The 285,400-nt window shown below is 45.7% G+C and overlaps 9 protein-coding genes and 2 long non-coding RNA genes across 25 annotated transcripts; 8 read left to right on the top strand and 3 right to left on the bottom strand.

Moving 5' to 3' along the window:
- Nucleotides 1-264: 264 nt before the first annotated feature.
- Nucleotides 265-14,768, top strand: RAB5C (RAB5C, member RAS oncogene family). 2 transcript variants are annotated; one of them, XM_028703770.2, is made up of 6 exons: nt 265-377; nt 5,936-6,171; nt 9,178-9,329; nt 10,269-10,391; nt 12,345-12,438; nt 13,343-14,768. In XM_028703770.2, exons 2-6 carry the CDS (start codon nt 6,006-6,008, stop codon nt 13,453-13,455), a joined length of 648 nt encoding a protein of 215 aa, XP_028559603.1. In that variant the 5' UTR covers nt 265-377; nt 5,936-6,005; the 3' UTR covers nt 13,456-14,768. The 2 variants fall into 2 exon arrangements, with proteins under 2 accessions (XP_028559603.1, XP_028559602.1); XM_028703769.2 differs by having other exon boundaries at nt 301-447.
- A 2,018-nt stretch (nt 14,769-16,786) lies between these two features.
- Nucleotides 16,787-44,678, top strand: KAT2A (lysine acetyltransferase 2A). The gene is given in 19 exon segments (XM_028703767.2): nt 16,787-16,825; nt 16,827-17,084; nt 19,026-19,149; nt 21,101-21,246; nt 22,121-22,210; nt 22,518-22,699; nt 23,787-23,978; nt 24,929-25,035; nt 25,762-25,872; nt 27,145-27,281; nt 28,463-28,671; nt 31,217-31,343; nt 32,438-32,548; nt 35,033-35,176; nt 35,683-35,797; nt 37,532-37,568; nt 37,717-37,780; nt 38,987-39,071; nt 41,310-44,678. Coding segments are annotated over 19 exon segments (2,472 nt in total). The 3' UTR covers nt 41,504-44,678.
- Nucleotides 44,679-44,788: 110 nt separating this feature from the next.
- Nucleotides 44,789-61,523, top strand: NAGLU (N-acetyl-alpha-glucosaminidase). The gene is made up of 6 exons (XM_028703768.2): nt 44,789-47,354; nt 52,756-52,903; nt 53,038-53,184; nt 56,150-56,235; nt 57,663-57,919; nt 59,261-61,523. Exons 1-6 carry the CDS (start codon nt 46,939-46,941, stop codon nt 60,475-60,477), a joined length of 2,271 nt encoding a protein of 756 aa, XP_028559601.2. The 5' UTR covers nt 44,789-46,938; the 3' UTR covers nt 60,478-61,523.
- Nucleotides 61,524-62,854: 1,331 nt separating this feature from the next.
- Nucleotides 62,855-71,523, top strand: LOC144325124 (uncharacterized). Of its 2 annotated transcripts, XR_013390418.1 has the most exons (4): nt 62,855-65,164; nt 66,270-66,432; nt 68,986-69,169; nt 70,547-71,523. It is a non-coding gene; the product is annotated as an uncharacterized LOC144325124 (long non-coding RNA). The 2 variants fall into 2 exon arrangements; XR_013390417.1 differs by having other exon boundaries at nt 62,855-66,432; nt 70,547-71,522.
- A 1,114-nt stretch (nt 71,524-72,637) lies between these two features.
- COASY (Coenzyme A synthase) lies at nt 72,638-86,003 on the top strand. Of its 5 annotated transcripts, none has more exons than XM_028702652.2 (10): nt 72,638-72,838; nt 75,180-75,847; nt 78,108-78,322; nt 79,864-79,995; nt 80,933-81,122; nt 82,363-82,427; nt 82,946-83,030; nt 84,330-84,427; nt 85,235-85,381; nt 85,506-86,003. In XM_028702652.2, the coding sequence occupies exons 2-10, from the start codon at nt 75,181-75,183 to the stop codon at nt 85,551-85,553; spliced, it is 1,647 nt and encodes a 548-aa protein (XP_028558485.2). In that variant the 5' UTR covers nt 72,638-72,838; nt 75,180; the 3' UTR covers nt 85,554-86,003. The 5 variants fall into 5 exon arrangements, with proteins under 5 accessions (XP_028558485.2, XP_028558484.2, XP_028558487.2 ...); XM_028702651.2 differs by lacking the exon at nt 72,638-72,838 and adding an exon at nt 72,982-73,129; XM_028702654.2 differs by lacking the exon at nt 72,638-72,838 and adding an exon at nt 73,153-73,655.
- Nucleotides 86,004-89,656: 3,653 nt separating this feature from the next.
- On the top strand, nt 89,657-105,502 carry LOC114582705 (coenzyme Q-binding protein COQ10 homolog B, mitochondrial-like). Of its 2 annotated transcripts, XM_028703943.2 has the most exons (5): nt 89,683-89,845; nt 91,298-91,480; nt 92,864-93,056; nt 103,691-103,795; nt 104,789-105,502. In XM_028703943.2, the coding sequence occupies exons 1-5, from the start codon at nt 89,766-89,768 to the stop codon at nt 104,945-104,947; spliced, it is 720 nt and encodes a 239-aa protein (XP_028559776.2). In that variant the 5' UTR covers nt 89,683-89,765; the 3' UTR covers nt 104,948-105,502. The 2 variants fall into 2 exon arrangements, with proteins under 2 accessions (XP_077773441.1, XP_028559776.2); XM_077917315.1 differs by lacking the exon at nt 104,789-105,502 and having other exon boundaries at nt 89,657-89,845; nt 103,691-104,782.
- LOC144325207 (uncharacterized) lies at nt 98,586-100,166 on the bottom strand. The gene has a single exon (XM_077917790.1). It carries the CDS (start codon nt 100,164-100,166, stop codon nt 98,607-98,609), a length of 1,560 nt encoding a protein of 519 aa, XP_077773916.1. The 3' UTR covers nt 98,586-98,606.
- On the bottom strand, nt 105,442-109,965 carry CISD3 (CDGSH iron sulfur domain 3). Of its 3 annotated transcripts, none has more exons than XM_077917316.1 (4): nt 109,825-109,965; nt 107,627-107,755; nt 107,036-107,306; nt 105,442-105,846 (listed from the first exon to the last, which is right to left on the bottom strand). In XM_077917316.1, the coding sequence occupies exons 1-3, from the start codon at nt 109,900-109,902 to the stop codon at nt 107,118-107,120; spliced, it is 396 nt and encodes a 131-aa protein (XP_077773442.1). In that variant the 5' UTR covers nt 109,903-109,965; the 3' UTR covers nt 105,442-105,846; nt 107,036-107,117. The 3 variants fall into 3 exon arrangements, with proteins under 3 accessions (XP_077773442.1, XP_028559778.1, XP_077773443.1); XM_028703945.2 differs by lacking the exon at nt 109,825-109,965 and adding an exon at nt 108,612-109,180; XM_077917317.1 differs by lacking the exon at nt 109,825-109,965 and adding an exon at nt 108,601-108,621.
- On the top strand, nt 109,950-120,385 carry LOC114582709 (uncharacterized). 2 transcript variants are annotated; one of them, XR_003703518.2, is made up of 4 exons: nt 109,950-110,053; nt 112,598-112,641; nt 117,641-117,845; nt 120,278-120,385. It is a non-coding gene; the product is annotated as an uncharacterized LOC114582709 (long non-coding RNA). The 2 variants fall into 2 exon arrangements; XR_003703516.2 differs by lacking the exon at nt 109,950-110,053 and adding an exon at nt 110,102-110,527.
- MLLT6 (MLLT6, PHD finger containing) lies at nt 115,537-207,858 on the bottom strand. Of its 5 annotated transcripts, none has more exons than XM_028703940.2 (20): nt 207,120-207,858; nt 188,446-188,525; nt 180,181-180,235; nt 178,305-178,414; nt 177,956-178,059; nt 177,030-177,123; nt 173,402-173,509; nt 157,918-158,016; nt 140,021-140,195; nt 138,872-139,477; nt 131,071-131,255; nt 130,312-130,429; nt 129,170-129,236; nt 128,483-128,622; nt 127,547-127,735; nt 126,568-126,656; nt 125,780-126,135; nt 123,592-123,700; nt 122,752-123,108; nt 115,537-122,175 (listed from the first exon to the last, which is right to left on the bottom strand). In XM_028703940.2, the coding sequence occupies exons 1-20, from the start codon at nt 207,226-207,228 to the stop codon at nt 122,131-122,133; spliced, it is 3,195 nt and encodes a 1,064-aa protein (XP_028559773.2). In that variant the 5' UTR covers nt 207,229-207,858; the 3' UTR covers nt 115,537-122,130. The 5 variants fall into 5 exon arrangements, with proteins under 5 accessions (XP_028559773.2, XP_028559774.2, XP_028559771.2 ...); XM_028703941.2 differs by having other exon boundaries at nt 127,547-127,729; nt 140,021-140,198; nt 207,120-207,857; XM_028703938.2 differs by having other exon boundaries at nt 140,021-140,198; nt 207,120-207,857.
- A 48,367-nt stretch (nt 207,859-256,225) lies between these two features.
- EPOP (elongin BC and polycomb repressive complex 2 associated protein) lies at nt 256,226-267,903 on the top strand. Its single transcript, XM_028751945.2, has one exon. The coding sequence runs from the start codon at nt 257,936-257,938 to the stop codon at nt 259,820-259,822; it is 1,887 nt and encodes a 628-aa protein (XP_028607778.2). The 5' UTR covers nt 256,226-257,935; the 3' UTR covers nt 259,823-267,903.
- The last annotated feature ends 17,497 nt before the right edge of the window (nt 267,904-285,400 follow it).

Raw genomic sequence — 285,400 nt, forward strand, 5'->3', positions numbered from 1 at the left:
TTTTCTTGTTCTTTAAACAATCGAGCGGCTTGTAACTTTTATGAAACAAATAAACCCCGAGGTAACTAACGGAGAGAAACACGGAAAGAGAAAAGCCCCTTTGGAAGATATCACCCCACCCGTTTATCCTCCCTCCCTGTGGCCTGAAACGCAGTTACGGCGGGATAGAAGGCGGGGCTGCTGCTGCCGCCGCTGCTGCTGTTGTTTTTTTGGTTCCTTTCCCTCTCGATTGGTGGAAGGAGCAGCCTGTCACAAGGAGAGCGGAAGTAGAAGGGCAAAAAACCCGCCCCCGCTGCCAGGAGGAGCCTTTAGCGGAAGCGGAAGAAGCTGGAAAGGAGCCGAGGGCGGAAGTGGCGCCGTTTGAGATTTTTGGAGTGGTGGGTAAAGGGGGATACCGAGCAGCGGGAGGACTGGTGGCGGCGGCGGCGGTCCCGCAGGCGGGAGCGGGTGAGTGATGGGGGTCGCGTCCGGAGGAGGCTGGCCTGGGCTGGGCTTGGGGAAGCGCAAGCTGTCCTGCCTCCGGAGAAGGAGCCCCGCGGCTTCGCCTCCCTCGCAGATGGGCGTTGCTGGCCATAGCGGGGCTGCCTCGGCCGTGGCGAGCAAGGATGGAGCCTCCATGGCCAGGGGCAGTGCACCTCTCTCGAGCACCTGTTGTCTTCGAGCCCCGCCTGCGGGCTTCCTGGAGGCATGCCGTGCGCAGCTCTTGGAAACAGGATGCTGGACTAGCAGGACCGCTCTGGCCGACCCAGCAGGGTTGTTGTTTGCTCCGCCCTGCGCGGCGCTTTGTAGAAACGCCATAAGCAGAAACAGTTCTCCTTGTGAGCCTGTGAGGCTTGCAGTCTAAGAGCGGGAGTAGTCACAAATCGCATGCAAGGCTCCCAGAGATTGGGTGTTCACGAAAAACACTGAATTGGAGCGTTTGGACAGAGGAGCTCTTTACTGGTGCGCTGCTAACTGGAGATGCCAGTTAATTTCCTCTTAAGGGGATGAGTGCACGTTTATCAGCTTTGTCGGGCAGAAGTTCAACAGGTGTGACATTTCCTGTATAAGATATCCTATCCCTAAAGCTATGATATTCTAACCTAGGGTGTGGATTCTAGCAGAGGGGGTTCTCAGACCCTTTCTGTCAAACTGTATCCAGATATGCTTTGGACTATGAGTATACATATTCTACCTCTGATCATAGTTGCTGCATTTAAAACAATCAGCCTGAAGGATTGTAATAAAAATGGCTTGGTTATGGGCCTTTTTTCAGGGAGCCATCTTGGGAGTCAATAATTTGTGAACTTTGTATGTCGTCTGAACTTAACGGATACAGTGCTTTCCTCATCAGACAAAACCAACATGATAATAACCAGCAGTTTTATTACGGCAAATCCCTTTTCTTACTACCGTTATATTGCATGGATTGACATTCTTTGAAAGACTTCTCCGAAGTTTGTGTAGTGATTAAGAAAGTGGACTGTGACTCAAATTTTGACTCTTAGATGAGTCCATTTGGTGTTTGGCAGTACATATAAGGATCATAACACTGGTCTGCCTCTTGAAGCCTGTAAAAATGCTGGTGCATTATATGTGAATGAAAGTTCGTATTATTGTTACTAAAGGGAACAGGCCCCTCCTTTGTGTAACAATTTCCCTATTATCTTTCTTGCCCCACCTTTTGCCATTTGGCTTCTCCCCACTCCCACCATTTTATCTCAATCTCCGGTCATCACTGCAACCCTGCCCCACCCCTACCCCTTGCCTCTCTGTTGCAGATTCTCTTAAGCCTGTATGCAGGAACAATGTTGCCTGAACATTCTGCATTGCTTGAATGTAAAAAGACTTACTTGTAAAAGTTATGTTTGCTGTCCCCAAACTTAAGGCACCCCTTCCTCTTTCCTGTGCCTGCCCTTCTATATCGGGCGTTGAGAACATTTGGCCCTCCAGATGTTAGAGAACTACAACTCCCATCACCCCAGCAAGTATGGCCAATGGCCACAGAGGATGGAAGTTGTAGTTCAGCAATATCTTTCTCCCCCATGCTCTAAATCCTTGTTAAATTTTAGTTGTGCCACAGTTCAGGAAGGTGATGTATAGTGTAATTGCTTTGATCATTTTCCTGAATATATGGATATGTCTCTTTAAAGGTCTACCCTTCTTCATGGCCAGATGGGTGGGGTAGCTAGCTCCCAGCATTCTGTTACACTCCAGCATGCCAAGAAGCAAACTATGCAGATGGGAGCATGCTTAATTCTTAATACTGGAGCGTGAGTGCAATTCTTCTCTCGTGTAAGTGAATAGTGGGCATTCACTTTCATGGAAATAAAGTGCTGTGTTTAAGGACACTGTCATAGCGATGAAACACAGGAAACGGCTTTATATCTTTGGTCAGTATTGTCTATGCTAACTGATAGTAGGTCTCTGGGGTTTCAGATAGGGAAGTCTTCCCAGCCCTAGCTGGAGATGCCAGGGATTGAATCTGTGGCCTTCTGAATGCAGAGCAGATGCTACATTTGGCTTTCTCAAAGTAAAACCTGTGCTCCACCCCTGTTTCAAGTCGCCAATCTGTCACTTATAGGAATTCTGTAGGGGTGGGATGGGGAAACCATTGGACTCCAATTCCCATCAGCCCCAGCTAGCATGGTTGATGGTCAAGGATCCCAGGAGAAGTTTCCTATTTCGGATGCAACGTTGGGGTCATGCATCCCCATGAAATTATTTTAATTCAAAAGCCCTCCTTCCATGAACATCATATTGGTGGGCCCTGTGCTAGTATTATAGCAAGGCACCAGAGGCTTTTCTCTGGCAAAGGTTTAGGGCAAAATGAAGTGGAGTACATATGTGATTCATATTGAAGTTAGATCATATCCACCAGACCTCAGTGCCTTAAGAAGACTCTTGTATGTAAAATGCTACATGGTTTCTCACAATCCATATCCAGGCTGAGGAAGGTCTGGTTGTTGTGCTGTTGGTTGTGACCTAAGAAGTTGCCAATAACAATTTCTGTTTATATTTATTCAGGGTTAGCCTGTGCAGTATTTAGTAAAAACACACACGCGCCACAGTCAAAGTCTAAATAAGAGTGTGTGCAGTCAGTACACGAAGTAACCTGACAGACCCATCTTATTGCTTTAAACGTGTAGCAGCGAAAAGAAGTAAGGTAAAGGTAAAGGTACCCCTGCCCGTACGGGCCAGTCTTGACAGACTCTAGGGTTGTGCGCCCATCTCACTCAAGAGGCCGGGGGCCAGCGCTGTCCGGAGACACTTCTGGGTCACGTGGCCAGCGTGACAAGCTGCATCTGGCGAGCCAGAGCCGCACACGGAAACGCCGTTTACCTTCCCGCTAGTAAGCGGTCCCTATTTATCTACTTGCACCTAGGGGTGCTTTCGAACTGCTAGGTTGGCAGGCGCTGGGACCGAACAACAGGAGCGCACCCCGCCGCAGGGATTTGAACCGCCGACCTTTCGATCGGCAAGCCCTAGGCGCTGAGGCTTTTACCCACAGCGCCACCCACGTCCCTGAAGTATTTAGCTTCAATAGCTTAACTCGATAAATGTCGGGTTGGTTGTTCCCAGATATATCAGGGACTACTGATTAACAGTCACTCATTTCTTTCACTTTTGAGTTACTGCTCAGTATAAATTGTAAAATGCTGAGTGCCTTGTCTAAAGGTCAGCTGGTTTGAATATTTAGCATCCTTAGGCAGAGAAAGTTGGAGGTGTCACCAATCCTTGCCCCCCACAATCCAAGCAAAGAATTCTCACTGCGGTCAACTAAAGACAACCAACCATGCCCTGCACACACACCCCTCAACCTCTCTCACTGCCTAAGAAAAACAAAAAATGAATAGAAAAAGAACATACCCAAGTGACGCTGACACAAAAGCTCCACGCATACACTAACTAAAAGAATATAAGTTTAACCACCCCACCTCCTCTCCCACTTTCTAATTCCAACAACCTTATACTGCATTCAAAACTTAATGTCTCACATCCAGTGTCACTGCTCTGTAAAAAAAGACACTACGACCTGAAAAAAGAGATAGGACACCTACTTTTGTAACCAAAGAAAGTGCTTAATAAAAATTATCTTTAAAAAGAAAGAAAGTTTGAGGCACAGAGAAGTGTAGTGTGGAAAGCTAATGTAACTTTTTACCTAAGTAAAAAAGTAAGATGAGGTGCACAGTCTCTTTTGCTCTGGGCATACTGAGCCTTGATGCCTAAATGTAGTACAGTGGTACCTCAGGTTACAGACGCTTCAGGTTACAACTCTGCTAACCCAGAAATAGTACCTCGGGTTAAGAACTTAGCTTCAGGATGAGAACAGAAATTGGACGGTGGCGGTGCGGCGGCAGCGGGAGGCCCCATTAGCTAAAGTGGTACCTCAGGTTAAGAACGGACTTCCAGAACGAATTAAGTTCTTAACCGGAGGTACCACTGTACAATGACATGTTCCAGCCAGGCAAAAAACACCTTTCAAGGATATGGAGCAAGTCTGGCAAGGGCTATGGCCTAAAAATAGTATAGAATACAGTGGTACCTCAGGTTATATACGCTTCAGGTTACATGCACTTCAGGTTACAGACTCCTCTAACCCAGAAATAGTGCTTCGGGTTAAGAACTTTGCTTCAGGATAAGAACAGAAATCGTGCTCCGGCGGCGCAGCGGCAGCAGGAGGTCCCATTAGCTAAAGTGGTGCTTCAGGTTAAGAACAGTTTCAGGTTAAAAACAGACCTCCAGAATAAATTAAGTTCTCAACCCAAGGTACCACTGTATATAGCTGAGCTACATGCTCATACAGTTAGTCACATACATATTACACATCTATTCAACGTAGAGCTACCTTGTTATAATCCTTACTACAGCCCAGCAAATTGGATCAGTATTGTACCCCTGTCGGTGGACACGAAGAATAAACTTTTCCTAAGGCCACCCAGTGAGTTATGGAAGATAATAGTAGTAGTAGTAGTAGTAGTAGTAGTAGTAGTAGTAGTAGTAATAATAATAATAATAATAATAATAATAATAATAATTTTCTTTATATCCCACATGTCCTGGTTTAAAAACCGGGCTCAGGGTGGCTAACAGCAAATATAAAACACTGATTAAAATACGACTTAAAAACAGCATAAATCAGGATAAAATACAACATAAAATGCAGCATCAATATCAATAAAATTCAAAAATTCAGGGGTCATTGGGTGGGACCCCAGTCAGTAGACATCAAATGATCACCAGGGCTAACTGGCCAAGTTGGTCCTACTAGGGCCAGCAAGGAGACCAGAGAAGGATTTAAATGTGGGGTCCCAGAAAGGGTTTCTTCATAGAAGAGGAAAGGGAATAGAGGATCAGGCTAATTCAAATTGAAGGCCAGGCAGAATAGCTCTGTCTTACAGGCCCTGCGGAAGGAGATCAAGTCCTGCAGGGCCCTAGTCTTGTGGGACAGAGCATTCCACCAGGTCAGAGCCATCACTGAAAAAGCCCTGGCCCTGGTGGAGGATAGTGTGGCTTCCTTAGATGTGAGATCGAGACGTCCTAATATTTTATCCACTGGGCTTGATATTTTATCCACTGGGCTGGAATATCCCTCAACCCAGCTGATCACGTTAGAAGTTTTAATGCTGCAGACTAATGCTGTTGTAATGGTAAAACAGTGGTGAACAATACAGTGCATGCGCTTATTAGAAGGACTAAGAAGCCGCTTCAGGTAAGATGCTCTGTGCATTGGAACAACAGGGGAGCAGCTCACCTGAAACCACCCAGGAGAGCTTGTGGCAGGAATGAAGCTTCCAGTTCCACATTTGAGCTGCTGGATCAGGGGCAGGGCACCTGTGCCAGCTGGGACTGACAGGATGTGGAGTTCAAGAATACCTGGAGGGCCACGGGTTTCCCCACCTCTGTGCTAGCTCAAAAGCCAGTTTCACATCACTGAAATGTCTCTTTCTTTCAGTTGGAGATTTGTGTTCCTCGCCAACAGTCCCACCTCCTTCTCATCGGAGCCTGTGCCCTTGGAACAGGCCATGGCAGGGCGCGGTGGAGCTGCACGGCCAAATGGGCCAGCAGCCGGGAACAAGATCTGTCAGTTCAAATTGGTTCTTCTGGGCGAGTCAGCTGTTGGGAAGTCCAGCCTGGTCTTGCGCTTCGTGAAAGGACAGTTCCATGAGTACCAGGAGAGCACAATTGGAGGTGAGTATTGGTGAACTCTAGCTGTGGGTTAAGTTACAGAAGAGCCTTGGGCCTTTGCAGGATTCCCCCACCCCCACCCCAGCTTGCAAACTTTTTGTGATTAGGGAGCTCTTTCCACACCGATATGGTGCAAAGAATTCTCACTGGGCCTAATAAGGCGCCCATTCCATTTCAAACAGGCACTAGCCAGGCCTGTTGGTCAGCCCTGTTTTTCCCACCTAGGACATTATGTATTCCCTACATATCTCAACAGTCACTTACAGCTGTAAACTATTATAATTACTAAACAGATTTATAGACCTACATGGTACAAAACGGAATAAAGCGCAAGCTCCAAGACTAATAAAATCAGTTCGGCGAGCTCTAAAACAATAAAACCATTTATACTCTGAAACAACAATACGATTTAATCAGATGTATAATTAATCTTCCATAAATGACAAGGAAAGCCTTCCTAAACAAAAATGTTTTCATTAGCTGCTTGTCTGGTTTCAGCTGGTAATTCGTTCCAGAGAGCTGGGGCTGCAACACTAAAAGCCTGGTTTAAACTACCGGAGGAAGTTGGCAGCAGAGAGCAAGCTGTCGTTAAAGAAGCTCGTCTGCCATTGCTAATTCTCACTGCTCTTCTGACAGTGTTCTCCTACCCAGCAATATTTTCAAACAGAGGCAACTTGGCAGAAGGATGTAGTTGTCTGTAGGGGGCAATGGGGGTTAATCTGTTTCAACAGTTCCTTCTAGACTTTTTTTTAGAGCCACGATGCCACTTCTGGCTGAAACTTGCAGACGAAACGGCAAAAGGAAGAGAAGGCTGCGCATTTGTCTATCCTTGCAAAAATGTCAGTTTGGAAGAAGCGTCTTCTCTGTCCTGAGCAGATTAGCCAGCCTGACGCCTGAAGTTCTTGCTTCACCTCTTACAATGCCCCTCTGTCAAGATCGACCTTGGCAGTTCTGGTGCAATTTTTGCAAAGTGGGGACTTCTGGCTTGGTTGGAGTCAGTGATGTCAAGTCCTATTTGGTTTCATCAGACTACAGAATCTGAATAGAGCAGTGGCTGCTTAGGAGCTGGTTTGCCCGCAGCCTGCCAGGTACATGTTGTATATGTGCTGTGGGGCATAGGACTCAGTGTGGACTGACCTGACCTCTGCCTTGTGTGCTTTATAGACCCACTCCACTTCATGCTGCAAAAGGTATGGACAGGTGGAGCCTACTTGCATACAGATAGAAGGCCTGGTTCACCTTAACGTTCTTTAGTTCATACAGTGGTACCTCGGGTTGCATACGCTTCAGGTTTCAGACTCTGCTAACCCAGAAATAGTGCTTCATGATGAGAACAGAAATCGTGCTCCGGCGGCGGCAGCAGGCCCCATTAGCTAAAGTGGTGCTTCAGGTTAAGAACAGTTTCAGGTTAAGTACGGACCTTCAGAACGAATTAAGTACTTAACCCGAGGTACCACTGTATTCTGCTTTGCCTGTTTTGTAGGCTTGGGATGGTAAGAACAAACAGGAGTATGCAGGTGCCAAAACAAAATTCTCTGCTAGGTAACCCACACTTGGCTTAACCCCAGCTGTCAAATGCCATTCTGAAAACAGAAAGCTTTGCAGTTCTTCCAGAAAGCATTTTGGGTTCTGAACCTGGCATCTAGAAGAAGAGGGCAGTTGCACAAATGTGAGGGCAGTTGTCCTGTGCCCTTCCTGTTTGATCTTGGCATGCATCCCTTGGTGCAGATCATATCAGCCCAAAGCTTAACTCCTGCACAAAAGCCAAAGGGATGTGTGAACTGATCTTCTGTCCAAGCTCTGCACAAAAGGAGGGCTTCTATTTAACAACCCCCCGCCCCGCCTTCAAATGGCTAACATTGCTCTTTTTGCAGCCAAGTCCCATAGTATCTTAATCACTTGCAGCAGGGCTAATCTGTGGCCCTACAGATGTTTGGTTTGGACTACAACAATGCCCCACAAATAACCCAGAGATGCATTTTAAATAAGAGAAAACATTCTACTCATGTAAAAACACGCTGATTCCCAGACTGTCTATGGGCCGGATTTAGAAGGCGATTGGGTCGGATCTGGTCCCCGGGCCTTAGTTTGCTTACCCATGGACCTGACTAGGCTAGGACCTGAGTTCAAATCCCCACTCAACCATGATGCCCGCCAAGTGGCCTGTGGCTAGTCGCTCACTCTTAAGCCTAACCCATCTCACAGGGTTATCATGATGATAAAATGGGGGGTGGAGAGAACTATTTACACTACCTTGAGCTCTTTGGAGGAAAGTTGGGGTAATAAAAGTTTTCTATAATTACAAAAAATACAACAGAATTTGGACCATAAAGAAGGCTGATCGCCGAAGAATTGATGCTTTTGAATTATGGTGCTGGAGAAGACTCTTGAGAGTCCCATGGACTGCAAGAAGATCAAACGCATCCATTCTTAAGGAAATCAGCCCTGAGTGCTCACTGGAAGGACAGATTGTGAAGCTGAGGCTCCAGTACTTTGGCCACCTCATGAGAAGAGAAGACTCCCTGGAGAAGACACTGATGCTGGGAAAGATGGAGGGCACAAGGAGAAGGGGGCGACAGAGGACGAGATGGTTGGATAGTGTTTTCAAGGTTACCAGCATGAGTTTGACCAAACTGCGGGAAGTAGTGGAGGACAGAGGTGCCTGGCGTGCTCTGGTCCATGGGGTCACGAAGAGTCGGACACGACTAAACGACTAAACAACAACAAAACAACAGAATTTAAATTAAATAGCCATAAACAACAATATCTCCAAGTATACAATAAAGTTAAACAATCCACAGATATGATAGTGACGTTTAACAATAAAGAGACAAAAGCATAATACCGATCATAGCAAAAATTAATCATCTCCAAAATTACAAGTAAAACTTGTACTTGAATGTGCAAGTAAAACAACAATATCTAGGAAATGTATCAGAACATGTGCAGAGTTCAATCCAAGTTTTTGTTGCACCTTCCTGTAACTCTGAACTAATGTTTCTTTTCCAGCGGCTTTCCTCACACAGACCATTTGCCTAGATGACACAACGGTCAAGTTTGAGATTTGGGATACAGCTGGGCAGGAGCGCTACCACAGTCTGGCACCCATGTATTACCGGGGTGCCCAAGCGGCCATTGTTGTCTATGACATCACCAACATGGTGAGGATTTTTGACTTTGTCTTGTCAGCTTAGACCCAAGAGGGCCTCTTCTCTTGTTCCGATAATCTTGAATGCCTGAAGTCCTGGACGTGTAGGAGTCCATTTGACGAATGCTTTATCGCCCCGGGTATAACTTTCAAGGAAAACCAAGCCCCTTGGGCTTGCTTTAAGACTAAAAATGCTTGGTTTTCCTTGGTGGCATGAAAACAGGCTGGGCTCTTTAGACCTTAGTTGCAATTGGAATTTACTGTTACTAGTAAGTGAGGTTGTAAATATATCGTCTGGGCTTCACCACTTTGGATGGCATCATCTCCATGATGCAACATTCTTCCATAAAAAATAATAATCTCTGCATTTGGAAAAGTAGCATGTTGGGAAATGGGGAAGCTAAAAGCGTTCGCCTGCAGCCTTTAGTAGTACAACAGAGTCAACTACTGCCTTCTGTTGGAACACTTCCGTGCTTACTGTTCTTGTGTCAATTTCATTTCATTTCCATATACTAAGGCATGTGACGATAGCCCCAAAACACATAATTCTGTGAGCTCCTAAACCTTAGCCAAATCTTAAAATCTTGGTATTTAAATTGGATGTTGAGGAATTTTGAGGTCTGGTTTTAATACAGCAGTTTAATGTCCCCATGCAATGTTTGTTAAGCATAAACCTGTCCAATGCACTCATTTACATGTAAAATCCAGCAGCACCCATAACTCTGAATGTTATAAAAATGTCATTTTTGTTAGCCATTTTTCCTCCGCCGCTGTCAATCTTTGCCCAGCCTTGGATGTGCAAAGCTAAGATGGAAGTGACAGGCCAGTGAACATGTGGTTCTGCTTGTTAGGAAGAGTGTGTTGGCATTCCAGTTAGAAAGAACTGGTATTCTTGGACTGAACTGACTGCTGAGCTGACTTCCCTCTTTCCTTGTCTGTTTCCTTCTTGTAGGACACCTTTGTACGAGCCAAGAACTGGGTGAAGGAACTGCAGCGGCAAGCCAGCTCTAACATAGTCATTTCCCTGGCAGGGAACAAGGCTGACTTGGCCAGCAAGCGAGCTGTTGATTTCCAGGTGAGTGGCATTCATTGCCTTGGGAAGTAAACCTCCTTGTAGTCGTCCAGTGACTGCAGGAAGCTGCTGTCATGAACTTGCTAACATGGCTAGGCAAACCGCTTTCCTCTCCAGCTCATCCAGTATATAAGTAACTAGTAGGAAGTGCTTGGCACGGCATGGGAATTTAAAGAAGCCAATAAATATTATGATTTTTAAATTGATAGTTTGATTAGTGAATTTCAGGGCGGCACGTACACACACACACCAACCCAGGGATTCGACATGACCTGGCCCTGAACCAACTTGAGGGGGGCAAAGTCATGCCAAAGTCACATTTCTGTCCACTGTCTTGATTCAAAATGGCGGAACCCACACCTCATGAACCCCCATGCTGATACCTTGAGAGGTGGCCAAAACCTATAGAGAACAGACAGATAGGCAGGCATACAACTTTACAATATATATAGCAGCTGCTGAACTATCTTACAGTTGCTTGGTAATCTGTACAACTACACTATATAGCTTTGAAAGTCTTAGGAATGTGCTATAAATGCTAAGTGATCATGACAGTGTGAGCAAAATTCTGGGAATTGTCAAGTATCTTGTACGGTAACATGCTACTATGCATTATTATTTTTTAAAATACTTGTTTATTTAGTATGTTAACATCCTGTTTTTTCGCTAAAGTGGCTAATGACGCTTGTAAAACACAACAGATACCCCCCAAAACAACCAGCCCTACTCAAACAAGAACCAGCATCATATGTTCTTCCCACAGGGCAGATGGTATCATATTAGACAGTCATTCAGTCGAGTTCCATAGTGTGTTACAGTAGAGGCAACAATTGGAAAAACCACAATGTGAACTGAAGACAGTGCTATCATCGATATAAAACAGGGCAGAGTAGTAGTTAATTCTCAAAGACCAACTGAAATAGCCAGGTTTTACTTGACTGCATAAAGCAGAGAGGAGGTTGTTATAATCTCCTTTGGAAGGGGAATCCAGAAGTATTGGGGCGCCGATCCTGGTAGAGAGTAATAGTTTTCCAATACAGTGGTACCTCGGGTTACAGATGCTTCAGGTTACAGACTCCACTAACCCAGAAATAGTACCTCGGGTTAAGAACTTCAGGATGAGAACAGAAATCGCGCCGCAGTGGGAGGCCCCATTAGCTAAAGTGGTGCTTCAGGTTAAGAACAGTTTCAGGTTAAGAACGGACCTCCAGAACCAATTAAGTTCTTAACCCGAGGTACCACTGTATTATGGAGTTCTGGAGAAAGGGCCTCATGAGTAGATCTTAAGCATGTGTGTGGCGGTGGGGAGGCACTCGCTTCTTGGAGGCATCAGTGGCTGCCCCACAGCTGTCATGCCAGGTTCAGTTACCATTGAGTCATGCCGTCCTGGGAGACTGGAGTGTCTCCACTGTGCCACCCCCCGGGATGATGCTGGCAGTGGCCAAGGCTGTCGTCATTCCTCCATTAGCGAATTCTGTTTTTCAAGCACAGCTGGGACACCCAACGAACATGACGCCCCTTGCCAGGCCTGCTCCAATCATAGCTCTTTTCTCTGAGCAGTTCCACGAGCCTCTTGTCTGCAATAGTTTGGAATCCACGTCATCTTTCCCATCCTGGGAGCAAAACGCAATGTGGTGGCCAGAACTAAGTGAGGGTGCAGGCCGCTGACAGCAGTATTGAACTGAACTGGAAAGCCTGGAGATTGCTATGCAGCTGTGGTGGCTACCCATTCACCAATGAGTTTAGCTGTCTTCTCTTTACCATCTCTCTGTTTATAGGCGTTTGGTGAACAGAGGTTGAAGGCAGTGTTTATATAAAGGGTAGCACTTCTGACATGTCCCTTCCTTTCCGTTACTGAGTTGTGGTTCTAGGAAGCACCAGATCAGGCCGCCTAAAGGTTGGCTGAGTACATGTCTCTGCACAGATTCTGATTTGGCTCGACACATTCCCTTGCAGGAAGCCCAGTCCTATGCAGATGACAACAGCTTGCTGTTTATGGAGACATCCGCAAAGACGGCAATGAATGTGAACGAGACCTTCATGGCGATAGGTTAGTAAAGTGGTGGGGAGACGCAGGGTGGCGAGTCACCCTCCACACTGCCATAAATTGGGGACAAAGTGATTTAAATAAATAGACACACACACACACACACACACACACACACACACACACCACCATCTTGGGTTCCTGAACAGCTTGGGTTGCAGTTTGCTGCAGAATTGGCCAGTTCAGACTTGAGGAAGCTTGCAGGCCTAGGAACAGGAAAGGCCATGTGGGGATTCATTCATTCATTCGGTTTCTATGCAACCTTTTTCTCCAAGGAGCTCAAGGTGGTGTGCATGATTCTTCCCCCACCCCCGGTCATTTAATCCTCACAACAAGCCTGTGAGGTAGGTTAGGCTGAGAGGCAGTGACTGGCCCAAGGTCACTCAGTGAGCTTTATGTCCAAGGTGGTATTTGGCCTCTCAGGTCCTAGTCTGGCACTCTAACCACTACAGAACGTTGACTCTCTGTTGCCAAAAGTGTTGGGTAGGAGGAATACAGCTTCTGGAAGATCAGGTGGAATGAGGTCCCAAGGGAGGGGAGCTGAAATAAGGGCCTACAGAGTAGGTAGTGTGCTAAGAAATGGGGGGGGGGGGAGAGAGAGGCGTGAGTAGGGTAGAAAGGCCAGAGGGGTGGGCAGGAGGCAGTGGTTAAGCAAGGCAGCTGGGGGCAAGGGGTGTGTGGAGTAGAAAGGCACGAGAGTCTAGAGACAGAGAAGCTGAATATACCCATCTTGACTGACCAGCTGAATATTGCGGTGCCAGTCACCCCTTTGAAAGCAGCAGGAAATTGAGAGGTTGCTAGCTTCCAGGAGCTGGGACGGACATGATCTTAAGCCCCTGCTCCCGCCACAGGGTGAATCTTACAAACCAGTTCACTTGGATGTGCCTCTTCCTTTTCCCCCCCTCAGCCAAGAAGCTCCCCAAAAACGAACCGCAGTGCCCAACGGGAACAGCAGGCAGGAACCGAGGTGTCGACCTCCAGGAGAGTAGCCAACCCAGCAAGGGGCCGTGTTGCAACTGAAGGGGCCACACTGCCTGCCCCTCTGGGCGGCCCCAACTGGAATGCGCCTGAACCAATCACACTTACGGAAGAACAGCTGCCAGGATCCCTCTTCTTCCCATCTCTTCCCAATCCCCCCCTTTTTTGCTGCTGTGTCTCCTCCCCTCTCTTTCCCTCTGGTTGCAGAATGGAGGGAGCAGGAACCACCTGCCCCCTCTTCTGTACAAATGATGAATTCATCTTTTTTAAAAAAGTCTTAGTCACCTTTTTTTTTTAAAAAAAAGAGCAAAAACACACAAAGGAACTATGGCACACCTCTTTAACCACTCTTAATGGGTAGGTGATGTGCATTTCCAGAGCTTTGGCCTCTCCTATCTCTGCTTTTCCTTTTCTTTTTCTGAAGGGTTCTTACAGCCTCGTATTTGCTCGCAGCCGCTTGGAAGGAAGACCTGCCTTACTCCAACCAGAAGTGACTTTTGGAACACCTGCTTGGTGATTCTAAGCCACTTCCACCGGTAGGGCTTAACCCTAAAGAAAATGTGGTTGCCGTAGGCTGGGGAAGGCGCTGAGAGTTGTATGCTGGCAGAACGACAACTCCCAGGGTTCCTTGGCCAGGAGCCTGGTTTAGATACAGTATAGACTTGCTTTTATAAAAAGCAGGTACTGTAACGAAACACACAGGTAACCACTAAATGAAACTGTAGCAGTAATGCTAGATTGAGGAAGAACTTCTGGCCTTTAAGCCTTGTTTTGACCAAATCACAATTATGAGTATTGCCAGGGGTTGCGGGGGGGGGGGGCAGGGATCTGATTTTCTTCTGTATTTTGTATTCTTGTTTTCAACATATAACCAATCAGTATCTCTTTAATCACATATACCAACTAGCCTTGCACCCACCTAAGTTTGCATTGGGCTTTGGGTATACCAACTCTGCATTAATATTTTTTTTTCCTATTTACATTTTGGATATAATGCACTAATTCAGCCTGTTGAAGAAAAATTGTATTAAAATTATCACTTCTTTTGAGCAACGTGATGCCATTGTTAATAACCCTATAGTATGATGTTGGTGGGTGTATAGATGCAGGGGGGTGGGGAGGATGGACGTGATGTGGGGAGGGGGGCAATAATATGTATTCACATGCAGATGAAATATTGGTAATTCCACTAAATAAAACTGCAGAAGGGAGACCACAGATTTTGTTTCTGATCTAGTGCCTGAGGCAATTTTGTCTTAACTCATATTGGTATTTAAGGGGAGGAGTCTGTCAGTCTCTTCAATGCAAAGCTCCAGTTGTGTATGATTTGAAAAATAAATTTTTTATAAATCAGATACTGACCAGAAAAGCGGCTTCTGTCTTTCTATAAATCAGCCACGTTAATGTCTGGCATCTCCACTAAACTTACCTGGGAGTAAGATAACTCTGAAATTTGGAGGACATTTTACAGTTTGCTCGGATGAATTCACATTGTTACACTCTCAATTGCTGGGCTTACACTGCTAATATTCTTAGATTTTCAAGTATTGTAGTTCTTTATCCTTGGATCACAAATATTCTTCCAAGAATGAATCTGTATCTTGAAAAGGAAACAAGGGACTACTGTGTGGGTGGGTGAAACAGGGCTTGTTGCCTGCAGGTGCCCTTGAATTGTGGACTGAGCTGCTGTGACATCATGGAATGTTTGTAAGCATCTAAATTGTCCAGGAGAAAGCATCTGTAAGGAAAACATTAGTAGTGCCATTTCTGTAAGGGAAGTAAAAGGTCCGTTTGCCTGGTAAAGAATCTTCACATAATGCTGAGTGAAGTTTTTGATGTTAGGAATGGAATCCTCCTCCCCTTGGAATTGGTTGCATCAAGTGTTTGCGGGGGGAGAGGGTGTTTCAAAGAAAGAAAAATATTGTTTACAAATTAAAATAGATCTGCGACTTTGTAGGAATGCAAATATCAGTCAGGTCTCCAAAACTAGTTTTTGATGGTACAACAGAATTCAAATATAGATGTACAGTATAGACTATTTCCAGAACTAAACACCCAGGTTGGTTAATATGGCCTTGCATTGGGAAGGCATGCCTACCTCCAGTATGTAATAGGTCAAAAACATGGGATGGTGTTCACACTCTATTAAATCTTATGCTCCATTGAGGTCAGTAAAAGAGCATATGCTCTGAAGGCTCAGCAGCCTTGATCTCTTATTAAAATGATCTCTGGTACTATGGCTGCAAAAGACCTGAAACTTCTTCATTTGCCTTCCTGAATAGTGTTGCCACCTACCCCCAGATCCTGATCAGTTTCCAGAACTGAGAGCCAAAATCTCAGCTAAACTGTTAGGTCTCATTTTTACTCCCTTTGTTTCTCTAGCAAAGCCAGTAGATCCAGGAAGTCAGTTTCCACAAAGAAGTCCTTCTGTGCTTGTAGTTTTGCAGTCCTGTATCTAGTCTGACTGAAGGCATTCTTTCATTCACTGTATATTTGTACTTTGAAGAGCCAGGTAGGAGTGGTTCAGTTTATGTGTATTTGTAAAGGTGAGAGGCATTCTTTGAAGGCTTCACTTCTGGGCAGCATTGTACAAAAGAATCAACGTTTGGTTCTTTTCATGAGAAGCAGCATTTGGCATGTATTCTGAGGCATTTTGTCCTTTGCAGGTAACTTTTTAAAAAGAAGGAATTCTAGGTCACTCAACACAAGTTCAGAGCCATTCCAATATGCAAGAGGGTTGTCACTTTCTGTAAGCATCTTTTCCTGTGACTTTTAGATTTTATAAGTTTTATTGTAACAAAACATGCATTCATTCAAGACAGTAATAATGATGATCCCATTAATAAAACAAATCTGGTTCTTGGAACGCCCAACTCCCATCAGCCCCAAGCTATTATTGCCTGTTTGAGTGAGTCGGGAGCTGCAGTCAACCTGTGGAGGCTCCGAGCCCTGCCACATAAAAGTACCCCATTTCAATAATTTTTTCACCTGATCATTTCAAAGCTATTAGCAGTCCTCTTAAACTTATCCTTCTGAGAGGAAAACCCCTTTCCTTCAACCTGCAATATACAAAGCATCGCGATTCGTATTTTACATATTACATACATATTTTAATTTAAACATAATTATGTTGCGTGTTTTCATTCCCATATTTCTACACGAGTAAACAGCATTCATCTTTTCTTTTTTTTCAGTCTTTGTTTCAGTAGGAACAGAGGTCACGTTTCCCCTTTTCGCACCGCACCTTAATTCTCCTTTTCAAGTAGCCCGATACCTGCGGAACTACATCACCCAGCATGCAACTGGTGGCAGGGGGGAAGCTGCTGCGTAGCAGCCTCCAGCCAATAGCCACACCAGAACCCCTATCGTGCACATGCGCAGTGGCGCCCACGCGCCCACGCCGCCTCGGAGGGGTCCCGGGCATCATGGCGGAGCCGGAGGTCTCATCGCAGGCTAGCCGGGCCCCGCAGGCTAGCGCTCCCTCCGTCTCCACAGTGTCTGCGGCCACGGCTCCGCCGGTAGTGGGAGGAGGCGGAGCCGGAGGAAGCAGCAGCGATCCGGTTCGCCCGGGGTTGAGCCAGCAGCAGCGCGCGAGCCAGCGTAAGGCGCATGCGCGGAGCTTCCCGCGGGCAAAGAAGCTGGAAAAGCTAGGGGTGTTCTCAGCCTGCAAGGTACGGGGGCCCGGAGGGATCAAAAGACTGGGGATTCCTCCCGGCTACGTGGTCCAGCCATAGCTGCATCCTTTCTCTAGACCAGAAAAGATGTTGCAGACATAGAAGCTGTATTTGTTTGTCCGGGATGTTCGTTTACGTTTTTAATCGCCCATATCCTGGAATTCTATGGGCAAATGGCAACAGTTGGAAATAAAATGTTTTTGGATGTAAGGAGCTGCCTAACAAACCATGTGATCCACACTGTCTGCTCTGATTTTCTGGTAATGGGCCTCCGTGGTTTAAGGCAAGGTCTTTCGGATGACGCCTGCCTGAAATCTATTGCCTGTTGATGCCAGGGAGTGAACCTGGAATCTTCTGTTTATTATATTTTGCTCAGCTATAGCCCCATTTGAAAAATAATAATACAGTAATTATTATAATATGCATGTTTAGAAAACAATCATGAAATGAATCTTGAAATATGTAGTATCTCTAGCTCAGTTGGTAGAGCATGATACTCTTAATCTCAGGGTTATGTGTTTGAGCCCCACGTTGAGCAAAAGATTCCTGCATTGCAAGGGGTTGGATTAAATGATTCTAGTTTTCCCTTCCAACTCTTCTAAAGCCTTGTATCTGCCCCACCTGAAAGAGCAGTACTGAGCTTTATGGCAGGAAGCATGCCGTTGGTCATAGCTGTTAATTCTAATCATGAAATTCATTTCCACAAAAAATGAAGCTATTGCAGCACTTCCAATTGTGGTTAGTGCTATTCCAAATCATGAGTGGCCCCACTGAAGTTAATGGGCATGACAGACTAAGATTCATTAATTTCAGTAGGTCTACTCTTCAGTAGGAATAGCATTGGATACAACCCATTATGCCTGATCTAATACTAAATATGTGGATGAATCAAAGGATATCAGTATCTGGAGCTTGGTGATTGTGAGTGATGAAATGGAACTTGGCCTTTTCAGCTTCCCACTTCTGGTAGTTGTGCATCTCTGCTCAAGGATTCCCGTGTCCCTTTTCTGCAGTCAGGCAGATGAAGTCATTCCCACTGTATCTTTGCAAACCTCCTTTTGCAGTCATTTGCAGCAGCATAGTGATATGTGTGGGAAGCGACTGTGCATTCCGTAACAGGCACCACATAGAATGGCTCTGTTCTGCCTTAAAACAATAAGGGAACCGATTAAGTTGCATAAACATTTTTGCATCCCCCCTCCCCATTTTTAGTGGCTGTGATTTTATGGGAAGCAAAAATGGACACAGAAAGAGGGAGGAAGCACATTCCCATTGCCTTGGCCACCTGAGCCAACTTTCCTCTGTGCTGCGGCAGTTCAGCACACTGAAGCGGCAAGTGTCTGCTCAGACGCTCATCCAGGTATATAGGTCCTGCCTGTCTGCACTGTGTTGCTGTCTGTGGGGTGCATGCTGCACCTGCCAAAGCACATTCTGGCACAACTGAAGTCTGATAGGGGCTTCAGAGAGATGCCATTGCATCTCTGTTTACTCATACTGGTCTCAATAAATAGTCAAATCTGACTTGCTCTATAATACGTCATCATGTCTGCTGCAATAAATTTCTGATTGCATAGGATCTTGCAGTGAAGGGAAAAGAGGTAGCTCTGTACATTAAATAAAAAAAATTACAATGGTGCAGAAGCAGATCAGTAGAACAATGGCTGTAAACAGCCAGGAAAAATGAAGCCAAAAGGGGGTGAAGTTTGGTGTGTTTCCCCCGAAACCCACTCCAGGGTACATTTCACATCCCTTGAAAGCACCTTTTCTTTTTGCCTTAAACATGTCTGAGTGAAAATTCAGCATGGCTCTGCTTTTATTAAAGCAGCTTTTTACCTGTAACATGTTAGTTATGGTGTTCATGGATGTGAGCAATGCCCCAGTTTTTTCTACACATAGCAACCTTGCTCGCTCTCTCTCTCTTTCTCCCCACTCCTCCAGGCTAATGACTCTTGCAAATGCAATGGGTGGAAGAACCCAAACCCTCCCACAGCCCCCCGTATGGACCTGCAGCAGACGGTCACCAACCTCAGCGAGCCCTGCCGTAGCTGTGGGCACACGCTAGGTAACTCAGCAAGCCTCTCTCTCTCTCAGGCTGTTTTATTCCCAGCCCAGGTGAAGGCACTTGGGAGTCGGGAAGGGGACTTCCCCATCAAGTCTACCACCAGCAAAAGTGATGCTGTACTGTGAAAAATGCCCTTCTCCTCTGCCATATATGAAGCATCCTTTATTAGTTGCTTTTGACATCTGGTGGAAACGTGTTTTTGCCCAGGCATTCCCTGACCCATAAGATTGGACCCTGTTACTTCTGAATGCCTTCTTTTGGCTGTTCCTACTTTTATTTGTTTATTAGTATTTATTTTGACAGTTTATATACAGTACTGCTTAGTTATGCTTGTCTCTAAGCAGTGTACGAAAAACCTTCTTTTTAAAAAAAGGGTAGGTACCATGTCCCTGCTCACTTTGCCCACCAATCCCACTTACTTTCCCCATGGTGTGCAAAATCCCCACTCCCCCACCATCACCCCACTATCCTTATGATGAACTGCTACATAACAGCATCCTTACATTTGTATTATATAGTAAGGTAAAAAAGAAAGAGCTCCTGTTCTTTGGGTGCCAAATTCCATATTGGATATCAGACTTTATTTGGTGGTTATTTAAAAAAATAAATAAAAACAGTTTGTTTCATTTTTATCTCGGTCTGTCTCCATCAAACTCAGGCCAGTGGACGTGGTTCCCCCTTTCATTTTATATTCACGACAACCCTATGAAGTACAGTGGTACCTCGGGTTACGTACTTAATTCGTTGCGGAGGTCCGTTCTTAACCTGAAACTGTTCTTAACCTGAAGCAGCATTTTAGCTAATGGGGCTTCGCGCTGCTGCCGCGCCGCTGGAGCCTGATTTCTGTTCTCATCCTGAAGCAAATTTCTTGACCTGAAGCACTATTTCTGGGTTAGCGGAGTCTGTAACCTGAAGCGTATGTAACCTGAAGTGTATGTAACCTGAGGTACCACTGTAGGTTAGGATGAGAGGCAGTGACTGACTCAAAAGTCATCCAGTGTGTTTTGTGACTGAACTCACTGCCCTCTGTCCTACTTAAATACTCTGACCACTATACTGTACAACAGGGGTGGACAATGAGTGGTGTTCAAATGTTTGTGTGTATCATCTTTTATGACAGCCATACCCTGTACTTTAGCCAAAAGACGTCTCTCACAGAGATCATTACTATTATGGTCCTGGCACTGCTCACAGGACCAAAACGGGACCAAAAACTTCTAGGGTGGCCAGGTGCGGTCTTCCAGGCCTTGAGACTCTCCCTTAGGTCACACCCCTCACCAGTCCTGCTCTACACCCTCCTTGCCTGCTTTGCTTCTCTGAAATGTGATCTTGAATTCTTGAATTCCCTGAGTGGAAGTGTGTGTGTGTGTGTATCTTGAAATCTCTGGTTGCTGGCGTGTATCGTACTGTACAAAGGTAAGAGTTGCATCTATTGCTTAGATTTCATTTGCCTTTAGTCACACCCACCACTGGCCCGTGGCCCCCAGAATGTTGCCTGCAACGGAATGTGGCCCTCAGGCTGGAAAAGTTTCTAAAACTGAGTTTCCTGAAGTTGGGTCTCCAGCTATTTTTGGACTACAGTTCCCATCATCCTTGACCACTGCTCCTGCTAGCTAGGGATGATGGGAGTTGTAGTCCAAAAAACCCCCAGCTGCAGACCCAAGCTTGGGAATCCCTGTTCTAAAAAGACATGACACGTGAAGAAAAGGGAATGGGGAGGCCAAAAGGAGTTGTAGTCCAGCAACAGCTGGAGGGCCACAGGTGCCCCTTCCCTCCTGGACAGAATCTTGCACACAGCAGACCTATATAATGTAGATAAGCCCCATTAGTTGCTAGATAAAGAGAGTTATCTGGATGGTGGCGGGGTGGGAGGTGGATGGATGATGAGCCTTTGTTGCGCTCCATTCCATTTGGGTTAGACCATGACCTGATTTCTCTCACCTGCCCTCAGCTGACCATGTGTCTCACCTGGAGAATGTCTCTGAGGAAGAGATCAATCGGCTTCTGGGGATGGTAGTAGATGTGGAGAACCTTTTCATGTCAGTGCACAAGGAAGAGGACACAGACACCAAGCAAGTTTATTTCTACCTGTTTAAGGTGAGCTCAAAGAGGAATAGTGCATTGCAAAATGTCCACAGTGGTGGTTGGGGGTTTTCTGGTGGGGCAGGTGGTAGGGAGAGCAGAAACTCAGCTGAATACAAGGAAGTTCTCAAGATCTTTTAAGTGGCTATTTCACATCAATGCTTTGGTGGTTGGTAATACTAATGCAGAAATAACTGGAGACCAGTGTTGAAAAGTGTGGGAGCATAGGAAGATGTCTTGCATTGAGCCAGATCACCGGTCCTTTGAGTTTAGCATTGTCTGTGCCAAGGCTGGGGAGCCTATGGCTCGCCATTTGGTGTTGGGCTACCATCTAGTCATTTTTGAGCATTGGACATGATAGTTGGGGCTGCTAGGAGTTGGAGCCCAGCAACACCTGGAGAGCACAGGTTCCCCAGCACTGGCTGGCAGCAGCTCTCCAGTCTTTCCCGGGCCTACCAGGAGATGCCAGGGTTTGAACTTGCTATGCGCTGGCATGGAATTGTTGTGCACCTTAGATGGAAGCCATTCTGAACAGATTGTGGGCATCCCACATACCTTGGAACATCTTAGACAGAACTAGTAAAACCATCTCGAGGAGGATTTGAAATAGGAGCGACAGAAGGAATAGAAGAATATAGTATCAACGTGTTGGTATAAGAGAGAGAAGGTATTGTACAGCGGGGGGAGGAATTAAAACACCACGGAAAATGAAGTGGGAAGTCAAGAAAATATAAATTTATTAGGTATTGAAGTAAATATGTCAAACTTTTGAAAATTCAATAAAAAAATAATACAAAAAAAAAAAAAAACCCTACAAGGAAATAATGGGTGATTCCCCCCGCCTTTTTTCCTTTGAGATTAAAACAATTTCTTTCCCCCCTCTCCACAGCTCCTAAGGAAATGCATCCTCCAGATGAGCCGCCCGGTTGTTGAGGGCTCACTCGGAAGCCCCCCTTTTGAAAAACCAAACATTGAACAGGTAAAAAGATGCCTTGAGAGATGTAAAGTGCCAGGGTGCATCTAAAACACATGTTTGGCTCCCTGTGCCTAGAAAAGAAAAGGCTGTATTCCCCTCACGGAGCTACAATTCTCAGAGTAGTTTAATTAATCCCTCTTCACTGGGAACTGTGGGAATGGTTGCTCTGTGAGGGAACTAGGGGGGCTCCTAACAACTGTATAAATCATAATTTGGGGGGGTAGGGCTCAGATGGCAACCCAGTATGCCGGAGACCCCACAGAAGTGTAAGGCTGCTATAGCTCACCTGGCCTTCTGTTCTCCCTCTCAGGGCGTCTTAAACTTTGTGCAGTACAAGTTCAGCCACCTGCCCCCTAAGGAGCGACAGACCATGTTTGAGTTGTCGAAGATGTTCCTTCTGTGCCTAAACTACTGGAAGCTGGAAACGCCGTCTCAGTTCCGCCAGCGCTCACAAAATGATGATGTGGCAACGTACAAGGTTAACTACACCAGGTGAGCTGGGGGAAGCGAAGAAAGCAGAGCCCAAGTCTTAACTTGTGTCGGGAAGTTTTTAATGTTTGACATTTTATTATGTTTTTATATGTGCTGGAAGCCACCCAGAATGGCTGGGGAAACCCAGCTAGATGGACGGGGTATAAATAAAATAAAATAACAACAACTATTATTATTATTATTATTATTATTATTATTAGCAGCAGGGTTAATCTCCAATGACTCATTTGCATTGTCAAGTGTGGTTTGGTGACTTATTGATAAAGATGAACACCTCTGGGCAATTGTATTTCCATATTTCCTGAATAACTACAGCAAAACAACAACTCCTCGGTGCTTCTCAGATGGGAGCCAGAGGAGAAGGGAGGGAGCTGATCCTGCAGCAAGCAGAGTCACTTTTCATTCACCAGTGGAAGAAGTCATAGCGACTGCCCAAACTCTGCTGCCCTAATAATGAACGCTGCAGGGGAGTACAGTTGTACCTTGGCTCCCAAACACCTTGGGAGTCAAACGTTTCGGCTCCTGAACGATCGAAAAGTGAGTGTTCTGGTTTTCGAACGTTCTTTTGGAAGCCGAACATCCGACGGGACCTCCACAGCTTCTGATTGGCTGCAGGAGCTTTCTGCAGCCAATCAGAAGCCGTGCTTTGGTCTTTGAACGTTTGGAAGTCAAACAGACTTCCGGAACAGATTCTGTTCAACTTCCCGAGGTACGACTGTATATGGGACGTTCTGACCTCAGCAAATTTTCTTCTCCCTCTGGCCGCCTACCCCCGTTGGCTGATTTTTAAGAGGGCGTCTGAGATGGCCTGTACTCGTTCTTCCATCCGAGACAGTGCTGGATTGGTCCCCTAGTCCACACAGGCAGAGAGGAATGGAGGACTGCATTGATTCAATTGTATGTCAGGATTCTGCCCATTCACCTGGAGGCATGTGCGCTTGGGGAGGTAGAGGAGGTTTTCGAGGAAACCCAGGTTCGGAAAGAAAATGTTGGGAAACGCTGCCGTGACCTAATAATTCCATTTCCCCCTGTTGCGCTAATAAGTCCTCGCTGCCTATGACACCTCTCTGGCCTTCCCTCACCCTAGGTGGCTGTGCTATTGCCACGTCCCCCAAAGCTGCGACAGCCTCCCACGCTACGAAACCACCCAGGTGTTTGGGCGCAACCTCCTCAAGTCCACTTTCACGGTGACTCGCCGGCAGCTGCTGGAGAAGTTCCGCGTGGAGAAGGACAAGCTGGTACCAGAGAAACGGACCCTCATCCTCACCCACTTCCCCAAGTAAGGCCAGTTCCATGAAGCTACAGGAAAGGGGGCCATGCAGCTGTAGCGGGTTGGTACCCAGTTTAAAATAGGCCCATTGAAATTGATAGATTTAGTTGGATACAACACTTTGGGTGCAAAATGGCAGCTCTGAGGAGTCCGAAGGCATATTTCCCTCCCAGAGTTACAATTCCCAGAGTTCCTTGGGAAGAGGGGTTGATGGTTAAACTGCTCTGAGAATCATAGCTCTGTTTAAAGTGGTGTGACACTGACGGGGTGCCAACTGTAAGGGACTCTGGGTGCCTGAGCACCCATAAAATTGTTGTGAGTGCTCAGCACCCACACTGCAGGACCCCCAACACAATGTTTGGTGCCTTGGAAAGCAGCGGAAGTCATGTCCGAGGTCTCAGAACCTGACTTCTGGTGCCACCGGAAGTCAGGTGCCAAGGCCAGGGGGGCGCACATGATGTCATGTCACAGCATGACATCATGGGCACCCATAACCTAGGATCCAAGTCAGCTGTCCTGGGCACTAATATGAATGTACACCACCGATGCCTAAATCTGGTGCATGATTGGCCAGTCCCAATTTCTCATTCACTTTCATGATACTTTGGCTCCAGCTCATCCATGGGATTATTCTTTGGTGACACGGTGTCCTGCTAGGTTAGCCATCTCTTTAGCCCTCTTTAGTTTCCTGGGGACTAAGGCAATTCTGGGGGCCAGTAAATTGCTTTTTCCCAGTGACCTCTTTTGACCTGTTTTCAAAAAAGATGTGAGAATGGAGGCTTGAGGGAGACTCACTCACAGCTACATAAGGTTGAGCATCATCTCCATTTTTAAAAGGTGGGGATTTTAACCCAGGGCTAAAGCTTGAAGTCTCTGCCCCCACTGCATTGACACTGGGGTTCATAAGACTCCTGTATATGTTTTGCCCTGCTGATTCCCCTCCATTTCTCCCTGCCCAGGTTTCTATCAATGCTCGAGGAAGAAATCTATGGGGAGAGCTCACCAATCTGGGAGGCCGACTTTACTATGCCGGCGTCAGAAGGAACCCCACTCGTTCCCCGGCCAGGTGTGTATCTCTTGGAACCCTTTTTTGGCAGCCGTCTGTCCTCATGCAAATCTGTGACACAGCCTTATGGTGGTCAGCTCTGACTTGCAGGAGCTTTCCAAAGTGTCAAGCAGGGGTCTTGCCCAGTCTTGCTACCCAAGGTTGTTTTAACTGGTGATTTGTACGTGGGGCCTGCTGCAATCAAAAAGGGGGGAAAAACCTGTAGGTCTGCTCTGACTAGGACTGGCATTGGCTACAACCCATAAATTCCCAATCAACTGATTGGGCTGTGTGGATTGGGCTCTCTGTTCCCTATTCATTTTGTCTCAAGATCCTGAACATCCACATTACAGCAGTCCACTAAGCGTTTATAAATGACCATTGTGGGTTTAGCTTTCTTTAAAGATCCAGTCATATCCTCCAGCACTGTAGGAGATCCTGAAACACTCAAAGCTGATGGTCCTTAGACAGACACCCGAAGGTAGCATGACTGGAGAGGGTTGCAATTCAGCACTCGTGGGTGGGTGCTATCTAAACCTCAGTAAAAAGGGGTAACCCATGCATGCCACCCTGAGCCCCTTAAAATGGGATATTTTAGGTATTACGGTGTAAGTTGGCTGCTTGTTGTGGCTATACGTTATGTACCTGGGGCAGGTGAGGGTGGGTCAGACGATTCCTCCTTCATTTTCTGTTGCAGCTGCTTCGTGTCTTTAATAGGGCTGTGTGTTCTTGTTTTTTTCCGTGCAGCAATCAGCACCGTTCCCGCAGCCAGCACTCCGCTCTTCAGCAAATCTCTGAGCTGCAGTTCCTCCTTGGCTTCCATTAACCTGGATGGCAGCTCATTGGATTCTGTGCCAGGTAAAGCCTGTAGTGTAGACGTATCTGGAGAATGTCCAAGCCAAACATCTTCAGCGAAGGGTTTAATAATAAGCCCTTGCTAGGAGACATCTGTTTTTCCCTTTGCAAAAGTGTTTCTTGAACAACCAGCCAAGAGTTTTGCAAACTCAGAAGGTTTTGTACTGAATTAAAAGCCGTTGGTTCATTCCTAGCCTCCTTGAGCCTGGGGGCACAGCTGGAAATCCAAGAAACATGAAAATAAATCTTGCTAGATCAGGAAAATGCCCCAACTAGTCCAGCATTCTGTTCTCACAGTGGCCAACCAATAATAATAATAATAATTTATTATTTATACCCCGCCCATCTGGTTGAGTTTCCCCAGCCACTTTGGGCGGCTCCCAATCAAGTGTTAAAAACAATACAGCATTAAATATTAAAAACTTCCCTGAACAGGGCTGCCTTCAGATGTCTTTTAAAGATAGGGTAGCTGCTTATTTCCTTCACGTCTGAAGGGAGGGTGTTCCACAGGGTGGGTGCCACTACCGAGAAGGCCCTATGTCTGGTTCCCTGTAACCTCACTTCTCGCAATGAGGGAACCGCCAGAAGGCCCTCGGCGCTGGATCTCAGTGTCCGGGCTGAAAGATGGGGGTGGAGACGCTCCTTCAGGTATACAGGACCAAGATGCCTTTGCGAAGCCTGCATGGACAAATTGAGTGTAACAGCACTCCACACTTGAAGATTCCCAGTAACTGGCATTCAGAAGCATACTGCCTCCAGCTAGTTGTGAAATACCCATTTTGCAGAAGAAAAACTGAGGATGCTCAGAAGCCACCCACCCACTCTCCAGTGAGAGGCAAACCACCAACACGCTCCAAATAAATAAAACACAGACAAAAGAAAACAGGCAACAGATAAGACCCCCCACCCAAAAAACCCTCCTTTTTATAAATATAGATAAAGAAACATTGGGAAGGGGGCCCTGGTAGGCAGCATCTAAGGGAGCTGTGGTGCCCATGAGGGCCAGGTTTTGGAACCCAGCTCCACAAGTATTGTTTTACTCGCAATCCATTCATAAGCTATATTTAACCATGTCTTAAATTTGACACTGCAGCTCAAAGCCACCTGTCACGTAGGAGTAAAACCCAGAATCAGATTTATGCATATGCTGTTTGTTAAAAAAGAGTGAGAAGTTAACGTTTCTGGGAGTTACATCAGTCACTTCAGCCTACTATAATTTTTTTGGCATAGGCGTAGATAGAGCCTGAGGCCTCATTCCTTTTCCCTGTCGCACAGGCGAGAAGAGGAAGCTTCCAGAGAGCTTGACGCTGGAGGATGCGAAGCGGATTCGCGTGCTGGGTGACATCCCGATGGAGCTCGTAAACGAAGTGATGTTGACTATCACAGATCCAGCAGCCATGCTGGGACCTGAGGTATGGCAAGCAGGAGGGGCATAAAGGAGCAGATATTCACCAACTTTTTGGGAATCAGTTTTTAGTCTGAGGGACATGTTCTTTTTGGGGGCAACATTTCAGGTTTCATAGGCCGCTGCTGGCCAGGGCCAAAGGCAAATGTGAGCAGATCAGTGAACGTAAATTTTACCTTTGTGCAGCAGGCTAGTTTTTTGCCTGCACTCAACTGACTCCTCTTTATCCTCCATGCCAGGAAGCTAAGGGGCATTCATTGACACATTCCAACCAGACAAAAGACATTGGAGAAGGGTGCAGGCCCCTCAGAAAGGGGTATGGCCTGGGTAGAGTCTGTATGGCTAATAGAAAGGCTTAGTAATGCACATTTGGCACAGAATACAGCAAACCAATCTCAGCAGTTGTCATGCTAATTGCATGGTTCAGTTCCGGCCCGTTGCGTGAACCCAAGCAGATCTTCAGCCTCACATGAAATGAGATACATGAAATAACATTATCTTGAACTAGTGGGTTTTTTTTGGTTAAAAACATCAACAAGAGGTCCTCGTACATCAGCATGGTGTAGTGGTTAAGAACGGTGGACTCATAGTCTGGTGAACCGGGTTCGATTCCCCACTCCTCCACATGCAGCTCCTGGGTGACCTTGGGCTAGTCACACTTCACTGAAGTCCCTCAGCCTCACTCACCTCACAGAGTGTTTGTTGTGGGGGAGGAAGGGAAAGGAGATTGTTAGCCGCTTTGAGACTCCTTAAGGGGAGTGAAAGGCGGAATATCAAGTCCAAACTCTTCTTCTTCATCATCATACGTGGAGGAAAGTACCTAAACCTAAGAATGATAATACACACACAAAGCAAAGAGTGTAGCATAATGAAACATATCAAGCATTCCTTGGCTAATTAAAGCTTGGTGTTGCCTTCGATTTGCATACCAGTCCACATACACTTCCCAAAGATTCAAGGAAAACAATTTTCTCTGACCTTATCTTCCCTTAATTAGTTTGTGACGCCTTCCAAGTTGTTTTTTTCCAGGTAGGCAAAGCCATGAGTCAGGCACAAGTTAATCCCATCATCCACAGACCACATACAGGTTTTAATTTTTTTAAAAAAATATAATGGTCCATTTCATTCAGACCTTGCATGTTAGCATTAACGAGTTCTGCCAGTGTTCTGTTTTTCCTTTGCTCCCAGACCAGCCTGCTCTCCGCCAATGCAGCCCGGGATGAGACGGCCCGCCTAGAGGAGCGCCGCGGCATCATTGAATTCCATGTCATTGGCAACTCGCTCTCGCAGAAATCCAACAAGAAGATTCTCATGTGGCTGGTTGGGCTGCAGAATGTATTTTCACACCAGCTGCCTCGAATGCCCAAGGAGTACATTACCCGTCTGGTTTTTGATCCGTAAGTTGAGCAACGGCCCTGGTTCGTCAATGGTTGCGGGTAGGAATAGGTGTGTCATAAGACAGGTGCTGTATTAACACCACAACCCCCCCCCCCCCCGGCCCAACCCTGAGTCTTTAGAATTGGGAAAACTTAAAAATCGGTGCAGATTTATCGAGTAAAGACTCGAAGAATATGAACATAGGGACTTGTTTCCAGAACTTTCAACAAAAGGTTTGCCGACAAATTAGGATGTGAGCCGAGCCTCTGTTCAACAGCTTAGTCCAGTGGTTTCCAACCAGTGTGCCATGGCCCCCTGGGGTGCCTTGAATGATGGTCAGGGGTGCCGCCGGCAACACTGGACTCTGTGCCTCTTTCCTTCCCTCCCTCTTCTGATGCCCTCTTGCATCTCTCAAAGGCTTGCACGGCAATTCGTTGCAGCAGCCCTGGCTACAAGTTCCCCAGATAAACGGTGCCTCTGGGGCTGGCCAGGGGGTGCTTCCCAGGCCTCTGTGGGGCAGTGTAAGGAGGCCTCTCTCCTTGGGGCAGGGTGGGCAGGTCAGAGACCAGGGGCGGCAGCTGCGGCTACCCAGAGGAATCCCGGGGGCGGGGGGGGGGGGGAAAGGATGCTGAGGTAACCCTCCACAAGGGAGGGGTGAAGGACTACCAGCTCTGCAGGCAAGGGGTGCCAGAACAGGGCTGATGAGCCCCACTGTTCGGTGCTGCAGAAAGAATGCACAGTGGTACCTCTGGTTGCAAACGGGATCCGTTCCGGAGGCCCGTTCGCAACCTGAACAGAACGCAACCTGCGGGTCGCAATTCGCCGCTTCTGTGCATGTGCGTGACATCATTTTGCGTGTCTGCTCATGCGCGAGTGGCGAAACCCGGAAGTAACCCATTCCATTACTTCCGGGTTGCCGCAGGACGCAACCTGAAGCAAACGTAACATGAGGTATGACTGTAGTTGGTCAAGGGAGCCGTGGACTCAAAAAGGCTGAAAACCTCTTGCTTAGTCTCTTCTTTCCCCCTCGCTGTACTGTGCAATATCGTTTGTAAGTACGGTGGTACCTCGGGTTACAGACGCTTCAGGTTACAGACTCCGCTACCCCAGAAATAGTACCTCGGGTTAAGAACTTTGCTTCAGGATGAGAACAGAAATCGTGCGGCGGCAGCGCAGTAGCAGGGGGAGGCCCCATTAGCTAAAGTAGTGCTTCAGGTTAAGAACAGTTTCAGGTTAAGAACGGACCTCCAGAACGAATCAAGTATGTAACCAGAGGTACCACTGTAAGTTGGCCGGACACAGTTCTGTCGCAGCATTCTGTGGTTGACACATCCTGCTGAAATGCCACCTGATTGACAGAAGAAAACCATGCTTAAACAGAAAAAATAATTCACAATTCCTTTCTTTTAGTGTTCGGCACAATATATAGCCCAATGCCCAACACTGCTGTTTCCATCTTGACAAAAAGGCTATTTTTGGTGTTAGAGCAGGGAGGAGGACTCACTGTGGCCCCAGTGGTCAGGAGCTGTAGGGACTTGCTGGGAGTTGTACCCAAAAGCACCTCGATGGCCACTGGTTCCCCATCCCTGTGTTAGAATGCTTGCGAACATTCTGCAGCAGCTCACTTTTCCTGGGTTGTAGGCAGAGGTGGCCTGCAGGTTTGTTGTGCCATACTGCCAGTGGTGCCTCTCCTGGCTATTCTGATAAAAGGACAGAGGGTTTATCCGTGTTCAGGCTTAACCTTGTGTAACAATCATTCCTGCCTCCCTGGATAATTTCAGTTTGTTCAGGTGGAGCAGGGAAAACAAAGTAAGATCTCTCAAATTTCCAGGATTCCACAAGAGAAGCTCAGACTGTTTAAAGTGTGGGGGGCGGGATTGTTTGCAGATTACAGGCAGTCACTGTTTGTTTGTTTGTTTGTTTGTTTGTTTGTTTGTTTGACTGATTGATTGACTGACTGACTGACTGACTGACTGACTGATTGATTGATTGATTGATTGACTGACTGACTGACTGACTGACTGACTGATTGATTGATTTATATGCCACCTTTTTCCTCCAAGGAGGTCAAGCTGGTGTCCATTCTTCTCCCCCTCCTCATCTAGTCCCCACAACAACCTTGTGAGGTAGGTTAGGCAGAGAGGCAGTGGCTGGCCCAAGGTCACCAAGTGAGCTTCATAGCCAAGTGGGGGGTTTTGAACCCTGGTCTCCCACGTCCTAGTCTAATGCTCTGACCACTATGCAACACTGCTGTATATCCCTTTATTCAATTCAGTCCAGGAAAGGTATAGAGTGGGATGAGAGAATAATGATGCTCATAGGAATATAGGAAGCTGCCTTATACGGGACTGAATCAGTCTGTAGGCCCATTTTGCCCAGAATTAGCTATGCTGGCTGGCAGCAGCTCTCCCAGTATTTCAGACAAGAAATCTTTCCTAGCCCTAGCTGGTGATGCTAGGGTTTGAGCCTGGGGCCTTCTGCACGCAGAACAGATGCTGTGCTTCTGAGCTTACGGCTCCTCTGCAGTCCAGACACTTCCATTCATTGCTCTGCTTTTCTTCACAGCAAACACAAGACTCTGGCACTGATCAAAGATGGCCGAGTGATCGGCGGCATCTGCTTCCGAATGTTCCCCACCCAGGGGTTCACAGAGATTGTCTTCTGTGCTGTGACGTCCAATGAGCAAGTCAAGGTAGGGTTGCTGGAGGTGGATTGTGTTACGATGTGGGGTGGGTGTGTTTGTGTTATGTGTATGTGTGAGTCTACCTGGCCAGGAAGGGCAATAGCCCAAGGCAAGGGGTGGAATTGAGCTCTACAGTAACATTCGAGATCCTGCAGTCGATCATAAACAAGTGCAAAGCTTCCAGAAAAGTGGGGGCAAATTTAGAAAGCATTCACCATTCCCGCCCTCTAACTGTATTGCCGTCGTCGTTAATAAAGAAGTTGCTCTGTGAATGGAGGGCATATTGGGCAGGAATATGGGGAAAGGGATAGGCCAGAAATGGGTTCCTTCAAATTATTTGTTTTGTTTTGTTTTGTTTTGTTTGTTTGTTTGTTTAGCTAGCTATATAACTTGTAGAAGACATCTGAAGGTGGCCCCGTCTAGGGAAGCTTTTTAATCTTTTTATTATGTTTTTATATGTGCTGGAAGCCACTCAGAGTGGCTGGGGCAAACCCAGTCAGATGGGCGGGGTACAAATAATGAAGTTTTTATGATGATGATTTCATTCCAGGGGACTCCTCAATTATCCCAAAAAATGGTTGGGGAAGGGTGTTTAAATGTCCCACTCAAGTAAACCACACTGCACTTATATGCATGTTGCGTCTACATACCCATACATTGGGACCTGCAGCTTACTGTGTGGCATTGCTCAGAAGTATTGCTTTTAGCATGCTCAGTCCACACTGAACTGTTTCCTCTCCCGTTCAAGTATGATAGGTATGTATCTGTCTACCTATTATACTGATACCTCACTTTAGATTCTTAATGCCAGAAGAATGGTAATTTAATTTCCTCAGAATTTTAAAATTTCCCCCTCAGAATTAATTAAAAATCAATGGTAATTTAATGTGCCCATGCTTATGGCATTCGCTGTTCCATATTTATTACCTCAGAATTGGCCATTACTTACCCCAGAATCAATTTTAAATGGAACTCATTTAATTTTGCCATGCTTAATGATATTCTGGGTCTTCCTGCATGAATCCTCAAGTCATCAGATTCTTTCCCCCCCAGCGGTTTGCCACTCTCATTATTTCCTCATTCCCTCTTATGTCTCCTTGTAGGGTTATGGGACCCACCTGATGAATCACCTGAAAGAATACCACATCAAGCACAGCATCCTGTACTTCCTCACCTATGCTGATGAATATGCCATTGGCTATTTCAAGAAGCAGGTACTACAGCATTGCTGATGAAGGTTTATTTAGGGCCAGCTTTTGCCTTCATGGTTCCATAAAGAACTCAGAAGTGCCTCTCCAGTGGTCTCTGTGACAGGACTTGCAGTGAATTTATAATGGTTATTGAAATCTTGTTCATTCTGTTGTTGAACTGAGGCACTGTCAAGCAATTCCTATGAGGTATATTGTCACGTGGTACTGCTTTGAAACTCAATTTTGTTTGCCAATTGAATTTATTACCACCTGTAGTTTGATATATTAGGTTGGACCCAGACTTAATCAGTTGTCTTTGGTTCATGTTAAAATCAGTGGGACTTAAGTAGTGGCTAATTTGCCCCATTAGGGACGCGGGTGGCGCTGTGGGTAAAACCTCAGCACCTAGGACTTGCCGATCGCATGGTCGGCGGTTCGAATCCCCGCGGCGGGGTGCGCTCCCGTCATTCAGTCCCAGCGCCTGCCAACCTAGCAGTTCGAAAGCACCCCCGGGTGCAAGTAGATAAATAGGGACCGCTTACTGGCGGAAAGGTAAACGGCGTTCCATGTGCTGCGCTGGCTCACCAGATGCAGCTTGTCACGCTGGCCACGTGACCCGGAAGTGTCTGCGGACAGCGCTGGCTCCTGGCCTATAGAGTGAGATGAGCGCACAACCCTAGAGTCTGGCAAGACTGGCCCGTACGGGCAGGGGTACCTTTACCTTTACCTTTTAATTTGCCCCATTGGTTTCGGTAGGGCAAAAGTGTTGTGCAGCTAACTCAGGCCCTATATGTACTATACATTTAGAGTAGTCACGACTTCCTGGGAACTGTAGTTTGTAAAAGGTGAGAGTTGTTAGAAGACCCCTGTTCCCCCACACAGAGCTACAGTTTCTGGAGTTTCTTGGGAAGAGGGATTGAATGTTACAACAGTCTGGGAATGGTAGCTTTGTGAAGAGAATAGGGGTGGCCTAACAAATCTTAACAATCTTAACAAACTATAGTTCCCAGGATTCTTAGGGGGCAGCCATGGCAGTTTAAAAGTGGTGTGATACTGCTTTAAATGCATAGTGCAGATGGGGCCTTAGCCTGGTTCCAACTGTTGTTATGTTGGCTGCATTGACAGTCTTTTCTGTTAGCTGCTTTTTGGTTTCCTTTTGAGAGAGAGAAGTGGGTGGTTAATATTAAGTGAAATGAGAAAACTGCCACCTGCATTTTCATGGCTGGCCTGTGGGACTGAAGAAGAAGAAGAAGAAGAGTTTGGATTTGATATCCCGCCTTTCACTCCCTTTAAGGAGTCTCAAAGCGGCTAACATTCTCCTTTCCCTTCCTCCCCCACAACAAACACTCTGTGAGGTGAGTGGGGCTGAGAGACTTCAGAGAAGTGTGACTGGCCCAAGGTCACCCAGCAGCTGCATGTGGAGGAGCGGAGACGCGAACCCGGTTCCCCAGATTACGAGACTACCGCTCTTAACCACTACACCACACTGGCTCTTCACAGTTCTGTGCAGTTGCTCCCCAGAGGACTTTCAACCTAGAACAGAAAGGTGCAAGTCAGGGCTGGCGATTGGGAAGACCCAGTGATTTTTTTGCTTAAAAAATATTTATGAGGTGCCAGTACCCGTGGTGTTAAAGTGCTGTGGGTACCAACACAAAATGGCTGCCAAGGGCAACAAAAAAAGAGATGTTGATACTCCATACCAGTGAGTTTTTCCACATAAAAGAGCCTGTGCATGTCTGTGGGGAGGCGAGGCATTCGCTTTTGGGCAGGAGAAGTCCGCAGAGCTTTCAAAAGCAAGTCTTTGACTCTGAGTCTGCGAATCTCATACATATAGATGTGAGTTTTGATGTGCTCAACATGTACCAGACTAGGTATGCCTTATCAGTTCTCAATGCCAAAGACAGTGTACATTTAAAAAGTGCACGTGAGAGACTTTTTCAGTGGCGCAATGCAGAAGGTGGTTGTTTTACACAGAGCTAATTGAGCATGCTGGAGCCTTGGCTTTTGAGTCAGCATTCCCTCCTCTTCCATCCTCGTAAGGACTAGATACTTCCATTGTGTTGGGGAGGGAAAGAGGGAGCTAGGGTCAAAGCTTTCAGGCAAGAGGTCACCATCTCAGTGCATGAATAGGTTCATGGTTTTCTTTGCTAAGGTGTTGTTGTTGTTGTTGTTGTTGTTGTTGTTATTATTACAGTGGTACCTCTGGTTGTGAACGGAATCCGTTCCGGAGGCCCGTTCGCAAAATGAAAAGCACGCAACCTGAAGTGCCGTATCTGCGCAGGTGTGCGGCGTGATTTGGTGCTTGTGCGCATGCGCGATTTAGTGCTTCTGTGCATGCACAAGCGGCGAAACCCGGAAGTAACCCTTTCCAGTACTTCCAGGTCGCCGCAGGACGCAACCTGAAAAAAACGTATCATGAAGCAAACGTAACATGAGGTATGACTGTATTACTATTATTATTATTATTTGTTCTGAAAAATGAATGGACCTTTCATGTCTGGCCTCCAGGGCTTCTCCAAAGACATCAAAGTCCCCAAGAGCCGATACCTTGGCTATATCAAGGACTATGAGGGAGCCACCTTGATGGAGTGTGAACTGAATCCCCGGATCCCTTACACAGAGCTCTCTCATATCATCAAGAAGCAGAAGGAGGTGAGGAGGTAGAAAAGGAGAACAGCGAAATGTGCAATTGTTCCCAGAATTCAGTATTCAGAAGGTTACCAGTGGCCGCTTTGAGGAGGGGCTGTAGCTCAGTGGTAGAGCATCTGCCGATGACCTCAGGCTCAGTCCCCAGCATCCCCAGGTGTAGGGCTGGGAAGGACCTCTTCAGGAGCCACTACCTGCCAGTGTAGACAGTTCTGAGCTAGATGGACCCAATGCTCTCACGCTGTAGAAGGCAGTTTCCTGTGTACCCCATCCCGAAGTAGAAATTATTCTGAAACAAAAAACATCGTGCACTATATTTGCGTCGAATTCGGAATGTCGGCAACCCAGAGAAACGTGCCTTTTTGATTCTGGCCTGTCGCCTGCAAATACACAAGTTTAACCAGCCCTTTGTTGGGTGATCCGTTATGGCCTTTCCCCTGGAGCTGGTCCTGCAGGGGTGTCCTGTGGGGATGGCAGTCCAAGGTGCATCACCTGCTCTCTTCTCCCTACAGATAATCAAGAAGTTGATAGAGAGGAAGCAGGCCCAGATCCGCAAAGTCTACCCCGGCCTCACTTGCTTCAAGGAAGGTGTTCGGCATATCCCTATCGAAAGCATACCAGGCATCCGTGAGTGCAGCTGGGTGGTAGCTGGGTAGTCTTTGGGAGAGAGCATGGCTTGTGGCATGAATAGTGCTGTGATAGGAGCAACTTCCTCCATGATCTCTGGCAGCTTCCCCCCAACCTGTGGCCTTCCAGGTATTTTGGACCCCAGCTTCCATCAAGGCCCAGCCAATGTCTCCAGTTGTCAAGGATGATGGGAGTTGTAGTCCAGCAACAACCACCAGGTTGGGGAAGGTTGAATTTGGGCGTGCCTTTTTCTCACCTTGCACCCATTCACTGCTTTCAGTCGTCAGGAATTGCCTCCACGACAAGCTTGTTGAAAGGGTTCAGACTTGGGGCAAACAAGATGCCCTTGTTAGGTTCTTATAAGAGGATTAGACCAGTGTTTCCTGGACTTGGCTCTCCAGCCGTTTTTGGACTACAACTCCCATTATCCCTAGCTAGCAGGACCAGTGGTCAGGGATGATAGGAACTGTAGTCAAAAAACAGCTGGAGACCCACGCTTGGGAAACACAATGGACTAGACAAATCCATGGAGGACAAGGCTGCCAATGGCTAGTAGCCACAATGGCTATGTTCTGTGCCACTGTCGGAAGCAGCATTTCTCTGAATACCAATTGTTGGGAATTGCAGGTGGGCAGGGTGCTGTTGCACTCATGCCCTGCTTGTGGGGTTCCCACAGACATCTGGCTGGCCCCTGTGAGAGCAGGACGTTGGACTAGATAGGTCATTGGCATAATCCTTTGTACATCCTTGTGAAGGCATGGTGGCAGATCTCTAGCAGAAGAAGCCAGTAATTCTCCTCCCCATTGCCTCCACCATGATGGTGCCATACTCCTCTGTTCTAAAGAGGTACCTATTTCAGCGGCTTCATTGCCTCTCTCCTCCAGAGAAGACCAACCAAGGAGTGTGTGATGTGTCATGGGGGCAGGGTAGAGGGCCTTTTATGATCCCCAGCAGGTCCCTAATTTGGGGTCACATTGGCCGTGTTTTGCTTTTTTTAGCTGTGTTTTGTTCCCTTCAGAGTCTGGTCAACAGCCAGGTATAAAACTGGAGAAAATGTTCTCCCCAGGTGACACTGTGGACTCTGGTGGATTTTCAGCAAAGGACATCTATTGGGGACGTGACCTCAGCCAGCACTCACTCATCTGGGGTTAGGAAGGGAGGAATGTCTGTGTTGGAAGATAAAAGAGACAGGGAAATATGAAGCCCCACAGTTAACATATTTTTTCCGTGTATAACACGCCCTCATGTATAAGATGACCCCTATTTTTCGAACCCCAAATTAAGAAATCTATATGGGGGGCAGCGGAGATCGCCCTGAGTTGTTGAGGTTTTTGGAGGGAGGTCACCCTTCTGTTGTTGGGGAGGTTGCTGTGACCAATCGCCCACATGCCTTGCTGCACCCACCAATTGCATGCCACAGCCCCTGCAAGCCTCACTGCAGCTGCAAATCGCACACTCACTCTCCGCAGCTGCAGCCGATCGCCCGCATGCCCGCAACCCCCCTCTCTGCATTCACTCTCCATATATAAGATGGCCCCCAATTTTTGCCCATTTTTAAAAAAAAGCAAAATACATTATCTTCTACGTGTACAAATGTGGTGTTTTTTACAAATTGACTCCAGCGCTGTGGGGGCTGCTTGCTTGCTTGCTTGCTTGCTTGCTTGTTTGTTTCTGAGCTGGTCCTGGGTCATTTGTTACTTTTGCAATGATACAGGGACTCTCCTTCTTTTCCAGGTGAGACAGGATGGAAGCCCTTGGGGAAGGAGAAAGGGTAAGTCATGTGACAATTTTCATGTTCTCCCCCTCGCAATGCTTCCTCTCTCTTGCAGCAGCAGCAGCAAGATCTTGGTCCTACCTTAAGAGAGTCATTCAAATCTCTCTTATTAGCTGATGCTGTAGACTGTGAATTTCTCTTGCAGGAAGGAGCTCAGGGATCCTGACCAGCTGTATACAGCCTTGAAAAACCTCCTAGCGCAAATCAAGGTGACTTGTCTGAATGACAATTTGGTGGGGTGGGGCGGTGCAGGGAGTTGGTGGTGCAAGCAAGATTTCTCCACCTGATGTAGTGGAGAAATAGTTGCATGTTGCAGTCCTAGTTTCGCGGTATTGTCCAACCCACACTTAACTGGGGAAAGACATCCTTACCCAGCCCATCTTCAGAATATGTTTGGGGCATTTTGGATTTGTGTGTAACAGGGGTGACAAACTGAATCTGGTTCAGAGAACTGAATCCCTAATTCACCTGCCCACCAGCAGGCTAGCTTTGAAAAGGTGGGTGGGAGTGTTCACCTGTCAGTCACCTGACATCAGGTGATTGACACACCTTCCCAAAGTTCACTGTAAGTGTGCGTCAGCTGGTCGGTAGTTACAGCAACTGCCTTTGAAGATACACTTGGAGCACACCTTCAGAGGAGCTCACTGCAGCAGCCTGCAGAGGAAAGAATCCTGCATTCAAAGGAAGCAGTTTGGATCAAAACCACTTCCTCTGTGGGCTCGGACGGGACCAAATTGGACTTGATAATTAGGCTCCTGTTCTGGAGGTTTTCTGCAACTCATGGAGTGAATGGAGGCAGATTGTGGGTGGTGTAAGGGTCTTTTGTTTTACACTCATACAAGTTTTGCAAGATGCACTAAATTTTTTTAAAAAAGCTGTTTTGTTGTAAATGCAAACTGAAAACTTTTTTCAGGCTCCTGCCCACTTATTGTTTTTCCTAGCTGTTTCTCTGGCCTCAAAAGATCAACCTTCTTGTTTAGCTCACACACACAAATTTTCACAACAACAACAACACTTTATGAACTGGAGACCATTTCCAAAATAGATTAAAGACCGTTAAAAAAAAAAAATCTAAACAGGGAGAATAAAGCTATTCCATTTATTAAAACCGAGGTTCATAATGTGTGCATGCTTTTGAGTTACACAGAACTCTTCCTCTGGCTGGCTGTTTAAAAGGGTAAAAAGGGATAAGAGGTTTTTTTAAATGTTTCTGACTGAGGCCTGCCCACTGCCAACATCACAGTTTCTCTTTTTAATCTTCTTTTAACTTCTAGCCAGAGAACTGTGTTACTTGAAAAGCTTTCACACCATGCTGTGGATCTCAGTTAGTTCTAATAAATGTATTTAATCTCCCTGTTTTGGAAAGGTGGCATTACTGTTCTAACTAACTGGCTCTTTTTCTCCTTTCTGGCCAGACCCATCCCAGCGCCTGGCCGTTCATGGAACCGGTCAAGAAATCTGAGGCTCCAGACTACTATGAGATCATCCGTTTCCCCATTGGTAGGTAGTTTGACTTGGCCCTTGGTTAGAGGATTGATAAAAGTAAGGTGGAGTCAGTATGGCTGTTGTGAAAATATTTCAGATGGCAGAATTGATGGAGATTAATTCCTGGATCATAATCGTGCCACAGGGGTGAAGGGTGTGGATTTCAGATTCCTGAGACTTGGCACTTTTCTGTTCAATACATTAAAAGAGTTCCTAATTCTGCTAAGGGCAGAAATGAGCTTAGAAAGGTAAATTCAGTGTGATCTTGACATTTTTTTGCTGCATTTGCTCGTGCATCTGTGGTTAGGAAGAGGTGGAGACTGTTGTTCATTACATACTGCGTTGCCCCATGTATAATCCCCCAGGGATAGATTTCACCCCCAAAAAAAATCTTCAGAGAGTTTCCTTCTTACAGGAATACAATTTGGAAAGGGATAAACACACTACATAACGTTTTTTAATTGATGTAAATATTTGCACTATACTTTTAAATCATTATACCACTTGAAACAGTTACGGCTTCACCCCAATGCATCCTGGGAACTGTAGTTAGTAAGGGCTTTAAGAGTTAGTAGGGTACCTCTATTCCCCTCATAGAGCTTGCCACTCTCAGAGTGGTTTAACAATCAACCCCTCTTCCCAGGGAACTCTGGGAGCTGTAGTTCTCTGAGGGGAATAGTGTCTCATAACAACTCCCTTAACTAACTACTGTTCCCAGGATGCCTTGGGGGAAGCTGTTTATAGTTGTATGATACAGCATGGGGTCCATTGTGCTGGGGACACCTGTGCTGAAGTGTACTTCTTTGTATTTCTGTATTTTTTGTGATGACTAGTGGTTTTAGCAAATAAATCTGACTAGCACCTGAACTCAGAGCAAACAGCCACAGACATCCCTTAAACAGCCCTGCTCTTCTTGCTATAATTTGCTTTTGTGTCTTTTTCCTCTTGTGCCCCCCGCTCCACCCGGTCTACTTCTCACATAAGCTGTTGCCCATTTCTGTTGATTATGAACAGAGTTTCATGAGCAATGAAGCCATGCATTAGCCACATTTTTTTTTACTATACCCTGCAAAAGTTCCAGAAGGCTAGCTTCGTTAATCTGTTGCCACAAACCCAACAGAGGGTCTTGTGGCACCTTTATAGTCGCATACAGCAAAATAGCGTGCAAGGATTTACACTGGCAATACAGAACTTTCTTCTCCCTCTTCACTGTCTCCAAATCTGTTCCAGGGGTTGGGAGAAACCCTAGAACAGATTTAGGGGGCTCCTGGGGGGTGGGAGTTTCATTGCACAATCAGAAATCCTTCCGCTGACAGAACTATTTCATTACTGCTCTGTTGAATAAAGCTTGAATCACATTTATTACTGAAAAGGCTTAGTGATATCTCAACTGTAGTCCTAAACTGGTAGACATATATATATTCATGTGGCTGCTGAGTTTGGAGAGGAGTGAGATCAAAGTACAGTGGTACCTTGGTACTCGAAAGGCTTGGCTCCCGAACAAATTGGCTCCCGAATGCCGCAAACCCAGAAGTAAGTATACCGGTTTGTGAACATTTTTCGGAAGCCGAACATCAGACGCAGCTTCCGCTTGAGTTCAGGTAGCTCCTGCAGCCAATCGGAAGCCACACCTTGGTTTTCAAACGTTTTTGGGAGTCGAACGGATTAAGTTTGAGAACCAAGGTACCACTGTACCACAAAAAAACAACCCTCAGTGGCAATTATATATAGAAGCAAAATGGTTCCATTGATAAATGACAAAGCAGTGTTGATGATAACGCAAACATCTTGGTGTACTGGTAAGCTAATTGTGATAAAAACCCACTACAGTGGTACCTCAGGTTAAGTACTTAATTCGTTCCGGAGGTCCGTTCTTAACCTGAAACTGTTCTTAACCTGAAGCACCACTTTAGCTAATGGGGCCTCCTGCTTCCGCTGCGCCGCCGGAGCACGATTTCTGTTCTTATCCTGAAGCAAAGTTCTTAACCCGAAGCACTATTTCTGGGTTAGCGGAGTCTGTAACCTGAAGTGCATGTAACCTGAAGCGTATATAACCCGAGGTACCACTGTGTCTTGATATCAAGCCACGTGCAACAGAATGGATGAATTGTGATTAGCAGTTTCCAGCTAGAATCTATTATTATTATTATTATTATTATTATTATTATTATTTATTTCTTTGAACTGGTGGCTCTTCCTGCACAAGTGACCTTCTCCCCTCCAACCCCCTTGCTTCCTCCCCTGCCTCATCAGACCTCAAGACGATGACGGAGCGGCTCAAGAACCGCTACTACGTCACCAAGAAGCTGTTCATCGCCGACTTGCAGCGCATAATCACCAACTGCCGCGAGTACAACCCCCCCGAGAGCGATTACTGCAAGTGCGCCAACACCCTGGAGAAGTTTTTCTACTTCAAGCTCAAGGAAGGGGGCCTCATCGACAAGTAGTAGCATCTGGGCTTATTTCCCCCCACACCTCCGTCCTTCCATCTTGTGGGGACTCTCTTCCAGCTTGTGGCGAACAGCTGGCCGCTTCTGCTGCCTTTTGCCGCGTCTCACGCACAAACCACATCTGGAGTTGGCTGGATAAAAGAGCTTTTCCTTTTACGTGAGGGGGCGTGGGATGCGCACGGGTGCCATCTCTGTTGCATGCTTCTCCTTGCCCCTGAACAGACTGGGATCTGCCATCGGCCCTCTCGAATTTCCGAGCCTTATCACTCCATCCGTTGGGTCTTCCTTCTTAGAAGAGAGTCGTGTGGGAGATCACCCCAGAAAAAGATTATGGATCCTTGCATTATGGATCCAAAACATGTAACAAGGGAAGTGAGAAGCCCTCTTCCCCGCCCCCATTTTTCTGCATATGTCTGTGGGTTTTCTTGTGCTTCCATGTGTTGGGAGAGTTTTTCACCTGCTTGCACTTCATCCTTGCTTTAAGATTCAGCCATTTCTTCTTGACATATGAATGTAGAAAAGGAGCACTTGAGAGGTAGAAGAGGACCAGGAGAGTTGGGGAGACTTTATTACAGACTTCAGCAATAAAGAGGTTTCTTTCCCCACCCCCCTCTTCAAAAGCCGTTGATGGGACCATGAAAAACAGAAGCCCTCCTTTTTGTTTTTGGCTAACTCACAACTTCCCACTATCCTGTTTGAATGCTGTTGGCCTGTCCTGTAGAGCTGTGTTTCCCAAATGTGGGTCTCCAGATGTTTTGAAACTACAATTCCCATCATCCCTGACCACTGGTCCTGCCAGCTAGGGATGATGGGAGTTGTGGTCCAAAAACAGCTGGAGACCCACGTTTGGGAAAAGCCCTGCTGTAGAGGAAAGGACCCCTTTTGAACCTTACTTAGGCTAAATTGTGACTGCATTCACCAGGCAGCTCATTCAGTTTTCACGACTTTCTCCTAAAAGTTAAGTTCCACTTTATATCTGAATTTTACCTGACTTAAAAGCCACTTCCAGAACTTTAGTGCTCATTTATGTGTAATTTGCTTTGCGGGGGGAGGGTCTGTTTGCAAATGATGTGGAAATAAGTGCTAAACTTGCCCTATACTTTCCACAGTGGTTCCGGAAGTGGATATTACACTGTGTGAAAGTGCAAATACAATGTGGAAAGTAAACTTTTAGGAAAACGTCGTGAAAATTGAATGACCTGCCAGGTGAATGCAGCCGGTATATAGCTGCAGGAGGTGGGCAAACAAGTAAAGGATACGGGGGGGGGATAACCCCCTTGCTCAGTTGCCAGATTTTACCCTCTCAATGCTTACCAAAAGCCTGATACTGGATTGGAACTTTACACCCCACTGCTTGATGGTGGTAGTAGTAGTAGTAAATTCTCTGCATACCAGACCAGAATTAGCAGGTCTGTGACCCCTCCCCACTGCTGGACACCCCGCTTGGCTGTCTGATCACTCTATCCACAACGTATGACCCATTCCTGATTATTTTCTGTCCTGCACTTACATCCCCACACCTATTTGATCCTCTGCATCTGAGTTTAGTCTTCATCTCTGCACTTAAAACTTTTGCACACAGACATTGTCCCACCCACTCTGTCAAGAGTAGCCAAGCTTTGGTGGGGGAAAATAATCAGGAACACAACTCAGTATCAGTGGTGTCGATGATTCCGTCCCTCTCATTGGAGCTCCACCCACCCGCCTGCCTGTCTTCAACACGCACTTTCCTACGCATATATCTGTGAGTGTCTGCCATATTTGCTGTTTCTCATGCCTTGGTTTAAAGGAGGTACAGAGAGGGTCTTTGTTTTCTTCTTCTGAAATAGAGGCAGCCAGTTTTGCTGTTAACCAGATACTTTAAAATGATCATGGTGTTCTGATGACTTGCGGTAAGTTGCCAAGTTGGCACAGCTGCTCTCCTCAGGCGCCCTATAAATTTTGTGATGCTTAATATCTGTGCCACCATGTGGTGCAACAAAATTATAGCTCAGTTGTTTTTCTCTTGGCCATGAGAGTACAATTGTGAGGACATCAAACGCCCTAAGCCAGGCATGGGGAACCAGGGCCCTCGAGACTTTATTGGACTCCAGTTGCCATCAGCCCTAGTCAGTGAAGCCCAAAGGTCAGGGGGTGATGGGAGTTGTAGTTAAACAGCATCTGGAAGCCCCACTCACCCACCCCATATGAAGAATTGCAGGCCTTTGTTGCAATAATTTCTGGGGTCTGGTGGTGAGAAAAACAAATGTGTAACACCCTAGATCAGCTTTTTTCAACCTTGGGTCCCTAGATATTGACGGACTGCAACTCCCATCATTCCTAGTCAAGCATGACCAGTGGTCAGGGATAATGAGAGCATCTGGGGACCCAAAGTTGAGAGAGGCTGCCCTAGAATAGTGGCATTTTATTGGTGGCCTGTATATTTAATACAGGAAGTATAAGCTGCCCATCCACACTCACTTTTTCCCTTCCAGCACAGGTGTGGGGAACATTTAGCCCCCTCCCATCACCCCCCGCCATTGACTATACTTGCTAGGGCTGATGGGAGTTGTAGTTCAGCAACATCTGAAGGTTCCCCACATTTCAGTAGGTATGGGGTAATGGGAAAGGAGGGTTGGAAAGTTGGGGTGGATGGACAACTAGATTGTGTTTAGTTATCCAGCCTGCTTCAGGGTGATTTGCCCAGGTGGAATATACTCTGTTTTAAGTGCTTGCTGCCAGTGTCATCATTTCGTTGGGGCTATGTGCGTCTGGTTAACACTTAGCCTGGGATATTCGGTGTAAAACGTAACCCCCTCAGCTGCAAATTTGAATAAGAAAAAAAAAGTTGCTTTGTGAAGTAAGTCAAAGATCTTCCACTTCATCCCAGTCTTTTCCTCCAACCTTGTGCATGCTCATCACCCTTCCTCCTCTCAATTACAGAGGAGATTTTTGTCCTTTAAGCCTCTGAGGAACCTTATAAAAGGGGCATGGAGGGGGGGGGGAAGCATTTGAGTGACGATCCACTTGCCTTCTCTTAAGTGACTGTTGCCTTATGTCCACCACATTTGTGTGCTTAACCTGTACAATTGCAGGGCCTGACTCTACCACTCTGGGCCTTTCAATAATGTTGTCATTCCATTTTTTAAATACATAAAAGGAAAAATAATAACAATATGTCTGAAATATAAAAGGTGTGTTGCTTTCTTTTTTGACCAACTATTGTAGGTTTTGTTGGGAACACTTAATAGCGAAGTGATTGCATATGTTTCAGTAGCTCTGGCTTTTTGTACAGCAGGCTTGGTTAAATACCCACATTATTTAATAAGCCAGGGTTTGTTCTTTCTTTTCTAGGTCATCTGTTCATAATTTGTATCCCTAGATCTCAGGGCGGTTCACAACATAAATTACAGTGCTAAAAAGAGTCTGCCTGGTGCTGACTATAAAATAGCTTATGGAAACTTGACTGTCATAGCTAGGGGCAATTTGCACATGTAGTTTGCTAAAGGAGAACAGATAGCTTTTAAAAATATTGCTCAAAGAAACAAACAATTCTGGCACTGATATGTTTCATATTTACATAATGCTGGGGGTGGACACACGTTCTCTATTCTATACTTAGTACAATAATGTTAGTGTTTTCACACAGCTACTCAAGATGAGGAAACCCACAGAGGACATGGCTTGTGAGCATTTAGGGCAAATAAATCCATCTTCCACACCATGCATTTGGGATTGGTTCATATCCTGAAATAGCCAGTGTCACAGAACTTGGATTAAATGGCAGTAAACATGCAGAGGACAGTACTAGACTTCAAGTAAAGCCAAGTCTAGCAGTATATAGTACCTGGGGGGGGGGGGCTTTAAAACTATTTATGCATACATACATACATCGCATAAGTGAATACAGAAAGTATTTATTATATCCAAAGTAAAGCTTGATTCTGACACCTGTGTAGATAGCACACATTTGCTTATTTTGTATTGTTCTGTCACTTGGAATATATAGAAATTTGACCTTTGCTGTGACCTGAACATGCATTTACATAGTCTATATATGATGGTGACTGAAAACACTTATTACTACAACACTTCTTGGGGTGCCTCCCTGATTTCTGTTTCTTCTTCGTGATCACAGCATTTTGCTTACAGTGATGATAGCAGGGTCCCAGGCCTAAATTCCTTTTCAAATCCGGTATCTTGGCCAGCCCTATCATTAGACAGATGGAGAAGGTCTGTACCTCAGTGGCATGCTTTGCATGCAGACAGACCCTGGTTCAATCCCCGGCAGAGTGAGACTCCTGCCGGCAATCCTTGAAGGCTTCACCAATCAGATGCCATGCAGATGTTAAGACTATGGCTCCAACAATACCTGTCGGGCACCCAGTTGGTGGAAGCTGGCATAGGCAATATTGAGCTAGATAGATCAATAGTCTGAATTGGTATTGGGCAGTTTCCCATCTTCCTAAGATAGGTCCCTACCCCTAAAACATCCTGAAATCTAACTTTCTACAATAGGGTAGGCATGAAGGAACGGAAATCAAAAAGCCATACCAGATCTGACTGGTGCAAAGTCTGAGTTCACGCCCACATCCCTATGCAGAGTGTGTGGGGAGAGTTACGCTCCAGAATGCCTCATTGCTTGTGCTGATTCCGTTTTTCAGAGGGATGGAGAACTTCTCTCTGGTTCTTTCCACTTCCTCTGTGATCAGCATCCAGTGACTGCATTCCAAGAACATTTACTCATATGTTTTCTGATGGAAAATTGCCAGGAGCAAATATTGGGGAAGCCCAAAATGAGGAACACAATGTGGGGAGCAGTAAAAAAAAGGGGGGGGCAACTCTGACGACTTGCAAAGTACATTTGCTATCTAAATCTCTAGTCATTAATCACAGAACTGTACAGCTGGAAGGAACCACAAGGGTCATCATCTAGTCCAACCCCTTGCAATGTAGGAATCTTTTGCCCAAAGTGGGGCTTAAACAGACAGCCTTGAGATTAAGAGTCTCATGCTCTACTGACTGAGCTATCCCACAGGCCCAATATCAGCTTTTACTAAAGTTGCTAGTCATTTTTTCTAACCCTGGAACTGCATATGTGTGGTAGCAATTGCTCCAGTGGTGAGAGAAACGTAGTCTGCAAATGTTCAGAGGCACCTCCTCCTTTATCCCTCGCATTCAGAACTGGAGCTCATGTCCTGCCCTCTCACATAAAAGGAGCCCGAGCTGCCCTTTCCACAGAGAGCTGAAGAACTCTGTGTAGTTCGAACGTCGGCACTTTCGGTTACACAGGTCTGCCTACGGCTTGATGTCTAGGGGCGTGGCGTGGCTCCCGATTGGCTCATAAGAGGGACGCCCAGAAGCTGCTCGGCCGGCGATTGGCTAAAGCGCGCGGGAGAGGACGGTTCTTTGGAACGTTGGCTCCGTTTTCGCTTCCCAGCGGGGGCCTTGCGATGGCGCTGCCCCGGTTGTTGTTTCTTTGGGCGACGGTGGCGGCAGTTGCTGCTGCATCCCGGCCCCCGTGGGACTCGATTGCTCGTTTGCAGCCGGGGACGGACGATGCACGTCAGGCTGTGGCGGTGCGGGAGCTGCTGGAGCGGCTGCTGGGCCCGACGGCTGCCTCCGCCTTCTCGGTGTCGGTCAACCGGTCTTTGGCCGGGCCCGGCGGGCTTGACACCTACCGGCTGGGCTCGAGGGCTCCGGGCGTTGTAAACGTAGCAGGATCCAGCGGCGTAGCCGCCGCCTCGGGAATCTACCAGTACCTAAAGGACTACTGCGGTTGCCATGTCTCCTGGTCTGGGAAGCAGCTCCGACTGCCGGATAGCTTGCCGCCGGTACCCACTGAGATCATCGTCACCAGCCCCAACAGGTGATTCGATGGCGAAGGAGGAGAGCAAAGGATTTTGTGTTCCCTGTTTGCACGTGGGAAGTGTTTTGTTTTTTTTTTTAAAGTCGGAGCATGTCCAGAAAACAGAGCTCTGTTCCAATTAAATTTGCCTCTGGTCTTATTGGACTTGAAACTTTGAGCCTTTGAACAGCTTCAGGTAAAAATGAAATCCAACAGGTGCAGCTTTCCTTGATGCAGTGACCGGGAAAAATGCACTTGTTGAATTTCTGACTGTTAAGTAGTTGTTTAAGGCACAGAGTGTCTTGTCATCTACAACATGGCAATACTAGTTCCAGCTTTGATTGAAGTGAGGGAGGGGAGAGAAGTACCTCTGAGCATGCAGAGAGTAACTTCTCCCTCCGCTTGTATATCTTTGCTACATAAATGTGTTGTTGCTGTTGTTTAGTCGTTTAGCCGTGTCCGACTCTTCGTGACCCCATGGACCAGAGCACGCCAGGCACTTCTGTCTTCCACTGCCTCCCGCAGTTTGGTCAAACTCATGCTGGTAACTTCGAGAACACTATCCAACCATCTTGCCCTCTGTCGTCCCCTTCTCCTTGTGCCCTCCATCTTTCCCAGCATCAGGGTCTTTTCCAGGGAGTCTTCTCTTCTCATGAGGTGGCCAAAGTATTGGAGCCTCAGCTTCAGGATCTGTCCTTCCAGTGAGCACTCAGGGCTGATTTCATTAAGAATGGATAGGTTTGATTTTCTTGCAGTCCATGGGACTCTCAAGAGTCTCCTCCAGCACCATAATTCAAAAGCATAAATTCTTCAGCGATCAGTCTTCTTTATAGTCCAGCTTTCACTTCCATACATCACTACTGGGAAAACCATAGCTTTTACTATTCGGACCGTTGTTGGCAAGGAGGTGTCTCTACTTTTTAAGATGCTGTCTAGGTTTGTCATTGCTTTTCAAGGTCTACTTCACAGGGGCATTGGAGTTTCAGGTTCTGCTTTTTCAAACAAACTGTTTGTGCTGGGGGGGCGTATCTTTAAAGAAATAGAAATATGGCATAGCTGCCTTGTACTTCACAATACCATTGGTCCTTCTAGCTCAGCATTGTCTACATAGATTGGCTGCAGCTTTCCAGGCTTTCAGATGAGACATTCCTAGGCCTACCTGGGGATGCAGAGAGGTTGGTACCTGGGAGCATTTGCATGCAAAGCAGATGCTCTTCCAAGCTACCACTGAGCTGCAAGTTCATTTTGTACACCTTGCCCCATCTGCTAAACCCCTTTTTCAAGGCAGTATTTACAGGTGGCAAATACTGCCACGTAGATATAAAACCAATCTGTTAGAGAACCTACATTTTTTAAAAGGGGGGAGGAACACACAGCCCTTTTTTATATCCCCAGCTGTTCCCATTATGAAAGAGAACCTTGCTTGCCACTTGCAGAAAATACTTGGGAGGTGCTGATTAAACATTTTAGAAAGAAAAGCATGTGGCCCAGTTCTCCTTGGGGCCCTACCCAGGCTGTGTGTGTTTGAATTGTTTTGCTCTGACATTAAAAAGAAAAGAAGTCCTTCCCCAGGAAAGTGCTCTCTTCCTTCTTATCCTAGCTCAATTTCCATAATTTTCTTCCTTAGTCTCCATCCACAACGGGGCGGGGGGGGGGGGGGCAGGAAGAAATCCTAAATATATGTACACAGTAGTTATGTTTGCTTGTTCTTCTTTGTTCTCTCATTTTCCTTCCTGTCTTGTCTTCCCATTGAATGTGCTCACCTAAATTTTAATAATACTTAGTAATTATAAAGCACTAATGCCAAAAGTGCTTCACAGACATGATCTTAGTAATTAGGACAAACCAGTAAGGTAGGTTGGGATTAGCATCCCCTTAGAGCAGGTATGGAGAGCTCTGGTCTTCCAAATGTTGTTGAACTACGACTCTCATCATCCTTTGGCCATGCTTGCTAAGGGCTGCTGTAGTTCATCTGGAGGGCCACACCTACCTTTGAGAAAAATGCTGGAGCTATGAAAGAGTGGCTTGACTAAGCTTCTTATTGGGTTTCTGGAGGAAGTGAGTTTTTAAATAATAATAATAAAAACCTGATGACTTTCTGTTCACTTTTCTCAGCCACCACCCTACACTAGGTCTTGATAGAAGAATTCATACGACACATTTCACGTGTTGAAAGTATACGTCAGGGAGTCATAGCATGGTACCACCTGGTTCTGTCTGAGTGATGTACACACTGGTTAACTGTATGAAGGGGTTGTCGCCAGTGCATGTGTTGTGTTTGGGTGTGAGTAGCCATCACAACTGCACGGACCCCTCATGGGTCCTTTCAGTATCATGTCCTTAAAATATGCAGTTCTCTGCGTGTTGCTAGACTACAGATCCCATCATCCCTGACCAATGACCATGCTGGCTGAGGCTGTTGGGAGTGCAACATCTGGATTTATTAGGTTGTAAATTCACCGGGATCTCTCTCTCTCTGTCTCTCTCTCTTGCTTAATGTTGCTGTCTCCAGCGCAATGCACACTGATGTCTCTAAACATTAGCGAGGAAAGAACAGTCATAAGTCACGCTCAAGCCACGAGTTTCCCAAGAGAAGATAACAATCATCTTTCTGGTTTCTAATGGAGTGGCTATTAAAACATAACTACAGGGAACATGGAAAACTGCCTTTTACTGAGTCAGACCATTGGTCCATGTAGGTCAGTGTTGTCTGCCCTGGCTGGCAGAGTTTCGGAGAAGGAAGCCCTCTCTGAAGATTCTGGGGATTGAGCCTGGGGACATTCTACATGCAGAGAAGCTACATCTCTTCTGCATTCTCATGAACTGCTCAGAAATTTTTCGATGCCTTGACCAGGCATAAGCAAAGTCAGCCCTCCAGATGTTTTGGAACTACAACTCCCATCACCCCTAGCTAACAAGACCACAGCTTAGTCTTAGCTGTGGATGTTTCTAGTGTTTCTAAATCAGCAAATCTAAAATTAGAGGGGAGGAACCCCCCCCCATCCTGTGTCCATTACCTTGCCTGCTTTGAATAGCAGTGGTAAGCAAATTCTGACAATGATTGAAGGAAAGAGTATTGAGTAGGCCACGGAGGGCTGCCAAGCGGATTTGGGGAGGGGGCTGCTTTTGCCCTTCCCTTTCTACACCGCTCGACTGGGTCCAGCAGTTCCATCTGTGCAGTTGTGCTCCTTTGCGTGTTGGATGTCACGTCAGTCGGGGTCCGTCGGTCCCGCTCTTTTAAAGATCAGCTCAATTAAACTTGACACTCTTTTGTGGGTGGAAGGGGGAGGAATGACCCAGGGCCTCGTTAGAAGAGCTGTCCCTTGGCTTGTAGGCGGACAAAGGTCCTGGCGAGGACAGAGAGAGGTTGGCAGGGTGAGGAGAGTCTTTGCGTGACTGGATTGTTTGTGCCGCTTGAAAAGGAAGAGTCGTCCCCCCCGGGACCTAGGGAAACCCAATTGGTGGGGGGGATGACGACTCTAGAATAGCTGCAACCTGGGACTTGGCCCCTGAGCCAAGGCAGCTAATCTCAAGCACTTGGGGACCGATCATAGCTGTGTTGTTTACATAACACACACCGCACTGTGGACTACAACTGCGTAGTTAGCATCGCTCTAGCACTCCTGCCACCCAGTTTCTCATCCCACGCCGGACGAAAGTAAATTCGGAACAGAGTCCTTGTGCGGTGGTACCTTTGTGTGTTGCAGCAGCATCGTGCTTGCAAGTGCAACTGACCTGTGCAAGGCCTTGGGCCACTAAGGTTAGACAAATATGTCCATTTCAGCTTGCTTACTTTTCCTTTTTTTTCCAAACTTGAGCCCAGGCAGCTCACCCCCATTTCTGGATCAGTGTGCAATTTCTCCCCTGTTAAATCTCTGCCTGGAAATTCCTTACACATTTCTGAGGTACCGTATTTTTCGCTCTGTAAGACGCACCAGACCACAAGACGCACCTAGTTTTTGGAGGAGGAAAACAAGAAAAAAAATATTCTGAATCTCAGAAGCCAGAACAACAATCTCAGAAGCCAGAACAGCAGTGAAAGCAGCAATCCCTCTTGCTGTTCTAGCTTCTGGGATAGCTGTGCAGCCTGCATTCGCTCCATAAGACACAGACACATTTCCCCTTACTTTTTAGGAGGGAAAAAGTGAGTCTTATAGAGCAAAAAATATGGTACGTGTCTCCTAACATGTTTGCATATTTGTGTGCGATGTGCACATTTTTGCAAGCACTTTCCCCTCATGTAATGTAGTTCTATATGCAATTTTCACTAATACATTACTTTTTTTTTTTTTTTTTTTTTTTGCACACTCTTTTCGGTTGGAAAACACAAAATGTGGCGAAGTGCAGATTTCAAAGGATTGCTGGTTCTCCGGAAGTGATAATTAGGAACGTCAGCATTAAAATGTAAACTGAGCAAATTTATTTCCCTCCCCTGTCAGATGTGGGTAAAAGAGTGAGTACCATAACACTAAACGCAACCTTACCTACAGCTCCTCCTCACTCGCCTTGTACTATTGCAATTGCCAACCATGGCTATTTGGGAGACAAAACTACAACATCGGCTATAGAATAACCAAAGTACAAACAAAAGCTGCTAAAAGGTGGGGGTATAAAAAAGCATTCTGCAACCTGTATAAATTATGCAACTTTGCTGTTTGTTTGTTTGTTTGTTTGTTTGTTTGTTTTCCTAGATTTTTAAAAATAATATTTATTAGTAGCACTATTCAGCTTCTGCCAATTTACTTTCCCTGACTACTGGTAATCTGCCTTAAGATATTCCTCCCAGTTTCTGATATTTTATTTTAGCAAGTGCTGCCCAGTGAGACTTGCCTTGACTTTGAGTCCATTGTACCGTTTCCTTTCTTGATCCCGCCTTTGTGGACCTACTTGTGCGCATCTTGTTATTCTCCTGCCTTCTCCCTCACTCCAGAACAGGATTTTCTGGCCCCAGTACATTATATGGCCCTCTGACTCATAAAAGAGGACACAGGTTTATATCTGCGTTGTATTATATGCAAATATGTGTCATTGTTTGAAGGCAGGGTGGACGGCCCAAAAAGTAAATATGTGGCCACATGTGTAATAAAATGTTTGACAGAATGCAAAGTGGCAATGCTTTCCCCGTAATTGTAGTTGTGTACTAGAAAATACTGAACCTGTTAAGTTCTGCCTGTTGCACAGCTGTTAAAGGCAAAATAACTGTGCTTTCCCCCAGTGCAGGCCAGAAACCAGAGCCTGGGACGCATTGCTGCACTACTTACCTGGGGGTAAGCCCCATTAAACATAAAGAGGCTTACTTGTAGAAAAATGACTTCTAAGGAGTCCCTGATCTCAGACAAGCCCAAGACAAGAAAGACGAACAAGTGGGTAGAAAATAAACAGCTTGCAGGTGCTTAAGAGTTCCGTTGTTCTTTCTTCCTAGATTCCGCTTCTACCAAAATGTCTGCACCCAGAGCTACTCCTACGTGTGGTGGAACTGGGACCGCTGGGAACAGGAGATCGACTGGATGGCGCTCCATGGCATCAACATGGCGCTGGCATTCACCGGGCAGGAAGCCATCTGGCAGCGGGTGGAGTATCTCGTTTAAACAGAAAAACGATTGAACCGTGATAATATTTTAGAAGCACTTTTCAGACCGGAAGAATGCCTGCCAAAGCAGCTGGTGGCAACTGAAGTTCAACATCCCCCTTCTCTTGTTTCCAGGTATATTTGTCCCTGGGCCTGAACCAGTCAGAAATTGACGAGTATTTCACTGGACCGGCATTTCTGGCTTGGAACCGGATGGGGAACTTGCACACCTGGGCGGGGCCACTGCCCCTCTCGTGGCAACTGAAGCAGCTCTACTTGCAGGTACCTGGGCCTGATTGTTGTGGTGGCGGCGGCGCTAGGCTTATGCTTATCGTGGAGGGTAAGGCTACTAGCCATGGTGAGCTGAATCCTACCTCCACCATTTGTTGGAATCTCAGGTGGGGAGAGTACTATGGCACACAGCTCCTGCTCTTTCAGGCTTCCTGTAGGCATCTGGTTGGCCACTGTGAGAACAGGTTGCTGGACTACCAGGGAGTTGGACTACATCAGGGGTAGGCAACCTAAGGCCCGTGGCCTGGATGCGGCCCAATCGCCTTCTCAATCCGGCCTATGGATTCAGCATGTTTTTACATGAGGAGAATGTGTCATTTTAATAATAATAATAATTTATTATTTATACCCCGCCCATCTGGCTGAGTTTCCCCAGCCACTCTGGGCGGCTCCCAATCGAGTGTTAAAAACAATACAGCATTAAATATTAAAAACTTCCCTCAACAGGGCTGCCTTCAGATGTCTTTTAAAGATAAGATAGCTGCTTATTTCCTTCACATCTGAAGGGAGGGCGTTCCACAGGGTGGGCGCCACTACCGAGAAGGCCCTCTGTCTGGTTCCCTGTTATCTCACTTCTCGCAATGAGGGAACCGCCAGAAGGCCCTCGGCGCTGGATCTCAGTGTCCAGGCTGAACGATAGGGGTGGAGACGCTCCTTCAGGTACACAGGACCGAGGCCGTTTAGGGCTTTAAAGATGAGCACCAACACTTTGAATTGTGCTTGGAAACGTACTGGGAGCCAATGCAGATCTCTCAGGTCTTTTATTTAAAATGCATCTCTGGGGTATTTGTGGGGCCTGCCTGGTGTTTTTACATGAATAGAATGTGTCCTTTAATTTAAAATGCATCTCTGGGTTATTTGTGGGGCATAGGAATTCGTTCATTTCCCCCAAAAAAATATAGTCCAGCCCCCCACAAGGTCTGAGGGACAGTGGACCGGCCCACGGCTGAAAAAGGTTGCTGACCCCTAGTCTACATGATCCTCAGGGTCCCTTCCAGCTTTATGATTCTGTTATAAGAAAAAAACCCTGCTCCTTTTCCCTTATGGGGTATTTCAGAGCCACTATAGCAGGCTTCCTCAGCCTCAGCCCCCCAGATGTTTTGAGACTACAATTCCCATCATCCCTGACCACTAGTCCTGCTAGCTAGGGATCATGGGAGTTGTAGGCCAGAAACATCTGGAGAGCCGTGTTTGAGTAAGCCTGCTGTATAGAGTCCTTAAGTGGATTCCCTATTGGTAGGAGAAAATAACAGAGGCCAACCAGAGTATATTGAGAAGCAAAGCGGCTAGTAAGCCGGATCTTTATTAAAGGAACTGTTGCAACAGGGTCCCCACCCATCACATGCAGGGGGGAAGAGAACCCTGAACAATGGTGTGCAAGCCCTTATATAGACTTTTGAAATTGCCCATCCTGTAGCCTAAGACCACCACCCCCCAAAAAAAAATCATACATACATCACAGAAGGATATCTGATAACGGTCACTGATTGCATTACTTGGGCTGTCTGGCCATTCTTTTGTGATGGTAATACTTTAGTTTCTGAATCCAGGTCACAGGCTCACCCTATCCATATACAAATACGCCCTTAAGACAGGATTTGCAAGCAAAAAGACAATGGGAAGGCTTTCCCCATTTGTCTCCCTTACTGCAGAGGAATATTTGAGGTCAATGGGAGAGTCAAAATGGCTTCAGGATTGCTCTCCCATACTATTTCAGACACATGGTTCATATATTTAGATATGTATGTATTTATGAATTTTTATTCTATATTTTAGACCTTAAAATTATTATAACAATTCTATGATTTTATGACTCTATGGACCTTTTCTTATTTTCCAGTAGGGTTTTTCTTACATTCTTACATTCCGTTTCCTTTTCTAGTTCTTACCTTTGGAGCTTGTTTTTTTCCCTTCAGTGTTCTTCCATCAGTATTTGTAGAAAGATCCACTGCTGTCTCAGTCCAAGGTGGCAGAAGTATGATGTAATGTGCTAATAAAGAGCCAAACTTGACCCAAGGGCAGCCATGTTTGTTTAATCACCTATCTGCCCCATTCACTTATAAAACAGGGTATGTGGGGTCTAAAATCTATATATTATTTTGCCTGTGGGGCTATCAACCGTTTCAGAAGAGGAATTGGGGTTGGGGTGGTGGTCGAGTGAGTTTCAGAAAACTACAAGGGGAAAGGTTTAAACCAGGAATGAGGGACTATGACCCTCCATATGTTGTTGGACTGTAATCCCCATCAGCCCTAGCTAACATGGCAGTTGGTCAAAGATGATGGGAATTGTAGTCCAATAGCATTTGGAGGGCCACAGGTTCCCAATTCCTGGTTTAAAAAGCACACACACACACACACACACACACACACACACACCCTTCTCTAGTGCCCGAGCTAGTTTGTGGCACCCATAGCTTCACTTGGGTAAAAAGAAAGCTCAGGTAACCAAATCATCAATTTTTTATTTTATTTTTAAAGCCGTTGTCATTATTGTATATTTGTATAACACCTTTTAGCCCAAAGGCCAGTTGCCTTTTCATTAATACAATTCCAATATTTTTGAATTTTGAAACACCTGATTTTTTTTAAAAAAAACACCCCTTATTTGTTGATACTTGTTCATAGATATACAAAATTCATACCCATTGCAAAGTATCTTTTTATAATATACTAAGATGAAACAGCTACCTAGAAAAGACCAGAGTCCGAAAGAAGATAAGACGAGAAAAGGAGAGACCTAAAGAAAGAGAAAGCGAGGGAGAAGGGAAAGAAATGAAAAAAACCAGCAAATATTCAATCTTTGGCACCACTTGTAGCTGAGCCAACAGAATCGACAGAGACCTACCTAAAATGTGGGAATTCTTCTGGGGCTAATGGGTGGGAATATCAGGGCACAGTATGGATCCTTCCCCTGGCCTTGTTACACTGCTCCATCCTGCCCTCTTTGCCTTCCCAGTACAGGATCCTGGAGAGAATGCGGAGCCTGGGGATGTTGACAGTGCTGCCTGCCTTCTCAGGATACGTTCCTCGCGGCATCTTAAGGTAAAGGTGGTCGGTCATGCTTCAAAAGCAGAAATAGAATGCAGGCAGCAAAGGGACATAGGAAACCACATTACAGTGGTACCTTGGGTTACAGACGCTTCAGGTTACAGACGCTTCAGGTTACAGACTCCGCTAACCCAGAAGTAGTACCTCAGGTTAAGAACTTTGCTTCAGGATGAGAACAGAAATTGCGCAGCGGCAGTGGGAGGCCCCATTAGCTAAAGTGGTACCTCAGGTTAAGAACAGTTTCAGGTTAAGAACGGATCTCCAGAATGAATTAAGTTCTTAACCCGAGGTACCACTGCACCTCGCCGCCATGCGATTTCTGTTCTCATCCTGAAGCAGAGTTCTTAACCCAAGGTACTATTTCTGGGTTAGTGGAGTCTGTAACCTGAAGCGTCTGTAACCTGAGGTACCACAGTATACCAAATCAAACCATCATCTAGCTGCAGGTACACACAGGCCACATGAGGCCCTCCAGCCGTCCTAGTTTGACCCACCAGGATGTTTCTCCTGGGCCTTGCCCATCTGACACTCAGAATCCAAAGCGTGGCCTCTCTCCAGTGGTGGGGGAAGGGTGTGTGTGGTGGGGGCGGTCCAGCCCAGGTGTTACCACTGAGGGGGGTGACAGAATGCCAGGCGGCACTCACCGGGGGCCTGCAGCGCACCTGAGCCACACGTCTCTCCTGGGAGTGACGCGGTGACTTGGGCGCCCACAGGCTCCATGCTACCTCAAACGGCCCGCCCACTGCCTCCCCCCTAGCTGTAGGGCGGCTGAGTGGGAGGAGGCAGGCAGACTCCTCAGAGGCCCCGCGGAGTGTCCTGCCCTGGCTGGCCACGCCCCATGGGTGGCTGGCCACGCCCCTGGGCACAGGGCATGCGTGCCACCCCAGGCGCCCAATCGGCTTGCACCGCCACTGCCTCTTACATGGGAAGTGGAAGAGGCTGTGGCCCAGAGACATTTCAGAGGCCTCTGAGCCTGTGCAAGTGTGTACAGTGGTACCTTGGGTTAAGAACTTAATTCGTTCTGGAGGTCCGTTCTTAACCTGAAACTGTTCTTAACCTGAGGTACCACTTTAGCTAATGGGGCCTCCCACTGCCGCTGCGCGATTTCTGTTCTCATCCTGAGGTAAAGTTCTTAACCTGAGGTACTATTTCTGGGTTAGCGGAGTCTGTAACCTGAAGTGTCTGTAACCTGAACCCGAGGTATCACTGTATTGCTCCTCGCTTCTGCAGCCAGTTCATCCGTGATCAGAACACATGGAGGGTATGGCTGATTGCAAAATATTACGAAAGAGATGGAGGAGGGTTTGCAGTTGTGGGGAGTGGGGTATAGGGCAGAAGGTTGGGACACAGGAAGCTGCTTTACACAGATTCAGGTCGTTGGTGCCACAATTCCTTCCTGGATTTCTTTCCCGTGCTTTCAGGGTTTTCCCCCGGGCCAACGCCACACGAATGGGGAGCTGGAGTCACTTTGACTGCACCTACTCCTGCTCCTACCTCCTGTCGCCCGAAGACCCCATGTTCCAGGTCATCGGGACCCTCTTCCTGAAAGAACTGACCAGGCAGTTTGGTACGGATCACGTGTACAGCGCCGACACCTTCAACGAGATGCGCCCGCTCTCATCGGATCCCGCCTACCTGTCCCAGGTCAGCGCAGCTGTCTTCCGCTCCATGACGGGAGGTAGGATGTGACGGGTTCTCTTGGTTCCCCTCCGTACATGCACAAGTTTCTCCTCCAGTTGCCTCATCTTTTATGACATTTATATACTATGCTTATCCTTCACTGAACTCAGGGTGGGTGGTGTATGGGGTTCTCCCCTTTTCATCCTCACGCCAACCCTGTGAGGTAGGTCAGGCTAAAGGTGACTTGCCTAAAGTCACTCAGAGAGCTTCATGGCTGAGTGGAGATTCGAACCCTGGTCTCCCATGTCCAACGCTCTAACTGTGACTCAAATTAGCCCACATTTGGGTAGCTGCATAACTTGGAGGGGGCATCGTAGGCTGAAGGAGCGCTTCTCTCTTGCAGAGAATTTCACATTGGCTAAGCCCCCTCCCCCCTTTTGAGACTTTGCTATGCACTCGCTACACATTTTCTAAGCCTCAAGTCTATGGCTTCAAATTCAAAAATCTGTTATTATTTTTAAAAACTTGGGAACTGCATTGTTCCAAACTCCACGTTTGTGCCATCCACTGTTGGTACCATCCTGATCATACCATGGCTAGCTTATCTCCCATTTTTTATGCTTAGGAACAAGATGTTGGCTGAATTTATTGGTTTCCTTTATGCCCACATTCGTATATCATCCTTCTTTCAAGTTGCTCGGAGCGGCATGCCTAGCATTTTCCTGTTACTGTGCTGTATATCCTTCTAACAACCCTCTGAGGTAGACTAGGCTGAAAGAAGGTGACTTACCATTGGCCACCAAATTTTATGGCTTGAGCCCTGGTCTTCTCAGCCAAGCCCTTCTACGGCAGCACTGTAGCCTCCCAGATTATGTTTATGGGATGTGTTAGATAAGGCATAGCTTTCCACTGCAGGATTACTGTCTCCTAGACATTGTTGTTCTGCGAGTATTTGATCTCCTGCAGAGAATTTGGCACCAAAGAGCTAGCCATATTTTGCAGGCATTTTGCAGCAGGAAGCCTGGATGGTGACCTATATAATTTTAATTGAAGTCGATGTCCTCAATGAATGAATGAAAGGAGTCCAGGGTGGAATTACAGTGGTACCTCGGGTTAAGTACTTAATTCGTTCCGGAGGTCCGTACTTAACCTGAAACTGTTCTTAACCTGAAGCACCACTTTAGCCAATGGGGCCTCCCGCTGCTGCTGCGGCGCAATTTCTGTTCTCATCCTGAACCAAAGTTCTTAACCTGAAGCACTATTTCTGGGTTGGCGGAGTCTGTAACCTGAAGTGTATGTAACCTGAAGCGTATGTAACCCGAGGTACCACTGTACATTAGAGGTTCCACAAGCAGAAGCACCTCTGTTGTGCGCTAATTGGCAATGTCTTTCTCCACAGCTGACCCCCGTGCCATATGGCTGATGCAAGGCTGGCTTTTCCAACACCAGCCCGACTTCTGGCAGCCGGCCCAAGTCCGCGCCCTCCTCCAGGGCGTGCCCCTTGGCAGGATGGTGGTGCTGGACCTCTTTGCCGAATCCAAGCCCGTCTACCCCTGGACTGAGTCCTTCTACGGGCAGCCATTTATCTGGTGCATGCTGCACAACTTCGGCGGCAACCATGGCCTTTTTGGCACGGCGGAGAGCATCAACCAGGGCCCCTTTGCCGCCCGGGGCTTCCCCAACTCCACCATGGTGGGCATCGGCTTGACCCCCGAAGGCATCGAGCAGAACGACGTGATGTACGAGCTCATGACCGACCTGGGCTGGCGCAAGGAGCCCCATGACCTCCGGCAGTGGGTGTCTGATTACGCCACGCAGCGCTACGGAGCCAGCAACGCCCAGGCGGCTGCAGCTTGGCAGCTGCTTCTCCAGAGCGCCTACAATTCCTCTGGGCCGTACACCAACCACAACCGCAGCCCGCTGGTGCACCGCCCTTCCTTCCGCATGACCACGGAGCTCTGGTACAACGAGAGCGACGTCTACGAGGCCTGGCGGCTGCTGCAAAGCTCCGTCGACGTGCTCGGCACCAGCAGCACCTTCTGCTACGACCTGGTTGACGTGACCCGCCAGGCTATGCAGCAGCTGGTCAGCCGGTATTACTTGGAAATCAAGCAGGCTTTCCAGAGCCGCATGCTCTCCCGCCTGCTGACGGCCGGCGGCATTCTGGTCTACGACCTCCTCCCAGAGCTGGACAGCCTCCTGTCGAGCGACAGGCGGTTTCTGCTCGGGCGGTGGCTGGAAGCCGCCCGCATGTCGGCCACCAGCGACCAGGAGGCGGTGCTCTACGACCTGAACGCGCGCAACCAGCTGACGCTCTGGGGGCCCAACGGCAACATCTTGGACTACGCCAACAAGCAGTTCGGAGGGCTGGTGCTGGACTATTACGGGGTGCGCTGGAGCCTGTTTGTGTCCACCCTGGTGGAGTGCCTCAACACCGGGACCCCTTTCCACCAGAGCCACTTCAACCAAGCCGTCTTCCAAGTGGAGAGGGGCTTTATCTACAACGGGAAGCGGTACCCGGCCAAGGCCATGGGCAACACGCTGGACATAGCCAGGAAGATATTTCTCAAGTATTACCCTTCCGCAGTGCAGCACAACTGCTCGAGGGCTGTGTGAGAAGAGACTCGCTATTGGCAGGCCCCCGTCTCTGCTTGCCGTCAGTCCCAACCACTGCACTCGTCCCGTGTTGGGTGTTCTGAGCCAGATCTGACTACTGAACAGCTTCTTCTTAAATGCACATTTCCCCAGTGTTCGAGTGGCACAGGAGCTGGTGGTGGTGGGAATGGGAATGACTTCTGGTCAGAAAGAAAGGTGACAGAGTTTATAAAGCCTGTCTGGAAGCCTTTAACCCTGTCTCCAGATGGGTGCAGAGGCTAGTTGTGGTTGAGGGATCATTGTCAGGGACTCAGCACATGGTTCTCGGGGGCACTTCTCCTTGTTTTTCACGTGTTCCAGAGCTGGCTCAAATTGAGCTCTAAAAAGGTTAGCGGTGTGGTGGAGATGGACTCTGCTGCCTTAATACGGAGACGGAAGGCTTTGCAACGCAGCTCCCTGCCGAAAGACCACCCGCATCGCAGCCCTCTTCCCTCCACACAGGCAAGGGGTGGCTAACCTGTGGCTTGTAGGCCCCTCAGGGTTTTTTTGTGTAGCCTCTGCAACTCCAACATTTATCATTTTAAAAATAATAATTTCATTTAAAAATCTGAGATGCCATAAGAATGGGGGGGGGGGCTTTCCAAAGCTCCCCATTTAAAAATGAAACAAAACGAATAACCTTTAAAATAATTATTATATTCTTTTTTACTAACTGCTCTCATAGGTATTCCAAAGTGATAGTCTGATGACAAAATGTTTTAAGGCCCCTCCGAGGTCCCCTGCCCCAATTTTTCTTATTATTCCCCCCCAAAAAAGATAATAATAAGTACTTTATTTTAATATATATACTGATCACTCATATGGGTCCCCTGCTGATGTGACTCTGTGGTGCCAAAAAGGGCTTGGTGGTCCCATTAAGACTTCCCAATGGGTCCATTAAAAATAATAATCAAATATAAAAAACTGGTCGCACCCACCTTGACATGAGGCCCCTGAAGTGGTTAGCCACCCCTGCTGGATTGTATTCAGCTGTGGTCCGTGTTTTCTCCTGCTCATCCCAAGCAGAAGCGCTGGAAGAAGAGTTTGGATTTGATATCCTGCTTTATCACTACCCTAAGGAGTCTCAAAGCGGCTAACAATCTCCTTTCCCTTCCTCCCCCACAACAAACACTCTGTGAGGTGACTGAGGCTGAGAGACTTCAGAGAAGTATGACTGGCCCAAGGTCACCCAGCAGCTGCATGTGGAGGAGCGGGGAATCGAACCCAGTTCACCAGATTACGAGTCCACTGTTCTTAACCACTACACCACCTACAGAAGAGATTGCTCCAGCTGCCTTCCACAAGCAAGCATTTGAAGCATTGAAGAGACCAGATGAAGTGACAGGGAACCTGTAGCCCTCCAGACATTGTTGAGACTCCCAACTCCCAGCACCCCTGACTATTCCTGAAGAGCCACAGGTTCCTCGTAATTGGACTAGAGGATCGTTAGGGATCTTCCCACTAAAAAAGCTAGGCGTTGGCTGCATTCAGAGAGCACCTTTAGTCCATTTTCCCGTTTACCGGGTAATTTCCGCGTTTCCAAAGGATAATCTCATAAGAGGCAAAAGACACTTGTGGAAATATGTTGTGGCCTCGTAACAGTTTAGTGCTCATTTCCATGTTAATTGTTTCCAGGAAAATTCTGGCTTGCAGCCCCATTAACCAGGAAACTTGTGGGAGTGTGTTGTGTTGCAATTTCAGGTGAAGGAATTTGGGGCGGCATCCTTAGTATACAGGTCTTTCCTGTTGTTTGAAATTTAGGTTGGCATGGCAGCACTATCGATCAAAGAGCCGCCGCAGCTGGTATTGGTGTATAAAAGGAACATTAGAAATCCCTAGTAAACAGATGCCCTAGTAAAATCAATGCAATAAACCCCGCCTCAAAGTGCAGCCATAGTTTCTCACCCTCCCCATAGGGATAAATACTGAAACGTGAAGGCGCTGCACTGATTGCAGTTTGGTTTAGCCTTTTGAATTTATTAGGTGCCTTTTTCTACATATAAAAAAGACACAAGGCATCTTTGGCAACAAATCCATTGCTCATTGGGGTTAATTTAACAGCTGAAACAAGGTGATTAGGCTCCTTCAGCCAGAAACACTTGGGTAGGGAGAGAAAAGGTTGATTTATCCTTGGGGAAAGGGAACAGGCCTCATCAGTAACATTGTCATTTTGGAATCATGGGGATGTGGTGAGCATGAAGTGAGGTTTGAGGAATAGCATCAAAGGGTTGCCTTGCTTCTTCCTCAGAAACTTACGGGTTGTAGGGTTAGAAAGCCCAGGTGGCAATGAAAGAGGGAAGGTGAGCTCCTTCTGGTAAGCTATGTAGGAGGAAGGCCAAGCCAGCCAGGGCATATATTCACCCCTTCGGGGTTCTTTGCCTCCTGTACTAACACAGTGAAAATGTAGGGCCAACAACAAACACATATTTTCCTGCATTACATTAATACCCCAGCATGGAAGCCGAGGCGGCCATATATGTGGCCCCCACATGGTCTCCCTTCCAGGCACCAACCAGACCCAGACCTGCTTAGCTTCAGCAAGGCGGTAGCCTCACGTGCCTTAAGACCAGTGCTACTTTTCTAGAAAAAGAGGTGCCGGAACTCACCCTGAACACCTCCCTTGTTCTCTTAGAATGGCAATGGCGCCCACCTGAGAGGTGCCACCTGAGTTCTGCCTGAAAAAAGCCCTGCTTCAGACCATTGCCTTTTCCCTCAGGAGAGTTCCCTTCCTCTGCCTGTCTTAACTTTGCTCAGTGCCTTTACTGTCCCTGAGTGACTCAGGGGTAAGTTTACATGCATATGTGTATATATATTTTGTTCACAAAGATGTCTGATCTCTGAATAATTATTTCTGGTTTAATACCTGTATAAAAATGTGCCCTCTTTTGCCAAAAGAGAGGCCGTCATGAGGGATCGGTGTATTTTATTACGCTTTATTAAAAAGACAACCTGAGTTCCGGATAAATCGTGCTGATTAGCTGTTTCGGGGTTTTGGGCTTTGCAAATACAAACGTTTTAAGTGTGTTGTAAAGTGCATTATACAAACGTGACACTAGATGGCGATGGTGAGCTATGGCAAATTCAATATATATATTTTTCAAAACAGTTTTTTTAAAGCATCTTCATGACTTTTTTTATATGTGTCTAGATTCCACCCAAGTTACACCCTTCACTGGCACTGTTCCACCCCATCAACCACTTAATTGCAACTGGGGTGTATTTAACTGAGTAGTTGCACTGATGCAAAGATCGTTGCTTGTACCACAGATCTTTCCCCCCCATGTGCCCCCCTAAATCTAGGGGTTCCCACGATCCTCTGGAGCAGATTTCGGGAGCACAGGGCGGAGACAGGGGAAATCCTGTAGTGCTAACAATAATCCTTGCTCTGATGGGCCGGCTTAATTGAATGCTGCTTCTTGCGATGTTGAAAAGCTGGTATCGCCCACCCCTGTTGAGCGATGTGGAATTGCACCCGGTACAATCACACTATGGACAACTTGGCATTGCTTAAGTTCAAAGAGCTGCATTGCACCATAATCTCTTAGTTTGCAGACATCTCTGGGAATTTTGGCATAATAAATAAATATAAACCTCACAATCAAGAGCTAAAGCATCAGGCATTGCGGGGGGGCGGGGGTCTTGAAAGGAAACTCTTCCACCCACAGTCAGAGAGGCAGTGACTTAAACTGCTTTCTTTATTCTTTCTTCATTTCTACTGTTTTCCCACATACGATACTTGTAATCCATGTTGCGTTTTGCAAAAATGAATCAAACCAAATCCAGGCAGGTTTTGACTTGGGGACACTGTTTTTTAAAATAATCTCTGTAAATTTCCCATTCCTTTTGGAATTTTAGGTTAGACTGTCTCCTAATCGCATCCGTCATTTTTGCCAGTTTGAGATACAGTGATACCTCGGGTTAAGTACTTAATTCGTTCCGGAGGTCCGTTCTTCACCTGAAACTGTTCTTAACCTGAAGCACCACTTCAGCTAATGGGGTCTCCTGCTGCCGCTGCGCTGCCGGAGCACGATTTCTGTTCTCATCCTGAAGCAAAGTTCTTAACCCGAGGTACTATTTCTGGGTTAGCGGAGTCTGTAACCTGAAGCGTCTGTAACCTGAAGCGTATGTAACCCGAGGTACCACTGTATTCAAATAATTTATCCTGCCATTCCTTTTGTCACTTTTCCAATTTCTAGCTATTAATATTCTTGCTGCCATTGTAGCATATACAGAGAATATGCACCCTTTGTTTACAGGGCAGCAGGTGGGGTGGTCTGTGATGGGGAGGGTCGTGGCTGTGACGCCAGCCTACGCAAAGCGGCTTGGCAAGAGCCCTTCAAGTGTTGTATCTTTAAAAAGTAAAAATAAAATAAAAATGCATTAGCATTGCTCTGAGATTAGATGTGAAGTGCCATCGAAGGCCTTAGAAACGAAGGGAAGCTTTTAAGAAGTATTGAGGGGGCTACAGAATCACCAGGGATGGGGGGCAGCAGTGGTACAGCACGTACTTGCAAACGCAGGGAATGTCAGCGGTAACAGGCAGCGATTCCTTTGCTCTTTCGCTCCCCTCCCTCTCTAGCTGCAGAACTACATAAAAAGATTGGGGGGAAAGGTGTTTGCTCCATACTTCGCAGACTTTGCATCCTGCAACACAAAACAGGAGAAAGAGGTACGGATTCCCTGTCTCCCTTTTTTCTTTTTGCAAGGATCCCATCATTGAGAGTTGTCAGTTAGCACAACAGGAATCCTAATGGCAAAACAGAGCAGAGCAGAAATGATTTGGGGGGGGGGGAGGGGGGTCCTCAAGCAAGGTCACCTCCAATTGATTTTGTTTGCAATAAATTCACATTCATACTTAATGCATTGGGAGGGGGTGTTGGAAGCTACTGAAACATTTAAGGAAAATAGGGAGGATGAACTATTGCTTTGGTAAATGCGTGCTTCTCTCTAAAAGTTGCCCTAAAATGTTACCGGCAAGGCTCCAAATTTATTTATTTTTAAAAGCAAGCAACAACTTCCATCTATGGAAATGATCGTCGTGATTTCATTTAAATTGCTAAAACTCCTGATTAGATTACGATGCTGCCATCAGTGTACACAATACTTTACTGTGTACTAGAGGCTAGGTCAAAATTGCTTAAAATCTAAAGTTCAACACAAGGGAGACCAAGGAAAGGGGCAGAGATGGAGGCAGGAGTAAGCAGGGAGGCAATGATTGGTTGTTTAAGCTTGGACGTATTTAGACTTAATTAGAGTTGATTGAGGATTGCCCCTTCCCCCATATTTGTTCTTAGTTTAGAACCTGGGACTGCAGGCTGATTCTTATTTAACAAGACCTGCGCTGAGGCTGTTGTTATCAAATGGGGGAGAGAAAGAAATGCACTCTTCACATGCAGATCAACTAATTATTAAGACCCCACATGCTTCAAGTGCAAGATTTGGCGTTAAGAAATGTAAAAGAATAGAACTAACAACCTTGCCTGGAAATTATGCCATAGTCTTGTGCTGTTCTCAGTATTTGTGTGTTAGAGTGGGGGAGGTACACTGCACATGCTCAGAGGCATTAAGATTTACTTGGCACTTTTAAATGACTGAATGCGTTCTGCGGGTCAGCTCCAGCTCAGATTTAAAAGCTTGGCTGCCTCCTCACCTTTGCCACAAACCCAACTGTGAGCTGGTCCAGGGACCTTCCTGTTGCCAGTTCCAACTTGTGATATGGCATCTTCTACTCCTCCTGCCTCTCTGGCTGTGACTTGCCATCTTTTCTTTCCCAGCTACTCCTTCCCAAAGGCAACTGTTGCGAGAAGAGGGATGCACTTGCTTCTGCTATTCACCTTCCTTAGTCTCTTGTGTCTGCCGGTGCAGGGCTGGGTCCTTAAGAAACCCACCCAGAATGAGCAGTGGAAGATGCTGGACCGTTTGCAGAACAGAGAGCTGGTAAGAGGGCTCTTGTTGGGGAATGGGAAGCAAGGTTTTATTTAGAATTCGCTCTGGAAAGTTAACCCAGAAAGTTAACAAAAAAGAGTGCCTTTGAAAAAAATGGGCAGAGCACAACATAACCCCAGCCCACTCCAGAAAACAAGCTTTTTCCCCAAAAATCCTCTAATTATTTACAATTTAATACATTGTTGGCATCTGTATGTCTTGGGAGACAATTTAATACATTTAATGCATAAAAAGCTTCTAAGTTGCTGTGGGTTGCCTTGGATATGATGAAAGTGCTTAACAAATTTAATAAATAATAAGAAGAAAACACCAAAAGCTACCACTTGTAAGCAGAAAGGCCAACGTTTGTATTTTCTTCAACATTCCCTGTTGAAGCAACAAACCAAACCCAATATGTGGTGATGCACCACTTGACAAAAAGTGGCCTGAGGTCCACGAAAGCTTAAATTTGATAGGATTACGTGACCCAACTGAGTTTTCCTCGGAGTTAACCCATTGAAATTAAAGGTAAAGGTAAAGGGACCCCTGACCATTAGGTCCAGTCATGGTCAACTCTGGGGTTCCAGCACTCATCTCGCTTTATTGGCCGAGGGAGCCGGCATACAGCTTTTGGGTCATGTGGCCAGCATGACTAAGCTGCTTCTGACGAACCAGAGCAACGCACGGAAACGCCGTTTACCTTCCCGCTGGAGCGGTACCTATTTATCTACTTGCACTTTGACGTGCTTTCGAATTGCTAGGTTGGCAGGAGCAGGGACCAAGCAACGGGAGCTCACCCCATTCAAACCACCGACCTTCTGATCGGCAAGTCCTAGGTTCTGTGGTTTAACCCACAGCGTCACCCTCCTCCCTCATTGAAATCAATGGACCTAAATCAGTCATGCCCAATTAATTTTAGTGGGTCTGCTCTGAGTCCAACCAATATACAATCAGTAGCCTTTAAGCAGAGAGGCGGTGAGCCACTGCATGTGGTTTTGTGGGCCAGGCCACAGATTTGCCACCCCTGTTTTAAGGCGCCGCAATACTTCTCATTCACTTTGCTGCAAAAGATTCATGTGGCTGTCCTTCTGGAAACACAGTCTCAAGCAGTCCTTTTCTTTCTAGGAGAGAAAGGTGCAAGAACACTGCCCTGTCCCTCCTGCTCCTGCGCACAAGCAGGAAGTGCAGGGCAGCTCTGTGGACGGGCAGAGCTGAAGCGCAGAGAAGCTTATTCCCTGCCTGTCAGCTCTGCAAGCTGCCCTGTCACTTCTGCTTGCTTGCAAAAGCTGGAGAAACAGGGCGCCTTGCAGAGCTGAAGAAGGGAAGACTTCTTTCCATGTCTCAACTGTTAGCCTGGGAGGTTGAAGAGCCTAATTAAAGCCCCGCTGCATCTCTGGCTCATGAGAAGACCCTCTCCAGTGCCCATAGAGGGTGTCCTATTTGCGCTCCAGCGAGAGTCTTCTTGTGAGCCAGAGGCATGGTGTGGGGAGAGGTGCCGGAACGCACCAGTACCTTCCAGATGGGGGGAAAACCCCTGGCCTCAAGAGATAAAGGCAGGCACCCTTAACTTACAGCCCCATTAGTTAAAAAATGGGAAAATAAAAATGGTCCCTTAATATGTCAACTGATTACGTAATCTACCATTAAAAAAACAAAAATGGTTAAAGCAGGCCAGCCCGATTCTCTGCCAAATGCAGCTCACTGAGGAGTCACAAGCTGACAAAATCCACTGGATTTGACTAAAGCAGGTTAGTTAATTCCTTGTTGGGCTGCTGTACAAGCCACCAATCAATGTCTCCATCACAGTTTGAACAGCCCTAGATTAAGATCTGCACGTCTTACTCCAAATAGTGCCCAGAAGGGTGGGGGTGAGCAGGTCATACCCGCAGTGAAATGCTGGCTGCTGCATCTGTAGTGATGGAGGATTTGCGGTTTGCGGTGCTTGTGCACTCACAGGGCCCATTTTTACCACAAAATTCCATTAGGTAATTGACTCTCAAACATAAGAGTGCCACTCTCCTTTCGCTATCTTGTTTTTCGCTTTTGCCCTTCCTCTGATCTCTCAGGAGATACTCAAGTTAAAAGTCAAGAGCTTTCTGAGCTTGGCATCCTGTCTGTCAAGACTCCACTTCCCCAGAGCCCTTCTTAATGCTTGCTGGTTGACTTTGAGGACTCTACACAGTGCCTAGCCAACAAGAAGGCTTTGTTTCTTCAAAGCGAGGAGTAAGTGACATGCCCCAGCGATGACATCTAGTTCAAGGACAGGCAGGAATAATAGAATTGTAGTAGCATTGGAAGGAACCAACGGGTTCTGGGCTAGGAATCTCCCCCGCCTGAAACCCTGGAGAGTGGCTGCCAGTCAGAGTAGACAACACTAGACTGGATGGACTTCATATAAGGCAGCTTGCTATATTCCCATATCATTTATCTGGTACTCCCACAGTTGCAAGAGGAAATACAAACTGGAGCGAGATTGTGAAGGGAACAAATCTAGGTTCCAGTCAGGGGTGACCAATAAATTTGCATTATTCATCTGTTATTGTTCCCCTCCCCCCCCCCCCACAGTTTCTCAGCGCCCTGCAGTCGTACCTCAGCACCAAGGGTATCCAAGTGGAGAGAACTGCTCCGCCATTTGTCCTTCTCTTAAAGGATCACAACACTGGGACACATGGGGAGCTGGAAGGGCAAGAGCTGGTGATCATGGAGCCCGAGGTGGATGGGTGGATGAATAAATAGGCATGAACAGCAGGTGAGCATCTCAACACAGAACTACAACCAATAGTCCTGTTGCCCCACAGTCTTGCTAGGGTAGTAATCAGGTTGCCCCCATCTCTTTCTGTTTTTAATAGCTGGCAACGTTTCCACACTTCTGTCTTACCATTTGCTAAGTTCAACACTGTGCACCGTCTATTGGCTGAAGCATGGCACAAATTCAAAATTCAGATCCTGAGTGTTAGATGCAAATTTGCAGATCCAACAGCACATAACATTTTAGCTTTTTAAGAAACTTGCTTAACTTTGGAGGCAATGGTATAAAAGACTGTTAATTAATCCAATCCGTATTGACCTGCCTTGACTTTTAAGACCAATGTCAGAAGCCTTGCTCTCCAGCCTGTTGCTACATGAGATCAGACAGGGCCTTCTCAGTGGTGGTGTCAATCCTTTAGAATTCTCTCCACTAGGGTTCGCTGCCCACCCTGCTTTTAGGTGTCTGTTTAAAAAGACCTATTCTGCCCAGCTTGTAAACACTTCTTTTATCCACCAGACCAGTTCCTGAATCAACTGAAAACCATACAATGAATCAACTAAGATTTGTTTAATTGGGTTAGAGTTGTAAGATTTAATACATTAAAATATCATAAAGTCGTCCTTTTGGGGGTGATGCTGGGAGATTGGCAATGATAAATGGGGTGTGTGTGTATATTATATAGTTATACAAAAACAAAAAAAAACCCCTAGAGGTTTCATTTTCACCCTCTGAACGCAGCACCAGTAGGGAGGAATGTGTGCATGTTGTCTGGGAGGAAGCAAAGTGTTACTCAAGAGGAATCAGAAGGAAATGTTTCAAAATTGATGAATGACTGTTACAGATAGATAAAAGAGGATTTACTCTGCTCGGCTATTCCGAGGACAGGTTATAACAATTTATAAAAGCCTTAGCAGAAATTGGTAATTGAACAGGTGATGTGTAGGGAGAAGGGATGAAGGTATTTTGAAATGATAGTTGGAAGAGTTATTTTATTGGGAGAAGCAAAGGAGGGAGGAAAATAGAGGGGGCACCTGGGGTGGGTGGGAAGTTAGCTTTTAAATTTGTATTGAATTTGTATTAATTTGGTGATAATTTGTTAAAAATTATGGAAAACCAATTTTAAAAACTGGCAAAAGAAATAGCAGTTCTTAGTGTGCAGCATAGGGTTGAAGTGGGAGAAGCAGAAAGGTTTGGGAGTTCATTGTAGACCATCCTGTGATCCTCGGATGAAGGGCAGTATAGAGATTTACTACTACTTATAATAATACAGCCCACTAAAATCAAGTACAAATGATTCTGGTTCCCATCCTTTCTCTTCTCTTTTACTGTAATGCTAATTAAATGCTAATACTTTGTCATTTCTTTTTATCCATTCAGGTGAAATACTGTCTTTAAACAGCTGGTCATCCCCTGAACACCTCTGATTTGCTGCTTTTGATGTTGCAATCTTTTTACATTTGCCAGAGAATTGCTTTTTGATGATTAGATAAATTTCATCATATGCATTGGCACATCCTCAGTAGATTTTGCCTAAGCTGAATTTGAGGGCCAGTGTGGTGTAGTGGTCAGAGTGGCACATTAAAAATGGAGAAAGACAGGTTAAAATCCCAGCTCGAGCTCGGCCATGAAGCTCACTTGGTCACCTTGGGCCAATGACTCTTCTTTGTAGCCTTAACCTATCTCACAGGTTTATTGTGCCAATAATCAAGAGACAAGGTGGGAACACCATATGCTTGAGCTTTTTACAGGAAAGGCAAGATATAAATGTTAAACAAACTGCCTTCTTTGTCACCAGTACTAAACACCAGGTACCTTTGGCTGAGAGGGGCTTGCCCTTCCCACTTTGTTTGATCCATCTAGCTCAGTATTTTCAACACTGACTTATAGAAGGCTCTCCATCATTTCAGACAGTGGACATTCTCACTCCTACTAGGAGATGCCAGGGGATTTAACCTGGAATCTTCCATATGCAATACTGTTCCACTGAACTATGGCCCTCCCCCTGAGGGGAGGGGACTGGCACAGTACGATCACATAAGTAGTTTTGCTGGGTTCAAGACAGTTTGGAAACTATACCTTGTGAAAAGTTATGTAATGGTAGTTTACACATTAATAGTGGCTATAAAATGCATTCTGTCTAGTTGCAGAGGTAATGTTTTCTTTATTTCACATATCATCTGGGTTTGATCTCTCGCTGGCATTTTGTGAATGAGCCCCCACAGGACAAACACAGGCATCACAATCATCACACTTTTTTCTTTGGGAGAAAGAGGAAATTATTTCCCCCAAATATTGCAATGTGGGGGCAGAGGGTTAAATCTGCCGACATGCTTTACGTCTGGATCCAAAGAGTGAGGGAATGGGTGGGCATTATTAGGGATGGGTGCTCAGTGGTGAGAATAAAACTTTCTACATATGTTTGGAAGCATTCCCATTAGTATATGGACACCAAGCATTTCAGGGCCAGTATTAGGAGGACCTGACTATTTAAGTTGTTCGTAAATGAGCCTGAATTACGAGTGAGCGGTGAGATGGGCAGGTCTTCTGAACAAGCAACTTGTTCAAGGTAGTAAGAACAAAAAGGGATTGTGTGGAGCACCAAAAATATCATGCCAATAAAAATTGGGGCATCCCATTGCCAAACTGGGTGAATGCGCATTAAAATGGCAAATGCAATGCAGTGCAAGTGTGCAATGATGTAAGATGAGGCAAAACATGGCAAGTTCGCACATAACAGCTTATAGAATCTGAACTGTTGGTGACCAAGCGGGAAAGAAAGTTGTGGTGGAATGAAAATATAGACTTATTGTGCAGCAGCTGGAAAACAAACAAACCAACCCTGAATTCCATATGAGGGATCTTTAGGAAAGTGTATGAAAATAAAACTGCGAATATGATGCAGTTATGCAAATTATGTAACATGAGGCCACGTTTTGAATACTTTGGGAAATGCACATCAAAAAGGATATAGAATTTGGGGGGAGGAAAGGCAACCAAAATAATCCTGGGGCTCTAACAACTCCCTTATGAGGAAAGGTTACAACATTGGGGGCCTTTTAGTTTAGGAAAAAAAGGCGGCTAATAAATGGGAACACGAGAAAGAGACATGCACAACTATGCGTGGTTTGGGGAAAGTGGACAGGGATAAGTTTCTCACTCCTTTATTGCAATATCAGACCATATGAAGCTGAACGTGATAAGAGGGAGGACAAAAGGAAACAATTCTGCACGGAATGCATTGTTTAAAAACTCAGGAACTGGCCTCCCCAAACGCGCCTCGCATTCCTCCCCCCTCTGAAACGAGGAAGAACTGAATCGAACAGGGGGCGGGGAGTTGAACCATCTTCCTCTGTGGCTCCTCCCACATGTAAACCAGCTCCTCCCATTCTCCCTAAGCCCCTCCCTCTCCGGTTAGCTCCGCCCCCAGCACCGCCTTCTTCAAGAATCCCGGACTCGCTGCCTTTAGCCACTTTTAAATGTTTTCGGGTTACAGAAATGAAACCCAGTCTCGCCTAAACCTATCAAATCCTTTTAAAATACAGTGGTTTTTTGCGGTTTTAATTATTTAATTATTTATTTATTTGTCCCCCTGTCAGTGAGGCGGCACTTCCGGTTGGGGGAGGAAACGCTTCCGGATCACACGGCGCCTCAGCTGGGGCTTCCCAGCAGGTGGGTGAGAGAGACCCCGGACCCTCGCCGTTCTTTCTTCCCTGCTTGCCAGCGAGGGGAGACGAGGGGGGGGGGATATGGGGCGGGGCCGGCCTGCGGTTCGGGGAGCCGTGGGGCGGGGTGGGAGTGCCAGGGGAAGCGCTTGGGTAATGGAGGGAGCGAGCAAACCCGGGGGAAGGAAATAACCGCCGCACACTCTCCTTTTGCAGAGGTGGCAGCAGCCTCTCTCTAGCTGACAGGTCGCCCGCTGATTATGCCCCCACCTCACAGAGCAGAGGCTTATTGTGTTTGGTATTTTTGAAAATAGGTTTCTTACGTTTTCGAAGCATAGATGCTGGTGGGCTGGGGAAAAGGACAGGATCTCTGAAATGGGGGTGTTTCAGGCAAGTGAGAATATGGAGGTCAGAGGGAGTGAAAGGCGAGAGGTGGTGGTGGGGGATCTGGGAGGTAACCAGGGGGCAACGGAGAGGCAGAGTCCACGAAGCAGCTAGAGATTGGGGGCTGTGGCATAAGAGTCGGAAGGGACTACAAGGATCATCCACTCCAACCCCCTGCAATGCAGGAATCTTTTTGCCCAAATGTGGGGCTGGAATAATCCCCTGAACCCTTGAGATGAAGTGTCTACCAGCTGAGACATTGTTTGGGCAGTGGTTCAGGGTGATAACTGGTCCAAATCTCCAGGCTGCCATAAAGGTTTCTTAAAGATTTGAGACCAATCGCTATATTTCAGTCCAACTTACCTGGTAGAGTTGTTTTCAGAATGAAAATAGGCAAGGAGGAGAACTGCCTATGCCATTTTGAGGCCCCTGGAAGAAAGGTGGGCCAATAAACATATGGGGTTTTATCCAATGCTAGTCCGACTCTCAGGTTTGAGAGGCTACTGAGTGTGTGTTTTTTGGGGAGGGGCAGCTGTTCTGGTCACTTAATGTTGACCAGAACTGACCCATTGAGATTAATGAATCTAAGTCTGCAGATTTGCTAGAATAGAAAATAAATAACATCATCTTCTTATACATGTCTACTAGGAAATAAGTCCCACTGTATTCACAGGCGCTTGCTCCTGGGTAAGTGTTCATAGGATTGCTGCCCGAGTCATATAAATTAAAATGGACAGGGTAGGTGATATCTATGTATCTACCTATACTGTATCTTGTTTGTTTGGGAGCAGGAAACAGTTTGAGAGGAGAGACACCCAGGTACTATGCATGATCTCCTCAAAGAACTGTCTGAAATGTTAATGCCCTATTGCAAAGTACCGTAACTTGGAAATTAGTAAACAACATAACAGTACATCCCAGTGACATTATATATACTGTACTAAAATACTAAGGATTTCAGTTCTTACTGTATGTGAATAGTTTATTTTTAGTTGGCATGTCTATTGAAATCTTTATTACTATAACTATTATGTTTAGATCTCAGTCCAAGTGGAATTAAATAGGAGTAAGCCCTTTTAACTTAGTTGAGTTGCAGTGAGGGTATTCAGGAAGAATAGCAGGGTGTAAATGTTTTATGTGAGTAAATAAAACCACTGGACCTTACTTCCAAATAAACAAACATGGGATTGGGCTGCACATCAAAAGTTTTAAGTAATAAATGCAAAACAAATTTTCATTTTTGTCTTGGGGAACTGTATGGAGCCTTCCTTGCTTGGGCTGTTGGAAAAATATGTGATATAGTCAACACATTAGTACTGCAACACTGCTGCTGTGAAGAGGAGGCAGAAGTGATTACTTGTTAAGACACCTTCCCCTTCTACTTCTCTGTCTTTCACCACTTCCTCCCAGCCAGTTGAGAGTTCATACGCACAGAGGAATTGAGAAAGAAATGCTGGCGGTTACTCATTTGCACATGCTGTATTGCCTATTAACTAAATGTAAACGTTGAAGTTAAAAACCAAGCAAAAAAAGTAGGACAGGGGAGAAGGAAATTAAAACAGGGATTGGCATTTCTTTGGCAGTAGTGAAGGTTATTGTATATGAATGCTTATTCAACCTTTTCGCTTCATAAATTCAGAGCAGGACTGAAGCCTCACAACAACCCTGTGAGGTAAGTTAGGCTGTGAGAGACTGTGTGACTTGCCCAATGCTAGTGATTTCAATTTGGGGGCCCCAATTCCACCCTGCTAATGGGAAAGTACTTCTGGGGTACAGGGCCTTATTTTGCTGGCCATGTTCACTGCTGAGCTTTCACACAGACTCCTCAGCACCTGCCAGGCGGGGATGGTGACTCTGGTAGGATTGTTGCATAAAGTCTCCCTATATATAACATGCTGCCTCCCACTTACCTTTGCCTCTCTTCTCTTTTGCACCCTCCTGCTCTGCCTGTGTTTGCTGGACAGCATGTCGGTTTTCCGCTCAGGCCTGCTGGTTCTGACATCGCCACTGTCGGCACTTTCCTTGCGTCTGGTACCCATTCTCGCCTCAGCTGCCCGGCTGGTACAAGACACGCTCTATATTCACCTGCAGCCAGGGCTCAGCTTGACCGGCTCCACACAGCCCCATTCCACGTATGTCCCTGCTACATCTGAGGTGTACACCCTTATCAGCAAGTTATATGCCAACGCCGACATCCATCGCCACCTCAATGTCCGGGTGCTGCTCACCAACATCCTCAACCAGGGAGCTGCTCCTCCGGCACTTGGATCCGTGCAGAACCTCTCCCAACCTCCTGAAGTGGTGCTTACTGACTTTGAAACCAGAGACGGAGGGCAATCCAACCCAGTCAAGCAGCGGCTGGAGCGTTACGCTACCAGCTGCTACAGCTGTCGCCCCAATCTCATCTCTGTTTTGTTGTACCCTGAGTATGAGCTAGAAGTCAGTGATGAGGAGCTGTCCGCACAGCATGAGACCAACGCAACTGAGGAGCCACTGCAGAGCTACAGTGATGTCGTCGTAGGGGGCACTTTCGATAGACTTCACAACGGTCATAAGATCCTTCTGAGCGTGAGCTGCATGTTGGCAGAAAATCGGCTTGTGGTGGGCGTCTCGGACAGAGATCTCCTGGAAAGTGGGTCCCTTTGAACCATGTATGCCCTTTCTCCAAGGTCCCATAAAGCTATTGATGGCTACTAGCCATGATAGCTATGCTCTTTCTCCACGGCTGGAGGTGGTAATGCTACTGAAACTGTAGAAGGGCAGAGCACTCTTGTCATGATTGCAAGTTTCCCACATGTATCTGGTTGGCCATTGTGAGAAAAGGATGCTGGACTAGATGGGCTAGTGGCCTGATCCAGCAGGCTCTTTGTAGATTCTTATGTAATGCTACTAAAAACAAACCAAGAGCACTGAATGAGCAAATGCTGTGACTAGAATCTGGGTTGGAAAACCCCAGAATTGGGTGAGAGAGTGAGCGGGATAATTTCCTTGTTGCCTAGACATTTATTTTGGTGCTTAGGAACTTAAAACATTTTCTAGCCCTGACTGGAACTATTGCTTACCAGTTAGTTACATTTCCAGGCCTTGAAAAAAGAATTCAGATTATCTAAACATTAGCAACAAATGTTCTAACAGGATGAAGAAATATTCCAAATCCTTAAATACTACCCAGTATTCCAAATCCTTAAATACTACCCAGAGACTTTCATATGCCTGGGATATTTTTGACCCTACAACATCTTTTCTGTTTTGATATGAGCTGGATCATTTTGGTTTTCTCTCTTCTTGAGGATCAGAAATTTAATCCTTCTGTTTTTTCAGAGGCTAGGATGTGAATTTGGAAATGAGGCTGTTGAGCCACAAGATAAAGGCCCAGTTCACACACAGCATTAAACCAAGACATGGATAAATGTGAACATGCAGGTAGTGGTACTCAAAGGAAAAATCACAGCTGCTAAGCTCTTCCTCTAGTCCTGCTGTGCTCCCCAGAGCTAGTTTGGCTTAGTGGTACATCTAAACTCAAGCTCAACCACAAGCAGTAAACCAAGAACACGGATAGGCTTGTTTTTTAAAAATAGGACTTGAACACCCTACATACATGATTGCCCAGGCATGCAAAGCTTACAGCTCATATCTAGGAATTTGAAATATTTTTTCAGACTTGTTAAAACTAATGTCTTAAAAAGTGGTGTTGGATCCTCGGGTTTGTTGCTATTTTTTACCCACACTTGGCTATGGTTTATAAAGGTGAAGGGATAAAGACCAGTGATGCTTAAAAATATGTTTGGCACTCTGCCAAACATAATTTATCAGGGTGATTTTTCTAAAGCTTCTAAGAGCTTTGCATAATTTGTTTTGATGACGTTTGCAACTGTGGAGTGTCCCTGTGCCCAAAAGCTCCAGGTTTGCTTTGGTTTGGTTGGAATAGCAAGCAGACCTGAATAGGATTTTGGTGGAACAGGGTAGAAGCCTCTTGCGGAAACCACAGCGCAAACAGCTCAGCCTCCCTGTCTCTGCTGCACAGGACAGGAACTGTAGGTAGGAAGCTGCCTTATAGCAAGTGGGGCTATTTGTTTGTCTACTCTAGACCAACATTGTCTATTAGGAATGACACCAACTCCCCAGGGTCTCAAGCTGAGGCCTTTCACGTCACCTGCTGCCTGATCTTCCTTTAACGGAAGATGCTATGGATTGAACTTGGGATCTTCTGCATTGCAATACATGTGCTCTATCACTGAGCTATAGGAAGAACCACTTGCAATCCTGCATGTCCCCTTTCTCTGGCCACACACAAACCGGAAAAGACAGAACGTGCAAAGAGGATTCTGCCAAAGCCCCTGTCAAGATCTTGCACTTTAGTTCTCATTTGTTTGTCCCAAGCCCTGCTCACCTATAGGCAACAAGACAGGAAAAGCTAAAGCAAGCACTGGAGAACTGTAAGTGGGAGCTGTAACAGAGCTCACTTATACTTCTTTGGATTCATCACAGATGCACCTATGTTACTGTGATGTGAAAAATTATTGGGCAAGACGAACCTTTTAATTGCTAGCTCAGCAAAACAAGCAGCCCCTCAAACTTGTATATTTTTAACCAGCGTGGGATTTTGTTTTTCCAATATTGCTTTGGGTGCCTCTTACACGCAGCAGGAGACACAGTGAGGTGGCAGGTCTTATCAGGCTCAAAATACGTCTGTGATGGACAGTTTGCCCTTTTCTGTAAGCCGCTTAGTGTGATAGCATCCTTGTGCCTGACAGATACTATGTTGGATGTTGGCAGCTAGATTAACTGGTGTGTGAGTGGCATCTCTACAGCACATGTGGGAGAACTTACTAGGCATTTTGCACATTCCTAAAAATGTCATCTTTCCCCCTTCCTTCTTTCGCCACCTGCAGCCAAGATGCTGAAAGAGCTGATCTTGCCCTTTGAGCAGCGTGTGGCTCAGCTCAGTGAATTCCTGGTGGACATCAAGCCCTCCTTGCGGTATGAAATCTCCCCCCTGTTTGACTACTTTGGCCCGTCCATCACTGACGGCAAACTGAAGTGCATCATAGTCAGCGAAGAGACCCTCAAGGGTGGCCTTGCCGTCAACAGGAGGAGGGTGGAAAATGTAAGTCTACTGGGAGCCCCAGCCTTGTAAACAAATCGGATCGTCAAGAAGTTTGGGGGTGCATGAAATAAACAGAGGCTTTTCTGCCATGGACAGGCTGAGCCTCCATATATTTACAGTATCTCATCTCTTTTTAAATCCATTCTTGCTAGCATCCTGCGATGGTGAGCGCCATCTGCTAAATTCTGACCTCCATTCCTAACACATAGTCTCTCCGTCAGCCCAGTGTTCTGGCACTGCTTGTGTTTATTTTCCTTTGAGTCACAATGGTTTTTGCTCAGAGAAGATTTGCTCTTGGGGCATACGAATGGTCCAGCTGGGTCAGGCAAACAAACGATGTGGCTTGGCTTCCTGTTTATCAACAGTGGCCATGGATATGCCTCAGCATATCTGCTCAGAAATATTGCTAGGTTGGAATTTAATCCCCTTAATCAAAGAGGCTGGACTGTAGGAAGCTTTTGGCCTTCTTTCTTCATTGTGCAGCCTGGTTCACATTCTTGAGAAAAATCTCAAACTGCTCTGTATAAGGGCCTCTTTCGGCTCTGTGCTTGTAGCAATCTGAACGGAGAACACAGATATCCCTGCCAGAGTTGGACTAGATGTCCTTTTAGACTTTTTCAACCCTGATTTGATAAATCCAACAGAGGGCATAAAGCAACATCCATTCCTATGTTGTTAATTTACTGCAACTGGTAGTTGGCTGTATATTGCCTCTGAAAATGGAAGCTCTGTTTCTAACTATGAGGGTTTAGTAGCCACCAATCGGCTGCTCTTGCATTTACTTAATTCTCTTAAGAACCCCTGTGTTTTAGCTGGCACTGCACCATCCTGGGCAATGAATTCCATAAGGTCAAAGGTGTATTGGGTGAAGAAGTATTTTTCATTCTGTATGTAAAAGAGCTTAAGGTCTCTAAAGTTGCACACTCCAAGTTGCATAACTATGCAGATCTCAAGCCTTTGGGGGTGTTGATTTTTTTTTTAAAGTAGTCTCCTGTCCTAGTTTGTTGTCTTGGACATTTCAAAATATTAAACATAATTTAGCTACCCATTTCTCACCACTGGGGCAGAGAAACCAGTCACCCGGGAGAGGCAGTATAGTGTGGTGGGAGTGTCAAGACTGGGACTGATGGGACCCGGACTCTAATCCTTACTCCATCACGAAATACACTTGGGTGACCTTGGGCCAGTCATGATCCCTCATCTTAACCTACTGTTGTAATAAATGTGGGATGTAAATACAATAACTAAGCAATGAGTCAAACGAGGGATTCTCGCACCTTTTCAAAACCTGCTTATAGGTGAACTTCAGATTCACATCATTGTTAGTTGCTGGGAATGGTGGAGCCAGGAAGTTAACTAGCAATCTGCTAATGTGCAGCACAAGCCTGATTTTGTTTGGGTAAGTTTAGGTGCAGGCTGTGTTTCAAGGAGCAGCAGAACCCACCCTGTAGCTGGTTGCCAAACTGTGGCAGAGAGAAGGCCCTCTGGTTTCCTTTCTCACTGTTGCTCCTCCTTCCTCACTGGCCCATGCTCTGTTGCAGGGTCTCCCTGAGCTGGCTGTCCACATCATCAAACTGGCTCTTGACCCTCTGCATGGCAGGAATGAGGAAGAGAAGATCAGCTCTTCTAGCCTGCGGTACAGGCTGCTTGGGACTCTGTTACACCCCCCACATGTGAGTAATACCCTGTGGCAATGAACTGGATAGGTTATGGTTTGGCTAGATGGGGTTGTTGTTGAATCTCCAGGAGGAGGCTTACTTGCAAGAATAACGAGGTGGAGGGAGAAAAGATGACACATATAGGGTAAGGAGCAAATTCTGATTTTCAGCTAGGAAGGCTGCTTTTTGTCTGGCCTGCTAAGTGGGCAGAGACTGGAGGTGAGTTAGTTTAACATCCTCCCTTCCCCATCTTATGAACTCTAGCCACTGTTTCCTCCTCTGTGTGCTGCTTGAAAGCGATTAGAGGACTCAGGGATGGGGAGCATACATGCAAGATCAGGGTCCTCATGTGTCATCAAGTGTGGTCAGGGGCATAGGAAGGGGGGAGTGGTGGGGGGGTGCCGTCCTGGGTGTCATTATGGAGGGGGGTGACATTTGGCGCGCTGGCCGCCCGCGACTCCCAAGCCTACCCCGAGCCGTCAGGGTAAGGGGGGAGCTGTGCTGCTTTGCTGGTGGCATTCCCCCCCCCCCCTTCCCCCTTTGTTTTGACAGCTTGGGGGAGGCTTGGGAGTCGTGGCTCGCCAAATTCCGCCATGGGTGGCTCGCTCTGCCCCTGGCTGCAGGATGCACATGCCGCTCCAGGCATATGCTCTGCCACTGAGTGTGGTACTTGAGTAAACACAGACAGTGACAGACAAACTCCCCACAGAAAGAGGATGCTGCCCACTGAAGAGAGTGCAAAACTTGGAATGTCCATCTGAGTCAACATGAGCAGAAGTTTATCTGGTGACAGGCTTTCAGTGTTAGAGCAGTGCTGTAGGACAAGCCCACGTCTCTGCTGTAATGTCTTAGAGCGGCTCAGAGTGAGCAGCAACAGTTATAACAACAAAACTAGGATGTGCATAATTGTGTCTGTGTCCCCAAACAACTCACTCTCCTTCACCACCCCCAGAAAGATCCAGGTGTCCCTTGCCACCCCTATGTTATTGGGCTGACAGGCGGGTCCGGTAGTGGCAAGAGTTCCATTGCACAACATCTGGTTCGCCTCGGTGCTTTCCATTTGGATATGGACAGTCTTGGACACAACATCTACCATCCAGGAGGACCTGTGTATGCACAGGTGGTAGAAGCATTTGGAACAGGTATTTCAGACTTCCTGGGAAACATTTTTTAAAGTCAGGGAGACTAGTAAATTAAGTTGCATAGGTAGTTCTTCAGGAATTACACCTAAACAATGTTTGGTTATCTTTCCCTCTTGGTCCCCTAGCCCACAGCCTGGCTGCTTTTTGTCTCTAGAAACTATGTATGCCCCCATCCCAATTCCAGACCTAGTTTTCCCTTTTCTATTTCTCTTCTTTTTGTTTTTAACAAAAGCTGCATTCTTCATCAACATGTTATTGCTGACAGTTTCCCCCGAACAGTTAGAAAGTTTGTGAACATGCAAACTATGGTTTGATGTGAATGATTTTCTGTAGCACTCCTTTCCTACTGCTGCTGTGCTGCAGACAAAACAAGACAGAGTCTGGCTTGTTACGTTGTCTGAACCAGGGCTCATGGTTTGTTCCCACAAAAAACCTATGAGCAGAAAGCCAGCAGCAAACCTTGGAGTTCGGATAATACAAGTTGGGCTCTGACTTGTTTTGTTTGTGGAGCAGCAGGAGTGGGAGAGGATCACAGGAATTTTCTAGCTCACATTAAACCATGGTTTGTTTTAAACTATGGTTTCATGTTACATGCAGACTGAACCATTGTAGGTAAAATGCTAATAATTGTATAGCAGTGTTTCTAAAATGGTGGGCTAGGGGGAAAAAAGAAATGGTGGGAGGAAGCTGCTATAAGAGGAAGCATTTGAGTGTGAAAGGACCTAGGAAGAGGGATGAAAGGTTGGGGTGGGGAATAAGGGCCAATGAAAAGAGAAAAGGAGAATAAATTACAGAAGATGAGTAAAAATACATTCCGATGCCAGGGGATGGAGGGCAGGAAGGGGAAAATATAAAATAGAAATATTTTCTATTTATTACCTCTGGGTTAGCAAATTCTGCCTGAAATATGGAGGCTGAGTCACAGTACCTCCTGATCAAATGCCTGCATTTAGCTCTAGGAAAGCTGAGCTATGGAACCCCTTGCCACCAGAAAAATGCTGAGACTTATCCAAAGAGAGTTTAGATACCAATAAAAATAATGTCCGTAATTGCCAGCTGATTAGGCCAAACTCTGCTTCCATTGTCACCATGTTGTGACTGAATTCACTCTTGCACCACTTTTTTGTTACTTGTGGACCTCAGTAATTTTTCAGTCCTGTAAAGTGGGGCCTTGGGTAGAAAGTTTGAGATCCCCTGCTGTACGGAACCAAGAACAAGTAACACCGTTCCTTCTTTGCAGATATTTTGAAAGAAGATGGAACCATCAACAGACAAATCCTGGGGGCCAAAGTGTTTAGAGACCAGGTAAAAAACCCTCTGGGTTTGGGATCAATGTTTAACTTCAGCCACCACGCCCCTCCCTCTCCCAATTGGCCATCATTTGTTTTGTTCCCCTTTGTGCCTCTGACGCTAGCTTGCCTCTTCAGTCCACAAAACTAACAGAACCCTTTCACCTCTGTTCTCGGAATGTTTTCCTCTTTTGTGGGTGAAAGGTACTCACTGGGGAGTAGTGCATGCAGGAACAATTTCTCACTGTACAGTATGCAGAGTTTGACCCTTAGACTTGGCACTTCAGTGCTAGAAATAGTGCAAGTGCATGCTAGGATACCTCTTCTCTTGTACCATGTATCACAGCCCACTGATCTGTTAGCCAAAGGTGCTCTGCTCTGGGATTTTTGCACTGATGTATGTTTTTCTCTAGCCCCCTACCCACCCATGTCCAATATCGGGCTGTTACCACACTCACAACCCAGATTATTGACCAACAGCCCTCCTTTGCCTCGGGATATTTACTTGCAGCCTCTTTTGTTCCCTCTCCCCAGGAGCAGTTGACGCGGCTCAACAATATCATGTGGCCAGTGATGGCTCGAATAGCGAAAGAAAAGATAGACGAGGCAGCTGCACAGGGTGAGGAGGGATTTGGGTTCTTGGCAGGAGTTGTGGGTGGGGATTCATGGATAAATGGGTGCATGAAGAGGCTGCTATCTTGGCTTTTTCAGACAGGTGTTGGTAATCTCCAATCACTTAACATGGAGCCTAGCCACCAAAGAAGCTTTTCCTGGCATATCTTTTTAAAATACTGTCCTCCAGTCACTTTGGAAATGGCTTAAAACATGGGTAGGCAAACTAAGGCCCAGGGGCCGGATCTGGCCCAATCGCCTTCTAAATCCAGCCCGCGGACAGTCAGCATGTTTTTACATGAGTATGTGTGCTTTTATTTAAAATGCATCTCTGGGTTATTTGTGGGGCATAGGAATTCGTTCACCCCCCAAAAAAAAATATAGTCCGGCCCCCCACAAGGTCTGAGGGACAGTGGACCGGCCCCCTGCTGAAAAAGTTTGCTGACCCCTGGCTTAAAATAATAATTGTCAGGGACTGTGCTGGGGAGGGCTGCACTGAGAAGGACTGGTGGGAGCCCCCCCCCCCCGCTGCTCCTGATCTGGATCCTGAATATTACCAGGAGCAGGAGGACAGTATAGATTTGGAACAGTGGTTTGCCGAGGGACATAGTTCAGAAGGCAGAAGCTGGGAAATACTGGTTGGGGAACATCTAGGAGAAGAAACACTGGAAGAGAAAGGGTTAACAGATTCACAGTTTTTGGAAAGCATTCACCCCCCCTTCCCCAAAGTTAATGGAGAGCTCAGAAAGTGGCAGAACAAAGCACAGAGGGTACAAGATCAGATTACAAGATGTAGAAGTGACGTAGATTAATAGGGACAAAAGAGGGTTGGATCCTTAATTGGAAGCATTGCCATTCTGGGAGATGTGTTCTTTGTTCTCTCACTGTGGTTATTAAAGTTTCTAACTGGTAAGAAGACTCCTTTTCCTTTGTTCTGCTTATCTACTGCCACGGGGTGGGGTGGGGGGGAGGAAGCCAGTTCCCTGAAGCCTGACAATAATAGCACAAATATAGGATGGTACCTCACACCCAGTCAGGGCATTAGCTCATCTAATTCAGTACTGCCTACACTGATTGGCAGCTGTTATCCTGGTAGGCTTTCAGACAAGGGTATTGTACAGCCCTACCTGGAAATGCCTGGGATTGAACCAGGGACATTTTACATGAAAAGCACGTTCTCTACCACTGAGCCTTTCCCACATAAGGTGGGGCAAACCTAAGTCCTGCGTCCCTTCTGTCATTGGAAGGAATTCTTTTCCTGCCTGAGCTTGGAAGTTTCTCAAAGCTGCCCCTGCCTGTTCTGCAGGAAATGCTGTGTGTGTGCTGGACGCAGCCATGTTGTTGGAGGCAGGCTGGGCAGACTTGGTGCACGAGGTCTGGACGGTTATCATCCCAGAAGATGAGGTACGTACTGTTTTTCTCTGTGTCATTTCTGCAGCTGAACGATTCCACTTCTGTCTCTCTCAGCAATTTAGTACATGGCATTTTTAATGCTAGACCAAAAGCATAGCAGACACACACTGATTTTTGAGTGATTTATTATTATTATTATTTTGGTTGGACAAACTTGCTGGAGTATGCAGGAACCCAGCTAGGCAGAGGCTGTCTAAAACTCAAAAGCTCATTGTTTGTTTACGTTGTTTGTAAATTACTTTGAGACTTACAAATGTAATAAACCTGAACCTCAAAGCTTATACAGTCCATGAGGGCTGCATCAAATATTGTGGCTTTCTTATGCAGAAGGCACTTCTGTGCAGGGAAAACATGGAAACTGCCTTTAGATTATAGGTTGGGGAACCTTTTATTTATTTATTTTACAACGTGCACTTTGCTGTGTGTACATGGCAGTGAAATAGATGAGTGTATGCAAAAGTGCTTTTCATATGTAGAATGTTTACTCTGAATAGTAATAGTAATAATAGTAATAATAATAATAATAATTAATAATAGTACCCTGCCTATCTGATTGAGTTGCCCCAGCCACTCTGGGCAACTTCCAACATATATAAAAACATAATAAAACATTAAAAAGCTTCCCTATCCAAGGCTGCCCAGTTGTCTTCTAAAGGTTATACAGTATAGTTATTCATCTCCTTGACATCTGATGGGAGCGCGTTCCACAGGGTGGGTGCCACTACCGAGAAGGCCCTATGCCTGGTTCCCTGTAGAAAGATACGCTTCTAATCAGTTTCTGTCTTCTCTCTGTTTCAGGCCCTAAGACGCATCATAGCCAGAGACAGGCTCAGTGAGGAATCTGCCAGGTTGCGTCTGCAAAGCCAAATGTCCAACAGCCAGCGCGTGAAACAGTCACACGTGGTTCTCTCCACATTGTGGGAGCCAGCAGTTACCTGTGAGCTGGTAAGAGTCTGCTGCTGCCGCTACTCGAGAGACCACCTTGCAGCTTCCCTTATAAGCATCCCTTTTCTGAGCCCCTTCCCTGTCAACCTTATTGAATAATCAATCACCTGTCCTTTCTTCACAGGTAGAAAAGGCTTGGGCCCTGCTCCAGAAACGCCTCAAAGAGGAGTAGAGCTTTGAACCGAGATGGAATCACTTCTTCACTCTGCTCCTTTGGTGCTGCCGGTCTGGAAAAGTCTACGGCAGGTGGGCCCCACCCCGACGAGGGGCCACAGATGAGGGTGGAGGTGGGGGGAAAGGGGAGTTCAAAATGCTTGACGGTGAGAGGACAGAGCTGACCTCCCTCTGCTTCCCCCCCGGTTGCAAAAAGGCTGAGGGAGAGGCATGAACAAGTGAGGGGTGAGGGGCTGCCTGATGGAGTAAGAAGGAGCAGCTTTTAGCATCCAAAGCCATTGATGGGTTTCATGATTCTGATGGAGACCAACCTTTCAGCAGCACGACTGACCAACGACGACACTCAGAGGTCACAGGGGTGGGGAGGGGCTGCTCTGCTTTAGCCCACCACTGCTCTGTTCTGTGTTCCCCGTGCATAAGCTACACATAAAGACGACATCTCTCGACAGCTCCGTCTCTGCGTGGTTGTGCCTGACACCTTAACACCTTTGTCTGTTCCACAGCGGTTGGCGAACAAGTTCTTCTCTTTTGACAGTCATCAAAAGATTTGTGGCAGAGCGGGGAAAGCTAAAGATGCATTTTCTTGATCTGAGCTTTGTGCCAGTTTCTATGGCCCCAGTCAATTCCTTTGACAACCTTCCCACGTATGCAAAGCTTTTGAAAACAAAAGACTTGCCATCCTGTGTTTGTCATTATTATAACTTCAGTCGCTTTAACCTTTTCCTCAATAACTCAGTATTTCTTTTTTTTAAAAACCCTTTAAAAATGAGTGTTCTCTCATGATCTCTTGCCTTTACCCTGAAGATTAGTTCTTTGAAGCCAATTGAAGATAATTTCTACATTTCCCTACAGCCAATTCCTGCTTCTCTCTCCATGTGTGCACACCTTTGTGATGGCCCTTCTTCACCATGTTGGTCCTTAGTCCTCCTCTTTCTTACTAGAATTCAAAAGTGATGGAGGATATACCATCACCACCTCCATCAGGCCAGCGGCCCTGGCAGCCTTTGGCCTTTCTGTGCAGCATGTCCACTTGTTTGAGGCTATTTACTGGGCAGGCACGTTTTGTCTGCATAGCTGCTGTCCGCTTGTGCCACACTGTAGGAAGGGCGATGGCTTGGTGGTAGAATATCTGCTTTGCCTGCAAAAGATCCCATGTTCAATCCCCGGCATCCTGGACAGCCGCTGCCAATCAGTGTGGACAATACTGAACCAGATGAGCCGATGGTCTGACTGGGTTTGATGTAACTTCTTATGTGGTGAAGTTGCTATCAGTTAGTTTCGGGGGCTCTGGTCTGTTGTGGTATCTGACTATGTTGACTACTGGTATTGGCATAAAATACATGGAACTTCTGATTTCCAGTGGGTGTAAAATATTGGATGCGTCAAACATGGTGGCTTAATTTTCCAAGGCATTTGTCAGCTCTTCTTAGATCACCCAATGTCTTGGCACAGGCATTTGGGAATCTTTATGATAGGGGAGAAATGGAGTGCGGTCAGGCCCTTGTAGAAGGTGTTGAATTAAATTGCTTTTTCCAATATTATATATTTTTCTCTTTAATAATAACAATAGTTTATTATTTATATGCCACCCATCTGACTGGCTTGCCCCAGCCACTCTGGGCGGCTCTCAACAAAAAACAGTAAAAGCACAATAAAGGTAAAGGACCCCTGACAATTAAGTCCAGTTGCGGACGACTCTGGGGTTGCGACACTCATCTCGCTTTACTGGCTGAGGGAGCCGACGTTTGTCTGCAGACAATTTTTCTGGGTCATGTGGCCAGCATGACTAAGCCGCTTCTGGCAAAACCAGAGTAGCACACGGAAACACCGTTTACCTTCCCGTCGGAATGGTCCCTATTTATATACTTGCACTTTGTCATGCTTTAGAACTGCTAAGTTGGCAGGAGCTGGGACCGAGCAACGGGAGCTCACCCTGTTGCAGGGATTCGAACCACTGACCTTCCGATTGGCAAGCCCAGAGGCTCAGCGGTTTACACTACAGCACCACCTGCATCCCAAAAAAGCACAATACACCACCAAAAAACTAAAAACTTCCCTGAGCAGGGCTGCCTTCATATGTCTCTTAAAAATCACATAGCTGTTTATCTGTTTGACATCTGCTGGGAGGATGTTCCACAGGGTCGGCACAACTACTGAAAATAGCCTTTGCCTGGTTCCCTGTAACTTCACCTCTCGCAATGAGGGAACCACCAGAAGGCCCTTGGAACTGGATCTTCAAGCAAGCCATCTCCGCCCCATGATCCTTCTGACTTTGCTAATGGTGGAGCATTGCCTCCCATAATTCTCTCTCTGGCCACCCCATAGCAGCTGCAGTGAGCAAGGGGTGGGGTCATTTGTGGCCCTTTCTGGCCCTTTCTGGCATCACCAGACCAGCTTCGCATTTTGCTTGCCTGTGGCTGTCATGATGGCAATGGCCGACCCTCAAAAGAAATGGTGCCCAGCAGCTGTTAGGACTAGGCACCCGCCCAGAAGTGCCCTCCATTGGGAGATTAGTATCCTAGCACCTGAAGGCGAAGAACAATGGAGCTGCCAGACACGCTAAACCAGTCTCCCCACCCTGCTGCTCCTTAACAGAGGATACCAAGAGAACTTAATGACCATCCAGTGTGTAACAGTGTGTTAAGAAATGAGCCTCAGCACTTCTGCCCCTTTTTGTTTCCCATTACAAGATTTGCAGAATACACCCCTATCTTTTGTTTTATAACAACTGCCTTCAGATCCTATGTGGAGTGGGTTTCCAAATGCAGTCCTCCTACTTTTGGCAGCTATTTTGCCCAAGTCCCTCTGGAAGCTCTGGGCTGCTTGCCTATCTTTTGCCTTTAACAGCTGCACGAGTTCTCTCAGGGAGAAACGTTGTCCTGCTGAAGTTTTGCCTGTTGTGCACATTTTAAGGGTACGGCAGCCTTGGCTGATGTAAAGGTGACTAATCCCACCTGGCTCCTATATAACACGCTTGAGGCCAAGGAACAATTATAAAATAAATTTCTAGAGGAGTAACCATGTGCACCTGCAGTGCAAATGCAGCAAACAGTCATTTGGCGTCAGATTTATTGTGCCAAACGCTTTCATGGGGCAGAGTCCACTTTATCCAATGCATCTGGACCCACAAAAGCTTGTGCTACAATAAAATCTGTTCGTTTTAAAGGAACTGCAAGACACTGTTGCATGAAAGCCAAAGACACTCCAGTTATACAAAACATTCCCTCAGAACAGTAGGGGAATTGACAGGGCTTAATTAAAGCTGAAGATCAACTTTGGAATCTGAAAGCTATAAATCTCTGGTGATGCGGAAGTTGGGATCTGAGTCTGACAGCAGCATTATGACAGGTACTCCGCATGTGCTCAGAAGCACTTATTTCCAAATATTGTAGGGCTGCCATTGCCAGCTCCAATTTAGCTCAGCATTTAAGGGTTCCAAAGCTGAACCAAAAATAATAGACACCATCTGCTTTGTGTGTATACATTAGGACTAATTTCTTCTTTGTTAAATATACACATAACATTTTGTCAGTAAAGACAATGCAGGGGCTTAATGCAAACAGACCAGGCTCTTTCTACCCTCTTTCCATGGTCAGTCTCAGAGTGCCAAGCACAAATTGTTTCATGGCTATTTTAATCCAAAGCAGTAGCTATAGCAGTTCTAGCAAAGAGACATTCCCATAGCTCAGTGGTAGAGCATCTGCCTTGCATGAAAACGTCCCAGGTTCTAGCCTTGATCTCTCCAAGCAGAGCTGGGTGAAGCCACTGGCTGAAATCCTGGAAAGCCGCCGCCTGTCAAGTGTGCTGAGCTGGCGCAAGAGACGGGAGTGCCAACAGGTCTCCTTGCCAAGGGTGCGAGGCAACCCAGGTGCGCTTCTGCGTAGAGGGGCTCCTCTCCAAACGCAACAAGGCTGGCTTACACCACATTTTGACGCGGTTACACATGGCCGTCTAAAAAGCGGGAAGCGGGAGCACGCACAAGGCCACCAAGTCCAGAGTCCGGCATTACCTAACTCTGCCCCCTGCGCCGCCGCCCCCAACCTCGGGCGCGCACGAGGAAGGCGGGGAAGGGGCTGGCCCTTCCGCAGACGCGCACAGGCAGACGCGCGCCCACCCTCCCCGGCGATGACGCACTTGGATCTGGGTAACTTTTTAGGCGAGCCGCCGGTCCGTTCCGAGCACTCGGTTCTCTCTTGGTCAGCGTGAAACAATGGCAGGAAGAAGCAGTCGCCTCGCCGTCCGGGGTTTGGTGGAGATGGGCTCCCGCCCGCGATGCTCGAAAGGAGCCGGGTAAGAGAGGGGGCTGATCGGAGAAGGGAGGTTTTGGAGATCAGGGGATCCGGCTTCTTCCCCGCCGTTTCTGCCTTCTCCCAAAGGCGCAAACTTTCTGCCCGGAGAGCTTTTGGGCGGCTGAGCGCCCGTCATAGAGACCCCTTCTGAATTACAGAATCATAGGATGCAGGAATCTTTTGCCCAAAGTGCAAGATTAAGAGTCTCATGCTCTACTGACTGAGCTATTTGAATAGTAGTTTTAAGGTTAATAGCAATATTCGAGTATATGTCTGTGGTTTCTTTAAAAACGCGGATACTCTGCCTTTTCCTATCAAGAAGCTGCAGGTGGCTAACCATGGAATTTAACCAATTAAAATATCAATTACAGCACACACAAAATAAACTGTGATGTTAAAATAAAATAGAAGTTAAACACTAAAAGCAGCAGCTGAAGTATATAAACGGCATGTAATCCTGCCAAAATTAGGCTGCAAACCTTAACAGACCTAATTGGGAATAAGCTGAACTGAACTCATTGGGGTTTACTTCTGTGTATATAGGTTCTATGCATAGGTTTCAGCTGCTAAGGTCCCATTTAAGTGAATGGACCTTACCATAACATTTTAGCAGAGATGTTTTAAATCATTCCAACTATTATTAAACGAATAATAATTGAAGTGAATTATGTAGTATCAATAAAAACAATGCATTCTCCTTGATTGTGTTTATTATTAGCGATTAATTAATTAAAATAGGGTGCTATCCTTCCAAAATATAACATCCTAAATTCCCATGGATTTCAGTGAGGGAGTGACATTATAGTCAGTCACAACTGTCCCATTAAAAACAATAGGTTGTGCAGCCAGTTTAATTCGGAAGTAGCAAGTCCAATTGAGTTTAATGGGACTTAACACCTAGATATGTAGGATATGTAAGGGTATCGTGTCCTGTCCCACTGCTGGAGGCAAACTGCCCTGCCCTGCCCCTGCCGCCATACCTGTTGCTGCCAGTGCTGCTTTCCCTCCTGCCCTGCTGCTTCTGCTGCTGGCGGAGAATTTTGGTCATTTTTGGCCAAAATCAGTGCTTCTTTGCCAGTGGAGGAGTGAATGGGGCAGGCAAGGTGCCCCTTAGGAGCTTGTGCTGCCTGAGGCAGCCGTCTCTGGCTACCTAATGGCAGAGCCGGCTCCGTAGCTAAGCATGCCTGGGATTGCAGCCTTAATATGTTTCACTTGGGATGGCCTGTGCCCATATTAGAACATGCCTTACTACTTAATAACAAAAGATCAGCTCAAGAAAAAACTGGATGTAACTAGTTTGACCATTTCCCACCTTCCCCTTCTAGGTACTTCTAAGAAGGTGCTGATTTCTCAATAGTGGTAGCTTCCCATTTCCCCCTCTGGCTGAGAAATGGACACTCCCTTCTCCTTATAGATTCCCTTATTTGGTGCTTTATTTCCTCTTTCCGCGCAGATTGCATTTGACACCTTGCAGGCGCTTCAGCTCCAAAGGGGTTCTTGCCCCTTGCATCCTGAAGACCTGCTCCTCCCTGGCTTCATGGTCAGCCACCAAACAGCAGAGCCGGCCCTTCCTGAGTCTGGCAGCCCCCCTGCTTGGTGCCAAGCGAATGGAGTATGCAGAAGTCCGTCAGCTCCCGTAAGTATGCCGAAAGAATGAGAGAAACACCCACCTAGCTTAGGTCTCACCGAGAGTTGTAAAACTTTATCCAAGCTAAATTGCCAACATGGGTTTGCATGATGGAAGCGATCCTCCTTTAAAAAATAAATACATTTAAATTTCATGCTATAGAACAGGGGTGTCTAACTTCCAAGAGACTACAATCTACTCCCATTATAAAATTTTTTTGGAGGTGATCTACCCATTTGATTGACTAAAGTTGTTGAGGTTTTTTGGGTGGAGAGGAAAGGAAGACCCAAAGTTGTCGAGCTTTTTTGGGGGGAAGGGGCGGTTGCTCAGGATCTACTGTACCAGCAGTGCCTGTTGGACAGCCCTGCTATAAAAGCCAGAAAACAACAACCAGTGATCTCTCAAATTATAAGAACAAACAGCTTGCATATAGACAACAGGCATGTCAGAGAACTCATCCCCCTGATAAAATCATACACAAAAGAACCAAAAGGACATCTAGTCTAACCCGCCCACTCATCCCCCCTCCGAGTGCAAGTTCTTCAGTGCTGGATGCTACTACAGTTCATTACCATAGCTCAGTAGGAGAACATCTGCGTTGCATGCAGAAGGTCCCGGGTTCAATTCCCAGCATCTTCTGGGAGAGCTGGGAATGTGTCCTGCCTGAAATCTTGGACAGTCGCTGTCTGCAATGCTGAGCTATATGAGCAAATGGTCTGACTTGGCATAAGGTAGCTTCCCTGACAGATAACCATCCAGATTCTGCTTAAATATTTCTAGCAAAGGTGAGCCCAGCTTCTCCTGCAGCAGCTTGTTCCACTGTCAAACAGCTTTTACTGTTACGAAGTTTTGCATAACATTTAGCCAAAATCTGCCTCCCTGTCATTTTCACCCATTGTTCCTAGCACTCTGCAGCAACACTTTTCTGTTTGATGGGAGTTGTGCGTTTTGTTGTGTTTTACATGACTGGGGCACTACAATCGGTCTTGTAGTTCAGCAGAGAGGATTGCATCCCATGTTAATCTTTTGCAGAGTGGGACCCATTGAAATAGCTCTTCTCTGAGAACAACTTAGCTGACACTACTGCCTCAGTCCTCTGCTTGCTGCACTCTGCACATGACTCAGAAACACCCTCTTATTTTTTTAGTTCACACATGCCAGAGATCAGAAACAGGCTCTGTGGTGATGCTTAGCTCAAGAAGAGCAGTTCCCATATATATTAGATGGGTGTGTGGAAGGAAGGAAGGAAGGAAGGAAGGAAGGAAGGAAGGAAGGAAGGAAGGAAGGAAGGAAGGAAGACATGTTCCTTATACAGCCTTTGTGCTTTGCCACTTCCCACCACTCCAGGCTGATCATTCTCACTCGTTGCCTTTTCACCACCTTCTCCTGCAGGTATGCCATTGAGCAGATCTACAATACGGTGGCAGATGTGGGCAGCTACCGGTTGTTTGTGCCCTGGTGCACCGGCTCCCGCATCATTTCCCATCGCAACGGGTTCCTGCAGGCTGAACTGGAAGTGGGATTCCCTCCTGTGGTAGAGCGCTACTCCTCCGACATATCCTTGGTGCCTCACCATCAGATCCGGGTAAGGAAGCATTGGAGGATGGGACTTATGCTTTGGGTGTTTCCTTGGATGACCTTGCTGGTGAAGTTTCATGCGCTCTTGTTTTGTCACAGGACACTTTATAAACTAAGGGATTGAATTATATCCCCTTGCAGAAGCCACACTTACTCACCTGGAAGATTTTATCCCAGGATCCCAGCCATTTGTGAGCTGGCAGTGCTATCCAGGGATGGGGGGACCCTTTAGCCATCCAGTTCTGCTGAACCACAACTACCATTCTCCCTGACCATTAGCAGAAATCTGAGAAATGCTTACGATCTTCATTTCTTTGGGCTAAGGGCTCCTCTGTGTCAAGTGGGGTTGTTTTAGTTGTCAAGGCTACCTGCACTGAACTCTGAAAACTGTTAAGCCAAGCAAACACACAGAGTTATTTTTTCTTAGTAACTTGCGGTCCAGGATTATGATTTCCGGAATTTGCCGGGTGAAAGCTATTGCCATCAAACCAGTTTTAATCTGGTTTCAGTTTTATGATGTAGCAGCTCTTTGACTCACTTCCCCTCTCTGGCACATGCTTCCTTCACATGGCGATAAACAACACCCAGGGAGAAATGATGTCAGTGGACACTGGAAACTTCAAAAACCTAATTCACCAGAGCAAAGAGTCCTGTTGCTCCCAACACAGGGTCTTTTGGAACTTGCTGGTGTGAGGGCCTGCAATGTTGAAACTATAGATGTGGAGATTTCTGTTATCTCCACCTTTGTGACCTGGGATTGCAAAAGACTTGCATCCCGGTTTTCCCCCAGGCATGTCAGAAGGTGTGAGTCCAAACACCCAGTATTTAAAGTGTCTGCAGGAGTGAGTGACCAACCATCGTTTGCTTGAGAGCCAGTGTGGTGTAGTGGTTAAGAGCGGTAGTCTCGTAATCTGGTGAACCGGGTTCACGTCTCCGCTCCTCCACATGCAGCTGCTGGGTGACCTTGGGCTAGTCACACTTCTCTGAAGTCTCTCAGCCCCACTCACCTCACAGAGTGTTTGTTGTGGGGGAGGAAGGGAAAGGAGAATGTTAGCCGCTTTGAGACTTCTTCGGGTAGTGATAAAGCGGGATATCAAATCCAAACTCTTCTTCTTCTTCATAGAGAGCAGCAAATCCACTGCCCACATTTCCAGAAAGGGGGAGAGATGGCCACCCATTGTGCTGTGCTTTCATCTCACAAGACTGCTTTGCGTGGCGAGTTCCCGCCCCCCACCAAGATAAATAAACACACGAGACACCATAATTAAGGTTAATTGGGCGAATTAGGCCACAACTTTATTGAATTCAGGAATGAGAGGCATTGGCTTAGGCATTGGTCCTATCGACTATCCGGCTCCAGCCCATTTGCTGGAGACACGGGGAAGGGTTAACACTAATCGGGGGAGTCTCCCGCTGAGGCACGTCGGCTAAGAGCTCCCCCGGGTCACCGCTCTGGGGCGTGCCTTTGGCCCTCACCTCCATAGGCTTCGGACAGGGCCACGCCCCCCCGGAGTCCTTTAACGGACCACCCTTCGTTCATTGGGGGGAGGTGATGGCGTCCCTCCCCCCCCACACATCCTCTTAACCCCATCTTACCAATGCCTACCGCCAATGCCGAAAAGTTGTGACGAGTTGCTACGAGGTAGGCGAAAAACCAAAAGGCTGTAAATGACCAATTGGGAAAAATTCCTACCATGCCCCTTGCGGCGACAGACCGAAGTCCATAGCAAAGTCAGACCTACCTAAGAACCCCAACTAAAGGGAGGGAGGGTGGGAAAACGCAGGGGCTAGCCGGAGAAGAGAGGGCGAGCCCCCTCCGCTCCGGCCCTAAATAGGGCAAGCCACGCCCCCCCAGCCAGCCGATTGGCTGGCTGGGAGGCGTGGACGCTCGGGATTCCCCTGCTCTCGCGGGGGCTGAACCCAGCCCCCGCTCACGTGGGGAGGGCGTGATGCCCGCAACCCCACCTCCTGGGGCAGGCCCGGAAGTGGCTTTGCGTGGCGAGTTCCCGCCCCCCACCAAGATAAATAAACACACGAGACACCATAATTAAGGTTAATTGGGCGAATTAGGCCACAACTTTATTGAATTCAGGAATGAGAGGCATTGGCTTAGGCATTGGTCCTATCGACTATCCGGCTCCAGCCCATTTGCTGGAGACACGGGGAAGGGTTAACACTAATCGGGGGAGTCTCCCGCTGAGGCACGTCGGCTAAGAGCTCCCCCGGGTCACCGCTCTGGGGCGTGCCTTTGGCCCTCACCTCCATAGGCTTCGGACAGGGCCACGCCCCCCCGGAGTCCTTTAACGGACCACCCTTCGTTCATTGGGGGGAGGTGATGGCGTCCCTCCCCCCCCACACATCCTCTTAACCCCATCTTACCAATGCCTACCGCCACCGAGCAGCCGCTCGCCGCCAATACTCTCATGCCTGAATCCACTCCATTAACCCCTTTGCAATATCCCTAAGCCAGACATCATTACCAGCATCCGAAAGATGCACGCCATCATACCGGTAGAGGGCCTCAAGGTTGAAACGAATGCCCGGGTGGCCAATCACCATCCCACCCAGGGCTGCCACTCTACGCACCACCGCCCGATCCAAGGCTTTCCTAGCCCTATTAATAGCTATCGGGCACCTGCAGTCTCTCCAAATCCGCCTCTCCATCAGTGAGGCCCAAATAATTGTGACATTCGGGTAAGCGGCCTTCAGCTCCTCGAAGTCGCTAAAAATGTGCCACTGCAAGTCAACTGCCTTCCTGTAGGCTAAGTCGTTTTCACCCAATTGTATCAATAAAGCGTCTGGGGGGCCCTCCACTGCAGCTCTGGCCTTAACTGCGGGCAGCAACTCGGCCCAGCGCATTCCCCTCCGGGAGACCCAGGAAATGGTGACGTCAGGTAGGCCCAGGTGCGGCCCGAGACCGGCAATGATGGCGCGGACCCTGGCCCAATGCACAATACTGTGCCCGATAATCCAGACGCGCACCCCCATATCACCTGTAGGAAATTGAAAAACAGACCATGGTCAGTCACCGTCACAAATTTTTCCTCAAATAGCGTTTGTATGCGTCAGATTTCCAGCGCCCTAAGTCCCTAATCCTCTCAGTCGTAAGACCCAGGTGCATTGCCGTGGTGGCTGCTCCTATCCTAAAAGAATGTGAAGCAAAATCTGCTGCGGGGATGCCGCATGCTGCCAGAGCTAGGCGCATGACCCGAGTGAACTGGTGACGCGTCAAAGGTAAACCGTCTGCATGTATCAACAGAGGCCCTGCCGAGTTGACCCTCAGGGATAAGAAGCGCCTTGTGTCTTTAACTGGACATGGGCCAGGGCTATTGGTGGCCATTAGCTGAACAAGAGCCCCCCTCCCATACTGGTCTGTTTTAGAGCTGCGTATCCGTACTACCAGGTCCTCCCGTGACAGGGTAACGTCACTTAGCAGCAAGCCCCGGGAGAAACCGTGCTGACCCGCTTCATAAACTAACTCACCCACACGCAGAGCTCCAAAAAAGGCAATGGAGTAAGCCGCAGAAAATAATCGTGCCTCATACTTTGACCAGCATACTGTTCGCAATTTTTTATGGATTTGGGAAAGGATGTCGAATGTTATCGGCCTCCTCATATCGTGGTTTGGGGGCTGTAGCCTGCGCCAACCCTCTAGCGTCCTTCGTATAACAAAATCGTCACAAGGATCAGTGGAAAATACCGTCTTGCAAAAGAATGAAATTGCCGCGGCTTGAAGGTTGAGGGTTCTAGGGGCGCGGCCCAAGCGTCTCAGGTAAACTAGGTACGCTAGCACCTCTGATTTGACGGGAGGGGCACTGCTTCTGATGGTGCGGGTTTTGCTGCGGAATTTTAAAAAATCCGCCCAGGCCTTCTTATACGATCTCAAAGTGGAAGGTGCCACTGAGGCCATTACTCCCTGAATGACTTCCGGCTCCCAGGACTCTGGTCCCCACGCCTCTGGTCCCCGAGCCTCCACAGATGTTCCGGGAATGGCTGAGGCAGCAGCTCTGCATCCGGTGCTAATGAGCGGAAGCGGTCCATCTGAAAGCGAGATAAGGCGTCCGCAATGTCATTATTTACACCAGGCACAAATTTTGCTGAGAAGTGTATGTTGAGCTCTAAGCACCGGAGAACGAAAGAGCGCAGGAGGCCGCCTACCCTTGGTGACCGTGCGACCTGCCTGGAAAGTACCGCCACTACGGCCTGGTTGTCTGTGTGGAAGCACACCCTATGGTTTCTAAAGGTTTCAGGCCACAAGTGCACCGCCACTACAATTGGAAAGAACTCGAGGAAGGTTAAGTCTCTAGTAATGGGACCCCCTTGCCAGGCGGCGGGCCAACGCTGGGCACACCATTGGCCCCTAAAGTAAACACCAAACCCCAGAGAGCCGGAAGCATCCGAATGGACCTGGAAGTCAACCTGCAGCGACAGGTTGTCCTGCCACAGGGAAATACCGTTATAGTTCTGCAAAAACTGCAACCAGACTTCCAGGTCAGACTTCACTTCCTTGGATAGCCGAACCCTATGATGAGGGGAACGCAGACCCGCTGACAACTTCGCGAGGCGGCCGCAGAATGGGCGGCCAGGGGAAACCACGCGGCAAGCAAAATTTAAGTGTCCTAACAGTGACTGGATTTGCCTGAGTGTAACTTTTCTTAGGGGGAGCAGCTGCCGAATAAGGTCACCTAGCGCGATGAGTTTTTCCCTGGGAAGTTTTGAGGTCTGAGCGACAGTGTCCAGCTCAATACCTAAATACACCATTGTCGTAGCCGGGCCCTCCGTTTTGTCGGCGGCTAGCGGAACCCCCAGTTCCCCCGCTAATGATGTGAATGCTTCAAGGAGCTCTGAGCATTTTAGCCTGCTATCCGCCACGAGGATAAAGTCGTCCAGGTAGTGCGACACGCCCTCTGCCCCGGTTTTGAAGCGGAGCGCCCAGTCCAGGAAGGTGCTGAATGCCTCGAAGGCTGCGCAGGCCACAGAGCAGCCCATGGGCATTGCCTTGTCCACAAAATACGCCCCTTCAAATTTGAAGCCAAGCCACCGGAAATCTTCCGGATGAACTGGCAGGAGTCTAAAGGCCGACTCAATGTCACATTTCGCCAGCAGCGCCCCCCTACCGAACTTGCGTATGAGTTGTACCGCTTGATCAAAAGTGGCATATCTCACTGTGCAGAGTTCCTGCGGTATCGCATCATTGACAGACCCGCCCTTTGGGTAGGAAAGGTTGTGAATCATGCGATACTCACCAGGCGCTTTTTTGGGGACTATGCCTAACGGGGATAAATGGAGGCCTTCAATTGGAGGGACTAGGAAGGGGCCGGCTACCCTTCCTGCTTTGATTTCCTTACTAATTTTCTTTTGGGCAACCTCGGGCATCTCCCTCACAGATTTTTGGTTTGGAGGATCTCCTGAATTGGGGGGAAAGGCTACTGGGATCCTAAAACCGGTACTAAAGCCTTCCCATAAATACGCTGCTGCAGTCCTGTTGGGGTAATGGTCTAAAAGGTTTTTTAACGGGGTCAACTTGATGGGGGACCAGGCCAATCCCAGACTGAGGTTACTGCCTGTTTCCCTGGGGTCCAAATGGCGCTCCGTGGCCACCTCTAGGTCCCTGGTTGTAGGCACCTCTCCCACCCCGAAAGGGCTGCTTCCCTTTAATGCAGGCAGTGGCTGGGTGGTTACCAAGACACTTATCGCACTCGTGGCTGTACTTACAGACAGCCCGTGCACAAACCCCCTTGTTGTACTCCCAACACAGACGCCTCTGCTTCGCAGCGGTCTTCCAAGATTTCGACGACTCCTGGTGCTTCTTCTCAACGAAGGGACCCACGTGCTCTGACCAATAGTTTTGGTCCCTCAGATCCCAGCGCGTGGATGACAACAGTGACGCATTTCTGCGGAAGTCTTCATCATAATTAATGGCAGCAATATCTCCCGCTAAATCCCGCGCCCTCCTAACATGAGCCTGGTACGCAATCAAGTGCATCGCCCGCTTTGGATAAGCCGCGCTGACGACACCCATAAACACCTGGAACCCATCCAGCCAGTTGTCAAAAGTACGTTCGGCTCTAGGAGTCCTGTACCTGCGTCTACCATACTGGCGCCTCTTCTCCCCTCTACCCGTAATCTTTGCTGGAGGTAGCAATCTGAATATATCTATATACTCTCCATTGAGGATCTTATTCCTCTTTCTCTGAGATAAATGAGAGCCTACGATGAAATCCGTAGATAGATTAGTGGACGTTTTAACATCCTGCACTAAGGCGCCATTCTTCCACTCAAGGGTCCCATTAAAGGATTTTCTATAGGAATTAGCCCTTCTCTCATGCACCCATAAAGGGAGACCCACACAATCCTCCCCGTGGCCCCAGTACTCCTCCCTGGGAGCATCGCTATCCGAATCGGAGGAAGAAGAGGTACCTGAATCATCCTCTGAATCCGAATGCCTACTCTTCTTACTCTTCTTTGAGGTGTGTTTTCTCTTCTCCTTCCTCTTCCCAGACTGGGCCTCGGGTATGGTTTGGTCCGGCACGGTGATCGCCTGCGCTGCTTGTGGCCCCAGGGCTTCCTCGTCGGCAGAAGAACTTGATGCATCCTCGACTGGTGCCGCCTGCAGTGGCGGGTTCTGAAAGAGACTTGGAACACCTGGATCCTTTTGCAGATTAGTCGCCCCAGGACAATGAACGCAAGCCTTACCCTTTTTGCCTCCCCTCGGGGCCCCTTTTGCCTTGCCCGGGGCGGCCGACTGTGCCCGGGTATTCCTTTTGGGCCGAGGTGTTGACTCCTTGGCTGCTTTCAGAGCTGCCACCGTGACCGCAGAAGTGCCGGGAAGTTGCACCTCGTTGGGTTGTGTATCCGGAATGAAGTCCTGTGTGAACGCTCTCGGTACATCTGGTGCGGATACCGCCACCGCTGGTGCCGCTGCCCCTGCCACTGGTGCTGCCGGTGTTGCTGCCCCTTGTCCTGAAGACCTGTTCCTATAGAAGTCCTGGAAAGCAGTGAAAAACTCTGCCAAGGCTTGAGGGTTACTTGGGATTACAAAGGGTTGTGGATCCTCCTGATTCCCCTGAGGCCCCCCAGATGCGTTGGAGTTGGCTTGGTTTCCTTGACCAGACATGATGTTATCTAGACTCTTGCTTACCTTGATCAAATGAAACACAAGCCACGTAGCACGGGTAATGTGTGCAGTTCAGTAACGTCTGCACTGGCAAAACTTTAATGGGAAGATAATTAGTACACCCAACAAAACCAGTTCAAGATAGTGCTCACCAGTAAACACCAGTAAAACTCCAGACAATCCTTAGCTCAGTATTGCCCGCACTGGACCCAGTAGCTCAGAATTGTCTTCACTGGATAGCAACACCACGGATGAGGAGCACCAGAGGGCGCTTTATTTTATATATATATAATTATTTATTTATTTATTTATTTATTTACTTTTTATTGATTGATGAATTGATTGATTGTAACTATATCGCAATTAAATTGTTAAAGCAATTAAAGCAAGGAATTGGCTTGGAACTTGACGCACTTGCCTCTTAGATTAACTCTCTTTAAATTCGAGGAGGGAGGCAAGTTGTCTTGAGAATGCCAAATAAGTTGATTTCCAAAGCAAGCACCTAATCAAATTAATTATGTCTGTGTTTTAAGCGTGACCATGCAGTGCCAAAGCACTTCAATTAAACCGCTGTAATAATTTACAACAATAATCTATATGGCCTCTACCTTATGCAGAACCTTGCTTTATGCAGAACCTTATGTGTTTTAAAACCCCAGCAATTAAATCACTTATGCGATTAAATCTCTTGATTCCTTCTGATTTTTAATCCAACCAGCCAAATTGAAACCCTCTTTAAATCTCTAATGAATTCCCTCTGCACTAACTAAGAATTAAATTAGAGTATTATGTAAGGAACAGCGGTGGCTTGTCTGAGTGGAATTAAACTATCAAAGTATTATGTAAAGGAGACGTGGTGCCTTGTGAGTGAGTTGCCGAACAACAAAAGAAAATTAGAATAATAATAATAATAACCCCCCACCTAGTACCTCAACTAAATTGTTTTCCCAAGTCAAGCACTTTAAATAGCACCGTCACTGCCTATTGCGGAAGGGGGTACCAAAGCGTGGCTACCGAGCAGTCCGCCCCCCACCTCCACTACTTTGCTTATCCCAAACAATGAAAAAAGCTATGACACACGAAAAAGGCTTATTTCCCACGTGGCTTGCCTCTCCCAAAATGGCCGCCTATGGTGAAAATGGCGGCCGCCGACTGCCACTCCTAAAATGGCCGCCGCCGCAAAGCCACGTGGGCAATCAAAATGGCGGCCGTGAAGCTATCCCGTTGCCTAGCGACAACGCGAAAACCCCCAATGGTAGCCGAAATAAGCAAACCCCGAGAGCAACCGCTTTCACGCCCACAAATCGCCGTGCTGTAGCCAAGGCCCCCGAAACAAACGCACACGTCTGCAAACAATCACCTAAGGCTAGCAACGACCGATGCCAATTAGAGGAGCCCCCCGCGAGCGTTCCCCGTCACAATCCCAACTGCCACCGCCTCAGAACCCTATCTACTAAAGCAGACAAACTAAGCCCGTGCCCTGAAAGATAGCGCTCAGCTTAATCGGGCCGCGCTGCAGGGAAGCAACCACGAGGCTGGGAACTGCAGGGGACCGCAGGGAAATAACCACAACAGCAGGCAAAGTACCCTACTCCCAATACTGGCGGCTAAGCCCCTCGCAAAAACTCCTCCGCAATCAACCCTCGCACAACCCGATGCGATCGGTGCAAACCTTTCCCTGGGAATCGCTGTAGAGCCGGAGAAATGGAGGAAATTGCAGGAGGGAGGCTGCCCGGGAAGCAATCAGCTGGCCGGCGGCTGCCGGAGCCCCACAGCTACGAGGTGACCGAAGAGAAGACCGAAATCCACCAGGATATCGGAGGTGTAGCTGCAGACGCGATGAGTGTTCCTTCCTCTAACTGCCGGAGACCTACAAGAATAAGCCCCCAGATAATCCCCAAGCGATTTCAGCTCTCCTTGCCTGCGGTGGACGGAGCACGCAAGCGGGCAGGGAGAAAAATTCCCTGCAAGTGATTTCAGCTCAAGTAGCAGAGCAAAGGAGCGCTCCGCAGAGCTCCTGCAAAATGACCCAAACGGAAACAAGAAAGCACCGATCGATCGGAAGCTAAGCCCGGAAAGCTCCACGTGGCAGAAACAAGAAGGCTCCGACGACAACAGGATCAGCTGGCAAAACGCAGGGGCTAGCCGGAGAAGAGAGGGCGAGCCCCCTCCGCTCCGGCCCTAAATAGGGCAAGCCACGCCCCCCCAGCCAGCCGATTGGCTGGCTGGGAGGCGTGGACGCTCGGGATTCCCCTGCTCTCGCGGGGGCTGAACCCAGCCCCCGCTCACGTGGGGAGGGCGTGATGCCCGCAACCCCACCTCCTGGGGCAGGCCCGGAAGTGGCTTTCTCAGCTCCTGACTCTGGCTATGTACACACCATACACTTAAAGCCCAAAGTGTGTGGCTTCCAGGAAAGAATCATGGCAACTGCAGTTTGGTTAAGGATGCTGGGAATGGTAGCACAGTATGCAAATTCCCAGGACTCATGGTGGTGCAGAATGTGATTTAATTGTATGGCGTATATGTGGCCAGAGGTTCATTACAAACTGCAACACTGTGTTGTTTTTAAAAATGTATACACACCCACTCCCACCAGGCATGGGCACTGGCAGGGTGGGAAAATGTGCCCCTCCAGAGATAGATGGACTCCCAACTCCCATCAGCCATAGCCAGTATGTTCAGTGAATGGGGCTGATGGGAGTTGTGGTCCAACAGCATCAGGATGACTATAGTTTCCACATTTTTTATGTTAAGGTGAGAACTGAGGCTGCCCATGCTACCTCACTCCAGAATATAATTTATCTTTCTCTATCACTACCTGGAACAGTTCCATCTGCAGAAACACAGTTTCTCATTTGACCACATTCTTGTGCTACTGAATTCTGGATACAGTATCAAATTCTGTGCTCAGGTTGAATCGTAGTAAACTGCATATACAGTGGTGCCCCGCAAGACGAATGCCTCGCAAGACGGAAAACCCGCTAGACGAAAGGGTTTTCCGTTTTGGAGGTGCTTCGCAAAGCGAATTTCCTATGGGCTTGCTTCGCAAGACGAAAATGTCTTGCGAGTTCCTGCAGGGTTTTTTCCCCTTTTCCACCCCTTTTCCCCAAGCCGCTAAGCTGCTTAACAGCTGATCCGCTAAGCTGCTAATAGCGCTAATCCGCTAATGGGCTTGCTTCGCAAGCCGAAAAAACCGCAAGATGAAGAGACTCGCGGAACGGATTCTTTTCGTCTTGCGAGGCACCACTGTAACTCTGGTTGTTATAATATTTCAAATTGGTGTAATGACTGCATACTAAAGCCATGGATAAGGCTCATGCACTGCACTTTGGGTGTCCTGACCCCTGTGATTTCCCCAAATGCGGGAAACTCAGCCGCAGAGTTTGTCCCAATTCCTATCTGTCTAGGGTAAATGAAAACTTGCAACAGCGGGTTTGTTGAACTCACGGCAGTGCGTTTTGGGGTATCTGAACTGATTTCAAAACTGTGAGCACTAACCCTGTGCTGTTTTCTCTACCCTTCAGGTTGTGAGTAATGATGGACGGTTGTTTCAGCATCTGGAAACACTGTGGCAGTTTGAACCAGGACGTCCAGGGCAGCCGGACAGCAGCTGCACGCTCAAGTTTTACGTAAGTGCCCTTCATATGCCAGCTCCTGGCGAGGGTGTGACTTGCAAGGCCAATAGGATGTGTGCTAAGAGCCGCATGTTGGCAAAGTCCCGTTTCATCATAGGTTCAAAGATTACGCTGGAGGATTTATTGCAGCTTTGTCGATATGGGTCATTAATTGATTAGGTACTTCCACAGTTGCCTTTTTTAAAAAAAAGTATTGATTGCCTTTCATAAGCAGAGATGTGTCAGCTAGGAGTTTTATTCAGCTACTTGTGCAACTTTCAGTATTTGGGCCTACACATTCACCCATGTATCTTCACAGCCACAAGAAGTAGAAACCTGGTTAAAAACAACTCCTCCTCTTGATGTTCTCATTAATTTGAATTCTGCATGCAGAAATGCAAAATGCAGCCCTAAATTTGCAGAATCAAATTTCACTCATTTGCCACATAAATTGTCTCCAATGCCCAACAGTGATGCTGCATTGAGGAAAATTAAAATAGCAGACCTAGCTGCCTGTTGGAGCACTAGGCCAATTTCCCTTCTCCCAAGTAGACCCCAAGGCAGGTATTGGGCCCTGACAGCTGCCCAAGGTTGCCAGATGTGGCCGCTCACCTTGGCATAGGAATACCGCCATACCCTGCAAGTGTCCCAGAAAAAACGGGGCACCCCACTGTTTCTCACAAGAGAACGGCAGCCATTTTGGATGCCACAATCTTGCACGATTTCACTCCACAATTCCACCCTCAAGCGCTTTTTGTGGGAGGCATGTTTTGGGGCACTGTCCCCCCAAAGCACTTTTTTCAGGGGATAATAATGGCGTGAAATTGTGTGAGATCATGGCATCCAAAATGGCCACCATTCTCTCACAGGAAAAAATGGGAGCATAGCATCCCTAAAGATTGTGTGCCAGATTTTGCTATCAAGGTGTTGGAGGGTATGTAATACTCCTCTTCTCCCCTATCTTCTCCCAATGTATCAGTGTATTAATTGTTTTTATCTCCCTCCCAGGTCTCCTTTGAATTCAAGTCAGTTCTGCATTCCCAACTAGCTAACCTCTTCTTTGATGAGGTAGCCAAGCGGATGGTGTCAGCTTTTGAGCAACGGTTGAAGAAACTGTACAGTCCACAGGCTGCAGTCCAACCACACAAGGCAGTTTGCTGCACGTGATGAATAGCCTCATATGTACTGAAGTATGGGGCATCTTTCCTGGTCTACAGAAGAACATTCCTCTTTACCATCATGCCTGGATCTCTTACTTTTTAAGGACATTGTTTTGTGTTTTTAATTTATATATATATTATAACACTATACCATGATTCTCATATCTCATAGCAGTTGTATACAACAAAGCTGCCAACATAAATATATATAGTTTAGCAATGCATATTCAGTGACAAGATAATATGGAAGGACATTGCTTTATTTATACCTATTTAACTCGCAAAACCCTTGGAATACATTATTTCATTAATGATATTATTTTATTGAGAGTTTTATCCTAATTTATTTTATATTTAATTCTGGTGGTCTTCAGTCCTTACCTCAAAGGACATTCTGTCAATGATTGACAAATGCAAATGTACAGAATTTTGTTAAGATATATATATATATATTTATTTAATGGCAATTCTAAAAAAAAAAATCCCACTGGGTTTTTAAAAAAAACCGTGGTGCTTTATTTATTTTATTTTAAATGCCAATAAAACTTGAATACTTACAACACTTCCCAAGCCCCAATTCTTCTTTTACTTTCTGAAAACCTTTTAGCACAAACCACTGGAACGTTTTTTCATCCTAAGCCTTCCTGATACAACACAGTTTCTCCAGGGTTCTGTGAGGAACAGTTCTAGGATAGGTCAAAAGCTCCTGGGAAAAGCGAGCTTCTAGGAAGTGGGTCAAGGAGCAGCAGGGACGTGCGTTTTGCTTCCTGCATTAGCACACAGTGGGAACAGGCTGGAATGTGTGAGCTGACCAGGAAGCTGAGTAACCGTACAAAAATCTCGATGACAGAAGAGCTCTTGCCCTTTTCCTGTTTTCTTCCTCAGCCTTGATGCTCTTTGACTATCCTGTAAACACATGCAAGTTTGTTACTGCATTAAGAACTGGAAAAGAATACTGAGAGTAAGAGAATCACTTATAATTTCTAATAAGTTGAAGAAACTCAAGTTCCATTGGAATCCCTTATTCCAGGGGTGGGGAACCTTTGTCCCTAGATGTTGCTTAACAAATTTAATAAGCAATAATAAGACCTATAACTCCCATCAGGCCCAGTCAAGGGTGGCAATGGCCAGGGAGGATGGGAGTTATAGTTCAGCAACAGCTGGAGGGGTGAAGGTTCCCTACATCTGCCTTACTCCTCGGACTGTGAGAATATAGAGATGTCTGCAAACAAGACTTGACAGCTGGCAACATTAACCTTGCTGTGGGAATCCCTTGCAGACAACCACAGTGCCTGCAGAGAGGCGGTCAGGTCATGCATCCATAGCAGTGAGCATAGAGGAATGACCGCTGGTAGGAACACAGACAAAACGTCATGGTGCATTTGCAGCAGCACAACTGGACGCCTTCATCTGCCCCAGCTGCAACAAAACAAGTCTCTCCCATATCAGTCTCTACAGCTATAGCAGGCACTGTAACCTTCCAACAGTTTGACTTCACTCCTAAAGGCACACTCATTCTCCTGAGACAGGCAGGTGCCAACGAGATGTCACTAAGCAGTTAAAACAAGTAGCTAGGATTGACTGCCAGAAAGCAGCCTGGCATGATGAAATCTGACTTTCCTCTTCTGCACTCTGCCCTGTCACAGGTCTTTGTACCTGATGTGGCTGGAACACTGAATTGCTGACAGGGTTGGCTTCTTAATCAACAGAGATGACGCCCAAGAAGTTGGCATTCCGCCGAGTGGCAGAACTGTTCTAAGGACATCGAAGGCTGTGCCTTTGGACAGCAAGCCCTGTGGACTTTGATGCCAGCAAACCTCATTATGCTCACACAAGCAAATTTAGCTATGGAACAAACCTAGCTATTCCCTCTATTTCTCAAATCTAGTGGTGAGTGCCAAGCATGATATAACTAAAATGCCACCACCCAAGAAGAGGGAGGTCACTGCATGCTTGGGTGGGGGTGGAATCTCAAAGGTATTCAGAATTACAAAAAAAAATATTAATTTCTATTTTCAAAAAAAAGTTTAATTAAGGATAAAGAAATGGGGGTGGAGGGACAGAAAGTGGCAAATTCCCAGCCATTGAAACATACCTGCACATACATGTACCGCATGCTTGATTCGTTCAGTCGGTTTCTGTATATGAAACCCTGTATATGAAGATCTCTCCTTCCTTCAGCACAACTGTGGGTGGGAATGGAGATCAGCTTTCTGCACAAAATCTTCTTTGTGGGTGCCATCACAGTATGGAGGGTTCTTGGTGTATTTGCAGCCACAAAGCCAGGCCTCTTTTGCCTCCTCCAGTTTGAATCTCAGGGGAGAGATTTCCGGGGCACATCTATTATGGGACCCGTCACAGAATGGCTGCCGTAGCAAAACAAAAGTAAGAGTTTTTAAAAAACACAAAACAACCCCCTCGCTCACACCCATCACACTGCCAATGGAGTTTCCATTACAGTTTTGGTGTTGATCCATCAGAGTCCTAGCAGATCAGTTGGGACTGTGTAAATAAAACCAGCACCACTTTTTGAGTGGTACTTTGGTTGGGCTGAGGCAATGATTTCTGCAACCTCTCTGTTCTTGGAAACCATGTTCCCATAGATGCAAGAACTGCAGTATTTTATTTATTTATTTCACAAGATTTTTATACAGTGGGAAATCTGAAAGGACTACAGGTGGTTTACCTGCTTTTGGCTGTGACCGCAGGCACACCATGCATAACGCTTCCCTGCTGCTAGGTCCACCGGAAAGGGTTGTTTGGCTGCAATCACTGGCCGGACTGAAGATGCTGAAGCAGTTGAATGGATCCTTATCTGCAATGTGATCAGGGTGGGGTGGGAGTGGTGGAAAGAATGAAGATTATTAAAGGGAAAGGGCAGCAGGCTTAGTGAACAGGCTTACTGCAGTCAGCAGCTGGCCACCAGCAAACATCCCTGCAGCCTCATTTCCCAGGGCACAGGTGGAATTAAAGGCATTGTGGGGAACCCTATCTTGGCATGCAGAAGATGACCGAAGCAGGAAGAAGCTCAAGCTCTTCCTGTATCTGGACCCAAATCGACTCCACGAGGTGGAGATGCACAAGTTTCATTTCTGCACACAACATGCTGCAGAAAGCAGGACACACACTTGTCGTTTTGCTACAGCTCTTATAATGATCAGCTAGGAAGGTAATGGTTCAGTAAGCCTAATGGAAGAGTTGCCACCAGGTGGCAGTTCAGAGAAGGCCAAAGGCTACTGGTCATTTAGCAGAACAGATGGGTTAATCCCAAGTGCATTTCGGCCATCTGGTTTTTGCTATATACAAGTCCACCTTCTGGCACACACAGGTTTCGACTGATCAACGTATTTGTGTTTCCCAGGTCAAAACGACTAATGAAAATGTGATCAGGGTGGGAGTGCTGATGAGTTTTGGCTTGTCCCATGGCTCACTTCCTTGAGTCTTAAGAATTATTTCATCAGCAGTTTGGCCTTTCTGCTCTTAATGTGCCACTGTGAAGGCTGATCACTGTGGGTGTTTCTGTGCTTTATGGGTGAACACGAGGAGAGCCCTGCTGGAACAAGCCAAAGGCCCCTCTAGTCCAGGATTCTGCTCTCACAAGGGCCAACCAGATGCCTATGGGAAGCCCAGAAGCAGCACAATAGTACAACATGTACTCACAGGCATGTTACCTTTGCCATTGGAGGCAGTAGATACCCATCATGGTTAGTAGCCGCTGGCCTGGCTTGTAGCAAAGAGAAGACCAGAACTCATTGGTTTGCGGGTTTCCGCTGCCCCCAACTCTATTACAGTCATAACTCAGGATGAATATGCTTCAGGTTAAGCACTTTTGGGTTGCACGCTGCGGCGACCCGAAAGTAACAGAATGTGTTACTTCCAGGTTTTGTTGCTCGCGCATGCGCAGATGCTCAAAATGACGTCGCGCGCATGCGCGGAAGCGGCGAAACGTGACCCACGCATGCACAGTCGTGTGTTACGTTTGCTTCAGGATGCGAACGGGGTTCCGGAACGGATCCCGTTCACATCCAGAGGTACCACTGTATACAAATAATGTTATCTATACTCATATAAGTAGTTTAATATTAGTCATGGCTTTTGTTTTATTTCATAAAATGTATACTGTACACTGCTTGATTGTAGAAAAAATAAATTCCCCCAAAGCCGATGATAAAAAGACAGTATTTTTTTTAAAATTACAACTCTACTTCAAAACATACAAAAGTTAAAATACTAAAATAGATTAAAATTAGTTCAACTTTCTAAGCAAAGAATACAGTGAAAGCACCTGCCTGATCTCAACGTGAGGCAGGGAGCTCCAAAGTGTGGGTACCGCCACAGTAAACAACTTTATTCTTACAAATGCGGAATGGGTCGAGCCAGCACACGTGGGGTAAGGTTTTTGCCCAAAGAATAATAGAAACTGTAGACTGCTAAGGGACAGGCAATTCCCAGGATTCCCTGGTGAGGGGCATGAAAATTTGCTTAAAATCTCTGCCGCAAATACACACATAAGCGTGACTCGTCCCGTCCCCCCGCTCTAAACTCAGTTGCGTCCATCATCAGGAATACTAACGGAGCGTGCTCTGCCTTCCCAATACGAGCAGAGAGACTCAACCCGTGTCTCAACTGATGCACGTGCAAATTCGGGAGCAGAAGTCGCTCGGGCTACGGGCTCAATCGACCCCACGCCCAGAGGTCAAGGTGCCGCTGGCTTCTGCGGGGCTTTGACCCCGAACAAGTGTGACTCGGGATGCAGCCTCCACGGAATCGCCCTTGGGTGCAGCAGAAGCAACGCGCGTGCAAACGACGCCCAGACTCCACCGGCTCGGCGCGCTTGTGAAGCCGCCTGCCGACTCCCGAGGCTCCCGCGGCGGCGGCGCTCACCTGGGGGGAGGCGAGCCGGAGGAAGAAGGAGCCAGCCGCGCTCGAGAGGGCAGCGCCGGCTCCGCGCAGCGCAGGCATCGCTCGCAGCTGAGAGGCGCCAGCGGAACTCCGCCCCTGTGGAAGGGGTCACCTTCTCTCGCGGTCCCCCGCGCCAAGGCACCAGCCCCACCGGAAGCCGCAGGTGTTTCTGTTTCCGCCCCGCCGGCAGCCCCTGAACCGGCGACGAAAGGTTCCTAGCTGGCTCTTGCGGGAGCTCGGAGGCCGGGGAGGGAGGGGAGAGGCGGGTGACCTTTTTGCCCTGGGGCTGCGCTTTGGAGAGACAGACAGAAAGAAAGACTCAAACCGCCGCAGAACTCGTCGACCATTGCATTTGCTCAGTCTCCTTCCTTGCAGGGAGGAGCACCGGTTGCTAAAAAATAAAAATAAGAAGCAACGAATGGCCATATTTCGTGGGATGTTAGCATCCAAATGCATACGCAAGAGCTGTGGAACTATGACGTCATACGCGCTGTGGCAGTTATGGCAGTTGGTTCAGTTATGGCAGTTAGCAGTTACGTTGTGTTGTGCAGGCACGGTCGCCAAGAATGGGGGGGACGCCAAGCACACACACCCAATTCCAAATGAGAGGGCTGCCCCCCCCAAATTTCTGCACCCACAGGGTGTCCACACACATGTCAGCATGCTCTGCTGTGTGCACGCTGATGTCAGCACAGTGACATCATGCAGCCCTGAGTCCCCTGTATCACGGAGGCAAGGCAGCACACGTGTGTGTTGCCGTCTGCCTCAGTCTGGAGTCCTATTAAGAACTTAATAATATAATAATAATAATTTATTATTTATATCCCACCCATCTGGCTGAGTTTCCCCAGCCACTCTGGGCGGCTTCCAATCAAGTGCTAAAAACAATACAGCATTAAATATTTAAAAACTTCCCTAAACAGGGCTGCCTTCAGATGTCTTTTAAAAAGAAGATAGCGGCTTAAGTCCCGCCCACCTGTATTTTATATTTTATAATTGTATACTGTATAATCTGCAAGTGCAAGCACACAAAGTAAATGTTATATGTCATTTAAACTTAAAAAAAGAGTTGTCTTGCACAGTTTTTATAGGAGGGATAAGAGAACTAATTAAAGAGTCAAACAACCCAGGGCTGTCTTCCGCAAATGGGAACTAGAGTTTAATTTCCACATATTTAGCATCTACAAGCGGCAAAGCCCTTCGCAGAACAAATGGGGCTGCTGGCTTGACACGGAGCCTCATGGTTTTAAAACAGGCAGAGAACACATCTCTGCCTTGTGGGGCCGCATGCTGTTTAGTGGGTGGAAGCAGGAGCAAAACTGAGGAGCCTCGAGGGAGAAGGTTCAGGTTTACCAGAAGCAAGTTTCTTAGGACTTGCTGGATTTTGCAAGAATTGGATACCAGAAATTAGGGGGAAAGCAAAACCCCTTTACAACACAAAAGCCCTAACTACGCTGCTGTGCCACAGGCAGCAGAATCCAAGGAATGCCTCCATGGGTGCCTCTCTCCCAGTGAGAATAAGAAGCTGCGGTGGCTTCCAGTGAGATCTTGTGAGACCTCCAGGGGCCTCTGCATAATTTTGAGGGGCTTTTGTGAGATCTCACCAGAAGCCTCGGCCACGTGACCCTGATAAGCAGGGCTTTGGTGGGCGCAACAAGTGGGGAGCAAAAGGCACACCGGACGGCACCTTCCCATTTTGCCTCAGGTGGCAAAAAGGGTCAACCTGTCCTTGAAGGGACAAGATACCCAAATCCTGTCTGAAATCACCCCAGGCCTCAAAACTGTCCAAAACGCCTTTTGTCTTCTAAAAATCCAAAACAGCTTTTCTCTGCTCTTCTCTGTTTTTCTCACAAGATGCTGTGGCAAAAGGCAAAATGTTACTTTTAAAGGCTAATGAATAGGCTCTGTCATTGCCAAGAATACTCAGGCCTGAGAAACGAATCTTATCTCATTCGGTTGCAACATCTTGGACATGCTGAACCACCAGGGCTCCTCGACCCACCCCCTCGGCTTCTCATTCCCCCTTTCCTGGGAAGAGTCCAATAGTCCCAAGACAGCTTTCTGTTCATGCTCAGAGGAACTCATGGGGCAGGACTCCTGAGCGAGGAGAAAGGAGGAGGGAACTGGAAAGGGGTATATATGCTTGTGCACATGATTGTGAACTCGTGCATGCTTTTTGTGACTTGCTCCTTCTACCAGTTCATGGATGGTAGAAATAAAACCTTTTTCTCCGAAACTATTCCTTGAGTGTCTGTTGACTCCCACTTCCCTTTCCCAGGCGCAATATTTTTCCCACCCGAGGGCAAAGCCTCATAAGGCTACATCCTGTCAAACAAGAGGCATTGTCACAGTTTGAGAGTACATCCCAGCCAGGCAAAAGCACTGCAGGGAGGTTTGGGACAAGGCTAGTGGGGAGAGAGAGCTGAGGGCCACAAAGAGACACCTGGAGGTCCGCATTTGTTCTCTGGGCCTGAAGTTCCTCAACCCAGCTGAAAAAGGCTTCTGGATGGTTTTACATTTTTTACAGTTTATCAAAATGAGAATGGGGTGGGGAGGCAGTGTTGGTAATCAGTCTTCCTTCAGAGCTCCTTGCTGCAGTTTCCACACTATGCAGTGCATTTCCCCATCTTATTGTAAAAAAGTCTGGTTTTTGACACTAGCAAGTTTGTTGTGCGGAGCTCCAATAAACTTTGTGTGACCTGGATTTGCTCAAATACAGTTGTGATACAAATATATTTTATTCTGCCTTTTACAGGACAGGAATGAAAGGAGGGGAGTTAGCAAAAGTGGAAGCAAAGGGTAAGTAAGCAGCACTTGGGCATTTGAGATTTCCCTGTTGCTGTTAATCCCATTCCAACCCCTGTGAATTTTCTCATAGGAAAAAGTAAATGTTTTACGTTTAAACTCATGCTTTCCCCAAGTGAGAAATGTCTCCTTGTTAAAACACCATAAAAAAAACCAAACCTAACGCATCTGGCCTGCCCCCCAAACTCAGTACAGATTTCTTTTATATATACCGTAATAGAAAAAGTACACACACCTGCTTGTTTTACTATGCTGCTTTCCCCCACAGCTAAATATTAATAGGAATGTTCCAAATTCAAATGTTGGCCAACATTTCAAATTCAGTTTAACATCCATCCCTGATGTTTTGCAGAGAGGGGATTTGCCCTCAACTAATTTGCAAATCTGCCACCTGTTCTTTGTGCCTCTTTGGCATCTGCATATTCATGATTTTGTAACTTCTGTAACTGCATCAGACACACTGCAATCTCAGCTGCAGTAGAGCATATTTTTGAAGTGTGGCTGTCAACATCAGTTCTGGCGTAGTCTGAAGTTACCAAAACCCAAAGGCAGAAATAAAAACTGTATGAGAAAATGTGCTAATTAAAATTCAGAATTCTTTTTTTTTTAGGCTCATAGTTATTTGCAATTTAGAAAGCTCTCCTTTGTCATCATATCCAGCCAAACCATGCCTAGAACATGCATGTGCTCTGATTTAGATTGGATTTTTCAAACTCCATTGCCTTGGAATACCATTGCACCTGTTTAGGCTCAAATCCTGTGCAGACACACCAAACATTATTCCCAGGGAAAGGCACTTCTGGGATTTTTTTGTTGCAGGTGCCCAAATAACTTGACCAGCCTTGACTTGCAGGGGGTTTGCTGTTCCGCCTCAGGCAGCAAAATCTTTTGGGCCAGCCATGCTCTAGCTGTCTGCCCAACAACCAGCTTGGTCATATACTGCTTTTGTGATATTTCCAGCAAAATCCTATGATTTCTCCATAGCACTCCACATTGAATAGTTACGTTCTCTCGCTAATAACATCTAATGGAGATTAGGGCTGTGTACACATTATTGGCTTGAAACACAGCTAGGTTGGTTGTGTTTGGTTTTTTTACTTCAATTCAGATTGAAGCTGGTTTCACAAGAAAAGACAGGACACAGATATGGATTGTGGTGAACGTACAGTGGTACCTCGGGTTAAGTACTTAATTTGTTCCAGAGGTCCATACTTAACTTGAAATTGTTCTTAACCTGAAGCACCACTTTAGCTAATGAGGCCTCCCGCTGCCGCCACGCCGCCGGAGCACGATTTCTGTTCTCATCCTGAAGCAAAGTTCTTAACCCGAGGTAATATTTCTGGGTTAGCGGAGTCTGTAACCTGAAGCGTATGTAACCCGAGGTACCACTGTATGTATATACTGTTATACTGTTTCCCAAACTTACAGTGGGAACGCATTGGATGCAGAGTGAACAGGCAAGTGTACACAGCCTAGAAATATCTGATCTCACACTCTTCAAAGCTGAGCAACAGAACCCAAGCAAGGGAACTGAGATGGAGCCAGCATGAGGAGGAAAAGCCACACAACCCCACAGAAAGTGGATGTTCAGACAGGAGGCCCGTGTCGTCTTGTGTTCTTTTCTTACTGGGCTGTTATGATGTATTATATTGCATATGTCATTTACCTTTATTTTACCTATATTACGTAAGTTTTCTGCTGCCCTTTTGGACTCTACGTTTAGCCTGGGTTTAAGGTCCAAAGACATTGCTGCTTCTTGAATGAGATGAGGCAGTGCTCTCAGCCTCCCTTACAAATCCAGAGGGCGTGTTTTCTCTTACATTTTATTTGGTTGACTGAGGGTAAGCAGGGAAGGAAATTGACAGAAAAAGGAGCCATCTGCACTCTTACTTTCCACACAATCTTCATATGTCTAGCAAATTTCTCCCATTCGCCATCTAATTCAAATCATGCTCCTCTGAGGGACCCCTTCACACACACCTGGTGCTACATGAAAGCCCCTTGGAGCATTTTTACATGTTTGTGCAGTGTATGAATATGACAACAATGTACGTGATGAAGCATGAGCAAAATTACAGGGAAGAGGCTATCATATGACAGGATGTGTGTGTGTGTTAAGAAGCAGGGGCAGGTTTTTAGTTGTTTTCTCAAATCCTAATTAGATTTTCTGGAGGGAATGCTCAAATTGTTACAGGAGTGGGATCTCCCAATTCCCCCACTCTGGAGTCTCTGTTGCAAACGCAACGATGCATGGAAGATGCCTGTCTGAAGAAATGCAGTAAGCACATCTGGGGAGACTGGGCAACCTGCTGCAATTCCAGTGTGCATGGAATTCCCCATTTCATCAGACAGGCATCTTCCATGCATTTTTGTATGTTGCTTCTGTGTTACATGCCAGTAATCACCTTCATCATAGTGTGTGGGTGGGGGGGAAGCCTCTCCTGAAGAGAACCGCCACATGCCAGGGCATTGGGTGCATAATCTGTTGCGGGCTATGTGCTGTTGGAGGGTGGGGTTGAAGCCAGCAGTGGGCAAGGCAGAGCCTTTCCATCTCCCTCCCTGTCCAGAGGCTGCCAGAGGGTAGACAGACCACTCTTAGAATCACAGAATTGTAGAGTTGGAAGGGACCATGAGGATCATCTAGTCCAACCCCCTGCCTTCATCTGCCCAAGCTGCAACAAAACATGTCCCTCCTGCAGTGGTCTCTACAGCCACAGCAGGTGCCACAACCTCACCCACAAACTCCTCCATTGTCTCCCAAGACAGATGGATGACAACAATTCTCTTTCTTTCTTTCTTTCTTTCTTTCTTTCTTTCTTTCTTTCTGCAGCAAACACCTATATTGTATTTTACCAGACCACAGAAGGTAGAAGGGACAACCCTTAAAGGTGTATTGAAAAAGAATCTTTTATTTTAAAAAGTGATCCAAAAGTCATCTACCATTTCCAGTTGGCAAGGCTGGAAATTATTTATTTGTAGAAGAATTTATATCCTGCCCGCCCAGAAGACCTCCCCCACCTCCTTGTATCAGGGCAGTGTGACACCACATAAATACAACAGAATACAATCAATAAAAGTACAGCACCATCGGAATGAATAAACAGACAACAGCGTTATAGAAGCAGCATAGAAGCAATTTAAATAGGAACTCCCAATTGTTAAAAAGGTTTTGCCTGGCCCTGAAAGATAACTTAGTAGGAAGCTCAGAAGAACCTCCTGCTTCGGGTAACATCTTGCCTGATGAAGTATTCTGGAGAACGGGTTACTATTTTGTGACATTTTAGTATGGGCCTTATAAAAGCATTTACCAACTGCGGATTTTGGCAGTTTATGGACCAACAACACAGCTATTTTTGCTTCCTATGTCTCCTGGGAGAGTATTCCATAGCTGGGGAGAAAAGGCTGTCTCCTGGAAGTGGACTCAATGTCTACATAGCAAGAAGCACACCACAACTATACAGAATAGAAACAAGGATGACCGATACCCCAAAACTATAACATCTCTTTATCTCTTAATGATTTTTTTCCTTCCTTCTTTGGTTAGCAATGGGTACAGCCTTTAATTTTAAACTTCACAGAGGTGTACATAGTTTTAAAGTTGTAAATGCGCCTTTCCACCTGGAAGATTGTATCTGCTTGCAGAAAAGAAATACAAGTGGGTTATTTTAAAAAGGACTGCTTATATGGAGGACCTTTTAAAAAATATAAAGTAAATTTATAGTTCCCTCGTGAAAAGCCTTGCCAGCTCAAAATGCACTGGAATAACTTTTTGTCATTATTTATTTATTTATTTAAAAACGTCACTTCTGCTTTCCACGGCTCAACGCAAGAAAAGGCAACCTGTGGCTCGCCAGATGTTGCCAAGCTCCGAGAGCCCCAGTCTCAACACCTGGAGGCCCACAGATATTCCACTCCTGCTTTAGCACACTGCCCTCTATTGAGGAACTCCGGAAATGCTCGTTCCCATTACAGTATTCCCTTTCTTCTCTAAGCGCACATTCTGCTGACGTTTTCTCACACGGGCCATTCTGGCCTGGCTGGCGAAACCCAACGCCTTGATCAGTGCTTGCATTAAAATGGGGGGGGGGCTGCCCTGTGTCCCCTCCAGATGTTGTTTGTCTCCAACTCCCATCTTCCCCAGCAACGTGGCCAACAGTCAGGAAATGATGGGAGTTGTGTTCCAAGAACATTTGAAGGACACCCAGTGTGGGGAGAGGGGAAGGAGAAAATTTCCCACCCATGATATCACTCTATGCTTAGTTAAATTTGAAGGGGGAAAGCCCCAATTGTTTTAGTTTCTTAAAGTCTTTGATATTAATTATTATTATTTATTATAATAAAGAACAGTGAAGCAGTATGAAAAAAATATATCTTAGCTACATTACCTTAATTGCCAAAATATATATATACATCTTTTCCTCTTTAATTAAAAATAACAACTACCAAGGAGGGGAGGGGTGTTAGGCACAGGCAAGGTACTAAAACGAGACATTAGCATCAAAAGATGGGTATAAAGAAATATACCCCAGTGCAACCAAATGTGGAGATTACTCCTTTTCCTCCTCCAATTTTTTTGTCCTCTTCCTGCCAAGGAAGAGACTCCAGTGCTCTTGCCCCAGTGCTTTTTCAAAGCACCACAACTAGTCTGCCTTACATACAATTTTTTTGCGTTGACCTCAATGCCTGTGTTAGAATCATGGAGTCACGGAATTGTAGAGTTGGAAGGGATCCTGAGGGTCATCTAGTCCAACTCCTTGCAAAGCAGGAATTTCAATTAAATCATACATAACAGGTAGCCACCCAACCTCTGCTTTAAAAACCCCAATGGGATTTCAAGTCAGTTTCATTCCTGGGACACTGTTCCTGAACTCCCAAGTTTGTTGGACAGGTGCTTTGGCTGGAAAAGGTGCAGTAAGGACAACCCAAATGACTGATCGGCTGCAGGAGCACCTTCCCTCTGAGGAAAGGCTGAAGCATTTTTTATTCTTCACAGCCAAACCTAACAAACTGCCAAACTACATGAAACGCTGGAGATCTGTGATAAGATGGACTGAGAGCCACCAACTTGGATGACTTTAAAGGAGGACTAGGGAAACTTATGGAAGATGAGGCTTTCAATGACTACCACGATGGCTGTGTTCTCCAACCACTGTCAGAATGCCTTCATAACTCTTGATAGAAAGTCATGTCCCAAACTGGTAAGTTTTGTAGGAGGAAACATTGTGGCTGAAACAGACAGGGTGGAGGTGATAGCTGCCATTTTTAAAAGAGAGCAGGTGCATTTGGATGATTCCAGAAATAAGTGCTTCCTCCCATATCCCCCAAGCCTCTTGCACCTACACATTCTCTCTCTACTGACTGTCTAAATTTTAGCTTGAGATCTATTCCGATCCAAACGTTTGGTGAAGCCAGTAAGCTTTTTTCCAGTCAGATTTCCAGATCTAACCACACTTCCAAGATGGGTGATTTCCCTAGATAAAAAGAGTCTGGCCAGCATGACCCTGCAACTTCAATAGATTATGCAAGATGAGAAAACTGGAAAGTATTTTTTCACAACCAGGGCTGAGAGCAGATGGACTTTAAAATGAGGAGTCAAGATGGTGTTTCCCCCCACAAAGTGGGCGGCCCAACTCCTCCACACCCCTGTTCTAACTCTTTTGGCAGACCCATTGAACAACAAATTAAACTCTGATTGAATAACTCACCTTGCATTTCCCTCTGTTTCAGGTGAGCTCTCTGCCTCTCCTCCATATTTAAGTTCATCTGATCTACCATCTGCTTAGTGACTTAAAGAAAAATGCCCTAAATTTTTAAAGACTGCCACAACTTTTTGCCAGATCATAGATGTGTGGAATATACACCCTAAGTACACCCTTCACCATCTCTTAGCTCACAGGAGCATCCTAGGATAAGTAGCACCAGTAAGCAAGCTGCTACATTTGCACAGAGTTGTGTGCATCATTCAGGCATTGCTGTTTGACCTGAACATGCTATTGCCAGTTCTTTTCTTTGGGACTCGGGAGGGAGGCTGCATGATTTGTGGTGGCCTAATGGACAGAACTGGCATACTTGAGTGCATGTCCTCCTTCCCCACAAAATTTCCTGCATTGACCTCTCTTTAGATAAAACTTTTGCCTGCCTGGACAAGCTCACTACTACTGCTCACCGCAGCATCCTAAACTGAATGCCAGCTGCCCAAACCATCTTTCCACTCACTAGCTCCTTTCAGATGCAATCCAGAGCATAATTGTTTTTAGGGCATTATTCCAGATGAATGGCAGCCCGCCTAAGACTTGATAAAATCCCCCACACTTCCTTACTTCTAGGTGAGTCTTTGAAGCCACAAAGCATGCCTGGTGGGTTGGACTGGGCACATAGCACATAGCATTCCCCTAGTCAAGGAGACCAGACAGGGCTGGGACTGGATTTTGAGGACAAATATATCCCCACAAAACCGCTAGTGGGCAGCAAGGAGATAGTGGAGGGTGAGATTTCAGAACGCAACCCTTGAAGGTTTGTGGGATTCTCTCCCCCACTGCACACGCGTGTGATGATGTGTGAACCCCAAATCTACCTACCATGAAATGGGTCAGTCTCCAGCCAGTCTGCTGGCACGCATTTCCCAAGCATGTGCCTGCTAGTTAACACAAATGCAGGGGTAGGTGGCGGAGGCATATTCAGGGTAGGGTGGACAAGCAGGAGAGGGCTGCTTAAGCCTTCTCATGCCTGCCAACTCATCCATTCATATGTTATGCTACACACACACACACACACACACACACACACACCACTGATTTTCTCTGCAGTCGGGCTTCTTCTGGCCTCAGAGCCCTACTGGGAGAAAAGCACTAAAGAGAAAAAAAGCTCATGTTTCTGCTTGGTTGTTTTTGCATATGCCCCACCTCCCTCACTGTTAGGAGTGGAACCAGGGGTTGGGAACCATGTTTTTTTCTTGTACTGTTGTGTATTTGTGCCATCACTAGAGAGGTACAGGTCTCTCTCTCCCAACCGTTATGCACAAAGCCTTGTGCTGCCTTCCTGCCCAGCCAATGCCCTGGCCCTTCCCTCCTCTGCTTACAGAGTCCCCTTCTCCAAACCATTCCCAATTGTGAACTTGCCCTTTCCCATCTGCCTATTTTCACCTGTGTGCTTCTTCAACTTGCCTTCTTTTAGGGGAAGTTCCACGTGGCCACTTCAGGAACCCACCTCAGGGTACTTTCCTCCTGCCTCCCCCCTGCATATTGAATCAAATTTAGTTGGGAGTCCGTGGGCATGTGGGTAACAATTGTGCAAATCCAGCATTTATTGGCAGGAAACTTTAAAAAGTCAAACCTGCAATTCCAGGAAGAGGAAAGTTAGTATGGCTGGGAAGAATATACCACCGCAAACCAGTTAGAAGGGCAAAAGTCCACTGGTGTGGCTGGATGAGGAACTCTGCAGGTGCTGGCTAAGCATCTCTTTCCCCAATCCAGCTGCCTGGTGGCACCACGGATTCCCAACAGGAGGCTGAGGACAACACCAACCAGTTGTTTACAGGAATGGGGGTGGCAAGGGGCTGGATGTGATCCTTCCCCGACTTCCAACTCTGAATCAAACAGTTGATCTGTGCAATTGCTTTCTTAAAAAACAGACAATTTAAAACAAAACAAAAAAACACCAGCGATCCAAGGCCACAGTTGGGCAGCTGAATAAGAGCCAAGAAGATCCACACCAGAATGACAGTGAAGGACAAATCTGAACTGGAATGTGGCAGAAGTGCTGGCCTGGATGCCTTTCAAAGAGGAGTCTGCTGTCCAAGCAGTAAGTGCATAATGTTGATGGGTATTTCTGTCTGTGAACGCTCTGCTGAAAGGGTGGGGGAAATGTCAAGCATCGTTCCATTTTCTAGCTGCTCCTTAATTAGTGCCAAAGCTGCCATGATGAGAAGCTGCCTGGTTTCCATGTGGAAAAGCTGCTGCTCTTGTCAGTTTCCAGTAGTTTTCTGTTGAACAAATTAAAAAACAAAACAAAACACCCCACACACCAAACCCCTACAGCACATTCACACACACACACAAAATGTGGAGCCAGGTACATCTGTTTACGTGAAACAAAACAAACCAAAGGATTAAATCTTGAAAAGATGCTGCGATTTCTCTCCCCGCCCCGCCCCCTTACTTCAAGCACCCAACTCATCTGTGGGGCAGGTATTTTTCAAAAAGGGGGGAAAGAAAAAGAAGAAACAAAAGCAAAAAAACACACAGGGGAGGAGGGAGATGAATTTGAACAGCAGTGGCCATTCCTGTGGTCATCATCACATGCCCAGCACCATTTGAAAATAGTGCAAATTGGAAGAGGTGGCTGGGATGTGCCATGGAGGCAAGTCTGGGTGGGATTCCTCAGGATATCTGACTTGGATCCCCATTTCCCCTCATCGCAACATCCTTTAAAAATGCTTAAAGGAGAATGGAGCTGACTCCCTGGAGATGGGCGAGGGCTCACACTGGTGGGAAGACCAATGCTCTTGTCAGCTAGGACCTGATTTAGCTTAGAGCTTTTGACTGGGCTGGAAGATGTTCTTCACCAGAACGGAGCTGCTTTGGAGGTGGAAGGAACAGCTCCTGCCCTTAGATGAAGTCTCCACCCTGCCTCTTTGCTGTTGGCTTTGGGTGGCTGGTCTGACCGAGTAGGAAAAGGTCCTTTTCTGGAGGGGCTGGAAAGCACCTTGATGGTGAGCGGTGATTGCTTGCAATGGCCTTGTTAACTGCAGGGCACCTAACAAAGCCTCCTGAAGGTATGGAAGAGAAGGGTCATACTCAAGTATGGAAGCGAGGGGTTGTTTCCTTCAGGTCAGTGTTTTCCCTGGCTTTGGGAGAACCGAGTGGCTTTTTCTCCCAGCAGAAACGCTAAGAAAGGCTCATCCGTGTGCACTTCTGAAGACCTCCAGGCTCTCTCACTACAGGATTCCTGCGTGGGGTTTCCAAGTAACGCCTTCCGAATCTCACCCTCTTGTGCATCAGAGACCTCAAAAGCTCTACCCTGTTGCCGCAGCTGGACCTTTCCGCTGCCTTGCGCCTTGCTGGATTCCTTATCCCTGGTTTGGAAAATGCCCAATGAAATAGCATTCCTTCCAGGACCAGGTGGCCACAGTCCGATTAGCTGATCCTACCCTCGAGGGGGGTGTCTTCAGGTATCTGATCAGCAGACTGCTTCACCGTTTCTCCTTGGGAGTGCAACTTCTTGTGAAATAAGTGCGGCTTTGCAGACACAGCTGACAAGGGAGCTGGGTGTTGTTCGCTCAACCTGCCTCCTTTGGAAGGGTTCATTACGACGGGCTCAGAACCGAGGAACGTAGACTCCTGGTGCACCTTTGCTTGGCACTGCTCTGCCCATGGCAGGAAGACTTCCTCTGAAGTCTTGCATGTGGTTGCTCTACGTCTCGGGATCCGTGGCTCAGGCACAGATTGCTTTCCTATAGCAGAGAGCAGCCTGGTATCGCCCAAGTTAACCTTTGTCCTGAACTGGGGCACCTCCCTTTTCGTTCATGCCCTAAACACGAAGATAAAGGAAGAAGCACAGGACAGTCTAAACCGGTTGCATGTCAAAGAGCAATAAAAGAAAAAGAAAAATATAGGAAATTGCAGCATCCACCACAATAATAGCCCTGCAAGCCTGAAGGCCATTCACCTGCCCACTTCAATTTCCTATGAAATCTTCACATTTCTTTACTCCTTTCTTCTCCATCTAGTGCTCCCTGAGGTCTCTGTGTCTTAGTTCATTGCCTACCCTAACCCTCCTTCCTTCAGCCACCTTCCCTGCTCAGCTCCCTGCTGCTGGCATCCTTGTCTCAGACAGATTCTCCCACTAACACTTCCAGCCTTCATCTCCCCTTCACCCAGACCCCTTATCACCTCTCATTTCCTTCTGAAATAATCCAACCTGTCCCTAGATTATGTAGATTTCCTCCCCACTTAGTCAAAATTATCTCCTGCTCTCCGCAAAGCAGCTGTGTGCTTTGTCATCGTTCCACAGCTAACCCTTCCCCCCCTAGCTGGGAGAAAACCTGTGAACATTCCGTGACATCACAGCATCTAAGCTGTTGGCAGGCGATGGCCTGATACCCACCATTCCCTTCTGGCTGCTGTTGTCACCTTGCAGGTTGAGGAAAGGGTTGGTTTGTGCGGTGAGGACAGGTGGGATAGTTACCCCTGCTGCAGCTGACATCAGGCTGTTCCCACTGGTGCTGAGTGATGGGGAAGCCATCAAGGAACTGGCTGGATTAAGCTGCTGAGGGGAAATGGAGGCCAGGAGGTTACTGTTGGCAACTGAAGCTGCAGGGGCATTGGAGTGAAGGAGGGATGTGGAGGTAGCTGGCCCAAGGCCAGTCATGGACAACTGGGAGGAGCTGGCCATCTGGAGCCGCTGCAGCTCCCTCTTCTGCTGAATCTGTTGAATCATCTGGAATACCAAAGCCTGCTGCTCCTGGGAAAACAAAATTGCAAAGGTCAGCTGCAGAAGGATCTTGGAAGCTCTCCCTCCACGCCAACAGGAGAGAGGAACTAGGGGAAGGAGTGCTCCCATAACTTAGGTCTGCCACCCCAGTCATGGGCTGGAGCAGGAAGGAAAGCTCTGCCTGAATCAGCACCCTATGCTATGGGATTTCATCTGTTTCTTGAGGTGTCCCCTCACAGGGATCTCCACCCTGCAGTTCAAGAGCCACAGCTCTGACTACTGTCTCTACACCACTCATAATGTTATGAACCTCTCTCATAATTCCTCTGCACCCCAATCTTTGTCCCCCCAGATGATAAAGGCTTTTTTCATCCTTTCCTGTAACTTCCACCCCAGCCTTTCCCCTACCTCCCAAGTGTAAGAAGCCAAGGCACCTCATCAGCTGCTTAGCCCCCTTGCCTGCTACAACTGTGGACAGGAGGAGGAGGAGCCAACCAGAGCAGAGGTACTTACTGGGTTGAGTGGCTGTGAAGTCAGGAGCTGCTGCAACTGCTGGAGCTGGAGCTCGTGCTGGCTGAGGAGCTGCTGCTGCTGCTCAGTCAGGTGGCTTGTGCTGGCCATGCTGGAGAAAGGGAAGAGGGACAAAGCACTGAGGGGGGTGGGGTTAGAGAGTTATCTCCAGAAACAGTGGGGCCACGCCCCAAAACACTGGTAAAGGGAAGTTTTTTTTTGTTTTTCTGGCCTCTGGGGTTCTTTCACCCAGTGGCTTACGGCTTGGCTACCTAATCTTACTTGGCTTCGTAATCTCTTTCAATATGCCCTTGTCATTATATGCATCTTAATTTTGTTATGTTGCTTCCTCCAATGCGTTCCTGGCCTCATAAGTCTTTTCTCCCAGCTTCTCTCTCCCCCTCAACCACCTAATAAACTACTTGCTGCCTACTTTGCGAAATGGCAACACCAACAGTAAACTTTTGGGGAGAGGTGGGTAGACTTACTTTGGGCATGCGCTGGCAAACCACGTATCCCGAAATATTTTTGTCCCATCGACCCTGGCGAACTTATTTTGGGCATTTGTTGGCACACCACTAATCCCGAAATATTTTTGCTTTATTTACCCAGAATGCCTCGCAAACAAGAAAAGAAAGGGGGAGATAAAGGGAAGTTTTCCTTCTGCCCATACCTGCTGCATTTTGGGGAAGCCTTGCACCTCTTTTTCTTGCATTCTGGAAAGTCTCGCTTACAATCTGCTTCTGCACAAACTGTACAAAACTGTTCCAAACACCAGGACATTCTTTTCCTTGCTCAGTCCACCCTAAGTTCATGATGACTTGTTCTTTATGCCTAGCTGACCACATCTACAGAACTTGATTGTTATATTGTTTCGTGCCATATTAATCTCTAGTTACAATTTAATTAGGAGGCTTCATGCCTGTCTAGTTCTAGCTTCGATTCCCAGCCTTTAATCCATCGATGATAAATGATCACATGTAATCCCCACCTCTCATATGTAATTCCCGCCTTAGTACTTATGTTAACCAATCAGCAACAAGTTTCTTTGTGTATCAACCAATCAGCCACAGGCCCACCTGTGGCAATGTTTGTAATATTCAATAAAGGAGGCTCCCAGGGTCCGCCCAGACAGACGCCTCATGTTGCACCTGCCTCTCTCGTCTCCTGTGATTTTTCATTCCTACACACTGGTGCTCAAGACAGAAAAGCCAACTGACACCTCTGGTTCTAATTTCACCCCAAGAAATCTCCCCAAAACAAACAAGAGCTGAGGCAACAGGAGTGCTGTTTGGGTCAAAGAGGGCTTGAAAAGAACTTAATGGTTCACTATGTCCCCTGGGTCAGATTTGCCTGCCTCCCACTCTGCCACCTTCCAATGGAACTGAACATTGGCTGCGTTAGGAGGCATGTCAGGTATGCTCCCTCACCTGGCCTCATGTATGGGAGGGCAACATGCGACGTGGCTCTTATACAACCTCACTGCACTGCTCTCAGGCGCTTCCCACAGAGGCACTTGGTTGGTCACTGGAAGAACAGGATGCAGGACCAGCTAGGCCTTTGGCCTGATCCAGGAGAGCACTCATTTCCCCACCGCCTTATGGCAAGAGACCATGCAAACTGTTGATGCAAACTGGCAGTTTGTACAGTAGGCAAGTTCATGCACCTCCCCCACTCTATCCTCCATCCAGACCAGAGTTCAAGGAGACATCCCAGCCAGGCAAAAGTACTCCAGGTGTGAAGCAGGATAAGTGAGGGGCGTAGCTTGAGGAGAGTTCTGAGGTCCAGATAGAGAGGCCTGGAGGGCTGCATTTGGCCCTGGGCCTGATGTTCCCTACTCCTGCTTTAAGGTGAGTGCACATCTCTGCATCTCCTGCTTCCACCACGGATGCCTTTTCATCGTTTTGTGCTTTGCCTGGATGATACAGCTCAGGGGTATGCACAAACCTTGCAAAACACACCACATGTGATTAAATGTGGGAGGCCAACCATGAACAGCAGGTGTGGGTGAAAGCCAAATGCCCGGGAGCCTGGCAGAGTAGGTGGGGACAGCCACCTCCCCTGAAGCTTTCACCAATAAAATGCTTTTCTGGAACGTGTGGCAGAGCTCTGGCCAAGTAGAACCCCTTTAGGCACTGCAAACCCACCTCCATCTGTTCCTCCCTCCCTTCCCATCCTTCCTGAGCCTTACCTGCTTTGGCTGCTGGAGAGCTGCAGGTTTGGGGGCCCACTGCTTTGCACCAAGAGGGGATTCTGGGCCTGGGTGGCCACTGCTCCATTCAGACTTCCCAGGATGCCGTTGATGGGTACCTGCTGCCCTCCCGCCAGGCTCCCAAGTAGACCATCCACCAGGCTGTGATTGGCAGGGGCGCCTCCCCCGTGGACAGTCCCCATTGCCCTGGCCAAGCCGTTCACTGGCGGTGGCTGTTGCACCCCAGTCGTCATCGGGAGGGAGGCAGGGCTCTGCTGCAGCAAGGGCAGTGGGGGAGGCGTGCTGTGGAAGGAGAGGGAGGAGCTGCTTCTGCTGGGGCAGCCGGAGTGAGGATCCTGCAAGGAGGGAGGAGAAAGGAGGGGAAATCATTCTGGTGTGCAAGGGATCCTACCTAGGGGTTGCCTGTGACTGAATCCAGCACATCCCACCAAAGGGAAAGGCATGTGCCAGGTCCAAACTGCTGGCAACAGGGATGGCATTTTGATGCCCAAGCTAATGAGTGTGTGTAACCCTTGTGGGAGGTCTCCTGTGCCAGCCCCTGCTGAAATGAATGGAAGCCACGCAAGGGTGCTGCCACACTCATACACAGCTCCCACTGATTTCATGGCAGCTGGTGCTGCAGGAGATATTCCCCACTGGCTGGTCTGCCTGCCACTCGGCCATGCTCCATGGCACTCCAAATCTGCCATGGAGGAGCCGCTTCCGGCTGGCGGGGGCGAAAGTTCCAATAAGCAACAGTGGGGAGAACGGAAAGAGATGCTCCGTACCTCGGAGGAAGTGGAGAGCGAGTTTTCGATGCCAAAGCTGTTCTTGCAAGGAGGGCTCTTGCTGATACTCAACGAGTCGCTGTTGCACGCTAGAGGGAAAAAGAGAAAATCAGGAAGCCTCTCCAGAGGACATCTCCACAGCTGCAGAACACCTTGTATATCTGACTTAGCCCAGCTTAGCCCACCCTATCCAAGAGCTTCTGGATCACAATGTCTTGGGTCTGTGCTAAGAGCTTCTGGATCACACTTAATGTCTTGGGTCTGTGCCTCTTTCTTTTGAGATATATATGTTGTTGGCATCTGACTGTCTCAAGATACAATGGAGTGCGCCTTCGGGGATGAAGTCAAGGTGCTGCATTAGCTGCACCAAAGTGACCTCTCCAGGACCTCTCCAAGCCTGGGCAGTGTGTATGGAGGTCCTGGGCTGCCCAGAAAAAAACTCCCCTCTTGGCCTCACTTATCTGCCCCAAAGGACAGCAGAGCAATACGTTTGGCACCAGCTTGGCTGCAGGAGTTTCCAGAAGGAGGCACACAAGGCACCATCCAACCATCTTAGGGACTTCACCACAGATTTGTGTAGGGTTTACTCCTTAGCCCTTTCTTCTCTCAAAGATAACTTGCAAGGCACGAGGTGGTTTAGGATCAGAGTTTTCCTTCTCCTAGGTGGGCTACCTTCCCAGGTTGATGAGCCTCATCTGCCCCTCACTTCCCTCTACAGCATGTGCAGAAACCACCATATGTGCTGATTTCTGACTCTCCTTGTCTGCAAAGTGGCTGAGGAACCAAAAAAGGCCAAGGTGAAACCATAAAGTTTTGTTTTGTTGAGGAGGAGCTGAAAACCCTCTTAAGATTAAGGAAAAGGAAGTTGAGGGACATAAAAGCACGGTATTCCATAAATGGGATGCCATGACTGGAAAATGTCCTTGTCAGGAATTAAGAAACAGCCAGGCAGGGCTTAGAGGAGAGTTCATCTCCATACCATTGGAGGCCAGGATGTACTGGGCCTGGCCTGCAGGGCCGTTGCTGGTGGTGACCACCGGGAAGGGGACAGAGAGCTGGACGTTGAGAAGCTGCAGGCGCTCCTTCTTAGCCGCCAAAGTCATGATCTGCTCCTGGAGGCGCTGGTTCTCTTTCTGCAGCGAATGAAGGGCCTTGAGCATTTCTACAACTGCAGAAAACGTGGGTGGGAAGGGGGCCGGGGGGAGGAGAGACAACGAAGAAGGGTCGGGAGTGGAGAGGGGTGGGGAGGGAATAACAGTGACACAGTTAGAGCATACACGAAAGGGAGGAGGCAGTAAAATAAGGAGCACAATCAATGAAGCCAACAGGCTGCCCATAATTCTCTGTCCTCTGATTTGCACAGAAAGGAGCCCTCATTCATTCGCCTATTATATTTTCACCCCACCTTTCTTTGAAGAAGTGCTGGGTAGCACACATAGGACCGCCCCTGTCCCCCTTTGCAACATCCCTGAGAAATAAGTAAGTGGCCCAAGGTCATAAAACATTCTTGGCTTGGGGGACACAGGTCTCCATGGTTTGAACTCACCGCTCTAAACCATCATAGCACACCAGCAACTTGGGGCCCTACACTCCATGATGGTCAGGAATGAGGTCAAAAGGTCTGAGAGGTGTGAGGTCTGATCTTCCAACATTCACATGAACCAACTGTTTGGGACAAGTGGTTTGTTCATTCTATTTTTTAAATAAAGGAACCTCTTCTCTGCGCATCTGCTTTGCTTGTCGACATATGGCATCAGAATGCCACCTCCCCACCCCCAAGCAAGCCTTAGCAGGGGAAGTTTTCTGCAGCATGGAGATAGCCTGATGGGAGAAGTATACATGAGTGAGGTTTGCCCCCATCCTTAGCCCCTGAGCAAAGGCAAACAGTTCCACAAGTGAGTCTCCTGCAACTCACTGTTAACACCGGCTTCTCCATTGCCCTGTTTCTCCAGGAGCTGCTCAATGTTGGGTGTAGCCTGGGGAACGTTTTCCAGCTGCCCGCTGCTCGTTGATACTGTCTGGTCAAAGAGAGTGGGGAGGCTGCTGATGGGGGACCTGCAGAGGGAACAGAGTGGTGGAAAAAGTGTTGTCAGAAGGGGAAGGACAGTCAACACATCTCCTAAAACAAGCTTTTAAGTCCATTTGTCTCATGTTCAGAACTCCACTTCAGCTGGAAGGCTGCGAGATGTAAAGAAGTTCAATTCTGCATGTATTATGAAGATTCCATATGTTTTTGCTTATTTGGCATCACCAGCCACAGGGAGACACCTTGTCAACACCCCCTGCCCTGCCATTTCTCTGCACCTGAAGTTTCACCAGGCACTGCATATTCAAGGGTATCTTCTCAGAAAAGCTACTCTCTCCACATGCAATGAGGATTTGATAAGGCAGCATGTTAGTTACCCTGTCATGCCCCCATTGGTTTTGTCTTCCCTTTAGTCTGTTGTGTGGTGCAACCCTATCTCTGGATACCATCATCATCATCATCATCATCATCATCATCATCATCACGTTATCCTTGCTAGTTAAGCAGTGCATTGTTTCCTTCTCTCTCTCTCTCCCCCCCCCCCAAAAATGCAGCATTTCAGGCAAATAAACTTACATGGAAGAAAGACTTTCTTGTGGTGATGACCCTCGGCAGACAAAATTACAGTCTTCCAAATCTGCTTCTGGAAGTGGAAATATATAGAGTGGCTTAAAAAATTTATTTACAGACAACCTCCCTAACACTACCCCAAACGCTTGATATGGCAGAAGACCTGACCAAACATGATGCAGCATGCAGTTCAAACCCAAATTCTGTACTAAAACCTGCTGCTTAAAAGCCTAAAAACTTTTGCCCTTTTCTCCAAGGACACACCACATCCAATATCAAAGAGAGCATCTGGGAGGGCATATTCTAGGGAAGTAAGCTTCAAGTAGGGATTGAAGTTTAGCTCTCTCTATGCCTCTGTTTTGCTCTTTAAAAAGGGGTCCCCAGTTTTAAAAGGGAAGACCACGGTTTATAGAAGCAGGTCTATTGTTGTGTCTAGATTGGCCTGCAAAATCCCTGGGTGATTTGCCACATTAACATAATTTTGCCCAAGTGAATTCAACCCTGATACTATTTATTATAATCACAGATCTTATAAGTCTAAGTTCTCCTCAATTTGGAGTTTCTCAAAACACAGTTCCCATTTATTTCTGCATACCGACAACTGTCCTACACTCAATAGTTACACAGTTACCATTCTACACTACGAGGTCTCACACCTTCTGTGGATTCAAAACAAAGCCTCTTAAACCTTCCTGTTAAAACTGAAAATGCTCAGTGCAGCCGTAACAACATAACCACTTCCTGTCTCAAGGAATGGTGTTACTCCCACATGCCACCAGATGGCAGGCTAGTGCAGTCACTGTGTCTCCATAACATGGTCTCTCTCTTTCACTGCGCATGCGCACGGTTCCCAAGGGTTCCAGGTCATATTTCTGAAGCTTGCCTGCTGTATTTATACATCAAACAGCTTTATCTTTGTAAATGGCATGTTTTCATTTTTCTTTTTTTAAGGAGTAAATGTGAAACTTTTTTTCCTAGCTTACCCATCACATTTCCCCTCGTGTGTGGAAACCTTGTCAGCTCTAAAGACTTTGGAACTAAGCAGCAGGGGGAAGAAGGGAAGGAGATGACCTTGTAGACAAGTGTGGCCTTGACTTTCAGAAGGACATTTTATAATGAGATCATTTCAAACTTTCCGGTTTGTGTACCTGTCCGGTTGCTTTCAGATTGGTTCAAGAGAGGATTGACCGACAGCCCAGAAGTGAGGGGGCTTCCAAAAATATGCGAGGAAGGGAGACTGAACGTAGATCCTGCCAGGGAGAACACCTGCAGAGGTGCGGACAACAAAGGAAGAAGGGAAAAGAAAAACAGCCATTTCATTTTAAGAGTCGTCTTTTCCAAACTTCTGATCAGAGCTTAGGCTGGTATTGAATGGATGAGCGGAACAGACAGGCAGCAGACAGATGATGTTTGGGCCTCTGTCTTAAAAAGAAGCTTCAAAGCATTTCAGTCTCATGTGGCTGAAAAGGACACTTCATTGAAATTGAAAACCAGCAGGTTTTCTGTATTGCATATTCCAAGTTGGCCCACTATAAAGCAGCAAAATCAGGAAGCAGCAGGAGCAGCGTGCCTGAACAATGAGGACTTGGGAGTTACCCAGACCCTGAGAAGCAGCCACGCTTGTTTGCTTCACATTTTACAAATCACGCTCCACAGAGGTCAGTCAAGCCCTAGGCTGTTTCTGTTTGTTTGATGCCTTTTAACTTCTTTACCCTTTTACACACATCAATCTTCCCCAGCCTGGTGCTCTCCAGTGTTGTTTTGACCACAACTCCCATCAGCCCCAGCCAGCACAGTTGTCCTTTAGAACGTGCCCCATGCCAGAGTGGATGGCGCAAAGCACTGGGAACTTAACCCCCCCTCAGTGCACAAAAATGACTTCGAGCACTGATGCTTGAAGTGCTTACCTGGGTTGTGGAGACGGAGGAAGAAGAGGCGGTTGGGATGGCGCTAGCGAAGGGAGAGCGGGTGAGCTGAGGAAGCGACGAAGTGCCTTGATGAGCCAGGAGGCTGGAGGAGAGAGGAGTGCTACACACTGTCCGGAGCACCCCGCCTCCATGCGAAATCGGATCTTTGTTGCTTGTGTAGATCCCTGCAGGAAGAAATGAAAGCAAGACTTGAAAAGAGATGGCCAGGCACCAAGGAAAAGGATGTCTATAGGTGCTTGTATCGAATTCCCATGTTGCTTCTGCTCCTCTCTCTCAGGATGGTTTGACAACCTTTCCTTTCCTTCTGCATCCTCCCAAAACAATCCCTTTAGGGTACGCCAGTATTGTTCCCATTTTAGAGAACTGGACCAACTGTGGCTGAGGGTTTTTCCAGTGCACAGCATAGCACACAGCACAACAAATGCACCTCTGTTACTTGCCTGATATGTGGGATCCAGATAAGGCATTCTCTCAGCCAATAAGCTGCCAGGGCCGTGGTGCAAAGATCCCTCCGGCGCCCCCCCCCTTCCCCAGAGTTGAGCTTTTTTTAGGGCTGGAGGACGTGGGCAGCGGCTGAAGGGCGGCTACTTCAGCGGGGAAGAGGCGGAGGCTGGATGCGGCACCTCCTGGCTCAGCCGGCCACCTCGTGCTGCGGTGGCCACAGCAGGCAGCACACCAAGCAAGCGGGCCTGTGCTGAGCCCACTCCTGCAGAGCGTCGGCTCGGTTTTTTTCCCCTTTTAGCCTTCTGGTGCCCCACAGAATTCGGTGCCAGAAGGCTAAAAGGGAAAAAACTGACAGCCTCACTCACTCAGCGCGCTTGTTTGGTGTTCCCTGGACTCTGCCGTGGCACACTCCAGAACTTGGCGCCCCGCACCACTAGCCTCAATGGGTAAGATGGGCCTGTTAACTGCAATGTTTTGATTCTGGAAATGACATTGTTTCCCCCAGCTATTCAGAGCAATGTCGTCTGGAGTGCTTTCTGGAAGGGACAGAAACCCTCTGGACAGCATTCATGAGATTACTGATGACTTAATTATACAATTCCTGCCTTCAATGCCCAGTTCGTTCAGTGACTCTAAGGGCAAAGACAGATGTAAGGTTTGTAGAGCAATGAGACTGATCTGGAAATGCCCTCGTTGCATCTGACCCAAATGGAACCATTTCTCTCCAGAATCAATCTCAGAACCAATCAGTCCCCAGAAGCACGCTGTATGCAGCAGGGCTGGCCTCCTCTGACATCACCAACAGCCTTTCCTCCACCCCCAGAGTAGTTTTGCATAAACACCAGGAAGAGTTTTCTAACAGTTGACTAAAAATAATATTATAAGAGCTGTTTGACAGTGGAACAGACTCACAGAATTGTAGAGTTGGAAGGGACCCCAAGGGTCATCTAGCCCAACCCCCTTGCAATGCAGGAATCTCAACTAAAGCACCCGTGACCGATGGCCATCCAACCTCTGCTTAAAAACCTCCAAGGAAGGAGAGTTCACAACCTCCTGAGGAGGACCACTCCACTGTCAAACAGCTCTTGCTGTCAGAATGTTCTTCCTGATGTTCAGTCAGAACCTCCTTTCTTGTAAATGGAAATTCTAGGATTCTACAATTCCATCACCATTACCCTTTAAAAACAAAACACAAAACAGTGGATAACATTTCTGTAGTGCTGGGGGTTTTTTGTGTGGTTTTTTTTTTTTTTTTTTTTTTTTTTTTAGAAAAAGAACTACATTCTGCATGAACCATGGCCAGAGAGCCATAAATGACAACCTAGCCTAGAGCTGATTCACTGCTATGCATGTCTGCCAATTCAGTTGTGGTGCTGAGAGAAAGCCAGGCTCATACTGCGGCTGAAGAATTCACTGCAAGCTCTGTTTTCCTCCCCACCAGACCCCATACATAAATCTTCACTGTAATACTAGCTCAGTCTGCCAAAAGGGGACTTCCTTGCAGGTTGGGTGGGAAGCTGAAACTGAGTAGCCTCAAGTCAAAATGAGGGGTAATTCTTAGTCAATTTCACACCCGCCCAACCCAGCAGCCAGTCTTTAAATTTTGCTTTTTTTGTGAGTTCCTGGGGTGGAGTCAGGGATTGGCTTCTCAGGTCTTGTGCCTTGAGATGCAGGCTACAATCCGAAACATACTTACCAGGTGTAAGCCCCACAGATCATAGAGGGACTTATTTCTGAGTAAATACACATAGGATTACATTGCATGATAGTTTCAGCCCTGGTGCCCCCAGATAGCTCAGTTGGTAGAGTATGAGATTCTTAATCCCCGGGTTGTGGGTTCGAGCCCCATGTTGGGCAAAAAAATCTTACATTGCAGAGGGTTGGACTAGATGATCCCCGTGGTCCCTTCTAACTCTACACTTCTATTATTCTTTTTGCAAACCAGGAGGTTGGCATGCACATCATTCAACCCAACAATATACAGCCAAAGCACACTTTGAACTATTGGGCTGCATCCTGCCCTACTTTACAGGGCTGCTGTAAGGACTACAAGATAGTGTATGTGATGTGTTGGAAAACCTGAATATTCAAAAACTCTATTAAAAAAACTATTTAAGTTGTACTATTATTGTAATACAGAAGTCTGGACAAAAGGTGAGCTCTGATAATTAATGGGACCCAGGCAAAAACTGTTATATTTGGAAACTACCAAAAATGTTATTCAGATGCTGACAGCTTTTAGTGCTTTTCAAAATTAAGTTTTGCCAGCTTAATTTTAACTAAAGTTGTCAACCGTTGCATGCACTTGAGAGCACAGATCAAGGGAAAGGAGGAATCTATGTGCCCGTTTACAATCCCTAAACTATAGTTAGTATCAGGTCTGCAATCCTTGAGGCTTGAGAGATACCGTATTTTTTGTCCCATAGGACGCACCTAGTTTTTTTGGGGGGAAATAAAGGAAAATTGCGGATGTCTGCCCGGCGCAAGGGGTGCTCTGCTTGAGGGCGCCCTGCGCGCCGGGCGGCAGGCTGCTATCTGCAGCCTAGGGAGCCCTGCGGGAACTCCCGCGGGCTCCCTAGGCTTGCTGATAGCTTCCTGAAGCCTGGAGAGCCCTCTCGCTCTCCAAGCTTCAGCGAAAGCCTGTATTCGCCCCATAGGACGCACACAGATTTCCCCCTCATTTTTGGAGGGGAAAAAGTGCGTCCTATAGGGCGAAAAATACGGTAGTCACTTGCTTGAAGAGAGTTCTAAATTTGACCTGCCCCTCTCTTAGTTCCTTAGTAATAAATTACATATGCACAATTCCACTCATCCAACTGATTCAATTTCACTCAAAGAACGAGGTGGATCCCAGGGTCTCCTGTGATGGCCACTTTTATGCACCATGTACCTGAATTGTCCATGCTAGAAACATAAGTTTCTAAAAACATGTTTGACATTGGTGCATGCTTCAGAGATCTCCCAAGTGTTAGCACATTCCACCTAGGAATATCCTTGCAGCATGTCCCTCACAACTTTGAGCCACATGAGGCTGAAGCAGCCTGTAGCAATAGCCTTAGGTGGGAGGGCAAAATCTAGGAAACCCTTAGGAACCTTCTCTTTCCACTTACTGCCTACCAAACCCTCTTGCCTTCAATATTTGCAGATTTAATATTGTTCTAGGTATTTGATCCAGTCCACCACAGCCCAGCCACCTTGCTGAACTGAGAAGAGAACACACCTACTTCTCGATTCCATATTGGCAGATGAGAAAACTACATTTATATTCCACCCACCTGGATGACTCTTGCCTAGGTAAGCAACCAGCACAAGAAGCAGAAAATGGGGACTGGGAGGGGATGAGAGAGAGAATGGGAGAGAAAGAAATTTAGCAAATGGGTAGGTATCTGCTGGAAACTTCACTTCCATTTAGGATGATGCCGCCGGCACTCTAAGGGACACTCTTTAGACCAGAGCTTTCCAAACAGTGTGTTGCAATATGTTAGTGTGCCGGCTAGAGTGTGTAGGTGTATCACGTGAATGCTCCTCCCGGGGCTGGTAAGGGGTTAGTTTAACCTCTGGTTTGCTAGTAAAACTGAATTACTATGTTGCAAGATGATGTGTGTCTAAAAAGTGTGCCACCAACATGAAAAGTTCTGAAAGCTCTGGTTTAGACACTTGCGCCTGCTAAGTGCGCACTTGCAACATCTCTGTTGGCCACCGAAAATGTAATGTGTGAACGCGACGACAACAAAAAGCACGTTTGCAAGCACGCCTATCGCAAGAATTTCATCAGGGAGCTGGTGCTGGCTGCAGCTGTGTGAGGAAAAATTCGCCCTTAGGAGGCCTGGATTACGGGTTGACAGGCAGACCCACCTCACGCAAAAAAGGCTGTTTCCTTTGAACTCAAGGGAGTGAGGGAAACAGGGGAGGAAAATCCGTATGGCCTGAGGTTACGATTATGGGTAGGCGTGTGTGGCTTGCAGCAGCTCCTCCCTGGGAAATAATTGCATCCTGGTTTCTCTTTCTCTTCCACTCCGCAGGCCCCTCCCCTGCCCCAAAGCAATGAGAGCAAAAGGCGGTCACCAGGGAATGACACAGAGCTCAGCTACGCCTCCTATGCCTCCCCTTCCACCCTCTCATCTGTCCATGTGACCTGAATAGCAAGCCGGCACAGAGATGAGAGCATGCCAAATCAGCTGTGCCCAGGTCAGGCCTCCCACTTCCTTCCCCTTTAACCCTTTTTTGCTGAAGCTGCCCCTTCTTTGCCATTAGTGTCACTGCCAGGAAGGTGTTGCTGGTGGGATTTTTAAAGGTTTTTTTTTTACAGTGCCTCTCTTCCCGGCAGTCTCAAACACGCACACAATGGGTGTGTTGACGAAGCACTTTTGGGAACGTCCTTCAGCATGTAATGGGATCGCTATTTGGCAGGGAAATGAAGTGCAGGTGTTGCGATTCCACTCCGCCGCAATGCCGGGATGCTTGGAAGCCGGGCTGCTCTGCCACAAGGATGTGGCTTGGGATGTGGGCACCACAGTCATGTGCATTAGCCCTAGTTTGTGTGCAGCGTTCATCACAGGGTGGGGAGGCTGTAGAATCGGGATTGGGACATGGAGAAAAATAAGTCCGCGGCCCTAGAGCAGCCTTTCTCAATCATCCCTAGCTAGCAGGACCAGCGGTCAGGGATGATGGGAGTTGTAGTCCAATGACATCTGGGGCACCAAAGCTGAGAAAAGTGACCCTAGAGTGACCATGGGCAAGTGAGGCCAAGGCTCCCGCACCTTTAATACTTGCTTAGAAGAGAATTTCAGCAGCTGCAGAATGCATGCCGAACAACATCTGCTGAAATCCCCTCTCCTGCATAAGTATCGGTGCCCAACCAGTTAAGAGTGGGAGGGAAGGAGGCCAGCAGTAGGTGGCGCCAGAGTCAATGGCAGACAAAGCCAATGAATTAAGAGTTTTGCTCCAAGCTTCCTCCTTGCTGCAAGACTATGGAGACAAGAAAAAGCTGCTGCGAGCAGGAAACCTCCCCCCCCCCCCCTGGATGTAAGTGAAAACGCAGACAGATGGGAGCTGGCTGAGGCAGGTGGGGTTGTGCCCCATTTGCTCTGGTGGTTCAGTCTCCACTGATAACTATTAAAGGTGTAAGAGCCCTGTTTTATTTTTCACCAACCTACACGGTTGCTACAAAAATCACCCTCCCCAGCTGCTATTTGGCATGGGAAAGATGCTGCCGCTGGTGCCAATGACAGCCTCCCTTCCATGTCAAGCAGCAGCTTTGGGGGGAAGGACTTTTTGTGGGTTCCACAGCACAGGGAAAAGTGTTAAAAAAACAACCACCCTCACAAGTATGGGGAACCTTTGCCTCCCCCAGATGTTGCTGAACTACAGTTCTATCATTCCTGGCCATTGGACACAAATGCTGATTTGTAGTTCAGCAATATCCAGAAGGCCAAGTCTTCTCCACACCTGGAATAAAGGAAGAGGCAAAGGCTGACATGATGAATAGGCCTAGGTACAAAGAGTCCGCAATACAAGTGAGCAACAACCGGCACAGCTACTGCCTGAAAGCACAACTGGAGTAACACTGAAGGACTTGGGGAAGAACAAGCATATTCTCTGGGGCAAAGAAAAACAGACCCCTCATTTTACAAGGACATACCCAACTCTAGGCCATGTTTCTATGCACATTTCCACCATTGCACAAGTGCTGCAAAACAGATTCCGTTTCTGTTAACCGGTTCAAGGAACAGCGCAGAGCTCAGAAGGACCACCCTCCCAGCTCCTGGAAGTCCTGCTTGTGGTTCAGCAGCCTTCTGGCTTTTGAGACTAGCAGTGCAAACATCTTTTCTGCTACAAGCACCTGGCTCAGGAAGTTGAGATGCGCTGTGGTTTGCTGGCTTGTTGCACTCGCAGAAGAAATCACACTGACACACATCACGGGCGCCTTGCCACAAACAGCGCAGGAAGCGGCTCTGAGATTTCACCAGGTAAGAACATAAGAAGAGCCTTACTGGATCAAACAGAAGGGCCAGCTAGCCCAGCATCTTGTTCTTATAAAAGCCAACCAGACCTAAGTACGACAAGCACTATTCCTCAGTTCTGATTCCCAGCAACAGGTCTACAGAGGCATACTGCCTTCAACAGTAGATGCAGAATTCATCCATCACAGTTGGCAGCCACTGATGGCCCTGTCCTTTGTGAATGTGACTTTTAAAGCAGTGTTTCCCAAACTTGGGTCTCCAGCTGTTTTCGGACTATAATTCCCATCATCCCTGACCACTGGTCCCGCCAGCTAGGGATGATGGGAGTTGTAGTCCCCAAACAGCTGGAGACCCAAGTTTGGGAAATACTGTTTTAAAGCCTGAGATATCGCAAGGTAAGGAGAGCCCTTCTAGATTAGACCAAAGGTCAATCTAGTCTAGTATCCTGTTCTCTCAGTATTACTATCCACGTTGCAAACCTTATCCTCACAGCCACATTGGACTTGGATGGCGACTGGAAACTTAGGGTTGATAGCACCTTTGCTACCCTCAAAACACACACACATTTCCCCAGCACTGCGGTGAACACTGATGGCGATGGGGGAATGAAAAGTTCTGCAACTTTTTATCACAGCTTCTCTGGCACGGGTTATATTTGGACTGCGACGACTGCCTACTGGCTAGCATGCATGTCATCTCCAACACACACACATACAGATTTGCCTATAAAAGCAGACAGCTCATCTGACACATGATGACAGAGGCAAGACTGAGGGTGTTCAACTTGCTTGTGTGTTTGCTTCCATTTTACAGAGTTGCAAGGTCAGGTTCGCCCTGCCCACTGCAACCACTCAATATTTCTCTAGATAGGTAAAGGTAAAGGGGAACCCTGACCATTAGGTCCAGTCGTGGTCGACTCTGGGGTTACGGCACTCATCTCGCTTTATTGGGCGAGGGAGCCGGCGTACAGCTTCCACGTCATGTGGCCAGCATGACTAAGCCGCTTCTGGCGAACCAGAGGAGTGCACGGAAACGGCGTTTACCTTCCCGCCGGAGCGACGCCTATTTATCTACTTGCACTTTGAGGTGCTTTCGAACTGCTAGGTTGGCAGGAGCTGGGATCGAGCAACGGGAGCTCACCCCGTCATGGGGATTTGAACCGCCGACCTTCTGATCGGCAAGTCCTGGGCTCTGTGGTTTAACCCACAGCGCCACCCACGTCCCTTATTTCTCTAGATAGATAGACATAAATACCTGCCTTCGCTCTTGGTTTCTTTTGTTTTGTTTTTTCAAGCTGAGAGCCTCAGAACTCTGCACCAGAAGCCAAAACCAATAGGATATGCAGCATCCTGCCTAGAGGCTGTGGTACCTACCTGATCCCAGAAGCGGAGATTCCATACTGAGGCTCGGAAGGGCAGCTGCATGGCTGAAAGACCGAGAGGACCCTCCGATGCTGGAGCTGACCAGGGACCCCCCGGAGAAGGGCGAAGACGACGTAGCTGTGGATCCAACCAGCTGGGCGCCTGGGACTTCCTTGTTCTTGCTCCCTTTGGGCCTCCCTGGCCCGTGTTTGCTTTTCTTGCTGGCTTTGTGCTTTTTTTCCTTCAGGACTTCTCCTTCCTCAACGTTGAGGGACGGCATCCGCTTGTGGCTGCCGCCACTGCTGCCGCCGCTTCCGCCAGAGGTGCCCCCAATAGAGTTGGAGACCTTGTAGTCTACGGGGGAAGCGTCGTGCCCCCTCTGCTGGCTGACGGCCGAAGTGGAGAAGCGCATGATGGAGCCGAAACCCGAGAAGATCACCTTTTGCTCAAAGACGTCGCTTTTCTGCCCTTCGTACAACGGGGAGCAATGAGCGGAAGACGAGGAGGAAGAGACAGGCTTGCGGTATTTCTCTTCCTCGGGCTGCTGTTGCTGCTGCTGCTCCAGCTTTGGGAAGGTTACGAAGTCCTGGGAGAAGGGCAAGGAGCTGCATGAGGTACCTGGAAGGGGATCAAGGGAAATCTTAAACCTTAAGCAGGCAGAGATGAGGCATCAGAGCTATAGCTGTCACAGATCTAAGTCTATGTGTTCATTTGTTTGCTTGCAAAATGCCTAAAGGTGCAGAAGGCACCGCTGGAGAAAGCCTCACTGCTCACAGTTGAAAAAAACTAGATGCTCTTCTCATTTGCTGGATTGTTGACGAAGACTGCAATCGAAAAGGCAAAACCCACCAGGTGGACAATGTGGATCCTTCTGGATTGTGTTGGGCTACAATTCCTATCATCCCTGACCACTGGTGGTGTGGGCTGGGGGCTGATGGCACTTGCAGTCCAAAAAACATCTGGGGACACCCCCCCCTCACACACACACTGAATGCATCAACTGAAAAAAAGACTTAGCATGTCTAATTGCATCCACTCACATTCCTACGGCTAGGCTGCATCCAACTAAGTTCTATTCATAACAGACTCACTGATATTAATGGACTGAAGCCCACTGTCATGGCTGACCCTACTGGCTCCCAGTTCCTTCCCATGCTTCACCTGCAGGTGGAAATGTCCCACTGGAAGAGGATGTGCCAAAACCCGTCGAGCTTTTCCCACTTCCTGACTTCTTGGCCTTGTGGCTTGTGCCATGGCTTGAAGACTTCTTGCCTTTCACTTCCGACCGAATGACCTCTGCGGTTTCTTTACTGCTCTCGTGGTGGTTGGTGGAAGTCTGCTGAAATGGACACATGACATAAGGAGAGAGAGATTTGAGACATTGAGCTGATATTGTCTTGAATACATCACACCTAATACATGTGAATTTGGGACATTTTTGGAACGTGCTACTGCTGTCAGGAATCTTTGGAGCTCAAACCCTAAAATTCTTGTTAAGAACATCAGGCCAGTCAGTGGTCCATCTTGTTCAGTGGCCCATCTATTCCAGGGTCCCGCTTCCACAGAGGCCAAACAGATGCCTATGGGAAACCTCTGAGCATAACCTGAGTGCAACAGCGCTCTCCCCTCCAGAGGTTTCCAGAAACTGAAACATTGCTGCCTCCAACATAACCATCAGGGTTAGTAGCCAATGATAAGACTTATCCTCAATGAATTATTATTATTATTTTTTAAAGCCATCCAAGTTGGTTGCCATTACTGACATAGTTCAATTATGCTAGTGGCCAAAATTGTGGATAAATTTAGGGAAAGTTGCTATTTCTTAGGTCTAATGACTTGTAACACCAGACTTTTTCAGAATAATACAATAAAATACAGTATCATTAGGAAGATAATTTAATGATAAGCATTCAACCACCAGAGTTGGTACAAGGAGTACACAGCTGACTTCCAGAAATATGAGATACCCAATTATTTATTTTTATTTCTGAAACACAAGTTTTCTGATATACCAGACTTGCCCAAAACAGCAAGTGTTTTTTTAAAAAAAGTATGCCACACCCAGCCTCCCTAGCAGTCCAGCAAGCAGTGCCTCACCTACAGAAGCAGAGGATGTGGGCATAGATGATACCCAGCAAAAGGTCACCACACACATGAAAAACCCACTTCCTGTCTACACAATGTGCTTCAGTATGTCCACACTTGGGTAACATGCAATTTTCTCTTAGATTTCCTGCCCCCCCCCCTTTACTGCATTATCTACAGATTGGGAAAATACGAATTAAATGTGGGCAGGGAGTAAAGGCTGCCACTCCAATGAGAATGACAGTGTACAGGCAAAGCAAAAAGCAGACACATACATGGGCTGCATTTAATCCACTTGGAAATTCCATGTGCACACAGCCTTCATTTGAGAGCAACGAGTCATTGTAAGGGCCTAAGGGGGAAAGCAAAAGTTGAAGAGCTTTCAAAGTAAGGACTAGAAACTTGATGTGTGTGCTTTTTTGTTTTTTAAGTTGCAGCAATCATTAGCCAGACTGTGAGGTGGCCCCCTGTGGGCAATCAAGAATTCTCCCAGATGACTTCCCTGAAAAAAGTAGTGTGCAGTGCAAAAGGTTTGATACACGGTTTAAAAAACCCAAAAATCTCCATTTCCCCGGTGGTGTGTAATCAAGCTATCACCGTACAACAGCTGGGAGGTTAAAATGCATTCCAGATGTGCCAGAAGTACGTGGAAAAGAGAGGGGTGAAAATCTAAAGCGGGAGGCCTGTGCCTTATCCAGGCCAGCAACTCCTGGGATGTTAAAATGTTAAACCCTTCTGATTTACGAACTGGGGGGGGGGGGGGGCGGATCTTTGACAACCACATGGAGCCAAATGGAGGGGAAGCAGAAAAGAGATGGGGCAATGCAAGAGCAGCAGTCAACTATGCTAAACCCTCTAAGGAACCGCAAAAATGACCCATATCCCAGGCAGGTTCAGCCGGCACACTGACCTCACTAACCACACCTCTGAAAGAGAAGCCCAAAGAATTTCCTTCCTCTCATCAACTCCTCTCCCTGCAAAAGCATTTTGGAACCCATGCACAACACATACAAAGTCATACGTGGGTGGGAAATAACCCAGAATCCACATCAAAGGCCTTCTTTTTAATCCGTCAGGCCAAAAGGTGATGGAGTGAATAATAATGTATTAATGCTGGGCAAAAACCTGACTCAGAAAATGAATCCTGAGTGGAAAATTCATTAAAATTTCAAACAGCAAGCAGTTAAGTAGAGGGACCCAGATGTTTTAGGGGACTGCTGATGAGAAGTTCAGATTTTTCAATTTAAGTTCAAACAAAGGCACCCAGTGTATGAGACCAACTTGTCACTATCCTATACAAATAGTGCCTGTCTCCTTAGGTGGGAGTCGAGTTCTGCTCATCTCTAGAGACAGAGACTTCGGCCATTCATCCTTCATGGGAAGTTCTCCAACTTCCCCTGTTGGAACAAGGACCTTCCGTGTCTTGATTGGCTCCCAGCCTTACATTCTGACTGGATGCCAGTGGGAGTTCTATATAAACCCTTCCTAATGCAGGTCACCCCCTAGTCTGTCTGCAAGCCAGGACTTCCTCACTCACACCTGATCAAATTTTTTCTCTGCCCTCTCTAGTTCTTTCTTTTGCTCCCTTGGCCTGTTGGGTGATGTCCAGCCAGCTAGGCATCTGACAGCAACTGGAATAACTTATTCACACCACACGCTTAAAGTATATCGAATGCACATTAAAAGCACAGGGTTCTCCCCATCAAAGAATCCTAGGAATTGTAGTTTAAGGGTGCTGGGAACTGTAGCTCTATGAGGGGAAACTACAGGTCCCAGGATTCTCTGGGGAAAGTCATGTGCTCCAAATGTCTGTGAATGTGCTTTAAATGTAGAGTGTGGATCTGTTCTTCAGTGGGGGCACAAAAACCCTGATCACCCTCAGTTCCTTGACTTTGTTTCAACGGTTTAGAAGCATTACCCCCAGATCGAGCGAGTTCACCCTTCTTCTCTCCTCGCAAAGCGCTTCCAATCTCCCAAGACACATTCTCAGCAGTATTCAGAGAGCAATCAAACAATCAACGAGAGCTTAGACACAAAGACAAGCAGAGCACCCACAGCCACAAGCTACCACCTGGAGAGAGAGTATACCTGATTCACAGCCACCTTCAGCCAGCACTCCCGTCCCTTGTACTTGGAGGCAGGATCTGCCCCATAAAGCAGAGGAACATCTCCCAGATTCTGACTTGTGAGATGAGCTGCTACAAGGAATGACAGAGACTGGAGGAAGAAGCAAGGAAGCTGGATGCTGGCGGAGTGGGGAGGAGAGAATTAAAAAAACAACAACCAGCGGCCTCGGATTAGACTAGCACTACTCTGACAGCAGGAGGAGGGGGAAAGAACAATAAACAATCAACCCCAGTTGAGGGTTCTTCTCCTGCAAACAAGACAAAAGGGATACAGTGAAACTGCGAGCGAAATGCAAGAAGCTGCTGGGAAGAGAGCAATAGCCTGTCAGAGGGGACTTCTGTCTGTCTTGTCAGAGCAAACAGACCCAAGCCCAAAATAAAGGAATAAAATGGGGAGGGGGGGTGTTTTCCTGTGTCCAGAATGGTGCATAGATTTGAGTGGTTCACTGCCTATGCTCCAGTTACAGATAGGTAGCCGTGTTGGTCTGCCATAGTCAAAACAAAAAAAATTCCTTCCTTGACGACTCTTAACGACTGCAATAGGTCTTACAATATTGCTCACCCCTTGCTTTTTCCTGTAAGACCTATTGCAGTCGTTAAGAGTCGTCAACAGGCTCATCACAGCTATCTGCCAATCACCCATTCCCACCACCCTTCTGAGTAATACCCCTCCCCACCTTCTCACTATATAGAAGGATCTGGCAACTTCTGTTTCAGTGTATCTGAAGAAGTGTGCATGCACACGAAAGCTCATACCAAGAACTAACTTAGTTGGTCTTTAAGGTGCTACTGGAAGGAATTTTTTTTGTTTTGACTGCCTATGCTGTACAACTTCAGACTTTGTGTTGGTCAGATGTCTGAATCTTTCCATAGGTCCTCCTCACATAGAGAACTAGGATGTCAGGGAGAAGTGTTACATTGGATGCAGGTGAGAGCTCACACCATCAGATGCTTCTCCATTAAATACTGTGGCGGCTGCTGCTGCTACTAGTAATCTAACACACACAAAAGCAGCATGTCAGGGAGAGGTAGGCAATGTTGTGCCAGATCAGCTTTCACCAACCTAGTGCCCCGAGGATGTTTTGTGCTGCAACCCTCATCAGCTCCAAAGCTGATCTGCAGGTTGGTGAAAGCTGATCTAGGCCGTGCTAGACAGACCAAATTGCCTGGCCCAGTTGTAAGGGCAGCTTCAGATGATGAAGTAGGAACGGCTCCTGCCTGCAGGCTTCCAAACTAAAAGGGAAGCAAAGGGGAGGGAAAGCATTAAGAGGCTCCTGACAGTCTCTTCCTGCCCAGGGACCACAAAAGCTCCTGGCCATTAATTTGATCCAGCAGGAGTCTTGCGGACAGAGATGGGTCCCAATTTTGGGGTGGCCCAAGCAGAAAATCCAAAGGGCACCCCACCCCAAAATGTACAAATAACAAACTTAATAATGGGACAACTGGCCGCCAAAATGTGCAGCTGCAGCCGCTGCAGCAACTGCCTTGCTCCGCCAACAGGCCCATCAGGATACGGCAGAGGAGGAAAAGGGAAGCAGGTTGGTTCCACCACCAGCTTTGCTGAGAAACCTGCTTCATCAGGTTCCTTCATTAGGTTGCAGGAGAGGAGAGGAGAGGAGAGGAGAGGAGAGGAGAGGAGCAGGGCCACTCCATCTGGTCTGTGGAGAGACCAGCAACTTTTGGCTCCCCTCTCCTCAAGCTGTTTCCTTCCCAGCAGGCCATTATACAAACTATGTAATTAAGAATTAGTTTGCTATATTCCTCCTCCATCCCAAACCGTTTTTCCTTTTGTAGCTTATTTTTTAAACCATAAACCCGAGGACAGAGGATATCTTATTACTGATCTTTCCAAGATGCTCGGGGTGCCTTTTTTTTTTAAGCTAAAGGGCAGGGTAAATATTATTTAACTTTAAATAAATAAATGATAGCAGAGCAAGATCTGCCTACGAAACAAGGAACACGGAGCAGACATGTATCCTGTTGCAGAGGTATTCTATGGCTGAACAGTGTGTCAGTACAGGTGTTGTGAAGAGGAAGAAGGTATGGTTGGTAAAATACCTTGCAAATTAAAAGCCTTTTCTAAATTATTATTACTATACTGGTCCAAATATAGGCTCCCCCCCCAATATATAGACACACATACCCAGGAGAGCTCTTAAATCATGGCCACTCTATCTACAAGAGGATGATTATAGGCAACACTCAAGTTTTATAAAAGCCAGATTTTTTGGGGGGGGGGGAGTGTGGCCTATATTCTGACCAATACGATACTATTCATAAAAATAAGGTTGTCACTTAAAAAGGTAAAGGTAAAGGACCCCTGACAGTTAAGTCCAGTCGCAGACGACTCTGGGGTTGCGGGACTCATCTCGCTTTACAGGCTGATGGTGCTGGCGTTTGTCCGCAGACAGTTTTTCCGGGTCATGTGGCTAGCATGACTAAGCTGCTTCTGGCGCAATGGAACACCAAAACCAGAGCAGTGCACGGAAGGGCCATTTACCTTCCTGCCGGAGCGGTACCTATTTATCTACTTGCACTGTGACATGCATTCGAACTGCTAGGTTGGCAAGAGCTGGGACTGAGCAACGGGAGCTCACCCAGTCACAGGGATTCGAACCGCCAACCTTCTGATTGGCAAGCCCAAGAGGCTCAGTGGTTTAGACCACAGCGCCACCCGCGTCCCAACAAGGTTGTCACTTACCGAGTGTGAAATGAGATGCATTATTCAGCAGGATTTGCAAATACACAGAAAACCCCATACAAGCAACTGGTAGAAAACATGCCATCGCTGTTGAGTGCATACAGACAACTAAAATATACAAAGCAATACATAGATGGTACAGAAATGCATTAGACCAATTCCTTCCTGGAAGATAGCTAGGTCTATCCATAGCCAGGAACTATAATAGTGAAACTGAACCTCCATGGCATGAGGAATGATATCAGATTATCAGGTGTTGGGAACACACAACAGGATGTGTCTCAACTGTGCTGTTTGTGTGATTTCCGAAGGCACCCAGTTGGTCGCCGCAGTAAACAACATGCTGAACTAAAAATACTGAGCTAGGGAAACAGTTCTAGAAGTTCTTTTCCAGTATAAGGAAGATGCCCGGAGATGTGTGAAACAATAATGAAGATAAGAGCACCACTGTGCATGTGTAGAGTATTTTCCCTCACACGACTAACCCACAAATATCCGAGAATGGGGAACAGAGCTTTCAAGTTAGGGGAATATGACTTCCAGGCAGGCTCAAACAGCGAGCACCTCTCAAGTCGGGAAATTAAAGCCCTCCTTAAAATTTCTTTCTCAGACTTGCTTTATATCCAAAAGGATTTAGGTCAGCTGCAATCTCTGGTGACACTAGGAAACCCAGTGGGAACTCCGCCTATGGCATGAGAGCATCCAATTAAAAGACTTCTTCCTCCGTCACAGCCTCCTGACCTGGATTATGGAGGCTGGGGAGGGATCATAAACCAAGAGGGGCAAACGACAGAGAGAGAGAGAAAGTTTTCAATTTGGAGAGCCAGATGTTGAGGGTCTCCATCTGTGGCAATGCATTGAATGCCTGTCAACAAGTAATCAGAATGTCTGCAGCTGCCGGGGTGGGGTGGGCATCCAGAGTGGGGTAGAGGAGTAAAAGGATGCCGATTTAGGTAGCAGAACAAGGCATCAAAGTGGACTGCACCACTTCAGGAAGGGGGGGGGATTCCATTTTCATTTTCAAAAGCTCCTGTGTGCTTAAAAACTCCCTGCAAATAGAAAATCAACATGGTAGGCAAAAAAACTTTGCTCCTCAATCATGTGCCGATTTTCTATTTGCAGGGAGAATCACAGAATCAGGTTTACCTTATTATTTTTTTAATATGGGCTTTGTGTCATTGATAAACGCTATTTCTCATCTGTAATCTCATTCTGCCGCATGCGTAGACCGAGACCTCAATTCAACTACATTGCAGGGAGAGAGAATGCAGGGTATGGATTCCCCCAAGTGTAAAAGAGGCTATCTTGCCTTGCCAGCAATAAGAGAAAAGGAGGCAGTGCCTGTGGATGCAAAACCTATTGGTCCTGCTGAAGGAAGGAAAATTCAGTATTTCCCTTTAGCATTTATAGATTCCAAGCGGTTTATTGATTAATGGATTAATGCAGGGATGGCTGTTTTCTCCTCCAAGGGTCTCTCTCTTTTCTGAATAGTGGTCCAGGGGCAAAAGCTATATTTACTGCAGGACTTGACCCTCCTCACTGTAGAGCCTTGCTATTTCAAAGATACAGGATTCCTCTCAAAAGTTATTCAAAACTGCGAAAGAAGTTCAGTGCCATGTAGCAACCGTGAAGATGAAAAAGGGCTTCATGGCTATGGAACACTTAATGTAATAAACCTTAATCTTGCCTCCTTCCTTTCTAAACAACCCCAAACACTTTTGCTTTTCCTTGTATGTAGGAGATGCTGCAACCCCAGCAATCGTTTTTGTCATCCTGTTTCTTTTTAATCTTTTCCAGCACTAGGATACCCTTTCTAACATGCAACAAGAAAACGAGTGAGGAACAGAAGCAAATCTGCGAAAAATAATAACATAATATAGTAATAATAAAAATAGTAATGAGATGGGAAATCTCCCTCTCCCACCAGATTGGTTTGCTTAAAAAGTAAAAGCTTGAACTAATTTTTTGCTTAATAGGCTTTGAAATCACCTACTTATTTGCATATTGGCACAGAATACAAATTTGGCTGCCTTAGCAACGGTACCACCAACTCTCTCTTTCCCAGCCAATCAAAAGGAGACAACCAGCATTGTTGGCACTGGGCTGTGGAAGCCAAGGGCTGCATGCTTGCCCTTTCTCCAGCATTGAGTTTAGCAGGGAGAAGGCTTATTCCTGTACATCTTGGAAGGATCCATAGGTGCAGGTGCCAAAGCTGAATCCATTTCTCTCCTTCACTTTTGAGACGCTGATGGATGAGATCAGGGTTGGGGTTTTTTTTCAGACAAGAAGGCAGGTTGTACTTCCAACTACATGCCTTGAGATCACAAACCTTGCTGTGTTTACTGGCAAGTTTTCAAGGTATTGCTTTTGCCACAGACGCGTCAATCTGCATTCATCAGAGCACAGTATCATTTCTTATTCACAAGATCATTAAAACCATTCATGCCAAGACTGGTCAGATCAGCCCTCATTCAAACACAGGTTTTGTTTTGTTTTGTGTGGTGTGTTTTTTGCCAGACAGGACAACAAAACAATAGGATGTTGCATACTTAGCTGGCAGTCACTAAAGCATAGGGCTGTGTGAGTGAGTGAGTGTGTGTGTGTGTGTGTGTGTGTGTGTGTGGTGAGGTTCTGCTTTCACAAAAGGCTACTTACCTCCTTAGATCAGATAAGCAGCATTGGCCACAAGCCAATTTGGTACATGAGGTGGTAAATCTAAAAGGCACCTACCTCTCTTACCATTTAACACAAGGCATAATCCACCAGGAAATTCTTCTGCATGAGCAGAAAGAGTGTCTCCACCCCCATCGTTCAGGCCGGATGCTGAGGTCCAGCTCTGAGGGCCTTCTGGCGGTTCCCTCACTGCGAGAAGTGAGGTTACAGGGAACCAGGCAGAGGGCATTCTTGGTAGTGGTGACCGCCCTGTGGAACGCCCTCCCATCAGATGTCAAGGAAATAATCAACTCTCTGACTTTTAGAAGACATTTTAAGGCAGCCCCATTCAGGGAAGTTTTTAATGTTTGATGTTTTATCATGTTTTTAATATTCTGTTGGGAACCGCCCAGAGTGGCTGGGGAAACCCAGCCAGATGGACGGGGTAGAAATAACAAATTGTTGTTGTTATTGTTAAGCTGCAGTGAAATGAACTATTGCACTCTTGCACAGCTCTTTCTGCATTGCAGGGAGTTGAACTAGATGACCCTTGGGGTCCCATCCAATTCTATGATTCTATGACAATTTCAATGGGACTTGTGCAGAACTGCCTGATGGACCATGTCCCATGTTTATTTATGGATGTGTTTGTGGAGAGGGGTAATTTCCCAAAAATGGATCAGGCTGCCTCATCTCTGATGAGACTCTTTTCCTTCTCCCTCATTGTCTACATGCAATAAAAGTCTGATGGGGCTTCCCTCTCCCTCTTTTTTTTATTATTTAAAGGAAACAGAGGGTTAATTGTCTACAACCCAAGCTAAGCAGCCAGGTTTTAAGTTTCACTGAGACCTTGAGAATAATCTTCTTAGCATGTCAGCTCCAGACAGCTCCGTGAACCAGGCGACTCCATGGGTGATGAAAGAGAGAGTCTAATTGCACTAGTATAAGCCAAGAGAACACATGGGAGGGGGAGAGAGGGAGGGAGGGAGAGAAAAGGGGAGAAAACCACGAAGAAGAAGCAGAGACAATCTTTCCTGAACACCCTCATCAAAACACTCCATTCCAGAAATGGTGACCCCATAATTCCTTGCAGGGACTGAGAGAAAAAAAAGTAAGACAATGAACTCAATAAGAATTTGTTGTCCAGGTATTAATGGCTGGGAGGTAACTCCTTAGAGATCAGAGATATCAGGGCAGTGATTCATCGTCAAGGGGGAGGAATCCCATGTATCATGGCGGTGCCTGGCCTGATGAACCACCTTAAAGGAAGTAATGTTGGTTGTTGCCACAGCCTCTCTCTCAGTGACCATGATGGTTTGCCTTTACAGACTGCTTACTAGTAAAAGACCTCGAAGCAGTTCACAATACTGAATGGAAAAAAGGCATTTGAAAATATATAAACACAATAAGTACAATAAAAACGATCTCAAATTATTTATATAGTAACAGAAGAAATGCACAAACAACATCCACATATAGAAACAGTTATCACTATAAACAAAGCCAGAGAGCATTGCAAAGCAGCATAATGCAACACACGTTTATTCGCCCAAGCACTCAGTCAACCTCACTCACAACCACTGCAATCATACCAACCACTCGGACACAAAACCACTTACACTCAATGTTACGACCCAAAAAGGATCGCTGCCAAGCATACACAGGCAAGAGACTCTACCCATCTCTGAAGCATTAATGGAGTCATGCCTCACACGCAATGGACTATCTAATTCTCCTCTCTCACCTGAGAGGAGCCCAGTTCTAAACCAGAGCATGCTCTCACCCTGTGGAGTTTAAATTATTTTCATTCACTCGTGATGGGAGAGTTTGCATCTCAGGGATAGTATGGGAGGGATCTGTTGTTCAGGCACAACAACTTAGAGGCATCAGTGTGAACAATGGACAGTCTATTGAAGCTTGTTGCACACAGCACAGCAGGGATGTGTTGCAAACGGAAGTCCATAAAGTATCTGTCCACATGGTTTGTTTCCCCCGCAACCAAATCAGTCAAAAGGTTAGCCAACAAGGCAACTAAATTCGCAGTGAATTGCTGGCAGTAGCCCACAACTCTCCCAATCTGCTGACATTTCATTCCAGCGGTAGGCCAGGTATCCTGTCACACAGGATAAACTCTGAAACAAAATACTGAACTTGCATTTTAATGGTATTAACAATGCGCCCAGCACAGAGGATTCACAGGATTCCCCACCCCCAAATACTTGCTGAACACTGACATCATCGTCAATGTGGACATCTTTGAGTCCGTTCCAACTCTATGATTCTATGATTCCATTCTCAAATCAGAACAAGACCTTGTCTGTACATATCTGAAAACTTGCAGCTTTCCCATGAAATCTGAAGGGCATCATTGTGATCTGGGCAGTCTTGGCATTCTGGGAAGTTGTATCAACTCACTGGATAGTTTAAATCTTGGACAGGTGGTTTCCCAGTTTGTTTTGTGCCCGTAGTAGAACTTATTCCATCCACCCCACTCTACTTCTTGGGCCAGGGCACAAAACAGAAGGAAATTGGGCCAACCCAGGCTTATCACTACAGCATGTGCCACGGAAATACAATTCATAAGGTGGAGTTATATGCCTATTTCTTACTTAGCAGCCCATGTACAAAAGGGCTCTTTGTGAAATGAAAATTTAATCCAGTTAACACCTCTGCTGTTTGTCCTTGAACTATCATCTTATTTACAAGAGATAATGGGAACAGTCCATGTATGTAGGCATAGTTGCATCGTATATGCCCAACCGGTACATAACCATAGGAAGCTGATGGAGCGCCAGTGGGAACACCTGCTTTAGGCTGAGTAGTGAACTCCACTACCCAGCTGGGCCTTTCTTCATTGGGATGGAGGATATTCTCTTGTTGTTGCTGCTACTGCCTCATTGGTCCAGGAAATAGGTGAAGCTCCTCAATCTCTGCCACGTCTTAATAGCCTGAGTGGCATTTAGCAATGGGTAATGGGACTCCCGTGCCTCAGGAGAGGTGGGCTTTCACTCCCAAGTTCCTGGTACTGTAATACTCTTGTAGATTCTACAAAAGGATAGGCTGTGACCTGAGCAGATATGAATATCTCCAGGAAGACAGCAACAGAGCCAAGAGTCTCCGGGGTATTACACAGAACCTCAATGCTCGGGAGAAAGCAGGAGGAGCTCAGCTATCAGCTCAGTAGTATGCATCAAATATTTGACCTACAAGAGTCCTAATAATTTCATATCTGCTGTGTCTTTTGTAACCTGCTTGTACACTGTCTAGAGACTACAGTGTTAAACCAATATATAAATTGTTGCTGCCTGGGGAACACTGGGTCTCTCTGTTGTGTTTGGTAAATTTCTGCATGAGTGCCTATCTGATGTATGAAACTTGCCACAAACGTGGTGATAGCCGTGGGCTTAGATCAAAGGGGACTGGACAAAATTCACGGTGGACAGGTCTGTCAATGGCTATTAGTCATAATGGCTAAACTTCAGCCACTCCACTGAATACCAGCTGCTGAGGGACAAGCGGAGGGTGGGGATGCAGGGGGAGAGGGCATTTGTGTCTGCTCCCACTATGATGTCCATGTTCCACCAATGTAATTAGGATTAATCCAGATTATTTTTCTCCTGGTAAGGACACCACCCAGACACCAAGGCACTCTCAGAAGCTTAAGTATTATTTAATTTCTTCAGGTAACTGGGTCGTTTTGCTGTCTTTGAGCCCTCAGTTACAGCACTGGAGCTCTGGCTGCTTCCTTTTCTTTTATTGCCCTATCTGTGGGCAATTTCCACTTGTGCCTAGAAAGCATGGGTCTGAGCAGTTTTCCACCCGTCCTGTGCTTTTCTAGACACAGGTCCAAGTGGTTTTGCCTTTGCCCTGCATTTTTCTTCTGCCCACTTCAAAATATGGCAACCCTTGCCACTGTTATGATCTTAAGGCAGAGATCTCAGTAGCACTCTGCCCCTATTGCCCCGCCAGAGGTACCACTGCTGGCTGAGTGAAGGCTGCAAATTTGCCCAAAGGGCTGCCACTCTTTCCTAGCCCTGCTGCTGCTGCCGCCTGGATGGTAAAATCGGGCATTTGCTGGGGACTCAAGACCAGCACAGGACCCACTACCCTAAAACGGTATCATGCCCACTTTGGACAGAGTTCTCAGGAAGACTGGACGCAACCTAAGTGTGTTCTCAGTTTGCAAGTCTCACCTCATCCACGATGGGGGCAGAGGGCACGGAAGCTGCCGTACCCAAGAAACACCCCCCCCAACCACCTTCTCACTCCCAAAGCCATTCTTCCTCTTCCCCAAACTGTAAACACCTACAGCTATTGCAGCCCCACTCTCCAGAGATGTTCATGAACCTGATGGTAAACTGAGACTCCTCAAACTGTACAGTGGTACCTTGGTTTACGAACTTAATCGGTTCCGGAAGTCCATTCCTAAACCAAAGCATTCTTAAACCAAGGCGTGCTTTCCCATAGCAGCGGGGGACTCAATTTACAAATGGAACACACTCAACAGGAAGCGAAACATGTTCTGCTTCCAAGGCAAAGTTCACAAACCAAAACACCTACTTCCGGGTTTGCAGAGTTCTTAATCCAAGCTGTTCATAAACTAAGATGTTCTTAAACCAAGGTACCACTGTATTTGAAAGTGTGGTCTGCTAATTCAGAAGTTCAAAGTATCCTTCATAGGACGACAACTGCCCTCACCAAGGGCTCATCAGGTTGTGTGTGGATGCAGCTACTTGGAAGCAAATGTTTCGATTCCTATATCGCCGGGTTAGGGGAGGAAATGTGCCACCTGCAGTCTGACAATTTCTTGGTGGGAAGCTGCAGCTGAATTCACAGGTGGCTTTGGCCACATATTACCTGCACATGAATGTATCCCAAGGGATACTCAGTGCGCATCATGTGGATATAGCAACAGCTGTAAAATAAGAGCTGTGGCTGGGCAAGTGGGTGAGCTGCTTACCTCTGTATGTGCACATTCATTATTGAGCCTTTGTTTCCAGGCCTATTAAACACTGGAGTCCTTGCTCCTTAAATTTCCAAGCATGCAAAGAGATCCAAGATGTGGTTTGCGTTCGATGCCAGAAAGGCATGAATGTCTCCATAAAGCAGTGATAGTGCAATAAGCAATTCTGAGGTTTAAAAAAACTGCAGGTGGAGGGGGGCAGCTCTCCCCAATGATGAAAGTGTGCCTGTTCCCTAAAAATAAATCATTTAGTCCTCATCCTGAATTGAAAGGGAGTCTAAGCATGTTGTAAGCATATTCCTGCTTATTCACAGTCGCCCCCGAACAGCTTTATCTCCACCCTCCCCCGCCTCTAGTGCTTTACCCCCGTTGTTAACATGTAGATTGTAAGCTTCTTGGGGCAGGTATCTTGTCATATTTCCCCATGTTATTGTGTGCCATGTACATGGATGGCACAGGAGAAACACCACAACTCCTAAACTACCGTACTTTTCCGTGTATACGACTGTGTTTTTTTACTCTAAAATAAGGTTCAAAATTGGGGCTCGTCTTATACACAGATAGTATCTCTCCCCCCCCCCATTTTCTTAAATTGGAGTTCCCCAAAATAGAACTTATAGACAGGAACATACGCTAAATTAAAAGCCTAGTTTGTGTGTTTGAGCAAGCGCTCAACACAATCACCACACACTTATTTTAAACTATCCTCAGATCTTTGGATTTGAGAAGTATTGTCTTACACGCACTATGCTGCTTTACCCTAGATGTGCTCACTTTGAACCCTTGACAGGCCCCAAAGAGAAATTTCACTAATGCTGTGTAATCCTGACCTGTCTCAAACAGCCCCCCCCAGCCCCGCCCTGCCACCCTCCCCCTGGGTCTCCCACATATCTCTGTGGCCTCACCCTTGTCCTGACCTGGAGAGATATCCTGCTGTTTGCAGTTCCAGCTCTGGGCCTCCTAGCAGGTTGTCTTACACAGCTACATAATTTTCTTAATGGCCAATTTTAACTCCTTCCAGGATTCTTGGAGCCACGCAGGTGGCAGAGTGGGAAAAGTGCCATGTGAAGGTTCTCAGCCCATTCTGTGCTCCACAATGTCTAAGGGACGGACTTACAAGCAGAAGAGGGACACATGGGGGGGGGGATTATTAACTCTCTCTCTTCATCGAGAATATTCCCAGGAAGGCAGGTTAAGACTGAAAGTGTGCATTTCACTAATGGAAGTCATTGACACTGGATGCTATGAGACACATAACATAAATGAGTTCTTGTTCTGCTGTTAAAATTCAGTTTGTGATTAGTATTTCTGAACAAGGAATATGCTTTGAATTTAGGAAAGGGTTGAGAGTGCAGAAATATTGGCTCTGACCACTGATACGTCCCACAGCCAGGATGGCCAATTATCAGAGATGTTAGGATGACGTCATCCACAAAGGTAAAGGTAAAGGACCCCATGACAGTTAAGTCCAGTCAAAGGAGACTATGGGGTTACGGCACTCATCTCACTTTCAGGCCAAAGGAGCCGGTGTTTGTCCACAGATAGCTTTCCGGGTCATGTGGCCAGCATGAATAAACCGCTTCTGGCGCAACAGGACACCTGATGGAAACCAGAGCGCACAGAAATGCTGTTTACCTTCCCGCCAGAGCGGTACCTATTTATCTACTTGCACTTGCATGCTTTCGAACTGCTAGGTTGGCAGGAGCTGGGACTGAGCAACGGGAGCTCACTCCGTCACAGGGTTTTGAACTACCGACCTTCCAATTGGCAAGCCCAAGAGGCTCAGTGTTTTAGACCACAGCGTCACCCACGTCCCTGGTCGTCCGCAACATCTAGAGGGCACCACATTGGCTACCCATGGTATACCATGTGGTTTCTAATCTCTTGCCCCCAGTGTTCACACATTACAAAACTCTGCAGTTGGCCCCATTGGTTCTGGTTCTAATCCCAAAATGACCTTGGAAACTCTATTTACATGCCTCCACTAAATATTTTTTTCCACGGATTATCTATGACTGATATTTACCTGCAACATGAAGATGTCACCAAGCACTTAGTCTATCTGATCAACATTAACAATATGGTGGTGGGGGCTTACACACATTGAGCTCCTCATCCAATCCATGTGGCTGCTCACAATCTCTGTTAAGCATCTCCACACATGCTTAAATTCATTCACATGAAATAGACAGAGTTTCCAAGTGAAGAGGCGAAAGGGGGTGACCAGGCCCCTTCTGGACAAACCTTTGGAGAACAACAGTTGAACTAAACTAATCCCACAAGAATATAAATCCACATTCAGGCTAGGCTAGATCCAATTAAAACAATCTAGTTTAATTAAGCAGGATAGGATTGCAGGGCAGACGACAGTTTCCCCAGGAATTACTCATTAGCAGAGGGGTTTCTGATGGTTAAACAAATGATGTTTTCAAGAAGTGAAAGCAAGCTCTACTAAGGGTCCCGCTTATATGCTCCACACCCTGCACCTGTATGGATGAGGCCCGTTGCAAACTAATGAGAACCATACTTCAAGGTCCTGCTGCAGATTTATGCATTATTTTGTTCCTATGGTCTTCAAGGGAGGAAGCCGATTTCCTAGCCCGCTGGTGCCCCCAAACATTGAGCCCCTAAGCTACATTATAAGGAGCATAGGTCCAAGAGCTGGCAAGGTTCAGAGTGGGTAACCAGCTGGCACTTCCTGCCACTATTTTATTAAATTTCCATACCACTTTATACATGTAGATCTCAGGGCGGTTCACAACATAAAATCACAATATAGAAAACACAAAATACACAATAATAAAAAAATTTAAAGACAACCCAATAATCCCTTCCAATAATGCATGAGCAGACATACGTAAGATTATTATTATTAAATTTATATCCTACCCTTCTTCCTGAGGGAGTTCAGATTGCACAGCTAATCACTTTGTTTCATAGCAGCTGCATTTTTGTGGTACTGGAACATCAAACCACATCCTACAATCTCACAAAATCCGGCAACATCATCTCAATACATGACGTAAAATATGCACGCTTTCAAACAGCCTACCGTGCCCAGTGCAATCTGGTACAAAGTAAGTAAAAATGTTTATCTTAAGGATGGAACTAGATCAAGTGGTTTGAAAGAGGGATAACTGCTTCAGCAGCAAATACACGCATCCTGTTTTTAGCTCCGGTAAACAGGTCTTGCAGGAGTTTGTATTGTTTCAAAACCCTGCAAAACCTGTTTGGCCAGAGGTAACAGTGGGACAAAAGAAGTATGTGTGCAATGACTACAGAAACAGATTCCTCTCTCTTGGACCACTTTCAGCTCTTTAAAAAAAACACTGCCCATCTCCAGCCTCAAAGCCCAATTATTATGCATTACGCATGTGAACAAAAACCTATGTGTGAACACATATGGGGCTTTTTATTGAACCAAGCAATTGGCAGCATTGAAGCAATCATAGCACAAACAGAACTGCCTGAAATTCAAGCCAAGAGATTGATTTTTCCATAGAAAATCTGCTGCCAGAGGCTTGGAAAACAGAGCTGGAAATGGAATTCCTCCAGCAGGCTTTCACTTCCCTACTTAGCCTAATGGGCTAACCCTGATGCAGATTAAGTAATGTGAGATTTGGCCCTAGAAAATGTAGCCCAGTCATTTCACCTGGTTTACAATCAGGCTTGAGAGACAGAGAGAGAGCAAAGCAAAGCTCTGCGATTAGATTATTAATGCTACGGAAGGCCTGAAGTGAAACATGTTCTTCAGGAACGAGCTGTGACATGCTTCTGAAATCACTCAAGGGTTTAGCTTAGCGATTATGTCATCAGCAGCAGACAGCTGCAATATGAGCTTCTGAGGGCTCAGAGCTTGCTTGTGGTAGGGAAGTGAAGGGAAGAGCATTGGGGGAATGTGTGCAATTAGGACCTGAAACAAATTGGAGTAGGTGCAGCAAGGAAGGACTTGTACATCTATCTTTCTTTCTTCTCTTGCTTGATCTATTTTTTCCACTCTCAAGGGAGGGCTGTGTATAAAACACAGGTCCTGTATTCGGGTAAACTATTATTATTATTATTATTATTATTATTATTATTATTATTATTATTAAAATTTATATACCACCCTTCACCCAAAGATCATAGGACAGTTTAATCTTGTTTGTACACCCAGAAAAACTGAATTCTGCAACCTGAAAAATGAGGTTAAAATTTACCGCAGTTGTGTTTCTCTCTCTCTCCCTCCCCCCCCCCCGCCCCATACTATAATGTTTTGTATTTCTCATGGCTACATGGGGAGTGCAGAGCACAGGTGTGTCTATTGAAACCTTGCTTATTCTCCCCTCTGGCTTCTGAGAATCTAACGTTTATATCATCACACTTATCTTCACAATCATGAGGTCTCAAAACACAAAAACAACTCCTACGCTTTTTCAAGAGGCTGAATATTAGACACCGATACCAAATATCACAGCACTTGCCAAAACAAACAACCAACAAACAAATATTGGTGCTCCATTGCAAACACCTCACATGGGGTTTTCATTACCTTTTCAGTGACAATGGGAGTGGAGGACAGTGTGAGACTTGTGGGTGATTCTGAATGCTTCTTGTGCTTCTGTTTAGGCCTTTCCTTGTCCTTCCGACTCTGCAAAAGGAAGATCAAAAGACAATGTTTTCCACCCTTCCAACAGCAAGTGAGAAAGGAAGCTGTAAGGGGAAGGCATCAAGCGAGGATGACAGTCTAGAGTGTATATCTCAGAAGCCATTTCTTTCCCCACCATCCACAGCAACTCTGGCTCGTCACCAAAAACATCTGCCTGGAGTAACCGCTCCTCCAGGTGCAGACAACATCTGGCATGCAGATCCATGACAACAATCCATATCAGGTTCAGATTAAGATTATACATATACACACATGCATATACACCATACAAGGCCCTCCAGCTATTCACCGGGAATTCCTTCTCCTGGATCAGCTTCATCAGAGGACACCTGAATTTTGCCTCTCCTTAAAAATAAAGAAATCACTAAATCCCAAGAAAAGGTTATTCAAGATTTTTCACTGCCCAGAAAAGCTGGCCACTACATCCTGAAAACAGCTAATTAAATGATTTTGAAAAGTTTGCTTAATTTTTGTTATGGCTTATACATTTCTTGGGAGGAGTAAGGAGGTCCTCAAACACCATCCAGTGAATCACTGGGAACCCTGCTTACTAACTGTTACTCACGCTTATTTTTCCTGCTTTAGGGACAAGAAACTTGATTTCTTTTCTTGAAACGAATAAAACAGCATTACAAAATCTGCGCCCAATATCAAAACCTCTCTTTCTGCAGTGTCGTTACAGAACATTCCCAGTCCGTTGGAAGAACCACTTGTCCATATAATTCTGTACGAGGGCACCTTCTCCCTAACATTTCAAAGGCTTAGTTTGCATTCATGGGGCGCATTGCATAAATCTGCAAGCACCTGATACCTCGGCGTTCAGGAAGAGGTTGTGGGTTCCCCCCCTTAATGTGTGTGACATATAGTTTCAGCCACATCTTTTAGAAGACACCTGAAGGCAGCCCTGTTTAGGGAAGCTTTTAATGTTTGACAGACTATTGTATTTTAATATTTTGTTGGAAGCCGCCCAGAGTTGAAACCCAGCCAGATGGGCAGTGTATAAATAAATTGTTGTTGTTGTTGTTGTTGTTGTTGTTGTTTATCTCTTGTGGCTTAACGGGGATAGCCATGGCTAAAGGACAACTATCACATGTCAGAGGTCCAGGTTCCTATAACAGACCTGATTCGTTCACAACTTTTATGTAGATTGGGGAAAAGAAAATGTATCATTTGCATGTAAGTTTGCACCCTGGCCTCTCCAGTTAAAAAAAGATCAGGTAGAAGGAGATGGTGGGAAAGTCCTGTACCTGAAGCCCTGGACAGATGCTGCCACTCAGATATTACTGAGCTAGATGAGTAAATTGCTTCAGTGGCTGAACTGGGAGAGAAAAAGGAGTTGGAAAAGAATGGAAGGAAGTGGGATAGTTAGGCACGTCTGCCGGAAAAGAGGTAGGATGGCATCTAATCCCACATCAGAAGACTGGGTATTAGTCTGCTTGCTGTGTACATCCTGCTTTTCTTCTTACCCTGCTAAGTAGTCTTACAAGGCATCTGTTACCCAAACCCACATTGTCTCTGCAGGTGTTAGCACCTGTGTCATAAACCTGTGGCGCTTCTGCTGTTCTTTGCCTTGATAAACTAGCATGCTGTGTCTGAACTCCAACACTGTATTAAACCGATTATAACCCACCTTGACTATAGTATTTTATTTAAAAAATGAGGTATAAAATTCGATAAATCGCTAAATAAACAAGCAATCAAGCTTTGCACAGGAATTAGGTGTGTCTCCTAATTGCAATCTATGCTAGAAGGACATAAAGCAATCGTTGCTAAATTTAGGTTGCCTTCAGAGTGTCACTGTTTTGCGGGAATGATTCAAACCCATACTGGGAAATGTAGGCCTGCACAGTTAAAAGAGGAATGGGACAGCTACAAGAGGCATTGGGGGCTGCATAAAATGAGGTTGGGGCCATGGTTTGCCCACCCGTGCTACAAACAAAACCCACATGTGTTGTGAAGAACACCTTTTCTTTTGTAAAGCAAACTTCTAGCTCTTGATCAGGACTTTTTGTATGCTGCAAATCTGGAAGATCACAGAAGAGAAATGCAGGTTGTGTAGAGGGTATAGAAATTCAGTTTTTTGAGAATCTCAAGTTTCATTTTTAAAATGCAGCTGTCTAGGTCTTTATGGATTTTAAGATATACACGGAAATATGTGGGTAATGGCTGAGGAAATATTTGCAACCAGAGATAGCTGAAAAAGATTTGCAAGAGTGGAGACTGGTGCATCAATGACCTCACCCCTCCTGTTTCTAGCAAAAGCAAAAGCAAACCATGAAAATGTCCTCCATTTGCATGATTTATACATGTTGCAGAAGTCAACTTTTCTTGGCACAGAATCTGAATTTCCTGACAGCAGGTCCCCACCCCCCTTCAGAGTGGAGTAAACTCAGCCCTGCTTGTGGCTCCAGGGACAGCCTTGACAAAGTGTGTGGCTAACGCCTGGCAAAATCTCTGTGACCAAAAGCCAAGCAGAGGCCTGAGAAGCATTCCAATGGTCAGGCAGCTCTTTCCCCTCTTTGCGCTCATGGTAAGCAGAATAAATTATGCAAATCAATGAATCACCAGTTGGATCACATTTCTCCAGGGCTGAAAACATCCTCACTGAATTCCAATTTGTTTCCAGGTATAATTCAAAGCACTGGTCTCATAAGAGGAGCCCTGTGGGATGATACCAAATGCCCATGTAGTCCAGCATCTTGTTCTTGGAGCGGCCAACTAGATGCATTTGGGAAACCAGTATTCAGAGACATACTGCCTCTAATAGCACAGGTAGCCATTATCCTTTATGAACTTGTCTACGCCAGTGGTTCCCAATTAGCTAAATACCCAGGACCCCTTATTTTTCAAAACCCAAGCCACGGACCCCCAACTTTTGAAAGTTTTGAAAACTCTTATGGTAGTTACCTCTGCATTTATTTTTTTTGGAACAAAATGTGGGGTAGCTCCTAACAAGCAAAGAATTTTAGGTATACTAAAAAAAACAGACTAGGTCTGAGCATTATCTGGTTTTCAACATCGTGATTTATCAGCAGTTAAGCACCACATTATTCTGATATATCACAATGTCTGAAATTGCAGATCAGGCATGGGGATGAGGGAAGTAGCAGTCAAGGAGATCGTGTGGGTCGGGTGCCTGCAGATCAGGTGTGGGGATGAGGGAAGGGGCAGCTGTGGAGATCAGATGGGTGGGGGGAGGAGAGGAAGCAGAGTCACCTCCACTGCATGGTTTGAGTGGGAGGGGATTGGGGTACATCAAACCGCAGTCAAGGGGGCAGTCAGCAGAGGCAGCCAGCAGTGGAAGCCAGTGAAGACGCACTGTCTGCTGTGGCTGCTGCTGCTGCTTTCCTACTGAGAAAAGCTGCTCCACCTCAGCACCAGGGGAAGGTAGTATCATGGTAAGGCAGCTCAGAGCAGCCACGTTATCAGCCGAGATCATCGCGGGATATCGGCAGTGCCTTGAAATCAGCTGCCCTGCTCTCCCTCGCAGAAGGAGCAATATACTGCTGAATATTGCCAGGTCAAAATCATTGTCGCCGTGTGATTTCAAAACTGATTTGGGCCAATATATTGAAAAATCACACAGCGCTAAAATCTGTGATATTGCTATGCAAAAAATAACAAACAAACAAAAAATAGTTGGGAGGGGGGAGGCAAGGGGGGAGGCGGTGGACTAACTGGGTGTGTTCCGTGGATCTCCAGGGGTCCCGGGACTCAAAATTGGGAACCACTGGTCTACACCATTCAAGTTGGTGGCCATATTTACATCTTGTGGTAGCAAATGCCATAGTTTAACTATGCACTATGTAAAGCAGTACAGTCGTACCTTGGAAGTCGAACGGAACCCGTTCCCGAAGTCCGTTCGACTTCCAAAACGTTCGGAAACCAAAGTGCAGCTTCTGATTGGCTGCAGGAAGCTCCTGCAGCAACTGGAAGTCACGCAAACCACGTCAGACGTTCGGCTTCCAAAAATAGTTCACAAACTCACTTCCAGGTTTGCAACGTTTGGGAGCCAAAATGTTCAAGTACTAAGCTGTTCGAAAAGCTAGGTACGACTGTACTTCCTTTTGTCCCTTCTGAATCTTCCCCCATTTAGCTTTGGTAGACTCCAGGTTCTAGTATTACGAGAGAGGGAGAAAAACTTCTCCCTCTCTACTATATCCACACCTTACATACTTTTATACACCTCTGTTATATCCTCACTTACTCGCCTTTTTTCTTAACTAAAAAGTCCCAGATGTTGTGACCATTTCTCATAAGGGAGTTGTTCCAATCCTATGATGATTTAGGTTGCCGCTTTCTGAACCTTTTCCAGGTCTACAATATCCTTCTGGAGGTGAAGCAATCAGAACTGAATACAGTATTTGAAGTGCAGTCACACCATAGATTTGTATACTGGCATTATGATATTAGCAGTTTTATTTTCAGTCCCCTTCATAATTATCTCCAACACAGATTTCACCTTTTTCACCATTATCCCCTAGGAAATTGGTCCCTTCTAGGAGATCGAATGTCTCTTCCTCAGAGTGATTCCTTCCTTCCCAGAGAGCCTCACTCCTATTTTGTGTTCATCGCAAACAGCAGTGTTTCCATTCTGCTACAATTCAGTTTCCACGGAAACCTATGTTATTTGTCTCATTATTCAATATGGCTGTAATCAATTTAAATGGAATGGAAAAGTAAAAAACTATGCAGAAAATAATGTTGATTACTTATATAACATTTACAGACCTAAAATACAATCAAAGTGAATACCACTCATATTCACTTGTGTTATTTCCATTCCTGACCTCCGACGAACATGCACACTGGCAAATTTTTGCTCCCATTTCCATATCTGAGGGAATTATCCGACATCCATTCCCTGGCTACCACTGCCATGTTCCCAAAGGCTTCATACGCCAACCCCTGCCTCTCTCAACTTCTACATTTTATCACCATTGAGGAACAAACGTTTTTCCCAAGGACCAAGAGCATATTGCATGGAGAAAACATTCATGAGTTCTACCCAGTTGCAAGATAGTCATACATGTAAGATTCAGTACAATGCTCTGCATACCCCGCACACCTCAGTTGGCTTTCTACCTGCCTGCTCTATATTTATTGAATTAATTTACTTTGAGCTTGAGATCTGTTAGGTAAAAAAGAGGGGGGCTAGTATGCCCTGGCCTCTTCACCTGATTCCAAATTCATTTGTCCCTGGAGTGCCCCTCTTGTTTATATGCAGCCCCCATGTCACTAGTATGCCTTAGATTGAATGCATTGTTTTACTTATTATTTAAAGTCCAATCATAGAGTGGTATATAAAAGTGTTAAATAATAGGTAACTACATACACATGGGATGCGGGTGGCGCTGTGGTCTAAACCACTGAGCCTAGGGTTTGCCGATGGGAAGGTCGGCGGTTCGGGGTGAGCTCCTGCTGCTCAGTCCCAGCTTTTGCCAACCTAGCAGTTCAAAAGCACGTCAAAGTGCAGGTAGATAAATAGGTAAACGGGAAGGTAAACGGGAAGGTAAACGGAGTTTCCATGCGCTGCTCTGGTTTCACCAGAAGCGGCTTAGTCATGCTGGCCACATGACCCGGAAAAACTGTCTGCGGACAAACATTGGCTCCCTCGGCCAGTAAAGCGAGATGAGCGCCGCGACCCCAGAGTTGTTCACCACTGGACTTAACTGCCAGGCGTCCTTTACCTTTACATACACATTCACTTATTATTTATATAAGTCACAGTACTGTACTTTTTTGGGCCCAGAAATTTCCTTAAAATTTAGTGATCTCCTTAAAATAGAAGCTTTGGGGTACATCTTATATACATTTACCTAGGAATAAGTCTAACTGAATTCAGCAGGATTTGCTTCTTAAAAGACATACACAGGATTCCATTGTCAGTTCCTTTTCTATAAGCAGGTACAGGAACAGCAGTTTCACGTGAACAAAGAAACGCCAGATCAACTCCTCAAACCAAGAAATTTTGCATAAAAGAACAGAGAAAAATATTACTTTTAAAAAAATCAATCTGTGAAAAAAATAAAACGAGCAAACTTTAGATTAGAAGTGTATAAGAGAGATTAACAAATCTGGTTTCCAGTATTTCCAGCTAACATATATGCAGCCCAATGCTATTATGCATGTTAGCTCAGAAAAAAAGTCTCACCGAGTTCAATAGAGCTTCCATTAAAGTGTGTACAGTTTTGCAGCCTTAAATCAATTTTGCAATAGTAATATAAATCAATAATTTAAGGCTTACTTGGCTTATTTGCAATTCGTGTGTTGATTTCCAGTTTTATAAATTGTGCCTTTTAAAAAAAAAGTCTCAGTTTTCACTTTAGCTTTTACTTTGTTTGCCTTTAAAAAAAAACCTTAAGATATCCCCCACCCCCAAAAAGACGACACAGCATTCTGGGTTTCGAGTCATCTGAACAAATCCAGTTCAGAAGATTCACTTTACCGCATATTGGTTGCCATAAGAAGAAATGTAACACCTGGAGGGTTGACCTTTCACAGAGTAAAAAAATAAATGGTGGTGGATATTTCTGAAGAGCACAATAACTGTTGTGCGTAAATATAGATCTTTCAGGCTGATGTGACATCATAGTGGGGATATGGGTGGTTGTTTTTTTTAAAGCTTCTTTTGCAAAACTGTGCATAAATCTGCATTGCTCGGCGCTTGCCCCACACCTCTCTTCCCGTCCCACATACTACCTCTGGGGCAATTTTACAATTCTGTACAAAATACCCAAAGAGCATGCAAAAAGAGCACTTAATAATAAGTAATAATAATAATAATAATAGAAGCCAGTTGAGAAACCCTGAGTTTGCATTATCTTTCTTGTTGGCACACAAAAGCAGTCCTGCACACACTGACCCTGGAATGTCAATGGCCGTGTCTTGACTCTTAACTCAAAATGCCCTCAGTCATTCTCTTATGCCAACTGATTCGCCCACACCTTCTCCCCTCTGACTCTTAATACCCACCCCCCTTTTCCTCAGATCTCCCTCTTCCCCAGCCCCCAGCCCCGCTACACGCACACTGACACACAACTTTTAAATGCCTGCCCACTTTTGCTAATGCCTGCCTTGCCGTCCAGAGTGTTAGAAACCCCACTGTCACTGGCGAGGGGATTAAAGTCGGACTGGAGGAGAAGGGTGGGGGCGCTGACCTTATGATAGATCCCTTCGAAATAAAAGGCCACCCCTACCTTCCCGACTCTCCAGACTCCTTTCCTCTCGGAATGCCTGGGTTTGTCAATCGCCTTGGGGTTGCCAAGTTCATTTCATTGCCCAAAGTTCACCAACAGGAAGAAAGTCTCTCTTTCCAAGCCTGCGCTGGGAGTTTCGAGCAGCTGGAGGTGGGGGGCGGGGGTGGCATTTCGGCAGGCACAGGAAAAGCCCGATCGTTAATGAGGAGGAGCGGGGAAGAGTGGAAAGGAGGGGGGGGGGTGTTGAAAAAAAAAGAAAAGAAAGGGAGGAGAAGGAGGAGGAAAGGAATGGGGAGGGGGGAAACTCTCGCCTTGCAAGCAAGGGAAGGCGGTGCCCACGTTGCACATACTAACTTGTAGATCTCCAACGTCAGGGCGAGTGAAATAGGATCCCTTCAGATGCCAGAAAGGGCCTTGCCCACAAGATCCTCCCTAGATTTCATCCCTCACCGCCCACCCTCGGCCTGGGCACTGCAGTGAGAGCAAAACGGGGGGGGAAGGGGGAGCGATAAAGTCTTGTCTGCCCCGCCTGGAAGGATACCTTCCTTATTCTGAGCAATGAAGCACACGGGTCAAGGGTAAAGCTCTGCCTTCGCTTCTTACCGAGCCTCAGCCTCGGAATGTGAACGAATCATAAGAGACGAGAGCACCTCTGAGCATGTGCATTTTTTCAGCCGGGATTCGGCGTTAGAACGTTGCCCTGGAACGCCCGCGGGAATGAGATGAATGATAGTGTCTCTGGACATGTGCAATATTTTCCCCTCCCCTCCTTCACTCACACATGCTGCCTGTGTTTAGAATCGGTTTGCAGACCAAGGACAGAAAACTTGCACCGCACATTTAAGGAAACATTCCTCCCTTTAGACATACAAAATAGGCTAGACCAGATACTGCTCCTGAGCAGGTGGAAAGTGTCTTTACCTTAACACAATTAAAACGTGCACCCACCTCCCATGCTTCTGGAAACAGAGTGGAAGGTTTCCGGGCCAGACAAAGAGGCGAGCTGAGCCCTGAAATGTGGAGTAATTCTGAAGAAGTGTGTCTCTAACCATGTAAAGAACAAGGTAGCATTGAAGGAACACAACTTGGCTTCCAATTTGGAGGGCACTTCCTTTGCAAATTAAGCAACTGGCAGAAAGGATGCACTTCAGTTTAAAGTACCGAATGTTGCTGATATTTACTGTGTTTTTATCCTTACTGATATTTTGATAGCTTAGGTTTTGCTGTATTTAAGGCTATAAAGTTCAGTATTTTATTCTGGTTGCACTCAGCCTTGGGATCGTTTTCAATGAAGGGCACTTTAGAAATACTGTATTTGGAATAGATGCATTTTGCCTCAGGCTAATCTCTTTCATAGGGTGTATCCGCAAGCACATCTTAATAACACTTCTGGCATTACAATGCTTCAGGTGAAAAGGTTGGGGGGAAGAGTTAAAGAATGCAAGGGTGTGATCTTTGCTTAGTTTTTGCTTAGGTAGGGAATGTGTGTTTGGCAGTAATATTTCAGATTGCTCATATGGTCATTAAATGCTCCTCCATGCAAAGAAACCCACAAAAGCTTCCTGCACATACTCTCATTTGGACAGAACAAAGTAAGGAAAAGGTCAGGCTCAATCTCTTTTCCCTGACATAATGTTCTATGTGGAGTGTGTGTGTGTGTGTGTGAAGTGTATATATATATATATATATATATGCATGTGCAATTGCTTGAGTCCTCAGCTACTGTTGTACTGCTCACACTCTGGTTTAACTGAGGTTTACCAGCTCTGTCAAACTAGGGTGGGGTATAAAAATATCTTCCTGGGGTGTGTGCTCAGCATATAAGGAGGAAAACCACATTACTGAAACTTTAAACTTTTTAACTATTTTAGCTTAGTCTGATGCTGCGGGACTGATATAGGAGAAAAACTGAAGCGAAGAGAGAAACAGAACTTTTAACAACCTTTTTCAAAAAATGGGCCTATTTCTGTTGGTTCTTTCAGGTTACAGACAAAACTCTTTGTTCTTACAGCTTTTCCAGATTAAAGCACTCACTTGAAAGCTCCTGTATTTTCACACTGATAGAAGCTGGTCCAGCTAATTATATTGCCAGGTACTGCCAAATGGCACAAAGGCATTGGAATGGCAAATTTTAAATACGTACATGATTTGCTCAGCCAAGTGAGATATTGATTTAGTTTCCCCCAATTTTGGCATTTTCCTTTCATCTGTGTGTTTGTACTGTAACAGCTCCCATGAATGTTGAGATACAGAATAAAATTGGGCATATAAATTCAGGGCAGAATTCTATGTTTCAAAATGGGCTTGTTCTTTCCACATGTAAAACACATTCATTGGAAACAGCAAAAACAAATACTTGCAGGAAAAGCCTATGTGACGAAGATACCAACAAATTTGAAACTACATGACTTTGAAACAAGGCTGTGGAGCCCTGCTAATTAGCTGAACTATCCTAAACCACAGAGCCTAGGGCTTGCCGATCAGAAGGTCGGCAGTTTGAATCCCCGTAACGGGGTGAGCTCCTGTTGCTCGGTCCCTGCTCCTGCCAATCTAGCAGTTCAAAACCACGTCAAAGTGCAAGTAGATAAATAGGTACCACTATTTATCGGGAAGGTAAACGACGTTTCCGTGCACTGCTCTGGTTCGCCAGAAGCGGCTTAGTCATGCTAGCCACATGACCCGGAAGCTGTACGCCGGCTCCCTCGGCCAATAAAGCTAGATGAGTGCCGCAACCCCAGAGTCATCCGCGACTGGACCTAACGGTCAGGGGTCCCTTTACCTTTATCCTAACTTGGGAGGAACAGATCAGAGAGCCCACCGCCATATCTGAAGTCCCGCAAGCTTGCATCATCCAGGATGGAAGTTGGGGGGAATTCTCCCCCCAATGACCGGTCCTAATCTCCCCTTCTCTGGCAGACAGAAATAAATCTACACACTATCCTTCCCTTTTCCCAGCCATGTATGTCAGTTAATTATATTGGACGCAAAGCAACAAGTGCCACCTCCATGCTTCCTAGAAATGTTTGGCTGCTGGAAAGAGAGTACACTGGACTAGACGGACCATGATCTGATCCCAGGAAGGCGATTTCTATGTTCTTGTGAGCATGAGGAACCTACAGCCATCCAGAGTGTTACCTGACTCCCAACTTCCATCAGCCCCTCTCAGCATGGCTGATGAGTCAGGGATGATAAGGGATGTAGACCAGCATCATTTACAGGGCCACCAGTTAACCCATTCCAGCTATATAAACACCCCTCTCTACATCAAGGGAAACCTTTGAGCCCATGCCCTGATGTTCCTGGACTGCAACTTCCATCAACCCCTGGCATTGACCATGCTGGCTAGGGCTGATGGGTATAGAGTCCAACAACACCTGGAGGGCCAAAACTTCCCCAACAACCTTTCCCCAACCTGGCACCCTCCAGATGTTTTGGACTACAACTCCCAACACTTAGAAGTTGTAGCCCACTGGCTGGAGTTGATGGAAATTATAGTCCAAAACATCTGGAGCGCCCTGGGATGGCAAAGGCTTGTCTTTAAGCATGAGTCTGCATAAGCAACCAGCAGGCTAATTTGCGTAAGGTTCTCAAACTCTGCAATTCTATAATTCTAAACAAAAGCAGGGGTGGAGATGGTGGAATTTTTAAGTTGTGTGACAGCTGAAGTGACAAGCAGAAGCTATGCCCTACATGTAGATTGGTGATTACTGGAGTGGGGGGCATCTTTTGTTATGCAAAGCAACCAGCAGGACTGAGTTTGAGGCAGAAAAAACAGCATAAACTCTTTCTCTTCCTATTTTCCCACTGAAAATCCTCTCTGACCCTGCTGCTTTTAGATGGGTATGGTGGTAGATGGCACCAGAACCTGCCCGCACAATGTGCTCCAATGTGTCCACAGTTGCATTTACTTCCCTTTTCCAGATTTTCCCTGGATTGGGGAAAAACCAGTTTACTGTTGAAAAACTGCAGGCTGCTCACTGGATACAGAGAATGCCATGTGAACAATGCCTTGGGGGAAAATCCAGCTCAGAATCTATATCAAACTCCTGTGTGGATGAGGCCTAAGACAATGGAAGGCAGGCAAAGTTATTATCAATATTTGTTCAATTAGCAGCGATTAGACCTGCTTAAAGGCAAGGTGCTGATGACCTGTTCAGGGTTAAGCGTCAGACTCTATCTAGATCTCTCCTCTTCCCTCCTCTAACAATCTGCAGCTGTTTCAGCTGGACTGGGGAAGCTGTCCCTCTCTAACCAAGTCTGTTTCTAGGTTTCATGCACACTAGCTTTGGCTCCTGGGAGAGTACACATAATTTGTGGCTATAATTTATCCTCTAGGAAAAAGGATTTCCCAGGCTTTTGTGGGGGACGTAAGGAAGGATATGTGGTTGGCTACTTCCCCAATTTCTTTTATTTTATTCTGTAGGCCTGCAGTTTGCCTAGCTTCATTATAGATCCCAGGACAGGCACCTTTACTGCACCTTGCCAACAGTTTCCTTGATCACCTGTTTATTGGAGCATGATTGCCAGTACTATATAGATTAACAGAAAGAAATGATCTTGCTTCTCCCTCCCCCTTCTTCTTTTCCGAGTCTGTGCAAATATAGAACCTTTCTCTTCCATAGCCTGCCTGGTGTCAGCTGCTCTCCAAATCGCCTGCCAATCATCCTCTCCCCCCTGCCTTTTTGGCTCATACTCTTTTCCATTACCACCATTTACCTTGTGCTGATCTCTCTCCTGCCTCTCTTTCTCTTTTCCTGTTTCCACCATTTTCCTTGGCAGCAGCCGCCTTCGGCATCGAAGCCAACCTACCTTTAAGCTGCATTAAAGGCCTAGTACATATACAGTGATACCTCTGGTTACGAACTTAATTCGTTCTGGAGGTTCGTTCTTAACCTGAAACCATTCTTAAACTGAGGTACCACTTTAGCTAATGGGGCCACCTGCTGCTGCCACACCGCCACCGCACGATTTCTGTTCTCATCCTGAGGTAAAGTTCTTAACCTGAGGTACTACTTCTGGGTTAGCGGAGTCTGTAACCCGAAGTGTTTGTAACCCGAGGTGTTTGTAACCTGAGGTACCACTATACTAGGAAATTGGATGGAATGACTGTCTGACTGACTGACAGCCAGTACAGTTGCAACTGATCAAGGCAGCAGGGCTAAAAAACAAACCAGTGCCTCTCAGTTTTGCATAACTAATAACTTTGTGGAACTCTGAGCTTTTGGTCACATAAAACATGACTTGACATGGGTGAGCTATCTCTCTCCCCCCCCCCCCCCCATCCAGTTGCAAATGGCACTTAAACAGATTATGCTACCGTTCCAGGCAAGTGTTAATTTCTCCAAAGTGAGATGCTTGGGTTCAAGTTGGGCTAATAAACCATATCCTCTTACTTGGAAATCCTTCGCTTCAATCCCAGATTAGAGAGTTGGGGTGCGATGGGGGTGGGGATAAGAGATGCTTTTATTAAGGCACTCTGCACATGCTCTTCTCTAATATTACAAGTTCTTGTGTTTTTCTTCTGGCACTGAAAACAGGTTTCAAGTTTGTTCTAGCTGTATGATCTGACCACATCGTATTTGCTAGAGAGGATAAGATATGTGTAGGGCACTATACAATAGTATAGGTGAATTGTACAGTATGTTTCTTTCTACACAGTGTTGCAGTATAGCAGGAGTGGCAACAACTGATTGAAGTATGGAGAACAGCTGGAAAATGGTTTATCTGCAGCAGTGGATACAAGAGCAGAAGCCTTAAGTATTCCCTTTACAAGCCTGAAAAACTTTATCTAGAGATGAAAATTAAACCCTGGTGACAGACCTCTCAGATAAGGTTAGGGCAATTTTTGCAGGATGCCCTCTTTTTTTCTTTTCACCAGCCATTTACAGTGCAAGCCAAATAATATTTATTCAGAAATAAGTTCAAATAATGTTTACTGAGAAATAGGTCCCACTGGACTTCTAAGGAGTTTACTCCCCACCCAGTTAAGTGTGTTCAGGATTTCACTGTCCGTCTTCTAATAGTTAAATCCTTTACAGATTTCAAATAGGCAGAGGAAGAGAAGTGTGACATAGGGTTTTTCATACTAGCAATTTTCTCTGGTATTGGGAGTTCGTTTGTTCATCCCAAACTGTGGCATTCCCATGGTGCCCCATGTGCTGGAAAGACTTCCACTACAATTGCTGCAAAATAATTTTAGGGGCGAACTTACAGTTGCACGACTGCCTCACCTGGGATAATAAAGGAATGTTTGCTGGTACTGTTGATGACTGTGCGTAATCCCTCCTCTCCCCTCCACCACTATTTTGTTCTGAAAGAGTGAAACTGACAACACTCCCCACCATTCACCACAGTAGACAAACTGACCCATGGCACTGGCATCCATTTCATCAGGATTCTCCAGTCTTGCACTAAGGCAGCAGTGGCGGGAGTGGGGGGGGGGGGGGAAGCCTTATCATTTTCACCATGTGTACATCAGCACTGGCATGCAGTGATTAACAAGTGCTGGTGAAATCGACAGTGCTTCTCCCTATCTCTGCACAGTGATTAGAGAAGCCTGGGTAAAACCAATAAAACTTGACAGTTTCCCTGGGGGTTCTGAAGGCTAGAGAAGGGAGGGTATCTTGTCAATTTCATCTATGTCCAGAAAAACAAGGAAAAGTCTTGTGGCACCTGAAAAGATTCTGGGCTGTTTTGGCTGCAAAAGAGCAACATAGTTATTATCCTGCTGTAAATCTAAGTCTGGATATGAGTTTGTGATGCTGGAGCAACAAGGGAGAAGCTCCATGTTGACAACAGCTTGCTGCGTCATCTTTTTATGTTGTCCTGCCCTCAAGATATTTCTCTCTCACACTCTCTGGGATGCTTTTAATAGTGTTACACCAAACCCCTACAACAGGCATAGGCAAACTCCGGCCCTCCAGATGTTTGGGACTACAATTCCCATCATCCCTAGCTAACAGAACCAGTGGTCAGGGATGATGGGAATTGTAGTCCCAAACATCTGGAGGGCCAGAGTTCACCTATGCCTGCCCTACAACCTTAGACCTGCAATCTTCAACTGGTTGGCTTGGGGCCCACTCACTGGGTTGCGGCTTAACCTAAGGTGGGTCACAATAGAAGCACAACCACAACCATCACACAAATATATGCTAAAAACAATAATTAAGAAATAGGGCCCCAATCACATCTGTGGGCTAGTGGTGGGTCCTTTGTCTGAAAAGCCTTAGACTGTGGAGAATATAGTGCTACTTTATTCCTTGTAGGTGTTGGGCTGTTTTTGCCTGCAGAATTCAGCCAGCCCCTCAGCCTCATCTTTAATAAAGGGGTCTCTGACCTTTTGGGGCCCATGGGCACATTTGTGAGAGGCTTCTTACCAGCCTAATTTCAGAATGGAGACTGGTGTGAGAGAGGACCCTGTGGGCACCAGGGAAGGCCTCTGCTTCTGCATGTTTGTCATTTATCTGATCTATAGGGTTCCTTCTTTCCTCATCTCGGACCTTCTTAAAGCACTGCAGAATCCCAACCCTCCTCTTTTTGCTCCATTCCCAGCTCAGGCCTCGAGGTGTTGCAGATCCACACATGGGGGCTGGATAGCTGTGTGGCCCTTACTTCTTAACTGTCACCATTATGCAATCAGATCCTGGAGTTCCAGGGAGGCTGCTTCACTGTTTGAGTGCAAGTGTTAATATAGGCAAATACAGCTGTGTTTTTTGAAAGGGGGGGGCCAAAAGAGAGAGAGGCCTAGTGCAGATGGAGATGGAGAGAGCTAACTGTCCTTCCAAAGGACTGCTTTCGTCTTTGCAAAGGAACTGGATAGTGTGCAATTGCCATTGAATATTGCTTGTGTTAGGATAGCATTAGTGGGGGGGGGGGGTTCAGTGGTTTTTTGGTAAGTGTGTTGTTGTTGTCATCTGGAAGTAACTTCAGCAAGAACTTTAAATTGTCCAGATGCTGAATTCTGGGACCAGTAATAATTTTGGAACGCAAGTACAAAGAATTGTAGAATACACAGGCACTGGATATGCCTTTGTGTTTGATCTGATCTGCTTGTAATTAGAAAGGCTGAAGGTTAAAAGACATATTCTAGGCATATTAATATCTTTTTGGCTGTTCACTCCCAGGCCAGGTTGCACAGCGATTAACATTTTATTTTCTTCTTTTCTTACCTTCTTTGGTTTCTCGTGGTGCGAAACATGCTTCTCTTGAGTAGGTGACACCGACCGGCTCCTTCTTCCCGCAATGAAAGAGCCACCTCCGGAATGGCGCGATGTCTTCTGGAGGCAAATGGGAAGTTGGGGCAGGCGATGGATGAGGATGGAGGGATGGGAAAGGAGCAGAAAAGAAAAGAAAATAAGAGCAAATAGGAAGAACAGTCCCCCTTGCTGGATCTTGGCTTGATGGTTTAGAATAACCTCTTTCACCTCAGATGTCTCCAATGACATTATTTTTGCACAGCAGGTTGCAAGACCCAGGTTCCTCAAAGGCATCAGAGCTCATTTTCAGCCAGTGGGGCTATGAACTAATTTTAGGGCACTTCCAGACAGACTGTTTAGTGAACATTGGTCCTGATATATTTGTAGGGAATTCAGACAGCATTGGCTATTTAATGAACCTTCCTTCTGATTTGTTTGTAGGGAGGCTGGACGATGCTGCCTCAAAGCAAGTGTTACCCCACACTTTCCACTGCATTTTCCCTGTCACTTTCCTTACTGCAAAAAGTCTGGTCCTGTGAGGAAGCAGGTTTATTGCAAAAGAGCTCCAAATCAGCTAATTAGAGGTACCAGTCAGCTACTCTGAAGATCAGGGAAGTGGGACTCTGGGTGAGGGTGCTTAACCCTTCCCCCTCCATGCTCTTTCTTTCCCCAAGGGAAACAGCACACACTGAGGGCCCCTCCAGAGTGCTGTTTTATTGTTTGTGACAACACATTTGTGACATAATGATAGTGCATTAGTAGTGGATTAATTATGCTTTATTAGTTGTTTTGCTGTGCTTCCCCAAAGCTACCACATTTACCGCAATATGGAGGAGTTGTTCCACAACCAAAGACGGACAAAAAAACCCCAAAACGTTTGTGGTCATGGTTATAGGATTCCAGCAGGAAGTTACAGGAAATGTGTCGATTGGAAATGAAGCAGTATGGCTGCCCCAAAACTTCTGCAGGCACAAGCAGTATTGAAAGCGGGATCTCATATAACCGCCATGACAGCATCACGAGCACAAATCATCAGGAATGTGTAATAAAAAGGACGCCTGGAGGGGTCCTGAAACGGCTGTTCACTCCTAATGCTGTTCTTCTTCTTTTTTCCATCTGATGAGGTGAATGGGAGCACAATTTATATTGGGGGTGGGGAGGAATGGGATGGAAGAGTTAAGAACACTCTCTCCAAGAGTGCCGGTCCCCTATCCTGATCTTCAAAGCAATTGCCTGGGGCTGCTAATTACTACCAAATTAAAATGAGAAGTTCTAATTACATCACGTCTAGTTTGGCCCTCAGTTCCCTGGTCTAAACTTCTGGATCAGAGGCAGATCTACTAAGAGGGAAAATAAGGTGGCAGATTTTGAGTAGCAGAGTGAGACAGATATGACCCCTGATATGTGGTCCACTAGCAATTCTTCTGAATAAGCTTAATTGAAACTGATGGGAGCTACACACACACACACACACACACACACACTCCAGCTTCTGTATATATTTCAACCAGATGAGTGCTAGAGAACTTCCTGGCAGATTTAGTGGGAGGTGTGGGTGCCATTTGGATTTTCTGCCTAAGCTTCCAAACAGTGTTAAAGCCAGCATCCATAGGCAGTAGTCCAAGGTGCCTTCTGCCAGGACTCAACAATTTGTGCAAGTTAACCTGCTGACAAGGAAAGCCTTTTCTTTAGCCCCAGTGAAATGGCGTCTCTCTGCCCAAACTTGGGACTGCACTTCCTTTTGCTATCACTTCTCAGATTCCATCTCCCTGGCTTGGAAACTTAATCTATTGCTGGGGCTGAGCCCAGGCTCCAGGTGTGCCCTGGGTGCGGCTTCTGCGTACCTACCTCACTGGGCTGTCAAAAAGACAAAGAAGATAAGCGATTGCAAAAGCAAATTTGCTCACTGCTATATAAACAGTTATTAATACTAAAGATGAAAAAATGAAAATGAAATCGTGTTGCTGTCTCCTGCCAACCACAAGAAAAGCTCTCAAGGTTGGCAAACAGCCAAACCTTTGCTTCAGGTAATCAGCAAAGCAGTGCACATCACCATGATTAACAAAAAGCAGGGTGTGGAGTTCTCTAGTTTGGCTTTGAGGAAGGGGCTGGTGTTATTAATCACTGAAGGTGGCAGTGCTGATAAATGCTCATGACTTTCTGATAGCTCTAGTTCCTGTCAGCTTGCCTTGGGCCCTTCCCTTCCCACCTTCTGTTTGGGGCACCCAATGAACCAGAGTCATCTCAGCATTTGACATTCCTGGGTGCTGCTGTGGGTGTCGCCTCACTATCAAATACATATTTGCATAAATAGGCTGTAGCCTCTTTCTTTAAAACATGCACACAGACAGCACCTCCTGTAAAATGTCAACATTTGTCACATCTCTTTGGGATGAGAAGCAACTCAAAGATTCAAGCATTCAACACATAGATCTGCCGATTCACTGAAATTATTCTGGTTGCTTCAGCCCATGCAAATCCATTTGGACACTATCAGGCGGAGGGTCTTTTCTGTGGTGGGACCCAGCCTTTGGAATCAACTCCTCCTAGACATCAGACAAGCACTGACCCTGACTGGTTTTAGGAGCTTCTGAAAGACTCATTATTTTCTTAGGCATTTGCTGCCATTACTTCCTAGCTTTCAGTATTTGTAGAGTTGCACGCCATCTCAATCTCCGAGCGATGCAAGATTCCAGGGGCTCCAGGTGGCTTACCCACATGATTAGGGCAGCCATGATTTTTTACTTACAGATCTGCCCCATTCCATTGGAAAGCCAGAGCTGGAGTACCCCACAATGGGAGGAAAAATGTGCTTTAAATGTATGGTTGATGCACACTTAAGGCAAGAGGCAAACACGAAGGATGCAGAGTGGTGGTGATTCAGGTAGATGAATATGGCTGGAACGGGAATGTAAATGCATCCCGATCTACCAGAGGTGAATCAGGTTTTGCAGTCTCCATGCAACTTATGCTGCCCAAAACCTGTTGGACAAAATACATGTGTGTGTACTATCACTGGAAGCAAAGCCTTTATATTATTTAAAAAACCCTATTGTTTAGCCTCGCTACATAGGGTTGAAGCGATTTAGGGCTTTATAGGTCAGTCAAAACCATTTACTGTCAACTAATAGTCCAGCACCTGCAACCTTTCCTTTAAAACCAGGTGCCATTGGCCATGGCTTCTGCTGTAGCTGCAACCCCATTGCTCTCCTTTGTTTGGAATAGGGGGTGTCTCTCTTCTTCATTGTTTCATTTGCTATTTTGTGAGTGAACACCTGGGTGCACCTGAAAACCGAAGACAGAGTCAGACCACTGGGCCAGCTAGTCCAGTGCTGCTTACTTGGGTGGTGACTTTCCACACTGAAGTCAGTGTATGTTTAGAACGGTATACAGCATTCTTCCCCAGCACCACTGACTGACAAATCTTCCATCCTCTAGGTGCCAGGGATTGAACCAGGGGTATTGAACCAGGGGTATTTTATAAACAAAGTGTTTCTTTACCATGCTTTTGGATTTGGAATAAAACTATCTATTTTTTGTTGTTGCTCAATCCTAGCACCTACTCTGTGCTTTTGGGTTTTGATGATGACAAGGGACTCACCATTTTATTGAAGTGGTACTTGCAGTAGCCACAGTATTTCACATTGTCGACTTCCAAGACTTCTTCTTCACACAGGAGCCCAGCCATCTGAGCACTGAAATGTAGAAACAAGATGGTTGTGTGAGCCGAGCCCAGGGCAGAGGGACCAGAGCAGCCAGGTTCCCCCCCTCTTTCTGCACCAAGCGCAGAAGCTTATTGCTCTCCTGCTCTATTGTTAGCTTCTCAGAATGGGCAAATAAAACCATTAAGATAAATGATCTACTCTGTGGGTGAGGAACCTCAGGCTCAAGGGCCAAACCCCTCTATCTGGTCCTTGGGACTCTCCTCAGGCCTCAGGCCTCTGCAGCCACATCCCCTACTTCAAGGAGGGTATGAAGTAGGGGTGGTGAGAAGTGTGGCCTGGGGAGAAGTGAGTCCCAAGGGCCAGACAGAGAGGGCTGGGGGCCACATTTGGCCCCCAGGCCTGAGGTTCCCTACTCCTGGTCTGTATGGTTTGAGTTCATGTGTGGATGGTGATCTAGACAAACCTTTGGATAAATGGCACATCCAAAGCTCAGTTCTTTGAAGTGTTATGATTGCTGGGGTGAGGGAACAGATATTTATTTTTGTGCATTATTTATTTCTTTAGGGGGAGAAAACATCAAGACATCAACAATATGTCCATGTGGCTCTCATAAAATAGTATGTGAAAAATGTTTAAAATGGATTGAAGAGGGAAGATAAGGCAGGAAGGAAGGCAACTGAGAAGGTTCAAAGTTTCAGCAGGAAGCAACCAAAGAATCTGTGAAGTCCCTCATCGTAACTCACTCACGCAGGCTTATCTCATGACTATGAATCCAAAACTGACGTGACAAAATTGGTGGGTTTGGAAACAGGGACCAGGGAGGAAGGAAGTGACCATTAAACAGACACAATCATGGACTCACCAGGTGACATGGAAGGCTTGCCGACAGCCGTGACGGTTGCAAGTCATGCAAGCTCCAGAGGCTGCTTTGCTCTCCCTGCCCTGCTCTTCACAGATGTAGCAAGTCTGCAACAATAGGAGGCACAACATAGACGGTGTGCATTACACACTGTGGTGAGCATACTGTGAGAGCCAAAATAATAATAAAAATGTACCTGATTGTTTTGGGGGCGACAGCAACTTGTCAGCAGATAAATTTAAAAAGCATAGGAGAGCACAGGAGATGGGGAAATAAAAATAGGACAGTCCTCTCTGGAAGAGGCAGAAATGGGATGCTGAGGGAAAGCATTGTACGTGCATGTCTCTTTTACCTTGCTGAACCGGTCGTGGGGTACATACTGGAGGACGATTGGCTCCATGGTGAGAACATTAGCAAATTGCACCTCAGGGATGTAGAGAGCACAGACGACATGGGCCCAGCCTAAGTGAAGGACAAGACAACAACAGTATAGGTAGAAAGGCACAGAGAGGCTTGAATCAGGCAAACACAGAGTAATTGGCTTCTGTCTCCAGTGGGAGGCAGCAGTGGGGTGGGACTGGGAGAGACCTTTAGGAGACTCAGTTTTCACTGTGGAAATAAACTTGTATACCTCAGACCCCTGGTGACGGAAACCTCGCAATGCCCTTCGATACAAATACAAACAAATCCTTCCATGTTGAAAGGTATGTCTGAGAGAAGGGTTCTGGCCTTAACCTCTCCCTGACATGCAAGTTTTCTATGTGTAGAAAATAAAAAAGGGTGGTTGGTAGTATACAAAGGAGCATTCAGTCCTGCAAGTCCCCGCGTGTGGTCACAAGTTGCATAGCCCAGGCACAGGCTTATCACCTCAGTGAAAATTAGGCCAGCATCCATAGCATTCCCAAGACCACTAAATGACCACATTTCCTTTCCCACACACCCCTAATCATCTTTCCCTCACTAGTAGCTGTAATATAACCATTATGGTTTGTTTGTTTGTTTGTTTGTTTGTTTGTGTGTGTGTGTAAGGCTGCAATTTTGTGGCAAGAAACTATGTTCTTATGTTTACGAACGTAAGAATAGCCCTGCTGAATCAGGCAAGTGGCCCAGCTATTCCAGCATCATGTTCTCACTGTGGCAAGCCAAATGCCTATGGGAAGCTCACAAGAAGGAGCTGAGCGCAATAGCACTCTCCGACAATTGGAGACAGAAGAAAAACATTATGGTTAGAAACCATTGCTAGCTTTCTTTCCATTTGTCTAATCTTGTTTTAAAGTGATCCAAGTTGGTAGCCATCACTACCCCATCTTGTGGCTGGAAGGGGTTGGGGGCCTACTGAGGCCTGGGCCTGAGAAGAGGCCTATCATCCCCATCTTGGCTCTCACTTCACTGGGCACCGCACCAAGGCAGGATATGTGCAGCCATAGTTCCTTGAAAAGGGCCTCCCTCCCCACATCATACAAGGGTCTGTGGTAACCTGGAGTCAGCCCTGACTGGTTTGTGTCAGCATTTGGGTCGAAAACCTTAAAGGCTGCGGCCTGCAGGGCTACCATGAACTGGCTGCCTGGTCCTGCTATGTGAGAAAGCAGATAATCCATGAGGGACAGGGGAAGAGGAGTCTGTTTTTAAAAGCCTGGATTATATGCACAGCGGCTTCATATTAAACCAGAAGGCAACACTGAAAACTTGGATGCATTTGTTCCTGTGATCTGGAGGGTTTTTAAACACACATGCAAGCAGGGTGATGCATATATGGCACAAGGCCTATCACATATTCAGTCACAGTAAATTAACTGTGCAGTCCCATTCACTGAAACTCCACGCCACACCAGGGCTGGTCCTCCAACTACTAGCGTGGTCAATTGTCAGGAATGATGGGAGTTCCCAGGTTCCTTATCCCTCAGTCTTTCTGCCCCCACACTCAGTCTAGGACAGTGTTTCTCAACCTTGGATCTCCAGATGTTGTTGGACTACAACTCCCATCATCTGGTCCTGCTAGCTAGGGATGATGGGAGTTGTAGTTCAACAACATCTGAGGACCCAATGTTGAGAAAGGCTGTTCTAGGAGAAACCTGCTAGAGGTCCATGTTTTGGAGCTTCACCAGGGAACTTACATATGCACTAGCCATTAACCCAAAGTTACCCAAAAGTAGATGAGCATGCCCTCCTCAACTGAGTTCCTGTGTAAATTCTGGACTGTCCCTGCCACCTTACAATGGGATGCTCACCTCCATTATCAGTCCGCTTCAACGCTCCATCCTTGTGGGGACATAGCTCGCACCTCTGAAAATTAAAGAGAAAGGTTAGGACTTCTATATAATAATGATAATACTAAAACATGTGTATAGAACACTCCAGATATTAGGCTACATACACACCCAGAAAAAGAATTCTGGGAACTGAAGTTTACCTGTCACAGAGCTATGATTTCAAGCACCCCTAACAAATGACAGTTCCCAGGATTCTCTGCAGAGGTGTGTGCTTTAAATGTATGGTGTTTGCATCGTTGTTACCCTTATAATAACCCTGTCGGGTAAGACAATATGACTGTCTCCCATATTGCAGTTGTTGTTGGGGGTGGGGGAAGAATGGCTTGTCTAAGGCTACCTGGTGAGATCATGGAAGAGCCTAGATTTGAACTGAAGGCATTCTTGTTCGTAGATTGATTGATTGATTGATTGATTGATTGATTTTGGCCATTACATACCGTAGGTATTTTCACTTGCATCAACCATGGCAATATGATGAACAATACAGGCAGTGCTGAGAAAACACACACACACACACACACACACACACACACACACCGCTATAGAACAAGTGGAACGAATTTTTAAAATTTGGAAGAAATAACTATTACCCATGCCTTTTTTTTTTACACCTCCAGCTCAACTTTTCCTGAAAGTTCCTATTGTCATATCATTGAACAAATGGGTTATCTCTAATGGAATAATTTATCATTAACTGACAACAACAGTAATGAAGTCGTATAAACCATCTCCAATTTTGTAAGCACTGTACACATATTTTTTTCCAAAAATGCCCCTGCCCACAGGCACATAACGTAACAGACATGATGCAAAAGGAAAAAAGGAAGAGTGAGCTCCTTTACCAGCTGATGGATTGGGTCAGGCTGCTCTTTTCTCCCTTCGCATAATTTTTAATCTTTAAAAAGTCAGAAATCATTTGAGATGATGGCAATGGGCCCACGTGCGATATGCTGATGCGGCATATGCTCCGGACTATATTGCAAAGGCTAAATCTCTGCATGTGGTATGTGAACTTTGGGACAAGGTGGGTGAGGTTGGACTTTGGTTCCCTTTCGTTTCTATGGTTCTAGAACATCCAGTTTTGCCAGAGAGATAGCTCCTGCTCCACACTATCCCACTGAACTGGACTACTGGCAAATCCTGCTGCCACAGATGCTGTTCTCAACACAAACTCCTCTTGCCTGGCAAATGGGGAGTTAGAAAAAAATCGAAACTTAGCAGGGCAGATTTGGAACATAAGGCCACCAGTTGCTGACCCTCCATTCAATAATATAACAATACGGAATGCTTTCTAACACAACTAGGGAAGGAATTTTATCTTTTCCGATGCAAGCTTAACATGATCCGCATCTCCTGGACTATTGTGCGGATCCTGTAGCTTTCTCTCTCTTTTTTTTTTAATTTGAAAAGTTTTTATTATTAAAATAATTCAGCATTAATACACACGTATTACGAATATACAAGCATACAAACATACATTTCATGCAATCCTTAGAGATGTTCAAAGCTTTCTCACTTCCTGAATGTTTTGGTACAACTCTTGGTCCAAAAAAAGTATCAAACATGAGAAAACACATTTAAAATATGTCTTTAAATATGCATTTATATGAGAATCTTCATACATATTTTTTTTACACCGTAGCAAAGCAGGTTTATGGTTGAACATGTGCAGAAGCAACATGGATGGGAAATAGCCTGCAGTAAAGGTGGTGATTGGTTCAGTTCCAAAGGTGGCTTCTCTGGAGATGTCTTTGTAGCAGCTTTTCACTAGACTCCATTTCCTGCATCACAGACTTTCCTATCCAGAAGTTGCCCTACACCCCTAAATTCAGATAACTCCTTGGTGCTCCATAATGTCAAGGTGGTATATTGACCTCTGGTTTATTCAAGTGGTTGAGCCTTAATGAAAGGGGATGGGCTTTGCTCAAGTTAAAATGTGGGGCAGGGCTCATTGAGCTATTACTCCTGGGGGGCTCTCCCCTATCCTTTGGACTTGATCCTGGTTGCAAGGTGTCCTTCTGAAATTGCACATGCGAACATATGCAAATGCACACCCCCAAAAACTACCCCACACAAGCTAGTTTGGATGGAGGAGGGGGGTCGCCACCAGCCACTGCAAGCAGCGGAGGAAAGTAGCAGTGATGGGGGTGGGGAGGAAGAGGCAAGTGTCTCTGAAAGATCTTTGGTGGGCTGCCTTTTGAGGGATGGAGGTCTAGGGATTCAGGCCTGCTACTGCAAAGGATGCACTTGGAACTCAGAGAGACAGAAGAAGAGCAGGCAGGGGGCCTTAACATTGGGAAATTTGCACTTGAAAAGGTCCCTCCATCCCTTTTGGATCAAAGCGCCTCTCCCACCACACTATTAGCAAAGCTCTGATCATTAGCAGGAAGGGTTAAACAGCTCTGCCAGCCAGCCGGCCCACCCACCCCTTGGAAGGCTTTAATATCCTTGCTGTAACATGACTGTTAAAGCCTTCACATGATCCCCCCCCCCCACTTCCCTCCCTCCCTTTCCCACGAGTTGCCCTCCAGCCAGTCAGTCTCAAAGGGCCAGCCAGACAATTCCTTTACAAAGCAAACAGAGCTTTAGCACTTCCTTCTTCTAATGGAGCACAGCATCCCCGAGGGGGCTTTGGGAATGCAAGGAAGAATGAGAATGAGTGTGTCATTCCTAAAATGAGGAGCAGCTGGGACTCAGCCCATCTGGACATTTGGAAGCTGTTTAGTCTCAGACATTTGGGATCCAGCTGCGGTTATACAGGGGCAAGCACTCTGCGCATGCCCAGAGGCATTTGTGCATGTATTACAGCTCTATATATTACCAGGAATACAGGTGCTGGTAGACTGAGCCCTAGCACAAATTGAGCTTCGGGTTCAGTTTGAATTAGTGCTTGGCCCCAGAAACTATTGCCAACACATAGCTCTGGAAGAAATGAATACATATTCATTTGTGTGGCCATAACCAGCTTATGGCTGGGGACTTGTGGAACATGCAATTGCTGTGCCTCTAGGATTTTCGGGGGGGGGGGGGAGGTTATATCCAAGCAGCTGCGGGGCTAGAAGTACCTGTACTGTCTGCAACCCACCCCTTCCCTGGCAAAACCTGCAGAAATATTTGTGGAAACAGATCTTCACAAGTTCAGCCCACATCTCCAATGCTCTCACCTTCAAAGGAGGCCAGGTGTAACTTCCTACTTTTAAAAGCTGGGAATGGGTACCAAAGTACAGAATACCACAATACCAGGACCTTATATCACTTGAGAATGGTGTGCTTGTTTTTAAAAACATTACTTTCCACACAAAGAATCCACACAGAATTGACCCAAATCAAAGTAATACAGCACCTTAAAAATGGAAAAATGGAAAATCAACATAAAGAGATATATGTATCTAGGGTTGCCATGCGTCTGGAATTTCCCAGACATACCCGGAATACTGCTGTCAGAAGCTGTGTCTAGCTGGAAATCGGCAAAATGTCCGGGAAAATCCAGACGTATGACAACCCATGTCGGCAGTGCCATTTCTGGTGATTTTACTTTTAAAAAGCTCAAAAACGTACATTTTTACAACTTTGGGGGGGGGGGGGAATAACAATCACTTTCTGAAATGGCAACCCTGGTATTGCTGTATGGAAGTATGCTAAGTGTCAGGTTATAAAAGGGCACACAAGGGTGTGTACAGAAACACATGCAAATCTTGGTTCACTATTTTTCTCTCCTAAAGCTCAAGCCTGGCTTTCTCCTGCTTTCACAAAGCATTTGACAAATGTATTGGCCAGCAAACTGAATGGCGATTCAGTACCATTTTGCCATTTCTGCCATGCTTCAGGAAGGCTGGCTGCCCTATTAAAAATTTTTAAGTGCCAGACAAGAAATTCCCTTTTACTGAGTCAGACCACTATAGTCTATATTGACTATTCAGGCAGGAATTTTCTCTGACCCAATCTCAATATTCTGGGGACTGAACCCAGGATCTTCTTCATCAGCGACGCAGAACCTGTGGCCATCTATATGTTGTTGGGTTCCAGCATCCATAAGTCACAGCCAGCATAGATGATGGACAGGGCAGATGGGAGTTGTAGTCCAAAAACTACAGGTTCCCGATCTAAATGCAAAAACTTTCTATCTTGTGTATGTCTACTCAGAAGCTAAATTTAATGGGCCTAACTACAAACTATAAACCACTTTGAGATTTTTTCCTTAAAAATATAAAGTGGTATAGAAATAATAATAATAATAATAATAATAATAATAATAATAATACTGATGGGCCTTGAACTTTGTTTTATAGCCATGGTTTTAGGCAAGAGTCCCAGCTGTTCCATTTATTAAAAAGAGTAAAGGACCCCTGGACAGTTAAGTCCAGTCAAAGGTGACTATGAGGTTGTGGCGCTCATCTCGCTTTCAGGCCGAGGGAGCCGGTGTTTGTCCGTAGACAGCTTTCCGGGTCATGTGGCCAGCATGACTAAACCATTAAACCAGTTCTGGCACAACGGAAGACCATGACAGAAACCAGAGCGCACGGAAATGCCATTTACCTTCCTGCCACAGCAGTACCTATTTATCTACTTGCACTGCTAGGTTGGCAGGAGCTGGGACAGAGCAACGGGAGCTCACCCCGTTACAGGGATTCGAACCACCAACCTTCCGATCGGCAAGCCCAAGAGGCTCAGTGGTTTAGACCACAGTGCCACCCACGTCCCTAAATGACATTATATTCAATCCCCCTCTTTAAAAGCAGTGGGCAAGCAGAATCCCTTTTTTAAATGTTGAAAAATTGCTTTGAGGGGGGAGGAATATTGACATCACCCATTTCCAGCCATTCAACACAGCACTGCAAATACACAGAACTGATTTCCCGCAACCTCATTCTAGGAAAGAATATGATACATCTAAAAAGAACATGTGGTTAGTGAACTTGTACAAAAGGCTTGGTGCTTAAATTATGTACTTCTGTACTCACTCAAAGACATGAAAGCTTCTCAGGCTTTTTTTGTTTTTAAGTATACACACACAGAGAGAGTGAGAGAGCACTTTGATAATGAATCAAGCTTTGCAAGAACATCGGAAGTGATTACACATAATGTCAGCTTTTTTACACAAATCTATATACATCAGATCTAGCATGTGCAAACACTGTTAAAAACTCTCTCCATAAGCTAGGCCAGGGGTCAGCAAACTTTTTCAGCAGGGGGCCGGTCCACTGTCCCTCAGACCTTGTGGGGGGCCAGACTATATTTTTTTTTGGGGGGGGGGTGAACAAATTCCTATGCCCCACAAATAACCCAGAGATGCATTTTAAATAAAAGCACACATTCTACTCATGTAAAAACATGCTGATTCCTGGACCGTCCGTGGGCCAGATTTAGAAGGCAATTGGGTCAGATCCCCCGGGCCTTAGTTTGCCTACCCATGAGCTAGGCATACTAGCATCCTCACTGAATGGAATGCAGTAAGTTTGAGGCACCAAATAACAGCTACCTAGGTTAATGAAGCAAAAAAGAGAGACCTCCCACAACTGTAGGAACAGGCTCTCAGGTGGACATCAGATTGCTCTTGCATTAGGATTACAGTGGTATCTCAGGTTACATACGCTTCAGGTTACATACGCTTCAGGTTACAGACTCCGCTAACCCAGAAATAGTGCTTCAGGTTAAGAACTTTGCTCCAGGATGAGAACAGAAATCGCACAGCAGCAGTGCGGCGGCAGCAGAAGGCCCCATTAGCCAAAGTGGTGCTTCAGGTTAAAAACAGTTTCAGGTTAAGAACAGACCTCCGGAACGAATTAAGTACTTAACCTGAGGTACCACTGTACCTGAGCCACACACTCTGTTCCTCCACCCAATGTATGTTTAATCAAAATCCCTCCAGGGCACCTTATCATTTAACTAACACTTCATCCCAAAAAACAAAACAAAACAAAATCTCATCAACAATGGTGTGTGGATCACGTTACTTAGTCATGTGACAAGCAGCAGATGGAACCAATTTTTATTTACTCAGAAGAAATCTGAGCCACAGGATGCCTTGTCTGTGTGCATCTGTTCCTTCCAAGCTCAGTTGCTGCACCTCGCAAGGCTCCGCTGAACTGGGGGAAATGGGTAGTCACCCCAGCAAGTATAACAAACAGAGCAGTCTTATTTTCACCCTTCCAAACAGAAGCAGCAGTTATGCCCACTCTGCCACAATAGCTCAGGGCTCATCTCATCCACACTGCCGCTTGTCTCGTGTCTAGAACGCACGAGTCTGCAGGGAATTATTTCGCTTACGCTGTGTTTTTGAGAAAGGAGTCTGAGCAGTTTTGCCCCACTACTTTCCCCTGGAAAACCCACTCTCTGGCGCTAAATGAGAGCAAATGTCAATCTGGAGAAAACCCAACTGACATTTGCTCCCATTCAGAGGGTTTTCCCACTGGGAGCCTTTCTGACAGGCTTGGGGGGAAACAGCGTCTCAAATTCCTAGCAGAGGGCATCAAACTTCAAGGTGGCTGCTGAGGTTGCCATTTCAGGGTGCATAGACAGCATCGTTATATAGTTTAGTCACTAGGTGGCACTGGACTTAGTTGTAGCCAGGTGGAGTCAGGTGTTTCTTATCAAAGAATCATAGAGTTGGAAGGGACCACAGGGGTCATCTACTCCAATCCCCTTGCAACACAGGGATCTTTTGCCCAGTGTGGGGCACGAACCCACAACCCTGAGATTAGGAGTCTCCTGCTCTACGGACTAAACTATCCCTTCTTGGTGTTATAAGGATTTAGAGAACTGGGACCCACATAACCTTGATTTGTAACTGCATTGGTTGCCCTTGTGGGCTGTTCTGTTTTTCTTTAAGGGAGACAATAAAGTTCTTATCTAGCTTCCTGACTTTGGTGTCTTCTGACCCCAGTGTTCTTCATCTTTAGGTCCCCAGGTGTGAATAGACTAAAACTGCCATCATCCCCTGCCAGCGTGGTCAATGGTCTAGGGGCAGCAGTGGCTGCCCACCAAAATTGATGGGATAGAGCAGGCATAGGCAACCCCCGGCCCTCCAGATGTTTGGGACTACAATCCCCATCACCCCTAGCTAACAGGACCAGTGGTCAGGGATGATGGGAGTTGTAGTCCCAAACATCTGGATGGCTGGAGTTTGCCTATGCCTGGGGTAGTGTGTAGGGACCCTAAACAGCAGATGGATCCAGCGCTCTGGTCAGGTAAAGCCACCATCTTCCCTGCTCTCCTCCCTAAGAGGACAACACTAAGATTAAGGAGAATTAAGCTGACAGGTAGTGCCACCCCGGGGGCTGGTTGTAAGGCAGGCAAGCAGGGGGCAGGCTGAGGAGAGAATGAAGCTGGTGGGGCAGCCCCTCCCCCATTTGCCCTAATGAACCAGCCTTTGCTAGGTCTGCTCAGCCTCCTATGACAGTGGATACAGCTGCCACCTGATTTTTTAAAAAATCCTGTGCTACTCCTGTGCCTTTAATATCCATTTCATTTGGGGAAATTGAAGCTTTTCACAGCATGGAGAGATGCACTTACTTGCTACCTACTCATGTATGCAGATCAAAGCCACAAGAGCAAAAACCAATGGAAAAAGTTGGCAACTCTAAGGGTGGGAGGGACATTATTGGGGATGTGCAAAATTAAATGACCAAGGGGGAAAAAGGAAAGACTATTTGTCCGCTTTTAAAAACACAGCTATGATGTAGTGAAATAAGCAGAATGGAAGGAGAGGTGGGAGGGGCCCTGAATTTTGGCCTCACACAGGGCACCGCAGAAATTTTAAACACCTCCTAGCACATATAAAGTCATTGCTGTTGTTGTTGTTTTTTAGAATAATAGCCACTCAATGTATAGAGCTAGAGAGAAAATGTGAAATATAGGTGCTCCTGCAATACAGGGGGTCACATGAGGTAAAAAATAAATAAATACAAACAGGGAGTGCTACTTCTGTGCCCACCTCAGATAGTGACCCTAGAACCAGGTCTGCATAGGTGTGGAGAAACTGGCAAATTATGTAGGCACCAGTGCCAACCATTTAGTTGCCTAGTGCTCACTGGCCTCAGCCTCCACCTTCAGAGGCAATCTACCTCAACATTCCAGATGGCAACCTAAGCAGGCTGCTGCCTTCATGTTCTGTTTCTGTGAGCTTCACAGACGCACCTGGCTGATCACTGTCGGTAACAGGATGCTGGGGTAATTGGAACTTGGGCCTGACCCAGCACAGGGCAATTCTTCTGACATACTCACCACCCTGGCGGCTCTTTCTTGGGATTCACATTTTCGACAAAACCACGGTCCAGTGGGAACCTGAACAATTCCATAGCATGCTGTGAGGGAAGAGGAAAATACAAAGAGTGAAATGTGCGGGTATGTACTGTGTGTATGTTTAGAAGCTCCTATTCCAGCTGCAAATCTGGGCTGGTCCCCTCCAACACAACCCTCCCCCCCCCCCCTTATTCAGTCTCTTAGGCTCGGCTGGGCTTCTCAAATCTCATGCTGTATGCCTGCACAACTTGTGATGCACTGAGCCAAACACATCCAGCCAGTCATAGGAGACAGCTCAATAAACCTTCTGGTTTTTTGTGGCCTGCCCACACCACAAAACAGGAGGTTTTCAAGCAGTTGGCAGGCCACAACTTGAGCTAGTGGCTCCATTCAGCTTGGTGGGTTCATAAGTTGTGCAGGCCTACCAGGCTGCAAATCTGCCAACTCTCCCTGCTTTGGAAGGAGCACTCTGCAAAGCTAAGCTCCACAGAGTACGTAGTTGCCTGCCTTTCCCTTTGTTATGAGTAGTGTTTCCAAAAAGCTATTGTCAATTAAGGCAAATTGAGAGCAGACCTGAGCTTGCTAGATCAAAGCAGTGTCCCCTTCCCCTCAAAAACGAACCATATAAATTCTACCCCTCAGCGAGTCCACGGTTTGTTGACAACCTTCATCTTAAAAAGGCAGCTCAGCTCTAAGGTCCTACAGCCAGACTTTAGATTTGAGCTCTATAGCTGTAGCAAGGTAGGGTTAGCAGTACACTGCCCCATTGGGAGCACCGATTTGCCTGCCTAGGTTTTAAGACCTTCCATCTGAAGAATAAAATCTGCTTCTTTTAGGGACGTTTCTGTCAGTTAAGTGATCCTGTAGGGGGAAACTCTTTGAACCTGGCACAGTGCTTAAAAAGGTAAGAGGTAACTTAAGGAAAAGTATTCATTTGAAGAAGGTGCTCATGGATAAAAGTATCCGAACTTAAAAGCAGCTGCCTCCCACTCAGCTTTAATTTACTGAACCTAACCATTGAGAAACAATTTTGACAACAGGTTTTAGAACACAGTTTCCCAAACTTGGGTCTCTCCAAGTTTTCTGGACTACAACTCCCATCATCCCTAACTAGCAAGGTCAGTGATCAGGGATGATGGGAACTGTAGTCCCAAAACAGCTGGAGACCCAAGTTTGGGAACCCTGTTTTAGGATGACCCTTGACCAGGCGGGGAGGGCTGTAGCTTAGGGGTAGTTCATTTATTCAAGCTATGGCTCTCCATGTAAGGCTAAATGGGAGGTGCCAAGGATTTGCTTAGAAATGTGGAAGAATACTTCAGTCTCCAATTCTGTGCACCCTTTCCTGATTTTGGCGAGGCTTACTTCTGAGGAGGCAGGCATAGGGGGGCACAATGAATGGGTTACACTGCCTCGAGACTTGGGACCAAGCAGGGCTGGGTCCTACAACACCTATCATCCCTGACCACGGGCCACATTTGTAGGGTGCTTCCAGATTATTACTGCTTTCATGCAGGATTCAATAGCAGGCCAGCAAATTCAGATTGCGCAGATTCCTGCATTGCAGGGGGCTGGACCAGAGAATCCTTTGCGGTCTCTCTCAACCCTACAATTCTATAAATCAGAGTTGCTTGCGAAATCTCACATAACAAACCTGCTTCCCCAAGAGAGCAGAGTTTTTGACTGACAGGGAAAATACGTTGGAAAGTGTGGGGTAACGCTTGCTCCAACCTTCCCGCAAGCACATTGAAATGAATGCTCAATAAATAGTCAATGTCATCTAATCTCCCTGCAGAAAAATTAGGATGTGTGCTCAATAGAGAGGTAGTTGGGAAACACCTGTAGCCCAAAACATCTGGAGGGCACCAGGTTGGGGAAGGCTGCTACACACATGTGCCTGGAAGTTTGTGTGTAATTCCCACTGCACAGACATGCCTAGGATTGAACTGTAAGGCGTTGTGGTTCCCGAAGCAGACAAGCCAAAGAACATCATTCCTACCAATAAACATGGGTTGCAAACTCTCTATAAACATGAGCATTCAGGCACGCTTTCAAGGCAGTTTGCCATGAGATCTTACAAAACTAAAAGCATAATACAGAAAATACAACCCAAATGAAAACACACAAAGGTGCTGCTGCAGCTGCTGCTCATCCCTCTCACCCACCCGCCCCCAAAAAGTCAAAATGCCAGGAGAATAAAGGAACACCCTGGTCTCATTCTGAAAGTACAATGCTGTTGGCGCCAGGCAAGGCTTCCTGGGGAGGGAATTCCACAAGCAGGGCACCAACACGAAGAAGGCTCCCAACACCACCCTTCACCTCTTCTCACTGCTTCTTGTTCTCCAGGATGGAGGGTGGGGAGGTGTGTGTGTGTGTGTGTGTGTGTGTGTGTGTGTGTGTGTGTGTAAAAATCTCTGACTTGTGAGAAGCTGGAATGCAGCCTGCTGTGCAAAGGTATGTGTTATAGCCATTGCTCCGCCCACCATTGGCCCTCGTAAGGCTGCCTATGGTGGAATGCGGCCCCCAGGCTGAGAAAGTTTCCCCACCCTAGAGCGAGAGGTTATGAGGACTGTTTTATTGTGTTCTTTGGAACTGCTACACGGAATCCTACGGTGGGAACAATTATCTTGAGTTTGAGCAGCAGGAAGGGTTTAAAATGAAATATATAAACTCTGAATACTAGACGCTGGAAACAAAACACGAAGGGGAGAAACTTGGAGCTATGCCCCGTACCTGTGAGATTCCCGAAAGTTGGTCACAGAATGCAGGTCTATCTAGACGGATTTTTTGGTGTAATTCAGCAAAAAAAAAGCAGTGAGGAAAGGGGGCTGGGGGCTAGAGCATAAATCACTCTCTCCTTGTGATTTGCAACACTTTGGCAGACCTGGTGTTGTTGGAGAGCAGCCTACAACAACCCAGGCCAGATGTAAATGTCCAGGTTTCTTCCATGCCTCTATCTATGGCTCAAAACTTAACTTGAGCCAAAAGAAGGTTGTTGTGGGTTTTAAAAATAAATAAATAAGATGACGTATTGAAATCAGGAGGGAAAGGGCAACTCCCCAAAAAGAGCCCAGGAGTCCAGACAAGTATGGAAAACAGAGAGCTATATATAAGAGCTCTGGCAGACGAAAAGGTCTTGGGTCCCACTTTAGCAGGAGAGGCAAGAATAATCCAGCGCCACTGAGAAATTGTATGAAAATCCCTTCCTGTTTATATTCCTTCCTGTTTCAAGGAAGAGATGAAAGGAATATGTTGCGAAGGCAAGGAAGAGAACAAAGGATAGGGGCAGGAGAGAAAGCATACGAACTTATAAATGAGGGAAAATGCAATCGATAAAACTACATCAACATTGCAAATGAATATATATATATTTGCATTGCTATTTTAAAACTTTGCTTATCAAAAACAAAAGGTCTTTGTGAAATTTACAGCTTTATGTAACATGAGAGATGTTCAGGGCAGACTGGGAATCTTGGTTTCTGTTCTGAAAGATAATCTTCAGGTGACTGGATAAATACTGAATGGCACCAGCTGCAGTTACGCAACAGGGAGAAGAAAACACTCTGTGCATGCCCAGTCGGTCTTTTCTCTTTGAGTACAGCTTCAAGTCACCCAGAGATTAGCACTGACATTCAGGAGAACTATTTCATGTACGTATTAGTAGGAGAGGGAGGGAGGCAGAGAAAGAGAGTTTGTCCACAAGCTTGAAAGCTCCTCTTTTGGATATATTTAAGACTAAGGGTGCAATCCTATACATACTTTGCATGGGAGTAAGTCCAAATGGATTCAGATGGGCTTACTTATGAACAGACGCTTACAGAATTGCACTGTAAGTTACCACAAAAAAGGCTGCTTATTTTAAGAACATGTGATGCGGTGACTCTTTTTATTCCCCATAATAATTATAGCACTGCTGCCAGAGATTTGCTCTTTCATTTCTTTTTCAGAAGAAGAGTTTGTGACTTTGGTAATTGGCATGCATACTTAGAGCATAAGTACACTTCACTGTTTATATGAATAGTCATTCAGAGTGCAGAACCAGCAAAGCTGGCCAAGAGATATTGGTCCACGTGATCTGAAACATGTGAGAGAGTGTGTTTGTGGGTCTGTCCCTGGCTGCCCTCCCTAAATTGCGCTCTGGCTTAAATTAAGCGAGTATTCCCAGCAGTCACGATGAAGGGCTCAATGTCCTGCTGAGTACTTTGGCCCTTCCCTGAAGCAAAGCAAAATACTGCACCCAAATTCACTCAATATAAGCACATTTGCTTGACTCACACCATGGTTGAAGAGATTAGAATGCAATTTCTGACAATGCAGAATGATTGCACAGAATGTGCCTTAGCCCATTCATTTCATCATGTTGAAATAAAGCCAAATAAGTCAAATAACGTTTTGCAAGTGCCACCACTATGGATGGGGGGGGGGTGAGGAAACTTGATTCGATCCACATTTAAAGGCAAACCTACCCAATTTGTTCTTTCTAAAACAGTATACAAACTGAAATGCAGCAAACCTTCGAAAGTCACACTTCTCCCATTTTTGCAGTACAGGTCTCCAGCCATGTAATGTGTATGAAAACTGGGGTAAAGTGTGCATAAAAATGCATATAATAGTGAAAGTAAGCATACAAGAATGCATTATATCTGGGGAAATTGCTTTGCAAAAATGTGTAGCTTCAGCAAAATGGCATACAAAAATGTGTATATGGGGAGAAATTTGCACCAAAATGCTGATGAATGTTCATGAGGACTTTTAAAAAATATTCATAAATTGATGTTGCAATGTGGAGAACTGAAGACTGGCATAATTAGATTCTGGAACTGACAGATTTCCTATCTTTTGCCACCTCCCTCTCTGTTTACTGAAACTAAGAATGCTACATGGAAGCAATCCTCCAGCGACTGTACCTTTTTGGTTACTAGGGCAGAGAACTGAGCATCTCATTATTCATCTACATACACAGAACTTGTGCCAGAGAACTTAAGAAGCTGGCTTCTCACTCAGGCAGAATTTCCTTTAAGATCCATGGCGCTGATGTTCCTAAAGCCCTGGGCCTCTCTTTCTCCTTCCTCTGCCACAAATTCTTCAGTCCTATGAAGCATACTTAACCATGTTCCTAAAGTCCAAATCAAGAGCAAATTAATTTAACACCTTAGCTTTCCCCTCCAGTTTTCCAAACAAAGTAATAGTTTTGTTAGGTGGTCTTCTGAACGGCAGAGAGCTCTTTTTCAACCTGGTGGACATCTGTGTGATATCCTGCTCGCCTCAAGAGACAGCTTCAAACTGGCAGTACATTAAAATGAATGCAGAAGGACCCACTTATAAATGTTCTCACAACGTGCTCTGCAGAGTTGTTTTATTTCTTTTGGAAAGCTCATAGGATCAAATGCATCAGTGCAGTGTTGCAAATCATGGTGCTATACCACTGCAGAAATTAAAGACTACCTGTATCTATGGATGAACTTTTTTAGTATAAACTTTTTTTTTAGTGGGACACGGGTGGCACTGTGGGTTAAACCACAGAGCCTAGAACTTGCCGATCAGAAGGTCGGCGGATCGAATCCCCGCAACGGGGTGAGCTCCCGTTGCTCAGTCCCTGCTCCTGCCAACCTAGCAGTTCGAAAGCACGTCAAAGTGCAAGTAGATAAACAGGTACCGCTCCAGCGGGAAGGTAAACGGTGTTTCTGTTCGCTGCTCTGGTTCGCCAGAAGCAGCTTAGTCATGCTGGCCACATGACCCAGAAACTGTACGCCGGCTCCCTCGGCCAATAAAGCGAGATGAGCGCTGCAACCCCAAAGTCGGCCACGACTGGACCTAATGGTCAGGGGTCCCTTTACCTTTACCTTTATGGATGAACTTTACAGCACAGTCCTATGTCTGTATGCATTGAGTGTAGTGGGCCCAAGCTTGTGGAACTCCTTCCCACCTTGAGCTTAGACAGACACCCTCCTTGCTGAAATTTAGGTGCATCGCTAAGACTTTCATCAAGCGTTTTAAAGTAGTGCTTGGGTTTTATGATACATTTTAATTCTGTTATTGCCCCATGTTCTGTGGATTGGTTTTTTTATGTACACTGCTGAAATGCAAAGAATAAAGTAGTATGTACCATATTGGCCCGAATATAAGCCACACTTCCCCCCCAAATTCCGACCATGAAAAGTTAAAGTGCGGCTTATTTTCACAACCCTACAATATCACTGCTGAAACAGCTGTTCTAGGTTCGTAGCCCTGCCTTGTCTCCCAAGGCCAGAATGGAGAGCTCCCCCCTCCAGCCCAGGATGCCACCATGACATAGCTGTCAACTTACAGATTTGAAAATAAGGGACCAGCAGCCTCGAAAATAAGGGATCAGCAGCCAAAATAAGGGATTTTCCGAACACAGGTATGTTCAACTTCTGAGCCCCTCCGAGCCAAAGGCAGAAAGCCCAGCCAGCAGCCAAATGAAGCCTCATCAATAAGGGACAGCAGCGGGACATGGCACTGGGATAAGGGACTGTCCCGCCAAATAAGGGACGTTTGACAGCTATGCACCATGAGGGCTGTTGGGGGTGTGGTACAACAGCGCCCATCCCAACTGCGGCTCCCAAGCCTCCCCTATGCTGTCTGAGAGAAGGGGAAAGGGGGGAAGGCCGCTGGCAAAGTGGCGTAGCTCCCCCCCTCCCGCCCGGAGAAAGCAGCCTGGGAGCTTTTTTTCCTTTCCCCCCTACATTTTAAAGTTGTGGTTTATATTCTGGTGCATCTTATATTCAGGCCAATACGGTAAATATCTTAAATAAAATAAAAAATAAAGTAAGATCCACTGTGTTCATTGGGACTTACTCCCTGGTACGTATGCCTAGGATTGTAGCCCAAGCATACGAGTTTGAAGAACGCAATAAATGAAAACAATACAGTAGTCCCTTGGTTCTCAAACACCTTGGTACTCAAACAACTTGGAACCCAAACACTGCAAACCGTAGGTGTTCCGGTTTGCAAACATTTTTTGGAAGCCAAGTGTGATTGTTACGCTTCCGATTTGAGTGCCACACTGAGGTCTGTCTGTTTTTGCTATTTATTTTGCATTTATGTTTTTGCAGCTCTTTTTTGTTTTGTTTTTGTGACTGTGTGGAAGAACCCAGTTCAGCTACTGATTGATTGATTGATTGATTGTGTGACTGCAGTGCATTGTTTATTGCTTTCATTCTATGGATCGATGGTCTCATTAGATAGTGAAATTCATGTTAAATTGCTGTTTTAGGGGTTGTTTTTAAAAGTCTGGAATGGATTAATCCATTTTGCATTACTTTCTATGGGAAAGCGCGCCTTGGTTTTGGAACACTTTGGTTTTGGAACGGACTTCTGGAACAGATTAAGTTTGAGCACCAAGGTACCACTGTAAATGTATTGGAGAGGAGGTAGTGTGATGGAGTAGCAATGCAGAGGACTGTCTTGCCCTAAATAATGCAACTGAGGACCAACCGCTTGCCCCTGCTCTGTGACAGACCTGACAATAAGCTTCGCTTTTCACAAACTCAAAACAGTGCCCGTGGGTAGTTCAGTATTCCTGGACACTCCATCCCTGACTTCGGTTAAGTGACAACAACCCTTTGCAAATCATCATACCCTCCCATGTTTCACAAATGGAAACAGGGACATACTTGTAATTCCCCTTGCTCATAACAAGGATCACTGCTCAAGGTTCTGCCACCACCATCATTACAAATCGCTGAAGGCCAGTCTGCTCTGCGCGCTGTTTCCGTTTATTCTGCCACAGCCTGTCCTGTGCTGGTTTTAAGAGGAGGGGTATATGTTCTTTTAAAGAAATACTAGAACAGGAAAAAGGGAACATGTGCTCCCTTTGATCTCGTCAGCTGCAGGCAGCATGGCAAATGGTCAGGGATGATGGGAAATGTAGTCCAACAACATTTGCAGGGCCATAGGTTGCCTGCCCCGGGTTAGAATGTTGGACCAGGACTTCAGAGACTTGTGCTCAAATCCCTTAGTAATGAAGCTCACTGGGTGACCTTGGGCCAGTCATCATCTCTCAGCCTGACCTGCCTCACAGAGGTGTTGCAAGGATAAAACAGGGTGGAAAGGACCGTGTGCATTGCCTTGAGCTCCTTGGAGGAAAGATGAGGATGAAATCTATCTACCTGGGTGGGTGGGTGGATGGATGGATGGATGGATGGATGGATGGATGGATGGATGGATGCAGGAATGGGCAGAGGGCAAATTCAGGTCTGCTGGGAGATCCCTACATGATTTGCAATAGGATCAGCAAGGATTTCTGGGTCTAATTATTTAACAATACAGTAGCAGCAACAATAATGCTTTAAAAAAAATCTAAATTAGGCTACTGAAATGAAGAAAGGTTAGCAGAAAGCTAGGAGCGGATTTATGTGTAAAAGCTCAGTCATGGTACTTTAAATAACCCCTCCTGGACTGAACAGGTGCTTTGGGTACGCTGCCTCTTACTTCTTATGGTATGTCATTCTGTCTACCCCGAATCTCTATTTTCCGCCTGATTCTGGTTGGTAAGCCTCAGGACTGAGAAATAAAATATACCCTTCAAGTTTGAAGCCTGGCAGCTCCCGCCTTTAAATGTTCATGCATATTCATTAACATGACTGTGTACTAAGGGCAAGATGTATACAGCACTGTTGATATACTACTCCCAGATATTTAAGCTGTCAAAACCCCAGGGCGATAGCTGAGCATTGATGGACGATGTCTCAGAGTTTGGCATCTCATGTGAAAACATTGCAACAAGGCATCCCAAAAGGCAAAGCACGGGGCTGCAATTTACCTGGAATAAAAACCAGAAAGCTGTGTCTGGCCCTGATAATTGGGGATATTTAGGCTACAACCTTGGACACAAATACCTGGAGTAAGTTCATTGAAAACAACGAGACTTGCCTAGGTGCAAACATATCCCATCCATCCTTCAAAGAGCCTTCCCAGTTTCTCCTTCTAAGCGATGTGCCTGGGGTCACCTAGACTGAACTTCAACATGTGTGGTTTGGAAAAGTGGATAGGGAGAAATTTCTCCCTCTTCGGGGGACATCCAATGAAAATTTAGGACAGACAAAATAAAGAACTTCATCACACAACACACAGTTAAACTATGGAGTTCGCTCCCACCAGAAGTCATGATGGCCACTAACATGGAAGGCTTCAAAAGAAGATTAGACAGATTCACAGAGGAGAAGGCCATCAATGGCTTAAACATCTGGTTGTCCACTGTGAGAAAAGAATGTTGGACTAGATGGGCTTTGGCCGAATCCAGCAGTGCTTATCATATTATTACCAAATAATTGGTACCTGGGTCTCCCTGGTCCTTGTCCAACACTCTAACCATGACATCACATATTTGGAGCATATGAGAAATATGTTAGCCCTGAAAGCCTGATCCATCGGTTTCATTAGCAGATTTATCAACTAAAGCTTTACCTGATTAATCTATAGGGACCATTTTTTTTCACCTACAGACTCTTATTGGTTATGGCATGTTTTCTATAATAGGAAGAGGAAAAAGGACATACTAAAGAAAGCGTTTCTAACAATGAATATTAGCTTTTGTAGACTTAATTGTAAGTTACCTTACACTTCAATCAGTATGTCAGAAACTTAACAAGACACCTATACTGAGTGCTTGGCAAAATACAAATGTATTGAAATTTCTTTCCTCCATTCACTAGCTAAAAGGCAGATGATTAATAAGGCAAAAATTCTTTTATCAGCTAACAAGTCATGCCCACCCATATTCATTGTAGACAAAGCACTTATTTCTTCGGCAAATATTTTGAGGGGAGGGGGAGGGAGGAGCTGGTTTCTGACCTTAAACAACCTTCCTTTACAATCCAAAGGAAATATATCATCAAGGTTCTCCCTGCTGGAAGTCCCGCTCAGCCTCACGCTCCAGCTTTTGCAATCTTAGCAGGCAATGCCCAGATTATCAAGGCTGATTTCTCAGTGCTAAGGACTAGCGGCTTCTCAGGTGAAAAAAGTACCGGATTCTTCACACAGCGCCCAAATCCTGCACTTACGAAACAAGCACGGTTCCAACTGAGTCATAGACAACAAATGTGGCCGACTGCCCATTTTAAAGGACTAATATGAGATTGTAGGGAGCACTAATAGGTTTGGTGCCAGCTTCTGTCAAAAAGCCAATTGTCTAATTTGCCCATAATGGCTTAAATGCTGTTTATACGGGTAAGGAAGGAAGGAAGATTTCCAGATACATGGAATTTCCGGTCTCATAACAGGAAACCACGAATCTTGCCCAGAAAATAGGGACATGTGTACATGTCTAATTTGACAATTTAATCAGGGGCTTTCATAAAAGGTGCCACAAATAAAAGAGGTAGGCAGGGGCAGCAAAATGGCAACAGTGAGGAACATACTCTCAGTGAGGCCTTATACTCTCTCCATGCCGGCTCAATATTGTCCACACCGGCTGGCTGCAACTCTCTGGAGTTAAGATGGGAATTTTTCCCAGCCTGATCTGGAGAGGCCAAGGGTTTAACCTGGGACCAAAGGCATGCTGAGCTGGTGCTCTACGGCCGCTGAGCTACCGCCCTTCCTGCTTGCTTGTGACAAATGAGGAAAGGAATACGGTTTGAAACCTGACATCAGCCCATGCATTTGCTTATCGAGCATAATCACGGCACATAGTTTCTTAGTGCCAGCAGGCAGATGTGCTTGCTTTTCCCATGACTCCCTGTGTTCGCATGACTTTCCACTTGGCTTAATCTTTGCCTGTTCTCAGCTTCACATCCCTTAGCCTCCTGTTCCCATGTCCTGTTTACTGTCTGTACCTGTTTGCTATCTTTTATGCAGGAAGATTCCCCTGTGTATTTAAGGTTCTGCTTTTCGATCTATGTTTAATTTTTGTAAAGGTCAAGTGTTTGTTTCTTATGTATAATTCTTATGTATATATGCTTGTATGTTTCTGTTTGGCAACAACCTGTAATGGGCTGCCTGATTAATAAATTTTAAATTTATGCATGAAACGGAACACCAGTTTATCAGGGAATGAGGGTAATGTAACAATAAAAAGGGAGAGAGAGAGAGAGAGAGCCTGACTTGCTTGTGAAGTGCAGCTGTGTTTCTTATTATGCACTTTCAGTCCTTTCTTGTGACTTTTTACATCAGAAATGAAATGTGTCAATCAAAACGGGCTAAACGTATTCATTATTGAAATGCACATTTGGGTGATGTGACAAATGAATATTCGCATGCTGCCCTCTCCAAGAATCGTGTTTTTCAGCCTGGAATTTTATACGCATTTACCTGGGAGCAAGTTACAGTAAACTCAAATAAGATTTTCTTCCAAGTAGATGTGCATAGGATTACATTGAAAGACTCTGAAATTATTAGGTTGTGAAGAATGTTAGTCCTGCTATGAGTAGACCCATGGAAAATAATGAAGGTGACTAACTTGGGCCTTTTAATTTCAATGGGTCTGCTCTGAATAAGTCTTAGCTCCGGATAAAACTAAATATATAAAAAATTATGCCAAAGGCATGCACAATATCATGTGTGACATGCTATGGGGAGAGGAAAGTACAAGAGTGGTGTTCTCTTTTCTTTAACATTTAGTTGTCACACATACCCTCAAACATTTCTCCGATGAAAATAGCAATGTCCTTAATAATAATAATATTATACCCCACACATCCAACTGGGTTGCCCCAGCCACTCTGGGCAGCTTCCAGCATATATTAAAACATAATAAGTAATTAAACATTAAAAGCTTCCCTATACAGGGCTGCCTTCAGGTGTCTTCTAAAGGTTGTATAGTTACTAATCTATTTGGCTCGGGGGGTGGGGTGTCACATAACTCCATACCCTCCAACATTTCTGATGTAAATAGGGACATCCTAAGGAGAAGCAGGACTTTCTGGGATCAAATCAGAAACTGGGACGGCTTCTGTAAATCCAGGACTGTCCCTGGAAAATAGGGACACTTGGAGGGTCTGGTCACATACTTTGTAGACAGCCTCAGTCAGTGCAAATCCACTTGCGGCTGGAAAATTTACCCTATTCCAGCCTCCAGCCCATGGAAGAGGGCGCACACAGAGTTGGGAAAGTAGGCCATGGAGCCTTATACTATCGCTGCTGGAAAAGAGGCACCTGTTCTTTTACATTATTATTTATGTAGTTGAGAGTATTTATAACCTGCCTGTTAACTGAAGCCTTTGAGGCACCTAACACTACATTAGAAACACCATAAAATAGACTAGAGTTATAGAGCAAAGGCATACATATTTCTGTTCTCCTTTAGTTCTCAGGTGCTCTGGCTGCCCCGCTCAACCTCCTGGCCTTGAAGATGCTGCTAAATTAGCCAGACATTAAGTCCCTCACAGGCCAGGCCTTCCTCACTGGGCTGCTGCAACTGTCTCTTATAGCCTTCAAGTTCTGCCCCAGTTCTGGTTTAACAAACCCCTGACTTCTTTCCCATCTTTGTCCTGTCTCTGTGTGGATAGTATCATTATACAGTTTAGTCACTAGGTGGAGTCGAGTGTTTCAGACAGCTGCTCTGTTTTTCTTCCACAAACACAACAAAGTTGCTGTTTAGCTTCTTGACTGCTGTGTCCTCTATGCTTTCCATGACACTATGGACCACTTTACACAATACAGTGGTACCTCAGGTTACAGACGCTTCAGGTTACAGACGCCGCTAACCCAGAAATAGTACCTCGGGTTAAGAACTTTGCTTCAGGATGAGAACAGAAATTGTGCTCTGGCAGCGCAGCAGCAGCAGGAGGCCCCATTAGCTAAAGTGGTGCTTCAGGTTAAGTACAGTTTCAGGTTAAGAAAGGACCTCCGGAACGAATTAAGTACTTAACCCGAGGTACCACTGTACTAGGAAAACATTTCATATGCTACCAAATACATAGAAACCTGAAAATTTTGGGAGGTGGGGCAGTCCAGAGAGATTATGGAAGGCTAGGTAAAGGTAAAGGTAAAGGTACCCCTGCCCATACGGGCCAGTCTTGACAGACTCTAGGGTTGTGCACCCATCTCACTCTATAGGCAGACACTTCCGGGTCACGTGGCCAGCGTGACAAGCTGCATCTGGCGAGCCAGCGCAACACACGGAACGCCGTTTACCTTCCCGCTAGTAAGCGGTCCCTATTTATCTACTTGCACCGGGGGTGCTTTCGAACTGCTAGGTTGGCAGGCGCTGGGACCGAGCAACAGGAGCGCACCCCGCCGCGGGGATTCGAACCACCGACCTTTCAATCGGCAAGCCCTAGGCGCTGAGGCTTTAGCGAAGGTCAAAGGCCCATTATCCCCTAGATTCAAACTTATATTGCACTAAAAATAGTGTTGCGTATGAGCATTTGTGGTGGTTGCTGTCTTATATAACTCATAAGATCTATAATGCTACCCTTTATTAAAAAATGAGGGGAATTGTGCTACATATATGGATTAAATTGTTTCACCAACAGTAGCTCAGTGTAGCACACCAAAGAGATGGCCTGAGCTATGGGTGCTCCTGAGACCCAACCTAGACATAATACAAGCAACTAGTGTGGTGTAGTGGTTAGAGTGTTAGACTAGGACTTGGGAGATCTGGGTTCGAGTCCACACATAGCCACAAAGCTCATTGGGTGATCTTCAGCCAATCACCACCATCTCACAGCCTAACCAACCTCACAAGGTTGTTGTGGAGATGAAGTGGGGGAACCCTGAGCTCCTTGGGGGAAAGGTAAGATATAAATGCAATTAATAGCATTGATAATATAAACAAACTACATTTGCTGTTTAAATGTCTCACATCTAAGCCTCTCTTTATAAAAAAGCCATCCCCACTTCAAATTTTAATGAGACAGACCTATGAATAAACAAGTGTGACTATCCCCATCAGATCTACTCTGGTCCTGAGGAATAATCGTCTGGTACACGGAAGGATACACAAAGAGGTCACACATACGAGGGCTGCCTCCAGGTTTAAGGGAAGCCCAGGGAAAGTGGGCTCTTGTGGGCTCCCCTGTCAGTGGGCCCTGGTGGGTTTAACCTGGTGCTCTGGATAGCTGGGTCAAGCCTTCATTTTAATCTCCAATGATACCCCAGAGCAGAGAAAATGTATGTGGTGGCTAGACTTGGAGTGCTAGGCTAGAAAAAAATAGTTGTGTCCCAGGACAGGCATTGTCAGTGGGTCCTGCCAGAGTCCTGCTGGAGCCCCAGCAGCTGCCCAAGGACACAGAGGTAAACACACCCTTGACATCTGAAGTCACTCTCACCGCTGCAAACAGGCTTTTCCTTTCCCTGATGTTCACCAACTCTGCGAACTGAGATGACCTAATGAACAATTAGAGCGGAGGCTTGACAAGCAAAGAAAAAATAAAAAAGGAAATGCTTGTTGAACCTTTTGATGTGAGGAAGCAAATTTTTGAAGTGCCTTAACCCTGTTCCTTCCCCTACATGCAAAATCCCCCAAAACTGTTCGCATAAGGCAGAGCATCTATCTTCCAGCCTTACTAGGAAATCCCCTAAACACTCCAAGAAAGGAATATTGTGTGCTGTCTTAATTGTTCACTGTAACAGCATCATGGGGAGTTTATCATAGCAAAAGCAGACAAACCATTCCACAGCTGTCCAGAAGTTATTATGATATCTGAAAGGTACACCTTGCTTTTCCCATGAGCTATATCCTCGTCCATGTCTAGTGCAAGACGGTTGGTGTAATTTCTTGATGATTTTTTGAAAGCTGTGATATCATCGTAGTAGTAGTAGCAATTGGTAATTATAGAGTTAAATATTGTCTCCAGTTATTATGGGTTGGAGGAGCAAAGACTCCACCCTTTAGCTTGTTCTTGTGTTTACATTAATTTTCCTTTGTACAGTAGTTGTGTATTAGCCCAGGCTTCCTCAAACCCGGCCCTCCAGATGTTCTGAGACTACAATCCCCATCATCCCTGACCACTGGTCCTGCTAGCTAGGGATGATGGGAGTTGTAGGCCAAAAACATCTGGAGGGCCGAGTTTGAGGAAGCCTGTATTAGCCTGTACATCAATAAACAGCTTCTTGTTCTGGGCATACAAAGTAAGCAAGCCTGCCTTATATTACACAAAAATGTAACAACTATTAATATATTGTAAAACTTGCTTCATATTCAATGACCAAACTGTGAACTTCATGGTCAGGTGAAGCTCTGAGTTCTAGTCCCCAAAGTTTAATCCTGTACTACACATTGTCTTTTTCTTCCTCCTCCTAAAATCTATTTCTATTTTTATTTACCTTATGAGAGTAACTATGGGCATTTTTTAACCATACATTGCTTACAATTTGGCTAGATGAAATAGTTCTGGAGACCAAAAGCAGGCCACAGACCATTAACTGGCTATTCCTAAACCAGGCAAAGTATTTCCTATTGCCTAGCAAAGCATTCCTGTCAGTGAGTAGGATTCTGCCCCACCTTACTCCCTTCCTATGGCGAAGGCGTGGACAGGGATTATTATTATTATTATTATTATTATTATTATTATTATTATTATTATTATTATTTAATATGCTGGCCATCTGATTGGGTTGCCCCAGCCATTCTGGGCAGCTTCCGATAAATTGTAAACCACAATAAAACATCAAACATTTAAAAACTTCCCTATAAAAACATCCCTTCCAATGTCTTCTAAAAGTCAGATTGTTGTTTATTTCCTTGACATGCATTCAAGACAATGGATCTCTGACTCCGTGTGCACAGCAGCATAATGCTTACATCGGCGTCCGTCCCTTGACCAGACCAGAATATACACAGAATGTATTTACAGATTGCAGCCTAGTTGCTTATTTGGTCTGGTGCAACATCATGTCTAGGATTTAGCAAACAGTTAAGTCTTCCTGAAAGGGTCCTTGTTGACAGAGCTGCTGTCACAGATTTCTCAGGAAAAGAAAGACAAAGGGCAAGGTAGCTAGCCTTTGGGAAAACTGGGCTCAGGTGCTGTGCCCTTCCCACCAACTTTCGAGGTAGGAACACAGGAAGCTGCCTAATAGCAAATCAGACCATTGGTCCATCAAGCTCAATGCTATCTACCTTGATTGGTAGCTGTTCTCCAGCATCTCAGGTAGGAATCCATCCCAGTCTTAGAGATGCCTGGGACTGAATTGGTCCACTCAAAGCATTTGGTCCACTCAGCTTTGTATTTAACCATTTGCTTGGTAGCCATGGGTGATCAGGAAATCCTACCAGGCGAATGAATGAAATTGCATGAAGGCAAGTGCATAGGCTGGGAGAGAAGGAAAGGGTCAATCCATCCCTCCTCTGTCAGCCACCATGGCAGAAGGCAGGGGTTGGATTGTTTGCTTTAGTAGCCCCCTCAACCTTGTAAACTTTGATGGAGGGGGCTTCCATGGAAATGCAGGTTACTAGCAGCCAACTGAATTTTGTTGCAGGCTACTAACTTTGTGGGCTTATTTACACGGCAGGCTCTATCCCTGAGCTACAATCCTTTGTTGATTTGGCTAACTTTTTTTGCAACCCTTCGCCAGTTTCCCTTTTGCAAGTGCCTTTCCTCACTTGCTTATGTGCATGAATTGTTTTTAACAGGCAGGTGATTCGAGAGGCAGCATCAAAGCTAGCAAATGAATGGGATTTCATTTTAAGGCTAAATGTCAAACGGAGTCCCAGAAACTATCTTCAAAACCAAGACTCAGCCTGGAAACATGTTAAATTGTCGCATAGAATTTAAATGCTTAGGCAGGATTAAAAAATAAAAAATAAAATATTAATTATATATTAATTAATTACATAGATAGATAGATAGATAGATATACAGTAGATAGATAGATAGATGATAGATAGATAGATGGTAGATAGATAGATAAACAAAACATAATTATTTCCTACTTTTCTGTCATTCAAAGCCACTAGAAATAAAACCAGCTATGTAAAATTTATATAAAAGCAAAACACACTGGGTAACATCTGGTGTTATTAATATGGTGTTTAAGTTACTTAAGTTCATTGATTACAATGGGTCTGCTCTGAATATGACATCGTTAGCTACCACTCATTGGAACAAGATAAAACATGAAAAACACCAAGCTCAGTATGCCATGGTAAAGAAGCTCAACTTCCATCAAAGCTCAAAATCCTGTCTATAAACACATGGCTTTTGATGTGCAAAGACAGCACTTGTGAGCATGGACAGAGTGCCTTTCCTCCACACTACGGAATAACCACAGGCAGCTTTCATGCATCTCGGATTAGGGATCAGAGACAGGGGACCTGTGGGGTAAGCCTAAGTGCTGTGTCTTAGCGGTAGAGCATCCGAAGGTTCCAGGTTCAATTCCTGGCATCTTCCCAGTACAGGTGGCAAAGACTAGCTGCCCGTACAGTGTTGACAGTACAATGTTGACAACACTTTCTAGATGGACCAATGGCTGACTCGGTATAAGGGAGCTTGTGATGTTCCCACAACGGTTGGTTGGTCGTTCTTTTACTTTCATTTATTTTAGAAAGCAAAGCCCTGTTGGAAAAGATAACGCCAGGCTCAGCACCAGCCCTAGATCTGTGGGGCTGGGTGCAGCTGAGGTGATTCCTCCTTGCCCTTCTGTTTCCAGTGTTAATGATCTACTAAGAGACAGAATAGTAGCCCGGAGGCACACAAACCACACGCACTGTTTTCCTTGCTCAAATGTGTTCTTTTGCAGAGAAGGGATGTCCCCCAAATTCTGCTCCATCTCTCTCTGGTATACATTATCCCCCCTTCCCTAGCTTACCTTGAAACTGCAGGCTAGAGCACCCCTTCTACACACACACACACAACCCACACAGAAAAAAAAGTGACAGCAGGGTGGCTAATAATAGCACCCCTGCTAATCCGGAAGGAAGCCGAGGGAGACCGTCAGAGGTCACGGCCATACGATTCTTCTGAAGCTACGTCAAATAATATAATAATACAAATACAAACATGAACACAACAAGCCGCCCACCCCCGTATAACCTTTCTGTCTCTGCTGCTGTTTTAGATCTCCCTCTTTCTCTCTCTCTCACACACACATCCCTTTATAGGCCGGTGCAATTAAAAACGCATAAATAAAAAAAAAAACAAAGCGATAAACACACACACACACATCAGTGAGAGGAGGGGAAGACTAAGATCTGCCCCCCTCCCGGCACTAGCAGAATTAAAAGAAACCTGCCCTCCCAGCGATACAGACACAGCTCCGACACCCCCCTTTCTTCCTAAGGTTGCGCTTCTGCATCCCCCTCCCCAAGAAGGCCCTGTCAAGAATACCGTTATACAGAACAATAGAAATCACACTACTTACTATGAATAACAACGACGCACACTTAAAATCCTCCCACCCGTTTTTCTTTTCTTTTTTGCAACTCCATGCCTAAACCTCTTTTATTATTATTATTATTATTATCATCATCATCATCATCGTTGTTATTATTTGCTCAAAGCTTTGCAAAGGCTTGAGATGAATGGAGGGGAAATTACACCACATCTCTCTCTGTCTGTTGACTCCATCGCCAGAGCTATAGATATATACGCGCACATAGATTTATATAGATATATACATCTAGTCTGGCAAAGAGTTAAGATGCAAAGCGGGGCTTGGCTGGGGAGGGAGGGAGGGAGGGAAGGAAAGAGAGGCGTAGGGAGGGACGGAGGGATGGAAAAGGTGTCAATACGGAGGGATTGGTTGGGGGGGGGTCTTACCTTGATGCACCGCCACGTTACAGCCATGCCCATCACAGTACACCAGGGGGTTTTCAGCCCAGCCCCGCTCATCGGAACAAACGCAGCAGCCACCCACCATCTCCTTCATTCTTCCATAAGTTTCTTCTGAACTGGTTTCCTCCTACTACCCTCCTGTTTGTTGTCGTTGGGGGTGATGGTGATGTTGTTGTTTCCAAACACGCAGTCACTCCTCGTCCTTTTCTTCCTTCTTTTATAATCTCCGGGTTTGTTTCTCTCCCTCCTCTCCCCCCCCCCCACCTTCCCTCCCCAGCTCTCTCTCTCTCTCTCTCTCTCTCTCTCTCTCTCTCTCTCCGATTCGCCTTTCAGAGACAACAATCTTGCTAGGACGGCGGAGGGGAAAAAAGAAGGGGACTCCGGAGCCTCCCCGCAGGACAAAAATGCCACATTGTTATTTGCAAACGGGAGATCGGCGGCATTGCTTGAGCTGAAGCAGACGCGGTTGCTAGTCATACACACAAACACACACACTCACTCACTCACACGCATGCACACACGCTAGACTCACGCACACACGCACAAAACGTCGCCTTGGCGGCATACAGCCCACAAGCCAGCAATCATGGCTCCACGCGCTTGCAAAGTCTTAGGTTCAGGAACAGCTGCCTCACTTGGGAGGGAGGTATTTTTCTGCTTCCTTCCTCCGCACCCCCGCCAGCAGCTCCCTTTTGCAATTATTGAAGTGTTCGGGGTCCCCCACCCACCCCCGCCACCGCCGCCTTTTCTTCCTTTCCTTTCTCTTCATCCAGGGGAACGGATCTGGCATCTGAACTGCACGAGCAACATTTCCACCCTCCCTTCCTTTTCCCCTTTTCTTTTTTTTCTTTTGGTCGTTGTTCAATATGGAGCGATCAAGCAAGCAAAGGACCAAAAGGGAAAAAAAGGAGGAATATCTCCCACCACCCCCTTAAATCCTATTATCTGTAACGTTGCCTTCTTTTGACAGATAAGGGTTCCGCCAGCGCCACCCTTCGGCCAGTGAGGAGAAGTGGACCCCTCAATAACAAGAGGAGCGTGTGGATTTTGAAACCTATCGCTATATATACTGAAACTTGTCCTCCAGACAGCCTTTTATTGGTGTGCGTTCACTGATGATTCAAGCTCATTCTGATATTGGGGCGGTTATACATAAGCCAGCTTTCAGGATTGTTTGTGCCGGCAAAAGTTGAGAGGGGGACATACAAATGCTTCGTTTCCAAGCTGCGCCTATCCTTACTGAAATTCTGTAACTTTTTTATTCTGCAAATGTTCTTCCGGTTTATAGGTTTTGTTATGCTATAGCGCAAATGCCAGGCGGCAATAATGCAATAATTTTGGAGACACGTTACAGTACAGCTAATGAAATGGAATGTGTGGACGGCCCAGTATAAACTAATGCACTATTACCATGTCAGTGACATGTCACAGAATACACCCACCCCAAAAAAACCCCACGAAAAAACATAGTCAAGAGAGACCCTAAGAGGTATAAAAAGTTACAGGATTTCAGGAGGAGGTTGCGGGTCGTGCGCTGATTTGAAACACAACTGTATTTTCCAGCTGAAACTTCTGCAGGCACCGAAGCAGCACTAAATACAGGATCATGAGCACAACTCATCCTGAAAGCACAATAAAAAGGACATCTGGAGATTCCGTGAATCTATTTTACGCTCTTCAAAGCAGAGTTGGAGGTAGCCTTGCTGACTCATTAGGAAAGGGGGAAAACCCCAAAGCAAGTTTGGTAACACCTTTAGGTCCAACCAACCAAACGGTCACAATGGAAAACCTAATAATTTTCTTACAGCACTGTAACTTTTGGGTTATGTTTGAAAGGGACCTGATCGCGCTCCTCAGATACCAGAAGTGCTGACAGAAGTGGGCAAGGCCTTGTTCTCAGAGAGCAAGAGCTAGACCTCCAAGGCTTAAGGGACAGGAGGGTAGATTTCAGAAGAACAACAGGAGAAACTTGCTATTCAAGCAAAAATGCCAGCAAGCAGAGATCAGCATGGCCTGAGCTGGATATGAATGCCCTCATAGCTTTGTTCTGGCCTTGAAGAACTGATCTCCCTCTATCTTTTCCCTCCACTCAATTGCCTTTGTGTTTCTTGTCTTTTAAGTTCATAAGACTGATGGCAGGGCCTTTCTCTCTCTCTCTCTCTCTCTCTCTCTCTCTCTCTCTTTCCCCCTCCCTATTCTTGATCCATGTTGGAGACAATACTTGTCCAAAAGCAAAGTAAAAATGCAGTAAATAAAATAAATGGCAAATAGTATCTGAACGGTAAGTACAGGTTGACACACTGGAACCACTTACCTAGGCTATGAACAGATTAGCAGCTTAAAATACAGCAGGGTCGCTCCCCCCACCCTACTGCATTTCAAGTCACGTTTGCACATTGCTGTATGCGCCAGAGAGGGGCAAAGAATGTCTTCACTTGAAGCGCATCACCTGTTTCATTTCCCCATGCCTAAAACTCTCCCAGCACCTATTCATTAACCTGCACATGAGCTGCCCCCCACTGTCTGAAATGTACATTAGCTTAACTGCGAAATGAATGTGGCTTAAGTATTTCTTTTAGATTATTAGTAATTTCTTAATATATTTCTAATCCCGCCTTTGCCCCCCAAGTTGGGATTCAAGGGATACAACACTTAAAACCTTGTAAAGTACAAAGTAATAAAAACAAAAAACAACAATTAAAATGCAGCAGAACACATTCGAAACCAACAGTTCAAATGCAGTTTGCTCTGACCGCAGCCCAGAGATCAGTATTGTCTGCGCTTTAATTTTCAAAAGCCTGTCTGAAAAGGAAGGTCTTAGATTTCCAGTAGAGGGTTAACAAAGAGGGAGCCTACCTAACCTCTCTTGGGAGGCAATTCCACAACATGGGAGCAGCCACAGTAAAGATTCTCTCCTGTCACCACCAATTGTGCTTCTGGTGTCGATGGGGCCAAGAGGATCTTAGCACCTGGGCAATACATCAGGTAGCCTGGGCCCAAACCAGATACGGCTTTATAGGTCATAAGCTATTGAAGCTTATTTGAGGGAAAACACAGCACCACAGCCTTTCTCAAGAAGCTACAGAATAGCTCTGCCTCGTGGGTAATGCTATGCGTACACAGATTCAAAAGCCAGCAGTGGGAGCACACTGGGGCCAAAGTAAACAGTAATGTGCACACAGCCTTAATTATACCGAGTGTAGGCCCACAATGAAATTAATGGGCCTTAGTTAGTCATGTCTATTAATTTCAATGGGTTTATTAGGAGTATGACTAACCTTGGATACCACCCAGTGATTCTCTCTTTGGGGACAGGCCCAAGCAATTCTCGTGCTTGTGGTTCAAAATGCAAATGGCGCACCTCTAGCTGTGAAGAATGAACCTGGGGGCAGAATCCACCACAAAGCTCCCTTGATCAAACCCCATCACTGAAGCAAAGAGGATCCATGCAGGGGAACTACCCTTAACACTTTGAGACCTGCCGAGAGAGACCAATGGCCCTTCCAGTCCATCACCTTGTTTCCGACACTGGCCAATCAGATACCTGGGGTGGGGTAGGTATACTGCCTCTGAATGTGGAAACTCCATTCAACTACTGTGGTACCTCAGGTTAAGTACTTAATTCGTTCCGGAGGTCTGTTCTTAACCTGAAACTGTTCTTAACCTGAAGCAGTAGTTTAGCTAATGGGGCCTCCTGCTGCTGCTGCTGCGCCGCCAGAGCCCGATTTCTGTTCTTATCCTGAAGCAAAGTTCTTAACCTGAAGCACTATTTCTGGGTTAGCGGAGTGTGTAACCTGAAGCGTATGTAACCTGAAGCGTATGTAACCCGAGGTACCACTGTACTTGCACGGCTGTTGCCAAATGATAGATTCAACCTCTATTTGTCTAATGGCCTTGGAAATACATCTAAATGCATGGCCATCACCACCTTGTGGGGCAGAAAATTCCATAAATTAACTCCACCAGTCGGTGGGTGCCTCAGTATCAGGGCTGGTGATGTTTAGCACTCTGCTGACTTAATGTAAAGGTAGAGCTTTTGACTTACATGCAGAAGATATTAGATTGTGGGGATGGGAATGTCTCTTACATTTGGACAGCTGTTGTCAATTGGAGCAGGCCAGAAGCCTTTTTGGCTCACGGGACCCCCATTATCTCAAAGCTGCAGCACCAGTACAAAGAAGGAAAATGAGAGCCGATATATGGTCAGCTGATCCTGAGACTTATGCATCATAACAAGCAGCCCAGTCCATTTGTATTTACAATTCAGGACACATTCCTGCATTGGCATTGCAGGGGGCTGGACTAGATGTCCCTTGGGGTCCCTTCCAACTCTACAATTCTATGATTCTATACATCCACACTATACATTGATTGTGCTATGATACCGCTTTAAACAGCCATAGCTATCCCCCCAAATAATTATGGGAACTGTAGTTTGTTAAGGGTGCTATCAGTTGTGAGGACATCCTTATTCCCTTCACTGAGTTGCAGCTCCCACTGTTCCCTGTGAAGGGGGACTGACCGTTAAACCCTTCTGAGGGAGGCACTGCCAGTCCCTCCAGTACATACCTGAACTAAAATAATAACAGACTTGCTGGGGGTTGTAATATTTCTTTTCTTATTGATCTGGGGGAGGGGGAATTGTTATCTTTCGTGTACGTCTCAAGGTGGCTAGTAAAATCATACTACTTCAACAAAACAGCAGTTAAGCAACTGAAACTGAAGAAATTAAAAATGCGAGCCAGTGTAATTAAAAGGGAGGACTAGATATCACTTTAAAAAAAAAAAAAAAGCTATCAAGTAGCCCAAGAGAACAGGCGGGCTTTGCAAGGCACCTAAAAGATACACGAGAACATGTCTAAGAAGTGTGATCCATAATTCAGGCCTTGTCAGTGAAAAGGCCCTGTTTGGTTGTCACCTACCTAACTCCTGAAAAGTGAGTGCACCTGACAAACAGCCTTTTAAAAGATTCAGTTGACAGGGAAGTTCATGAGGGAGAACTTGTGCAAGTACCACATTTCTCTTTTCCCCTCCCTCCCTCTGGAGGAACAGGCTGAGTTAACAACCTGTCAAGCAGATGGAAGAAACCAACCACCCAACGGGAAGGATGTCAGCAACTAATTCTAGTTGCTCGGCCAGTGCTATTTTTCTAGAAAAAGTGGTGCTGGAACTCACCATGTTCTCTTATAATGGCAGTTGCGCCCAACTGAGTTCCAGAGAGTTCCATCTGGGTGTGGGGGGAAGCCCTGGGCTTGGACCCTAGTTCAGAGTCAATTAACTGAATTGACTGGTTCAATTAAAATATATTTGCATGTGACTAGTTCTGAATAAAAAGTGTTACTTGATGGGGGGGTGTTGATGTGTGCATGTGTCACAGTAGACACTGCCTTAATGAGGATTTCCCTCCGCTGAGACCAAGAAAAGGAAATGACTCTCTAAACTGAGAGTCCCATTTTCAGGTGTACTTCGATGAAAATCAATGTGCAAAAATTATTTACTTCCCCGTTAATTTGGAACACCTTTTCGATCAACCAAAAAGTTGCTTGTTAGGGGAACCTACAGGCTTCCAGATGTTCTTTAGCTGCCACCAGCATGGCCAATGGTCAAGAATGTTGTAGGGGAGATGTAGTTCAACATCTGGAGGGCCACAGGTTCCTCTTCTGTACTATTGGCAGAGGTGACTTGGCCAAGCCAAGAGGGTGCCGCAGAGAGCTCTGCAACAATGACAAACAGCAGAAAGCATGCAGGGGGGGTGCCGAATTTTGGCGTCACTGCCAAAATTTTAAAGCCCAAGGTACATCACTGGCTATTGCTGAGTTTAGGGCTGACATTTGATGTGACCTTTGATCCTCATGTCTCAGTTCCCCACATCACTAACACTCTTCATCAGTGTTTCCCAAGCTTCTGATAGTTCAAGTTCATATTCTCACCCCTCACCCCCAAAAAAATTAAAATCGAAAGATGACAGGGGTGGGGAACCCACACTGTTCCTTGTTTATGGAAGGGTTCCTAATTTGTAGCACTGCTTAGGCTGCCCCTGCTTACTTGAGAGTTAACCCCATTGAATTCCACAGGACTTACTTCTTAATAGTCATGGTTAGGGTTATGCTGTAAATGAGGGAACAAGGAGCAGGAGGCTAGCAGATCTCTCTGTGTGTGGACAGATTCCCTCAAAAAGCATTTACAGTGGTACCTCAGGTTACATACGCTTCAGGTTACAGACTCCGCTAACCCAGAAATAGTGCTTCAGGTTAAGAACTTTGCTTCAGGATGAGAACAGAAATCGGGGTCCGGCGGCGCGGCAGCAGCAGGAGGCCCCATTAGCTAAAGTGGTGCTTCAGGTTAAGAACAGTTTCAGTTTAAGTACAGACCTCCGGAACGAATTAAGTACTTAACCTGAGGTACCACTGAACACTGATGTGAAAGTTCTGTCGGCAGCATTATGTTCACAATAGACCAATTCACACACACACACATCATCATCATTCGATATCACAGTCATCAAGGGATCAATGTGAGCCAGGCCAACGTTGCGGTGGAAACTGCGGAATGTGGACTCCAAAGCCCTACTGTTTCGTTCCTATTGTGCGGCAATATCAATGAGACCCATTCCTACTCTTTCGGTAAGCTTCTGCCATGCGACAGTAGCATCCTCCTTAGGTGAGCTGCAAAGGCTGTCTGCGGCACAGACAACCAGCCTCCCCACCCCTTTACCCCACAACCCTGTCTTCTTAAGGCTCCTTCTGTGCTCACATCACAGAGGAGAACCCTTCTCCAACGGCCCAATAATCACTAGTTTAGGACCTTTTATGCTGCACCTGTTCAAGCGTCACATCAAGGGAAGAGAAGCCAGAAGCTGCCTGCTGGGACCCTGTCTCCTTTTTATTACATTCCTTTGAAAGTTGCAAGGGCAGACAATATGCTCGCCACATTGGTGGAAGCTCACTCAGCCTTGCTGCATTCTGGGGAGGGGGGAGACGGAGGGGGGGCGGGGAGAGAGGAAACTTTCAATTTTATCCTCCGCATTCTGTTGCCAAGTTTTAAAAGGCGGGCGTGTATCCAGTACCCTCTGTGCACGCGTGTGTGTCTTTGTCTTTATATATAGCAAATTATATATATCTATATATCTCTATATATTGACTTTTAAAAGTTGTATGCAGCTGCTGCACAAAAAGTGGGTGTGGGGGGGGAGGGAAAGCCAGGATTCAGGAGAAGTTTTTTTTTTTTTCCTACTTGGCTGCATGAAAAGACACTTGGACTTGAACTGCAAGGCTGAGCTTGCTTTTAAAGGATTAAGTTCCCATTTACATAACTCGCCCCTGTGGTGAGGGAAGGACAGAAAAGAGGGGAAAGTATGTGGCGGGCAGGGAAGCGGGCAGGGGGAGTAAAGGAGATGACAACAGGAGAAAAAGTGCTTCGGGAAAAGCTTGAGGCCCGTGGAGATACTCAGGGCTGCATTAAACGTCTGCATCAAGGGACTCTCAGTTCTGCGCTAAGGAAAGATGGATTCTGCAATCTGTATATATCATGCACATGTGTGTGTTGCTTCCCCTCCTGCCTATAAGCTTTCTCTGCAATTTATTTATTTGTTTTATTTACCTCTGCAGTCTTATACCCCCCCTTACCTGGGAACGAGCTCTGTTTAACTCAAGGATACATTTTTGAGTCAACATCACGGGACTGCTCCGTACGTTATCTGATCAGATTTTCTGCAGGCTGTAATGGAAAAGTGGAAACAGAGGCAGATTTAATGCAGTGCAATCGGTTCCGCCGTACCAGAGGCCGAGCCTAAGGGGTGCCGCAGGGCGTCATAACTATGACATAGTGAACTGAGCAGAACAGAAGTCGAACAGCAAGGTGGGGACCCCAAATTCTGGCCTCCTACAGGGTGCCGCTGAAATTTGAAAACAAAACAAAACAAAGTCTGCCCCTGTTGTGGGCATTCCTGTGCATACACTTAGAACGTAAAAAGTTGTGTGTTTTATTTTAATAACAGTCACTCAATGGAATGCAATACTTTTGTATTGTGAAGAGTCAGCGGCATACAGCAATGGTTCCTCTCCTGCCCAGACCTTCTGTTTTAGGGTCTGGGGCCCATTAATTAGCTGATGGCATCTCTTACCTTGTGCTCAGGCACCTGCTGATAAGAGCTACCTTATCTAGTGCTTAGTCAAGAGCAGCTTTTGCCAGGTGTGCAAGGTCAGTTGTATAGTTCCTGAGAATGTGTACGTCTGCAAGATATAAAAAGGGCTTGGAATCTCGGCGTTGTTGGAGACGGCAGAAAGTGCTTCGTACTGGCCATTGCAGCTGCTCAGCGGTTGCTCTTCAGAGGTGTTCCCAGTGACTGAAGGGATGTAACCTGCCTGTCCTTGTTCTTTTTCTTTGCTTTTTGTTCCTTGTAAATAAAGTCTGTTTATCCAGGAACAGGCCCAGCACACTCTTTGCCTTGCCCAAGTTCAAAAAGAACCTCTGCCCTTGGCAGAACACTGGTTGTAGGGCTGGGCTCAGTACTAGACAGACCTTGGACCGCTAGAAATCTTATTCAGCAACTTCTAACGTTTTAGCAGCAATTGCCCACAAATCTCCAGGCATGACACCACAGCCATAGGGACTAGAATCTTGATAAGAAAGAAAAGAAAAGAAGCTGTGAACCTCAGGAAAAGGAATTGTGTACTTCCATAGTGTGACATAAGACACAACTTTAAAGGTAAAGGTAAAGGGACCCCTGACGATTAGGTCCAGTCACGGACGACTCTGGGGTTGCGGCGCTCATCTCACTTTATTCGCCGAGGGAGCTGGCGTACAGCTTCCGGGTCATGTGGCCAGCATGACTAAGCTGCTTCTGGTGAACCAGAGCAACGCACAGAAACGCCGTTTACCTTCCCTCTGGAAGGTATTTATCTATTTATTTATCTATTTATCTACTTGCACTTTGACGTGCTTTCAAACTGCTAGGTTGGCAGGAGCAGGGACCAAGCAACGGGAGCTCACCCTGTTGCGGGGATTCAAACCACCGACCTTCTGATCGACAGCGTCCCAAGTCACAACTTTGGGTATATCCTATTCAGTGTACTGTTTGATTCTGTGTTTTCAAAAGCTTCCCAGCAAGAAGAAAAAAGGTGACTTTCTCTTGTTCTATCAGGCATCAAAAATTAGGTGCCACCCAACATTGGGTGGGACAGGTATGTGGAACACAGTCATCATGGATAAGAAGTCAACTTTTGCACCAGAACTCTTTACACACAGTGACAGGTGTGGATCCGCAATAGCAAGTATGCAAAAGTTTGATGGGGGGTATCCAATAATGGGACAAACAATGCAAAAAACTCATATACAGGGCTGATTCACTACCCACTGCAAAATCAACATTATGAGGATCTCAGGTAACTTCTTTCTCCCACATACCTTCCTTCCTTTTTTTATTGAAAAGAAAAAGCATGTTTCTATCCCTCAAGGCTCCAGTAAGACTTAGTTTTCAGATAACACTTTATATGTTTGCTTGCACAACAGTAGGAAACCATGCTATATTTTTATTTCTCCCAAAGCGAAATCCAAGCAACTGCGAAAGAAAAGGAAGGAAGTCAAATTCTCGCCCCCTCATAGTGCTGAAGAGTTGGAACAGGTTAGCATACAGAAAGAAGGCAAATGTCACATTTTAAGTGCGGTGAACACACATTCTTCTGACAAACATGTGCTCAAACCACTTCCACTACACTTAAAATGTGATGCTTGGCTTTCGCACTAGATGTTCACTCTGCGTTTACTGACACATTAATAAATCATCATTTCAATGTTAACGCCTTTACAGATTGCAAAAACCCCATTTTGAAGGTACCATTTTGAAGATCTCCCTGGAAAAGTCCCACTTGAAATGTAGTTCTATAAAAGACAATATCAAGCATCCCATCCCCCTCCTCCAACTCTCTGTCACACTGCAGTGTGACCAAGAAGCAGAACACAGGACATGGGGCGTGCAGAAAGGTGGTGGTTTTGATTCTCAGCCTGTGATGTCACTTTTTCATCACATTGGGAATATAGACTATTGTTTAGTACAGTAATGAACCAGATCAGCAGTGGCTTAAATAGAGACTCTCCATTTTCAAAACAAATGAAAACAGTAAGCTGCCTTATATTGAGTCACAACATTGCTCCGTCTAATTCAGCATTTTCTACACTGACTGAGGCAACAACTCTTCCATCTCTAACAGGAGATGCCAGGAACTGAGCAGAGGACTCTTAAATTGGCAACCCAGAAAGATACTGAATTCTGTGAGACTTAAGCATAAGTTCTATTGAATTTGTGAGGAATGACTTCTGAGTAAACATGCATAGGATCATACCATGTCACTTTTGTTCAACTGCAGCACTGATGGGACATGTATACAAATGCATGTGAAACAGGCCCAAAAGCCACTTTTCCGAAAGAAAAGCAGCTTCGTGAGGGAGTCATTTTGAGCAGAGAAGCAGCATAAAGAGGTGTTGCTTAACCCTTCCTCTGAGACTCTACTCTGCCCAAGTTGCTTCTGCTCCCACTGGAGTCCCCAAGGCAGGCAGAGAAGATGTGCCTAGATACTATGGGGGGGAAAGCAGCTTGGTAGGGTGAAAATGGAGGAGAAAATAACTGGCTGAGGAAATTTTTTACCACCCCATCCCCACCCTCTGTTTCTCTGCCCAAAACAGACCCTTTCTGAGGCTGTGTTAGTTTGGAAAAGTTGCCATAGGGACTGAGCTACACACATTTGCATGTGATGTGAATTATGACCTCAATTATTTGGTTCCATCAGATCTGGCAGAGGGAAGTCAAACTAGGTCCTTCTGTGCACAGCAGTGGATCCCTTTCAAAGCCTCCCATTCCACAGACTACTTCATGCCAGCCCCACCAATTCAACAAGGCCAAACGATGAATCACTGATTCTGCTTTTGGTTGATGAATCATACCATTAACCTGTTAAAGCTTGCAGCGCTTAAAAAATTTATCCAATCATCATCATGTACATAAGAGTTGTACAAGCTGGGTCTAAAACAGATCTTTTTTAATTAAAAAAAATGCAATTAAAATTTATAAATTGATTGTCTCCACAATTCAAAAACAAACAGCATATCAAAAACCCAACTAAACCACACTATGTATCACTAAGGACACAGAAATGTTACCACCAGAAAAGATGGTGGAGATCTGCATAAAAATTGTGTGTGCTGTTTTATATCCGTAGATGCAAATTTAAAAATTATGACTATAATTTAAATAGAAATATAATTCATCTCACAGGGGATGGTTGTAACCAGATGTCCTCTGCTGATCAGATGCTGCTGGCTGCGGATGGAGAACTTTAAGGAACTTGCAGGTCTCCCTTCTTAGGCTATTTAAACCAGACATGAGTTGGGATAGCGCTTCAGCTACAACAGGCCTTCAAATAAAGGACTGTTTTCCCCCTGAAAGAAGCAGAACTCCTAAACCACATTGCAGACAGAGAGAAAATGGGTGGGTTGGTGGGACTAGGATAATTACAAAGATGTATGGTTCATAACATCACAGATAATGCCAATCTTTCAAAATCAGAATCAACATTCCAATAACTTGTTTTATTTTATTTTTTCCACTTCTGCATTATTTAGGTGAACCTCTAAAATTAAAAATTTGGAACAACTCAGCGAGGGATTCGGAACAACTTAGCACCTTCAAATTTGGAACCAAGTGGGTGTCACTGTGGTCTAAACCACTGAGCCTCTTGGGCTTGCCGATCAGAATGTCAGGAGTTCGAATCCCTGCGATGGGGTGAGCTCCCGTTGCTCGGTCCCAGCTTCTGCCAACCTAGCAGTTCAAAAGCACGTCAAAGTGCAAGTAGATAAGTAGGCAGGAAGGTAAACGGCGTTTCCGCGCACTACTCTGGTTTCGCCAGAAGCGGCTTAGTCATGCTGGCCACATGACCCAGAAAAACTGTCTGCGGACAAACGCTGGCTCCCTCGGCCTGTAAAGCAAGATGAGTGCCACAACCCCAGAGTCTGCAACTAGACTTAACTGTCAGGGGTCCTTTACCTTTACCTTTACCTTTTAGATGCAAATTTTAAAACGATTGCTATAAAGGAAACATCTCCTATAAAGGAAGCATCTCATCACAGTAGGAAGGACTGTGACCAGGTGACCTTCTCTGGGCCTAGTCTCCAGGTGCCATGAATATGTAACTTCTGTGTCTCTGCTCTCCCCTCTTCTATATACCTACCTTTAAATCAGACTTGCTCCAAGCAGCCTTTCAAATAGAGCACTGTAAAATAGGGAACACTGGCCACCTTAATTACTGAGCCCTCAGTGGGCACTTTGTCTAGGGAGCAGTCCCCATTGAGAAACAACCACCAAGTCTTCTCCTTGAGCACTACATTCCTGGCACTTGGATATATTTACCCAATAAATTCTATTCAGTCTGTGAGAGGTAAGATTACTGTGGTGGCTGGTGGAGCAGAATGCAGGGAGCCCAAACAACAGGTGGAGCCAGAGGTGATGAGAGGCAGGACCAGCATTGGTTACACCTTTAAAGCACATCCAAAGCATGTTCTTTCCCTCAAAGAATTCTGGGCACTGTATTTTACCCCTCACAGAGTGATACTTCCCAGCAACCCTTCACAAACTACTGTTCCCAGAATTCTCTGAGCAGTCAAATGTGCTTTGAATGTGCTTTGAAGGTATCTAGTGTGTATGGTGGCCTAATTCTAGCTTTGTTCCCATCTTTGTTCCCTGTTGTGTTCTACAACAACAAAGCAGCCCAAGCCTGTAAGAAAGGAGGCTCCAATTGCCCTAACAGACCAGCCTCACTGGCAAGATATTCCTTCTCCCTCTCCCTCCGCCGATGTGGCAATTGTGCAGGTTGGTGGGTGATGAGCATGAGCAGGAAGGCATAGGAGTTTTGGTGGTGCAGGATGAGGGCAAAGTGAAAACCAGCCTCACTTCTCAGCTCCTTTCCATTTCCTCGAATCCACCCAGCTCTTGCAAGTTCTCAGCGAGTAAAAAAGAAACAGGAAAAGATTGGTGGCTTAGAGGTTTTGTGTGCATATGTGTATATATGTGTGTGTGTTCAAAGAGTCTGAAGTCTCAGAAAGAGCATCCTGTCTCAGAGTGTGGTTGCGGAGGTGGGCAGGACGACGAAGAGGGGATGTGGTCAAGCCGTGGGGTGGTTGAGAGCTACCTCTTGAAGAGGAAGCGTTGATGAAATGAAACTTCATCAAAGAGCATCTGATTTGCCAGGCTCCCAAGGTTTAACTTTTTTTTTTTAAATTAAATGCTAGCTAGATGCCCATCAGCATCAATGCAAAAGGAAGGCATGGGAAAGACTCAGTGGCAGAGCATTAATCCAGATTTAATCTCTAGGTAGAGTTGGGAATAACTCCTGTCTAAAATCCTGGTTTGCTGTTGTGGAATCAATATAGACAAGAGGTTTAATGCCTCTCTCAAGGCAAATCTTTAAAAATGTAGTCTAAACACCAACAACTGGGAAACACTGGCCTGCAAGTGATCCAATTGGACAACAGCCTTTACCAAAGGTGTAATGGGCTTTGAAGATGCTCAAACTCAGGACGAAAGGGAAAAATGTGCTAAGAGGAAGGCATGCTTGGCAAACCCTCACCGTGATCAATTCCCACCCAGAGTATGTCCCCACTGTGGAAGGAAGTGTGGATCCAGAATTGGCCTCCACAGTCATTTATGGACTCTGTTAAAACTGTGTTTACGGAAGACAATCTTACTCGGCTACGAGTGATCGCCAAAGAAGAGATGTTGGACTGGCTCCCTCAATATAAGCTCCTGAGGTCTGCATATTGCAGGGGGGACCCCTGACACACTGTGCATGCATCCCTCTTTCACCAAATGAGATTCCCAAAGAGTAGATCAGTGCCATGCCCCACCTACAACATTGTCCCCAAGCACAGAATTTCACTTTTCTCCATAGGAATACATTGCAACCATCAAAAGCTGGGCTTTCCACTGGAATAGTACCTAAGTCTGCCACCTGCCTGGCAGCCCGTGGGGTTAGGAGGAAAAGGATATGTCCCTTCTCACCTGTGCACTGCAGCCAGTTTAGTTGTTTCTCAGAGAACTCAGCGGGAACCCTGGAAGACAGAACCAGCCCCCAAGCGCAGAGCCCCACCCCTTCATCTGCATAGCTCCATTCCAGATTCCTCAGAATGGTACTGAAAAGCAAGTATTATTTGTCCTATAATGATAGCCTGTGCGAAAACAATGCATTTTGGTAGACGACAACCTTCTGGGCTGTTTTTCTTTCTTTCTTTTAATGCTTTGAACATTTTTATTACGAACAAAAATGGTCAAACAAACACCACATCACAACAAAGCATATCCCATCAAGAAATATACAATAAATGATGTGTGTTTTAATCTGTTTTGAGTTCATTGCTGATTTTAACTTTTTTAAATAGTTGCTTTAAACTGGTTTTTTTTAATTAATTTGTAAGCTTATTTGGGGTTTCTTACAAATTTTATGAAGCAAATAAATATCACAGACCTTCATTTCTTTTGAAGAAGAGCAGGCTATTAAGGTTGCAATCCTATATCCTCTTGCCCTTGGGAGTTCTTTTGGGTAGCCATGTATACAGACTGGTAAACAACCGTTTGACTTTTAGAAGACATTTGAAGGCAGTTCGGGGAAGTTTTTAAGGGTTGATGTTTTATTATGCTTTTAATACCTTCTTGGGAGCCGCCCAGAGCAGCTAAGGCAACCCTGTCAAATGGGTGGCACATAAATAATAAAAATGTTGTTGTCGTTGTCGTTATACAATTGTACTGCAAATTACAACAATTACAAAGTGTTCAGAGCATTTCACATACAATCATCTCAGCAATCATCACAACAGTACGGTAGACCAATACTGCTAACCACCATACGCCACATCCTGCAGATGGAGAACTGGGGTGGAGAGAGGAGTAGACAGTAGCTCTCCTGAGGCTACCTGGTGCCAGTTCCTGTCTGGGAATTGAGATCCAGAGGTCCTGGAAGCCAAAAATAGGTTGCTAGCTGAGTTGTTAAAGCCCAGGAACTCCATGGTAGCAGAAATGCCACTCATTTCATGCATTGGACCAGCTAGATAGGTAGAGCTGTGGGGTCTCAGCACATGGATGAGGTGGTGGTGGTTGGGAAGAAGGTTTTAGAATTGTTAGGCACTGGGGAACACCTTGGAACATGGTGAGTCTTGTTCCTCTCGAACTGCATTGGGGCCGGAGGTACAGTACTTAATATCAAAAAGGTTGTAAATCATCCTTTTGTGAAACTGATTTCTGGGGGGAGGCCAGCCAGAGGTGGGGAACACCCAGTTCAAGACAGCTCACCTTTAAGGAATGTGGTTATAAATGTGACCTAAATGGGGTTAAGGTTGAGCTTGGAAAGGAGCAAAAGGGAAACAGATGCAATGTATTTGTTAATAATCTTGGTAGGCCAGCTGAGCGCTTGGTGCTAAACAAGGACGTAGGTAGAGATGTTGATTGAGAGAATCAACAGGATGCAGTTATCCATGGAGAGAAGGTCTATAGTGAGGACTGGGAAGGGCATGTGGGGAGAATGTTGCTCTAGATGTCAAAGAGAATCCAAAGAAGAAAACTTAAGAGTCCTTTCCAGGGGTGCGCCACCCGTGGTGAGCGTGTCCCGGGGGCGGGGGGGGGGCAATGTCACCCCCCCTCAAGGATGACACCCGGGGCGGACCGCACCCACTTTGCTCCACCTCTGGCACCGTCAAGCCTGATCCATTCACCAGTTCCATGGTGATACAGAAAGCTGAATGCCATCATATAACATCAGTCAGACCAGTTTAGAGTCCAGCAGATCCAGTGCTGGTTTAGTCCTGCTCCCTTCCCACCCTCGAAATGCCTAATTTCAGGACTTTCCACTGGTCTCTATTGGCAGGGATACCACTAGTGGAACTGCTGGCCACACGTTCAGAGAACAGAAAGGGTAAGTGGGCAGCAGTCAATAGAGTAGGGGAAGAGTCTCTGTTCAATCCAAACATCCCATAGCACGTAAAGCAGGTTTAGATTGCTCTGTCCATCTTGAATGGTGTCCAGAACTAGGAATAAATAACGATAGGATGATTGGGAATCGTGACCACCATGTTATCAAATCACATCAGGACTGGTTTATGTTGTATCCATCACAAAATAAGATTTATTTTTTTTTAAGAGAACTACATAAAGTTGAAGAAAATGAAAATGAACTTTACACGGACTCAAACAAAACTATATATAAAAGCATAAAGCAAGTTAACATTCTAAATTCTGCTGGTGACACACAGCATTCTTCTTTAAAGATTGTCCCATCTACTACCAAACTCAATCTATGTGCAAGTGGGAATTTGCCCAGAAAGTCCAGAACAGTCACATCTGATTTCAAAAGAGGAAACTTGCTTTAAAATTAAATGGAAGCTGAAAATATGAGTTGGCAAGACTCTCCAGGGTGCTTGGAATTAGTTAAAATGATGGTCACAGAAGCTAAAATAGCATGACATTCACATATTAAGACAGGCACAAATAAGTTCAAGAGGATGTCAGTATGGCTAATGAGCAGAGTCAAGATGAAAGGCTAGAAGTCTTCCTTTAAAAATAGAAGGTTTCCCCAAATGAAAGAACAAAAAACAAAACAAAAAAGGCACGAATTCTGGTAAGCAATGAAGCAGGCAAGTTGGAATATGTCATCAAATTATGCAATACGGGGAAAGCCCAAGAAGACCACAAAGAAATCTAAGAGGATCTCTCTAAACTGTATGAATGGGCAACAAAATATCAAATGAAGAACCAGATAAATGTGTAAAGTGATGCACACTGGGGCAAATAATTCTGGGTTGGATTCAGCTCACATTGAAAAGTTGCTCATCATGACCCCACTAATTACAATGGGACTAAGTTCATCTAACTTTCCCTGGTTCCAGCAAATGTACTGATAGGGTCTGAACTGGCAGTGGGAACCCAAGAAAAAGATCTTGGCGTCAGGTGGGTTGATGGATAACTAAACGAAAACATCAACTCAGTGTGCAGTACAGTAAAGGCAAATGCCATTCCAGGCGTTGTTATTTAAAAAGGGAAGGAAATTAAAGCTATCTCCATTGCAAACCCTATTCCCGGCTTACAGCTCACAGGGAAGAGGGATTGACTGCTAAAGCACTCTGGGAATTGTAGTTTTGTGAAGGGGGAGAGGAGTCTCCTAACAGCTCTCAGCTCCCTTTAAAATACCACAGTTCCCAGCATAGGCGCCAGCTCCAGGGGGCCGAGGCACTTTTGGCCCCCTGATTTTTTTTAGGGCGTTTGGCCCCACCCCGACTCCTTGTGACGTCACACGATGGCAGGACAACGGGCAACGTCAGAACGTTGTGTCAGGCTCCCTCCAACATCATGAGAAGTTGGCACCTCTGGTTCCCAGAATTCTTCGGGGGAAGCCATGACAGTTTAAGAGCTTTAAATGTATGGTGCGAATGTGGCCCTCCCAGTTAACAGAGGGAAACATAAACAAAGCAACCTTTGGGCCGCCATGTTTTGGAATCCGCCATACTGCAGATTCTGAAGTGGACAATTGCTCCAATCCAGGTCACGATCCGTCTGGTTTGGGTGAAGTGTCACGTGTGCCTCTGGCCTCCCAACTTCTCGACGCTGCTCCACACAAATTCCCATATGTTGCTTGAGGTACCCAACCCAGCTCTGCCTTAATCGTAGGGCTGCCCCTGCCCCCCGCCCCCCCTTGCCCAAACAGGGCATTCTCTTAGGTTCGCAAGGTTCCCAGCTATTGCAATTACACCATCTCTGTTAAAAAAGAACAGACAGGAAAAGGGGGACCGGGGGGGGGGGAGTGTAGCCATTTCACTTGCTGCTGTTCCTCCTCACCCCATGACTCACCAGAAATTTCGCAGTTAGTTAGAGCATGTTACTTCCACTTGTACAGTCATGTGTGACTAATTTCTGACTAATAGGTTTTTCTGTCTCCCAGGAGACGCTAAGTTTCCAGAGCTTTCAGGTTACCCATTTCGCACTGACTGAGCAGCTGTGACAGAAGGGGAGAGTCCCTGAAAATGGCTGTGGTGAGGGGTGAGAGAGGGGCTGTTTCTCTGATTCGTAGGCTCCCTCGTGCCACCACCCCCCCGAGCCGTTATTTCTGTTTCAGCCATGATGGTTTAAACTCTCATGGGAAGTTGTAGTCCCAAATCTCCGGGTGGGGACCAGGTTGAGGAAGCCGTGAACACTCCTCAAATCCTTTATCCTTAGCGTTCATAGGACGAGAGGCATGAAAGCAGCACAGAGATGTCTGAATTTTAAAGCTAAGCAGATGCGGGCAAATCAGTCGATGAAAAATGCATTTGTTAAACAAGAGAGCTATGACAAAGAAGGGCAATTCGTCACCAACGGAAACAAAAATCCAATACACAACATAATCTTTTTTTAAAAAAAATGAAAACCATTGCTGTTCTCCTTGGAGTGCTCCATCAGTGGTGGAGCCAGAGATGAGGTGTGCTAAGTGGTGTCAGGGCCACAGTAGATTGATAGGGTACTAAATCCCCTGCTCCCCCAAATTCTTTATAAATAGGTTTGGAGTTGCATCAAAACTTGAGCTGAGGACTCCGTTCCCTCCAATGGGGCATTGGATGTGGCAGCTGCATCTTCACAGAGTTCACAGAAATCAATGGAACAAGTTCATCATGCCTTACCTGAAGTGCCATTGATTGTGGGATTTATAATAAAATGGCATATATGGGAGAGGTACCTGTGGAAACCTGAAAAAATTCAGAAGGATGGGTGTAGGGGCTGAGGAATTATTCTGATGGAAGTTTTTTTTTTAGGCTTCCGTTTTTGCTTCTCGTTTAATTGATGACAACTGATAAGGATCCTTCCAGATCCCTCTGAAATGCACTGTATAGTAAAGTTTTTTTAAAAAATGAGAACCTTGTGAAAGTTTTTCTCCATTTGGAAGCTACAACTATCAGTCACAAAACTACACCCACCCACCCACCCACCCACCCCTGATGTTTTCCTTACATGGAAAGTGTGCAGAGAAATTTATTAATTTATGCCTCTGTCTTTGTGTCCCTCTAATTTGTTCCCAAAACTCTAGGAAGAGCTTGATTGTGTTCAGGCTACTTTGGAGCACGTCCACTTTGCTTCTGGCAAGCCCTGAATTTAAATTGTTCTCATGTGTTTTATTTTTATATATATTTATTATGAGCTACATTGGGCTCCCTTTGGGGAGAATTTAGAAATAATCAGTTGATCGGTATTTTTATTCGGTGGGGAGATATTTTTAAGACCTCATTTATGTGCATTCAAATTTTTGTGTACATGGAAAGATGGGTAATTATGAAAACAGGGCTATTCTATTTCATTCACAGGTTCTCACTTTGTACATCACGTTTGTTTCCAAAATATGAGCGCAAAGGGAAAGAACGTATGAATATTAGCCACTGGCATCAGACCAGTGGTCCAGCTACTTACATTATTGTCTAAGCTGGCTGGCAGTGGCTCTGTGGGGTTTAAGACAGGGGTCTCTCCCAGCCTCGACCTAGATGTGCCAGAAATCGAACCTGAGTCTTTTGCACGCAAAGCAGATGCTCTACTACTGAGCTACAACTCTTCTGTCTAATGTGCATTGGCTGGGAAAGGACTTTACAGTCTGGAACAGCTGCTACATTGAAGAGTAAACAGCCTAGACCTAGACAGATCAGTCATCTGGCTTGATACCAAATGGCTTTCTAAATGAGTCCCCCACATTCCACCACATTACAAGGTTGTGGGAGTAGGCTGTGGTTAGTCAGTGTCAAGGGAAGTCACTCGGCACACATCGGATGATTTTCCTATTGCTTCGCTGTGTTCTCCTAAAGCTGACCACAAATACAGAAGCGGCTCTGAGGAGCTCAGAGAGCCAAAACTCTGAAATTGTTGGCATCCGTCTGCCTCAAGAGACAAGAGGGGCAGTGGCGTAGCGTGGGGGGTGCAGGGAGGGCCGGCCGCACCGGGCGCAACATCTGGGGTTAGGGCAAATCCACAGGTTAGGGGGCGCAAATCCACGGGTTAGGGGGCGCAAATTACTTGCCTTGCCCCGGGTGCTGACAACCCACGCTACGCCACTGAAGAGGGGTGAAGTCAAACTGCTGTTTTAGCAGCACCAAAGTGACCTCCCCAGGGTGTCACCCCACTCTCGGCCTCGCTGATGTGGTCCAAAGGAAAGCGCAGCAATACGTTTGGCACCAGCTTGGCTGCAGGAGTTGCCAGAAGCAGGCATACAAGGCGCCGTCCAACCATCTTAGGGACTCCACTCTGGATTTTTGTAGGGTTTACTGCTTAGCATAGGCGCCAACTCCCTGGGGTCCTGGATGCCCGAGCATTCACAAAATTACCCATGAAGGCGCTGGGCACCCACAAATTTCTCCTGGTATGCCCCACGGAGGACCTTAAGGTCCACAAATAACAACACTTTGGAGGTTCCAAGCTGCAAGGTGGTTAGATTGGTCTCAACTAGGGCCAGGGCCTTTTCAGTACTGGCCCTGACTTGGTGAAACGCTCTGTCACAAGAGACTAGGGCCCTGCGGGACTTGACATCTTTCCGCAGGGCCTGCAAGACAGAGCTGTTCTGCCTGGGCTTTGGTTTGGACTCAGTCTGACCCTTATGTTTCCCTCCCCTTATGGTCTTGATTTATCAGCTACTTTAAAATGAGGCTGCATTTTAAATTGCATTTTAACTTGTATTTTAAATTGGGTTTTTTCCTTTTCTTTCCCCCCTTCCCCCCCATTAAGTTTTTACTGTGGATTTTATTGGTGTTAGCCACCCTGAGCCCAGTTCTGGCTGGGGAGGGTGGGGTATAAATAAAATGTTGTTGTTGTTGTTGTTGTTGTTGTTGTTGTTGTTGTTGTTGTTGTTGTTGTTGTTATGGCACCCACAGCCCCGGGCACCCACAAGCCAAGCTGGCACTCCTGCTTCTTAGCTTTTTCTTCTCTCAAAGATGTCTCACAAGGCAGTGGAGGTTTAGGATGAGAGTTTTCCTTCTCCTATAAATGAGCTACCTTCCCAAGCTGACGAGACCCATCTGAAATTAAACCCTTGATATTAGGTACCAGCTGGGTTTGTTGTTTAGTCGTGTCCCCATGACCCCATGGACCAGAGCACGCCAGGCACTCCTGTCTTCCACTGCCTCCCGCAGTTTGGTCAAACTCATGCTGGTAGCTTCAAGAACACTGTCCAACCATCTCATCCTCTGTCGTCCCCTTCTCCTTGTGCCCTCCATCTTCCCCAACATCAGGGTCTTTTCCAGGGAGTCTTCTCTTCTCATGAGGTGGCCAAAGTACTGGAGCCTCAGCTTCACGATCTGTCCTTCCAGTGAGCACTCAGGGCTGATTTCCTTAAGAATGGATAGGTTTGATCTTCTTGCAGTCCATGGGACTCTCAAGAGTCTCCTCCAGCACCATAATTCAAAAGCATCAATTCTTCGGTGATCAGCCTTCTTTATGGTCCAGCTCTCACTTCCATACATCACTACTGGGAAAACCATAGCTTTTACTATACAGACCTTTGTTTGCAAGGTGATGTCTCTGCTTTTTAAGATGCTGTCTAGGTTTGTCATTGCTTTTCTCCCAAGAAGCAAGCGTCTTTTAATTTCATGGCTGCTGTCACCATCTGCAGTGATCATGGAGCCCAAGAAAGTAAAATCTCTCACTGCCTCCATTTCTTCCCCTTCTATTTGCCAGGGTAGGGACCATCAACTGGAGCATAAGTAATGAGAGAACAAGCATTAAGTGGCTTTCAGAGCAGTGGGTAGCTAACCTGTGGTCCTCCCAGGAGTTGCTGGACTACAACTCCCATCATCTGTGACCACTGGCCATGCTGATGGGGTTGATGGGAGTTGGAGTCCAACACCGACCCCTACTTCCGACAAGAAGGACAGGCTTTCTCTTAAAAAGAACTAAGTAGTGTATGCTGAGAAAGGCAGAAGATTTTGTGGTGGGAAAGTGACCTCTACTGGTCAGATCTGAGAGCTACAGGTCTTCACAGACTGCTGTCTTTGATTCCTTCAACGTTGCCCCCAATTGTCATTCAGGCTGCAAGCCTATTTCAGGGATAAGCTGTGAGGGTACCCTCCATATTTTATGGACAATGAACTCCATCAGTCTCAGCCACGATGGCCTACAGGCAAGGATGATAGGAGTTATAGTCCAAAACTTTAAGAGGTTAACATGTTGGAAGTGTCATGCAAAAAGCAAAAATGAAATGGGGGTGGGAAGCAGACAGTGATGATAATCTGAAACCAGAGTAGTTACAGTCAGTGCTTTTTTCTTTTTAAAAAAATGTTTACTCATTTTTCTACTCATATCGAAATATTGCCCCTCAATGAGGCCAAACTTAGATTCACAAAATGTTTAGGGGTATGTGTACCCCTGCATCCTCCCAGAAAGCACTGGTTACAGTGAACAATTAATAGGGCAGGATTGGTGGAAGCATTGATAAGACAAATAACACATGTAGAGGAGTAACATTTCAATTCATGCCACAGGTGACCGAATTGAATTGCCTGATAACTTGTCACCCCCCCTCCCCACTGGAGTTTCCCTTTGTTGAAGGATATTCACCTTCAAGCCAGTTTCAAGAGCATCTTGGTAGGATGAAATTCTCTCCTACCAGCTTTTGTGTGGCGCCATTTCCCATCTCCTTCTTGTGTCCATTTACTCTTCTGCCTAAAAGAGTGACCTGCTTGTTGTTGCTAAGACGCTGTGGGGGGCGCTGCCTGTAGGTAGAGGCCTACAAGTAGGAAATGTAGGCCTACAAGGACCAGAATGGATTGACATGTACGCCCCAGCCCTGATTTAATGGGCTAGCCTCTTCTTCTGTGATATCATTGCCCATGCATCCTCGAATGAAGGTGCAATAGGTTGTTGGGCATAAGATCACAACAATGGCCAGGACCTCTAGGGTGTTGCTATTTATGGACCTTAAGGTCCTCCCTGGGGCATATATTCCATATATACTCGTATATACTGTGTGGGGTATACGGGATCTGCAACAAGGTACTACTAACTAAAACATGTCCTTCTAGTGGTGCAACGATAAAAAAATCATCTTCTGAGGCCCTTCTTTGTGTGCCTCCTCCTTGAGAGGTCTGGAGGGTGGCAACACAAGAAGGGGTCTTCTCTGCAGTGGCTCCCCGTCTGCGGAATGCTGTCCCCAGGGAAGTTCGCCTGGCGCCTTCATTATACACCTTTGGGTACCAGGCAAAATCATTCCTTTTTAACCAGGCCTTTGGTTGATCTGATTGACATCTTTTAAAAGGTGGCTCTTTTTTGAGGGGTGGGGTGTGTTACTGGGTGGTTGTTTTTATTTTGATTATATATATTGTGGGTTTTTATGTTGATCTTTTCTGTGAACTGCCCTGAGACCTCCGGGTATAGGGTGGTATATAAATTCAATATAAAAAAAATTAAAAAATGAGAACACTTGAAAAGCTAAGCAGGATACAGCACGGTTTCAAAATTGGATGGCGGACGCAAGTTGAGATACCTGCATCGCAGGGGGTTGGACTAGATGACCCTCAGGATCCCAGTTCTATGATTCCATGAACCCTACGGTGAAAGGGCCAGGAGGAGTTCTTGCCCCTGACCAGCCAGTGTGGTGTAATGGCCAGGGTGTTGACCTAGGACCTGGGAGACCGTGGTTCAAATTCCCACTCAGCCATAGGAGCCAACTCCTAGGGGCCAAGGTCCCTTCGACTCCCCCAATTAAAATATTTGAGGGGCCTGCCCCCCCCAAAAAAGTTGATGGGCATTGCCATTCAAATGGTGAATGTGCACTGCGTCTTGTGATCAATTATGTGAGGCGGTGCTTACCTGCCCCCCCCCCAATATTTTATTCAAGTTGGCATCCTTGCACTCAGCCATATAGCTCAATGGGTAAGCAAGGGCTAGGTACAATCTCTCAGCCTAGCCTACCTCACAGGGCTGTTGTGGGGATTCAGTGAGGAACCACCACCTTTGAGCTCCTTGGAGAAAAATGTGGGGTATAAATGCAATTGACCAACAAATCAATCATCAACTGATCAGCTCAGTTGTTTTAAAAAGTTGAGGACTCTTGAATGGAGCAGCTCTCCCGCTGGCGTCTAGGGGGATAAATGTATCAGGAGCCAAACAGGGTTTTTATTTAAAGCAGATTTTCCAGCTGTGCAAACTCCCCACACTAAAAGGGGGGCGGGAAGGCAAACAAACAAAAAGTGTGCTTTGCTCCTTGGCTACACCCTGAATCTGCACTGGCTTCTCCATGGGAATCAATAGTTCTAAAGCACTATACAGTGATGACTCACTTCTGAGTCTGCCTAAGCTCAGTAACTAAGAGGCACTAAACCAGGAGTAATTTAAAGGTATAGGAAGGTTTTGAGCTCTAAGGCCAACTCTAAGGCAAGTTTTTGCTCTAGAACTAACCCTTAGCACTTGTTTTATCCTCTTTTCCATTTTTACTTCTTAACCCCTTTTAGCGCTTCGTTTTGTTGTTTTAATTTATTGTTTTATCTCACTGTTTTATTGTTCTAACTCCCCTAAACTGCAAGGCTGCATGAAGCTGGGCTGGGCTGAGCACTTTGCTAGGCAGTGCCAAATGCAAAGTCGAGCCAAAGTTTACAAGATACTAGTTATAAATTAAGGAAGAGAAACATCTTGATTATCAAAGGTATTTACAAAGATGCGATGCAGAGATGAAGGCAAAGAAGAGGAAGTTGTGGCCCAAGAGAAGAAGTTGTTTTAAAATGGTTTGGGCAGTTTGCTTTAAGCGTGAAAACTGAACACTGTCTGCCCTCCTGCGATTGGTGTACATGCTGTTCCCATTAAGTGCATCCCAAACACATATGCTTATCGTGTCTAATTCCCCCCATTTTTCAAGCTGTGCATTATCCAGCTGCACAACTCCCACCCCCACTACACACTTTGTGTCCCACTGCACACTAAACACACACACCCCTTGGGTCCGAAGGTTATTTTTCTGTCCTGTTTCCCCTTGAAACAGCCTTTAATGAGAGGGAGGTCAGGAGAGCATTTATTCACCCTCCAGATGCCCTCAAGTGATCACCCAGGCAGCAAAGGCAAACCATCTCTTCTCTCTGCCTGTGCCACGTGCAAGTTGCAACAAAGGAACTTGATTCAGCCAACTTAAATGTGCCGCCCCCGCCTCAGTCACAGAGTATCAGCAGGATGGAGCAGGAGAATAAGCTGTGTTCTCAATATCGAGGTGCAATTACCCAAAACATTCTTCCGTGGCTCCCATAAAAGGCAACTAGTGCAAGGCCTGTGCCAAGCGAAGAGGGCTTGCAAACAGGCAGCTGAAAGGGCTGGGGTCAGCTTTGATAGCAGTCCCTGTGTTGTCAGGTACGTGGAAGTGACATAGCACTATGAGGAACTCTCAGAATCATAGAATTTGTAGAGTAGGAAGGGACCCTGAGGATCATCTAGTCCAACCCCCTGAAATGCAGGAATCTTTTGCCCAACAGGTGCTATTCCACAAAATATTTGCCTCTGATGCTCATGGGTAGCTCAAGGCATATTGGTTGCATGGTAGACCACAACAAGTGGGTAGGCAAACTAAGGCCCGGGGGCCAGATCCAGCCCAATCGCCTTCTAAATCCAGCCCGCAGATGGTCCGGGAATCAGCGTGTTTTTACATCAGGAGAATGTGTCCTTTTATTTAAAATGCACCTCTGGGTTATTCTTGGGGCATAGGAATTCGTTCATATTTTTTTTCAAAATAAAGTGGTACCACAGGTTACGTACACTTCAGGTTACATACACTTCAGGTTACAGACTCCGCTAACCCAGAAATAGTACCTCGGGTTAAGAACTTTGCTTCAGGATGAGAACAGAAATCACACGGCGGCAGCGCGGCGGCAGCAGCGGGAGGCCCCATTAGCTAAAGTGGTACCTCAGGTTAAGAACAGTTTCAGGTTAAGAATGGACCTCCAGAACGAATTAAGTTCTGAGAGCCAGTGTGGTGTAGTGGTTAAGAGCAGTGGACTCGTAATCTGGGGAACCGGGTTCACGTCTCCGCTCCTCCACATGCAGCTGCTGGGTGACCTTGGGCCAGTCACACTTCTCTGAAGTCTCTCAGCCCCACTCACCTCACAGAGTGTTTGTTGTGGGGGAGGAAGGGAAAGGAGAATGTTAGCCGCTTTGAGACTCTTTTGGGTAGTGATAAAGCGGGATATCAAATCCAAACTCTTCTTAACCAGAGGTACCACTGTATAGTCCGGCCCCCCATAAGGTCTGAGGGACAGTGGACCCCTGCTGAAAAAGTTTGCTGACCCCTGGCATTACACATATGATGTTCTCCTCCAAATTATTGCCTTCCTACACTTTCCCCTCCCTCAGTCCGGATTTTCTCATACTGAACACCCTCCAAATGTCCCTATTTTCCAGGGACATCCCTGATTTAGAAAAGCTGTCCCAGTTTCTGATTTGATTTGATCCTGTCGCAGGAAACCCCCCCCCCTCCAATCATTCGGTTTGTACAAACTTGACACACACACACTCCATACGCTACACTTTTGTTATAAATTCATAGAAAATCAACCATACATCGGATCTGCACCGTTCCACTTTTATTTTACTCCATGAAGGAAGGACTACAAAATGGGGAAGGTTTGATACAGGGCAGCCATAATCCCTTGAGCATACCAGCACATACACAGGAACCCTGCCCAGTTGCTATGCCAACCCTGATGGTCCTAGACAGAAGACCATCAAGGTCACAAATAACTTGCATATCGGAATGGATTCAGCCTGGACTGGAACAAAGGACAATGATCAGATCTTCCCTCTAGGGGCAGGAAACTGCCAGCTCCCCTTTGTCCTCTGGAAATGACTCATGGGGAGGGGGAGAGGAGGAACCAGCCAGGTGACAAGATACTCAGGTTACCTCCATAACTCCTCCCTCAACCCCTCCTTTTTGTGACGTGTCAATGATGTAGTCATGATGTAGTTGTGATGTTGTTCTAGGGGTGTAGTTTGGGGGATTAGTAACTAATAAAAGTTGGGGTCTTCTTTTGTTCTGGGCTTCCATTTTGTTTTACCTGGTGGCAGGTGGAAGTCCTGTTGCGATAGTCTTCAATAAAGACCAAGCCTACTGGCTACTGTTTTGCTCTGGTATTCCTGGCTGGTGTCCTTGTTTTTTTGTCCAAGGGAGCCCTCGGATTTCTCCGTTAACAATCCCAGAATGGGGGCCTGGCCAGGCCGGGTTGTTCTCTTATATACCTGCTGGGATTGACAAGGCACCTGACCCTCACCTTAATCTCATAGCTCTCCTGTAGCTGCCTCTGATTGGTTATCATTTAACTCTCACGGGAAATAATTAGCATCACACCTCATGTGCATAGAAGTTGCCGAACCAATTAACCAACTAGAAGGATTACTGTTAGTAGCATCAGTTTTCCTATACTGTAACTTGATATTGCTGAATATGGGCAGGCCTATGAATGCACTGATTTGGAGGAGAAGGGGAAGAAGAGCTTGCTATCCACATTACATAACAATGCAGACAAGTTCTGAAGGTCTGGGTGACCTTGGGCCAGAAACCCAATCTCATTTACCCCATCCATGTTCTTGCCCCTCCCAACCATGAACTCAAGACGGTGGGTGCACCTCCACTGTAGCCAAAAGGAGGGCACTGAGAAATATTACTTACTATGCTTGGGGGAACTTGTGTTTCTTGTTCCTGATCAGAAGGATGCAGCAGATGAGGACTGGTTACAATATCCACACAGAACCTATAAAGAAAATTTAAAACACATGGGTTTCCCCAAAATAATCCTGGGAAATGGTAGTTTACAGAGCTGCAATTTCCAGCACTCTTAACAAACTACAGTTCCCAAGATTATTTCAGGGAAGCCATTCGTCCCTGCCTCTGCCCTGCCTCCCCTCCATTTTTCCTATCTCCTCTCTACTGAGGCCCTCCATAGAGAAATGTTTGGGGTGGGGAGAAACTGGGACAAGAGCTAGAATGATTCAACTGAGAATGCTAAATAAACCATGGAATATAGATTGGCACTTGGGGTGTGTGTGTGTGTGTGTGTGTGTGTGTGTGTGTGTGTGTAATGCACTTGGAGGGAATAGCTGGCTGGAACCCTAAACAGAAGCAGCTGAATGCACTGCAACATTTTGTTGCGGGTCCCATTTGCCATTTACCACAGATGAAGTCCCTACTTTGAAGCATTTGCCCTATAGAAATCCTCCTCCTCCTTTTGGGCTCACAACTGTAAAAGCGTGAGACAAAAGAAGCTGGAAGGAAAGAGGAAACTTCGCACAATCTGGAAGAGAGTGAAAGAAGGAAAGAGTGGTAAAGGAATTTAAAAAAACCAAACAAAAAACCTGAGAATAGGTGTGCGGGGAGAAGAAGGGCAGGCCTATGTGCGGGGAGAAGAAGAAAAGTCAAATCAAGAGGGAAATACGAGAGAGAGAAATTGGTTTTTTAATTTATGAAAGTGAGATTGGGAAGAGGTCAGCCGAATATTGAGAGGGAGAGAGTTTGCCGTGTAAGGGGCCATGAGAGAGAAAGCATGGAAAGGAAAAACAGCACAAGGGAATGCAGGCTTAATGAGAAGATTAGTATTTGATGAACAGAGGAACCGAGGACAGGAACAGGGAGAAAACAAGAAGCAATGAAGGGAGATAAGGAGGAGTGAGATCATGACAAGACTGAAAGGTTAAAAGAAGACGTTTGAATGTGATATGGAACAATAGAGGAAGCTGGTAATGGGAAACAGATAGAGGTGAAACACTCCGAAAGAAAGAAAGAAAGAAAGAAAGAAAGAAAGAAAGAAAGAAAGAAAGAAAGAAAGAAAGAAAGGCCTAAATGAGTAGAAGGGTTGAAAATAGAGATAAGAGGTTTAAAGCGAAAAATGGGAAGCTAGACAAAACACTGCAGTACAGAAGAGAAAATGACGGTCTGTATTAAAATTTTAGTAGATTTTTTTTTTTAAAGGACGAATACAAATTCTGGAAATGTTATATGGCAAAAATGTGAGCAAACAAAGGGGGCGGGGAACAAATCACTGGTAAGACCCAAATGCTTTGGCCACTTCCAACCCATACATATAAAACGCTACAATGCCACTTGAATAGTGTTATAAGAATTTTAAGGTGTTAGATATATAATAAATGTTCATAAATGTACCAAGCAAACATGGTGTTAGACTATTCCTCTCACAGAGCTACAGTTCTCTGAGGGGCTTAACAGTCAATCCTGGAGGAGCATCTCCACCCCCATCGTTCAGCTCCAGGTCTGAGATCCTTCTGGCAGTTCCCTCACTGGGATAAGTGAGGTTACAGGGAAACAGGCAGAGGGCCTTCTCGGTGGTGGCACCCGCCCTGTGGAACGTCCTCCCGTTCGATGTCAAGGAAATAAACCACTATCTGCTTTTTAGAAGACACCTGAAGGCAGCCCTGTATAGGGAAGTATTTAACGTTTTATTGCGCTCTTATATTTTACCGCCCAGAGTGGGTCAGGTGAACAGCATTTAAATAATAAAATTATTATTATCACTTATCCCTCTTCTGAGGGAAATCTGGAAAAACGGTAGCTCTGTGAGGGCAATGGCCTAACGACTCTCAGCAACCTTAGCACAGTGCAGCCCTCCCAGGATTCTTTAGGTGAAGCCATTAATGTCAAAAGTGGTATTGCAGCGCTTAAAATATAATTTTGTGGATATGGCCTGTGCCCTGGATGTACAGTGGTACCTCGGGTTACAGACGCTTCAGGTTACAGACTCCGCTAACCCAGAAATATTACCTCAGGTTAAGAACTTTGCTTCAGGATGAGAACAGAAATCGTGCAGCGGCGATGCAGCGGCAGCGGGAGGCCCCATTAGCTAAAGTGGTGCTTCAAGTTAAGAACAGTTTCAGGTTAAGAACAGACCTCCGGAACGAATTAAGTACTTATCCTGAGGTACCACTGTACTTTCTTTTATCCGTCCTAAATCTTCCAGCTTCACTGGGCATCCACAAGTTTTAGGGTTAGGAGCGAGAAAGAAACACTTCTCCGCTGTTCTCCTTCTCCAATGCCATGCATGGCTTTATAAACTTCTGTCGCGTCGCCTCTTACTCCCCGCCGATGTCTTTGCCTGCCTCCCTCATTCCCCTTTCCAACGTCTTCATTCTCTCGCTCCCAGGCACTCGGCTCTTCTCTCTTCCTTCTTGCTCTCTTCCTTTCTTTTGGCCGCCTTCCCTTCCAGCAACCCAGAATCCTCCACTTTCTCCCTTCCTGCAAGTGGAGCTCTTCTTCACCTCCTCTGTCATCCGCTTGGCACCTTCTGCTGGTGTATTTAAACGCCTAATTAAAAACTCTACACTCTCGTTTTTTTTCTCTCTTTAACAAGCAGGCGTCTTTCCCCCCCCCCCTCTTATGTGTCTTTTACTTGTAACTCTGAAAGCGAGGTCTCTTGTTTCTTAGTGTATGTATGGTGGGGTGGGGTACCTTTTTTTTTAATTCTGAGGGCCACATTCCTTTCTCAGGCAAGCTCCTGAGGGGCCACTGATGGGCGGAGCCAGGGGCAAAAGTGGGTGGAGCAACCAATATTCCTTTACCTTTCCACAGTGGGCTAGTTTCCATACATACTTGCATATATGCCTACACATACACACACAATGATGTGAAGCAAAAACTTACTGAGTTGGACCCATGGCATATTCTGTGTTTCTCACACTGCACTCTTATATGTACTTTCCTGGTAAATAAACACTGCTGGACTCCAAAGGGCTTACATCCGAGGAGAATTTGTGTAAGATTATGCTGTGGGTTAAACCACAGAGCCTAGGACTTGCCGATCAGAAGGTCGGCGGTTCGAATCCCCGCGACAGGGTGAGCTCCCGTTGCTCGGTCCCTGCTCCTGCCAACCTCGCAGTTCGAAAGCACGTCAAAGTGCAAGTAGATAAATAGGTACCAATCCGGCGGGAAGGTATACAGCATTTCCGTGCGCTGCTCTGGTTCGCCAGAAGCGGCTTAGTCATGCTGGCCACATGACCCAGAAGCTGTACGCCGGCTCCCTCGGCCAATAAAGCGAGATGAGCGCCGCAACCCCAGAGTCAGTCACGACTGGACCTAATGGTCAGGGGTCCCTTTACCTTTACCTATGCTGGAATCCCAGTCTAACATTGGTGTGTTTTTAAAGAGTCCTTTCATACATGGTTTTTATCATCATTTAATTAATTCATTACTGTCCTGAGAGCACCCCCACCACAATCACGAGGCAGAATATGCTTTCAAAATTTAACATTATCATTTGTTTGTTCCTTCATTCAAAACTGTATTTGTATGCCGCTTTTCCACACACACACACACACACACACACAAAATTGCTCAATGCACTTCACAACAAAGGAAATATGAATGTATTTCAAAATCAAGCAGCACAAAAACATAATAGTAATAATAGTAATAATTTTGTTATTATTTGTACCCCACCCATTTGACTGGATTGCCCCAGTCACTCTGGTTGGCTTCCAAGAGAGATTAAAAACATAACAAAACATCAAACATTAAAAACTTGCCTATATAGGGCTGCCTTCAGGTGTCTTCTAAAAGTTGTATAGTTACTTATCTCCTTGGTATCTGATGGGAGGGCGTTCCACAGGATGGGCACCACTACCGAGAAGGCCTGGTTCTCTGTAACTTCACTTCTTGCAGTGAGGGAACTGCGATGTCTTCTAAAAGCTGTATAGTTACGGTATTTATCTCCTTGACGTCTGATGGGAGGGCGTTCCATATAATAAAACAATGACACAGTAGGAAATATAACAGCATACGAAAGCAACAGAAATTCAGTGCTATAGATATAACAAGGTTGCATCGACAACATCCAATCATAAAAAAAATAACAAGGGAGCTTGACAGTTTCACCCTGGTCCTAGAAAAACCTCTCCTGTGATGTTGCTTACAGTTCCTATCCCACAGCAACTTTTTATGGGGCTTCCAAAGACAGGCAATGGGGTGGCTGGGAATACCTCTTCCACGATGTTGTTGAAAAGGATGGCCACGACTCTTAGCAGCAACTTGTTACGGATTGAAACAATGCAGCCAGGGAGCGCATGACATCAGTGGAGCCTGGACCAGCTTGTTTGTTAACAGCTAAGAAAAGAAAGCTGTGTTACATCAATCAGGCCATTGGTTCATCCAGCACAAGTCCCACACTGCTGTTTCAGGAGGCGTGGAGCCTGCAGGCACCTGAGCCACTGCGTCACTCCCAGGAGAGACATGTGGCTCAGGTGGACTGCAGGCCCCAAGGTAAGTGCCACAGGGGTGTAGGAAGGAGGTGGGGGGGTGCAGGCGTTGTATATGTGATATAACGTTGTGCCACCAGATGGCAATGTGGAGTCCCATTTTTCTCTGCCAGTTTTCCCTGTTTAAATGTACACTTTAAACTCAAATGCTTCTTTGATGTGTCTAGATGCAGCCTAAGTTCATCTAACTCAGACAAAGGCTTTTCCCCCAGCTCTGCCTGAAGATGTATCTGCATCTCTCTCCACCCATCCTTTCTGAGATCCCTTTAAATGTTGGGAAATGACCACCATGTTTCCTCTCCCCACCCTTCCTCTTTAATCTCTCTTTTTAATATCATCACCATCACATTTATATCCTGTTTTTCCTCTGTGGAGTTGAGAGTCATTTATATGTTCTCAGTCCACTTCCCATCCAGGTCCAAACCCGCTCATCTTCAGAGATGGACCACAATTCATGGTTTCAGGGCCAAAACAAGACATTTTAGCACCTGAGGTGAACCACAAAATAGCAAAAACTATCTGTAACACAAAATAGCACACACACATGCCAGGGAAGAAGATCTATATCAGGAACAATCCAATCCAAATAACTTTATTGTACTAGCCACTGGCCATGAGAAATTTGAATCAAAAATAAATACAAGCAAAAGGGATGTTGTGCCACAAATAATAGTCTCTAGTGAGACCTCTGCGTTTCCCTTACAGTTCAGTGCTATATTGTCCAGGGTCTTCTTTCTGATCTATTTGGGTGCCAAAGCAAAAAAGTGACTTTGTGAGTCACTGAAACGTTTACATTGCTAAGAAGCCATAGGACCTTCTCTGCCAGGGAGAGACATCTTTCCTGTACGGATGGGTGGTAGGGCAAGAAATTGCCTGGGTCTGATACATAGCGGGCAATATAGTAAATAGTGCAAGATGTCTTCCACCTGCATTGCCCAGTTATACAGAATCTGTGTTTGTATGGTACCCTGCAGTATTGTCTGTCTAGGATGGGGAAGAGTGTAGCTTGAAAACGACGCTCTGTAAAAGTGAATCTTAGTGACGCTGGCTGGAGATTCGGCAGGTAACTGGTTCTAAAATGAACCGTTTTTAGTAGGGGGAACAGGGGAGAGCATTTAGATGATTTGGTTGCTTTCAGATCACGTAGTGATTCTGTCCAGTGACACCAATCCCTTAATGATAATTTGTCTGTCTATATAATCTCCTCTAACTCGTGGAAATAATAAGAGTTCAAGTTGCATTGGATGTTAGATTGACACCATCGGTTGTTCTCCAATTCCGCATAGCACCAGGCTGGCAAGCGCTCGCATGGCATGGAGGACAGTCTTTTCAGGTAATTAAATCAGCTGTACCGTCAGCTGTACCAGAGAAAATAAAGATCTACATTGGGAAGCCCGTCCTCTTCGCAGTTTTGACTTCTGGATCCTTGAGTCACCTAGTAGCTCTCTGCTGAATCCTTCCCAGCTTGTCCCACAGTATACTTGGAACTGTGCTGTGCAGTGTCAATCGCATAACTCCGAAGAGATGTCTCCTTCCCAAAGCCCAGCAGCTGATAACCAGGTACTGTGCTGTGCAGAGTCGATCTGAAACATTTCCAATGGGCACGTGTATATATTGGTGAAAATCTCGCTTCCTTATCCTACCTTTCCCAAACCCCACCTCCCGCTCTGTATACCTTAGTTTCTCCTCCCTCCCTTCACTTCCCCAAACTCCATAAAGTCTCCCATCGCACATCTGAGCTCAGCTAAGCTGGCCTCGAGTGCTCTAGGGGTCAAAGGGTCGCTGTGGAGGCAGTGGGGGTCAGTGTATAGCCATCCCCGGGTCAATAGGCAACAGATCACACTCCGATTCCAAATCGGGACTTAAAGAAGACAGAGAAATGGGGGAATCCATTCAAGCTAATAACAACCTTGTCAATCAAAACAGGCATGAGAAATACTGAGGAAAGAAAGAAAGAAAGAAAGAAAGAAAGAGGAGGAAGCCATACCCTAAGCAGAGTGGGACAAGATGAAATTCTGCCCAGAAAATCCACCCATTCTCTTCCCACCATCATTTCAAAACTTTAAAGAGAATTCTCAACAATATCTTGCAATATTCTCCCCCGGCAATTTTATTTTAAAAGGTACATTCTAAATGGGAAGGAGATGTAGTGCTTAGAAACAATTAAATCTCTAAATCAAAACTGGACTTTAATTGTACCGATTGTAATTCTTCTGCACAAATTTATTTCAGGGGCTGATTTAAAATACGGTATAACCGCCCTCAAAGAGCTAAGGGAGGCTTTGCATTTTACAACATTAGTCTTTAAAAATGTGTTGGCACTTTGAGGATAGTTTCAATTCTGCAGATGCCAAACAGTACACTTTCTTTTTGTTTCTGTTTTTTTTTAAAAAACCACAACTATAAAATCAAAAGAAAGTAAACAAGGACGTACAGATCTGCCTTATATGGGAATGCTGCATTATGATGCATAGAAAACAAGAATCACTCCCCGCCCCCGCCCCCCCCAAAATTCTCCCTTTGGCTGACTTCTGTTAAAACATACAAAACTCATCAGTTCAACAATGATAGCAATGTCCTGAATTCTGGAAAACCAATTTACTAAATGTCGCACAATTTGTTTGAATTCTAAATTGCTTGATGCATTTAGACTGCCATTCTCAGAGCACTTATTAAGAAAAGTCCTGTTAAATCCAGTGGAACTTAACTTCTATTAAGGCATGTTTATTTCTCCATTTAGAACATATTTTAATAAAACATTTGTTACCTTTTCAGATGCACAGAAGCACCTAAAAATAAACCAAGGCACAAAGCCTCAGTTAACTGGAGGGAATACAGCAACAAAATGCATTCTGAATACAAGAAATTGGGAGTGGTGGATGGGAGAGAATACCGTGTGATGAAAGGAATATTCCCTTATGACAATTGAACATATGGTTTAGAAAACTTCTAGACTGTCTTCCCACCCAACCAGATGCAGGCAGTCAAGAATCCTGGACGAAGATGGAAGGGCGTTTTCACAAGTGATGCAAACATCTGGGGCAGCAAGTTCCATTTGTTCATCAAATTAAGAAGCAAGGTCTGTGTGAAAGCACTTGCAGAGACACATCTGTGTACGGATCTAAATTTTCATGATGGAAATAATAAAAAGGCACCATCCATCTGGAAGTTCTCCTGCAAAAGCTGAACTGAAATGAATGGGAGTCGTGCGCAGGAGAGTACCTGCTCAGGAGAACTCTCTAGCAGACTGGGTCCAAGGTTCAATAAGAAAATTAACAGGGTGTCGGGAGGAGGAATACATTTTCATCTGGACTGTCTCAGTATACAAAGCTGAGGAACACTACCTCTGAAGTGAATGTATTTTCTAGTCTATATAAGTTTTTCATTTTACGTACAGACATGGGAAATATGAAAACAAAGAGCCCCAAGGCGATCTAACATGTCTCTTGTGAATGCAACCCAGGTAGTGGAGAGCGATCAGGATACTTTTAGGATTCTGTTGTAATTCAAGTTATGGAACAAAGACAACTTGTTAAAATCAAATTGATGATTTCAATGGAATAAAATGCCTTAGACGTTTCACCCGAACCTTTGCATTCTCATCTGTCTGAGTTTATACACAGAAACCTCAAAATACAATTTTCACCTGGAAAAAAAAGAGTTGCAAAGAAAAAGGTCTGTTTTTATCATTCTTCATAATCTGCAAGCCTTCTCTTGCAAAAATAAATGTTTCTTTCTATAAGAAGCTGAGGCAAAGCTTTTTTTTTTTAAGCAGAGAAACAAATCACTGTGTAATATGGAAAATGTCAAAGGGAGGCAGAAAAATGGTACAATTTTCCCCCCTGTCTTGAAGACTGATGCATGAATGTTTTTCCTTGGGAATGTACAAACTCATTCTTTTTAAAGGCGGGTTGCTATCATTTGGGGGAAGGGAAGGCAGAATAAAGCTATTTCTGTTGGGAACTAGAGGAAAATACAGAAATGAATGAAGATAAAAATAAAATCCTATTGGAAAAAATGGGGGAGGGGACCCCACAGAATTTAATGAACATGGCTGGATTTTATATATATGGTAGAAGTATTTATGTTAGTTATGGAATTTGATTTGGTTATGGAAAGAAGCTGAGCTACATCGACACAATTAAGTCCCCCCCCCCTTTTATTTCCTTCAGGGTATCTATACAGAAAAGTTTCTCGAGTATACAGCCAATTGTTTATGAAATGGAAGAAAGGTGGTGGTGGTAGTTCACCCATATGCTATTTTGTCCCTAGCATGTACACTAGCATGTCCCTATTTTGTTAGCATGTACACTAGCATGTACACTATTTTGTCCCTAGCATGTGCCTGAGGTTTCCTATGGGGTAGCCATCTCCATGCATCACACAGTTACTACTGGAAGCTTTTCCTCTTCCTGCCAAACGTTTTTGCACAACAAATCTAACGGATCCACCTTCTGAAATCCCTTTTCCAGGTGCAGACTGCATTCAACAACATCTGGACAAATAATGAGGCCATTAAACCTGATTTTATATATTCCAAGTTGATGTCAGCATTCAACCCATTTTGGATAGACACCACAAGACATCCATTTAACCGTTAAGGAGGGCTGAATGCTGATATTCACGTTTTAATACTGACCGAATTTTGTGATTGTGGATTTTGCAATGTAGCTTCCTCTCTCTGTGGGTGGGGGCGGGGGGGGGGGACACCCGCAACACATTTAGGAGACTGTCAATGTCCACAGTGGTGTGTGAAACCTTTGGCTTCACCACTTAATCATCACCCCCACCTCAGACGAAGCCTGAATATGTGTGAACTGCTATTCATCTCATAACTCCTGCCTCTCTTTTCCTCCCTTCCCCACTATCAAACTGCGGGTTGTAAGCTCCTTGGGGCAGGGCTCTCACCTAAATCTCCAGCTTTTTTGAGGGGTGGGTGCTTTATATTACTTTGCAAGGTGCCATGTAATTTGATGGCTCTATAACAGCAATTCACCAGCTGTCGGTCGTCTTGAGTCTTTGGACAATTCACCCATCTTGTCTTGGCATATTAATATCATCCAGACTCGTTACATGTTTGGATACTCACTGTAGCAAACACATTGCAATTCTAGTAATGAATTGTGTTGTGGGGTGCAACAGCCCAGAGAAGAAAGCTCTCATTTGGTTGAGCTAAGATAAAAATAAAAAGGTTTTACAGAGCAACCTTACACACATATTCTCTGAGGAGCAAATCTCATTCACACACATGAAGCAATTATATCTGAAACTCTTGCTCCTATATTAAGCATTCAGAGAACAGAGTGCCAGAGTGTCTTGATTGCCAAACTCATTTATGATTAATGTTGTTGTTAAGTTTTTCTTGCCATCCTTCATAGGAAGATAGCAGAGTGGTTTACAACATAAAAACACACATACGTAACATTGTAACAAGTGCAAAAGTCTCAAGGCCACAATCCTTTACTCACCTGGGAATGAATATCCTTGAACTCAATAGTACAGGATTGCATTGTGGATCCTGAAAAGGACTGCAATTCATTCTGAAAGTGCCTGCAGAACTGAATTTGATACTAAAAAAGACACTTGGCAAAGCTTTCAAACTACCATAGAGAGAAAGAGGGGGTGCATTTCAAAGCTTTCTCTAAACAGGGTTTTTATGTTAATTTTTAAAGCTTGGGTAAGTGTTTCCATTTCAGCTGAAGTTACCTTTCCCCCCTGTATGCGGGACGCGGGTGGCGCTGTGGTCTAAACCACTGAGCCTCTTGGGCTTGCCGATCAGAAGGTTGGTGGTTCGAATCCCTGATGGGGTGAGCTCCTGTTGCTCTGTACCAGCTCCTGACAATCTAGCAGTTCAAAAGCACACCAGTGCAAGTAGATAAACAGGCACTGCTGCGGCAGGAAGGTAAACGGTGTTTCCATGCGCTCTGGCACTCGTCATGGTCCTCTGGGTGCCAGTAGCGGTTTAGTCATGCTGGCCACATGACCCAGAAAGCTGTCTGTGGACAAACACCAGCTCCCTTGGCCTGAAAGCGAGATGAGAGCTGCAACCCTATAGTCGCCTTTGACTGGACTTAACCATCCAGGGGTCCTTTACCTTTACCTTTTCCCCCTTTGGCACAGTCTTTGGCACAGTCTCCTTTGAACTGAAATGACATAGCTCAATGGAGCTTCCATGTACGGGCTGCGTATTTTCCTCCTAGCAATTCCCTTTTCCTTCTCTTCAAGCAAAATGCACGACTTCCTAACACCAGACTTTGATATCCATGCAAAGCTTCCATTGGATCTAATGGCACCAAATTCCGTGTTAAGTGTTTACAGAGCTACAGCCTAAATCTTCAAGGTTTCATAACAAGAAAGTGCCCTCCTAGGAGAGGGAAACCTCAGGCTCCGGGTGGGGAGAGACTGAATGCAGCCCTCCAGGCCTCTCTGTCTGCATTTGCCTAGCTAGAATGCCTCTTGCTTGCCTTGTCGGAAGTGTAGAAACTTTCTCACTTTTGCAAGGGTGCAATGTAGCCTACCACACGGGGGTACGCATCACACCCATTGCTCCACCCACTTTTCCTTACAGCCCTGCCCACCAGGGGCATGTAACTCCTAAAAGGTTGCCAAGCATGACTGCCTTTAAAAAACAAACAAACAAACAAACAATAAAATCGTAAGAAAGTAAACAAGGACATACAGATCTGCCTTATATGGGGATGTTGCATTCTGACACATAGGAAAAGAGAATGCGTTTCCCCAAAAAAGTTAATTTTCCTTTTCCCCTGCCTTCTGTTTTAAAGATACAAAACTCAACAGGTTTCCAATGGAGGAAAGTGACCCTCGAGCTGAAATAAATAGATAAATCCCGACCCTGTTCTAAAAGCAGAGTTAACCAACCAAGGGATTGTTTCCTGGCTTCCTTCTGATCTGAGGTTGTCAACCTGTGACTGAGCCGTACCTCTTCAGACAACGATCATGTCAGAGATAAGGCTATCCTGTATTCCACCCCCACCCCACCCCCGATGTGAAGTTTTCCATGGGAAAGGGGTTTCATTTGTTTTTGGGGAGGTCTGGTACGGAAGAGCATTTGGGTGTTATGAGCCACCCACCTTCACCCTCTGAAAATAGTCATAGGTTTCCCAACTTCCTATGATTCCCATAATTATTAATTTTATTTCCAGAGTGCCCTTGCGTCCTGCAGAAACCAAGTCTGAGTCATTGGGAATTCCCAGAAAGGTCTAAAAAATTTATCTGGGTGTTTTCGATGAACCTGGGGATGAGGGAGAACACTTTTCTACTTCTCTGCAAAGCATTGTCACCGCAAACCACACTGGTATAACCTACCTGCTCTGGGCAAGTTCCAGACACGGAGCAGCTGTCCCTTTGGAATATCTTAGCAAAGAATAGTTTAGAAAAACGCCCTGCATTTGGCCATTTTAATTAACGCAAGAGAATGTAGACACAGTTTGAAGGGATGAAATTGGGGGGGGGGGGAGAACATGGAAGATGCAATGTTATTTTTTATGATACTGAAATTGACCACATGTGTACTTTGTGCAGAACTCTGAACTGGAGGCTATTAAAAACAGCACCGCCGTCTTTGGCAAGATGCAGCTGCTTGCCTCAAGGTGAACTCTTTCAAAAAGGGAGATACATTTCACACGCATCTGAAACTTCCCTCATGTTGAAACTTCCCAAATCCAGCCCCGACAGCATTTTGAAGCTGAGTCTGACACCCAGCCACATCATGATGGATAAAAACTGTCCAGCAACTTCTTATTTATTTTCAAGTTCAAAACTTCTGGGACTTTCTCTCTACCTCATCCCTTATCCCTTTGACAGGAGTCATGCTTTTATAATATCCTGCAATTGGGAATCGTTTATATAAAGTTCCAGGATATGAAACTTTTTGCATACCCATTCATGTGATGAAGAATGATAAGGGAGATCCTGATCTATTGATAGATCTCCGGGAGATTTGAAGCAGATTGGAGATATTATTAATGGCTGGATGGATGGCACAGCCATCTCACCTTTTTCTCGAAGGAGCTCAAGTTGGCATACATGGTTCTCTCCCTTCTCATTTGATCCCCACAACAACCCTGTGAGGTAGGTTAGGCTGAGAGGCAGTGACAGGCTCAAGGTCACCCAGTGAGATATATAGCTGAGTGCAGGGATGCCAACTTGAATAAGATATTGGGGTTGGGGGCAGGTAAGCACCGCTTCACAAACCGTATTTTTTGCTCTATACGACTCACTTATTCCCTCCTAAAAAGTAAGGGGAAATGTGTGTGCGTCTTATGGAGCGAATGCAGGCTGCGCAGCTATCCCAGAAGCCAGAACAGCAAGAGGGATGGCTGCTTTCGCCACACAGCGATCCCTCTTGTTGTTCTGGCTTCTGAAATTCAGAATATTTTTTTTCTTGTTTTCCTCCTCCCAAAACTAGGTGCGTCTTGTGGTCTGGTGCGTCTTATAGAGCAAAAAATACGATAGCCTTTTGTGTGTGTTTTTTGGAGTTTTATTAACATTCTTATGTTACATCGGTAAATGTTATCATATTACATCACAAGGTTTATTCTAAAATAATTTTCAGCATGTATACAAAGTTCATATACCTAAACAAATGAAACAAGGACAAAAAACTATTCCAAAATCATATATGTACCAACACATTGGACTTCCTGTGTATCCCGTTGTATATTCCTTTTTTACAAATGAATGTACTCTTATTATTGTATATTTCTTTACATTTTGTCTAATACATTCCTATATCAATATGTACCAGTCTGCTGACAGCAAATCCCAGGAACGTGCTGCCCTCTTGTGCCCCTGTCACCGCACTTCCACCTTGTTCCCAAAGCAGTCAGTCACTCCCCCTTTGTTCCTGATGTAGATCTTCATTCCCCCCCCCCCCAATTCTTGATGTAGGACTTCACTCGCCCCTTCTTCCCTGTCGGGTGGGTGAGGCACTGTTTCGTGGTTCGCCTCAGGTGCCGCAATGTCTTGAGTCAGCCCTGCCTATCTCAAATCAACTCCATATGTTGGGAACCCAGAAGCTCAGGGACAGAGGCAGGGATTTGGGGAGCTGCGTGCAAATGGGAGCACAGTCCCAATTGGCCTGGAAACTGGGGACAAACTGCTGCTGGGGTGGGGTGGGGGAAGGCCGGGGAGGCAGCTGTCGTGTGCATATGCCTCAGTCCCACCATACAAGTTGCACCACGACCCTTTCACGCCCATCAATTAACTTGCAGAGCAGGAGTGTACTGATTGCCTCCCCTATCACAACAATCCTGAGAAGTTGGCAGCTATTGTTCTTATTTTACAGATGGAGGTAATGAGGCTTACAATGGTCCCCCGCTCCCGTAAAGGCAGAAATCTACTTGACGACCCATGTTTACCACAAATCTTAAAATCCCACTGCTTTTCAGCATGCAGCATTCTTCATGTTCGAGATTTTGTTCATCCTGACACAAACCCTGCAAAAAGAAGCGCCTCTGTTACACCCATTTAACAGACCAGAAGACTGACGCCAGGAGACTCAAACACCATCATTTACTTATTTATTATTGTTCCGTTTATATACTGCTTATAAGACCAGCTTAGGCTTCTGAGCCGTTTACGAAGTATAAAAACCAGTCACACAGAAGTTAAAATATAAACATTCTTAATTCAAATACACACCCAACAAATCCACAGCTCAAGCAGTGTTTTAGACCACATTTCTCAAATCCAAAGTTATTGGAGCACTCTATGTGGAGAGGTGCCTTAGCTGAGCACAAGAAAACCAGCTGGTGAGCCAGAGGTGAGGCACAATTGCTTTAAAAAGCTAAAACAATCTTAGGTTGCATAAAGCGAAGTGCAGTATCTAGATTACAAGAAGTACCGGTAATCTAGCTCCATTTTGTTCTGTGCTGGTCAGGCAGGACTCTGGAGTGCCGAGTCTAGATCTCAGTGCCACATTTTAAGAAGCACACAGACAAACGGGAATATTGAGGGGGGGGGGCTGGAAAACAAGTCCTCTGGGACATGGCTGAAAGAGCTGGGAATGTTTAGCCTGATGAAGAGAAAGTTAAAGGGAGACATGGTCATGGCCCTTCACACATCTTGAGAGCCACCGTGGTGTAGTGGTTAAGAGTGGTGGACTCATAATCTGGTGAACCGGGTTCGATTCCCCGCTCCTCCACATGCAGCTGCTGGGTGACCTTGGGCCAGTCACACTTCTTTGAAGTCTCTCAGCCCTACTCACCTTACAGAGTGTTTGTTGTGGGGAAGGAAGGGAAAGGAGATTGTTAGCCGCTTTGAGACTCCTTCGGGTAGTGATAAAGCGGGATATCAAATCCAAACTCTTCTTTAGTGTAGCCACAGAGAAAGTAGAATAATAAAATCATAAGAGTTGGAAGGGACCCTGAGGATCATCTAGTCCAGTGCTTTTCAACCAGGGTGCTGTGGCACCCTGGGGTTCCTTGGATGATGGCCAGGGGTGCTGCAGGCAACACTGGCCTCTGTCCCTCTTTCCTTCCTTCCCTCCCTGCTCTGATTCCCTCTGACATTTCTGCCTCCCAAAGGTTTGCACAGCTCTTTACTGCAGCAGCCCTGGCTACAAGCTCCCCAGGTGAATGGTGCCTCTGGAAGGCACCTCTCTTTGGGGTGGGGGCAGCTCAAAGACCAGGGGTGGCAGCGGCTGCCCGGAGGACTCCCAAGGAGAGGGGAGGAGGCTGAGGAAACACTTCACAAGGGAGGGTGTTCAAAAAAGGGTGAGAGGCTGCCAGCTCTGCAGGCAAGGGGTGACATAACTGGGCTCCTGAGCCCCACAGGAGTGCCACAGAAAGAATGTAGTTGGTTAAGGGAGCCATGGACTCAAAAAAGTTGAAAACCTCTGATCTAGTCTGACCCCTTGTAATGCACGAACATGCAGCTGTCCATGATGGGGATCAAACCTGCGACCTTGGTGTTATCAGCACCACATTCTCACCAACTGAGCAGACTTGCTTTCTGCTGCTCCAGGGGGCAATGGGTAGAAATGACAGGGAAGCTTTAGACCAGGGGTCAGCAAACTTTTTCAGCAGGGGGCCGGTCCACTGTCCTTCAGACCTTGTAGGGGACAGGACTATATTTTGAAGGAAAAAAATGAACGAATTCCTATGGCCCACAAATAACCCAGAGATGCATTTTAAATAAAAGGACACATTCTACTCATGTAAAAACACGCTGATTCCCAGACTGTCCACGGGCCAGATTTAGAAGGCGATTGGGCTGGATCTGGCCCCTGGGCCTTAGTTTGCCTACCCATGGTTTAGACTAAGCAGCAAGAGAAGATTTCTAATGGCAAGAGATGTTCAACAGTGGAACTGCCTGCCTCAGGAGGTGGTGGACTTTTCATTCATTGGAAAGTGCAGGTCAGTTGGGCATCTGACAAGAGAATTGGTAGCTGCATCCTCCACTGAGCGAGGAGCAGGGTGGGGCAGGAATGATTCTGCGACTGCTCACAGGAGTGTTTCCCCAACTCGATTCATGCACATATTTTGCTTTTCCTGTTTGATTTCCACCACTCCTTCAAGATCTAGTATAACTGGGATTGAGAGACAGGACCTATGAACTATGCTGCCCCTGGGTTCAAATCATACCTCTGCAAAGACACTAGATGGTTTTGACAAGACAGTGATTAACCTCAGCATGTTCCATCTGTAATAAGGGTATAATAACACTGACTTATGTTATGGGGTGCTTTCAAGGATGAGCAAGATAATGTCATAGTGAACACATAAAGCACTATATAAATGCTAAATACTACTGTGGTTGTATAAGTGTCATTGGAATCAACAGGGTGAATAACCCATCTAAACTTTGCAGGTTTCTCAGTTGTATAACTCATTCAAGCCACACCAAGGCCTGAAAACCACCACCATTCAGAATTTGGACTAATCTCTTGAGCTGCTGTGGTTAATGGACAATTTAAAGGGACACAGCACTTGTGCTGTTTTGGGTGGGATTCTTAATCCCAAATTCTGCATGCAAATTTGCCCCCACCCTTGCCCACCCACCAAGACTTTTGCAAGAAATGAGTGCATTTTAAAAGAACAAAGTTGTCACTCTCCGTATATTTTTTGGAATGCATGAAGAACAAACACGACGGCATAAGGAACTCTTTTTACACTGTTGCAAACATATGCAAGTCAGCCATTTCCGTATGAAACACAGCAAAACTGAAATACGGGTGCCTTGTTTGACTCTCTTTATTAAGAAACTTAACGAATTAATCGCAGTGAGTATGGCTTCATTTGCAGCTCCCATCTCAAAACCAGGTGAGCAGCCACACAATCCTATGTCCAGTCAAAATCGATGAGCCTCACTCCAATGGCAGCAGCTTTAGGACTGGATCAAGGTTTAAAGGACACTGTAAAAACCCACCTTCCAGGTGAGCTCTCCGTTAAGGTGAACGTGAGCCTCTGGCATCGCTGCTTTGGCTGTTCCCAAGTGCTTGCAGAAGGAGGGGGCTAAAATTTGACCCCAAGATCGACTGCAGAAAACTTTTGACAGGCCGGCAAAGAATCCTGTGGAATCCTCAGTTAACAGCCTTGGGAATGGTTAAAAAAAAAAAATTGGTTTCCTTTAGCAACGACCAAATGTGACAGGTCTATAAGGGAATGACACTCTCCTGGTGTAGATCTGGATTAGCACTGAAGAGTATGACAGCGAAGTAATAAACTCACACAAAACACCTCCTGCGGCACCCGAGGGCCATTTCATAAACTCTGCACAGGGGGCAAAGACAGGCTTCACACAAGGGGACTGCACTCAGAGGCAGACAATCACAGCTCCCAGCACAGGAGACCTGTATCATGCAGCCTTCGCCGTATTCTCACACTTGCATGTTTTGAAGTACACACTTGAAGCAAACTTACAGGGAATCCGTCAACTCCCACCAAACAAAAGTAGCAGCAGCAATTCTTGGACCCTGAATTGGTCCCAACTGGCTTATTGCTACAGTCAAAATGGATGCGACAGATCTGTGTGTTCCAGCCCACATCTGTTCTGAACACAAAGAACGGGGTGGCGGTCCAGTTGTATGAGTAAATGTCTGACCAGAGGAGAGGAGCTGAACGTTACCTTCTTGTGTGCATTGCTCCAAGCTGCTCCCCACCGCCAGCCAGGGTCACCTCCTGTATTGGAGCTCAGCTGCATGCAGAAAAGGGGAATCTGAACATCGGTCCCTTGCCTGTGCATCCCCCGCTGTTTCATTCTGTTTCATATCCACCTGCTTTCTCTGTGCATGGGGCATAGTTGGGTTTTGACACACAGGCCTGCTCCCATCATGTCCAGTTCGATCCCTTCGTAGGTAGCAGTCATTGCTCTCCGTGCACAGAAAAGTAGGCTGCCCTGAATTGTGTGTTGGCAGAAGCTCCCCAGGGCGAGAGCGGCTCTATGAAACACATACCAAGCATGCAGGTTGAAATCAAGGACGGCTACAAGTGCTTCAGTTGTGGTGGGGCAAAACCTTGTGCTCAGACGTGCATTTGAAAGTGTGCACAATTAAGAGAGCCAGGGGGAAGGGCGCATTTCTCTACCTGCCTGTCTCCAAAAGTAAAAATTACAAGGGTTCTCTCTTTTTTTAAAAGGAAAACAGTCCCTTGGAGTGTATGGCACAGCCACAGAGGAAGCTCTCCTGCACAAAATGCACTGAGATAAGATGGCACTGCAAAAGTATGCACATTTCAGGAAGGCTTGTGCAGGAGACCTTCCCAGAGGGTTCTGCCCACCGTGAGCAAACCAGCATCCCTCCACCCTTGTTTTACTTTGATTAGGCTGCCTGCAATTTGAGCATTCAGTGGGAATAAACAAACAAACAAAAGCCCGATCAGGGATCCTCCTCTTCACATCTGCAAAAAGGAGTGGGGAATCTTATTTTAAGATGCCCATCCAAACCTCTGTGTCGTGCAACAAGTAGAACCCAAATGGATGAAAGAGTCAAACATGAACACATACACATACGCAAACACACAAACAGAGAATGTTCTCTTCTGGGAGAATTAGAGGTGGATTTTTATTTAGGGGAACGTAGTCATTTTCTTAACCAATTAAATATTTCTGAAATCTTTATCTTTGTTAATGGCATAAAGGCATCTCCCATTTATTTCCGTTGGGTTTTTTAAAAAAAAGCAATAGAAACAAAAGTCAGAGGTTTTGGATCACTGACATAATTGATGAGAAATACATGCAAATAAGGTCACATGCCCCTTACTTCAAATCTCTCCCTTCTTCTTTTGCGCAACTCATAAAGTTGTCAGCTATCAGGAACTCCTCCAATGGTTTGGTATAATCCTAATCCAGTGTTTCAAATTTTAAAGATTGTGTTCCTAGTCACTGCCATCCCTGCCCTAAACACACAATTTGCTTGGAAGCTAAGAGTGCAAATCAATAAGTATCTACTAAGAAGCAAATCTCATTGACTCTGGCGAGCCCCACTCTCAGGTAAGTGGGGATAGCCCAGGCCTTGTTGACTGAAATGAAATTCCTGCAAGTAAACATACATAGTACGTATTGTATCCTTAAGGAGAAAATATTTCCAAGGGAAGGACAAGCTACAGGATGACAAATTTTAATAAGTGTTTCAGTTTGCGGTGATTGGAACTGCTGCGTTTTTCACTTTGTGAATTCTTGAGAAAAAGAGATTCAGATTTTTATTTTTGCAAAACATATAGCAAGGGCAACATTAATAGCCACATTCAAAATAGCAACATGCTTTTTTTATCACATAGCTCACTTTATCCTGAAGGTTGGTGAATTCCGTTTGGTTTATTGTTGATTTTTTTTTTTACAACAACAAAGCGCTGCTGAATTCAGATCCAATCTGGGGATGTTAAGTCCCCATATCAAATCTGCATCGCTGGGCTGGGTGGGTGGGTGGCAGATCCCATTACAAAGGGACACAACAACATGGGTAACAATAGCAGAGAAAAGGGTTCAGATACTGAAGTGAATAAAAGATATAGAGGAAGGAGTGGTTGGATAATCATGATGTACAGAGATAGGCAGCGTGGAATAGATATGAGAGACAAGGAGAGAAAGCAAAGACAAAACTGATGAGGTATGGTGGAGGGACAAAAACTGGGGAGTTCTGCACCTAAAGACAATTTTACACAGGGACACCCCCCCAAAGGTGACACTTTTCCTTTGAGTCCATTTTACCAAATCAGGAGTAAAAAAAGGGAAGGGTACAGTCCAGCAGAAGTTCTCCTGCGCAAACACCACCGCCCCCAATTTTAATAAATGGAGCTTGTGCAGGAGAACTTCCCATTGGATTGTGCCTTCACAGAGGTAGAAATCAATGACTTAAGATCAACTTCCGAAACAAAAACTTTTTTTTTTTTTTGGCAATACATGCAAAGAAATCATTTCCCTCAGAGGATGTTTTAAAGAAAGGTAGAATTAAATGAAAGAACGTAGATTAGTGGAAAGGGAAAGCATGCATATAAATTTAGCAGCAGCAACAACAAAAGGATGCCGCCTTCCCACCGGAAATCGTCAGGCTAACTTGAAGAGAAACAGTGCAGGTAAACAATGGGCTGAATGGTGTTTAGCTGTGTACTGGATTGTGGCCCCTGGCTCCTTTCCAGAGAAGTCAAGGAGAAGCAGAGGGTTACATCATGCCCACCGCAGAACACAAGAGCAGCTGCAACACCCATTTCCTCGTAGAGGCAAAAGCGCGGAATTACCCATGTGCTACAAAAGGGTTGGGATGTGCAGCTCCTTGTTCTTTGCTCAACAGCCTTCTTCACACTTGGTACGGAAAACGCACACTTGGAAACCTATTCTGGCACACCAATTACGTTGGCGGCCCCAAGATCTACAGATGAAGGGGGGCATACAAATTTAATAAAATTAATGAATTAATGGTACCTATACATCTACGCATCCTGCCCTGCATTGGACAAAACTGTTGCTTAAGCATCCTGACGGTTATGATACCCTGAGCATTATTTACTTGAAAGCAAATTCCATGGAAATCAGTAAAAGTCCACCTCCAAGATTTAACAAAGGAAGAGATTCAACTTCAAAAGACCAGATTGCAAACTAGCTTTCTTCAGGCACAATTTTATACAGAAGCGAATATAGCTGGTTATTTTATATAAAAACAGGATCAATAATCATTTCTGACCCCACAGAATGGAACGAACTACGATTCTTTGATCTCGGTTAATTCCGACAACCTGTAGGCTTAACAGAGGCAAATGCGAATCATATGCAAAAACTGTATATCAATGGCACTTGACACCTTACAGACTGAACAGGATTTATAAGACATATACACATCAAAGTGGAGAGCATTCATAGACAATGCTGAACTTTTTACATGTCTGGTGGGAAACTCCCTATGTTTTTTCCTTTTTCTTTTTTAATGGTCCGGAAAGAGATTTTATGGAATATTTAGAAGAGAAATAGAATCAAACCTGCCCTTTCAATTCCAACGCAATTGTGGCTTGGATATTTTAATAGTTAAGACCAAGGCTTTGTTTGTGAATCTTTTGTACAGCAACTTGTTTACTGGCAAAATACAGGAAATCACCTAAGATGCTTAATTCAGCTGAATGGTTGCAAATGCAATGGGCCATTGAATCAATTGAGAAGTCTAGAACATACCACAGAGAGCTGAATTTGAAAACATTTGGTCAGTCGTTATGTAGCAGTGTAGGAATGAAAAGTGTGGAGGTATCTTTTGTACCTCACCACCAATTTTAATTTTAAATTTTTTTGGGGGGTGGGGGTGGCGGAAATGGCAGTTGTGAAAAGATACAATTCCATGTAAGAACAAAAACCTTTCTTACTCCAAAGAAAATAAGCTGGTTTTTCACTCTGTTTATTTTATTTGTCAAATCTCTTTACAAACTGTTTTGAGCTAGAAAATGCAACCCACAGATTTTTACATAAAACCCACAGAATCAGCGCCCTTAGTTCTTGCGCAGCTCCCATTCACTTCAAATGACATTGGAAATGGACAACTTCCTGCTGTACTGCGACACATATATTGTTATAAGTAAGTAACAAAACGGTTGCCTCCCCAATACTCTCCTTTTTCTTTAAAAAAAAAAGGTGAGGACTCAAGAAGAGCTCATTAAAAAACACAATTCATTCAGAAGGTTGGCGAAAGGAAGAAAACATATCTGGGAAAGGTACAAAGAGACAAAAGATTCATGGGGGGAAAACAATAATAAAAGATGCTTAAATAATAATAATTATGTTATAGAGGGTGTAATTATTGCAGAGCAAAAAAAAAAATGATCTGGTTTTTAAAAGAGCAAGCCATTCTTGTGCGAACTGATGGGTGCCTGTCATTCTTAAGCTTAGCGGGGGTTTTTTAAAATAAAATTCTAAAGGCTATCACCCTCTCCCCACTCCAAAAAGCATTCCCAAAGACAGAAAGCTATCAAAGAAAATTATATTTGCCTCCCAATAAAGCTGCTTTTTTAAAAAGCCTATGACAATATATAATCCTAGCTAGAGATTTGGCAAGAGGGGGAGGGGGGCCTTCAAATGTAATACAGTTGGCAAGTATTAAAACATTAAAACCGTTCGATGGGAATATCAGATACTGCAGATTTTATTTTATTTTTTAATGTAAAAGCAGTACTTTGTAAAGATTGCAGAGATTGTGTAGAGAGCAACGGCAGGGAAATGGCTGTATGGGCTACATACGTAGGCACATACATAAAAATCTTTTCACAACCTCCGCCTCTCAATTCACATGTATATACGAAGCTCCTCTTACTTCTTTGGACAGTGTCAGATCGACTCTTAAATGAAAGGGTTTTTTTTATATGAGGGTTTTACGTGGGGGTGGGGGTGTGTGTTCGATGTTGGGGGTTTTATGACATCACCAGGTTAAAGTACCCAATCAGCTCGCGCTCTGGAGAAAATTATTTCGTGGGGTGTTTCCTATAATATACTGTACTTCCAAGTCTGTCTTGAAGAAAGAAGCCAAAGGGGGGTGGGGGAAAGGTGGACATGACAAGGATTTTGGTGTGCAACCTGGGTGCTTTTAAAAACCTCTTTTCCGGAGCGTGGTTTTTTTTTAAATGTGTGTGCTTCTGTCTCTCTTTTTCTTCGGCTGTGGACTTCATTGGTTTTAAAGATCTATCTGCAAATTCAAAGGAGAGCTTTTTTTTAAAAGAAAAGAGGCACGCTGAGAGGGGGGAGATTCCTTGTTTCTTCCCTCCCTCCCCTCCCCACCAAGCACACACCGCAGGACTAAGATAGGAAAGGTACCAGGAGGAGGAGGAGGAGGAGGGAAAGGACCATGGCAAGACCACAATCTTCTCCTTTGCAACCCTCTCTGGATTTCTAGAGTGGAGCAAGAAAGAAAGGCAGCGAGAAAAGGCGGCTCTGGAGCCTCAAGGGATGCCTTCGAAAGGAAAATTCATCACTCAACGGCGGCGGGTTGATTTTGGGGGGTAGGAGGGAGAATGAGGAGGGGTTGGGAGAGGAACCCCTCTTTCTAGCTCTCCCCTCGCTGGTGGCTGCGAAGCCCCCCTTTTTTTTACGAATAAGCAGATAAACAAACATGTTCCTGACCTGCGGGGTGGCTCCTGCCGCCGCCACCGTGGATTACAATGGAGATTTCCAAGCTGGCTACCAGGAAATCGACGGCATCACTTTGGGCTACTTGCAGATCAACGGCACGCGGATGTTCGCCCTGACGCAGGTCTTCAGCGACCTGTTTAAGGACATCCCGAGGGCCACCGTGAGCAAGAAGATGGAAAGCCTCAAGATCCAGAGCCGCCGCTGCGACCTGAAGGAGCTGCGCACCCTCAAAGCCATCCAGTCCGTGCCAACGCGCGCCGTCAAGTGCTCGCTCATCTCCAAGGCGGACCTGGAGGCCCTCTGCACCTCGTGCAAGGCCCTGGCCCCCAGGAAGAGGAAGAGGAAGAGGAAAAGCAAGAGGAGGGAAGCCGGGGACCTGTTCAACCGGCCCCGGTTACTTCCCGCGTACAGCGCAGCCGACGGCGCCTTTCGCGCCAACGTGGGTGCCGGCTGCGCCAAACGGGACGCGCTCTTAGGGACCCCGTTCGCCAGAGGCTACGAGAAAGCCGCGCCGCTGCCGAAGAGCTACAGCCGCAGCGGCCGAGAGCAGCTCCTGGCCGGCGTGCTGAGCGCTTACCCCGGCGACTTGCAGCTCCTCCACTCGGCCGTCAGGGCGCACGGCACCAGCCAAGCGCCCGGCGAGGCGGAGGCCGGGCGCACCAAGCGCTCGGCTTGCGGGTGCCTGGGCAAGGAGAAGGGTCGCTCGGCATCCTTCGCTGGCCCCAAGAGGCAAGGCACGTCGGCCGGCTACTCCAGCGACTCGGATTCCAGCGGCGCGTCCAGCCCGGCCAGCTCCAGCGACTCCTCGGAGGAGGACGATGAAGAAGACGACGACGACGAAGAGTCATCTTGCAGCAGCGAAGAAGGCAGCTCCTCCGGGTCGGAAAGCAGTTCCCTGTGCAGCGGGGACTCTGTGCAGAGTACCCGCTACAGGCAGGCGGCGCTTCCTCGGCTCCCACCCCAAGCAGCCTCTCCTCAAGCCCTCTCGGGCGTAGCCAAAGCCTTGCGCCCTGACCCGAACTTACTCTTCTGGGCCAGGACGCTGCGCGCCTCCACTTTGGAAAGTTTCAAGCCAGCTCCTACCACCGCGCCAAAGGTGCCCCCGCGTGAGGACCCGGAACCCCGAGTAAAGCAGGAGGCGAGGAGCAATGCCGTCTTCCCTGCCCGTCCCAGCAGCCCCAGCGAAGGCCCGCAGCCAAAGAGAGGCTTTCGGGAAGCTTCGGAGTCGTGCGCTCCGGAGCGCGAAGACTTCTCCAAGGACTTCCTTTGCTCCAGTGAGGACCTCCGCGTTGGCGAGCCGGACAAGGCTGAGGAATCAGCTCTGCACCAGGACTCCAAGGAAGGGTCGGGGAGGGAAGCTCAATTCGACAGGCTTATCAGGCAGTCCAAGCTGTGGTGCTACGCCAAAGGCTTCAATGTGGACGGGAAAGGTTTGCGCAGGGCCGAGCAGGCCAAAGGGAGTTCCTCCGCTTCCAGAGCCGGCCTCCTCAGCCTGGCCAAAAGCGGCAGCGACTTAGAAAGGAACGCTAAACGCAGGCGTGCCGAGCAGGAAAGGCAGGCCAAAGGGAGGCCCCCAAAGATTTCGAGGAAGACGACCAAAAAGGGGGCCACGCCGCCTTGCAAACGCTTGCTCCACACCAGCCCGGCTCCCGCCAGGAATCCGTTTTCTTTGATGGGTACCTTTCCCTGTACGCCCGCTTTGGTCGTCGGCTCTGATGGGGATCTGTGTCCTGCGTCCTCTCTGTGCGTAAAAGACTCGTGCGCCCTCTCCAAAACGCACCCGCTTTGGACCTGGCAGCTGGGGGGCAATGCCATCCCCGTGCCCCCCAGCCTGAAATTCCGGGGATACCGTTTAGAGGACTTCTAGATGGAGGATATAAGCTGGTTTACGTGCAACAGGTTGACTTTTTTTTTTTTTTTTTGGATGGGGGACGAAGCGAATTGAATATGTAGCCAAAAAAGAGAGAGATGGAGAATCTGATATTGCAATCTGAAAAAAAATATTTACTCGGCTGTAACATTTTTTGTTTCAGTGGCCTTTAATTCCAAGTAAGTGTGTTGGTGACAGCAGCTTGTGATCCTAAAACACAGTTGCTTAGAAGTAGGTTCTACTGAAATCAGTGGAACTTATTTTCAAGTAAATGTGTTAAATAGTGTAGGAAGAGATCCGACTTTCCAATCATGATTACTTTTTTTTTTAACCCTCAAGGATGCCTTGACAAATGGAATTTCTGGCATTCCTTTACTTTAAAAAGAACAAAAGCTTTGTTTTAAAGAGCTTTCTCATTCCTCACTTTCTTCAAAAGATCCCACAACTTCTGAAAAGTTGAAATTTGAACCTTGGTTGGAAGTAGGCCTCAAGTGTGGAGTAACTGATGATTTAAAATGGAAAAAAAAAACCCACTCACACAAAAAAACAGCAGTACTGAAAGAGTGTAAAAGAGATTGGAGAACAAAATTTGGTGTTGTGTAATTAAAAAAAAGATATTTATGGTAGCAATACTTTGGCTTAATATGCACAGCATTTTAATATGGGGAGGGCAGAAAAGGTCTGTTGGGGGGGGGACACAAAGGAAGTTTGGGGCATAGCTGACCTCCCCCTTCCTTTTAATCTGGAGTGGTTTGCTCCATGCAGAGAAATTTAAAAGAGTTGTGGGTGTGTTGTGAGGAATGAGAAAGTTTCAAGGCAGCCTCCCCTCCCCCTCCCCAGTGAAAGACCCTTCTCTTCTCCCCCTCCCTCATTTGCCAAGTTAAAAGTATACTCCCCTCCCCTCCCCCACCTTTCTTCCTTAATTTGGAAGAGAAATGGCATGGCCTTTCAACCACCGCACATTAAACTCATCAAAGCATCACTCCCCCCCCCCCAGCCTCCATCCGTTTCCTGATTAAAACTAAAGCAAGACAAAAGTGACTGTTTTATCCCCAACAGCAGAATTTTGCAAGGGGATTTTTCTTTTTTAGTAGAATGGAATTTCTTTTTCTTTTTGCCTGAATTTGGGATAGTGTGTGTTGAGTGGTGCAAAAAGTGATTTTAAGCAAAATTAAGTATATTCTACTGTCTGCTGAAAAGGTGCAGAAGTGGGAGACGCAACTTCATTTGGGAAAAAGAAAAATAAATCAATCCCTGATCTTGCTTGAACCAAAAGAAAGAAAGAGAGGAGAGAAAAGGGTTACTTGAAACAGTTGTGTTTTTTAAAAAGGAGGTTGTTGTTTGTTGCCTAATAGAACCCTGACTTTTAAGTAGCCTTCGGTAACATTCTGTTTATTTAAAAATTTACTGGAAAAAGAAATTGGATCCAGGGGCAAATTTGCAATGAAATGCAGATGGACAATTTGATCTCCAAAGTGGAATGCAGAAAAAAGAGATCCCCCCCCCCCCGCAACCACACTGTCAGAGGAAACTACACCCCCTCCCTCCCTGATACAAACAAATGTTCTTTCCTTTTATTATTCCTCTTTGTCTTCAGAGGTTTCCCTGCCTGCCTGAAATCAAAACCAAACCTCAACCTATATATTTCCCCCGTTTCAAAATTGGATCTCAGTGCACAAGCCAGAACTGTTACTCTGGAGTTGCTGTACAATCAGTGGAGGTCACAGAACAGTTTTTTAATCAGTTCTCTATAAGGTGAATATTTCTGGAATTATTGGGAATTAAACCCAAAGGTCGAAACATGTTTATCTGGAAGTAAGCCCCCGTTATAGACTTGTTTTTACTGCCTAGTGACTGTGCTCCGGGTAATTGTCATATTTTGGACAGTCTTTGTTCCCACCTTCCTTCTATTAAAACAACATTTTCTCCTCCTCACCACCCCAAGAATCTTACCTGGGGAAAATAAAACAAAATAAATAATGGATTAAAATTGCAGATTTCAACTAAGGGGAAATTCTGGCTTCTTGAGTTTCACGGATTTTTGGAAGTGGCAGTGAATCAAAGTGAACTTGGAACGGAGAAAATAAGATGCTTTTAAAAGGTTGCAATCCTGGACACAGTTGCAAGGGAATAACCCCATGTTGCAATTTCTGGTACTCACTTCTGATTAAACATGTTTAAAATAGCGAAACCCTTTTTTTCTTTCTTCCCCTGGCCAAAATATTCTGCCTTCTGCAGGCAGCAGTCTTGACACTCTTTTTGAGAGGAATAAGGGTGGAATTCCAGTGGAACTCAGTAAATATGCTTAGTGTAGTTCTGTTGGTTTATTTTTTCCCTTTAACAACCTGCATTTTTGTTGGAGAGAAAGGGGAATTTGTATTGTTCAAATCAATTTTGAAAGGAAATGAGGAGTAACTTTCCCATGCCCCTAAAGGGGGGAAAATGGGTTTAAATTAGTTTGTATGAATTCTCTTGGGTAGAATACATTCATTTGGACCACCTTGATGAAGGAGGATTTCCACCTTAATTGTCCCCAGTTTTTTCCCCCCAACAACAAAAAGAATGAAACCAGATTATTCCTGGGAACACAGCATAACTTGGGTGCTTTGTATGTGGAGGACTAAATTAACATTGTTGTGACTGAAAACTCCCCCTTTTCAGTAACCAGCCTTGAATATTTGTTGCCTACATCGTAAGTTGTTTTTGCTGATATCAGAAGGAAAAAAATAGGGTTGTGGGCTTTTTATTTTTATTTTATTTTGCTGTCAACTTGTATAGCCTGGTCTTTTTGGCTGTTCTGGTGACTTGGGAAAACTGGAGGAATATGACGGGGGTGGGTGGGGAGATTTTTCTTCTTGCTGCTGTCTTAATTTTCTTCAAAAACGGCCTCACAACCCTACTCAGCCCTGTCTTATCGTGTTCAAAATTTGAGCCCAACTTTGCATAAAGGAAAGGAGGGGTCCTGGTGTTTGCCAGGCAGACAGCCCTGTTCATTTAACTGCACACCTTATTTTCGGAGGAATGTGGAATTCAGTGGAGGCCAAATATTGACATGTCCTCTCCCTACTCCCTCCCCCCCCCCGGGCTTTCAATTTCTACCTTTAACTTCATTGGGAGTTTTGTAATAGTGAGCCGGACAAGAGAGAAACAGGAAGAAAGAGTGCTAGGAAGGAAGAAAGGAAATAAAGAAATTCAGTATGAAACATGACATAGAAGGGATTTGTTAAAATGGGGGTGGGGGGAGCAGCTTCGAAAGACACAATCAGTGAAAGCAGTTTGTGGAATGAGGTTTCCAGAGCATATTAACCAGTATGCAGAAGGCTGCAGAATTTGGGGGTGTTACATTCAGAGAGGGAAAATGCATGTCTTACACCACAGGAGATCCCTATCCACACACACATAAATTGTGTAATTTATCTGTGCATGCATACACAGCCTTCTCCTCAGGATCAGGGCTTAAACACAATGCTCCCTCTCCCTTTCCTTTATATAAATATAAGAAATACTCTGAACTGTTAACAAGCACGAGAAAGCACAAACAGGAGATTGCAGTAGGGACATTCTACGTATCTCATTATATAAGGAAAGCATAACCTCTTCTCTGGTTCATCTGCCCCACTTGCTACACAGGAATCGCAGGCACCATCCACCAGGAGTTCCTCTTTCACAAACCCCTTTGAATGGGAGGTGCATGAGAGCCCATCTTGTGCATCACCCATTCATCTCTAGAGGGATCACGCAGAAGAACTTCCAGGCAGATTGTGCCCCATCTCATTTGTGTGTTTATGTGTGTGTATAATTTGCATATAATTCCCGTTTCACTGTTCTTTAAAATGTACATGCAGCTATGCATAGATATGTGTTCCTTTTTCAAGGCTTGGTGTGGTGGTATTCAACTCGCCAGCCCCACCTTTTTTTTACATGTTGGAAAGAGCATGTACTTATCACATGAATGCCTATGTTGTCAGCTTGTGCATACAAAGCACATGTGGTCTATGTATGTGTATGCTAATGTGCAGGAAAAAATTACGAGTACACAATGTGTGCATATACCTATCCTGAATTGTATTATTCAAGAAAGTATTAGCAGCTGCCAGGTTTGGAAGCACCTCAGAGACTAGGGCTGCAGTGCTAAGCATCTTTACTTGTGAAACAAGTCCCACTGAATTTACTTCTCCGGAAGCACGTTACAGGGGTGCAGTCCTGCTTCTTTAGTGGCAAAAATCCCATGGATTGTAGGATGATGGTGATGAATTATATATTAACTTCATTATCCCACCGTTCCTCCTTAGGGTAGCAAACAACATCCTTTTCCCCACCCCGAAAAAAGGTTCTAAAACAACCAAAACAGTTTAAAACATCTAAAAACAGTTGCCATTAATTTTTTTTTTTAAACAGCTTCAGCTGAAAGGGTTATTTCATCCAGTGATCTGAGGGTTACCAGGAGTAGTATTCTGTAGAGCAGGGTTGCAATCTCCTTTCTCTAAATACAGAACCTCACATTTCCTCTGATGATCAGATGGAACATGTGTATACATGTATATAGACCCATTCATTTCTGTGGAGGAAGCATTTGTACAAAGTAAATTGTGCTCTGGTCTGCTTCCTCCACTGAAATTGACGAGAACACACCTTTATCTCTTTGAGTGTGTTTCACAGATGGAAAGTTGCTGGATTTTTGTAAGCTGCAACGTACCAGTTTCAGGTGCATCCACAGATAATGTTTTCATACATGACACTAAATGTGCATGTCATTCCTGCAGCTGTGATGCAAATATACCGTACATTCCGTATTTGCTAGCCTGTACGTAAATTTAAAAAGTGACTTTTTTAAAAAATGCAGCATGGAGAACATTCACACATTTGTCCAAAGAGTGTAAGAAAGATCCAAGTGTGCTTTTAAAGTTGCATGTATTGTTTTTTTATTTACTTTTTTATTATTATTTCAAAGTTATCTTCTGCTAAGCAACAGCCCTGGCTATTTTGAGTGCATGTAAACATGGGAACTTCTCAGTTTTCACCTGAGCAATGGCCCTTTCAAAGGTGGCCATTACAGTCAGATTATTTGGCAAATGTGTATTGTCCGATCCCTGTGAAAATATGAGGTTTTTAAAGATGTAACCTAATTGATCTGCTAATTGCTGCCTTTGCCAGGGAGACACACTCGTCCCCAAATGTTTGGCATGGTTTTGAGGTGTCGGAAGTTATGAAATCCAGACAGTGGTGGCACCCACTCCAGTAGTAGTAATAACCATAATAATAAGAGCTTAAATAACTTGACAATTTGCTTACCTTTGCTATCAGTGCCATCTTTCACCAGAACCAACCAGCTCAGTCTGCCTACTACTGGCAGGGATGACCTCTGAGCTTTTTCCTAGAAATGCAAAAATATTTATAGTTTGTGTAGTGGTAGCTGATGACATTTCGGACAGTCAACACTGTCCGCAATGGTCCTTGGAGCCTCTCTTTCTTCCCCCTGCCCCTGTTGGCATATGTCAATGTTATCAGTGCAAGATAGGATGTGAAAGTGGGGCATTTTCAAATCAGTTGCACATTCTAGCCCAGGAGTTCCCAGACTTTGGTCCACGAGCTCCATTCAGTTGGTCTGGTATTTAAAATTGTATTTGTCTTTCTTTCGTTTCTTCTATTGCATTTTATTGCATTACAGTTTTAACCGTACGGAATAAAAGAAGCAATAGAAATACAATTAAAAACCATACAGCATCTGGCACAGTGAATTGTCAATTGCTACAACAGGCAGAAAAACCACTAAGTGGTCTGCCAAGAGCCTCAGCAATTTTCAAGTGGCCCATGGAGGGGAAAAGGGCTTGGGATCCACTGTTCTAACCAATGATAGGTTTCACAGTTGCATTGCAGAACTAAAAATGCATGAAATACTTCATGCCGTGTACAAACACTTTATTCTTGTGCAAGAAATTTAAAACAAAAAATCGATTTAAGCCTTACTTGTAGAAGCCAATATCATCTCTGCAGCACTGTTGCACTTTCATCACAGGGTTCTATTTATGCCTTATGTGTGTGTGTTTTTGCTAAGACAGATACTTGTAGAAAACAACAGTAGTTGGAAGAAATTCCGCCTGCTTATTTTGCTTAAACTGAGTCTAGATTAAAGTTAGCCAATTGAGGCTGCAGTCCTGAAGCTGTTGTCCTCAGCGCATTTACGTAACTGGGAGTAAATCCTACTGAGATTTACTTCTGACTTTGACTTTAAATCACGCCCTTGTAAGTTGGTTCCACTGAAATGGATGAGATCACACAGTGCAATCCTGTGCATGTCTCTGCTCAGACGGAAGCCCCATTGAGTGCAGCTGGGCTTACTTCCAAGAAAGTGGTGTCTGCAGCCTATTAACAGATGGGGAGAAAGCATATGGATGAGTGTGTAAAATAGACATACATTCTGGAATTGCATTCCATGAAATGCCTAAATATTCTCTCTCGTATCCCTTAATCAAGTTCTCAGCAACATGGAATTATTCTGTGTGCAGAATATAACAACCCCTCTTCTCCCCATCCGTAAACTGCCTTTTTACATCCTTCTAAAATTCCTTGGCAACTCGCTGTATCTTTCTGAAAGATTTTTGGTAGTGTTTTGCAATGCTATAAATAGACACAAATAACTTAAGATCTTAAAATATTTGATAGAAGCTGAGGATGGGCAAATTGAACACATCAAAAATTTCCAGTGGGGGAAATATAGAGAAGCAGTCATTGGTGTGTGTTTTTTTTCTGGGGCATTAAAGCTAATATCCTCCTGTGTGAGTTCCATAAGACTTTCCCCCCTGGAATGTGTCCTTAAAGCTCCATGAACATATAGGAAGAAAAGCAAACAGTGGGTGTATGTTTGCCTACTAGCAAGTTCCAATGTATTCAATGGTGCTTAGTCCAGGTTACTGTAGTATTGCAATATTGCATCCAATGGTATTCATAGTCAGAGTAGAACCACAGAAATGAATGAGTACCAATAACTTTGCTCCTTTAATTATAGTGTTGCAATACTGTATCCAATGTTAGTAATATAGGAGACCCATTGAAATGAATGGGTATGACTAACTTGGGTCCTTGAATGGGTCTAGCCTGAGTAAAATTTTAGTTGGATGCAACACTTTGTCTATGGGGGGGGGGGGTTTCCCCATGTACAGGGGAGTAAACCCACTTGAACTCAGAAAGAAATTGAGTAAACATGCCTGAGAATTGTGTTAGTTCTTTCTACAGCTCCCAAAGTAAACTCCTATTTTAGCAACATAATACAATAATTGTTCACAACAGAGTGGTGGCAGCTTTCAAATTAGTTCAAAAAGGGTGATCAGAAGATCCACTTTTTACAAGGGAGAGAGCGAGCAGGCCTCCTTAGATTATTTGGGGGAAGAAATGGACAAAAATAAGTAAAATACTTTTTTTAAAAAAATCAGCAAAAACCTTTTGTACAGTGCAATTGCTTTTTGAAAAGGTAGAAAAAAAATTAAAAACCTCACACAAACAGAACTATCTCTAGTGTGTTCCCCTACCTGCGAGACTCAGGTGCTCTCAGTTCAGATATATATATAGACTGTGTTATGTTATTACTATTTGTAGTGGAGTTCTATGGAGGGGGGAATACAAAAGTAGAGGTGAGTTTCTCAGGTTCCCTTCCCCATTTTTATTCCCCCCTTTTTTTCCTTGCCTTGCATAATCAGCTTTGAAATGTAAAGCAGAATGAGCCTCTGTTTTCAGGTAAATCAGTTGAGCTGTGCAAGAGAGAAAGATATATTTGGGCAGACTTGAGGGAAGGCTGAAGGGGGTGGGGAGAGGGAGATGGTTGGAAGAAAGGGAAGAGGAAGTATGCAGTCACCACATTGACCATCACTTTCAGGTTTTAAAGAAGTGCTTCTCCATTTTTCAAGAAGGAAAAATAAGGAAAAACACACAAGTAAGGTGCTAGTAATCTGGGAATGTCTTTATTACTTAAAGTTTCTTAGCTCTGAACCAGAGAAGAGGAATTTCCTTAGGAAAAGACCCCAAACATATTTATTACTTTTTTCCTCCAAAGGAATTGGAAATGGGAGATAGAGAGAGAGAGAGAGAAAAAAATCAGCTTTTCCCAGTGAATAAGGTATATGATTTGCAGTGCAATCCAAAGTGGAAGTCAGGTAAACATGTACAGTATAGGATTGTAGCCTTGGTTACAGGTAGCTACAATTACATCCTCTCTCCTCAGATGAATTTCCTTAAAATTCTGCATTTCCTATCACCATTTTTATTCTTTTTTTAAAGCATCCTTTCCATTTTTGGAACACACCTTGGAAAATGAAACACATGGAGGGAAGGGGAGAGAGAGTTCAGTTTTCCATCTCCTCCCAACACCCTTCCCAAAATATACTTGACTTGAGAAGAGGGCAGGAGAGAAAGGGGGAGGCAGCGATATGTACCTTTATTTATTTTAAGTTGTTGTATGTACTGTATATAAGGGAAAAAACTGTAATCCCCAGTGTGCAATATGGATCCTTGACTGAGGAATAAAAAGACATTTTAAATAAAACAAGCGTGTGTGTATGTTGCTGTTGTTTTTAACAGAAGCTTTCCCCCTTCACAAATTACGTAGCTTGAGGAGTCATCCTGTTTATGGCTGTTTGGCTGTCTTGTTCTGCTTTCTGCAGAAGATAATGAAGTAGCAAAAGCTATATATGTTTTATTGGCTGGGAATAGTTTGATGGGTTTAAGCTAATGCATGCTTTCTGATTTTGTGTGTATTCCACGACCGCAGGCTTCTAGCTCTTCAGTAGGCAGGCGAAAAATTAATTCTTTGAAAGCTTGCACACTCCTTCCCCACAAGGTATCATTCCCCCTCCATTCTAGCTCCTCTTCTTCACAATCTTAGTAGTAGCTGAATAGTTCCAGTGCTACAAAGATTCATGTTTTTAGACCAACTTTTGGCGCCCTTTTCCTTCTGTGCAGACCTCAAGAGCTGTGAGTAGCAAAATTCCACAAAGTAAAATGTGCATATCTTACTTTCCTGCAATGAAGTAACCCAAATTCTGAGCCAAAGAAAGCTGAATTCTTCCAACCTGTGACAACTAAGAGGGCTCAGGGTTATTTCTGCGAGGAAATATAACACCAGCAATCAAAGCCAATGGCTACCTGAGGTTGGTACCGATGGTAAAAGGACTCCGCTTTAACACCATGTCATTGTGAAGAACCAAACGTTGTCTCTTTCACCAACACTACAGCTCTGCCATTTGAGTCTTGTCACAAGTGAGGTAAAACTGCAATCTTACACCAAGCCCCACTGGAATTTACCTCTGAGGGAATCTGGCCACTTATTTATTAAATTCCCCTACCACCCATTCAACAAAACCGCTGGGTAGGTTCACTAAACAATGTAAAAGGGCACCCAGATACATAACATAGCCAAGATGGCAAAACATTGGCTAAGACCACATTAAAAACCAGCATAAAACAGTGTAGAATCAAAATAATACAGCCAAAAAACTAGCATGGGGGAATGCTATTGGTGCCAATAGCTAAATGTGGCGCTAACAACTAAAGCTGTGTACTTTACATCTTTCAAAGAATTCTGGGCACTGGTCTGTTAAGGGTTGTTGAGAATTATATCCCCGTGAGGAGAAAACTACAGTTCCCAGAATTCTTTGCATCAAAGTGTGTTCTTTGCATGTGTGTATTGTGCACACACAGCCAAAAACCATGTTAAGTGGCCAATCACTCTCTCTGATCATTCTAATCCACCTACCAGGGTGGGTTGTTAGGGTAAAATATGCACCCTCCCCACTCCACCGAGCTCCTCCGAGAAAGGATGGGACAAAACAAATTATAAACTGCATATTTACTCAGAAGTTAATCGCGCTAAGTTCAGTTCTATTTACTCCCAGGCAAGTGTGGTCAGGATTGGAAACTTAATATGGTAAGTAAATAAAAAAAGGAGAACCACTTTTGAATCAAATGTGCATTCTAACAAATGCAGGTTTTTGATTCGCTTTGAAGAGTTGGAGAATGCCGTGAAAAGTACCGATTTAAGCATCTTTGGTGGAGATTGATGTTGGATTCCTTCAATTCATGGTCCTTTGACCCTGACTGTCAAAACGATGGGGCAGTTTTTACCCGGGGGTTGAGAGCTACAGATGGAGAGCATACAGCTATAGGTGGGTGAGAGGGACTTAGGCTAAGTCAATTATTGTGGGAGTGATCTAGCCGCGCATTCCCTGATTGATTGTGCCTGCCCTTTTTATGACACAGCGTTGCAGTGAACAAATGAAACATTTAAACGGAAATCAATAGACATTTCCGCCTAATTTTCAGCCCAAGTCTCAAGGAGATCTTTTGCACTGTACCCAAGTTTTCCCCGCCAAAACTGGGGAAGCCCAGCCAGATGGGCAGGGTATAAATAAATTATTATTATTATTATTATTATTATTATTATTATTATTATTATTATACCTCATACGACCACCTTCCAGACATGTTTCACATTCAGATCCACTGGAGGAAGAGGAAGAGGATCAAAGGCAGGCGAGATCTGGCATTATCATGATCCAGTGGGGGCAAATATCAAACCCAAATCTTAGATCTGAAGAAAATTAAAGTGTTGTGTTGGTGGTTGTTTTGGGTTTGGGGGGTTGTTGTTTTTTTGCTATATTTAATTTTTTTAAAATTTATTTTAAACAGCATATATTTCATGTGTCTGCTAATGTGGGGACAGAAATTGGGGTCTTCATCATTATCACTAGGGAAAGGGAACTAAAGTTCTGTGTCAACCCTGAGTCAAGAGTAGGATCTTTTGAGATGAATGCTGCCTCTGCCCCCAGAAGTGTGTTTAGTAACGCAATGAACGTCAGGAAGAAACATTTGAAACTGCTGGAGTAGGAAAGGGTTTCGTGGGCAATGCTGGAATCAGTGGACAAGCAGGATCTAGAAAACATTGGCTCCTCCTACAAAGCAAGGGGTGAGATGACCGCCTTTAGCTGGCAGGTAAGTTCTCCTGCACAAGTCCCAAGGGCACAATGGCATGCTGTACTTCTGGGAGGCTACTTATCATTGCTGGCTTCATAAGAAAAGCCCTGCTGGATGATGCCAAAGGCCCTTTTAGTCCAGCATCCTGTTCTCACAGCAGCCAACTAGGTATCATACATAAAGAGTTGGAAGGGACCCTGGGGATCATCTAGTCCAGGCTTCCTCAACCTCAGCCCTCCAGATGTTTTTGGCCTACAACTCCCATGATCCCTAGCTAGCAGGACCAGTGGTCAGGGATGATGGGAATTGTAGTCTCAAAACATCTGGAGGGCTGAGTTTGAGGAAGCCTGATCTAGTTCAACCCCCTGCAATGCAGGAATATGCAGCTGTCCCATTCGGGGATCGAACCTGCAAACTACGGGAAGCCCAACGGCAAGAGCTGAGCACCACAGCACTCCTCACTTGTGATTCCTAGCAGCTGGGATTCAGAGGCATACTCCCTCCGACGACGACAGAGGTTTGATCGCAGTTACTTTGGCTAGTCATAATAAATCAACATGCATCCTGCAATATATTGTGTTGTTAAAGGCTGGTGCAGTATAAAATAAGGATTAATAGGCTGCCAGTTGCAAAGTCTACGGATCGGGTCACGAGCTCCCTAGTCGGCCTTAGGGGCAGCTACAAGTTCTGCAGCATCATGCACTGAAGTCTGGCCGAAGCTGGTGCTTGCTTTTCACAACAGCAAGCACAGGAAGAGAGAATTTGGGGAGGGGGACTCCTCCTTTCCAAATGGCTCTCAAAGGTGGGAAAGTGGTTTAAAAGCTCCTGTTCCTTTCATTTACGAATCTCTTCCCACGAAGCATCTTGCAGCAGTTTCACAATGAAACACAAACCGATATAAAATAATTGCATATATAAAAACAGCTAAAAGTAGGGGCGTTTTTACAATTTCCGAATCCAATTTTTAAAATCCCCGCTCTGAAGGGATGTTGAAAGCTGCATAGGAAATTCAAGAGGTGCATCTGCCATCACCCTCCTTATGAAATTCCCTCTTCTCTGTAGCTACCAAAGATATAGAAGCCTTGTCCTCACTTTTCCTTCTGTGGGGAACCTTTGGCCCTCCTGATGTTGCTGAACTACAACTCCCACCAAGCATGTCTGTTGGCCATGCTTGCTAGGGGTGGTGGGAGTTGTAGTTCAGCAACATCGGTAGGGCCAAGGGTTCCCCACAGTTGCTTTAAGTCTTAAAAGGTTTGGGCCATCGGCATAGCCAGGGGGTGGAGGGGCAGCTGCCCCCCCCAATCAAGTAAATAAATAAAAATGCTTAACTAAAAGTAGAAATAATCAGACTATTTGAAACGGTTCGACAGATTTTTCTGAGCCCTTGGGGTCAAAAGAAAGTAATCTAAAACAGCAATTTAAAACAGTTGTTGAGACTTTTCATTCCAAATCTGTTAGACAGAGCCAGACAAAGCAGGATGACAGGTGGGTGTCCTCCCCCCCAACATAAATCCTGGCTACGCCCATTATTTGGGCCCCCAGTTATTTGAAAGACCACCTCCATCCATATCAGTCTGTGTATAACTAGTGTGATATCAGCAGCAGGAGCCCTACTGACCTGCTTGCCTCAGATAATAATTTGGTTGACCAGCATGAGGGGAAAGGGCCTTGTCTGCAGTTGCCCCGTATCCCTGGGACAATTTACCAGCTCTGCTCCAATGGGACAAGTAGCTCAGTGGTAGAGCATCTGCAGAAGGTCCCGGGTCCAATTTCCTGACAACTCCAGGTAGGGCTGGGCATGTCCTTTGTCAGAAGTGCTGGAGAGCTGCTGCCAGTCTGTGTAGACAGTACTGAGATAGATGGGCCAATGTTCTGACTCAGCATAAGGCAGCTTCATCATTCCAGGTGTTAGGAAAGCCCTGAAGACAGCCCTCCCCTTTTGTCTAATTTTTAAAAAGTTGTGTTCTATTTTATTTTATTTTATTTTATTTTATTTTATTTTATTGGCAGGGGGGTGGTAGCAATAAACTATACTTTGGTATTTGTGAGGCTGAATATTTGTGGTTTATACATGTAGTGTAGTATATTTTAATCATATGTTGCCTCAGGACGGTTTTCCCTCTTAATGGTGACATTAAAAAACAAAACAAAAATAGGGATATAGGGATTAAGACTGATCTGCTTTACAGGGCTGTTGTAAGGGCAACTGAGATACTTAAAGGAAACACTTTGAATGCTTGAACTATACTATAGAAGTATAAAGTTTAATTTAACTTTAAAGAGAAATCTGTTATTTTCAAAGAAGCAGCACTATTTATCATAATAGTCCAAGCATGCGAATATTAAACCATCCTTTGCAACAGTTCAGTGAAAAAATACACATTGGAATATTTTGCTCGGTTTTGAAACTTTCCTTTGCAACCGAGCCTTCGAAGGCAATTTTTATTGTTCAAATCAAACCAACTGAATTTGGGCTTTTTTAAAAAAGTACTCCAAATCGGTGTCTCTTATGCCCTCAATTACGTTCTGCTTTGAAACATCTTGAAAAATAAGAACACAAGAGTGAGATATGATCAAATGTTAACCCCCTCTGCACCAAACCTTTTGAACCTAACCATAAACTATGTTAAATATTATACAAAAGAGATGTTTCCAATTTCATGCGCCCCGCCCCCCACCGGAAAAAAACAACAACTGACGAGAGAGGATTCTTTATTGAAATGCAAGTTTTCCTCTCCTCTTCAATCAAACCCGAATGAAAAACTTGGGGTAGTGTGGTATTTAAATAAGTATACACTATATATCTAAAGCACATTATCCCACTCTCACGCCCCCATTAAAATAATCCCAGGAACTGTTATGGGTGCTGGAAATTGTTGCTCTCTGCGGAGTAAAATTCTGGCGACATCAGTTCCTTTCCTCTTCTGTATTTTACAGATCTGATTACTAATAATAAATTGGCTAGATGTATAGGAAGAGGATCAATAAGGAATTTAATTTTGTATGGGCAGCAGCTCCCCTGTTTAATAACTTTCCAGAGCTGAAGCGTCATATCCCCGAATCCTCTTTTTTCTCTGTGTGTGTGCGCGCGCTTGCGCTTGTGTTATTTCATTTAATAAACGTCAGGGGAATAACTGGAGTTGGGGATATATATATATGCGCGGAAGAGAAGTCTGGGAAAAGGAAAGATGAGGCGAGGGTGTGTGTGTGGCTGCGGATTCCTTGATTTTAATGTGGTGTCAAAGTGTCAATGATAAATTAGATAAAAGCAAGTTAAAACAGCAAGCCTTGGTTGGAGGGGGAAGGCGAGGCTACAGCTCCTTAATCTGGGATCTGGAGGGGGGGAGTTGAAGCCTGGAAGGGGGTTGAAGGATTAGCCCTCCTTAAAAGTCTTCATGTATTATGTTTACATATAGTCAGCCGAGAAGAATGGACCAGGGTTTCTGGCAGGGATGGGGGAGAGAGGAGGGCTTGGGGTATGTTTTTTTAAACTCTGGTTTATCAGTCTCTGAAGAGCCTGAAAGGAAGGTTCTTTTCCCTGGAAAATTTCTTTTCTTTTCTGGGAGATAAGGGAGGGGAGGACACCCACAAAACCTTAAACGCCACCCCCCCATCTAACCACAACAATCGGCCTGGAATGTTAACTCCGGCCTGCCAAGGTGACACTATGAATCTCACTGTGCTATTAACATCTGCATGTTAATGGCTCAGTGGATGCAGTTCAGGCCAATCTTGGGGAATTTACCTTAAATGAGGCCATATGGAAATAAAGGGGAAAACTTGGTTAACTTAAACGCTTTTTTTTTTTAATGGCCCTCCAGCAAATCTGCCGAACATCAAGGAGAAACGCAGGTTGGAATCCTTTGAAGAAGGACTCTAGAGAAATTTGGGATGCATTTTATCAAGTTATAGGGAACAAGAAAATAGAATGCGTCACTTGGAAAATGAGAGAGAGTGTGTGTTTTCCTTTCATTTAATCCCACCCCGCTTTGTCTTTCCGTTTTCTTTGTATCATTTCCATTGTTCCCTTTTTTCTCTTTTAAATTTCTTTTTAATTTTTTTTTTAAAAATCAGTTTACCGACTACAGCATACAAACATTAATCATTGCCCTAACTCAGAACCAATTTCAGTTTGAGTTACAGAAGCGAGTATACAGGCCCTCACATCAAAGGCCTAATTGAAAGTAAAATATTCAAGGAAACAGTCAAATCAACCACCGCAACTAAAATCCTTTTTTAAAAAAAAAAATCTGACCAGCAACCACACTCTTCAATTCCCAAATTGGGGTTTAGGAAAGCCTATTACAGTATTATCAGATAGAAACAAGAAGTAAAACACAGTCTCTAATATACAACTGTTGATGAGGCAGCCATATGAAACCAGTAACACAGATCCACACACATTAAGTACACAATTAACAGCCCAGGATGCCTGTTTACTCAAAAGTAGGTCCCACAGATCTCAGCAGCGCTTTCTCACAAGTAAGGGTTCACAGGATTGCAGCCAAAACCGATAAACATAGCGTAAAATATTTATTTACATACCCCAGGCACTAAAACTAACTCTGGCCTCAGCAACCTGATCATCACCCCCCTGGTTTCATAATCTCATAAATATTTTACCCTCTTCTAAAGAACAAAAAGATACTGTCTGCCTTTTATAGAAAACACTCCTTTTGAAAGGAAATGCTGGTGAACCCCCCCCAAACCTTTTCCTTGCCTTCTTTCTTTTTCTCTCTTGTTGCAATTCAGCCCTATCCCCTCGTCCTAACTCCTGCGATCACATTTATAGCTCAATCCTAACCATGTTAACTCAGGAGCTAGTCCCGCTGCTTTCAATAAACTTAATTCTAAGACACTGTGCTTAAGGGTTCTTTCCACACCACCCTTTCTTGATGCCATCGACACTATTTGCGCACTCGGTTCTTATGAAGAATCTGAAAGATGTCCTTCTGACTCCTGGAATAGCTCGGTCAATAAGAGCATAAGATTCTTAATCTCAGGGTCGTGGTTTCAAGCCCCACGTTGGGTAGGGTTGCAACACGTCTGGAATTTCCCGGACATAGCTGGGATTCGGCTGTCGGAAACAGGGCCCAGGTGGAAAGCGGTTGAACGTCCGGGAAAATCTGGACGACGCATGACAACCCATGTCTGAAGTGTAGATTTTGGTGAATTTCCTTAAAAATAGCTCAAAAAACTTCAAATTTTTTGCAAAAAGAAAAAGCTGAACAACTTTGGCCAAAAGAATCTCAGCAACTTTTGTGTCCGTATTTTCGCTTTTTGAAATATGGCAACCCTAATGTTGGGCAAAAAGATTCCTGCACTGGAGGGGGTTAGAATAAATGACACTTTTGGGACTTTCCCACTCTGTGATTCCCATTTGTGCTCACCCCTCCTGTTATCCTCTGCCTTTCCTTTTTCAGTGCTGGGTTACTGCAAATGTTTAAATCTTCCACTGTAATTGCAATGCAAGCCTTTCAGGCATGAAGTAACTAGCACAATTGTCTGGCCTGGTGTGTACAGGAATAATCGGTGGCATGGATGGGTGTTGGTTAGCACAAGGGGACTAGATATTGTGCAATTGCCACAGAACAAGAAGATGGTGCCGGTAAAGACTAACTAACACACACTCAAAATGTCTTTGTGGGTGTTTAGGGAAGTTTTTAATGTCTGATGTTTTATTGTATTTTTAATATTTTGTTGGAAGCCGCCCAGAGTGGCTGGGGTATACAGTGGTACCTCGGATTAAGTACTTAATTCGTTCCGGAGGTCCGTACTTAACCTGAAACTGTTCTTAACCTGAAGCACCACTTTAGCTAATGGGGCCTCCTGCTGCCGCCGCACCACTGGAACACGATTTCTGTTCTCATCCTGAAGCAAAGTTCTTAACCTGAAGCACTATTTCTGGGTTAGCGGAGTCTGTAACCTGAAGCGTATGTAACCTGAAGCGTATATAACCTGAGGTACCACTGTAAATAAATAAATTGTTGTTTGTTTGTTTGTTTGTTTGTTTTGCAGTCATACAGAAGCACCCTAAAGAAGATGCTTTGCTTTCAGCAGCTTCTGTCTTAGGAAGGAACACAGGAAGCTGCCTTATATAAACTATAAGTATTATCGGCGCTAAGGATGCAGATACCTGTGGTTTTCCAGGTGCTGTTGCACTCCAACTCCCAGCAGTCCCAGCCAGCATGGCCAATGGTCAGGGATGATGGGAGTTGTAGTCCACCAACCTCAGGAGGGGCTGCAGGATTCCTGCCCCTGCTACTCACACTTACTTGGGAGTTAGGGTAACCATGTGTTTTGCTTTGTAGATGACATGAAGGGCTATCAGAAGACAGTCCTCTATTTTAAGGTACCCCTCTATTTGAAGGGTTGCTCAGAACATGTCCGGCTGAAAGATAAATAACTCTAAGAGGGGAAAGCACCAGGGGCCTGGAAGCTGCTCATCCACAGCTAGCAGCAGCTGGCCGGTAGCACTGTTCCCCAGTATGGTGAGCTATGTTGTGTTTCTATTTAAATTATACTACCAATATCTAAATTTGTATCTATATGCGTAAATTAGTATATGCAAACTTTCTGCAAAGCTGTGTCCCTATTTTTTGGGTAGTGCATACCGTAAGTTGTCACCCTCCGGGGCGTAAGGACCTTTCTATGCATAGAAAATTGCAATAAATTTTCCATTGTAAAACAACAGCTCTAACAGTTTCAGCTGTTGGTTTTTTTATAGAAAATTTATTTTGGTTTTCTGTGCACAGAAAGAAAGCATGAAAGAATTATGACGATAAATAAAAAGGGGGGAGGGGAGACATTTGTATATGGATTGAGCAAAAGTGCCCAAGTTTCAGAGGACAGTAGTGAAAATGAAGGTTGTTCTCATGTACCGGCAGATTCACATCATGAGTATAGTTCCGGATTTGCCAGGATTGTGGAGAAGGTTGTCTTGAGAATGTTGGTTTTACTGACTATGCATCCCCTCCGATATTTCTCCTGTGAAAAGAGGGATGTCTTATTCCATCCCCTCCAACGTATCTCTGATGAAAATAGGGACGTCCTATGTAATATCATATAGAATGTGTCTGGAGGTTCTAGTGCTTGCCTGAATCTAAAGTTACATATAATTTTCTTTGGAATTGCACTAAAGTCCAGGTCAGATATCACAGCCAAACTATGGTATGACTGCAAGGAACATGCTGTGGGTGTGCATGCTCTGCTCCCTAGTTCCTAGCAACTGCAGCGGCTGCGTCAGGCAAATTAAAATGAAAAGGCTTTACGCCAGTAGTAAAGCCTTTCTGGGTGACCTTGGGCCAGTCACTGTGTCTTAGCCTAACCTACCTCACAGGGTTGTTGTTGTGGGGATTCAATGAGGAGGGGGAGAGACATGTACATCAGTTTGAGCTCCTGGGGCAGGGGGGAAGATTCAATATAAATATAATAAATAAAAAATAAATCATGAAATTTAGGAAAACCTCTCTAGAAATGCAGAATGCTGACTCTTTGAACTCTTTGCTTATGGGTGATTCTTAATTATTTTTTAATTATTATTTTTTTTAAAAAATGCCTGTTTTTAACTGTTTATTGATGTTTTTTGTTTTTTATAAATCGTTTAGACAGTTTTATTTTTGATTCTGATTACAAGCAGTGTTAGAATGCTGTTAAATAAATAACTAAATATTCATTTAATCAAAACACACACACACACAAAAGCAGCTATATTCCAAAAGGAGTAGTACTATCTATCCAATGAGCTGTTTTCCCATTTATTGCCAAACTGAACTGCCAGAATCATTTATAAGACTAATTCTTTGGGTAGTTTGTCTGCATTTGTACTATCGAAAGTACTCAGCAACATTAGTTTGGGGCAACAAATAATAGATTCAGTAGCAAAGAGGATAATTTCTGCCAAAATGAAATTCCAGAAATCTTAAAACTATGTACAGTCCTACCATAAATGATAATACAGTATGTATCAGTTTCATCGCAATCTTTCAAACAAATAGGTGATATGGAGAACTCTTTAGATATTTGTAATGGAGTGTGTACCACCTACACAGTAATTTTAATGAGCTTTCCCTACTAAAGTTTTTAAAAGGTCTGGATTCCCTAATCTTTTTCAAATCATTAGTTTGTATTGATATGCCAGCATCCTGTTCCCATATTTCTTTTGTGGGGTTCCACAGATCCAAAGACTACATTAAGTAATTTAGAATATAATTAGGAAAATTTCCTCCTCTTTTTCATTGAGTACAGTAAACTTTCAAATTTTGTCAGAGATCTAAGGGCTTGTATTTTCACTTGTCCTTTTGTAATAAAGCTGTGAATTTGGTTAAAATAAATCTAATTTGTGTTGGTGTCTGTCATTTTCATTTGAGAAATAAATGTAGGGTAATTATTAGCACCAGAGGATCGTGGGAGTATAGAGACCTTTAGATTCCCAAATTCAAAGTGGACCTCAGACTCACCTTGGCAAAAATTTGGATGATGTAATATTGGGATAAGTGGGGAAGTAACAGGTGTTAATTTATGTTGCCAAAGTTTCTAGGTTAGAACTGTACAGTTAGTACAGTAAATGGATTTGTATTTATTTCAATACTTTTAAGAGAGAGAGCTTGCAGTGGGAGGTTTGTAGAAAGCTTAGATTCAGTATCTACCCAATGTTTACTGTAATCTCGTCTTATTCTATAGACTTGTTTCACCTGGAAAACAAACAAATAATAATAATAATATAAATTGGGTATACCCCATCCACCTGATGTTGTCCTGTGGAACAAAAAATATTTACTTAATCTAGTTTCCTCCCTTTGGAAGTCAAAATTCATTATCACCATTTGAATTTTTTTCCAGTAATTTGTCAGAAATATAAATAGGTGGAACTTGAAATAAAAATAAAAAGCATGATGAAACTTCATTTGGATGGTGGCTATTGTTCATAAAATTGAAGGTATTTAGATTTCCACATTTTAAGCATGTGTGTAGTCTCCATATAATCTGCTTATAATTAATATGAAAAGGTTTATTTAGGGGTTTTTATATGTCAACCCCAACATAATGAATTAATTTGGCACAAATTGAAATTCTGAACATTTAATGAATTAATGCCTTTTAGGATCGAACTGTAGAAAGAGGGGTTTAGATCTGGAGTAACTGACAATTAGTCAGTAAAGTTTTAAATCCCAGTATGCATGAAACCAGTCTGAAATTAAAACATCCAACACAAGCAAACTGGTTCAATAAAAATTAGGAAACAAAATGAAGATGTATCTAATAGAAACATATACTAAACAAGAAGTTTTGGAAATACCAGAGATATTGGAAAGCCTCTATGTATTTGAATCAATTAATGCTAAAGGAAATTGCCGCTCTAAAGTGACAACATATTAAAAAGAAAAACTACTAAAAATTGAACCTGGAACATTTGGGGGCAAATATGGATACAGTACTTTTGATACTAAGGAAATTCAAACCACCACCACCACTACCACTAATCTGTATATACGCTGTGTGTGTGTATATATATATATATAGATATGTTAGTAAAAATCACTCATACATTTTTTTACAAGTTAACATTTGCCAGTGTTGTATAAAGAACAAAACAGCACCCTTCATTTGAAATTTATTGAAGATAAATAATAAAAAACATAAGAAGAACATAATAAAAAAATGAAAGCTAACAAAATGCCAGGCCCAAGCAGGTTTCCTTCAAATTTCTACAAGAAATGTAAAGACCTACTTCTATCATTCTGTTCGATAAAATTTGGCTCAGTGAATAAAATACCAGACACTTGGCAATCATATTGAATAATTTTATTTATTAAACCAGGCAAATATATTACTGATGCAAATTCCTACAGACCAATTAACTCATTAAATCAGTATCAAAAAAAATATTTATGGCTGATTGTTCAAATCCATCTAAAACCAAGTACAACCACCTCTGATCATGCCACTCTTGGTTCACTGTCAGACAGGAAAGCGGTCTCTGAGAAATATCCTTCCATCACTTGCCCCTGAAGATCAGGCATTGAAGGTGGACAAATACAGTGGTACCTTGGTTCTCAAACTTAATCCGTTCCAGAAGTCTGTTCCAAAACCAAAGTGTTCCAAAACCAAGGTGCGCTTTCCTATAGAAAGTAATGCAAAATGGATTAATTTGTTCCAGACTTTTAAAAACAACCTCTAAAACAGCAATTTAACATGAATTTTACTATCTAACGAGACCACTGATCCATAAAATGAAAGCAATGAACAATGTACTGCAGTCACACAATCAATCAATCAGTAGTTGAACTGGGTTCCACACATTCACAAAAACAAAACAAAAAAGAGCCTCAAAATAATAATAATGCAAAATAAATAGCAAAAACAGACAGACCTCAGTGTAACACTGAAAACGGAAGTGTGGCACTCAAAACAGCATGTTCAGCTTCCGAAAAAAGTTCGCAAACCAGAACATTTACTTCTGGGTTTGCAGTGTTTGGGTTCCAAGTTGTTTGAGTACCAAAGCTTTTGAGAACCAAGATACCACTGCATCAGACCTACAGTATTTCGCAGTCTTAAATATTATAAGGGATAGCAAACGCCATAGTAAGCCTGTAGCCATTTTTAAACTAGATGCATTGAAAACTTTTGATTTTTTTTTAAACCAGTCTTTTCTAAATGCAGGAGGCATAGCTAGCATAAGATTAAATGCCTTCGGAAATGGCACTATTGAAAGGAGCTGAAGAAGGATGTCCTCTTTCACCACTTCTTTTTGTACTCATCACGCAACCGCTGGTGAAAGAGGACTTGGGTATTAAAGGTTATGAAATTGGGAACATGCAACATAAAAATCAGTTTGTTTGCAGAAGAGTTGGACTTACTTTTGCATAGACATACCTAGGATTGCACCATTAGATACCTTCGTCTATGGCAGGGGTAGGCAACCTAAGGTCCGGGGGCCAGATGAGGCCGAATCACCATCTCAATCCGGCCTGCGGACAGTCCGGGAATCAGTGTGTTTTTACATGAGTAGAATGTGTCCTTTTATTTAAAATGCATCTCTGGGTTATTTGTGGGGCATAGGAATTCCTGGTCTACGGCATCCTTCCTCCTAAGAAGGGGCCAATTGTTATTTATATATCTACATCTATTTATCAAGAAACAGAAGTGTTGGCCTGCAGTTTAGCCTCTGCAAACCTCTGCAAAAAGCTTGTCCATTATTGTAATATTCCATGCTGTGGACAAACATTCTTTGCAATTCAGGAACTACAGTATATTGAGACAGAAGACGAACCTCTGGGAGAGCTACAAGCTCTCCAGCTCCTAATATTCCAGTTTAGGTGGCCTCTCCCTAGGGTTGCCATATTTTCACAAAGTTGTTGAGCTTCCTTTCACACAAAAAAACGATTTTTAAAAAAGGTTTTTAAAAGTAAAATAGTCCAAAACAACACTGCTGATATGGTTTGTCATACATCCAGATTTTCCTAGACATTTTTTTTTTTGCCGGTTTTTGCCCAGACATGTTTTCTGACAGCAGTATTCTATGCATGTCCGGAAATTTGGGGTATATGGCAACAAAATCACCTCAAAGATCATCTTGCCCTGAGGGAAGGCGAAAACTACGCTGTGTACACACCATACATTTAAAGCAAATAACTCTCTCCCCCCCCCCCCCAATCTTTGAAATATTAGTTTGTTAAGGGTGCTGGGAATTGTAGCTCTTTGAAGGGCAATCCACAGTTTCAAGGGTTATTTGGGGACATGCTTCAAATGATATATCCACAGCCTAAAACAGGGCAAGGTTTCCTCCCCCCACCCCCCAAGGGCTATGGTGGGAGGGTGAAAAATGTTCTGTGGAAGGGGACATGCCAGAGATGACTGAACGTGTGGCCCAACATGTGGAGGGCACCACGTTGGCTATCTCTGGTGTATTTGATCGCAGCAGCCTGAAGGTGCAGATAATGGTCTGCAGCAGATGTTAAGAACCAGTTTAGGGGCCAGACAGGAATGAACACATGGCGAAAACAATCAGAGCCATTACATAGATTACAGGAGGCAGTTTAAAATATTAGATTCTAATCAGGGATACTCAAGAAGCAGAAGATTCAGGAAGCAGAAATATTTAATTTGATGTGGTCACTACTTCCCTCCTTTTCTCCTTTATCAGATTTCCTTTCCTTTCTTTTCTAAGTGTGATTATTTTCCAGTGACCCCCATATTTTGAACTCCGGTTCCCTTAAAAAAAAAGGAGGGGGGGTGGGAGAGTAAAAAAGCAATTTTCTAAAAAGAAAGTTTTATTTTGAATTTAAATCATCATCATCATCATCATCATCATCATCATCATCATCATCATGCTGTCCTTCATCCAGAGATCTAGGGGCTGTTTGCAATAATTAGAACAGTCACATTACAGTGGTACCTCGGGTTAAGTACTTAATTCGTTCCGGAGGTCTGTTCTTAACCTGAAACTGTTCTTAACCTGAAGCACCACTTTAGCTAATGGGGCCTCCTGCTGGCGCCGTGCCGCTAGAGCATATTTCTGTTCTCATCCTGAAACAAAGTTCTTAACCTGAGGTAATATTTCTGGGTTAATGGAGTCTGTAACCTGAAGTGTATGTAACCTGAAGCGTATGTAACCCGAGGTACCACTGTACTCAAAAGAAGTTTAAAACAACCGCAATCCTTGGCATGTTTACTCAGAACAAAATTCTCGTGAATTTAGTGGGGCTTATTCCCAGTTAGGGGACACGGGTGGCGCTGTGGGTAAAAGCCTCAGCGCCTAGGGCTTGCCGATTGAAAGGTCGGCGGTTCGAATCCTCGCGGTGGGGTGCGCTCCTGTTGCTCAGTCCCAGCGCCTGCCAACCTAGCAGTTCGAAAGCACCCCCAGGTGCAAGTAGATAAATAGGGACCGCTTACTGGCGGGAAGGTAAACGGCGTTTCCGTGTGCTGTGCTCGCTCACCAGATGCAGCTTTGTCACGCTGGCCACGTGACCTGGAAGTGTCTCCAGACAGCGCTGGCCCCTGGCCTCTTAAGTGAGATGGGCGCACAACCCTAGAGTCTGTCAAGACTGGCCTGTACGGGCAGGGGTACCTTTACCTTTATTCCCAGTGAAGTAGGTAGAGGACTGCAGCCTAAAGAAGGGAAAAGACTACAAACAATGGGCCAGGGAGTGACCAGAAGACTTAAAATACCAACACCTACAGGCTAAAAGTCCTGGAAGAGAGTGACAGGGTCATGTTTGTGTGATGCCTAATAAGCCTACAGAAATTCCTTGCCTGCAAAAGTTGCCTGCATTTTCTGGCTGACCACAGAAGAGGAGAAGCCCAACAGAAATGCAGACTTTCAGTCTCCTGGAAGACTAGTTTTTCTTTTTCTAAAGTCTTCTTTCAAATGGACCACTCCATTCCTCCTCCACTAGCCCTCTGCATTTCCATGCAGGTGACGAAAGGTGTTTTTGTTCCTTCATGGCTAGCACAGAAACCCAATGGGCTGCTAAACAGAAAGGTTTAAGTGATCCATCTCTTCTCTAGGAGCCCTCTCACTCGCCTGCGTGGAATTCCTGCTCCCCTCTGGCAACCATGTGAGTGCTGAAACACAAGGCTGGCCTAAAATGATAGTAAATGTGCCAAAAGGTGAATTTCTGTGCGCAAAGGAATCGCTATGGTGGGTTAGAGAGCTAGTTGTGTGGTCAGGTTAGCTTCTTCTGTACTCTTCGGATCACTCATCGGGACAACGCTCATGCCAGACAGATTTCAGGAAGCCCCAGGTTTGGGTTGTAGCATCTCCAAGTAGAAGGATCTCAGGAATTAGGTCCAGGAATGACCTTGGAATCAAACCCTTCAAATGTCCCTATTTTCCACAGACAGTTCCAGATTTACAGAAGCTGTCCTGGTTTCTAATCTGATCCAAAAATGTCCCGCTTTTCCTTAGGATGTCCCTATTTTCATCGGAGAAATGTAGGAGTGTAGGGAGTCCTGCTATATGCGCCACCTACTCTCAGATCCCCTTTTCCCTTCACACCAAATCTTTTTAATATCCTGCAGCTTAGACTGCAGTATGGACTTTCTATAGCCAGCTGCATTCAAACTCAGTAATTTAGGTAAATTTGAAGTAATAACTTCTACTCAGGTTTTCAAACCATTTAAAATATATATATATATATATTTTCCAGTTCCTGTTCTTTTGCAGCAGATCCTTGTAAAAGGTAGCCTAGACCCACAAATTTCACAAGGTCATGTGCATGCATCTTGCAGGGTGTTAAATGCTGGAGAATTTTCTCCTGTTTCTGCACAGAGAAGTGATGCATGCAGGCACGCCAAGCAGATGGTTTTTGTTGTTGTTGTTTAGTCGTTTAGTCGTGTCCGACTCTTCGTGACCCCATGGACCAGAGCACGCCAGGCACCCCTGTCTTCCACTGCCTCCCGCAGTTTGGTCAGACTCATGTTTGTAGCTTCGAGGACACTGTCCAACCATCTCGTCCTCTGTCGCCCCCTTCTCCTTGTGCCCTCCATCTTTCCCAGCATCAGTGTCTTCTCCAGGGAGTCTTCTCTTCTCATGAGGTGGCCAAAGTACTGGAGCCTCAGCTTCACGATCTGTCCTTACAATGAGCACTCAGGGCTGATTTCCTTAAGAAT

This window comes from Podarcis muralis, chromosome 13 (assembly GCF_964188315.1).
Source record: "Podarcis muralis chromosome 13, rPodMur119.hap1.1, whole genome shotgun sequence".
NCBI classification, from domain to species: Eukaryota; Metazoa; Chordata; class Lepidosauria; order Squamata; family Lacertidae; genus Podarcis; species Podarcis muralis.

Excerpts from the sequence above, each read along its gene's own strand:
- LOC144325207 (XM_077917790.1), bottom strand. The coding sequence starts at position 100,166 with ATGTCTGGTCAAGGAAACCAAGCCAACTCCAACGCATCTGGGGGGCCT.
- MLLT6 (XM_028703938.2), bottom strand. The coding sequence starts at position 207,228 with ATGAAGGAGATGGTGGGTGGCTGCTGCGTTTGTTCCGATGAGCGGGGC. Across the intron at positions 180,236-188,445 it reads AAGAAAGAGCCGCCAGGGTG|AGGTGCGAGCTATGTCCCCA; the intron begins GTGAGTATGTCA and ends TTTAATTTTCAG. Across the intron at positions 139,478-140,020 it reads TGGGACATTTCCACCTGCAG|GTACCTCATGCAGCTCCTTG; the intron begins GTGAAGCATGGG and ends ATCCCCTTCCAG.
- CISD3 (XM_077917316.1), bottom strand. The coding sequence starts at position 109,902 with ATGCCTGCGCTGCGCGGAGCCGGCGCTGCCCTCTCGAGCGCGGCTGGC. Across the intron at positions 107,756-109,824 it reads TCCGGCTCGCCTCCCCCCAG|ATAAGGATCCATTCAACTGC; the intron begins GTGAGCGCCGCC and ends ATCACATTGCAG. Across the intron at positions 107,307-107,626 it reads GCGGTCACAGCCAAAAGCAG|CCATTCTGTGACGGGTCCCA; the intron begins GTAAACCACCTG and ends TTGCTACGGCAG.
- COASY (XM_028702650.2), top strand. The coding sequence starts at position 74,817 with ATGAATGCTTATTCAACCTTTTCGCTTCATAAATTCAGAGCAGGACTG. Across the intron at positions 75,848-78,107 it reads GGACAGAGATCTCCTGGAAA|CCAAGATGCTGAAAGAGCTG; the intron begins GTGGGTCCCTTT and ends CGCCACCTGCAG. Across the intron at positions 81,123-82,362 it reads GGTAGAAGCATTTGGAACAG|ATATTTTGAAAGAAGATGGA; the intron begins GTATTTCAGACT and ends CCTTCTTTGCAG.
- LOC114582705 (XM_077917315.1), top strand. The coding sequence starts at position 89,766 with ATGGCAGGAAGAAGCAGTCGCCTCGCCGTCCGGGGTTTGGTGGAGATG. Across the intron at positions 89,846-91,297 it reads CGATGCTCGAAAGGAGCCGG|ATTGCATTTGACACCTTGCA; the intron begins GTAAGAGAGGGG and ends CTTTCCGCGCAG. Across the intron at positions 93,057-103,690 it reads TGCCTCACCATCAGATCCGG|GTTGTGAGTAATGATGGACG; the intron begins GTAAGGAAGCAT and ends TCTACCCTTCAG.
- RAB5C (XM_028703770.2), top strand. The coding sequence starts at position 6,006 with ATGGCAGGGCGCGGTGGAGCTGCACGGCCAAATGGGCCAGCAGCCGGG. Across the intron at positions 9,330-10,268 it reads TCTATGACATCACCAACATG|GACACCTTTGTACGAGCCAA; the intron begins GTGAGGATTTTT and ends TCCTTCTTGTAG. Across the intron at positions 10,392-12,344 it reads AGCGAGCTGTTGATTTCCAG|GAAGCCCAGTCCTATGCAGA; the intron begins GTGAGTGGCATT and ends ATTCCCTTGCAG.
- EPOP (XM_028751945.2), top strand. The coding sequence starts at position 257,936 with ATGTTCCTGACCTGCGGGGTGGCTCCTGCCGCCGCCACCGTGGATTAC.
- NAGLU (XM_028703768.2), top strand. The coding sequence starts at position 46,939 with ATGGCGCTGCCCCGGTTGTTGTTTCTTTGGGCGACGGTGGCGGCAGTT. Across the intron at positions 52,904-53,037 it reads AGGAAGCCATCTGGCAGCGG|GTATATTTGTCCCTGGGCCT; the intron begins GTGGAGTATCTC and ends TCTTGTTTCCAG. Across the intron at positions 56,236-57,662 it reads GTTCCTCGCGGCATCTTAAG|GGTTTTCCCCCGGGCCAACG; the intron begins GTAAAGGTGGTC and ends CCGTGCTTTCAG.